This window comes from Trichosurus vulpecula, chromosome 3 (assembly GCF_011100635.1).
Source record: "Trichosurus vulpecula isolate mTriVul1 chromosome 3, mTriVul1.pri, whole genome shotgun sequence".
Taxonomy (NCBI): domain Eukaryota; kingdom Metazoa; phylum Chordata; class Mammalia; order Diprotodontia; family Phalangeridae; genus Trichosurus; species Trichosurus vulpecula.
Genome location: NC_050575.1, coordinates 200,576,956 through 200,865,313, shown reverse-complemented (window position 1 = coordinate 200,865,313; position 288,358 = coordinate 200,576,956). Strand labels below are relative to the sequence as shown.

The 288,358-nt window shown below is 43.3% G+C and overlaps 1 protein-coding gene across 1 annotated transcript; it reads right to left on the bottom strand.

The window, feature by feature from the left end:
* Positions 1–52,211: 52,211 nt before the first annotated feature.
* Positions 52,212–282,332, bottom strand: PREX1 (phosphatidylinositol-3,4,5-trisphosphate dependent Rac exchange factor 1). The gene is made up of 40 exons (XM_036749156.1): positions 281,939–282,332; positions 195,615–195,686; positions 191,169–191,291; positions 180,190–180,294; positions 176,965–177,066; positions 162,260–162,421; positions 155,859–155,992; positions 144,718–144,836; positions 143,873–144,022; positions 131,768–131,915; positions 127,166–127,266; positions 124,413–124,516; positions 123,051–123,100; positions 119,837–119,912; positions 105,829–105,901; positions 103,439–103,581; positions 99,940–100,032; positions 96,835–96,983; positions 94,701–94,786; positions 93,817–93,953; positions 87,779–87,920; positions 84,194–84,381; positions 82,045–82,206; positions 80,488–80,698; positions 79,419–79,695; positions 76,909–77,115; positions 75,630–75,718; positions 75,040–75,122; positions 73,721–73,811; positions 71,674–71,802; positions 66,294–66,335; positions 65,022–65,239; positions 62,475–62,574; positions 59,804–59,947; positions 59,581–59,704; positions 58,387–58,453; positions 57,057–57,226; positions 55,732–55,834; positions 55,124–55,191; positions 52,212–54,462 (listed from the first exon to the last, which is right to left on the bottom strand). Exons 1-40 carry the CDS (start codon positions 282,182–282,184, stop codon positions 54,420–54,422), a joined length of 5,031 nt encoding a protein of 1,676 aa, XP_036605051.1. The 5' UTR covers positions 282,185–282,332; the 3' UTR covers positions 52,212–54,419.
* Between the last annotated feature and the right edge of the window lie 6,026 nt (positions 282,333–288,358).

Genomic DNA, 288,358 nt, shown 5'->3' with positions numbered 1-288,358 from the left:
GGGCACCTCGGGCGATGAGCCCTGTTCCCAGGGTGCACCCCGCTCCTTTTGTGAGGTACTGCTAACCCCACCCCCCAAACAAGGATTTCTCCTCCACATTTCTTCAAAGTCATTAAGCACATGTTTACTTTTGCTAATTGATATAAATGACTTTCCTTTCTCGGTGACTCAGTGTTGAACACTTCCAAATTAATTGGATTTGAACAGGAAAATTAAGTATTTCAATTTGCCATCTTTCAAGATGACAGAATGGAGAAAAAAAAGAATCTACTCAAATTTTATAAGAGAATATTTGATCCAATGGAATGCAGCTGGGAAGGTCAATGAAGTAGTCAGGACTGAATAAAGGATGGCGGCGAGATCATAAAAATAATCACTCACCTCAATGGAGCTAATACGCAGCAGAGCCAGGGATCAAACCCAAGTCTTTTGACTCTGAGAGATTCCCAGGGCTCTTATCACTACACCAGATTAGAGAGAAGCCCCTGGCCAGCATCAGAACATGTACCCAGTGCTTTGGTAGGGGGACAAGAATGGAACTTGTCCTCTTGGTCCTTTCTGAAACTTGGATGTGGAAGAAAGAAGCATCTTAGGCCTGTCTCCCTTGACAGTGCTTTATAACCTAGATGTTAACACAATAAGGAAGGCAATCTCATCATCTGTAAGGGTGGGAAGCAGCCACTGTAGTCAAGTAATAAATCCCATTGTTCATCAAAGTCCCTCTCCTGGGACTAAGTCAGAGACCAGGACTGAAACACAGGCCTGCTGTGAGCCATTTTTTCTTAAAAAGAGGGAGGTTTGAGTCTAAGTGCACCATACTTTTGCCATAAAAAACATTTAGGGGTAGCCTATGTTGAGGGTACCCACAAACTGCACATGAAATCAGGGACAATGAGAATTTTCACTGCTGGTATTGACACTTAGATGAGGCCCTAACCACTTGTTTATCAGCTAATGAATCGGTGCAGATGATATCTGAGGATATAAGCCCTCCAAAGTCAGCTAAGTAAGGAGGGATCACTGGAAAGCCACCATGCTGATATGTCAGCTCAGGTTAGGGGCAGTGATGCTACCACCATGAAAGGTTAAAGGTTGAGTCGTACAAATTAATGGTCAGGTCTCCAATATTAACGGATTGTCTCACCTACTCATCCAGTTCCATCTTTTCTGGTTTGAATTTCTGTTCCTTCACCGAACTTCCTGCTTGTCTCTTCTCCCTTTGATTCCAGCACTTGAGAAAACCCCAAGCCCAGTCTTTGGTTTGTGCTGTTGTAATAGATTGGTCAGTGAGAGCCCAGTCTTCAAAGCATGCTCAGATTTGCCCTTCCTGGTGGGTTATACAGAACATATACAGATATTTCTTGCCTGGTTCCAGTCCAACACATGGAACTTGGGGAGCCAATCTGGAGGTCATGAGTGACTAAGGTGTTAGTACCCTGTGATGATGGAAACTCTTCCAGTTGGCTTCAAAGACAGGACTGATGACTCGGTGCTCTAAAATAAGAAAACGTAGATATGAGAATACAAGCAACAGATAACACTTTGTCTCCCCACCAATTAAAATACTAGATCAAGAAAAAGGAAAACCAATAAGGTATCACCAAAATATATTATCAAAGATAGGACATTTTCTGTTTATACTATAAGAGGAAAGCTAGAAAGCTGTTTTTGCTGCTGTTATCCTTTGAACTAGGCTTACACAGGTTCACATTCAGGGTCTGGATCACCGGTTGGCCTAGGGCTTGGGAACCCCACAAATTCTGTAACAATATGCTTCACATAGGGAAGGATTGAGGCAATGCTTCTGTTAAGAGGATTTTCCTCATCATTTATTTTGCTATATTATTTAATTAAATGTCTTTTACTTTGAACTAATTTTTCTGTTGCTGTTCTAGTAAAAGAAACAATCATGAGCCATCATTTAAATAGATTCAAGGTACATTTAAAAATATACTTGGAACCTGGATTTAATAAACAAATGACCACTCACCCAGGTTTTCATTCGGTTCTTCATATATTGGGATGTGTTATATATGTGAGATGAAACAGTAGGCAAATATTGGGGTACTGGAAATGCTTTCAGTTTACAGAATGAGTTCTCTCTAAGAACACCGATACTTGCTTTCTTATTCTCCCCCTACACGGCTTAGTATTTGTAACCCCAAATATCTGCCAACAGAATTGGCTCCAGGTGTAGAAGCTTTTGCACATGGGCTAGCTTTCATTTCTCTGGTGCGCTGGTAGAATGAGCACTTACCAGCTCTTTGGAGAACATTTGCCATTAAATGGTGGGGAAGGGACAGAAGAGACTGATCACCTCTTCAGCCTCCAAAAATAAGTCTTTCAAACCTCTTTGCCCCGAATTCTGCCATTTCTTCCTTTCTCTGCTTCTTCCTCTTTCTTTTCCTCTTACCCTCCTCTATATGGCTGTAGTTGATGCATTATCGCCATTCTGCTTAATCACTATGCGTCACCTTATATATATGACTTTCTTCTCAGGATCAGTGAACAAGCGGGAGCTATGCCTTCTTTTGTTTCTTAAAAGTATCTGTGGAGTGTATGAGGTGTTTAGGGAGGGCTAGTACCTCTGCTGTGAGGGTTTGCTGAGCCCTTTTCCAGGCTGCTCATCTATCTTTGGTGTCCACCTTTCGCTCAACTCTCATCTGTGGCTCCAAGAAGCTGCAGCATGTACACACCCTGGAACCAACTCAGCAGATGGACTAAACCAGGTTGAGGGTAACCAACAGGTCTCAAAGCCATTGGTGAGTTAGGGGGACCTCTACCCCAATCATGTGAAAACTTCCCCCTATGGAAAGGGCTGATGAGAACAATTTGCTCCAAGGATCAGGAAGGCAGCTAAAGCAGGCACTGTGGGGCATTTAGAGCTTGGTCAGACATCAAAGATGCCATGGTCAACCACCACATCCCAAGCCACAGCCAGTAGTCTTGACTTTTGTCTTGCCATTGGACTTCGATGACGCAGAAAGAGAGAGTGAGGCTGACTTTGTTCAACTGTTTCACTGAAATCCAATTCACAAGTAAGTCAGCATATCACCCCATGATGTCAATGGTCCTCTTTGAAATGAAGGATAAACAACCACAACATAGGAATCTGTCCGAAGGAGGGTCTGCTCGTGGCTTCCTCCCTTTGGTAAAAAGCTAAATCACAAATAATTCCCCTTAGGTAATCTTGTAATCCCCCATGAGCCGTATTATACAGGAAATTCAGCTCAACTCAACATTTCTGGAGCCTCTACGAAGTGGTTTATTCAAAGGTAACTTCTCACTACCCTCAAAGAGCTGACTATATAAGGTAGGGGGACACGTGATGGGCACACAAATGATAATAATGATAATAATAAATAATAATAACTAACATGTGCAAAGCACTTGAAGCTTTACAAAGCACACTTGACATGTTATCTCATTTAATCATTCCAATCACCCTGTGAAATAGGTGCTATTATTATCTTCATTTCACAGACAAGGAAACTGAGGCTGATAGGTTAGTGACTTGCCTAGGGTCACACTGTTAGTAATTATCTGAGGCAGGATTTGAACTCAGACCTTCCTGACTTCAAATCCCACACTCTGGCCACTACACTGCCCAGCTAAAAGGAAGAAGGGAGTATTTGCCAGAAGAAAAGAGCAAACACAATGTTATAGTGGTCCAGAGAAGGTAGAGATCACTTTCAGCTAAGGATATCAATCTGTAAATATCTACTAAGCACATTCTCTGTTCAGACCCAGATTTATACCAAGTGCTGAAGGAAACACAGCCCACAAAGAGGACACAGCCCCTACTTTCAAAAAGTTCATAGACTAATTGGAGGGAGAATCTTCATGTGTAGAAACCACAACTAGCCACACAAGGCAGTACAAGGGTCAACTGAGTGGTACAGACAGAAAGTGCTTCTGGGAGAGGGATGGAGGTGGGGGGATGGTGGGAGAGAAGGGAAGGAGGAAGGATGGAGGGGACCAGGAAGCTGATTCAGAAAGAAGTCTTGTTTAGAGTAGCAAGTCTATCATGTTGCCTTGGTGCTAGAGGGACCCAAGTAGTGTAGGTAAGTTCTCCCCAGTCTGCTCAGATATGTGGATTGACCCCAATCTTTAATTAACAAGCATTTTTAAGTGCCTACTCTGTGTTAGACACTATGCCACTATGCAGGACCTTAAGGTCCTGGACCTTAAGGAATTCCCATTCTATTGGAAAAAATAACATAAATATATACAAAATATATACACCAAGTAAATAAAAGGAAGTTTCAGTGGGCAGACAGTAGAAGCCAAGAGCATTAGGCAAGGATTCAAGTAGGAGGAACATTAGCTAAACTTTGAAGGAATCTGGGGACTGTAAGGGGTGGAGACGAGAAGGGAGTGTGTTATGAGCATGAGGAACAACCCATACAAAAGCAAAGAAACAGAAGAGGAAATGTCATGTAAGAGCAATAGCAAGAAATTTAGTTTAGGGGCAGCAAGGTGGTACAGTGGATAGAGCAACAGGCTCTGGAATCAAGAGGACCTGAGTTCAAATCTCATCTCAGAAACTTACTAGCTGTGTGACCCTGGACAAGTCGCTTAACCCCAATTGCCTCCAAAAAAATAAAAAGAAGAAAAAAATAGAAATTCCATTTAGCTGGACTATAGAACGCATGGAAAGGAATAATTTGTATTAAACTTAGAAAGTGGGTTACAGGTAGGTTGTGAAGGGCTTTCAATTTCAGAGGATCTGAGTTAAAATCCTGACTCTGCCATTTATTCTCTGTATGACTGGTCAAATCTCTTAATTTCTCTGGGTGTCAGATGCTCATCCGTAACATGAGGTAACTAGACGAGATGAGGTCACTTCTGGCTGTCTATGATCCTATGCATGCAAGTGTTTGCATCTAATCCTAGGGGAAATGGGGAGTCACAAGAATTTATTTAGCAGGACAATGATATGACCAGACCTCTGCTTTAGGAATATCCCTTTAGTAACTTTGTGATAAATAGTTTTGAGAGGGGAGAAACAAGGCAAAGAGAAACAAATGTGACCCAAACGCTATTTTCTGTGGTTGTGTGCGTGTGTGTGTGTGTAAAACTTTCTCAGAATTAAATATGTAGCTGAATGTTTAAAATCAAAACATAAATATCTCAAGGGGACCAGTTTCCCTATGTGCCCCATAGTCCAGGGGGTACTCCTTCCCACCAAAAGAGGCTCAAGTTCTGAACTCATATAGACTCAAGTTCAATCCTGGAAGAACTTGACTCCAGAGAGAAAGGATCAAGCTTTCCTTGTCATCTCTGGCTCATTATATCTCTACCTTGGAGTCTCAGAGAAAATCTCTCAAAGCTCAGCTTTGACACCTCCAAAGTCTTACGTAAAAGGAATTATCAGGGTCATTTGTAGTTAGTCAACGTTAGTCAACTACAAAGCGGTCAATATCAGGTATAGGGAAGTTATTTATTTTCCTCCACCACAAAAGAAATGCTTAAGACACAAAAAGACTCATAAGTGCATATTAACACATATTTAAAATATAAACTATAATCTACTGCCTCTATTATAATTTTCCCAACAGGTGGGAAGGACTCCCTGGAGCCTTGTGAGACTGCTCCACAGATTGCTTTCCACCTCATGCTCTATTCTCCAAGCAACAAATGCAGGTTTAGGTCTTTGGGGCCTTTCAGTGTTTATCTCCTCGTATAAGTGGCTCAATTGTAGGAAGCACCTCTCACTGGCAAGCTGCATCCAGGGACTCCCGACCTCCCAAATTCACCAGGCACTTGCCAGGGTTAGCAACAACCGCCTCTCTAGACCGCTGTTCATTCACTTGCAATCAGGGAATGAAATACAAAGCAGAAGAGTCAGCCAGGTTCATGAGGCCCAGTCTTGGGCTCACCTAGGTAAACTTCCTCCTGCTATAGGGAAAGGAAAAAAGTTCCCACCTCCACACCACTCCCCTGCCCCAGACAGCCAAAGAAGAACTGCTATTAACTGTGCCTCCAACAAAGAGACCTCCTGAAAAGAGACCAAAAACTGTCTCCTTTTATTCCGTAAGTTCTGTGAAGTGCACAACTGTTCTTGGCTCAGGAATTCCTCTTTAGTGAGAGTACACACACACACACACACACCCCTATTAGAGTAGTGAAGGGATAACCCATTGAGTCCCTGGTCAAGCAGGTCCTTTAGCGAGGGGCAGGAACATGTGTCTCCCCACCATGGAGCCAAGGCCAGCATGCTCCCAGAGAAGTCCTCTACCCCTGCTCTGTGTAGAACAATAAATATCTATGTTTTCAATCTCAATCTCAAGCACAGTCTGTAATTCCCCAGAACCCACAATAGTCCCCAGAATAGTCTTGAACATTAAACAGTCTTCACCCATCATTCAAACTAAAAACAGATCCAGACCTCCACAAACCAGGTACTTTGGGCTGTTTTGCCAAAGGTGATTAAGGCCAGAGAGTCAAGCCAAGGTCACTAGACAAGCTAATGACAGGGCCAGCATCAGAACTGCAATTTAAGACTCTGAAAAGTCATGGAATATTAGAATTGTGAGGAATCTCAGAACATAGATTTTTAGAGCTGGAATAGACCCTAGAAAATAGAATCTCAGATATGGAAGGGGCCTTAGACCACTTAGCACAGAGCCTAGCACATAATACACACTTAATAAAGGCTTCTTGACTTTAGATCACCAAGTCCAATTCCCGCTTTTTCCCAGAGAAGTCAGAGGTCCAGAAATGACTTGTTCAAGGTCATGCAGAAAGCAAGTGGTTGTGCTTCAAACATCAGGAGGAGGTAGGAAGAGGTAGGAGAAGATCCTCCCATCTCAATGAGCTGAACAAAGTTTCCCAGGGTGCCATGCCTTAATGAAAAATCACTCCCTTTGAGAAGCTAAGATTTACCAGTCATTAGTGCAAACACTTAGTGGACAGAGTTCAGAACCAATGCCCAGACGGAAAGCCATTAATTCTGCCCCTAAAAGTCAGCAATTTGGAGACCCCTAGACATTGGAAAAACACTAAGTCCCTTTCCAAAAATGTTTCACACCAATTTAATCCAAGTGAACACGAAGGCAGCCTGTCCCCAGGAAAGTTCTCTTAACTTTATAGATAAACTGCAGTTAACTTTTCAGATAGGGTTGAAATTATTAGCTAAGCTATTTTTTCCATGCCCAGTGCAATATTATATTTCACATCTGGAGACTTAAATGTATTATGAGGTTTTAAATCTCTCAGCAAGTTCCTCCTTTCCCCTCATTGAATCAATAGAACATGTGCCAAAAAAAAAATCCAGTGGGGATTTTTTTAATGCCTTCTTATTTTCTTCTGTACTCCCTACTCTCCTATCCCCTAGGGCTAGCTTAGGGAGGCCCTGAGGGTCCCATACAAGGACTCAGTATCTCTGAGGGGTCAGTGCCAACTTCATTAGCTGTGTGGTCAATGTCGAGTCCCCACACGTCTCTCCAGGACTCTTGCCACTGGTTACCTCATTGCCTGGCACTGAACTAGGAAAACCCTGAAGGCCATCGCTGAAATTCAGGGCCCAGTGTTGATGCCCAAGAGGACATGAGAAGCCTCCTTCTTTGGAGGGCCATCCCCTGTTGGAGGTCTCAGTTCTTCAAAATCATGCTGAATATTCTGCCATAAATTAGCTTTATAGGGGATAAAAGCAAGAGAGAGCCAGAGGCAAGCTTTATATTACACCTCCCTGATTTATAGCATCATTTTCCTGGCTCACATCGCTGGGTTTGAGCCTCTAGGGCCTGGGGGCATGCTCCTACATGTTCCTCATGGCAAAGGTATGGTATACATGGGCCTAAACCATCCCCCACCTCCCAGAGTGGCTCACAGTGGGCCCAGGTCCCAGCCCTGCCTTATGACTTAGTCCCATAAGAAAAGCTTAGATGTCCAATGTGGAAATAAGATTAATTCACAGCAATTTGGGGTGTCCCCACTACTCTATTCCTGGTCTGCCATATCCTCCTCAGGACAGCCCCGCTCACACTCACTTTCCATAGAATTTACCCTCCCAGAAGCATCTTGCACAGAGGACAGTGTAGTGCCCCTGGGTAGATGCTTACTGAAGCCAGCCCCGCCCTTCACCTGGGAGGAGGGGGATGATGAAAAACTCTTTCATCCTCCCTACACATGGCCCATCACCACCTTCTGCAAAAAAGGGAAAGCTGGGAGACCACAGCTCCTGAACACCACCATGACAAAGGATCATAAGAAGAGACTCTGCTTCCTCCCATCCAAAAAATAAAAAAGAGTTAGTCCTCCCCACTCTGCTTCTCAGCTAAGAGGAGGTAGGGACCCTGACTTGTGTCATAGAATCCTAGAATGTCAGAACTAGATGGGACTTTGGAACACAGCATCTTAGAACCATAAAAGACCCTAGAATACAGAACCTAGAACATCAGAGCTAGAAGACACGTTGGACCACAGAATAAAGAATATTAGAACTGGAAAGGGCCAGAGGCCATCTTATTCAAGGCCCTCGTTTTGTAGATTAGGAAACTGAGGCCAGGGTGGTTAAGTGACTTACTCAACATCACACAGAGAATAAATAGCAGAGCCAGGATTTGAACCCAGATACTGTGACTCAGGAGGCATTTTAACACTGTCCCATACTCAAGCCTCCCCCTGCATTTTACTGAAGACGAAATTTGTTTCTAGAGAAAGAAAATTACTTGGCCAAGGTCATATATCTAGTTAGAGCTAGAATTAGAACTCAGGATTCTAGACTTCCAGTCCAGAGTTCTTCTTTCAACTAACTAGAAAAATAAATCAATTAACAATTTCCTATTAAGTGACCATTCTGTGCCTAGCCCTGTGAGAGGAGAAAAGCAACCAGGCTTTCCCCAGCATAGTCTTGAACATTAAACAGTCTTCACCTTTCATTCAAACTAAAAACAGATCCAGACCTCCACAATCCATGTAATCTGGACTGTTTTGCCAAAGGTGATTGAGGCCAGAGAGTTAAGGCCAAGGTCACTAGACGAGCTAATGACAGGGCCAGCATCAGAACTGCAAGGAAGACAGATGAGGATTGGAAGGCAAGGACCAAATTATGACTAGGCTGGTGTCAGGTTAATGGGGAAGGTGGGAGGGGCCTTTGGTTCCAGGGGAGTTGGCATTAGTCTGGGCACCATTTTAGCATGCAGGTTGAAGTCCAAATGAGCTCATGCAAAGGGAACGCCTAAGGCTCCTCTGAGAGGACCAGGGAAATGGAACTCAATTAGAAATCTAGACGGTTATGCCATACAAGAGTGGAGTGAAGGAACTCGGGAGACTTGGCCAAGCAAAAAGAAGACTTGGAAGAAGAGGGAATCATGCTAGCTGTCTTCAAGGATTTGAAGGGCTGTCATATGGAAGAAGGATTAATCTGGTCTACTGAACTCCACAGTGAAGACCACAGTCAGTGAGTGGAACTTGCCAGGAACTTGCCAAATTTTGGCTCAATAAAAGGAAAAACTTCCTAACAATCAGAACCACCCCCAATGTGAACAGACCAACTGGGCAAGAAGTGAGCTCTCCTTCAGTAAAGTGTTTCAAGTGGTGATTGAATGACCACTTGTGGGGAAGGATTGATGTTTTGGGTAAGTGTTATACCAGATGACCTCTGAGATCCTTTTCACTTCTAAGACTTATATGGATGATGCCCTTTGGAACTTTGCTCACATGGTCTCCTATACCTGGAATCTCCTCTTCCCTTCCTATTGAAATCCTTTCTCATTCTTTAAGTCTACCATAAATGTCATCTCCACTATGAAGCCTTCCAGATTCTCCTCCTTTTCTCCATCCCCCTTTCCACCACCCTACACACACACACACACACACACACACACACACACACACACACACTTCTCTCCCTCTGCTGCGATCCCATGGCTTATTATTTCTACTCCTACTATAAAAGCAATCACATCCCATATTGATAGACACGATAATATCTTATATTTATCTGAGTATATATCTTCTCTCCCCTACTACATCGTGAATTCCAGGAGGTCAGAGACTGTGCCTTATTCATGTACCACGAAGTACCAAGCATAGCTTCAACCATTATATATCTCTCTAGCTGTCTAACCTAGACGACAATGGATCAGTTGGCTAGTCAGTCAACAAATATTTGTTAAGCACATACTATGTGTCAGGCACTGTGAGAAGCACTGGAGTTATAAAAGCAAAAACGTGGTCCTTCCCTTCAAGGAGGTCACATTCTAACACGGAAAACAACATGCAAATAACTAGATAGACAGATAGATAGATAGATACAAACATATAATATACAGATACAGATACAAATATTGTAAGTATAAGAAAGCCTCCGAGGGAAGACCCAAAAGGGGAGGGAATGGACTTGGAGAAAGTCACACAGCAAATTAGCAAAGGAGCTGGGACTTAAGTGCCTCCCAACTAAAAACCCTAGTCTAAGACTAGACCACAACAACTTCCCTGATAATTATCCCTTCTATTTGTACACATTTCGCACAGAGTTTTCTAAGCATTTTTCCTGCCCTTATTCCATTGATTCCTCACAGTGACAGAGGCAGGGTAGACATTATTAGTCCATTTTGACAAAGGAGGAAATGGAGGTTCAGAGGGTAGGGATGAGGGTATGACTTGGCCAAGGTCACACACTGAATTAGTAGCACAGCTAAGACCAGTTCTCAGGTCTCCTGGCTTTTAATCAGATGATCCCTTCACTATATCTGGGTGGAAGTTTAAATTCTGGACTCTCAAGAAAAATTTTGCAAAAACACCCCCCCAAAAATCCCAGATATCTGAGGATCCTTCTTTACTTGAGCCCCAAGGGCACTATTTGGTTAATAGCTACCCACTTGCTGTTCTTCCTGATGGCTTCTGTCCTCTGTGCACACCACATCTGCCTTCTCTGCCTCCAGAGGAAAAGATTGTAGTACCTGAGTTTTATACCGTGTTTTAGTTAGTGAGGCTCAGGACCCCTTCAGATCTGAGTCCTGAAATCCTAGTCTCGTCCTTGCTGATGTATATAGGATTAGGGGTGCTGATTCCCGAGGGGTCACACCAACAACCACATACTCTCAGATGGAATCTGAGACTGTCAGACTTTTTTTGCTCATGTAGCACTGGTGAAGGATCTGGGTATATGACATAAAGGTGGAATAAACATTTAATCTTGTGCATTCTTTGGTAATTTTTTTTGGTTTTTTGTAACGTTAGAGCTTTGCTACAAATTTATGCATTTCAGTCAAATCAGTGACCTAGGTTTGTGTGATTTCCTAAACATAATTGTGGATTTTAAAAAATGTATCATAATTACATTCCTAACTAGATATAGTATGTCTGGTTTTTGTATCTTATGCTGTATTTTAACACTTTGTGTTACTTAGGTTATATTTTACTTTGGTTAAAAAATGACTCAAATAGAAAAGTGGTCCCATTCATATTAAGACCGTGTACAAAACTGTGTACAATGAATTGTCTTTTAGACAAAAAAAATCATCTAGCCCAGGGGTTCTTAACCCTTTTGTATGTCTCAGACCCTTTTGGCAGTCTGGTGAAGCCTGTGTACCTCTTCTCGAATGTTTTGTTTTCTTTTCATTCATAATTGAAGGAAGTGCTACATTTCAGTTAGACATTAGTGAAAATAAAGATTAATTTTTTCTTCTCCCATATTAATTCACAGGCTACTTGGAAATGTGTGACTTTGGGCAAGTCTCTTCTCCCAACTATGGACAGACTGTGGATCCCAGATTAAGAATCCCTAATCTAGTCCAATTGAGGGCCAGATACCTGAACTTAAACCATCCAAAGTCACAGAGAAAGTAAGAAGTAGAGCCAGGATTAATCTCAGAACCGAAATCTCTTGAGTCCCAGTCTGGTGCTTCTTCCATTACATCACTGTGCCTCAGTTTCAGATTTAAGTCAGGCCCAGTGATTGAATTAGCCCAACAATTAACTATCCCAGAGGGCAAAACTGGCCTTTGCTCTTCATCTATGGAATAGCCTTGCCTTCCCATCCTTTCCTGACACTCGCTAGCTGTGTGACGAATCACGTAACCTCTGCCTCAGTTTCTTCATCTGTAAAACAGGGCTAGCACCTAACTCCCAAGATTGTTGTAAGGATCAAATGAGATGATAATTGTAAAGCACATACATAGCACAGTACCTGGCACACAGTAAGCACTATAGAAATGTCAGCTATTATTATTGTTTTTAGAAGACACCAGGAAGAAAGGCCTGCAGGGGCTTGAGTCTCTCATGTGGCATCCTGGGAATTTCCCCAACCTATTTAGAACAAGACACCCCACCTGAGGGGGGGTGGTAGGGGAATGGGGAGCAGGCGCTACCATTTCAAAAGCAGAAAATTTGAGGACAAAGTTCCCCTGCCTGCCTCCCCCAAGGTGCCCGCCGCCTATAGCCGGCAGCAGAGCTGCGGTTTGTGAGTAATGACTCCAATGCTCGTGTGACTGCAGTTTCTGAGAATCCAGGGAAGAAAATAAATAGAAACCTAATTGTGCTGTGACCGACAGCATTTCTCTAACCAACCTGGTGCTTTATGGCAGGTCAAGCTCCCCCAGTGGAGCCCGAAGATTGCGTTTTGCCCTGGATTTTTCTTTGTGCACATTGGAAGTGTTGTGCTAGGAGAGGCACCTCTGAGGCAGCCAGGGAGCCTGGGGCCTGGTGGTAGATCAACCATTGTGGTAGCTCCGATGAGCTTAAATCATCCCCCATCAGCCCAGACTAGGCCCAAAAGCGATAATTTACTGGGTAAGGAACCTGCTGTGCTTTGAGAACACATTTGCCACCAGGTCCCCAACTATGGAGTTTATTAAGAATCCATCAAGATGTGGGAGGCAGGAGAAGCCCTTCTCCAGGGGGGGATGGATTTAATCATAGAATTTTCCTAGCATGCCAGCCCCTTGCCAGGTTCTTGTTCTTTGTTGTGGGTTTTGTTTCTCAAAGATGCTGTTGTTCCCCCTCTTCTCTGTTAGCACCGTAATTATAGAGGCCCCACAGACACAGCGACCAGGTGAAATACATTGCCAGCCACTGTCTCTGTGTTTTGGCAGCGGGTGGACATGGCATTTTCCGGGGCGGTTAAAGAGTAGAAGTGGTTATTACTGGTCACTGGCAAATAATTGGGCTGGCCACCGCCTCGGTGCATTTAGGGGGATTTGGCTATTTGCAGAGCAGGGTTCAGCCCTCTCAGCTCTGGAAGGGCATAGCAACATTTCCTGGGTTTCCCAGGACTTTTCTCTGATGTGGGTATGTTTGAATGCCTCTCACTCGGTTCCTGACAGGAAAATAGCTGGGAGAAGAGTGTTTCAATTTCCTTCCTTGGGCATTGAAAAGATTAGTCGATTTGGAGTCAGAAGACCTGGATTCAAAAGCTGACTCTGTCATTTAACCATCTGTGTGAACTTGGGTGAGTTATAACCTCTCTGGGCCTCAGTTGCCCTGACTTTAAAATGAAGGAGTCAATCTACTTTGCCCTCTCCAAATCTCTAAATCTATGCTCCATCTCTAAATCTACAATTCTAGGGAGCGGCTAGGTGGCACAGTGAGTAGCCCTGAAGTCAGGAGGACCTGAATTCAAATCCGACCTCAGACACTTGACACACTTACTAGCTGTGTGACCTTGGGCAAGTCACTTAACCCCAATTGCCCTGACTTCCCCCCTCAAAAAAAATTTTTTTTAAAAATCTATGATTCTCTGGTGGATATTTTGTGTGTTGTGCCCATGCTTGGGGCAGGGGGTTCATTCTAGTAAGAAAAAATCTGTGATTTATAAAGCCATTCAGATCCTGCCTAAAGTACATTTCTGATCCAGGAATTATTCTGAGATGTTGCCCCACACCCTAAGGGAGTATTTGAGACCCCTGGCCTTAAAATTTCCCAGCACCTCACAACTTGCCTCCACATGCAAAGTCATCACCTGGAAATTTGATTCCATGACAACATTATCAGATACTTAATATGTGCAAGGCTTTGTGTGAGATGCTAGCGGAAACCAGCTTTTAAGGAATAGATGTAGTGGAAAGACTTCGAGTCTCGAGGCCTGGGTTCGAGTCTTGCTCCTGCTATTTACTAACTGTGTGGGCCTTAGACAAGTCCCTTTACCTCTGAGTCTGTTTCTGTAAAAAGTGATATGATTTGCACCACCTACTACTGCACGGGTTGTTGGGAACGTTAAGTGGGATAATAAGCACGGAAAGCACTTTGTAACTATTAATCTTTCTGTATGACTGCAGATTATTAGAAATATAAGAGGAGGAGCTGCAAGGTGATAGAGTAGATAGAGCCCTGGCCCTGGAGTGAACAGAACCTGAGTTCAAATCTGGCCTCAGACACTTCCTGGCTGTGTGACCCTGGGCAAGTCACTTAACCCCAATTGCCTCCAAAAGTGATATAAGGAGAGGGGGTGGGCTAGGGCTGGGATAAGGCAGATACTCAAATAACTATAATGTAAAACAGGCCTGGCACCTTGTTGGTATCTGAGGTGGTTTGGCTAATCAGTCTCAAACAAGAGGTGATTATATGTAGTGCATTAATATTCACAAAGCGCATTACATATATTTTCTCATTTGATCCTCAAATCGACTCTATGGGTTACAGACTCCAGGTATCATCGTTCCCATTTCACAGAGGAGGAAACTGAGGGACTTACCCGTGGTCACACAGATGACGTCAAGGCAAGATTCAAACCTAGGTTTCTCCTAAATTCCAAGTAGAATGTTGTAAATGGAACCAAAGACCCGAGTTTGATTCCCGACTGCGCAAATGGGCTGTGTGACCTTGAGCATGGGAATCAATCTATCATAAAGCATTGATTAGCTGCTGACTGTGTTAGGTGCTGCACTTGGCACTAGGGATGGAAAGGCAAAAATAAAAGGAAAGAAACAAGCATTTATTGAGCAGCTACTATGTGCCAAGCGCTTTACAAATCTCGGTCCTCATAACAACCCCTAGAAGTAGGTGCTTTTATTATCCCCATTTTACAGTTAAGGAAACTGAGGCAGACAACAGACAAAGGCCAGATTATACTCAGGTCTTCCTGACTCCAGACCTAGTGCTGTGTGCACTATGACGCCATCTAGCTGCCTTCTTTATAGACTATAAGCTTCCTTCAAGGAGTTTATAGTCTATACAGGAAAATAGCGAGTATACATGTAAATATGCACAACATATATACTAAGTGTATACAAGGCAATTTTTAGTGAGGTGACTAGCAGCTGGGGTAGGGGAGAGAGACTAGAGGTTGGGAGTGGGGAGGCAAATCACGAAAGATCTCTTATGGGAGGTGAAGTGGTGTTCTAACTAGAGTGCTGGTTTTCGAATTGGGAAGATCTGAATTGCCTCTAAGTATTAACTGTGTGACCATGAGCAAGTACCCAAAGTCACTCTCTGAGGCTTTAAATTACAGAGGAATTGTTCATCTGCATAAGTGGAGGGAGTTTCCACATTGAGAGTTCCTCAACATTAATAAAACCTAAGGTCCAGCACCCCCTCTCCCAATTTGTCAAAATAAAAATCTTTTTCCTTTTTTTTTTTTAGGCAATTAGATTTTTAAATTGGGACACTAATACGCTGGAACTGTGAAGTGATCCAACGATTTTGGAGAACAATCTGAAATTATGCCCAGAGTTCTAAAACTGTGTAATACCTTGGGCCCAGCAATACCACTCTTAGGTCAGTTTCCAAGGGAAAAGGGGAAAGAACCTTTATGTTCTAAAGTATTTGTAGCAGCATTATGTGGTGGCAAAGAACTAGACATTGAAGGGATGACCATCAACTGGGAAATGGCTGAACAAGTTGTGATCTATAATTGTGATGGAATATTACTGTGCTGTAAGAAATGAGGAGCTGGTTGGTTTTAGAAAAAAACACGGAAAAACTTGCATGAAATAATGAAGAGCGAATTGAGCAGAACTGGGAGGATGCTGTGAACATTTCACAGCAACGTTATTCAAAAAGTAACTGAGAACGACTAAGTTATTTTGAGTATTATAAATACTGAAGTCAATTACAAAGGAAGATGCTATCCACCTCCAGAGAAAGAATTGACAAACAGAAGTGTGCTCAGTGTGGAAATGTGAGTTTGATGGTGGCCTTCTCCGGTGTGGGGAGGGAGGCTGGGGGACAGTTCAGAACTTAAAATGTAACCCCCCAAAATGAATTTTTTTAAAGAAAAAGAAAAAAGCATCAGCTTCTAGACTAATAAACAGGAGATGTGGGCTTTGATCCGTTTTCTACCAATTATTAGCTGCGTGATCTTGGGCAATCACTTCCTCTACTAGTTGATTCAGTCTCCCCATCTATAAAATGAGGAAATTGGATCAGGACTTCTCTAAAGCCCCTTCTAGCTCTGCCATTCTGTGGCCTAAGAGCTTTTTCTGAGCTAGCATTTAAGGCTTTTTTGTTATTTAACTTTTCTATTGTTGTTTTCATATGTATACATTAGCAAAATGGACCATATACTCCTTGGAGTTAGGAACAATGTTTTATATTTTTGGATCTAAAGGCATGTAGTAGGAATCACACAGAGCCTGTAGGCACATTTTATATATGTGTGTGTGTGTGTGTGTGTATACATACACACACATATATACACATACATATTCAGTAAATGAAGGAATGAATAATAATAGTTAACACATATAGCAAGTCAAAGGTTCACAAAGCACTTTTGAATACATTATTTTATTTTATCCTCACAACAACCCTAGAGGTAGGTGCTATTATTAGCCCCATTCTTCTTGTTGTTCGGTCCTGTCTTAATCTTCATGACCCCATTTAGGGTTTTCTTGGCAGAGATTCTGGAGTGGTTTGCCATTTCCTTTCTCCAGCTCATTTTACAGATTAGGAAACTGAGGCAAACAGGGCTAAGTGACTCGCCCAGGGTCACACAGCTAGTAAGTGTCTGAGGCCAGATTTGAACTTGGGAAGATGATTCTTTCCTGACTCCAGGCCCAACGCTATCCACTGGGCCACCTAGCAATCCATTAGCCCAATTACAGCAGAGGAAACTGAGGCTTAGAGAATTTAAGTGACTTGCTCAGGGTCACACAGTCTGTAAGGGTCTGAGGTAGGATTTGAAGGCTGCTAGATATCACAGCAGATAACAGAAAGTTGGACTTATAGTCGGAAGACCCAAGTTCAAATCCAACCTCAAACACTTACTTGCTATGTGACCCTCAGCAAGTCACTCTGTTGTGAGGATCAAACGAGATTTTATTTGTAAAATGCTTAGCACAGTGCCCACAGTGCCTGGTGAATAGTAGGCACTTAATACAGTGGACACTTGTTCCGGTCCTCTTCCTAACTCCAAGCTCTGTCTTGCCACTTAGAAGCCCAATGAATGAGTTGATTGAATGAATGAATGAATGAATGAAAAACCAACAAATGAATCTAGGGTCTTCACCAACTCCACAAGCCTCCCTGCCCCCTGCCCCACATGCCAAAGAGTTAGCCATATGCAAAGTCAGGTGCAAAGGTTGAAATCATTAACAGCAATCGAGAGGTCCACTTCCCATAGACCAGCTCATCTTTCTTCCACTGGTCTCTTCTCCTTGACACCTCCCAAGAGCCCAGCTGAAGACATCAACTCTTCCCTCCCTCCCAGTTAATATTTACTCTCCTATTCACTGTTGTGCCAAGGCACAGCTTGCAAGAAATGATAATAAAATCAAAGTGTCATCATATTAGCAGTTTTCAAGAGAGAGTGTCTCTGGAGCTATCTCAGCCCTGTGCACACGCCCCCCTTCCCCCCTCCAATGGGCTGATAATTGAGTTAATTATCTTCCAGCCATTACCAACACAATGGTCACTTTCTGAATTCTTGTTGCAAGAGCGTCAACTTTCCCCCAATCACTGGTGTAGGTTGCAAAGGGCTAGTAACAAAGGAGGGCACAAATGATGAGACCTGGGGGCAAGTTGTGAGCCCACCCCTGAGTTTCACATAAGCCATAACCTTCTCTGATGCCCTAACATTATGTGAGAGGGTAGCCGGGATTCGGAGAATATCAGAGCTGAAAGCACAGGAAGCACAAAGAGTGCCAGAGGTGAATATGTTCCATTGCTCAGAAGAAATAAAGGAAACGAGCATTTTTATTAGGCACCTACTATGTGCCAGGCTCTGTTGTTCAGTCATGTCTGACTTTACTAGCAAAGATGCTGGACTGGTTTCCTGTTTCCTTCTCCAGTGTGGACCCATTTTACAGTTAAGGAACTGAGGCAAATAGAGGGTAAGTGACTTACACAGCTAGTAAGTGTCTGAGGCTGGATTCGAACTCCCTAATATGAGCCTTCCTGACTCCAAGCCCAGTGCTCTATCAACTGTGTCACCTAGCTGCCTGAAAGTGAATCTTAGAGGTCATCTAATCCAATCCCTTCACTTTACAGATGAGAGCTCACAAAGTAAATAGACGACTTTGGGCTTGAAACCAGGTCCTCTGACTCCAGACCCAGCTCTCTTTCTACTGTTCTATGCTTTCTCTTCATTTATCTGCACTCATGTGTTTTCCCCAAGGGTATGTGACCATCTTTTCTCTTTATATTTCTAATGACTGGCACACAGTGGAACTTAATACATGCCTGTTAAATCAGTGAACAACTTTAAAACAGAGAACACAAAACATCCAAGCTAGAAGGAGCATTGGCATGTAGAATGTGCAAAGTGGAAGGAATCTCAGAACCTGGAATGTCTGAGCTGAAGGGTACCCCCTAGATCTCCTAGTCCAGCTCCCCATTTTACAGATGAGTAAACCGGGTCCCAGAGGAGAGAAATGATGCACCTGTGGTCATGCATCATGTAAGAAGGAGAACCGGCCCTAGCAGGCAGGTCTCCTACCTCCTCGTCTGAGGATCTTTACACCCAGTTCTTTAAAAACGAGCATGATCTGTAAGCTGTGGTCAGGCAATGTGTTGTTTGAGTGCTTGGTGCTGAAGGATGGTGGAGGGGAGGGGAATGTAGGGGGGAAATGTAAGGAGTCCTGACGGCAATTCCAAAGGCAACAGGATGGAGGAAAGATCCTCTTTCTCACTGGTCCTTTTTTAGGGACCAGAGCCCCTGTGGAGAATGAATCAGGGGAGGCTTCCCAGAGGAAGCCCATTTGTGTTTAACTGGGGCACTGTGGTATAGGGTGATATACCTCTGCACTTCATATTAAGAAAACTGAGTATCTACAGTTAGCCCCACTTTTATCTTCACTTTCCCCATCGTGGTTTCAATATATTGTGGGTTAGCATAAGAAATTAAATGGAAATTTGGGGGGAGTTTTGTGGAAGCCACAGAAAAAGTTTAGAAACTCAGAAATACATAAAATATATGCATAGTACCGTAAACACCCCATAAAAGAAAAAGGAAAAAATTCAGGCTTCTTCTGTGGTACAAAGGGGGGGGCCAAAAAATTTCATGCAGATTTTCCAGATCACAGAGGGTACTGCATCCCTAACCCCATGATATAGAAGGGATAACTGTGGGGCAGCTAGGTGGCACAGTGAGTAGAGCACCGGCCCTGGAGTCAGAAGGACCTGAGTTCAAATCTGTCCTCAGAGACTTGACATACTTACTAGCTGTGTGACCTTGGGCAAGTCACTTAACCCCCATTGCCCTGCGTTCCCCCCTCAAAAAAAAAAAAAGGAGGGATAACTGTAGGCTCTCTCACTTACTACCTGAGTGACATCCATTAAGCTGCTTTCTCTCCCTGAATCTCAGCTTCTGCATCTACAAAATGGAATAAAAACATTTGCACAACCTAGCTCATGGGAGTATTGTGAGGATAGGGCTACATAAATATGTTACTTATTATTATGCCAAAAGAAATCTTTGTTTATATTCTGCTCTACATCCTAGCATAGTGGATAAACTGCTGGGCCTGAAGTCATGAAGACCTGAGTTCAAATCCCACCTCAGACACTAACCAGAGCAAGTCACTTAATTTCTGTTTGCCTCAGTTTCTTCAACTGTAAAATATGAACAATAATAGCCCCTACCTCCCAGAGTTGCTGTGAGGATCAGAGGAGAGAACATGTGTAAATGTGCTTAGCACAGAGTAAGCACTATATAAATGCCAGCAGTTACTACTCTGCTGTGTTCAATCAGAGGGGAAAAATTAAGTGTTGTGTGAGAAGTATAAAACTTCAACAGGCAGGTGTCTGCAGCAAGATCGTTAGATTTAGAGTCTCCCTCTGCTGGAATCTGTTCTTGGCAACTGTCACCACCATGCTGCTAACCCAAACCTTGACTCACTCCACCTCCCTCAGCCTTCTCTCCCTCTGATTGGAGGGCTGGAGGGCAGAATACCAAACTCCTCCCAATGCCTTCCTTTATAGAAGGCAGAAATTGGACTCTCAGCCCCTCCACTTTGCATCTGCTGTTCTACCTGGTTTCAGCCCCACCTCCAATTTCAAAATGTCCCAGAATTAGGTACCCCACATTGTCTGGTTCCCCCACACACACTTTCCTGCCTCATTTTTGGGTTGTCTCCCCTTTTAGACTGTAAGCTCCTTGGTTCTTTTTGTTAATTATAGCCCCAGCACTTGGCGCAATGCCTGGCACACCTTAGGCACATAATAAATGTTTATTGAATTGGATTGTGTGATCTCAGATAAGTCACTTAACTTACAGTGAAATGTAAGCTTCTTGTGAGCGGGGTCTGTCTTGGTTTTGTCCCTGGGTTCTTTGTGCCTAGAAAAATCTAAGTACACGGTAGTTTTATGAAACCCTAGATAAGTCATATGACATCTCAGTGTTCTAAGCAGCTCCCTAAGACTTTTAAGTTGCAGAAGATTGTCCAGTCTGTGTGGGTACAGGGAGTTTCCTGTGGAAATTAAGTCACAAATCTATTCCCTGTCCCTACTCTTTGTCAGAACGAAATCTGTCTGGGTCTTGGTTCCCTCCACTGCAAAATGAAGGGTTAAAGTAAGTGATCTCTACAAGGGTTAAAGAAGTGATCTTTCACCTCTAAATACAGTAATTCTATGGATGTTATGACACAAAATAAGTTAAAGGGTATTTGGACTTTTTCTAGTCTTCAAAAGAAACATCACAGAAATGTTATTGGAAGGTCACCGTGAACATGATGAATCCCTTCTCTAGGCTGTTCCCTCTTGTGTCACCTCATGAAATGCCCTGAAGATGCCCCTGGTCAGATGTGGGTGAAGGTAAAGGTGGAGGAGGAAGACCTGGCATTCCAGTTCCCTTAAGTCTTCCAGGGCTCTTAGCAAGGCTTTTCATCAGAGCAAGCAAGTGACTGCCAGCAGCTCTGTGCCAGCAGGCTCTGAGGTCTATAGGAAAAACTGGCTAATGCATTACACCATCCATTAAGAAAAGAAAACAGGCCAACCTCACCCAAGGGCCCCTGTAGCTCGTCTGAGTAGATGTTTTTCTTAAGGGAGGGGCTGAAGCAGCGGCATTGTGGGAGACCTGAGAGCCCCTTCTGTGCTGTATTTGGGGTGGATAGTAGAAACTGCAGCCCTTGCTGGGATGGGAAGAAGAGTGAAGAAGAGCTGGAAAATTAAAAAAAAAAAAGACCTAGGAAAGTACAGTGAAGGGTCAAGTAGAGCCTGGAAAGAGGATTATAGAGGCACCAAGGTAAAATCCCTCAGGGTTTCAAGGACCCATGATTACAATGGCAGAATCCTCCTCCTAAGTTAACTATAACCCCTCTACATCTTAGAAGGTGATCTTTGGGAGTTTCTAAGACCAAAAAATTCATCAGTTTGTGGCTAAACTGGTGGTGAGTGACTCCAAACATAGCCAGCACAGTCCTCGTACAGGGTATTAGAACTGTAACTAGGGAGGGGAAAATAGAGTTATGTTCTAGGGTATCCAAATTCAAAGGGTGCTGACAGCACCTGGAATCCTGCATCAGGGTAGGAGCAGTTCTCAACCACTTGTTATCAAGAATAATTCATTGAAATAGAAAGCTACCAGATTCCCTAATTCCTCCCATTCAAGGCCAGGCCCCAGATTGTTCCCCAATCAGGCCTCTCAACGTCCCAGGGTCTTTACTCAAAGAAGTCAACCCCCACCTCTCTCAAGGAGAGTCAGCTTAAAAGGTTCATTGGATGTACCTCTAGCCCTTCTCACAAAGGTGATGGACTGTGAGCGCAAGGGTATCGTATGTACTGTCAAACTCAGGTGACATGATGGTTAGTTTTGCTAAACTGATTTCATCCTTTGTTACAGGAGATGGTTCCCTATTTGGAGGGATGATGTGAAACAAAAGATAGCAATAAAATACATTTTTTGTTAAAGTTCCTTTCATGGGTATTTCATGTCTCTTGCCTTTGGCACAAAAATCACCAGTAGGGGCAGCTAGGTGGCACGGTGGATAGAGCACTAGCCCTGGAGTCAGGAGGACCTGAGTTCAAATCCGGCCTCAGATACTTACTAGCTGTATGACTCTGGGCCAGTCACTTAACCCCAATTACTGCAAAAAAGAAAGAAAGAAGGAATGAAAGAAAGAAGGAAAGAAAGAAAAAAGAAGGAAAGAAAGAAAGAAAGCAAATCACTGCAGAACACAGTCCATAATTGGACCATACTCAAAGTGCAGGACCTGTCAGAACTTGAATTCCAGGGGGATGTAACATTTGAGAGCCCAGTGTTACCGCCGCTGCACAGTGAAGCATTGCAGAAGGATTTGAGAGACAGCCCGCATCTTGTTATCCCTTCATGGTTAACAAAGTACTTTTCTCACAACAACTCTGCCATCTTATGGATGGCAAAACCAAGGCTGCGAGTGGTTAAGCAATCATCACAATCAATCAATAACATTGCCAGTTAGTATCAGAACGGGAACCTAAGTGTCCAATGTCCTTTCCATTCTACTGTGTTGCCTCCTGCCATTCCCCTGCCTGAAATTCTACAATTAGTGATTCTTTCTTCTGGGTCAAACATTGTCCTCTCCACAAAGTCTCCTTTAAAAATGCCAATGATCCCAGCTTGGGTGGGGGGAGGGGAGGAGAGAAGGAGGGGAAGGGGAAGGGGAAGCATACATAAATGTATATGTAAAACATTTTATATATGCATATGTGTATACAGACACATACATATGTACATATGAAATTTTCAAAATACAAATACCTCATTTGATCCTCACAACAACCATGAGAGGTAAATGCTCTTATTATCCTCATTTTGCATATGGAGAAACTGAGGCAGGCAGAGGTTAAGTGACTTGTCCAGGGTCATACAGCTAAGTAAGTGTCTGAGGTCATATTTGAACTCAGGTTTTCCTGACTCCAGGCCCAACACCACCGAACAGCCTACTCTATTTAGTCCCAAATACCTCCAGATGAATGAGAATATTGGATGTTCTCCTTCCCCTGACATGAAAGCCTCCCCAGACCTCAGAAGGCAACAAGGGACTGAAAGGGGGCCTTCTTCCCAACTATTTTTTCAACTTTTTCCAACAACTGGCCCAGCTGTTCCTAAACCAGAAAAATGATGTATGTGTTTCTCCATACAGATAATTTTCCCTTTACATAAGCGAACAGTGCTGCAGACTTCTACATAAAGCTATTTTTGCATAATGCAAATTTGCTAGATGACTTGGGGAAGGGAGAGAGGGAAAGAAGGAGACAGGAAGGGAGCTACCCCCCTGTGGAGGGAAGGACATGGGTTCAGGGACATGTGGAGGCCAGGGACACATAAGCAAAAGCAAGAGGAAGAACACTTGGGAGCCAGGGCCAGAAATGTTGAGGCCCAGACATGGACAGGAGAGGACAGGCAATGCACGGAGGCCAAGAACAGACATGCGGTCAGTGTGACATAAGACAGACCTGTGGAGGCTGGACATGCAGGCAGAGCAGAGCTAAGGTCTCCCATCTCTCAGGGCCAGAGGTCTCAAGCCAGGTGGGACTGGAGGAGGTGGCAGTCTCTCTACCTGTCCATTCTTCTGCTCTTACTAACGGAAGAGTTTTGTTGGGTTTTCTTGTTGCTTTTTTGAAGGGTGGGGAGGAGGAAGGATGGGAGGCTGAGGAACAAGCTGAGGGCAGGAGCAGGGGGTGGGCGGAAGAGAGCATAATACTGTACAGTAAAGTTAACATAGGTGTTTTATGGGAATGCAGATTTCTTTCAGAATTCTTTACATAAAGTCGAATTTGCATAATTATACATGCTCAAGACCCAAGTAATTGTATAAATTATATCTTTGTGCTTGACCTCACTCCCCAGCATAGGGATCTACATTTGTTGCTGTTATTCAGTGGTGTCCAACTCTTCGTGACCCCATTTGGGGTTTTCTTGGCAAAGAAACAGCAATGGTTTGCCATTTCCTTCTCCAGCTTATTTTACAGATGAGGAAACTGAGGCAAACAGGGTTAAGTGACTTACCCAGGGTCACACAGCTAGTAAGTGTCTGAGGCCAGATTTGAACTTAGGAAGATGAGTCTTCCTGACTCCAGGCCCAGCTCTCTATCCACTACGTCACCAGGGCTCTACATAGAGAAAGCTTAAGAAACATTTCCTAAATGGACAAGTCATCCAGAACATTGGTGAATTCCTTATGTGGTGATTGTGCCACCTCAGACACTGCTCAGGGCAAGAACATTACCTGGCTGTCACCACAGGCACGTTCTGGGAAAGACACTATCCAGCTTCCGGAGACTGTGAAGAGGAAGGGCTTCATTAGCAAAGACATTGATTCTTCTCCACGTCTCCGTGTTCGGCATTTGCTTTAATTAATCTCACTCTGATTTAGTGCATGCAGAAAGAAACCATGCACCCTCTTCTTGTATTTAAAAAAAAAAAAGATTGACTTCTAACCTGTCCTGGAGAGCAGTAGCTCTCATAACTCAAGTCCTAAGAGACAATATGTGGTAGTGAAAAGCGTATAGGATCAGTCAGAAGACCTGGGTTTGAATCCCAGCTCTGCAACTTACTACCTGTATGACCTTGAGTCGTGGTGAAACATGACAAAGAGACAGAAGACCAGACTCACTCAAAAAGAACTGGCTTCAGATGTGACCTGTGCAACCTACTGACTATGGGAGGTGTGCTGGTAACTTTAACAACTGGCTCTCTAGGGGGAAAAAATTATTCACCTGCTACACTTTTTAAGTTTAATCCGCATATGAACATTTTCTCCATTGCTTCCCTAGGTGTAGAAAGTCAACAAAAGAATGAAGTAAAGCCTGATTTATAGTTTTTTCCAATTGCTGAGATGTAAATAGTCACATCACCAATTTAACAAGTGGCTCTCAAAGGCCAATTCTAGCTGGCTCCAGCAAACTTTGGATCCTGGGCAGGTAAGTTATTTAAACTCTCGGCATCCTAAGTGACTGAGACCAGACATTGCAATATAATCGTGGATTTACACGGGCAGAAGAGGCTTCCTACACCAAGGAAATCCCAAGTCTTACTTTGGGCAACTTACTTTACCTGAAGGACTTGGAGAAGGTGAGCTCTAATATGACTTCTAGATCCAGTTCTAGAACCCCTAGGATGCCTAGGGACTCCCAAAGCTGTGGGGGAAGGGAACTCCAGTTCATTTCCTGTCTATAACCTGAAAGGGTTGAGAAGTTCCAGTCTGCCAGACAAGGGGCATTTATTTAGCACTTACTGTGTGCCAGGCACTATGGTAAGTGCTAGAAATACACATACCAGCAAAAGAAGAGATAGTACCTGCCCTCAAGGACCTTATATTCTAGTGGGGAAGACAATATGTAAAAGGAACTTGAAGGGACTGGGGGCAGGGGGAAGAAGGTACCCAGATGGCAGGTACGAAAGACAAGACCAGAAGACTACAGCCTGGTAAGAAATGAAGAAATGACTGGCCTGGGCTCCTTCCTTAAATGGATGTTCTGGGAGGAGCCCTCCAATCAGAGAGAGTCGTCCTAGGGGCAGAGGGTATTTCTGAGGTGTTCCAGGCCAGGCCAAATATTGAGATGCCCTAAGTTATCCTAGCAGTGTTGCCTGACCAATCAGCCCCTGTGTTGTTGAGTCATTTTTCAGTTGTGTCTGACTCTTTGCGACCCCCATCTTCTTGGCAAAGCTACTGCCATTTCCTCCTCCAGCTCATTCTACAGATCAGGAACTGAGGCAAATAGGGTTAAGTGACTTGTCCAGGGTCACACAGCTAGTAAGTGTCTGAAGCTAAATTTGAACTCAGGAAGATGAGTCTTCTGGATATCAGGTCTAGCACTCTATCCCCTGCACCACCTAGCTGTTCCCTTCCATTTACCCCCAACAAACAGAGGAACTTTGGAAAACAATCACACCAGGTGCTGAGACTATCACAAGAAGCTGTAGGAAGTGCTGCTACAAAAAAAAGAAGCCAGGACAGTTAAGCTCTAATGGGAAGACTTATCACTTGCTGCCGATAACTGAGAGGAGGGCACCAGCTTCTTTTATACACTGGGGCAACATGTAGCAAAGACCTGTGGCCTCGCATAAAAGACGGAAGAAACAGGACTTTCATATTTAGGTTAGGTAAGCTGGCTCTTAGGACTGCTGTTGCAGAGCTGGTTGTTCTTGAAAGAAGAGGGGAAAAGCCAGGTGGGATGTCTTTGCCATGGAAGAGTGACTAGGAGGGGTCTGGCATTTGGTGGTGCCTTTCCCTGTATATTAGTGTCTCTATTTCCCTGTGTTGTGCACCAGGCCATGCTGCAACCAATCAAACAATCAAAAGATAGGTATTAAATACTTACCACATGCCAGGCACTGTCCTTGGTGCTGGAGATTACAAATGCAAAGAATGAAGCAATCCTTACAAGGAGTTTATAATCTAATGCTATCTGCCCAGGTCTTGGGCACAGAGGTCACAAAAAGTGATGAATGTGTACCACAGGGTTAGTGAGAACTATATCTGTCACAATGCCTTCTGAGCCTGTCCCTTGAGTGGATTTTTAACCAAAGCTGCAGGACCCTGGTTGACAGCAAGTAATCATGGGATCCTGATAAGGGGCCACTATTCCCAAAGCAAGCTTTTTAGAGCTACCCTTAAAGAGGTTTCATGGAGATAACTGGAGAAGAAAAGGAGGACAAAGCTATATGATTTTGCATGAAAAAGTGTCATTCAGTTCTTTCATTCTCATTCTTTTTAATGACAACCACTCTACAATAAGTCCCAACCTCTAAACACCAGCAAAGAAACCCTGCTGGAAACCAAGGAAATGGAACACGTGCATGGTCTTCAAATAGCTGAAGGGCTGTCCTCTGGAAGAGGCTCCATTCTCTTTGAACTCAGATGACAGACCTGGGACCAATGGGGTTCCAGAGTTCCCCTCAATGTAAAGAACTTCCTAACAACTAGAGGCCCTCAACAGTGGAAAAGGAGTTGCCTCTCAAGACAGTGATTCCCCTGTCAATGAAAATATTCAAGCAGAGACTGAATTCAACAAGCCTTTTTAAAGTACTTCCCATGGGCCAGGCACTGTGCTAGGCACTGTGGATATAAAGCCAAAAACAAGATAGCCCCTGTTCTCAAGGTGTTTGTATTTCCCTGGGGAGAAACAACATGCGCGCAAATAAATAAATACAACATGCCAAGAAGAGAAATGTCCTTGCAAAGAAGGTTGTGTAGCAGATTCACGTGCAGGTAGGGGTCGGACTAAATGGAGATGTCTTCTAGATTCGACACTCTATGAGCCCATATAGGAAAATCTCCTTCACGAGGCTGAGGTTTTCTCTATTAGAGTTTCATTTCCACCTACTGAGTCTCCTAGAAACAGTTAATATTGTCATAAGAACACACAGCATGGCTAGAGCCTGAGATGGTACCAAGTAATAAAATGATCACCACCAGAAATGTTTTCAGCAGCGCTGTACCATTCATATCATGGTGCTCTGTTCTGGTCCCCAGAGTCATAAATCCATGTCACTTGTGCTAATGCAAAACAGGCAGAAAATCAAATCAATGAGGAGAGATCCCCTCATTTGGGTCCACAGTCTTCTAAGACTGCCTGTAATAATGGAAAGAACCCTGACTAAGGAGTCCGAAGCCCGGAGTTTACATCTCAGCTTCCCCATGTGTTGGCTATTTAACCATGAGTGAATCATTTGCCCTGAGTCTCAGTTTTCCCACTTGTAAAATAAGAGTGATATTTGTGCTACCTCCCTCATGATCCAGAGAAGGGTAGTGATCTAGCCAAGATCATAGAGCTACTCAGGCATAGAAGCCAGAGCCCTTGATTCTCAGGCCAGAGAGCTTTCCATTTTCCCAAACCTTCACTCTTCCTACTCCCTAGCTCAACAAGAAAAGACAACTAGACGAGTGCTCTGTCTATACCCATTATTCATTCAACAAATTCTTTCTGAAGCACCTACTAGGAACAGAGTACAAATAGAATCAGGAATAATGGATGGAAATGGCAGAGAGGACACTTTAGGGTTAATATTAAAAAGCATCCAAATAACTACAGCTACCTCAAGTATGGAATAGGCTCCCTCAAGAGGTGAGGATGTCCCCCTCATTGTGGCCTTTAAGCAAACTGTGGGTGACCACCTATTAGGTATGTTGGGGTGGGGGAAGCAGAAATTTCTTTTGAATATGAGTTGGACTGAATGGCCAAGGTCTCTTCCAACTCTAGATTCTCTGATCCTGTAATTCTGTAATGGAACTTATAGTATAGGAAATGGATAACACAAATATACGCATGCCAGTCTTTAGCAAGGGCAGCTAGGTGGCACAGTGGATAGAGCACCAGCCCTGTAGTAAGGAAGACTCAACTTCCTATGTTCAAATCTGGCCTCAGACACTTACTGGCTGTGTGACCCTGAGCAAGTCACTTAATCCTATTTGCCTCAGTTCCCTCATCTGTAAAATGAGCTGAAGAAGGAAATGGCAAACCACTCCAGCATCTTTGCCAAGAAAACCCCAAATGAGGTCATGAAGAATCAGACACAACCAAAAAATCGTTAGGAAACTTACCTAGGAGGCCTGGGCTGTTCTCTAATCACTCTCACTCCTGGCAGTAAACTAGAGAACCTTTATCTCCAGAAACTTTTGAACTCTCCTTTCCACTCATCCATAATATGGCCATTGGGAAGAGGCTGTGAAAGAGGGGTGGGACAGTGGACTTCAGGGGTTCCGAGTTAATTCATTTTTATTTCTTTTTTTTATCATTCCTCCTGTCAGCCACATAGCTCCAGCTGTAGAGTGACTGCCCAATGGTTCCCAGCTTCCCCATACATCAAATCAGAGTGTGAGGGCCACTCCGTAATTATTCTACTCTGCCTGACAATCCAATTTAGGGTTGGTTGATGCTGTTATTTATCAAAAGCCAGCTGGGGGAAGGGAAACTCTGGAGATTCTAGAAATATTTTTATAACAGGCACACAGACTTCAATGCAAAAAACAAGTGGATGCTGCATCACTCCCCACCTACTCACTAACATCTAGGCAAGGCCCAACTCAAGCCTACCTCCTTTGGAAAGCCCTCCTTGATTCTTCAAGCTTCCACTGATCTTTCTCTTTTCTTAATTCCTGCCACACCCCAGACTTGAGCAAGCGGTTCCGTGCCTTCTGTCTTTTCTTATTCTCTGGGTGGCTCTTCAATGATATTGTGAACATGGGAGAGACAACATCTTGAACTATTTGGCAGGGGTGTGCTGAAGCCAGCGCAAAACTCTCACAAGGCCTAATTATTATTAAATGTTTAATAGGGACATTTACACCTTGGAAATCGACAAATGGCTACAAATCAGGGCTTGATTTATGGTTTTGTTGATTGTCTAGACTTGAGAACGAGATGGAAAAAATGTTAATAATCAAGATTAAACTTGAAAGTTTGTCCTGTGTACATTTTTTTTTCAGACGGCCTGTTATTAAAAATTTACCAGCACACCGTTTCTCCTGTGCAGCACCATTGGCTTACCCAAGAGGAAATCAGAATGATCATAACTTCCATTTCTCCGACTCTTTAAGGAAGGTAGACATTGGTTTCCTTGTCTCAAAAACTGGGGAGGTGAACTAGATATGGCCATCTATAGCCTTTTCCAGCTATAGATCTATGATAATATAAAGGAAGGAATGGGGCAACTAAGTGGCAAAGCAAATAGAGCTCCAGGCCTGTAATCAGGAAGACTCATCTTCCTCAGTTCAAATCTGAGCTGAGACACTTACTAGCTGTGTGATCTCAGACAAGTCACTTAACTCTGTTTGCCTCAGTTCTTCATCTGTAAAATGAGCTGGAAAAGGAAATGAGAAACCACTCCAATATCTTTGCCAAGAAAACCCCAAATGGGGTCACAAAGAGTCAGAAATGACTAAAAACGACAACAACAACAGAGGGGGATAATAATGAAAATGTAACCAGTTACTCATACAACCTCTTCTAATCTCCCTCAAATTAATATCTTGTTCCAGGGCCTAAGGCGATTGTGGTTTGGAGAAGAAAATACTAACGACAACCTCCATGTTTTCTCTCTCTACCACCAGAATGATGCCACATCAGATATAGAGGGGAATTCAACTTTGTTTTCTTTTTACCTTAAAAGAAACTTTCTGTAAGCCATTCCTTTTGAGGAGGGAGAGAGGAGGAGAGAGGGGGAAAGGGGACAAGAGAATGAGGGGGGATGACAGAGGGGGAGGGGGAGGGGGAGAGGGAGAGGAAGAGGGAGAGGCTACTCGCTCAAGCTGGGATAACTAGAGAGCTAAGACAAACCTTAGAGATCAATTTGTGGGAGATGGAGACTGAGTAATTGTAGAGGTGAGACTGACTGTAGATAGAAACTAGACCAGGATCCAGAAAAGAAACCAGAGTGCAAATCATCCCAGACCCAGAGAACACTCAATCAGGGACCAGTGAGTAGAGGTGAGCTTGGACTTGGTGGTGAGATAAGCAATTTCTTGAAATCTCGGTAACTAGTAGTGGGAAGACTGGGAGCCAGGTCCATCTCCCAGCACTTCCCTCAGTTTCTCCCTTGCTTTCACTGTCTTAGTCTGGGATCCAGAGATGAGCCCCTGTCAACAGTATCGCCACCCCCTTACTCCCTTTCAAATACCTGCCAGTATGGCAGAAGGTTCAGAGATACTGTCAAATAGAATGTCCATATAGCTGTGTTGAAATGTTTCCTTTGCATTTTCAATAAATTTTGAGGCTCCATTTGATTGTTTGTATAATGTAACTCTAAAAATTATATGAGAATGAACTAGGAAATTTCCCAGATGCAGGGTAGTGGTGAAGCCATAGAGATTTTTCAAAGGTTTATATTTTGGAGCATTATTTTACACCAACCTCTAGGCTAGAATTCAGAACCCTGTCAAACCCTGTTTCTTTCGTCTTCAGTCATTTGGAGTTTTGTGGCTTGGCAGGGTAGGAGTCAGGCATATGTGCATCAAAGTATATGTGTCAGAGAGATGTTGATAGGACCTCTATGTTAGGGGCTAGCACCATCTGTTGGGAAAATTAAATATTATAACGCTTTACTAATTAATTGACCGGGTGATGTCCTGTCTTCCTAGAGATAGTACACTAATTGTTGTGAGTTCCTGTTGCTACTGTAGCAGCTCAAACGTCTCATGGAATACCCACAAGGTGCTCTATTCGTGTCACAGTAATAACTCCCATTTCTGTATGTATTTATAAAGCATAGCTCAGAACCTCTTGTGAAGGAGGTCATAGGATCATAGATTTCAAGCTGGAAGGAGCTTTAAAGGCATTCTGACCCAACCATCTCAGTTTCCAGATGAGGATACTGAGACCCACCGAGGTCAAGTAATTTGCCCAAGGTCACACAGGCAGTAATTGGCTGAAGCAAGATCCTCTGACTCTAAAGCCAGTGCTCTGTCCACCCTACTACTCTGGGGCAAAGGACAGCTAGGTGGCACCATAGCACACAGAGAACCAAGCCTGGAGTCAGGAAGACTCATCCTCCAGAGCTCAAATCTGGCCTCAGACACATATTAGTTGTGTGACCCTGGGCAAGTCACTTAACCTTGTTAGCCTCAATTTCTGCCTCTATGAAATGAGATGGAGAAGGCAATGGCAAACCACTCCAGTATCTCTGCCAAGAAAACCCCAAATGGGGTCACAAAGAGTCAACACGACCGAACAATAACAATCGGTGCCTATTTTATTTGAGACAAAACCATGTCTAAGGGAAGGTAAGCTACCATTTGCTGCCAGATCCTTAAAAGCAGGGCAAGGATCACATCCAACCACACAGAATCATGGACTTTCTGAGATGGAAAAATCAATCAAAGACTATCTAGTCCAACCTCCTCATTTCATAGAAAAATAAGCAGAAGCCCAGAGAAGAGAGCTGGTCCTGCCTAAAGCTGCCAGTGAGCCAATGACCAATGCATCTCCTGAGGCAATTACCAAGGGCTTTACACGCAGGTGCTGAACAAATGTTTGTGGCATTGAATAAAATCACCCACCTGCATGTGAGGATTCAGGTCTACCTGTGCCTCCACCTAGAAATCCTAACAGAGCCAGACACGGCCTTACAATCCCATTCATACTAAGGGAGGATAAGCAGACCAATTAGTTCACCCTTGAGTTTGACGCTCTGACCCCTTGTCTGCTACAGTGATTTAGAATCATGGCAGGAGAGGTTTCTAACAGCACAGAAAGATCTTAGAGCTCATTTAGTCCCAGTCCTGCTCCATTGTACAAAAGAATAAACAAAGTCCAAAAGAGGGTAAATTACTTACCCAAGGCCACACAGCTGAGAATTCAAGGAGCAGGACCACAGCCCAGGTCTTTACACTACACTGCCTGCCTCAAACTCCTTAAAATCTATCCTGACTGCTGTTCCCACCAACAGGAAGTCAGGACAATTGATTTTCTGGGGCAGGAAGACAGCAGCTGTTATCAATCAACCCCTCCAGGGCTCACAGCCTCCTCCTTCTGAGGCTGCCAGCTTGTAAAAGGAGAGGCTGCCCAGGCTTATAGACCAGCGTTTCTAAACTGTGATAACATATGTAAAGCTCTTTGCAAACCTTAGAGCACTATAGCATGTGAGCTATCAGGAGTCATAATAAACTGGCTTTCACACTACAGAGCTGGCTGTATTAACAAGGGGGGAAAAAGAGGAGCAAGAGACAAACAGGTCGACAGAGTCTTGGCTGGGTTGGACCAGGAGTCCACAGAGGTCATTATCGCTTGTAGCTGAGGGTGACCTGGGAGGAGGAACAAAAGAAGGGCCCATCATTAACAAGAAACTGGTGGAATATGGGGTGATAATTTGTCGGGGGGAACAAGGTGTTAGATCTGAGGAGGATAGACAAGAACCCAGCCAGGCCCCAGAGTTCTGGCCAAAAAAACCAGGAAGATGGGAGAGGAGCGGTGACAAATACATCCAACCAGGCAAGAGAGAGCAAAGGCTGCCAAAACAGGAAGTCTAGGTCAAAAAACAGAGGAGGAATACAGTTGGTCATGACTAAGACAAGCTGTCCAAGACCAAGGTTAAGCAGTTTGTGGACTCATTTTGACTGGGCAAGGCTGTGTGGTTGCAAACTGCTCTGTAATCTTAAAGGGCTGTGCCTCTGGGAGCCTGTATCCTGACAGAACTGAGACAAAGGTAGGGACTATATTTTGAAGTGTAAAAAAAAAAATGTTGAAATTGGAGTCAGAAGACACGTGTTCAAATTCCATCTCTGCTGCTTATAACCTGTGTGACCCTGGACAGAGTCGGGAAGCCTTAGGTTCAAGTCCCACCTCAGATATTTAAGAGTTACAGGACCCTGGACATGTCCCTTAAAGTCTCTGGGTCTCAGTTTCCTTATCTGTAAAATGAAGGGGCTTAGATACGATGAGTCTAAATCCACGATCCTCTCTTCTTGAGTTATCTAGCCGCCCTGGGCCTCAGTTTTCACATCCTTAAAAGGGAGTGGTTAGGTTCGGTGGCCTCTAGATACCTTTCCTTCCTTAAATCCCTGATCCTGTCATATTCACATCCCCATCCAAACAGAAAGAGGAGTCGGTAAGGGTAGCTTTTGCTCTGTGACGCGGGCGCTCTCTCCTACCCCACGTGGGAGGTACAGAATCACTATGACAGCGCCGGTCTCCGATTCTGCCCTCCAGCCCTGTTTCCTCGGCCCTGCCCCCGCCCCGGCCCCGCCGCAGCACGCAGCCTCCGTCCTCCGCCGTCCAATCGGCCGCGGCAGCCGCTCTTCGCCGCTCTTCTTCCCCTTTGATCGAGGCCACGTCTCCCCAAGCAATCAGCGCGGGGAGGCTATTTAGCACCGGGCGTTTCCAGGGAAGCGCTCGCTGATTGAGGGCCCCGAGTGACAGGGTATCAATCATTGCTGCTTTTGATTAAGCCCCGCACTAATCTCTGTCACAGGGTAATGACTACTCAGGCAAGCGGAGGCTGATTGCGGAGGGCTTCTCATCTGCATGCATCCCAGGAAGGCCGCGGGCGGGGGCGCCGAGCAGAGCGTCGTGACGCGGGTGGCCCGGCCCGGCGGCCGGCTGCTTGTCGCTAATGGGGCGGGCTGGCTGATAAAATCCTCCCGGGCTGTTGGAGGCCAGAGGCCCCAGCCGTGGCTGCCGTCCCCCAGACTGGGACCACCTCCATACCCCAGACTGGGACCACCTCCGTAGGGAGGTAGCCACCGACAGGCCTGGCCCAGAACCCAGCCCTGGGAACAGCTCGTTTGGGTCCTGGGCTTTCCCCCCCACCCTCGCTGCTGCTCTGGGTGATTTCACTCTCTCAGCCAGAGCTGACCAGGAGGCCTCTGAGAGAATGCTCTCCCAACTCAGTCTTCGAGATGCGCCGCGCCCCCTCTGATGAAGCCCGCTGACCATGCCCCTCACTCCGCAGTCGCCATATACACACGCGGTTTGGGCTCACAGGTTGTTAGATCTAGAGCGCTGCTGCTAATGGCGTGGATGGTGATAGCATGTGTATACCTCTTTAAAGTTTGCCGATCGAATTACAGATAATATCTTATTTAGACCTCACAACAACCCTGGGAGGTAGGGGCTATTACTACCCCCATTTTACAGTTGAAGAGGCTGAGGCAGACAGAGGTCGAGTGACTTGTCCAGGGTCACACAGCTAGCAAGTGTCTGCAATGGACCTCCCAGGCTATCTAGTCTAACCCCCAATTTTACATATGAGGAAACTGAGGCCCACTGGCCTCAGAGTCAGGAAGATATGGGTTCAAGCCCTGCTCCTGACCCATATCCTCTATGCCCCTCTCAGGTAACTAAGTCGTGGATAGAGTGGATAGAGGGTAGGGCTTGGAGTTAGGAATAGCACGTTCAGAATCTCACTTCAGACATTTAATAGCTGTGTGAGTCTAGGCAAGTCACTTGACCTCTGTATGCCTGTTTTCTCATCTGAAAATAAAAATAATAATAATGCCTAGCTCCCAGGATTATAATAAGGATCAAATAAGATAGCATATGTAATGTGCTTTACAAACCTCCAAGGGTCATATAAATGACATCATAAAAGTGACCTGCCTAAGGTCAGGAGCAGCAGAGGTGTTATTTGAACTCAGGTCCTCTGCCTTCATAAATCTAGAGGAGAAGGGACTTCAGAGACCTCATACTTTATGGAGGAGGAACCTTAGAGAAGTGAAGTGACCAAAGAAGGTGTAAGAAGTAAGGAGCAGGGGCAGCTATGTGGCTCAGTGAGTAGAGCACCAGCCCTCGAGTCAGGAGGACCTGAGTTCAAATTCCGCCTCAGACACTTGATATACTTACTAGCTGTGTAACCTTGGCTAAGTCACTCAACCCCAATTGCCTTGCCTTCCCCGCTCCAAAAAAAAAAAAAAAAGTAAAGAACAGCACAGGGTAGGATTTGAACTCAGGTCTGCAGAGTCCACAACCAGTGCTCTTTCTTGGCACTATGTCACTAAGAGCCGACCCTACCTCCCTAATGTTACTATGGTCAGGTGGGCATACTTGGCTGAAGACTGGCTACCTACCCAGACCTACAGGCCATTTCACTGTAGCTTGGACTGATTCCCATTTATTCAATCCTTAGTGAAGACAGAGAATAGCAGGTCCAGGGCATATGGATTCAAGGCAATCACACTGGCAGGGATTAATCGAATTGAATTTGTTGTGTTTAGTGACAGCTTCCAACATGTCAAAGAAATGGGATTTTGATACTGGAGGGTGGTTGGTTTTTTTCTGGCCTGTGTCAGAACAATGAACAATGACCTGGAAGCCATGTGATATATTATATTGCCTTGAGGGTGATGTCATTGAGTGACCACAGAATCAGTGGCACCGAGGGGCTCAGTAGAATCCTTTGGTGGGACAAGGTCTCTGGAGCAGTGCCAGAGCCCCCAAGGGGAATGCAGATTATACTGGGGAAGGAGTGGGAGAATCCTCTCTGGAGACCCCAACCCAATACTAAGGGCTCTTTCCAAAATTACACTCAAAGTAAAAGGTGGAATCAAGTGGTGTGTTCTGAAGTTCTAATAGAACCAGCTTTTCTTGGAGAGAGCGTATTTATGGCATCGTGCAAATTCATTGCTGGTGCCTGGTTCCCAAATTTCAACAAACTACATTTTTAAGAAACTGGGCCTTAAAAACACACACTGCCTTCTAGTATAAGTTCATCCCCTTCTCCTCTCTGAGCTCTACTGCCTCCTCTTTAAAATGGAGTTAATTATAGCTGCACTCCCTACTTCACAGGATTGTTGTATGGGTAAAATGAGATAATCTGTGTAAAGCATTTTGTGAACCTTAAAGCCCTATATAAATGTCAGCAATTATTAATGTCAGCTCTTCCTACCCATCCTCAAAAGTCCAAGTCAAATGCCACCTTCTCCCTAAGCCTTCCCTGATCCTGCCTTGAACCTCCCCACTGCACCTGTCATCACTATCATTATTATGGTTGCTGACACTGATATATAGCTCTTTCAAAGAATCATAGGCCTAGAGATGGAGAGGAACTCGGAGGTCATCTGGTTCAACCCTCTCTTTTTTATAGATGAGGAAAGCGAGGTCCAGGGAAATTAAAAAACTAAGCGTCAGAAGCAGAATTTGAAGCAGTGTCTGCTGCCTCCCAATCTGCAGCCAATGCTCTTTCCAAATTATGTCCATTTCTGCTTTAAAGTTTGCCAAGCATTCCACTTCTACCATCTCATCTGAGTTTCATGATAATCCTGTAAGGAAGGTACTATGGGTATTATTATCCCCATTTTACAGATGGGGAAACTAAGACTCAGACAGGTTGTGACTTGACCATGGTCACCCATGTTAGAGGCAGGATTTGAACCCACTTCTTCCTGACCCTTAGCCCAACACTCTACCCACTAATTCACATAGCTTCAGTTAAGGTCCCTTCCAACTCAAACTCCTATGAGCCTTTGATCTTATGACCATGTATTCAACTGTCTAAAAAGTGTGAGGCAAAAGGTATAGATAGCAAGGACAGTGTGGAGTAGGAGAAAGTGGAATCCAAGGTTAAAGACAGACTCAAAAGCTTTAGCCAAAGTAAGGATCAAAAACCCCTACCACCCAGGCAAGTCAAAGGAAGGATCTGAGCTCACACAAGGAGCTTGCTGCAGTTTGTTAAATCCCTTTCCAGTTTCCCAGGCATAAGGTCTTCCCATTTGTTCAATCCTTAGTAAAGACAGAGAATAGCAGGTTATAATAATCAATGAACTGAAAACACTTTGGGACTTGTAAGCCAGGGACAATCTCCACTCTTCTGATGATTCTCATGTGGCTGCAGAAGCTCAGACTCACCTCCATGCCCTGCATCTACGGTGCTTACCTGGGGGGAAGGTGGTGGGCTGTCTAGTCTTGTTTCTCCATTTTTTCCGTCCCTCTTCCCAGATATACCAGTCCTTACACTTGGTCCCTGTGTCTCCTTTTGCCTTCTCTCTTTGCTTCCTCAGTCTCTGGGGTCACAAAAGCATAGACCAGTGGTTCCCAAGCTTTTTCATCTTAGGGTTCCTTGACACTATTAAAAATGATTGAGGACCCCGAAGAGCTTTTGCTTATGTGGGTTATATCCAACAGTGTGCTGGTAAATGTTTTTTAAAGCTTGCTCCCCCAAAAATTTAAGTTTCATTTGCATCATTAACATTTTCTCCATCACTTTCTTAAGTCTAGACAATCAACGAAACAATAAATCAAGCCCTGATTTGTAGCGTTTGCTGATTTCCAAAATGCGAATGTTCACACTGAAAAGAAATACCATATTACAAATTAAACTTTCTTAACATTATGAAAATAGTTTTGAGCTCACAGACCTCCCCCCCACCCCCGACTACATTTGGAGAACTTCTGTCCTAGACTTAGAGCTGAAAGGGACTTTTCATCTTACCCCCTGTTCATTTTACAGATGAAGAAACTGAAGCCTAGAGAGGTTCAATGATTTATATGTGGTAACATAACCAGTAATAACAAGTAAATGGACTTGAACCCAGGCCCTCTGACTCCAAACCCAGCATTCTTTCTATAGTTCCATGCTTTATCTCTTCCCCACAAATGACTCAAGCACTCACTGTAGAACTCCACCACCTCTAGGGCCTGGATGCTAAGGATAAGGGGGTTAACTCTGTTGCTACTTGGACAGAGGAAGTGACAGCAGCCATCTATTAGCTCAGAGTGGGAACTAACATGGGAGATAACCTCCCAAAGAATTATGACCAGGAAAGAATCCCCAATCCCTAGAGTTCCCTGCCTCATTGGCACCCACATTCCACGATACTGATGCAATTACATTTCAGATAAGCAGTTCAATCAAATTTTGCCCTTTCCTTAAAGGATTAGCATCTCTATTCTCCTTACATTCTGGGCCTTGCCCACCTACCTAACATTCTGAGCCAACAGCAAAGTGTGGAGTGACAGGTTAGAGTGGAGAGAACATCAAAATTGGAGTCTCAGACCATGGAATCACAGAATCTCAGACTTGGAAGGAAACCTCGGAGAGTACCTAGTCCAGCCTATGTCTAAACAGGAATGTCCTCTATGATGCCCTGGACAAAAGGCCATCCCAAAAGAGATCACAGGAAGAGGAAAAGATCTCTTAGGTTCAAAAATACTCATAGCACCTTTTTGTGTGGTGGCAAAGAACTGTAAACTGAGGACATGCCCAGAAATTGGGAAAGGGTTGGACAAGGTGTGGCATTTGAACATACTGGAATATTATGATGCCGTAAGAAATGACAAAGGAGATGTTTTCAGAAAAACTTGGGAAGACATAAGCAATGATATGAAGTGAAGTGGGCAGAACCAAGAGAACCAGTTATATGACCACAACAGTACTGTAAAAATGAACTAACTTTGAAAGACTTAAGAACTCTGATCAGTGCTATGGTCAACCTTGATTCCAGAGGATCAGTGACAAAGCTTCCCACCTCCCGAGAGAGAGGTAATAGATATTAACAAAATGGGCATGATAATGTTGCTATTGAAAGCAAAGCAATCTGTAAACTGAGTGTTAAAGCAGGTAGAAGGCCTGGGGCATATACATAAAGCTAAAGTGACCAAGAAAAGCCACTTGAATCAAAAGCTCTTTGTCTTCATCTTTGTATCCCCAATCAAAAAACAAAACAAAAACAAAAAAGAAAAAAAACCACTGGCCTTTAATCACTGAATGGTTGTTGCCTCAGTCAAACTGAGACCTGGGAAAGGCCTTAGCTTAAAAAGGCCAAGGTCTCCCCCGGCATCCTGGGCCATCTCCAGTCATCCTGATCTATATCTTGCCCCTGGACCCAGATAGCTCCAGAGGAGAGAGTGAGGCTGGTGACTTTGCCCAGCTCTCCCTCACTTAAGTCCAATTCACTCACATCACCTTCCTGATGGTCTTCTTCCAGAACGAAGGACAAACAATGAAGGAATGCATTCCCAATGCCTAGCACAGGGCTTGGTGGGTAGTAGATGTTTTTTAAAATGCTTAACAAATGTTGATTAATTGATTGATCAAATACCGGGCTGGGTATCTTGCCCAAACTGGTAAGGTATGTCCTACCTATCCTTCATCACTAATTCAACTCAATTCAGACCATTAGTCTACTATGTATAAGGAACTGTGCTAGGCACTGGAGATACAAAGACAAGAGCAAAATGGTCCCTGGCCTCAAGAAGCTTACGTCCTGCTAGAGGGGTACAATAGACACATTACTGTTCAGTCGTTTTCAGTCATGTCTAATCTTCATGACTCCATTTGGGGTTCTCTTGGCAAAAACACTGGAGTGTTTTGCTTTTGCCTTTTCCAGTTCATTTTACAGATGAGGAACTGAGGCAAAAAGGGTTAAATGACTTGTCCAAGGTCACACAGTTAATAACTGTCTGAGGCTAGATTTGAACTCATGAAGATGAGTCTTCCTGCCTCCAGGCCCAGTGCCCCCTCCACTGCATCACCCAGCTACCTCTACAAGCGATAAGTAAAAACAAAGTAATTTAAAGAGGGGAAATCTCTAAATACTGGGGGCGGGGGAAGGGGAGGGGACTCAGGAAAGGCTTCAGTGGGGAAGGGGAAACCTGAGCTGAGCTCAGGGTTTGGGAAGCTAAGGACTAGAAGAGGCCATGGTGAAAAGAAAGTGCATCCCAGGAATGGACGACAGCTGGTGTAAAGACACAAAAATGACATCTCTAGTTGAGGGAATAGGCCAGTTTGGCTGGAGTGTAGGGGTATGACGTGGAGCAATATGAAATGTTCCAGAAGGTGTGTTGGGGACAAATTGGAGAGCACTTTAAATAACAGGCTTGGGAGTCTGTGTTTTAACCTAGAGGCAATTAGGAGCCACTGATGATTTTTTAGTCTGAAAGGCATGAAGCCCCTGCCCTAGGGTTAAAGCTTCTTTCCTTTGAGTATTGATGGATTTTCAGGCTTTCGAGGACTCTATTAAAACACAAATCCTCTTGGGAGGGGTCATTCCATAAACCCTTATCAGCTAGGACCTTAATTACTTTAGAGCACTGCAGCAGGGATTAGCTAACAGCTGGCGAATAGGGCTGTGCTCAGAATAAAGCAGACACCTGGGGTGAGGGAAAGGCAGGGCAAGGGGACAGAATGCTTTCTGAGGAGTGGGGTGAGGAGGACCCCTCTAGGCTGCTTGGCTTGACTCTTCTAGGGAGGCAATCCCAGGGACAAGGGGGACTTGTCGAGGGACTTGGCTGGCCCCATTCAGACCTGGAGGGGTGGTGGTGAGGAAGTCAGGGCAGATATTCCAAAAGTACCAGGACCACCAAACCCACTGCTGTTATCTGGCAAAATTATAGATGACCCAAAGGGCAAAGGAAAGACATCTGATGAGTATAAGTAGCTGTAGTATGTTACCAGTGATGGTTTGGGTGTTAGAAGGGTCGTAAATGGAATAATCAAAGTGCTGTATAACCAAAAGAAGGGAGCCAATCATGTTGCATGAGGCATTAGGCATATGCTAATGTTATCACCTTGAGACCCCACTCTAGCTTGTCCCCTCAATACCAATTGCCTTTCATCTCTTCAATATTATCTAACCAGCCCCAGTTAATGGCTCCTCTGTCATCAACACCATAATCGACCCAGTATCGCTAATAAGCTTATTAAGGGGTCTTTACTGAGAAGATGAAAAGATAAGATAAAAAGGAATATAAAGCATCTCTCTGCCCCCAAGCCCTGAGGGTCATACTCTCCTCTCTACCCTTTCAGGCAGCTAGGTTATGTAGTGGATAGAATATTGGAGGTGAAGTCAGGAAAAGCTGAGTTCAAATCCTCCCTCAGACATGTACTAGTTATGTGACTCTGGATATGTCATTGAACATGTGTCCACCTCAGTTTCCTTATCTTTACTAAAGATGCGGATAATAACATACTTCATAGAATTGTTGTGAGGATTAATGAGCTCTTACATATGTGTGTGTGTATAAAGCCCTTGCAAACCTTGAAGTGCTACAGAAATTTTAGCTGTTATTGTTAGCCAATCTTTGGTGCAGAGTGGGCTCAAACTTAAGGTTATGCTACAAGGCATTCACTCCATCCTCTTCATTTCTGAATGCAGCCCAGCTGAAGGACGGAGCCAATGTGGCTACAGTGAGATACAGCATCTCAGCAATGCAGCATCCCAGCAACAGAACATCTCAGGAACATAGCATCTCAGGTGATCCACTACTGCGTTGGGCTAAGCAGTTTCCTTGGGCCTTCTCTCCTCACTTGGTTCCACTTCCTACAAACTCTAGCACAGATTACAGTTCCTGAATGCTCCCTTGGTGCTTTCCCAACCTTTTGAGGCTCATGAGTTGGTCCATTCTTTCTCCAATGCTCTTTCACCTAAGACAGGAAAGAATAGACACAACAGGGATAAAAACAACAGCAGAACTTTGTGCTAGTGACATCTCACAAAAGTGGGGGAGGCGAGAGCGGGGAGTAAGGGACTGGTACTAGCTTTTCCTCCCCACCTGGGAGCTTATGGCAGTTCTTGCCTCCTCACTCAAAAGCAACAAGGAAGGAAAAAGAACAAGGTGGTGTCTTTTGTATGCATGTTCCTTTCCAGATTAGAAACCAATCAAAAAGGCTGTTCTCACTAAATGGTAAGTGAATTGGAAATAGTTAAAATGTACCTGCATATGCTCCAAGTCCACAGCGCATATTGCAGTATAGCATCAGGCCGAGTGTGCTGTCCATGCTCTTAAGAACTGGGCTCTTATTGGCCAATCCTTAGTTACATAATGTTTCTATAGAGAAGCTCTAGCAATCACAACCAGGCACCTCATCTTCTCTCAGCAGCCCCTCAAGTCCAGACAAAGCTCAGGTATTTATGTGGTTTCCCCTCAATGGCAACTCCTGCCTTTCCCAAGGAATAGTGGGAGGTGTATTGGGGAAGGGAAGGGGTTGGGTGTAGCTGGCAGCATTTGGACTATCTTTTACCCCATAAAATTGAGCAAAATGCACAGCAGGTAAATAGAGAGGCTGTTGATTTCTGGAGGAGACCCAACCAAATGAGAGCCACTGAGTTGGAAATTCACTGTTGAGACCGAAAATGTGATGAGAATCTTTCCCCCTCGGGGTTCTTGAGAACTCCAGGGCTAACCTAGGCTCATTCCAGCTCCTTATTGAAAAGTAGGCTAAGGAAGTATCCAGAGCATGTGTCAGTCCTGCTCCCTCATCCTCATCACAAAGAGCCAGGAGGGATGATCTCAAAGGACACTGGGCCTTGGAAGAATGGCCTCACCAAGAAGCCACAGACTCTAGGAACAGAGAACTGGAGACAGTCCAGAGAAAGATAACCACCATCCCAGATCTCCCCCTCCTCTAGGCTCTCAAAGCCCTTAACTTGTTGTTCATCCCTCTCTTGTGCCCTTATCTCCTCTCATTTGTATTGTAGTGATTTTTATCATCTAACACTTTCAACACCCAGTCACAACCTTCCCTGACAAACCTCACAAAGAACTGCTTTGCATGTCATTAGTGCATTTTTACCCTGTAACACTGTATATCATAACCATCTCTGCATGTCTTATCTCCCTGCTACATTATAGGCTTCACAAGGGCAGGAACAGAGCCCTAACTATACTTTGTATCTCCCCCCACAGACCAGTGTGATACCCTTCACACAGTAGAAATTCAACAAATGTTTATGGTATTATTTTGTCTTAGCTCACTAGAGGACTGGGAGTTCCCTAAAGGAAGGTACTGGGCCTTATATATCTTTGTTTTCCTTGCAGTGGCCAGCACAAGGTTAGGCACATAGTAGGTGTCTTAGGACAGCAGAAACTGTAAACTTATCTGATCTACAGATGATGTTTAACTACGAGAGATAGCTACCACTCTGTAGGGCAGAATTTGGATACCAAAGGATGTCAACAGGCTGAAACAATGAGCTAAATATCAGAACATAAAATTTATGCATGATTGACTTAATGGATCCATGATCTCACTTATGTGAGCATGCCTACCCCTGGTTTGGGCTGAAATCTTTCCACATCTCTTCATATTGTATTGTTCCCATTCGTGTCTTTTTGTGAAATCTTCCATAGAGGATGCACTCAAAGTACTGAGGCCTCTTTCTGCTTCTTTTAAAAATAAGTATAAAATTTAATGAAAAGCAATGTAAAATCTTATACTTGGGTCCAAAAAATCAATTGCACAAGCACAGGAAGAGATCTGCACAGCCAGAGAAAAGGTTATGTGAAAAAAGACTTCTTGGTTTTAGCAGGCTATAAACTCAATACCTATCAACACCTAGTCAGTGAAGTGGTTCAGTGGATAGAGTGATGGGTTTCTAATAAGGAAGATCTGAGTTTAAATACTGCTAACATTTATGTGTCTACATGACTCCGGGCAAGTTACTTAACCTATCTCAATTTCCCATCTACAAAGTAGGGATAATAATATCACCTGCTTCTCAGAGTTGTTATGGGGATCAAATGGGATAAAAGGTTAATCGCTTTGTAAACCTTAAAGCTCTACATTAAAACAATTTTTAATACTTCAAAAGTTTTTATTCATATATTTAAAAATTACTTTATGTTTATGTATATAGTTATTCTGAGCTTCACAAATACTAGCAAATTATACAAAGAACAATAGTTTCATTTCATGAAACTTTTAAATATGTATTTAAATATACAATAATGTAATATTTAATTATCAATAACATTTAATTAGTACTATTGACTTAAATTTTAAATATATGAAAAAATTTAATATGTACTCAACTCCGAACATTAGCTCCAAACCTATCTCACTTGTCTGTGTCACCCTCTGGATCTCCTGATTTCTTCTGAGCATCATCTTTAAACATTTCTTAGATGCTTTTTGATTTCTCCTTTTCTTTCTGGCATTGTCATCACTAGAACCCCTTCTCTCCAAATCACCCCCCTCTAAAAAAAGTTAAATATATCCTTTGTAACAATTTAGCATAGTCAAACAAAATAAATTGGCACAATAGCCATGCCCAGAAACGTAAATACAATGATTAACAACAGTATGGTACAGCAGCTAAAAATGTCAATGAAATCTTAAGCTATATTAATAGTGTCTGGAGACGATGGCCCTATGCCATGTGCACACCACACCTTGAGCGTTGTGTTCAGTCCTCAATACAACATTGTAAGAAAAGGATCAACAAATTGGAGGGTTCCCAGGGAAAGGAGCAGAAGGGTTGAAAATTTTTCAAAATTCTTGTTGGTTGATTGATTGAAAGGCACTAGGATGTTTAGCTGAGAGATAACACAGGAAGGTTAAATACTGGATATAGGAGGCAGCTCAAGGACCAACTTTTATACAAAGCCTTTCTTGATCCCCTCGATTACTACTGCTCTTCCCCCTCCCCTCTTGTGGCTAGCTACTTTCTATTTATCAATACTTGTTCTCTTTATTTTATTATATCCTTGTTGTCTTCCCCCATTAGAATGTAAGCTCTTTGAAAGTGAGATTTGTTTCATCTATTGCATTTGTAGCCCCCAGTACTTGGCACATGGCAGCACTTAAACGTTTGTTGATTGGTTGATTGCAAGGCTTGCTGTAGAAGAAATGGATGATTTGGGGGAATATTTAACCAGGAAATAATCGAGGCAGGTAATGACAGCACTCTTCAGGAACTACCTGTGTCATGAAGGTGTTTGGCTAGATCTCTTCCAACACTGAAGTTTCTATCACCCTGAGTATTTGACGGGTAGTGATGAAGGGTTAGTTGAAGAGGTACATTTTTGTTCAATGTGAGGAAAAACTTGCTAACAATCAGAGCTGTCCCCAAAACAGAATCATCTGCTTCGACACTGAGGAAAGAATAAATTTCCCATCAATGCATATATCGAGTAGAGGTTGGAAACCCCCTCGTTGGGATGCTGTATAGGGAATTCCTCTTCAGGCACGAGGTGAGCCAAAGTAGGGGAGGGTCCCGGGCATAGGTCGAATGAAGAGGAGTGGCGACAGGAGCATGAGTCTCTGCAGTGCAGCTCATTGGTAAGTTCCAGAATGTTGACACAAGCCCTCACTTAGGAGCTAGCTTTTTTCCTGAGTCTTCAGATGCTTGGAACACAAAAGGTAGGTTGAACCTCTTACTCAGCATTCCCAGAAGCCATGAGGGTAATGCTCCAGGCCCTACATTAATGATTCTCCCTTACACAGGGTCAAGCTATGATTGGAGCCATTTGTTGACCACAGCCCTGGGAAGGAAAAGTCTCCCTTCTCAGAAATGGCATTGTTTCCAAGGCATAATGGCTTGGCAATGCTTCCCTCATGAACAGGCTGTCTCATTAACACACCTGGAGACCTAGGAAATCATAGGAACGACAATTCTGTAGCACTTGATGATATGCTGCAGCACAACTATTAATATCCCTATCTTACAAAGGGCAAAAGTCCAGATGAAGAGGACTTGTCCAAGGTCATACTCAAGGTCAAGGTCATTTAGTGCAGAGGGACAGGTCCTAGATCTCTGACTTCACCGATATGGGGAACACCCTACCTGGTAAGGAGTCCTTCTATCAATGCAAGTCCACACCTTCTTTGCAGCTTATGGTCTCAGAGTTGCCTAGACACCAAGAGGTTAAAAGACTTGCCCAGAGTCACGCAGCCAACATGTTAGAGGTGAGATTTAAACCTGGTCTTGCTGTCTTTGAGGCTGGTTTTAATTATCCATTATACCACAATGCTTCCCTCAAATGTCAGAGCTAGAATTCAAACTCAAGTCTCCTGGCTCCAAGCTTATTGCTCTCGCTACCTTTCTACACTGCCGTTGTTCTTGGAGAGGATATCTACTGTGAAGGAGGAGGGAGAAATTGAAGAGGGCAAGGGATATAAAACATGGAGAACACTTGTAGAGCCTCAGGGGGTTTTGTGAGTAAAATAAGGAGGTTGGACTCTAACTCCTAAGGAACACAATGGCTTCCAGCCTTAAAATTCTATGCTCCTAGAAAAATAATAATGGTGGTAATAATAATCATTTTCTAAAGTGTTTTTAATGCTTTCACATGCATTATTTCATTTGTTTCTTATTGCCTACTACTTGGGATGACTAACAAATGTAAATTATATACATGCAAAAATTAACTTAGCATATATAGATATCCAAATATACAGGCAGGGACATAAGAAAAGAAAATGAGAAATACAAGCATGCAAGAAGAAACAAATTAAAACCCTCCAAGAGATTTTAAGTGATATTCCACATCCCAAGTGCTGAGACCCTTCTGGCTCCGACATTCTATATTTGAAGGGACTGGACCCGTTGATCTAAAGAGATCAGCCAGGTGTTGTAGAATGAACCCTGGGCTTGGAGTCAAGAGGCCTGGGTAAGAGTCTTGGTTCTGCTACTTTCTAGGTCTATGAACTTCAGCACATCATTTCCTCTGAATTAATCTGCCAGTTAACAAAAATTTATCAAGTACCTATTGTGTGTCAATCAATAAACATTTATTAAACACCTACCATGTCCCAGGCATTGTGTTAAGTACAGGGGGATACCAAAAGAGGCAAAAGATGCCCTCAAGGAGCTTACAATCTAACGAGAAGACAATATATAAACAAATGTGAAAGACAAAGCAAGCTAAATACAGGATAATTAAGAGGGGTCAGGGAAGGCTTCCTACAAAAGTTGGGATTTTAGATGGGACCTAAAAAAAATCCAGGGAGATCAGTAGTCAGAGCAGAGGAGGGAGATTGTTCCAGGCATGGGAAAAAGTCAGAGAAAATGCCTGGAACTGGGAGATGGAGTAGCTTGTTCATGGAATAGCCAGGAGGTCAATGTCACTGACTCAGTTGGGGAGTAAGGTGTAAAAAGACTGAAAACGTAATGAGTATTCAGGGCCTTAAATGCTAAACAAAGTGTTTTGTATTTGATCCTGAAGGTAAAAGGGAGCCACAGGAGTTCACTGAGTAGGAGTGGGGTGACATGGTCAGACTTATGCTATAGTAAAATCACCTTGGTGGACAAAAGTTGGCTTGAAATGGAGAGAGACGTGAGATAGGCAGACCCACCGGCAGGCTATCACAGTAGTCCCAGTGTGAGGTGGTGGAGACTTCACCAAAGTGGTGGCCCTATCAGAAGAAAGAGGTATATTCAAGAGATGTTGGAAAGGTGAAATCAACAGATGTTGGCAACAGACTGGATTTGTATGGTGACAGCTGATAATGAGGAGTCAAGGATAACTCCTAGGTTTCAAGGCTGAGGGAATGGATAGTGTTGTCCTCTACAGTAAGAGGGAAGGTAGGAGATGGGGAGGGTTTAGGAGGAAATATAATGAGCTCAGTTTTTGTACATGTTGAGTTTAAGATGTCTACTGGACATCCAGTTTGAGGTGTCTGAAAGGCAACTAGAAATATGAGATTTGAGGTCAGCAGAGAGTTTGGAGCAGGAGAGGTAGATTTGAGCATCATCAGCATAGAAATGTTGGGAGCTGATGAGATCAGTAAGTGAAGTAGTATAGAAGGAGAAGAAGGCTCAGGGCAGAACCCTGAGGGACACCTGTGACTAGTGGGCATGATTTGGATGAGGATCTAGCAAAGGAGACTGAGAAAGAAACTCTGCATCCCACCCTTGACCCACTGGGCCACCTAGGTGCCTCTAGAGAATAATGTATTTATTAACCACTATGTTCTTGACACTGGGCTAAGGGTTGAGAATAAAAATAACATGCAAGAAAGTACCTGCCCTCAAAGAGGATTAAATTCTAATGGGGAAAGAGAGCTGGAAAAGGGTGATACACACACACACACACACACATATCTCCAACAGCATGAGCTGGGAAACTCTATAGAGAAGGCCAAAGTTGGTTTATTAAAGCCCCTGGTGGTTGCTGGGATGGAGTCTCTATAGAAGAGGGTAGAGATAATAGCCTGGGTGGAGACAGCCTGACTGGAGATGTGTGGATGCACAATGGAGGTCTAGAACAAAGCCAAATCAGGCCCAAGGCCTACCAAACTCTAGGATGATGGAGTCAGTACTTGGTTCCCCAGTCTCTTGAGTCCTCTTGCATTCCAAACTCAGAGAAGCAGAGATGAAGGCTGTTGTTCAGCTGCTTTTCAGTTATGTCCAATTCTTTGTGACCCCATTTGGGGTTTTCCTGGAAAAGATACTGGAGTGGTTTGCCATTTCCTTCTCCAACTCATTTTCCAGATGAGGAAACTGAGGCAAATAGGGTTAAGTGACTTGGCCAGGTCACACAGCTAGTAAGTCTGAGACCAGATTTGAACTCGGGAAAATGTCTTTCTGACTTCAAACCTGGCGCTCTATTCACTGCACCACCTAGCTGTATGGAAATAGAGGAGATGCTTAAAATTATTACTGACTTGGAGGGAGGAAGAGAAAGCATTTGGAACTCAAAGCTTTAAAAACAAATGTTAAATTTTTCTTTACACATTAACTGGGGAAAAATAAAATACTAAATAAATTTCACCTTCAAAAATATTACTTTCATCAACTCATTTTCCAGCAAGGAGTTCCTAAAAACCCCATGGCTACAGCTTCAGATAGAAAGACAGCTCAGGAGTTCATCCAAAGGGTTGTATTGACATGTCAATCTGTGGCATGAGCTTGTCCCACTAGGTGTTTTCTAGGTGTTGGGTCTCAGGGGCCCCAAGGTTCCAATCCTCTCCACAAACTCCCCTCAGGACAAGCTAACTGCTAAAGACAGGGACAAACTGAGATGCACAAAGGTAATGGAGAATTGTTCCAGGTCTCTATGTGATACTGGGATGCCCCTCCTAACTAATGTAGAGGCCCAGCCCTCTACATGATCTGCAAGGCTTTGAAGTAGGTCCTAGATCAGCTACTCTTGTCATGAAGTCCTCCCTAATGCTAGAGGCTTTTTGGTGAAGGAATCAGGAGTCACCTCTTTACCTCTTCAAAAAAGGGAACCATGTTTGAGATTTTCACCCCGCCCCCTTCCCCAATTTGAGGCATGCTTGTCTTTAACTAAATCTTCAAACTGAAAGCATAGTAGTCTGAAGAGAGGGGATCTAATCCTAGCTCTATTACTAATTCACTGGGTAGTCTGGAATACAATAATCTTGGGGAGTCACTTCCTTTTTTGGCTTCAGCCTCATCTGCCAAATTACTCCCAGAATCCCTTTCCGCTCAAACATTCTATGCTCTGTATCCTAAGGTGTCTTCTAGTTCTGATATTCTAGGTTCAAAGGTTGTTTCTAGCTCTAAAAGACAAATTACAGGGTTTCTTCCTGGTTAGAACATGGCCCCTTCCAACTCTATCATTCTAAGGGCCTTTCTAGCTCTGACTATGTCAATGTTCTAAGGTCTCTTCCAGATGTAAAGTTCTATCGTTCTATGTAAGGAACATTCTTAGACTCTGGGGAGGAGGGATTAGTCTTCGCTTTCTGACCAGGGCAATCTCGACAGAGGGAATTTTGCTCCTCAGAATGGGGCAGATGGAGATGGCAGAGCAAACACGATAGGCAGTTCAGTCCTTTGGATTCTGCAAATACAAGCCAGAGTGCTGCTGGTCATAGGAAGGGAATCATTGCCACCTGCTGGACCTCAATGGAAGGGATGCTGATGGCAAAAAAAAAAAAACTTTATGTAGGGGGGAATAGTGGGAATAGGGGAATGCAATGTCAGAGAAAGAGTGCAGAGAAAGCAACCTATCTCTGTCTCAGGCTAGAGCCCAGGCAAAAGAAGCCAGGCTAAACCTGCAGCCCAACACCTTCCCCACCTGTTCTCCAAAGATTGCTAGAGCAGGCATGATAAACTAGAGGTTCTTAACCTTTTCTGGGTTTCATGGACTCCTCTGGCAGCCTGGTGAAGCCTGTGGACCCCTTCTCAGAATAATGGTTTTAAAGTGCATAAAATAAAATGCATAGGATTTATAAAAGAAACAACAAAAGAAACCAATTTTAACCTAACTAGTCAACAGAATAGTTTTAAGTTTCTGGAACACAAATTAAAAGCCCTGACACGAAGGTAGCACCCAAACTTTAGGAAGGCATTTGAAAAAACCTTCTTGCTTCATCCTTATGAAGAGAAAGGAATGGAGAGTTTAGGTGGGTTAAGAAATGCTTATATTAGCAATTGCAAATATTGTTAATTAATGGACCCATGTCAACTTTCCAGCAAAATCTCTAGTGGAGTGCCTCAAATACCTTCCAAATTGGTCCTGTGCTATTAGGCATTTTTTCAGTGACTCAGGTAAAGGCATAGATCAAATTTCCAGGTCACACAAAGTTAAAGGGGATAGGTGACACATTGGGTTAAGTCATATTCCAAAAAGATCACAATAGACTAGAACACTGGGCTGTAATAGCCTACATTTATGTAGCAAAGCACTTTTTACAAACATGATCTCGTTATCCTCACAACAACCCTGGGAGGTAGGTGCTATGATTATCCCCATTTTACAGATGAGGAAACAGAGGCAGACAGAGACTTGGCCCAGGGTCACACAGCTAGTGTTTGAGGCAGGATTTGAACCTAGCCTTTCTGACTCCAGGTCTACCAGCCACCTAGCCTCTAGTTTTTCCACCAGCCACCTAGCTATCTAGTTTAGTAAGGTAAAATTTAACAGGGCTAACTGTCTTATGCTTGGGTTCAAGAATAATCTGTATGGCTACACAACAGTTGATGGGAAAAAAAGACCTAGGTGTTCGGGTAAACTCATAAGATCAATAAGAATTAACCATTCAGAGCTAAAAGGCTCTCTCTTACCTAATCCACGCCATGGCCATCAAAAATATGTAATTAATATGTGTATGTGTATGTATGTATATACATATGTATGTATGTATGTGTATGTATTTGGGGAAGGTTTGGATCTGCAACTTCCTTTTCATAGGGAACTTCTGGTGAGCAAAATCTCAAGGGAACTGCTCATCAGTACTGAGAAGTTAAGTGATATTTTCCTGACTCTAAGTCCACATTTTTATCCACTACCACATCTTTCAATGCTCAGGCTACATTAATATGACAGAACATTGAATGCAGAATGTCAGAATGGGGGGCTTCGAACATGGAACTGGACCATGTCAGTAGTAAAAGGGTCCACAGAATTTAGGAAAGGACCTAAGAGATGGATGGTCCAATCCAACCTCATTTTACAAAGCAGGAAACTGAGACCAGAGAGATGTGACTTATCCAGGAACAGAGAGCAAAGTAGGAACAGAGCTAGGTTAAGAATTCAGGTCTCCCTCCTGCTATTCCAATGCTCTTCTGTTAACTTTTGATAGCAGTGAAGAGGAAAGGTCCATCAAATGGTGCTCCAGTACGAGTTTATGTTGCAGTAAGGGACCTTGGACAACCAGGTGAGGATGCCTCAAAGTCTGGAAAGACAACAAAGGGATGCTTCATCCAATTTACAAATAAACCGAGTCCACGAGGAACCCTTGCTGATGGTTTTTACCCCATGCAGTTCTGGGTCTGGCTAGGGCGACGAGTAGGCTTCAACCACCCCCAAAGAAGAGAACAGCTCCAATGAAAATCACAGCTTCCTTCCATGTAATATAAACCAACTTTTAATAATAAAAAATCTATCAGGAATTTAATGAGAATATTATGTACATGTCCATGTAAACCAGTGCACAAGGCTCATGTTCCTGAGAGCCAACCTCTGCTCCCAGTCCAATGAGACCCAACCACCTTCCCAAACACATACCCACTGTGGTGGGCAACCTGGATGGTCTCTCCCTTTCTCTCTCTCTCTCTCTTTCTCTCTCTGGAGAAAGGGCCATCACTTGTTTCCCAGTGAGTCCTGGAAAAAGAAGGACCTGTTTTCCTCCCAATCCCCACCCCATTGAGACAACATTGAGAAAACCAAGAAGTCTATACACGTTCCAAGCAATGATTTGCTTTGTCATACTATTCTGACCTGAAGCATTGAGACAAGACCTGAGACCCCAACGACAACCTCCAGACCCCACATTGTTCATCCTGGCCATTGGCTAAAGAAATGGAAAGTTTACTTTTCCTTCTCACATAGCCTCAGCATTTCAGACCCTGCATAAAGAATTATTTAAAGGGACAATTGCTTTGTGTAGGCCTCCACAAAGCTAGTTTGCCACAGGTTTGGAGCAAGTGTCCTTGAAGGTGGAAAGACGGCAGTGGGGACAGTTAGGACAGTGGATTGCTCCTCAATTCTGGGAGCCTTCCTGGCCAGCTAGCTAACTGAACAAAGGGCCTCAAATACCCTGCTCAAGGGAAATTCAAATTAAAAATAAATAAAAACAAGAGCACCTGGGAAGCCTTTCTCCTCCTGAGCATGCTTTTCTCCACCTGCTTTGTGGCCTGACCAGGACTGAGGTGTTAGAGAACATAATTTGAAGATGAGTTAGGGAAGGAGGGGAGGGGCCCCACAATGTGCATGCCCTCTGTTTGCTGAAACTTTTTAAAAAGATGCCTAGATCTCACCTATCACAGTGCTCTCAGAAGCACACAGCTGATATTCTGGGCATTTCTCAATCTATTTTTGCCTTTTAAATAAAGTTGTGGCATTCTATCTAATACTGACAAACAGAAACCATTTTGATATAGGGGTGGGGGAAGAGAAGTCCATTTGAGGCACCTGATGCTTTTTTTCTTGACGTGAAACTGTCTTCCTAAAGTCCTAGTATTAAAAAAGTAAAACCTTCATTTTCAAATCACTTAGTTTTGTTTTTAGTAGAACTGGGAAATGTGAAAGCTATGTGGTGTTGGTCCCATGTTAAACAATATATCTTTCTTTAAAACTTAAAATCTCAAATATATAATCACACAATAAAGAACAAAACCCCCAAAAACCCAGAAGTGTCATTCCACATAAATAGGTACAACACAGTTCTTCTGCCATTACAGGGAGAACCGGCACAGTCCAAAGGACCAGGCCATCAAGTGGTCCTGGTTCCCATCCTTGTGTCAGGCTTGTTAATGCCAACCAGATCAATCAGGACTGGCTTTGCAGACTATAACAGACAGCATCAGGAAGGGTTAATGCCTACCCCTGAAGACCAAGGAAAGGAGACCCATGACAAGCAGTGACTGCGGAATGTATGCTATGCTCTAGGCATAGAAAGAGCTTCTTTCTGGGTGATCTGTGATGGCGAAGAGCTCCAGAATAAATATCTCTTTTCTTATTGGAAGGAAACCCAAGATTTGTGCCAGACATGGGTTTCAAAAGTGCAGAATGATCAATTTAGAAAGTGGTGTCTTGCAAGAGGGGTCTGACGACTCCAAGCCACTGGCCCAATGACCCTGATAGCTCCATGGATAAAAGGGGCTCAGGATGACAAGGAGGGTAGGGACAGCAACCACATTTGATATGACTGGTCAGCGGCAGGACAAGGTTCTGATTGCACCAAGTGACCACCATCCTTCGCAGGCATCTGACTGGAGACACCCTGCCCCAGTCCAGTTGTATTTGCCAGGTCTGCAATCTCTCCCAAACAGCTATGTCCAAGAGAGGAAGCAATGGCCTCACCCACACGTGTGTAGGCAACGATGGGGATGGGGACTGATTCTGGGATGAGGAAGGGGACTGGGCAGCTTTCAAGTAGTCTGGCCTGTCTTAGGAAAAGGCTCTTGGCAGCAGGCTCTCATCTCCTGTACCCTGGCAAGGGGAGAGGTTTGCCAGCAGGGGCGTGAGGTACACCAAGGGTCCTGAGGGTTGGCTCTCTGCTGAACACTTCCAGGGTCTCCAACAAAGCAAGGGTTCTCATCCTTTCTTATTTACAAGTCTCCATCCACAGGTGGCTGACACAGCTGATAGATCCTGGGGAACAGAACAAAAGGAGAAATACTCACCAGAGGTCAAAGGATAACCCACAGACACAAATGACCTAACTGCTCCCAGGCACCCTCCTCTGCATCCCTCTCATTCTAAAGCACAGGGCCCTGTTCACTGGGTGAGGCTCAATTCAACAAATATCTGTTTATTGAGTGCAGCGTCAGATACTGGGGGAGGATAAGAAGAGGAGAACGTTGCCAGGATTGTTAATCCCAATTTGTAGATGAGTAAACCAAGGCTGAGAGGCTAAAGTAGCTGGCCCAGGGTCATGGAGGTAGCAACGATCAGAGTTGAACCTGAACCCAGGTTTTCTGACTCTCAAGTACAGTGCTCTCATGACATGATATTTAGGATGTTGGTAGAAATAGGGGAAGGCCATTCTCAGGCTAGGGAATAGTGAGAGCAAAAATGTAGGCACAGAGGAATATGTGAAAAATTTGGATTATCCAGAAAATATTTCATGTTAATGAATGAATGAACAGATGTCACTCAAATATGGTATTCAAATGTAGTAAGTCCTTGGGAATATGGGGCAGGTGAGCTGGTGCTATTAGGCTGAGTGGAGGCTCTGACCAATGGCTAATGCTAATCAATGTCCTGATACTTCTCTGAAGAAGAGGAATGTTCTACTCCACACAGTACTCACCGAGGTGCTCCCTGAGGCATCTGATCCTTGATTCGGAGGTTTTTTGCCAGGATTTCCACCCTGGGCCCCTGGAGGGTGAGAGAGAAGAAAGCAGAAAGGAGAGAGAGAAGAGGGAGGGAGAGAGGGAGAGAGAGATGAGGATATGAGGCTGGGTAGCATCAACCCTGGAGCTACTGGATGGGGAAGAGGGGGAAAGATGAGAGACTGGCAAGGCCCAAACTAGGTTAAAAAAAAAAACAAACCCTGGATTCACAACGACATCGTTCAAACAGGCAGGGAGTGGGTTAAGTGGTGAATTGTGGCCATGTGAAATGCTGACAATGCTCCCCTCAGGATGAGTCAAGTCTGGTGGGAATGGTGTGAATGGTACCAGCCTCAAAGTGGGGCTATTTCCCCACTGGTCCCCCTTTCCCTTCCTCTCTCGATAGCTGCTGGTAGCAACACAACCCAGTGCAGAGAGACTGACAGTGAATGATCTGGGCCTGAGCACATACAGTAAGCCCTCAAAAGGTGTCAGTACAGCTGACGCAAGCCCTATGCAATCTTGGCTTACTGCCCCATGCCCAAATCTGGTTCCTGACTTTGTCCTGCCAGGCCTAGGGTCTTACCTGCTTCCTCATGATGTCTGTCGCCTGCATGATACACTTGGGAAGTAGTCCATGGCTCCGAGCCAGGATGGCTGCCTGCTCCAGGGAGACACTCAGGGTACTCCTGGGAACAGGACAAGGGTGAGAGGTGGATGAGAAGCTCTCAGAGTAGGGACCTTCATGTAATCTCTCAGGAATAAGGACACACCCCTCCTACCCACTCTCCCCCAAGCCATGGCCTGGGAGGAATATCTAGAGGATCCTGCACTGCCTCTGAGGACTTTCCACAACCCCAACTCCAGCTGGGAAACTCACTCCCCTGGAACAGCACTGTAGGTATACCAAGCCTCCTACATTCTAGTAAGGCTTAACCTGGACCAGGGGATGGGACTCATTTCATTAAATTGCAAAATAAACACCAGCCTTGCTTTTTCTCCTCCTTTTTCTTTTTCTGATTAATCTAAAATAATCCTCTGGGTAATCTGGGGCCAGTCCTCTGGTGATCAAAAAGGGCAGAGTCTAGAATCCTCACTGTAGAGAGGGACTGACCTTGACTGAAGGTCCCTCTCCCTGGGTAGTCATAAGGCCTATCCAGACACTGAGGGCACTGCCTAGACACTCATACAGCCTACAGGCATGGGGCGGGCAGATAGAGGATTTGCCTGGGGCAAAGGCAGCCCTTTACTTCCAAAAGCTTGGCTGGCAAAAAAGTGCCTTAAAGACTACCTGGTCTTAACACACCCCTTCCCCACCCCCATTCTACAAAGGAAGAAACTGGCCCAGTGTGTGGAAGTAAATCATTCTGGAATATCAGAGCTGAAGGAGATATTAAAGATCATCTAGTCAAACCCTTGACTTGAGATGGGGAAGCTAAGGCCTGCAAAGAGGAAGGAGGTTTCCCCACGGTCATATGGGGGGTCAGTGCAGGTCTGGTTGCCTGACCCCCAGTCCAATGTCCTTTCACTGAATCTTGCTGCCTCTCAAGGTAATACCAGTAAAGGCTCACATTTCTTAGCTTTAAGATTCACAAAACCCTGTGAGAGAGGTGGTATGAGTATTATTAATGCTGTCCTACAGTTAAAGGAACTCAAACTGAGGTAATGTGATTCTGCCCCCAATCCCACTGCTGGAAGTGTCTGCACCACAATCGGGCCAGTGCACTCTCTCCACTGATGGAAAATGTCAAGGTTTAAGGGATTTGGAGGAGAAAGCTGTTTTGAAAGACATCTCTTAAGTCCTTGGAGTAACGTACTCCTGGATATAAGGTCCACTTAAGGACCTCCTATCTCCCATGAGTGACTGGGGGGGCGGGGTGGCAGTCAGGGGATGGGGCAGCCAGCACTCACCTCTGCATACCAGTGCCACACATGGTGACCTGACAGGCACCCAGGCGGTAGCAGAGCTCGGAAGAGATGGGCAGCAGTCCTGCACCAGGCACACTGGTGCCAGGCTTCGAGTGGACAAAGGACTTCATCAGGCGGCACAGCTCATCCATGGCATTGATGGGACGGATCAGCTGCAAAGTAATCAGAGAGTTGCTGAACTTCCCAAAGTCGAAGACTTCTGACCCTCGTTTCCCTGAACCTGGCTTATGACCATGTCCTATGGATTTCATAGGCTCCAGAGCTGGGAAAGACCTCAGAAGCCACCTGATCCAACATCTTCTTTCTACAGATGAGGAAGCTGAGGCTCTGACAGGTGTGACTTGCCTCTAGTCACACAGCTAGTAAGTCTCAGAGCCAGAATTCAAGGCCAGCTGCTCCAACTCCAGAACCGATGCTCTAATTGCATCATACTGTCTCAACTTCTATCATCATGCCTCACATACCCATCCCTCTTCTCTTCATCCCTACGGCTGTGGACTCTAACCTCATTGTTTAACATCAGGGTCTTGAGAGATGGATCTCCCTGCCTCCAGTCTCTCCCCCATTCAAGATACCATACATACATACCCCACACTGGTCTTCGAAAATGGCACCTTGCTCAATGTTAGCCCTTGCTCAAAAATTCTGACTGGCTCCCCAGTGCCATTCCCTATGCTGATTTTCCAGGTCTTCCACAATCAAACCAATTCCCTATCTCAGAACTGAAGTCTTCCACAGTCTAACCTTACCCCCTATACCTAGCTACGTCTCCCACTATTCCTTTCCCACCCTTCCACTCCAACTAAGCTGCTTTATTATTTCCACTGTGCCAGTAAGCCAGGCCAGCTTTAGTCCAATTTCTGGGCCTCTGTTTCTTCCTCCCCTCTCTTCCTGCCTTCACCAATGCTTCCAGGAATCTTTCCCTGGTAACTCTAGCCATCACTCATCAGCACTGACTGCCCAAACCAGACATTCCGACCCTCTGATCATATCTTTTAGTGTACTAACATTTGGGTATTCATTTATACAAGTCTCGATTTTCCAAAAAAAAAAAAACAAACTGGGAGCTCCCCAAGGGTAAGGACTGCAACTGATCCTTCTTTTACATCACCCAAAGCAGGTGCTCCAGAAATATTTATGAAGTGCATAATCCCTGCCCCTCATGGACGTTAGAGGCGAACAGAGGAATGAAACAGACATTAAAAATTGACAGAAATCTGCAGGGGAGAGAGAGAGAAGAAAACAGGAAGGCAAGAGGAAGGGAGAGAGGAAGAAAAGAAAAAGACACAAAAGCCAAGAGGGAGGGAGGTACCTGATCAATTTTCACGGCTGTCGCGCTGGCATCTGTGGGCAGGTTGGACCTTTCGAGGTAAAACGTCCTGAAAGGGAGTCACACCATGAGTCACTGCATTAGAACCTGGATCTAGCTGATGCTTAGAAGGCATATTTGGTGCGCATACCCTTTGACCCAGCAATACCACTTCTAGGGCTGTATCCCAAAGAGATCATGAAAATGGGAAAAGGACCCACACGTACAAAAATATTTGTAGCAGCTCTTTTTGTGGTGGCCAAGAACTGGAAACTGAGGGGATGCCCACCAACTGGGGAATGGCTGAACAAGTTGTGGTATATGAATATAATGGAATAGTATTGTGCTATAAGAAATGATGACAGGCGGACTTCAGAAAAACCTGGAAAGACTTAGATGAACTGATGCTGAGTGAAGTGAGCAGAACCAGGAGAACATTGTACACAGTAACAGCCACAGTGTCTGATGACTGACTGATAGACTTAGCCCTTTTTAGCAATGCAAAGATCTAAAAAGTTCCAAAGGACTCATGATGGAAAATGCCATCCACATCCAGAGAAAGAACTATGAGTCTGAATGCAGAGTGAAGCAGACTACTTTCTTTTTTTGTTTTGTTTTGTTTTATATTTTTCTTTCTCATGATTCTTCCCATTGGTTCTAATTCTTCTATACAACATGACTAATATGCAAATATGTTTAACAGGAATGTGTATGTAGAGCCTATATCGGATTGCACGCTGTCTTGGGGAGGTGGAGAGGAGAAAATTTAAAACTTATGGAAGTGAATGTTGAAAACTAAAAATAAATAAGTTAACTTAATTTTTAAAAAGGCAGATTTTGCCTCCTAGCATGCTGGAGGTCTGCCCCACTCCCACCCTGTCTTGCTCCTAGGTCATGTCACAGGGACACAGAATGTCACAGCCAACAAATACCCTAAGAGATGATCCAATTCATACTACTCATTTTAAAAGGAGGAAAATAAGGCACAGAGGAGTCACTCTGTAAGTGGTAGATCTAAGACGAGAATCCAGGTCTCCTATGTCCCAGTCCAAAGTCCCATCCACTGTATCACTCTGCTTCCTATTGCTCTGAGCCACCCTCCAGCAAGGGCTACTCAACCTCCCACATCTTGGGCAAATACAAACAGCCAGAGGTGGCACCCCTGGGTGGAGCAAAGGGGGCAGGAGGGGCTGCTACCTGAGCCGTCTGTAATACTGCTGGACTTTCTCCAGAGACTGAGCATTGATCTCCTGCTGCAGCTCCTCCAGGAGTGAGGTGGTCGAGCCTCCAGCTTGTGGCTGCCCTTCCAGATTTTCCAGGGCTATGGAGGAACCAAGGCAGCTGTGAGACCCAGGTCTAAATATGCTGGGAATGGCTTCTAACTCCCCGTTCCCACTCCAGCCCCTGTCACAGCACATACCTTTAGTGAAGAGGACCGTATGCAGCTTTAAATTGCCCCCATTCTCCAGCCGGGTGGGCAGTTTGGAGAAGTGATAGCTGTCGAGGTAAAAAATGACCTTCAAGGCCTGGCGGCTGCCCTCAATGTGATAAAAGACGTGAGTGTCTGGAGAGATAAAAAAAAAATTGGTGGGGGGTGGGGAGGAGAGGGGTGGGGGTTTGGAATGGTTGTCCCCAAGACTGAGAGGAGCAATTAAAGGATTTTACTTTTAGCAATTACAAGTAGCTGGTTCCAGACCAGGCTTCACACTCCAGAGAACCATTCAACCAGACCCTCAGAGCCTGCTGAGTGCCCTGACATCCACTGCCACATCTTTTGCTTGGGACGATGATCAAATGGAAAAAATTATCGCTTCTGGGAAGGGCTTGAAAATCTACTGCCCTATCGTCCCATCCCAGTCCCAGATATCCCTTGTGTGTGTAAATAGTAACCATAATGATAACACCGGCAACAACAAAGAGCTTTTATACAGCACTTTACAAATATCATTTGATATTCACAACAACCCTAGGGGTTGCTATTACATATCCCCATTTTTTGTACAATTGGGGAAACTGAGGCAGTTTTTTTTTAATTAGAGAACAAGCTACATAGGGGCAGGGGCAATTTCATTTTTGTATTTCTATGCCCAAGACCTAGTACAGTGCCTCAGATATAGTAGGAACTCCAAAAATTTGACGATGTATTCATCCTCCCAGGGCAAGTAGTCTCTGTCTAGACAGTCATAATATTATAGATTCAAAGCTGAAAGGGACTTCAAAGACTATCTAGTCCAACCCCCCCTTCTTCTTTTTTTTTCTGGCGGGGGGAAGGCAGGGCAACTGGGGTTAAGTGACTTGCCCAAGGTCACACAGCTAGTAACTGTGTCAAGTGTCTGAGGTAACATTTGAACTCAGGTCCTTCTGACTCCAGGGCCACCTAGCTGTCCCCCAACCCCCTCCTCTTACAGATGAAACTGGAGGCCCAGGTAAGCCAAGTGACTTGCCCATGGCCACACACAGTTAAGTATTACAGGCAGCATTCGAACCCAGGTCCTCTCACTCCAGAGCCAGCCTGTTCTTTCCCTTATACCATGCTGCCTCCTGGTGTGGATGTCCATTCTTTGGGGAAGGCAGCTCACAACTTAAATTTCTACCAAGTGCACAGAGCACTTTCCCCACAAAAACCCTATGAAGTAGGTAGTGTAAGGGCCATTACTCCCATTTTACAGATAAGAAGCTGGGGGGAAGTGACTTTTCCAAAGTCAAATAGCAACTATGTGCAAAGCCAAGATTTGAACCTAGGTCTCCTGACTCAAAGACCACAAGCCTCTCCATTGCTGCCCCTCTAGCACATGAGAGTACCTTTCTGCAGCCCAGAGCCCTGGGCGGAGACAGTTGGTCATGGTCCACTGGACCTAGAACCCCAATGCTTCTCTGCAGCACTGGCCTGGGGCTCATACTTCCCTGCCTCTTCCCCCCTCAAAGCTCCTTTCCTTCTATTCCCATATGCCCCACCCCTGGTACCCAGTGACCACCAAGTCAACCCTTTCAACATCTGCTCTCTGAAAAGAATGAATGAATTGAGTATCCTTTGGGGGGAAGGGGAGCAGTGTGCAGTATTTTGAAATCTGACAGGGACCAAAGCCTTCAGAGGGTCCATGAACTTAGATGGGGGGCAGGGGGGTGGGGAATGCATCATTGTTTTTACTAACAACTAGCTGAAATTTAGCATTTCCTCCAATTATGAATTTTTTTAACAATTTATTCTGAGAAGGGGGTCACAGGCTTGACCAGACTGCCCAAGGGTGCCCATGACACATTAAAAAGGTTATGAATCCCTGCTTTAGATTCTTCAGAGTTGGAAGCAACCTTAAAGATCATTCAGTTTAAACGGTCTTAACCTGGGGGCCTGTGACCTCGTTATTTTTTATGTTTCTTTTGTAGTCCTCTGAATTTTATTTGGGGGAGCGGTGCATATTAAAAAACATAATTCTCAGAAGGAGTCTGTGGACTTCACCAGAATGCCAGAGGAATCCAATGCACCAAAATGAATAAGAACCCCTAAGATAAAGGAATGAAATTCAAACCATGGCAAGCACCAATGAACAGGTATGTGGGTTGCAGCAAGGTAGGTTGCAGATAGGGTTGCAGCGGGGCAGGTGCTGCTCGTCCACAAGAAAGCCATCATTTGTTTCCACTTCCATTAGTTCTAGGCTGGAGGCTGGACCAGGAAGGATATGTGACTATGGGAAGTAGTTATACACTTTCCTTGCTGGAAGAAGATGCACGCCCATCAGCGTGGGACAGGTAAGGTCCAGTTATGCTTTGAGGCAGGAGGAGAGATAGCCTGGTGGATCAGAAAGAATGCCAGCAAGAACACCAAGGTTCAAAACATGGGTATCTTCCCTGCTACCTGTGTGACCTTGGACACATCACTAAACATAAAGGTCCAAACATAAACATAAAGGTCCAAATTTCATCCTCTTCAAAATGAGATTAGACTAGATTTCTAAGGTCCCTTTCTAGTTCTAAATCTTATAGCCCAAGTGACACACAGGATGACTTTTGTGGGGCTCTACCAGAGAATCCTGAGACAGAAACCAAGGGATAAGATTCTCCCAGCCAGGGGAAAGCAACCAGAAAACACTTACTGGAGACAAAATTCTCATCCAGTTGTTTAAATGAGAAGGTGACGTTGTCCAGCTCTGACAAAGTGACCCGGATATCCTCCAGCATGATGCGCTCCTCCCTCTAAGAATGAGTGAAGAAAGGATGAACTGTTAGAACTTCTTTCAGAGTCAGAAAATGGTACACTGGAGTATTCAGTCTTCTATGCTCGCCATGATGAACACAGATCTGCCCTGCTTTGGACATGGCATCCACTCTCGTTTTCCTCTGACAAACTGGACTAAATGGTCTCTAAGGAAAATCTAGCTTCAGTATTCTACATTCTCTGGTGCCTTCCAGACCCAAAGACAAAGACCATCGATTTAGAGCTGGAAAGGACCCTGAATGTCATCTAGTACAAGCTCTTCATTTTACGGATGAGGACACCGAGACCCAAAGACGGTCTGTTTTCTAAGACCTGTTTTGCCAGCTCTAAGAAAAAGAATAGGCTGTCTGATGTGGCCCATGGCATGCAGTGTCTCACCAGAAGAGGGCAGCATGATCCCACTTTACAGATAAACCGAAGTTTTGTTTCTCCACAAAAAACACTAAAATATCTCAGTAAACAACAGAACCTACCCATTTCCCTCTTCCCTGTGCCCACAACCTGCCTCTTGAAGACAAGACTATTGGTGGTTTGTGTCAGAGGCGCCAACATTCCCCAAGGAGAAGAGAAAAGAAAGGGGAAGACAGCAAGCGATACAGTATGGAAACAAAAATGAGGTAGGTAGGACACTCACTGTGTGGAAGAGGTCAGGACAGAATAAGAGAATTAGAGAATGTTAGAGCTACAAGGACCTTAAGGAGCCAGATCCCTTCAATTGTTTTTTCCTTTTTTTTTTAAATAAATTTATTTTTTATTTTTAACATTCTTTTTTTTTTGTTTTGAGTTCCAAATTTGCTCTCTCCTTTCAGCCCCTTTACCCACTGAGAAAGCAAACAATATGTCAGTTATACATGTGAAATCACGCAATACATATTTCCATAATTAGCCATGTTACCAAATAAAAGGCAAGAAAAATAAAGTGGAAAAAATTATACTTCAATCTGGAAGCAAAGACCCCGAGGTGGAGATCAGTTGGTCAAGGTCATAAGAAGTCATATGGTTCAGAGACAAATGCCTGGAAGGGTCTATGTTCAGAAGGGCAAGTATCAGGGGCTGCTCCCAACCTGCAGCCAGAGTGTACTACTGCCCTACTATGTTAGCAGAAAAACATCCAAATGCCTTCTGGGGAGGCACCTTGGTGAAGGAGAAAGGTCACTGGACTGGAAGGCAAGAGCCCCGTGTTCTAGGATCTGTGTACACACACACACACAGTGGCTGGAAAAACACTACCTCCAAAGCATAACAGACTATATGAATTGGAGGAATAATTAATGATGGTAAAGCCTATGAATAAGACGGTTTTGCTGAGTAGAAGCTGCTTGGCGAGTCATTCCACATCTCAGGGCATCAACTGCCTCCTCTGTACAAGGGCCTAGGGTCCCTTATGTTTCTAAAGTCTTATAAATATTACCAATATGTGAAGGGTCACCACTGTGTCAGCTGGATGAATGTACTCTGCTTGGCTCCAGAGAGCAGATGAGGGGCCTAGGGGAGAAGGGTGGCAGAACTGAAGAATATTCCTACCACTAGTGTTATCCAATAATGGAACGGGAGGCCTTGTAGAGACAGTGACGGCCTTATCACTGACTGGCGGCCACGGGATCTGAAGCTGGAAGGGACATGAGGGTTCATCTAGTCCAACCGCTCATTTTACAAATGAGGAAACTAAGTATTGGGTGAGGGACTTGCTCCATCACCTAACAAAGTTTTATGATTATTCTGGTTGTTAACACTCTCTTCTCTCACCAAATTACTATGTAAAAGTGGTTACGTGTTGTATTCCCTACCTACCATGCTACCCAGTAGACAATCAGCTCTTTGAGGGGAGGGGTTGCTTTAAATTCTGTCTCTGTATATAACCTAGTGCTATTACAGGATCAGAGATTTAGAGCTAGAAAGGATCTCAGCAGACATCTATTTCAATACCTCTATTTTACATATGAGGAAACTGAGGCACAGAGAGGTTAAGTGACTTGCTCAGAATCACGCTGCTTAGGGTCTGAGGCAGGGTTTGAGGTTTTCCTGCCTCCCAAGTCCACTACCCAGCTTCCACAAAGTAAGCTGCTTAATTCTTGCTGAATTGGCTTGGAAAAGGGGGAACTGAGATTCAAACCCCGGTCCTCATATTCCAAATTCTACTATGCTTCCTCATCAGCAGAAGATGAGTCATCACTCCTCCGTGTTAGATAGAGGAGGGTCACTCTCAAAGAACCCCAAGTTCTCTTCCAGTTCTAAAATGGTCCCAGAGCTAGTCAGCAGCAGAGCCAAGTCCAGAACCTGTCAGTAAACTGAAGGTCCTTCTCCTTAATCCACACCAAGCATTCTGTATCCCAGGTGGGGAGAGCCTTGTCTCAGAGCTGAGCAGGGCCCAGGTGCCTCTGGCTGCTCCACGTCCCACCCCCATGCCCCAGCCAGCAGCTCTCACCACGCCAGGGGACAGCAGCGACTGATAGTGGAGGAGGACCCCCGTGGCCGCGATCTGCTCCAGCCACTTGCGACTGGCGTCTCGGCTGCTCTCCTCATATTCTCCGTTGTTATTGTAACGGTAGCTCAGGGCTGCAAGCAGCTGGTCAGAGAAAGTACAGATGGCAGCCACCAGAGACTGGCAGAAGATGACGTCCCGCCTCAGCTGCAGCTCCGTATCTGCCCGAGGGGAGAGAGAGAGAAAGCGCTCCAGCGACCTGACGTTGTTCCAGCGGCCTCCAGATTATAGTGACCACATCTGGGCAGGAAGCAGGCCGAGTACAGCCCCGAGGGCTCTATGCTATCTAATGATGGGATTCAAACCCTTTATTTTACTTTGGGGGAAACAACAAAGGGGTTTGACAGATTCTTGCCACTTTTCCTGCCCCTGTGGGCCATCCTTGCAGGGTTTTCAGTTCGTGGTACATTCTAAACTATGAACACAGAGGAGATTCCTCTACGGGTCCAAGGAAAGGGGGAAAGGTTATTCGTTTCCAGCGATTAAGTGTCTACGATGTGTCAGGCACTCTGCTAAGCGCAGACCAATGTCTCATTTATCCTCACTACCCTGGGAGGTGGGTAATTGCTTCTCAAAACCACCTTTCCTGCTTCCAGTTTCTGACACTGCATGCTGAACTTCAGGAGGAAGGCTAGAGAAGAGGCAGGGCTGCTATGTCAGCTCAGAGACTGACCAGGATGCTCTTAGATGAGCCTTGGGAGGGGTGTATTTGGGTAGAGTTAAGGAGGTTGCTCAGTTAGAAATGGAGAAATGCCCATGTTCAAACCCTGTAAGCAACAGGAGGAGGGAGTATCAAATAGCAGGGGGGTGGTTCTCTCTTCAAGGCCTGGATGAGAAACAGGAAACTGAAAACCTGATGTTTGGCCACATGTGGCCCACAGGCTACATTTCATTTATGAAAAACAGGGTGATGAATTGAGGCTCAGCGGGGAGGAATCAGGCTCCGGTACTTACAAAAAAAGACCAGAGGATGACGTATATACAATCAGCCTATAAACCCACTGAAAACTCCAACAAGGCAAAAGCCTTCCCAGCATCCACATCTCCCACAGGCCAACCTTGGAGACAGCCTTCTCCCCTCTAGCCTCCTCTTGCAGTGTCCTTTACCCTGGGAGATAAATGCTTGAGGAGTAAGGTAAAAATATGATACAAGATCTGAACCCAGAACCTCCTGTGCCCTTCCCATTGGAGCATGCTACCTCCCCAATGCATTACCTGTGCATTTCAGCAATGCCAGCAACACCTGATTCTTCCCATCTGGAAAGAAAGAGAAGAGGGAGGTAAGATCATAACCTTCAGCTAATGGAGGTTTGACGCTCTAGAATGAAGTTCTAAGAACTTCAGACAGTATAATATAATACACAAGACATGTATTAAGGATCTAGGTGCAGATCTAAGCACTATGTCCAACACAGGGGGAGATACAAAGATTAAATAAGATACATTTCTGGCCTTATGAGGCTCATAGTCTAATGTGGAATAAGATACACACAGAAAGATTGATGTAACATAGCAGGTACATTAGAGTTTCAAAGATTTATGTGGTTACCGTCAATTTTATTAAGAAAATCATACGGGGAGTATTCCAGGTCCTCCTGAAAGGACGGGCAGTTAGGAATTCAACTAGCAAAGTGAGGAAGGAGGGCATCACAGGCACAAGGCACAGGGGGAGTAAAAGCACAGAGAGAGCTATGTTTTGGCAGAAGCAGAGAGTATGAGGGCAGTGTTATGAGATGAAACTGGAAAGGCAGGGTAGCACCCAATGAGGAAAGCCTTAAATGCCAGGCAGAGGACAAGGACACAGTCAGATGTAGAGAGAGAGAGGGAAAGGGAAGGGTGCTAGGAAAGGAGGCACCAACCCCAAAGAACACTAAAGGAGGTTTCTCTAGACTGGGAAAACTACTCCCTTGTTCCAACTGGGTCATAACAAGTCTCCAAAGTAGGGCTCCCTGTTTCTAGGCTGAGCTGTGAGGGAAAGGAGGAACTTCCTTGGGCATAAGCATCATGATGCCAGTTCAGCCACCTCATGACACTCAAAGCTTCCCTTTCCCTGAAGGAGCTACAGGAAAGCTTTTCCCACAAGACCCTCACCCATACTTGGAGGTGGGGTTCTGGGAGATGATGGGGAAGAATCTACAGAGGGAGTCTTCCCAGGGATGGTACCCAAATAACTGAGGGGCAAAATCATACCTCCTAGCAGTTCCCGGCCTCTACCTCCTCCTCCCCCACATGCCTACACATCTCCCGGCTCAAACATTTTATGATTTTCACAGGCACAGATGAGAGGCAGTGTAGTGTAGCAGATATAAAGCCAGCCTTGAAGCCAACAAGGTCTGAATTCAAACCCCACCTCTGACACATGCTGGCTGTGAGACCTTGGACAAGTCACCTAACCTCTCAATTCTCAAGGAAAGTCTCTAAGCCTATAAGTTGCAGAGAAGAAGCCAATTGGCATTGGTCATGGGAGTTCTCCCACCCAGGAATTCCCTATACCAATGAAATCATAGGTCCAGTCCCTATCCCCATATACAAACACAGATACCACAATTTATTCATTCATCAAACATTTACTGAGCCCCTACTATGTGCAAGGTCCTATGCTGGGTGCTGCAGGGAAAACAAAGAAGGTATAATCCCTGCCTTGGTAAGAAATCACTAATAACTGTACATTAGCGTAAGTCATCCCTGCCAAGAATGCATGTCCTCCCTACTGCTGCATCAGAGGGTTGTGGCTCCATTCAGGCAGGTGTCATCTCCTCTTGTGGGATTCCCCTGACCACACCAGATGGAAGGGCTCTTCCCTCCTCAAATGTCCTCTGAGCACTTTACCTGGAACTCTCCTTTGTCCCCATCACAGCCCACCCTGTATTACACTGATCTGTGCACCTGCTCTCTGCTCCCAGTAGATTATAAACTCCCTGAGGACAAATTCTACACCATTTTTCATCCTGGTATCCCTATCACCCAGCACAGGACACACATCTGCACATGGCAGATGTTTAAGAAATGTTTGCTGAATTGACTTGATTTAGCTTCCTCTCTAGTAGACAGGAATCTTAGACACACACACACACACACACACACACACGAATGACAACACAGACACATAAGTGCACGCAAGTTCAGAGAGATGCACCAAGCCAAAGAAACTAATATCTGGAAGGGGTCTCCGAGCTCATTCAATCCAAACTGTACCTAAATAGAAATTTCTTCTGCAATGTCCCTAATCAATGGTTGTTTAAATACTTCTAGTGAGAGGAGCCCCATGACCTCCCCAAACAGCCCTGTTCCACTTTTGGACAACAGTTCTAATTATTAGGAAGTTTTCCTTTAAACATCAACCCAAGCCTTCTCCACTGAAATGCTAGACAACTGCCCCTCGCTAGCTATGGTCTCTGGAGGCGAGCAGAAGTATGATCTTTCTGCCCCATCATAACACTTCAGATACTTGAAGCCAGTTATCACAAGTCTTTTCTTTTCCAGGCTCAACATTCCCAGTTCTTTGAACTGATCCTCTCATGAGATGGTCTCAAGACCTCTCACTATCCTAATCCCTCTCCTCTGGATACTCTCCGGAGTGTCCACAGCCTCCTTAAAATGTGATACACAGAAATTAACACAATGCGCTGGATGGGTTCTGACCAGGGCAGAGGAAATGCAGCATGACCATCACTTCCTATGTTCCAAACACAGCCTAAGACTTAACGGCAATCTCTCATAGTGTCTCTTTGTGCCCTGTGCCTGTCCTTTAGCCTTAAACTCAAATCACTCTGGCCAACCAAGGTCCCAGCCCAAGCCTCACTGGGTCACTGTTTGGGCCCTGATGGCTCAATCTCTCCCTCCTCCAAACCATCTTCCACCCAAATACCCAAATCATCTTCCTAAAAATTCATGCCAAAACATATCACTCTCTTCCTCAAGAATATTCCATAGATCATTATTATTTCTAGGACAAAAAGCAAACATTTAAAACACTTCCTAATGTAGCTCTAGCCTACATTTCCAGTTTCATTTCACATTTCACCTCTTCACAGACTCCATGTTCCAGCAAAACCAGCGCTATTCCCAATCCTCCAAACTCAGCATTCCATCTCTGGGGCTATGCCTAAGGCTCAGAATTTACTCCCCACTTACCAGTACTTCTCAGATCGCTAACTTCCTATAAGATTCAGCTTACGTGTAATCTCCTACAGGATGTCTTTCCTCGGTTCTGATTTTAAATATCCTCATTCATTCTCTCTCCTCTTCTTCGCCTACCCTTTCTACATCTGCCCCTCTCTCTCCCTCCTTCTATTCCCCTCCCTCTCTCCTAATCGCTTTTCTCCCTCTCTCCCTCCTCCAAACCATCTTCCACCCAAATACCCAAATCATCTTCCTAAAAATTCATGCCAAAACATATCACTCTCTTCCTCAAGAATATTCCATAGATCATTATTATTTCTAGGACAAAAAGCAAACATTTAAAACACTTCCTAATGTAGCTCTAGCCTACATTTCCAGTTTCATTTCACATTTCACCTCTTCACAGACTCCATGTTCCAGCAAAACCAGTGCTATTCCCAATCCTCCAAACTCAGCATTCCATCTCTGGGGCTATGCCTAAGGCTCAGAATTTACTCCCCACTTACCAGTACTTCTCAGATCGCTAACTTCCTATAAGATTCAGCTTACCTGTAATCTCCTACAGGATGTCTTTCGTCGGTTCTGATTTTAAATATTCTCATTCATTCTCTCTCCTCTTCTTCCCCTACCCTTTCTACATCTGCCCCTCTCTCTCCCTCCTTCTATTCCCCTCCCTCTCTCCCCTCTACCTCCCCCCTTCCCCCCTCCCCTCTGTCTCTCCTCTCCATCCCTCTGTACTTATTCCAGAATAGAATGTAAATAGAAAATAAGTTCCCTGTGGGCATAATTACAATTCTTTCCTGGCATCCCCAACAAATTGTGAGCATAGAAGGTACTTAGCAAACACGTGTTGAATTGAATGTTAACTCATCCACTGCCCCCCCAGTCTTTTACAGTGCTGTTAACCATATCGCCCACCTTCTATGACATCAGATTACACTGCATAGTATTATAATGTATTGTACATTACATGACATTGCATTATATTACTACTACATTATAGTATGCTATGTTATACTATATTTTACTTTAATCCCAATACAGGACTGCCCCTCTGTCTCTGTTCATATTTCTCTTTTTTGATTTGACCCATTATTCTGTCCTGTTGACTCCTTCCGGATCCTGAGTCTGTCATGCAGTGTGTGAGCTCTGCCTCTCACCTCTGTCATTTGAAACTTGATAAATATGCCTTCTTTGTCTTTACTGAAATCATTAATAGAACCTTTAAAGAATACGGGATCAAAGACAAGTTTCCGGGGCACTCTACCACAGAAGTCCATCTCCAAGGTAATGGTGACCCATCAGTGACTACTCTTTGGACAGTCAACCAGATCCAAATTCACCTATCTTCTAGCTCCCATCTCTCTATGTCATCCACGAGAACTGTATAGGGGACTGTTAGAATCTCTGGTGAAATCTAGGCAAACTCTATGTCTAATAGCATTTCCCAGATCTTCCCACCGACATATAATTACATCCAGGCCCTCTTTCTATCCACTGCAACACCTAGCTGCCTCCAACACACACACACACACACACACACACACTCTCTCTCCCTCCCTCCCCTCCGCCCCCAACCTGAAAATCCCTGTGCTCTCTGAGACAGAGGCCTGGCATAGATCCAAATGAGGATAATCGTCTAATTTCAACTGTCTTAAAACTTTTTCCTGGAACCAGAGGCTCTATGGTACAAAAGGAAGGGCACAGGGCACAAAGAGACACTATGATTAGACTTGCTCTTTTGAAAGATTCTTGACCTGAGAGAGGCCTAAGCTCCTAAAATGGTCTAGAGACATGTGGCCAAATCCAAAGTACTGAAAATTAGGTTCACCCTTGCCCTGTCTAACCTCACAGAGATAGTGTGAGATCAGATTTTTAGAGGTGAAAGAGACCTTAGAATACAGGATGGCAAAGCTAGAAGGGAACCCTACAAAACAGAATGTCAAACTGAAAGGGGCTTACAACCAAGAAGACAGAATGCTATTAAAACCGAAAGGACATGGGACAATAGACTGCCAAACTAGACAAGACCTCAGAGATGAGAGAAGTCCAATTCCCTTATTCAAAAAAGGATCACAGAGCCAGAAGGTGTACAGCCAGAATAAGAACCCAGGTCAATATCTTGAGTTCCAGTCCAGTGCCCTTTTCATTATGCTAAAGTGCTCTGAGATCTTTGGACATCTGAGGGACTACATACAGTCATCGCTGTTATGATGTCCTGGAAGGTAGATGTGAAGAGACATTGACAGGAAAAACTTATTATCCCTCAACTTTCTTGAGAATCCACTTGACCATTTCTGTCCAAGAAAGGAACACATGCCAGATTGGCCCATCCTGAGTTTCATCCTCCAGGATGACTAAGGCATTGGTTTAGGTACACATTGGACCAAAGAAGCAACTACCAACCCCTGCTGAATGGTACTGCTCTCCTCCATGGCCCTCCCATGGCCCCTGACCCATCCTGGGCACAAACCTTCTACATATTTCTGGATGTTGTCCACCAAGGACTTGATGGAGTTGGGAAGGTTCCAAGGGTCTTCCTGAATGCTTATCTGGATCATGCTCCGGCCCCGGATTGGACATTCCTCCTTCTGTTTAAACTCTGCAGTAGGAAGAGCAAGTTAAAAGACAGGAAATGACGTAGAATGGCACAGAATGAGGGAGAAGGGAAAAGAGCTCCCACTTTGTGACAATGTACTGGGTGCTGGGAAGCCTCAGGCACGGGCAGGTCAAAAGACATGCCCTATGATACCCCATCACCACTAGGGACACTGATGCCATGAGTCCCACAGGCTCACAGAATACAAAGCTGGAAGGGACATCTGATGTCACTTAATCCCATCACTCAGATCACACAGGCAGAGCCAAGGTGACAACTTGGGTCTCCTAACTCTGTTCAACATACCAGGTGGTTCAAAAGCTGAAAGCAGCACTTAGGAGGCGCCCCAACAACCACATCTATACAGGCAATATCCAGGGAGCTGGGGCTCAATCCTGGGCACAGATAACCTCCCAGGGCTATAGGATGAAGGTGCCAAGTGATCCTGACCTCTTATTCTCCCTTAGGACTCTTGACCTAAGAGATGCCTAAAAGAAGGGATTTCTCTAGATTTGCTTTTTCTTTCTTAGAAAGGACTGACAGAGCAGAAACCTTGGCATTGAAAGTAGAGAGCAGAAGACCAAGGTGAAGTCACTCCAAGCATATACCTGCAAAAACCACACAAACATCCATTCATCACCTCTCAAACGGCATTTTGGTTTGTAATGTCCTACACTAGAGACATCACAAAGCCTTCAATATCTTGTTAGAAACATGAAAAGGGTGCCTCTTATACATCTGTCCATCCCCACATGTCTGTTTCCCCAAACCTGTCTGCCACAGATCAGGAGCTGGAAAGGACCTCAAAGGACATCAGGTCCTACTTCATTCATTTTACAGGTAAGGAAACTGAAGCCCTAGGAAGGTAAGTGACTGGTCCACAGTAGCATCAGAGGCTTTTTCTGAATGAATTCAAATCCCATTACTTCAGGGGGGATTTTAGTTCTTTCTATCATACCAATCTGCCTCTTCAAAGAGTAAGCATTTCATTTCAGAGAAGGAAACTTAGCAGAAAAAAGGACCTTGTCACCAGTTACTAAACAGCCATGGAATATTTTGGGGGACAGAGCTGAGCTGGATATTTGTGTGCATATGAACCCTAAGGGAGGAAATTTCTGCTCTTCAGGTTTTTAGAGGCTTTTACACCAGCCTTTTTCTTCCCTACAAATATCACTTGAGCACCCCCAGTCTCAAGGTTGTTTTCAAGAAAAGAGAAATCAAGTCAGTCCATAGCACAAGAGAGGTTTCTACAAACTTTCTTTTTCTTCCTTAGTACTAACTGGAACACAGCCTCTGAGTAGACCAGGAGGAACAGAGGCCAGGGTCAGAGTTCTGCAGGGGCAGGTGCCTGGCCCATCCTTATCCTGAAGCCTCACCCTAGATGCCCACCTGGCCCTGCATGGAGGCTGAAAGAACGTTGCCTTGTTGACTCTGCTTTGGGTAAGCAAGCTGGGAAGTAGAGGAGGATGGGCAGCTGCAATTCTGAGTCATGTGAAGAGGTATCAGCTCTGGCCGCCATCCATCTCCAAGGGAAATGAATCATTTTTTGGAGTCCCAGGTGGGGGTTTGTGGGCTGAGAGGGCAGTTACACTGGCTATTTTGGCCAAGGCCAAGCAGTAGGTTCAAGCCACTTTCTTCAAATAGGAGGGATCAATCTTCCCACTAGACAAAAAAATCCTAAATGGGGAATTTCCAAAGGAGAGAAGCAGGGCAAGGACTTCGAACTAATGATCTCTAAAAATCTGACCTTCAACCCTGACAGGAATGTTGCAAACACCACTGCCTGTTGCTAGAAGAATTCCTTCTGCCCATATGCATAGGTCATGAAAGATACGCCTTCTTGGTGATCCTGACTGTGCCCAATCTGTGTAGAGGTCTCAATATAATAAATTATCCAACCTCTCCCCACCTATAGGCTTACCTTGCAAGCTGTGTTCCATGGGGAAATGCTTCGTTTCCTCAAAGGCCTTGCTCATGACTGAGCCTTTTAGGAGTGCATTGATGGAGTCCACCTGGGCATTTAACAAGAAGTATTTGGTTAGTGCACGCCATGCCTGGTGAGCCATAGTCAAGGGTCCCTCAATACTTCAAAAGATCCAAGATTTCCAAGGGAGTATGATCCCTCCAGTAATGCAGATCACAGCCCTTCTACATGAATTTCTGTGGCCAGAAAAGTGCCTCCCAATCTTCTGGTGGCAAAGTTCTCTGAATTTACATTGGCTGGTCCATGAACAATAGACATAGCCATGTGGTCACTGGGCCTGTTGTGAAATCCTTCTCAGCTTAGTAAGATCTGTCAAAATCTGGACTCTGCTGGGATGCCCTGAGAAACCAAGGGGCTCTTGGACTCAATGACACATCAGTGCAACTCGTTTTGAAAAGAAGGTCCCCAAACTATAAGGAATCAGGCTGAGGGTGCCTGAGAAGGAGAATTCCAGCTGTGCTCCATAGCCTCAAGCCAGTAGGTATCTGCCATATGGATTAAGAGTCAGAGGACCAGGTTCAAATCCTGACTCATATGCTAAACAGGTAACCCTGGGTGGTGATAATTGTCACCAACATCACAGCTAGAATCAATAATACTTTAAGGTTTGTAAAATGATTTACACATATTACCTCACAACAACCCTGTGAGATAAGGGCTATTATAATGCCCAGTTCACAAAGAAACTGAGGCTGAAACTCAAATGACTTGCCCAAGTTCACACAGTCATGAAGTGTCTGCATTTGAACTAAGGTATTTATGACCCCCAAGTCCAGCACTACGGAGCCACCCAGGAAGTCATTTATCCTCTCTGGTCCTGAATTCACTCTTTTATAAAATGGGGAGGGGCGGGGGGTGGGGATTGAACTCGATGACCTCTAAGGTCAACTCTGGCTCTAAATTTATAATCCTAGGATCTTGAACAAAGCCTCAGAAAGCAAGGACTAGGTCAAGGATGCCTCAGAGCAGTTCTTAACCCTGAGGTCTATGACTTGTTCTTTAAAATGTTTTGATAACTTATCTTAGTGGCATTCATTCACTTCCTTTCTAATCCCAGCATTTTTATTTTGTGCATTTAAAAACATTCTTCTGAAAAGAGTCCAAAGGCTTCACATGACTTCCACAGTGGGGCCATGACCCCTGGGCTTAAACGCTGAAAAATATTTGTCTTCACCTCTTGTGAGTCTTCACTCTTCTGTTTCCCCAAGAGAGAAATCAGAAGACTGGTAGCCACCAGAAGAAAGGAATATCTGTACCTGATTAAACAGGTGCTCTAAGCATCCATGCAGTTTGTCCTGCTTGTCTGATGGGATCCTCATGTCACAAGGCAACTCATCTCCTGGTAGAGAGAACAAGTGAGTAAGTTCACTCTGGGTACCTTTCCCAGCCACTATCTCACCTGACATTTTTTTTTTAATAAGAATCCTGTGAAGTAGGCAGGGCAAGCATTATCATCTCCAGTCATCTCTTTAAAATACGGATTGGATCATGTTATTCCACACCTGCAAAATCTTCAATGACTCCCTATTTACTAAATAAAGTCTTAGCTCCTTAGCTTGTCTTGCCAAGGCTCTCTACCATTTAACTGTCCCCTACCTTCCTGACTTTTATCTCCCATTAATTTCCTTGCATACTCTCATATCAATTTATACTATGAACTTCTCCCTGAAAATCAGGACACTCTCAGGGCATACTATTGTCTCTGCCTGGAATACTGCTTTTCCTCTTCACCAAAGACCCCCTTCCACCTGACAATGCTACACATATGTATGCAGAGAAGATCTTTCCTAAATGTCTCCCTAGAGTCCTCTCCTTTTCATCTTGAAAATGGCCCTATCCTACTTACCAGAACCCATCTCATCACTGCCCAGGTAAGAGCTGTTACTACGGACACTGGTGTAGGAAAGGACGGAGTCTCGGTTACTATTGCACTCACTGAAAAAGATACAAAAAGGACATGATGAGAAACTCCCCAAGGCCTTAACAGGAACTCTAGGTTTCTCTTTTGAGAAGCCTGACAAACATTAAGGACTTTCAGAAAGGGGAAGAGGGACTAAATGGATAGAGTGTGTGTAGGGTGGATTCCAGGCCACTGAGGGTTCAATGAGACAGCCCTGGTGACTGAAGGGGAGAAGAGAGTGGCTTCTTCAGCATTTCAAAACTAGCACCCACTCTAGAGACAAAAAAATAGCTACAGAGAACAGAAGATAGACTCAAGCTTTGGATTCTACTGAGCAGGAAAACACAAGGTCACCAAGAACAACTTAGATCCAAGAGCCTGGCAGGGCTGGAACTGAGGCCTCGGCGTCTCTTCCACAGTGCACATGGAATTAACATTTTTGTGCTTGAGAAAGGTGAAGTCGTGAGGAATGAAGCAGTTTTGCCCATAGTCACATGGTTAGCAAGGTTCAAAGCGTGGACCCAGTGCCAGGATCATTGTTATTATTAATTCATGTGATTAATTACAATGCCTTCTAGATATGAAAGGATACCTCCTCCCCCCATTTTCTTCTCATAGACACCCAGCCCTGCAATGTGTGTGAGGGCAGGGTATCCAGAGATATGGAATAATACATATAAAATTCAAGTTTTTTCAAAATATCGACTGGCTTTGCTGAATTTTTGTTCTCTTCATCCTCTTTTTCTTTTTTAAAAAAATTCTTCATTATCAAGGATGTCTCCCTGGGAGGGGGGAGAACAAGTAATAGAGAAAGAAATTTAGGTAATACAACAATGTAGTAATAATAACGCCTAATGATGCTACTTCTGCTACATCTCAATTTTACTAATTCCTATTACTAATTCTTTATATTTGTATAATGCTTTACCATTTATAAAGCCTTTTCACATTCACTGTCTCATCTGAGGCATTTACACACACCCCCATCACCACCCCATGACAGAGGCAAGGACTGTTATCCTCCTTTTGCAGACGAAGAGACTGACTTTCAGAGAGATGAAGTGGTTCATCTAGGATTATACCACCAAAAAGTGTACGAGAGACAGGGCTGTACCCCAGGCTTCATGACCCAGGGCCTTTGAGAGAGAGAGAAAAGATTTCCCAGCAAGTCTGTGATTCCTTTTTAGTACAAGGAAGCCCGTCCACTCTCAACCTTGTATCCTACCTGTAGGAGTCTCGATAGCTCATTGTATCATGTCCTGAGTCCTCCTGGTCTTCCTCTGACACTTTGAAACACACCTTCTTGATCCCACTATGGTCTACCTTGTCGATTTCACTGTCCTCACCAACCAGGGGAGAGGCAGAGACCTCATCAGTGGAGGGAGGTTCACAGGACCCATCACCCATTGGTTCTGTGATGGTAGACAGTAATCTAGGGGGGAAAAAGACACTGACGTGAAGCAGCAGGATGAGAACCCTCAGTTCCTGTGATTATAATGGCTCTGAAAAATGCCCCAATCTCATGTTGAGATTGTGATCTAACAAAGACTAAGTGGCTGCTTTATCTTTCCCTCTCCCAGCCTCCCTTCTCAAATCATGGCCATTTCCAATTTTGCTATTAACCTGCTAGGTGACACAAATCACTTAACCCATCTCTAGATTTGTTTCTTTCTCTGACAAATGGAAGTGATAGAATCAATCATTTGAGGTCTTTTCTAACACTAACATTCTATGCTCTTCTTGCCAAGGTCTCTACCATCTCTAACACTGAGCATTCCCAAGGTTTCATACAGCTCAAACATTCTAGAATCCTTTGGCATTTCTACCTGACGATCCCCTGGCTTATAAGTCAAAAGAGACTGACGACCAGGGGTATAGTTTGAGAGTCAAACGTTAAATTTTTCAGTGTGAACATTTATACTACAGAGACTGGACAACAATACAAATTAAAGCTTGATGTATTGTTTTGTTGATTATCTAGCCTTAAGAAAATTTAACAACTGGGGCAGCTAGGTGGTGCAGTGAGTAGAGCACCAACCCTGGAGTCAGGAGGACCTGAGTTCAAATCCAGGCCCTCAGACCACTTGACACACTTACTAGCTGTGTGACCTTGGGCAAGTCACTTAACCCCAACTGCCCTGCCTTTCCCCCTCCCCACCCAAAAAAACCTTAACAATCATCCACAAACAGAAAAATATAAAGAACAAGTGAGAAGGTGGTATAAAAACCCTATGAACAGTGTGTTGGACTTGGGAGTCAAGATAATCTGAGTTTGAATCCTGCCTCAAAGACTTAACAACTGTGTGATCATGAGCCAGTCACTCAAGCTTTCCCAGACTCAATTTCCTCATCTGTAGAATGGGAATAATAATAGTAACTACACTTGGTTGTTGTGAAGATGAGAAGAAATGACACACATTATTTTTTGCAAACCTGAAGTTACTATATTAAGTATAAATATATATAAATTTATGTAATTTTATATACTTGTAAAACGTGTATACTTATAAAAACAGCATACATTTATAAATTTATATAAATAAATTAAATTACTATATAAACACTAGCTCTTATTAGTATTAAGAAAATGTGTGTATGTGTACATACATACGTATAGGCACACGTGCACGCACGTGCGTGTGTGTGCAGGGAGACGGAGAGGGAGAAAGCAATCAAACTGCTCTATTTGTCTGTGTTCCTTCCACACTCTTCTTGAAACTGTCCATTTCTAATCCCCTCATTTTACAGAGAAGCCAGCCGGCACTCAAAGCCAGCGAGCAATTGGCCCACAGTCCCATACGATGAGTTAATGGCAAAGATGGCATTATGCTCCAGATTGCCTGACTTCTGGCACATTCTTCTATCCACAATGCCATATGGTCCACGCTTCTCCTCTCCATGTAGTAGGGACTCAAGCTTTTGTTGATTAAATGGGGAACTCATAAAGGCCACAATTATACTGATCTCACGAGGAAGTTGTGAGAAAGGTGATAGAGAAATGTTAGATATAAATAAATATCTTAGAATCTCACCAGTAACGCTTCCCCAAGGGCAGAGACCGCCTCACCTTTGTGTGTCGGCCCAGCCCTTAACACAGTACCTGGAATACAGTAAGCCCTTAATGAATACTTATTAATCGGTTATCATTCTTATTCTCAGTACATACTGCTCAGTAATGAATTTTATTGGCCAAAGAAACAGGGGACCTATAATATGGCAGAGTGAGTGCTCCCATCCAGAGATGTGGCTCCTGGATCCTTGACTGACAGACTGCTCCTGCTGCTGCTACTTATAATAATAGCAATAGCAGTGAACATCAGGGCTGGCAAAGCACTTTCACTCCCAACAACCTTATGAGGCAAATGACATTAAATACTATTACCCCCACTTTACAGATGGAAAAACTAAGTCTCAAAGAGGGAAATGACTCCCCTAGAATTACATATCTGGTGTGTGTCAAAGCTGATATTCAAACCCACCTCTCATGACTTCCAAGTCTAAAACTTTTTCAACTACAAAACATTTCTCCTAAATTCTTATAATAATCAGTATTGATTCTAAATCCTTAGAGCTTGAGGCATACAGCCTCTGACTTGGGAATGCCTGCTGAATTAAATGAGCAGCAGAAAAGGCAGAGGCCACCTCTGGCACATCCTGCAAATCTTCCTTCCTCCCAGTCTTTCTGCCTTCTTTCAGCATTCCCCAGCCCTAGCCACCCATCCCTCCCAGTCTCACTTGTTGATCTGCATGACATATTGCTTCATTTCCTTCACAGCCACATCCAGCTTGTTGAAGAGTTGCAGGTAGGCATCCTGAATTTCCCGGTCTTCTTGCTTCAGTAGGAAGCTCAAGCCTCGATCCTCTTGACCTGGCCCCCCATTCTGCTGGTTGATGGTACTATCCATCAAGCTCCTGTCATGAAACTCCCCATCCTCCTGGGAGAGGCACTTCCAGGATGGGGCAGCCATGGTGGTGATACAGTGCTGGGTATAGGACATCGGGTTTATGTGACCTAGGAGATGAAGAGAAATATGTGTTCAACATCTAAAAATACATAGAAATATACATATACATATATATACACACACACACACACACACATACATACATATGTAACACATATAAGCACATACACACATAAATACAGAGAGAATGACAGATTGAGCATTCTCTACTATTGTGTTTCACTTTTGTATTTCCTCGATGAGGATGTTCTCTTCCCAATTAGAGTGTGAGCACCATCCATGACTGAGAATATACTGTCTTCTATACCACCTAGTACAGGCACAGGTTCATAGGAAGTGCTCAGAGAATGTTAGACCTGGAGAAAGCCTTATAACACAAAATACAGAATGTGAGAGCAAGAAGAAACCTCGAAACATAGAATGCCTGTGCTATAAGGCAGGATTTCTTAAACTTTTTCCACTCACGACCCCTTCAGCACTTCTTAAACTGTGGGTCGAGACCCATAATTTAAGAAGCGCTGCTATAAGAGACCTTACAATGTGGAATGCTAGAACTAGAAGGGCTTTAGAAAGAAGAAGACAGAACCCTGGGGCACAGAATGTCAGAGCTGAAAGGGACCTACAGAGGCCACCTAGACCAACCGCCTCAGATTGACAAAGTGACTTTCCAAAGCCCCAGGACGAGAACTCAAATCTCCTGATTCGAATTCTGGAGCTCTTTCTTTTTTTAACCAGATCATAACAATGATTGTACTGACTAAGAATAAAATTGTCGGTACTGGTAAAAACATGCACACAACAGGTACAAAAGGAGGTTACTTGAGGACTAAGATTTGCACCTTGTTCAGGATCGAGGCCAATAAGAGAAGGTTTTCGCCCAAATCGGATACTAAATGACCTCCCCACTGAGGTAGTGTTCTTGGGGTAAGACACTTCCATGAGGTTCACGTGGCAGTTGGTGGGGCAAAAGTCCAGGCTGCAGAGGGCATGAGGTTCCAAGGATGCCTGCTTGAAGGCGGGGCTCACCCTGGTTTTCAGCTGTTCTGCAAACTGAGGAAGGATAAAGGATTATAATCTGGCACACGTGGCACTTGGTAACTGCACCAGAACTTTTCTGCTACCATGGCTCCCAAATTCCCAGAAACAGATCTACTTTCAGATTTTCAAGGATGAAAATGAGGTGTCATCCCCTTCCCTTTATGACCCCTGGACTGAAAGGACATTCTGCCTAATTGGCCGTGCTAACGACAAGGCCCTGCTTACTTCCCAATCTTCGGGAGCTCCCCACCAACCAGACCACAGACTATAGATTTCAGGACCACATTATAAGAAAGAAATGAACAAATAAGAACCAGAGGAGAAGAGAGTGACTAGGATAGTGAAGGGACCAGAAATGGCATCATAGGAAGAAATGTGATTGGGGCAGAGAAAAGACACAACTTTTTGGACCTGGGATTTCATCAGATTAGTTTCTGAATTCCTCATAAGGAACTTCCTCTAGCTGAATAGACGGGCACTTTGCCTGCAATTTAACTGTCTTAGAGACTTGGCTGGTTACTGCCAAGTTAAAAAAAATAAGGGAAAGTAAAGGTCAAGTGACTTGCCCAGGGTCACCAAACTAGGAATTACTAGAAGTGGGATTTGAACTCAGGTTTTCAAGACTCTGAGTCCAGCTCTATCCACTGCACCTCTGCTACTGTCCATGTGAGGAGGGGATAAGGAAAAGTAAAGGGGTCTGCCCTGGGGAAGACTAGGCTTAGTGAGAATATGTTGTCTTCAAATATTACAAGGACAGGGATGGCAAACTTAGCCCTAAAACTAGCGGAGGGACATCAAAGAGGCCAACATGATGTAATATAAAGAAGAGCTTTCTAACAAATAAAGAGTTGTCCTAGCCATGGACAATGAGATGCTTTACACGATAGTGACCCACCTCTCTGTCCCTAGAAGTGTTCAAGCAGAGGCTAGCTTCCTTTCAATACAGGAAAGCTGTAGAGGGGATTCTTGTACCTGGTAAATACAGCTATCAACTGGCAGGGCCAAGACTAGAACCCAGGTCCTCTGATTCCTAATTCAATGCGCAGAACTTTGCACATAATAGGTGCTCGATCAATGTTTGCAAAATGAATTGGATTCTCTAATGCACTTAAGATACATCCTACATGTCACAGGGTAGGAACCAACCGTGTCTTATCTAAACTTTGTATCTCTAGCACTCGTAGTAGGTGACCAATAAATGTATGTAGAGTAAATTGACTGATTAATCAATGAACCAATGAGTAAAATCAGCACAGCTCACGAATCTCATTGGGGATCCTTGCTGGCCCCATCTCTGGGTTCTCTTTAGGGCGAAGGAGAAGGGGGAGGTCTGGGGACTTGCCAAAGAGTGTGGCTACCTCCTGATAGTTGGCGATCCTCCTGGTGATGCGCTCCAGCTTGGTTTCACAGATGTTCCGGAACTCATACTGAGGCATGGTGACCACGGCACTGCTCAGGGAGATGAGCCGCCCGCAGTTCTGCACAAAGAGGCTGTCATCTGCAGCAAAGGCCTCCAAGATCTGGGAGGAAGAGCAAAGGGGACCACTCAGTCTGAAGCCTGAGGTTCTGTAGCCTGGCACTCAGCCCCTAGTCCGACTTGGACATGACCTCCCTTTCCAACGTTACCTCAAACAATCACAGAACGTCTGAGGTGGAAAGAACGTTAGGGACTACCCAGTCCAAACTGTTTTGGACTCAAAACAGGGACTCAAGCAATTTTTCTTATTTGGCAGCAAGGACCTATAATAACAGCCAACATTCATACAGCACTTAGTGTGTGGGCCAGGCACTGTGCTAAGTGCTTTACGATTATTATCTCCTTTCTCCCTCACAATAGTCCTGCGAGGTAGGTACTATTATCAGCCCCATCTTACGGATGAGGAAACTGAGGCAAACAGGTGACGTGACTTGCCCAAGGTCACAAAGCTAGTGTCTGAGGCCACATTTTGAATTCAGGTCTCCCTGACTCCAAGCCCGGTGCTCTATCTCCTATGACACCTAGGAGTCAGAACACTTGCACATATGCAGTTATTAAATGGCTGCTTTAGCAAAAACAGCCATTTTTGTTGAGTTCTTTGCAAGTCTGAAGTCTAATATGTTTTGAGGTTAACATATATGTAATAGGCAAGCTTGGTTTGGTTTGTCATCTTTTCTTTTTTCCTTTTGTGACCACGCTATGTATTTTGGGTAAGCACAGAGATAGGAGTGATTTGTGATTTAATTGGTAGCACAATCTCCTGAGTGAGGAAATTCCCATTATCAATGCAGCTCAGCACCTTTTCTACAGTTTATATTCTCCAAGAATGCCAAGAGCACTGGGAGATTGTCCAGGGGCACTCAGACAACAGGACTTGGATCCAGGTCTTCCTGGCATCAAGGATACCTATGTATCCAATAGGCCATGGTGCTTATAATATAAAATTTATGCTAAACAAAATTACACAAAACTTTTCTTTTTTCTACCATGACATAATATCCAAAATTCCCAGCAAACTCTTCGACAACCACTGGTCTTGTCCAACCCCTTTATGTCACAGAATCCAATGGAGAAATGATTTACAATCATTCCTTTATTTTCCCTCTACCTGAACCTTTTATTCCATTCAAACTGGCTTCTCGGTGTCCCATGAATACGGCTTTCTCATTTCTATGACTTCCCTCCTACTTCTTCTCCTGCCTGAAGTCCTCCTTCTTCTCCAATTTTCGAAGTTCTACCCATTCCCCCAGGTTCAGCTCAAATCGCAATATCCTTCTTCCCTTCATTTCAATTCCAGACATAGCAAAGGCCTTTTGGAAGTCACCATGGCATAAGCGAAAGTCCCAGTATCTAGGGGCCCACAAGTGAAGAAGACAGCAGGCAAACTCTTAGTTACAAAATCAGGGAGGCAGGGCGCTCAAATTTATCTGATAGGAACACAGACTTAGAGCTGGAAAGGATCTGAGAGGCCAAGTCCATCGTCTGACGGATGGGGAAACTGAGCCACAAGGGTTAAATGACTTGCTGGCTATAGTTAGATATATGAGGTATCGGGATTTTCTAACCAGTGTTCTATTCCCTGGTGAGCAGATGCTTCCAAAAGTGTCCCAGCTTCTCACCCAGAGACTGTCTATAGACAATAAAAGAAAACAAGGAGAACCCAAGCCTCTGGATTACTGTTCCCAAAATGGGGCTGACAAAATGACTTCAGAATCAAGTCATGTTAGAAGACTAATAAAAGAAAGCTCTTCATAACATGGCAATGAGGCTATTGGAGCATGTTTGTCAGGATGGCTTTGCATGTACATGTGAGTAATGTGCATGTGTGCGTATGTGTATGTGTGTTCCTTCGTGTTATATTTGTGTTTGGGAGAAGACCTTATCAGCTGCTGAACAATGGTGATTTTGTGCTATAGAGTGTAGCAGCAGCAACCTTGATAACACTTATGAGCTCTTTCTTCCCTACCAGTTTGGATAGGGCAGAGGCAGACACTACTAAAAGCATTCAATGGTCACAAGAAATCTCAAACCTTGGCAGCGAGAGCAAAACAGCCTTTGGGTTCCACAATCTTCTCTAGAACAAAGCATTTGATCCCAGCCGTGCTGACGTATTCATACACTACTCCATGTTCCAAGTGGACATTTTCAACAGTCAGGCTGATCAAAGGGCTGCCCTCAGGGATAGTCAGCTGGGGACCCATGGACTGCAAAGAGAAATCTGGAAGCCAGAGACATAAAGATTAAAGAAACAATTGATTCTGTCCTATTCCTGGGAACTATGTTCTATTTTGCTTAACTACGGTGACTTCTCAGTTTGGAATCCCAATTTGGTTTAAGTTGACCTCATGGAGCGATCCCCTAAAAGGACAATGAGTTATGTGCCTGCCTGGCTCTCATCTGCAGATAGGCCCGATCTTAGAACCACCCAAAGTTGCCCTTCCCCATCACTGCATCTATACTTCTCCTACAGGAAACACTACCATGCTCCACAGGGCCAAAGGAGCCTCTGGCTAAAAATATTCCTAAATGCTTCATTCAGCATCTCCCAAGAGTATCCTTTGCATCCAAGCCATACCTACTTCATAGATGGAGTCACTGAATACAAGGAATTTCTGGTAAATTTTATAACCAAACAAACATATGGAAAATGAAATAATTCCTTGCATGGATAAAGAATTTGGTACTTTTCAAAGGCCTCTAGTCAAATTTTAGTCTTGATGGTTGTGCCAGTGAATGCTACCAAGCCAGACAGGCTTAGACTATGGGGCCAGTAACAGACTATCTATCTGTTACCCAAGGACCAATCTACCACCAATCACCAAGGACCAATAAGCACCAGAAAGCATAAAAGGATGGATTTTTTTGGCCAAAGCAAGTCTTGAACCTATCCACTGTTGGTGGAATGAAGAAGTTGCTATCTGCTTCTGTGACATAAGTACCCACTCAAATCCTTCGAGGAACTGAATTAACTTTTCAAAGCCCCTCCCCCATTTTCAATACCATCTGACCTTTACATAACAATATTGCAGGACAAGCACGGCAGGATGTAGGGTCATTTATACCCCTATTTTGCAGGGAAAACTAAGGCCCAGGAATTGTGAAGTGACTAGACCAAGGTTCCAGATCTAAATAGTGACAATGCTAGGGTTAAAACTTGGCCTGCCCGTGAGGCAGGGAAGTCAAATGATCAGCATTCGTGTTACCAGCCCCTCTATGAGATACACTAATAACCACTCTCCAGGTGAAGTCATGGACAGGAAGGCCTAGGCAGGAACTCCTTCCTGCACAAGGAAGTTCAGGTTTTACCACTTCCCTCCCTCCTGAGCTGAGTTAAGTGATTTGAGGGGGGAAAAAAGTGTGGGGGCTGGTGAATTTGGCATGTTTATTTGCAAGTCTGCACTAGGTCCTCTGCTATGATTCATATCCCAAAGGCTATGATCAAGCGTGAGGTCCTGAAAACCATCTGGTTCCTATTTGATTTCCAGCCGAAAACATCTAAAGTTCTAATTCCACCTCAGGTCACTGATTTCATGGACACATGCCACAGAGTGCCAATTTGTTTTCATGCCCTTTATCCTGTGCCCCATTCCCAGGACCAGGGAAAAGCAGAGTCACACATTTCCACAGCATTTCCCTTGCAGCAGCCCTTGAGTGGGAATGTTATTATTCCTATCATTATCTGAATATCCTACTATTCCCATTTTCTGGAGGAGAGGCCCAGGTAGGTGAAGCAATCTGGATTTGGCCAAAGTCAGGTCTTGAACACAAGCCTTCTGACCACTCCATGTGCATTATTCACAAAGATGGCCTTTTCATCCCTAATTTACAGCACCCAGGATTGTGGTGGGCAGATATGCTACTGCAAACTCTCAAAACCAAGGAGATATTATCCCTTATGTTACAGATAAAGAAATTGAGGGTTCAGAGAGACCAAATCCCCAGGATCACACAGCTAAGAAGAGTCAGAGCAGGACTCAAACCCAAGTCCTTCTAATCCCACGAAGGGGGAGTGCCTTTTCCACTAAACCATTCGGGGCGGGGGGGGGGGGGGGTGGAGAGAAGGAGACCCCCTAGACTCCCTGCAAAAAATCAGCAATCTCTGTAGTCACCCCAGCTTTGAACTCCTAATCCTCATGACATTACTCAATAACTGTATTATAGTAGAAAGGAGAGGAGCCAAGGAAACCTTAGAACCCCCTGGTATGTAGGGATGGCCTGCCAGCACTGAGCCCCTGAGCACCAAGTCCAAGCGCTGGGGGAGAGGACGGTCCTTCCACAGAGCAAAATTGTTGCCTGTAGGCATCAGCACTGACACGTGTCAGATGGAGCCCAGCTGTCCTGGCATAGCCTGCCATCCCCCCGCCCCCATTTTCCCCAAGCCTCTCCTCTTCCTGTCCCTAAGGCTCATCGGGTGACATGCAGCTGAGGGTTTAGGTGCCTTCTGCCAGAGATGACATCAGAGCTTCCTTCTCCACTAAGGAAGGCCTCAATTCCAATAAAGCAGGGGGAAGAGTTATAAACAAAAGGAAGAGTTCTCACAACTGGGAGAAATGTATTCTGGAGACAGTGGCACACTTGGTGTTAGGAGACATAAGTCTTGAACACTTGGCCAAGTCTCAGCCGTCCTGGCCTTTCATAAAGGATTTTCCTCCTCAATAAGAGACAGATGATAATACTGGCACCTCTTACCTCACAGGTTTCGTTTTATGAACACTAAATCAATACAGAAATGTGAGTTAATATAATTATTGCTTTTGACTGAATGTAGACCCACTCCTCAAAAAACGGATCCCAATCATCCATAACACTCAATCATAATCCCAACCAGATTCTTCCTTTGAAGCTTAGATCCATTCTAAGCAAAATGAGCCCACCTCTAAACAATAACCATTCGGTTAATTGTGGTAACTTCCCCCACAAAGCAGCTGAAGGGAGGGCCAACCTGACTCTTGTTCACAGTCATTTCAGTCACGTCTGACTCTTGGACCTCATTTGGGATTTTCTTGGCAAAGATACTGGAGTGGCCTGCTGTTTCCTTCTCCAGCTCCTTTTACAAATGAGGAAACTGAGGCAAAGAGGGTTAAAAGATTTGCTCAGGGTCACGTAGCCTGAGGCCAAATTTGAACTCAAGAAGATGAGTCTTCCTGACTCCAGGCTAAGCGCTCTATCTGCTGCGCCACATAAGCTACACAATCAAACTGTAGTCTCCATCATTATAACGACATAGTAACAAAGGGAAGGAATGGGCACCAAGATACCTGACTTCAAAATGTAAGTGCTCTCTGACTTCAGGCTTAACTTCAGGGTCTCAGTTTCAACATCTGTTCGATAAGAAGGATGGAACTGGACGTTCTCTAGGTTCCTTTTTCAGTTCTAAATCCTAGGATCCTCTTCCTTTACTATCTCTCCCTAGTCACAGGGTTTCCTGGAGCTAGGTGACTACCTCTACCCAGCACAAACAAAAACCACCAGGCATTCATACCAGGCAGGGGCCTCTGAGAAGCCATTCACCCCAAAGGTACTGCCACAAGGTCCCCTTCCAATCTTTCCATTCCTGAATAGGGCCTTGAATCTAGGCCCTATCTCCCACCCAGCAGGCAAGCCCCTGCCACTACCTTCATCATCTTGTCCTCCTTCCAGGGCTCCATGTCCCGTGGCTTCATCAAGGCTGCCATTGAGGTAGCTGCCAGGGCCCCACGGCTGGGCTCGAGCCTCTTCAGCATCCTCATGAGTGCGATAGATCCACTGGTACAGACCCTTGGGGGAGAAAAAAACCAACATGAAGAGACAAGTACCCAGGGCTAGGGAAGCCAAGAGGAGAAGATGACCTCCGCAAAGGCGCAGCAGAGAAGACAAGATGAGAGCCACCTTCACCACCTCCAGCAACAATCCCCAAACAGTCTTACTCTGGCTCTGCCCTCAGAGGCGTCCGGAATATTATTCTTAATCCACTCCCCAGTCCCCAACGGAGCATTGTGTCCACTGGACGCGGAGTCAGACAAGGCCCTCATCAGAATCCTGCCTCGAACGCTGACTAACTCAATCACAGACGAGTCGACGAACCAGCCTCAGTGTACCCATCTGTAAAGGACCTACGTTACCTACGTCTCAGAATTATAATAAAAACTGAATGAGACGATGTATGTAAAGTGTTTGGTACCCTTTGAAGCACTCAATAAACGCCCGCTATCACTCTTTATTTCCATAACAGTCTCAAAGCATTCCAATGTCTATTAGTGCAATCAAGCCCCACAGCAGGGGACAGGAAGATAGGACAGGAAGAGGACAGGAGATAGGGGATGACTGTCTATCTCTCATTAACAAAAGAAAAAAAAGACCAACAACAGAATAGCTGAGTGGCTTCCCCCAGAAAGACTAGGAAGCAGCGGAAGTATTGTGCCAATAATTATAGCTAATATTCTTATGTCGTCGTTGATTTTCAGTCATGTTGGGCTGTTTGTGACCCCGTTTGGGGGGTTTTTGGGCAGAGATACTGGAATGTTTTGCCATTTCCTTCTCTATCTCATTTTACATTTGAGGAAACCGAGGCAAACAGGGTTAAGTGACTTACCCAGAGTCACTCAGTAAGTGTCTGAGGCGGGATTTGAACTCAGATTTTCCTGACTCCAGGCCTGGATATCTATCTACCACCTAGCAGCAGGGCTTGCTCCTTACTAGAGGACTTCTATTCAAATCCCCCCCTCTTATGTTTATTGTTACCTGTGTAACCTTGCCAAAGTCACTTAACCTCCCTTGGGCCTCAGTGTCTTCATTTATAAAATAAGAAGGCTGGACTCTATGGCCTGTGAGGCAGCTAGGCGATGCAGCAGATGGAGTCAGGAGGAACTGAGTTCCAATCTGCCCTCAGACACTTACTAGGATGTGTGACCCTGGGCAAGTCACTTAACCTCTATTTGCCTCCAGTGCATTTTACAGATTAGGACACTCTATCCACTGCACCACCTGGCTGCCTGTTGCAAACTATACAAATGTTAGCTGTGACTTGTAAAGAGAAAAGGTTGGATTAGACTGCCTCTGAGGTCCCTTCTAGCTCTAGATGTTGAATCCCAGCTTGTGCTCGAAGGAACTCTTACTTAGCTTTGTGACCCTGGACGAGTCCCTTATATCACTCTGAGCCTCAGTTTCCTTAACTGTAAAATGGGGATGATGATAGCACAAGGTTGTTGTGAGCATAAAATAACACCTATAAAGTGCTTTGCAAGCCTTACAATGCTACATAAAAGCTAGCTGTTGTTATCGCATCTATCATCTGTTTTCAGAAACACAAGTCTGCAAATGCCCAACCCAGGACTTTTTCTACTGTCTAGACTTCCCCACCTTTGAGAAAGACTGACTCATCCTTTTTTCTGATGGGTAAGGCAGCACAGTGGAAACAGAGGGCTAGGGATGGGAGTCAAGAGAATCAGGTCTAATCCTGTGATCTAGCCAGGAACTACCTACGGAGCCTTGAGCAAGCCACTCATCATTTTTCTACCCTTATTCTGAAGCTCTATTGTAACTACGATGATATTATTGTTAATATCATATTGTTTATCTGGTGCATGAGGACAAGAATCCTAGAGAAGCTTTGTCTCCCCGCATCCACCCCCAGCATTGAACACAGTGCTCTACAAGCAATAGATACTTATTCAATTATTATTATCATGATTATTACTACTTAACCTCTCCACACCTTGGTTTCTTGACCCAGAGAGGATCACATGAAAAGGAAGAATGGAGGCAACAACAGAGTAATGAGGATGAGACAAGGGAAGGGTGTGCTGCCACAGGGCTCCCTGCCCCGTTCTGATCAATGGCGCACCTGTCAAACTCTCCACTGGCAGACAAGCCAGAGGAACTGGTGTACTGGGGTGGGAAGGTGGAAGGAAAAGCAAGGAAGAGGAGAATTGGTAACAGATTTTGCTCCACTCTGCTCATGAAGAAGACAGAAGAAATGAAAAAAAAAAGAAGAGGAGGAGGAGGAGGGCATGGGGGATGGTGCAGAGGAGAAGGAAATCTGTAAAGAGAGGGCTTCACTGTAGGTGGTGAGTCCCATGCCGCTCCCAGGGGCTCAGAACTCTCAAGGGTGGAGGAGGCTCAGCTGGAGGGACATTACCCTCAGGCTAATTACCCTGAGTCTAAGCTCTCAGAGAAGAAGTTCCTACAGCTGCTACCCCAAATTCTGCCTGGGAGAGAGAGGGATAGGGTCGTATTGGGTACAGATGGGCCCAGATTTCTAGGCCCAAAGCAGCCCCATACAGCAAGGCTCCTCATCCTAATCCAAGCAGATGAATAGCATGAATAAATCTGACTCTGTGGTGTGTACCTCTTCATAGGGGCTACCAAGCTAAGTTCAAGAGGAAACAGGATGCTGGCCTGTGACAAAATCTGAGCGATAACAACATCTGTCTGCAATGCCTCCACCCCCAATCAGGCATTGCCAATTCCTCTGTGGCTTCACCTTGCCTCAGATACCTGGGGCCATGAAGATGGCATCTGGAGGTCAATGGTTCCCCCATCCAAGACTACTGATCCTGGGAAGGGCCCATTGATCTAGGACCTCCCCCACCTTACCTTTTTATCACCAGTCCTTCAAGGTCTTACTAAGGAAGACGGTGAGCTAGTGTGTCACCCTTCCCAATTACCAGGGACATTAGATATCACAGTCTGAAGGAGACACTAAAGGCAGAATTACAGGTAGGGCGGTAGGGAAAATGTTTTATTTTTTACTAATAAAATATATGACAAATTCTCATTAGAAGAAATTTTGTGGCTTAAAAGACAGAATGAGGTTTAAAACAATGCTAATCTTGGATTTTGGAGATCTATACATTCAATTCCTACCCCAACGTCACCTGAACATCAGTTTCCTCACCAGCAAAATGATAAGACAACGTATATTCCTAGAGCTGTTTGAGAAAAGTGCTTTTTAGATTTCTAAATACCATAGAAATATCATTATTACTTTCACCTGGACAGAAGGTATATGGAAGAATGTCTGAAGGTGGCTGATGTTGCCTCTGACATCCTGAATCAGGCAGTTCCAGTTTCCAGCCTCTGTACCAGACTCCTAGGCCCCTGAGCCTTGGCCACCGGCCTGGGGGGCATAATCTAGAGCAGGGGTAGGGAACCTGCAGCCTCAAGGCCAGCTGTGGCCCTCTAGGTCTTCGTGTGGTCCTTTGACTGAATTGAGGCCGAAGGTTCCCCACCCCTGATCTAGAGATCCACACTTATGGTGGTAGCCCTAGGGAATCCTCCTTCTCCATCCCTGACAAGACTATAGGCGCAATCATCTCCTCCTAACCCTAACCCTGCCTGGCAGTCTGTATGTATCTCCGTCCCAACAAGGCTCTTCTGCCAAGGAAAATGACATTTGGACTGGAAAGGACAGAACAAAAACGGCTGATAGTCAAAACCCAAGATAAGTAGGGAGATAATAAGTGTTCCCAGATGCCCTTAGTAAGTTCCAAGTCACCAGGCCAAGATGAACGATATCCTAGGTAGTGAAAAAACTGGCAGGTACAATTACTCTGCAGTCACGGTCAGGAATTTTCATCACAGAGGACAGAAGCACCACAGAACGAGAAGGGCAAATGCAACATTGGAAAAAAGGAAAGAAAAAGGAACCTGAGAACTCCGGACCAGGGAGCTTGACTTCATGAAGGTCTTAGCAAAATTATTAAGTAGAAATTTACTGAACATTTTAGAAAGCGCTGATCAAAAACAGCCATTATGGCTTCATTAAGAACCACACGTGCCATGTCAACTTTATTTCTGTTTTTGACAAGTTTACTTATCTGGTTGTTATGGGAATTCTAGAGATTAAGTAGGGGCAGTGAGGTACAGGTATAATCCTATAATTATCTACAGAAGCTATAACTCTATAGATTAAACAGGGGTAGCAGGGGATAGAGTGCCCAGTCTGGACTCAGGAAGACTCATCTTCCAGAGTTCAAATCTGGCCTCAGACACTTCCTAGCTGTATGACCCTGGGCAAGTCACTTAACCCTGTTTGCCTCAGTTTCCTCATCTATAAAATAAGCTGGAGAAGAAAATAGCAAACCACTCCTATGTCTTTGCCAGGAAAACCCCGAATTCAGATCATGAACATGACTGAAACAACTGAATGAAGGCAAATAGATTAAATATATCTAGATTTCATCAAAGCATTTAACAAAGTCTCTCATGTTATTCCTGTTAAGGTGAAGAGATATGGGCTAGACAATAAAACTGTACAGTTAAATGAATTCAAAACTGTTTTGACCCAAAGAAAAGTCACTAATAGTTTAATGTGATACTGAGAGGTAATGGCACGCCCTAGATTGTTGAATATTTTCATCAATAATTTGGACTAAGGAGCTAATGGCATGCTTATCAGATATGCAGAAGAACCAAAGCTACTTTTAACAAGCCTGATGATTAAGTCACAATTTTAAAAGCTCTTGACCATCTAGAAAATAGTGAAGACTCTGATGAAATGGAATTTAATAAAGACAAATCTGAAGTCTTACATCTGCACCCTAGAAATTGGTTTCACCAATAGTACAAGATAGAGGACATGGGGACTAGCTAGACAGCAGTTTGCCTAAAAAGGCCTGAAGCTTTACAGGACAGCAAGCTCCGTGGGTTAAGAGGATGTGGCAGCAGGCAGAGGTTCCCAGTAACAAGGAGGAGACAGGTCCACTCTGCTCTGCCCGGGCCAGACAACACTGCAGGGTGGTGTTCATTTTGGGCACCACATTTTAGGAAAAGCTAAGCTGAAGAGTGTTTAAAGAAGAGTGGTGGGGTGAAGGAGGTAAAAGGGTTCAGATTACTGGCCAGAAGATCAGCTGCAGGAACTGAGGTTCTGCAGCCTATAGAAGGGGGTATGGAGGAGGCAGGGAAGAGATAGAGACACAGACACATGAAGGACCATCACATGGAAGAGGAATTAAATTGATTCTGTTTGGCTGCACATGGCATAACTAGGAGCAATGGGTACAAGTTGCAAAGAGCCAGATTGAGATCTGATATTGGGGGGAAAATTCCTAATTGGATGTGGTTAGAAGTAAGAGGCCACTTCTGGAGCAAGTGTGTTTCTGCCTCTTTGGAGGTGTTCAAGCCATGTTTGGATGGCCACTGATCTCAAATGTAGCATAAGGGGTTCTTTTTCAGAGAGGGGTTGGACTTGGGGTCCGTTCCAACTCTGAAATTCTGTGAAGCTATTGAATTGGAAGCAGATCTATAGACTCCAGTGACAGCCATTCAAGCAGAGCAGCATCAGCCAAAGTCAGTGAGTGCAAGCCACAATGAAATTCTCAATTCGGGAACATCAGGCTGAGTAGAACAAACGTTCAACTCCTTGCCTGGTCAAACTGACTTCATTCTGGCTTCCTAATCTTGAGCTTCCCTGGCTCTGAAGTTCTGCCTGGTAATAGGTCTTTATCCTATCTTGGTTCCTGGATCTCAGTGTGCTGCTGGCAGGGCGGTACAAATGCAGCCTGGCTCTGCATTAATGCCTATTCCCTTCCCAGCTTGGAATATGACTCTGACCTTCCTGGAGAGCCAGGATGATCAGGATGTGTCAGCTGTGCCCCAAGCATTTATAGGACATGAGAGGAAGGCGGCAGCCCTCTGTCCCCCCAGACCCCAATATCCTACAAGTTCCACTCACCAGTGCCTCCTGCTGCCGGCTTCGGTAAGCCAGGAAGTGATCCAACACCTCTGCAAAGCTCTCATTCATCATGTTGTTCCCATTGACTTTCAAAACGCACTGGCCAGCATTCAGTCCCACCGCTGCAGCCTCGGATCCTACGAGACAGAGAGGTGTGGGTGAGACAAAAGGGCAGGACAGGGCACCCAAGAGAGAGAAAGAAAAAAAAAGACTGAGGGGACCAGCTAGAAGGCTGGTAGAGCCTAACAAAGGCGGCAAGATTTTAAGCTAGAAAGGAGATAATCTAGTTAAAACTCTTCATTTAAAAAAAAAAGATGAAAAAACTAGATTCTCAAAACATCCATATAGATTTCAACCCTAGTCTTCTAATTCAAAAACCTGATCAGACTAGAAAATATGGACAATCTTAAAATAGAAAAGTTTCTAAAAGAAAAAATGGACTCTGGAAGATGGAAAGAGATCTAAAAGATAGAAAATCTAGGAGAGAAAGGTCTAGAGGATAAGGGGGGAGGTGGGAGAAGAAGGAAAAGGACCAAGCATTTATTAAGCCCCTCCTACGTATCAGGGACTATGATAAATGCTTTACAAATATCTCATCTGATCTTCATAACTCCGTGAGGCAAGTGCTACTATTATTCTCATAATACAGTTGGTGGAAACTGAGGCAGACAGAGGTTAAGTGACTTGCCAGGTTGCCCACAGCTAGCTTCCTGACTCTAGGCTCATTGTTCCATCCAGGGTACCACCTGACTTCAAAGGAGGCAGATGTTTAGATTAAGGGTGCTTCCTTAAGTCCCTCAAAACCTACCACATCTGATTACTGGCTACCAGTACTACCTCCATGTAAGGTTGGCCCAGCCTCCCCAGGACTCTCCCTGGCTCACCTCTACCCACAGCATGAACATATGGCGGGGAAGCTCCACGAATCTGGAAGCACAGGGTTTCGGGATGATCAGGGACTTTGATGATTCTGAGAAAAAGCAAGAGGAGAAAAAAATGGAGCCATTAGCCACAGGAACAAGTAACCCACCCAACACCTACAGGCAAACCTCAACGATACCTGGCCTCCTCACAAGCCCTTGAACCTGGCCCTGGCTTAAGTATTTGACAGTAAAGACCATATTGCCCTTGTCATGTCCTGTCTTTTGCTGGAATTAGTTGTGGGCCCATCCTATCTCCCCTGCTAGATTGGAAACTCAGCTCAGAATCGTCTTCTTGTATCTCCCTTAGAACCAAGACCATAGTACATGATCAATAAATATTTACACATTTGAATCTCAAATTAACCAAATTCATTTTCACTACCTTCTACCTTATAACAAAGAAAAGCAGATCAGAAAAAAGGACCTTAGAGATCAACAAGTTTAACACTCACCCCCCTCCCCTCCACACACACACCCCAGAGGAAAACTGAGGCCAAGTTTGAAATATCTCAAGGCAGTGGGATCCTGGAGCCAGCTCCTGTTAGCTCACAAGCACAGACATTTTCAGGAACTTTGCAAGTCAGTTGCTAAACGCGGTCATTATGAAAAATTAAGTATTAAAAACTCATCACTTCCTAGTTATTTTACTACATTTACATTTTACTACATTTTAGCTATGTTGTCACGGTCATTTATATCTATATTATTTGTATGGTGGAGAGGTTACAGAGTGGTGCGCATCTCTTCCCAACTCCCAATTCAATGGTGTCACTTTGAAATCTGCCACAGAGAGGGGACTGTCTAGACCAGGGGTGAGCAAACTAATGCCCCAGAATCAAACAGCAGCAGCTGCCTATTTCTGTACAGTCCAAGGGCTAAGAATGGTTTTTCCATTTTTAAATCCAATAAAATTTTACTTTAAAATGTGAAAACCATTCTTAACTCAGCAGTAATTTGCCAAGCCCTGGTCTAGACTTAAGAAAGTGATGGAGAAAAAGTTAGTAACGCAGGTGAAACTTAAAAGTTGTTCCATTACATTGTCAATACTATGAAAAAAAATGAAACAGTCTTCCAGTGTAAGAAATCTATTATCCAATTCACCAAAGATGTTGACAAAGTTCCATAGGTTGGCTACAAAGATACGAGAGCGGAACAAAAATTAAAAATAAAAAAAATGTGTCAGAATCAACCAGCCATATGAAATTTGCCAAAGAATACTATATATTCTATTATTTGTAAATTGTGTGCTACACATCCTTTGTGTCAGTAAAATTTATAATAAATCTATGTAATACATAAATATGTATTTTTTCCCAAAGAGCTGGTTGTTAAACATTTACTAGTTCACTACTGTCTTGAAGTCACAAACAGTAAAAGGGAGAAAGGAGGAAACATCCAAGGAGTGACCTAGACTCTGTCCCTATCCAGCCCAATCTTCTACATGCCCTCCATCTCCATTCTATGCCCTAGGAAGACCTTCAGAACAATGACTCTGAGGCCCTAGAAGCTCTGGCATATATTTCTGTGTATATGTGTGGGTAGGTAGTTAGGTAGACAAGTAGTTAGACAGACAGATGTATAAAAGAATGCATGCATGCATGCGTATGCGCGTGTGCTTGTAAATCTCACAAAATTTTATGCGACTGTAAGAGATGTTAAGATAACCCCCAGATCAACTTCTTCATTTTAAAAATGATGAAACCAAGGCCCTGAGAGGCAAAGTAACTTGCCCCAAATCAATTAACAGCAAAGCTAATAAGAGTCCTGAAATCCCACCTGGTACCCTTTTCCATTAGACTGCAACAGCGAGTACATTTACCAGATCCTATTTGCTGAGGCAGAAAAGTGGAGATAAACATTTGAGAAATGTTTGGGGTGTGGTGGTTTTCTTTTCCATAATATTGTCATGTTATGCAGTTATGCTGTTAAATATTTATATATTGTGTTGTGTGTGACATTAAATCATTATTATCATATTTACATTATATCATCATCACCATCATCATCACCCTCATTCCCCAAATCCTCTATTTAACCAAGCTCTCAGAATGTCACCACCATCGCAGCCAGCTTCACCCAGGAAACTGACACTTACTCTTTGGCCTTGCTGGCCACAAGGAGGCGTAGGGGCCGACGAGAACAGAACGACTGGTTGAGGATGGCCTCCACCTCCGAAAAAGGTCGAAGAAATACAAGGTCCTCGTTGATGGAATAGATCTTCCTTCCTACTTGCAGGCCAGCCATCTGCGGAGAACAGACACACTGAGTGACAGCCAGACTAACAGTCCAATTACTGTCTGCTATGCCTATGGTACTTTATAACGAAAAATAATCATTATCGCTCAGATTTCTACATTATTTTGAAGGTTGGCAAGGTACTTGCTTCACAACAATCCTGTGCCAAAGGTGATACACCAGGAGCATTTTCTCCATTTTACAACTGGAGAAACCAAGGGCCAGAGAGGAGAACCAACTTTCCCAATGAAGCAACAGAGCCCAAATTGGAATCCAGGTCTTCTAGCTCTACATTCTGTGCTCCTTCCTCTACCCCATGCCACCTCTGATCTTCACAAGCCAGAAGAAAGATCACAGGCTCACAGATTTAGAACATCCAGTCTGGGTCTTTCATTTTACAGGTAAGGAAACTGAGGTCGGGGAGATGAAGGGATATGACAAGGTCACAAAAGTATTAAGTAGCAGAGCCATAATCTGAACCCAAGTCTTCTCATTCTAAATTCACTTCTCTCCACCACATCATACTGACTTTGATCCTCACAAAAATGCCTTTAGAATCTCCGTTATATAGATGAGTTAAATTGCTCTGAATGTAGGGGAAATTCATCTGGAGAAACAAAAGATCAAGAAATGGTGGAAAAAAAACTGAGAAGTAAGGGAGCTGGTAATACCACATTACAAACTTACAACAAAGTGGTCAACACTAAAATAATACGTTACAGATTACTGCTGGGAAAACTAAAAAGCAATCTGGCAGAAACTAGGTTTAAATAAGATCTCAGGCTGCAATAATCTCCACAGATTCATGACATGGATATAAAAGGTTGTATCATAAACAAATTGGAAGCAAGGAAGGAGATCCCTTTTGCTACTGTGGTCACAGGAAGAATTCTTGACCACAGAAGGGATAAAATTGACAAGAGATAAAATGGACAATTTTAATGGCATCAAATTGAAGAGAGGTGGAATGGTATATTCTAGAGAGAGTTGGCCTCATAGCTGGGCTTAAGTTTTGCCCCTCACACATGCAGGCTCTGTGATTCTAGGAAAATTGCTTAATGTCTCAGTGCTGTAGGCCAGAGATATCATACAGGTTGCAAATATGGCCTGAACCATATATGGCATACGAGAATCCATTTCTAATTTGAATTTCACACCGCTGGCCTAGGCAACTCTTTTAGAAGACTATAATTTGCAGAGAAGGTGCCAGCCCTATACTAAGAGATCCAGGAGTTCTCTATATAAAAAAAAATCACAGGTCCAGACCTTGTCGTTATCCAAAAATTGAAAAGCTTTTGCACAATCACTACAGTTAACTGGGAAGAATCTTTTGAGCAGACTTTGTTGAAAATCCATGACATATAGGGATCTGATTCAAACATATAAGAACAACAGCCATTCCTTTTTATATAAATCATCAAAGTATATGAATAAGTAGTGTGTCAAAAGAAGAAACTATCAACAACCCTATGAAAAATGTAATAAGAGAAAAGTAAATTAAAACATGTGAGATTCCATCTATTACACTGGCAAAGATTTTTGTTATCTTATTTAGAATTGTTGGAGGGAAATGCTGAAGGGAAGGTAGGAGGATAGATATACTAATGCACTGTCAGTGGAACTGTGAATTGGTCCTGTCATTTCTGTGGTCCACTGTGATAGAAAACAATTTGGAATTAAACTTAGAACTCCATATAGAAGAATATATGTGCTTTTCGTTGAAATAAAACCTGGAAACTAAGGAAATGCCCACCACTTGGGGATTAATGGTTGAACAAATTGTAGCATATACATGTAATGGAATATATTGCACCATAAGAAATGAGGAAAGGGGTAGATTTGGAGAAATACAGCAAGACTTTTATGAACCAATGAAGAATGGAGTGAGCAGAACCAGGAAAGTAATTTACACAGTGACTACAACACTGTAAGGAAAAAGACTCTGAAAGACTTGAGAGCTGTGAGTAATGTAATGGCAAACCACAACTCTAGAGAACTCAAGGATAAAGTATGCCTCTGAATGAGCGGTGCAGAACACTGAGATGTGCATTTTGTTTTCTGACACGACTAATTCGTGGATATGTTTAGCTCGACCATGCTTACCGGTTACAAGAGAAGATTTGGGGTAGGGGAGGAAGGGAAAAGGAGACTTGTGGCTGAGAAGAGAGCATAGTGACAGCAATGCTAAAAAGACTGTCAATGAAGTATTTTTTAAAAAAATGCATAGAATGAACAGAAGGAAGTTCAGACAAGCAAGACCACTACACGCCTTCTTAGAAGCCTTGTACAGCTTTGAGATTCTGGGATTCAGTGATTCTGTGCCTCAGCCACACAAGCTTAGCGACTGGCCCAAGGTCACATGTTTTCATAGCTAAAATTCAAATCTATTTAGTTCTTTAAGGTTCACAAATTATTGTCCTCACAACATTCTTCTGAGGTAAAGAATGAGGGATTCTTACATCTCCACTCTACTGATAAGAAAATTGAAGCTAAAAGACACAGCCAATCAACAGTGGCACTTGCAAATCTCCCACTACTCCCCATTGTAGCCCCCAGCATCACACACATGGAAGGGGTAGCAGACTTGATCTGTGTTGTAGAGTGAGCACTAAATACGGATTTAGGAGGCTTGATTGCAAATCTCTTTTATACTACTTGCATCCTGTATGTTATGTCTCCTACTCCATGGAACTCAGTTTCCTCCAGTTTAAATGAGACTAGAATACCTCTTAAGACTCCTTCCATCTCTATGATCTTGTGATTCAATGAACTAGAACCAGAGGGTCACTAGCGAGTCAGTGACAGAGCTGGGACTCTGACCAGCTCTCCTGACGGTGTTCTTTCCATTACTCTATACAGCCCCCCCTCCCACCGCCTTTTATGTCATGAGACACACTGGCAGTTATTTTCCTTGGCTCACTCCTAAGGCAAGCTGGTTCTCTGCAGCCACCCTGGAATATCTCACCTCAGCCAAGGAACCTCTCTGGACCGACTTCACCATGATCACCTTGTTCTTTTCTTCTATGTCAAAGCCATAATCATCCTCTTGAGGTAATATCTGGGAAGTCAAAGAAGCAGACGAATTAATGAGGCTACTAGCTACCACGGGCCCTGACACCACAACACCCAGAAAGCCAATGAAGACAAAGGATCTCACAAAAAAAAACCTGGTAACATCACTTGTCTTGAACATGTTACTCCTTTGTTCAAAAAGCCTTCAGAGACTCTCTCTTGCTCCTAGGATAAAATTCAGACTGAAAGTCCTCTCCAATCTGGCTCCATCCAATCTGGCTCCAACCTACTTTTATTTCATAATAAACCACCCCCTCCATTACCTTTAAGTCAATTTGGAGTACCAACAGATTTCGCAAAACTCTATTCCCTCTAAAAATATTTCTGTGGTCCATTCCCCCATAAGAGGAATACACTCCCTTCCTCATTAGCTCTGAGTTCGACAATGCTTTCCATAATTTCTCTGAAGTTCTGCATTGCTCTATGTGTTTATACATATATGTGTGTGTTTACAACATACATATGCATATATAACATATGATCATAATCATATTTAAAACTTTGATTCTGCTTATTAGAATTCTCTAAATCCAAGTGCTATTCTTCCTCATTCTGAGGAATATAAATGAATTGCTATTGCTTATTACAAACATATACATGCATATGTTCATAGCTATTTTAATAAAGAAGGCTTTTACCCTTTATCCCTTTCTGGGGATCTTTGTGTATGGGGAATTGATTCCACCCTGTTCCATGGAATTCTGCACATTTCACTATAGAACCCCACCTCCCCCCCAAAAAAAGGCACCTCTATAAGACAGGAAGCATGTGCTAAGCCCTGGAGATGCAAAGAAAGGCAAAAGAGAGCCTGCCCTCAAGGAGCTTACAATCTAAGGAAGAAGACACTTATATACAAACAAGCTACGCGCAGGATAAATAGGAAAAAAAATCAACAAAGGGGAAGCACTGCAATTAAGAGAGATGGGCAAAGGCTTCCTGTAGAAGGAAGGACTTTAGGTCTCGAAGGCCATTAACTCCTTGAGACAGCAACCCAAGGAGAATCTCCTGGCACTTCCCAGATAATTGGTACACATCCTTTAAGTGTCCATTGTCCCTTATTTTTTGTTTTCACCTGGAAAACTTATCAAAGTCAACCTTTTGTTGCCCAATAACAACCATTGAGAGATAAGGTAGGTATCTAGGGCCAGTAGACGACTCTCTGTATCCCTCATTAGTCAATTTAGAGTAAATCAAGGTAAATTCCACTTTCTTACTCTCATCTTCCTCAACCAATTACTGTGCTCCAAGATGCCTACATATAAATCAGATAGGTAAGAGACAGCAGTTTAACACACAGCTCTCCAAAAATCACCATCCAAGAAGCCCTGAAAGAGACAGAGGACTTCTAACACACATCAGACAGGAATAGGATTTTTCCTACCTAAAAAGGCAAAGTTAGGAAATCATCTCTGGAGCTGTGTCACTATCATTATCTGGAGACACATCATACCATAGTCCCAATCTAAGAGCAGATTCAGAAACCCAAGGTATCCTCCCCCCATCTCCAGGCAGCAGAAAAGAATAATTGAATTAGAATATCCTTTTAGCAAATGTCCTTTGGAAACTCATGACTTGTGCATAGGTTTGATTTTCCCCTGCCTAGTGTGGATACTTGGGTTGCTCATTTGTGGAATCATTTGCTACCAAATGAGATAAAATAGGCGAAGAAACTGATTAAATCTCTTTGTCAAACCCAAAGAGCTCCCATTCCAATTGCAGAATGTAAGGCCAAATTTAGCCTCTTGGAATCCTTATCTTCCCTCAGGTGAAGCTTGGGTGCTACCTGCTAAATGAAGTTTTTCCTAATCCCTGCAGATGTGAAGGCCTTTTCCCTCTCCAAGTTACTCTGTATGCGCTTACCTGCATATATGTAATAACCTTCCCCCACCACTTTAATGTGGAAGCTCTCTGAGGGTAAGCACTGTCTATTTTGCCTTTACACCCATAGAATACACAGAAAATCCTCAATAAATGTTTGTTGAATGAAATTGGGGTGTAGAAGCAATCAGAGAACCACTGCTTGGGATGACAGATGGAGAAACAAGAGATGCTTCATCATGGTTTCCATTATGAACTTTACACCTATCAGACATTATCTCCTCTCCACCCTTAGGTGATCATCTGTTCCTGGAGGTCTTTCCAGAGTTTGATGTTAGCCCTCCACTAAGCCCTTCTGGCCTCCATATCCACCCTACTAAGAGTACATGTAAACCAGTCATTCATTTACATTCACAGCTATGATATCGGTTCATCTTTCTTTTCCTGAACTTTGATGGGACAGTGCTTCAAGACATAGACCACAGTACCATCTTACTTAGCATCCGGTATCCAGAATAGCTGTCAGCATTTGCTACTTGGCTGGCTTACAGCTGAGGACATTCCGAAGGGATGGGTCCCACAGAATGCACCCTGATGATCCCTAGGGAGCAGAAGGGGTGAAATAGCAGGATGACAGGCCCCAGGCTATAGAAACATACATAGCGACAGCAACAGCCTTGTTACATACCCAACAGCACGTAGAAGAAAAGTTTACATAATGGCAATGTACCTACAGACATAGCAGCATGTAGGACTACAACATGAAGTCCTATACCCAATGGTACCTAGAACTGTACCACATACAGTGACTCTAGAACCCTGTCACATATACATAAACATACATACCAGACATGTGGTATACATGCATATGTACATGACGTAGTTCTACATATGCATGTGCATATATACACGTACACCATATATGTGGGCAGCTAGGTAGTACAGTAGGAAGTCAGGAGGACCCGAGTTCAAATCCGACCTTGGACACTTACTAGCTATGTGACTATGGGCAAGTCACTTAACTCTGTTTGCTTCAGGATCCTTATCGGTAAAATGAGCTGGAGAAGGAAATGGCAGACCACTCCAATATCTTTGCCAAGAAAACCCCAAATGGGGCAATGGAGAGTCAGACACAACCAGAAACGATTGGACAATAACATGCCATGAATGTAATGAAACCTAGAACCATGCTGTGTATGCACAAGACATTATTTATGTAATGGCAGTCAGAACTAGATCCTGTATGTGGCAACATTCAGCATCAGGCTATGTACACAGTGGTATATAGAATTGTGCCATGCAATATACCAGCACCTAAGTTTTTGCTTTCTATATAGTGGTGCCTAGAACTGTGCCATCTACATGATGATGTCTAGAATCGTGGTGTGTATAAGGTGGCATCTAAAACAATGCCATGTAGAGAGCAGCTGCTCAGTAAATGCTTCATAAAAAAGGAAAGGAAAAAGTGAATGGAAAATACAGGGGCGTAAAGTGAAAGAGGGACCTCATTTTAACAGTGATGTTGGGGGACAAAGATCAGACTAAGATACACTACTCCAGAGCAGAACTCCTACCAGAAGGCTCCTGGCCAGAATGTTCTCCACCAGCTTGAAGTCATTTCGAAGCAGCTTGTTCTTGGAGCTCGTCCCTTCCATCTCCTCATCAGCATGAAAGCGGAAGTACTGGGACTCGTCTTTGAACTCGCTCTTCTCTAGGACTGGACCCATATGAACACACACAAGGAAAGAATACAGTTAGGCATGTGTTTGAAGCCTTTAAGGGCCCAGAAACCAGTAACCCTCATGCTTTGCAGACAAGCACTGTTCCGTCAGGACAATGGGACTTGCTATCCCTAAAAGGAGCAGCGATGCCCCCCCCAAAAAAATGCCTTAATCCTCATTGTCCTCTGTACCCCTAGTCTCCCAAAGCCCAGAGACATTAATGACCTACCCTTCAAGAAGGAAAATGAGCCATTTCAGACAGGTATGACAGCAGGTAAGAATTTCACAGTTTTCCCAATGCAATCAAAGCAGGAGGGAATCATTTGAATGACACTGTTTCCTCTGTCCTTTTCTCTGACATTCTAAGCTCTATGTTCTAAATTTCCAGGTTCTGTATGCTGGGTAATTTTCAGCTTCTTTTAATGTGTTCTTTTCCCCCCACTAAACTGTGAGCTTCTTCAAGACAGGGATTGTCTTATGCCTTTCTTTGTAACCCCTGCACTTAGCAGAGTACCTGATATATACTGGGTGTTTATTTACTGACTTCTGTTCTAAGGTCCCCTCCATCTCTCAGTCTGTGGGTCTAAGGAATGTCAAGACCACCTAATCTAAGACTTAGAAAGCCAGGCCACCTCAGGGAAATGCTCTATGTGGCAGTCTCAGATACACCCTCCATTCCAAATAGCACCCACAGGGAGACATTCCTAGACCCCACTTTGATCTAGGCCATGATTCCTTACAGCTCTGCCCAGAGCCCGGACCCTTCCACCAATCAGAGCCAAACTCCCTTTGTATGTGGCGACCAGAAAAATTATAGGTCTGTCCCCGAGCAGTTATTTCAGGGATGCCTTTGTGCTGAGGAAATTCTAAGGGGGTGGGTACCACAGAACGCACCCTGATGTTCTCTGGGGAGCAGAAGAGATGAAATGGCAAGATGACTGGCCCGAGGTTATAGGAACTGTCTCATGACAGACTGTCCCCAAGGCCACAAACACAACCTAAAATGAGAAAGCCGAAGCCCAAACAGAAGGGCGAGGCCCAACCTCAAAACATAGGGTAGAGCCTGGGAAGAACAGGCATTGGCCACTCACTCCCTCTTCTATGACTATGTCATACGCATTCAAGAAATCATGCTTTATCTTTGCCTGGGTGTGTCCTGCTTCCCAAGAGAGAACCTGCCTTATACTTAATACCTATAAATAGATACATGGAGTCTCAGAATTAGAAGGGGCCTTAGAGTAGAGAACACATAGATAAAGGCTGGGAAGACCAGTCCTTGGGGCATAGAATAGTAACACTTGAAGGAACTTTAAAAACATGGAATGTTAGAGGCAAAAAGGCCATTAGGATTAGCTTCTCATTTCACTGAAGGAGACAACAAAGGCCCAGGCTGGGCAAATGATTTGCCTACCCATGATCCCATGGCTTGTAAAGGGCAGAGCCAAGGCTGAATTCAAATCTTCTGACTCTCAGTCCAATGATAATTTCATTATATCACACTGGGATCAGCAAAAGTAAACTTGGCATCATCATACAACATCTGAGGTCCAGTCCCAAAATGTGTTTCATCAATTGTATCCATACTACCTGAGTGTCAAAGGTAGGATGTGGGCTTGGCCTGGTCCGCCTCACTGTTCTAGGATCCAGAGCACTACACCAGAGCCTTAACCACATAATTGTAAAATTTCAACATCAGAAGGCTCCTCGGAGGTCATCTAACCCAAACCATACTTGAGCAAGGATTCCCATCTACGACATGACAAATAATCAACCTCTCTCCCATCTTCCCAAGTCTTCATCTCTTTTCCAGGGTAGCCATGCTTAGGTTCCTTCAACCAGGATCCATATGGGATGGTGTCCAACGCTCCAGCAGATGAGACCCTTCCTCCCTGCCTGTGCTACTCTAGACTCAGTCTCCATGTCCTTCCTAAAATGCAACATTCAGAAAGAACACGATGTTCCAGAAGTGGATGGATCTGGACCATGGATCTGAGAACTACACACCGAAAATCATCAGGAAATTTGCTAACGTATTAATCTGCAATCTGACTGTTTCTTAGAACGATGGGTTCCGTAGCAGTGGCTCGGCCTAATGGGGAAGCGCTCCAAATAAAAGACAAGGATGAAGGGACGGAGCAAGATGCCTCATATTAGTCACTAGCCATTGAAAAGGCTGTTCCAGCAATGGAGCCTAGAACCTCACTGAGGTCAATGCAGGAGAAAGGTCAGGAGAAGTGAATTACCATGGTGCATGAAGCCATTGTTACAGAGTCCGACACCCAGAGCCACAGCTTCCTCCCTTGTCTGGCAGTCTCCCTGGGGAGGAGAGGATAGCATTAATACAAATAAATATGATGGTAACAACAGATTATACTTACGTGGTGATTTAGACATATTATTCTTTCAAAAACATCCAACAAGTATTTACTGTGTACAGAGAACTGGGTTGGGTGTTGGAGGAAATCAAGTTTAGAAAAGATATAATCCCTACCCTTCTGGAACTAACAGTCAAAGAGGATGGATAATTATGGTCCACAATTATACAAATAGAACCGGAGAGAGCAACGAAACCTGTGATTTCATTACTATAAGGATCTCTTAGATGAAGAAGCTCCCTCTACCAATTCAAGTGGATGCTTTCTCTGAAACTTATAGTCTAAAAGGTGATTTGCCCAGAATCACTCAGCAAATAATCCATAATAAAAAAAGCATAAAACCAAGTGTGTTGTGAAGTCTGAGGAGTCTCAGGACATTATAAGCTCCTTGAGGACAGAGATTTTTTTTCACTCATTTTTCATCTATATTACTCCCCCAGCTTCTGGCACAGAGCTTTGTATGTAAATGGGCGCTGATAGATGTTCATGGAAATGAACTGGATTAAATTGGAGGATGTTGGTAACAAGGAAATTGAGAAAGGTTCCACAGCAGTGGCAGCATCTGATTGGATAGCATTCTATGACTTGGCTATTCTCAGCAATACAACGATCCATGACAACTCTGAAGGACTTAGGATGAAAACTGCTATCCATCCCCAGAGAAAGAACAGATGGTGTGCATGTAGATTGAAGCAACTTTTGTTTTGTTTTTTCACCATTTTTCTTGAGTTTTTTTTTTTTTGTTGTCTGTTTTCTTTCACAACAAGACTATTATGGATATGTTTTGTAGGACTACACATATATAACCTACATGGAAAAAAAGGATAGCATTCTAGACATGGGGGGGGGGGGGGGCAGGGGAGAAATCAGCCTTAGCCAAGGCATGGAAGGGAAAAATAAATGGCAAATTCAGGGGCCAGAGAGAAGTCCAGATTAGTTGGTGCAGGAGTAGAAGAAAGTAACAAGAGATAAAGGTGGCATCAAAACACTGAGGTAACTGAATTCCAAGGAGAGAAGTCTGCACTTGACCCAAGAGGAAATGGGAAGTCACTAAAGGTTTCTGAACAGAGAAGTCACATGACTAGATGTACACAGAAGAATGAGCAAAGAGGGGGAAATAAAGGGGAGCAATGGACAGGGCTAAATGGGAGTCATATCAGAAACGGCTTCAAATGCTAAGCTGAGGAGCTCGTGCTTCATCCCAGGGAGCCACCGACAGTTTTCAAGCAAAGGTGTGACCCAGTCAGATCTGTGCTTCAGGAAGATTATTTCGACAGCTATGTGGATTCCAGAAGACGCTGCTGGGGAAGCAGGAGTCCACTTAGGGTGTTGTAATGAGATGTGATAAGGACTTAAGCTACGATAGTAGCAAAAGGCAGGAAGAGAGAAAGGAATAAACGTGAGGGAAAACTGACGACTCGACAACCGACTAATCACTCAATTAACCTAAGAGCATTTCTTAAGCATCTGTTCCATGTCACGAGTTGTGCTAAGTCCTGGGGATACAAATACAGAAGCAAATCAGTCACTGCATTAAAGAGATTACATTTACAGGGGAGCAAAAAGATGTTCACAAGTCAGTAACTACAGTATGTGGTTTAAAAAAAAAAAGCATTCTGGCAGCGACAGAAAGGAGTAGAGAGGAAAGAAAGTGGAGAAGGGAAAACCTGTAAGGGGGTCACTGTAATAGTCCCAGGGGGTGACAGATGTACCAAGTGAAAGCAGTGAAAATAGGGTGACAAAAGAGAGACAAAGCCATGGAATCATCAGGTCTTGGAGACAGATTAGATAGAAGAGGGCAGGAAGAGAAGAGTTAAAAACCATGCAAAGATTTTCTATTATGCCTCATTTGATCATCGTATGTTCCTCAGGGTTATAAATGCCTTATAAAATGGGACAATAATTTTTTCATCTTTATACTCCCAGAATCAGACTGAGTGGCACCTAGAAGGAAGGTTCCGTCTCAAAAACACAACAACAAACCTAGAAGGCAGCACTTAAAAAGTATTTGCTGAATTGAACTCACTAAAGTTCCGTCAGCAAATAAAGATTACCTCCTAGTCAATAAATGCCACTGCCTCAGGAACTGTGGGTATGATCATTTTTGAAAGATTTTTGAATTGGCCCTCGGATAACCAGGTGAAGAGTACAGAAGCATCCGCCATTTCTGCTATCCTGTCCTATAACTCAGCTCCATGCAGGCCAGGGAATTCCCACTGTGACTCAGACCAGCCTGCTTCCTCATCAGCCTCCCACCAGAGAGCACAAGCTGGGAACGGCCCTCCTTCCCGAGGCAAACATGAATTAAACATGGGTTCAGAGGTACCATTATTTCTGAATTAATTCACCTTGCTGAGAGACCACGATTCCCATGGGAGCACTGCAATGAGTCAATATATCACTGGGAAGTCCTTGGAATAAGTCCCCAGGCTAGAAGAGGCATCCCCAAGGCCATACAAGTGATAGACATCCCAAGGATGTGAGGAATAGAAAGCATCTCAGAATTCACTACGCAGTCCAGCTCCCTCATTTTACAGATAAGGAAATCCAATCTAAGAGAGAGAACTGACTTGTCCAAGGTCACCCGGCTGATCCGTACCATGCAAGTGCTACAGACATCCTTAGGATGTTAGGGATGGAAGGCATCTCAGAGCTCACCTCATTGATGCCTCTCATTTTACAGATGAGACAATCTAATCCACAACAGAGTCCTGATTTGTCCAAGGTCACCCAGCTATGAAGTGCCATACAAATGAGACAAACACGTCAGAATGTAAGGAGTAGGGGCAGCTAGGTAGAGCACTGGCCCTAGAGTCAGGAGGACCTGGGTTCAAATCCAGCCTCAGACATTTGACACACACTTACTAGCTGTGTGACCTTGGGCAAGTCACTTAACCCCAAATGACCTGTCTTCCTCCCTCCAAAAAAAAAAAAAAGAAAGAATTTAAAGAGTAGAAGGGATCTCAGAGCTGACGTCATAGTCCAATGTCCTCATTTTACAGATAAGGGAACCCAAACCCCAGGAGAGAATTGCCTTGCCTAAGGTCACACAGTTTAGTGTCAAAGCCTAGATACTAAGCCAAGCTTTCTGACCCTAGACTCGGTTCTCTTTCTCTATACCATAGAGCCTGATGAACTCCTATAAAAGTTCTGCAAAAGAAAGGACGTTTCCTTCTGCGGAAGGTCAGGAAAAAAGTCTCTACTCCATTCTACTCCAGCTCCCATTGGTCAAGAAGGCTGTGTTCCTGCATCTGACATGTTCTCTGGGTCCCAAATGACAACTGGTATTCACAGCCAAAACATTACAGAAGAGGTATCAGCGATTACAAACTCCACTTGGGGAGGGAGATGGTCTCTATAAACATTTGGCCAAACTTATTCCCACAGCTGACCCCTGGGTCTGACAAATCTTTCCTCAGAGGCAGCATCCTAGCATGTGTGAGCCTTCAGCTTCTTCCAGGGGAAGCCAGCAAGCCTTTATCCGGGGCATCCAGGGACTTGCCAACTCACCTCAGCTCTCCCTCCCACTTCCCCTAGTCCAGCTGTGAAACAACTGACCAGTGATGAAGTGCTGTCATTCAGGTCCGTGGGGAAGCAGCAAAGTGGGGGGTTGGGGGGACGGCAGACAGCCAAATGCTCTAAACTAGAGGAAGCCAAGGCGTCTGCAAGACACCTGGCTCTCTGGGAAGCCTGTGGAAAAGGCTCCTAAACTAAGTCTTTGCCAAAGGGCCCCAGGAAGGCCAGGCAAGGAAAGAGAAAGTATACTAAAAATAAGTCATGGGATTCTCAAGGCAACACACCACTTCAGAGACATCTCTAAGAATGAAAAAATGACTCAGAAATAACCACCTAAAGAGAAGCAAATTCCCCTACCCACACCTAAAGAAACTCCCCTTGCCTCTTTGTATGGTTCCAGAATTCTCTCCTTCACGTGTACGTAAGTGTGTGAGTGTGTGAGTGAGTGTGTGTGTGTGCGCGCTTCTGGGAGCTCACTGAAAGCAGGGACTATGACTTGCTTCTTCTTGAACACCACCGCACTGACTGGAAACTCACTATCTTTCAAGGCATTTCCAGCCTGTTTTTGGTTAGTTCTGATTGTTGGAAAGTTTTTCCTTGCAATGAAGATGGGTCTTTCTAACTGCTAGGAAGATCTGGAATAACACAGAACCACAGAATGTCACTGCTAAAAAACCTCGGGGAGCATATTGTCCGATATTAAGCTAAAAATCTCCTTCACTATGTCACAAAACCATAGAAGCTTCCAGTTAGAAGCGATCTCAGGAGGTATATAGCAATCCTTTCTGTAACACAAGCTCTGCTCAAAGTCCTCCAAGACCCATTAGAGAACCCAAAGCAGGCCATTATAATTCAGGACAGTTCTGATGACCATGTTTGTAATTTCTTCTTGTTGTTCAGTCATTTCAGTCATGTCTAAGTCTTTGTGACCCCATGTGGAGTTTTCTTGGCCAAGATACTGGGGTGGTTTATCATTTCCTTCTCCAGCTCATTTTACAGATGAGGAAGGCAAACAGGGTTAAGTGACTTACCCAGGGTTACACAGCTAGTTAGTGTCTGAGGTTGAATTTGAACTCAGGTGCTCCTGACCCTAGGGAAGGCACTCTATCCTCAGATTTTTCTAACTCCAGGCCTAGTATTACATCTACTGTGCCACCTAGCTGCCCCAGTAACTTCCTCACTCTGAGCTTAAAACCCACCTCTTTCTAACTTCTACCCACTGTTCTCAGCTCTACCTTCGAAGACCAAACAGAACAGGATAGCCCTTCCAGTATTTAGGGGCATATCGAGCAGACTTTTAAGACAGCTGCCATGCCCCCTCTCTAAGTCTGTTCTTCCCCTGACCAAACATTCCTATGGCCTTGAGAAGCCTCACCAACCAGGGTACCCTCCTCTGCATCACTGCCACTCTTGAAATCTGACCAGCACAAACCCCATAGAACGTTACACCAAAGCAGAAGACAGAAGTATCATTTCCCTTATCCTGGACACTATACCCCCCATTAAGCCAGCCTGAGATCATGCCATTCCACTACTGTAGGATGGCTATTTAGTTATGCATGGAAGTCACCATGAGCTCTGGAAGGGTTTAAGAGCAAAAATTCAAGCTCTGAGTAGCCCAACCAAGATAGAAAAGCTTATCTGAATGAAAAATGGGTGACTACTAGAGGATCATTTCTGAAAGGCTCCTTATCATAAGGTCATCCACATGTAAAGGGTCATAAAAACCCTCCACTAAAGCACATCAGGGTTGAGACATGCATCAGTGGAGAAAATACCCACACTGACAAACTCATAATTTGGCTAAAGATGATACTAGAGTTTCTGGCCACCATATAATATCACTGACTCATACTATGTTTTTAAGTCCCCTAAAAACCCCAGGTGCTTTTCAGATGAATTACTAAGTCACGACTCTCCCATACAATACACACAAAGTTGCTTTTCTTTATTTAGAAAAAATAAAAACAAAAAACAGGACAGGACTTTAAATTTCAGTCCATTAAATTTCTTCTTGTTAGATTTGGACTACTGATCACCACCTTATCAAAAACTCCTTAAATCAGTCAAAAAGTAGTAAGTGCCTACTATGAACCAGGCTCTGTGTACAGCGATACAAAGAAAATGAATGAAACAAACCTTACTCACAAGGAGTTAATATTCTAGTGAGAAGGACAGAGAGAATATACCTAAATATATAAAGAAAAAATAGAGAAAGAGAAAAAAGAAAAGTAGTTAAATATAAAGTAGTGAGGGAATAATTGCTAGGAGAATCAGGAATTGAATTGGGGCCTGATTAAATTATCTTTCCCATCAGTTTGGCATCAATGCCGTCATCCAAGTCACTGATGATAACTGTAAGGTGGCATGCCCAAGGTCCCCACCAATGCTCCAAGTTGGTTGCTCCTGAAGACCCTAGATCAGGTGTGAAAACTGCAACAATATCTAAAGAATTTCTGAGCATGGGAGAGGGCTGAATTCCTGGGTAATACCCTGCAGTTCCCACATTCATTCCACCCATACTTCAATTTCTGCCCTAATCTGGAGTCAGTTTCCAAACATACCTAGGAAGGCACAGAAGCTCATTTCTCCTTCCCAGAACTCAGTCTGGTGAGACGGAGTCCCTGTAAAGATGTGAGCCCATTGAGGGAAGGGACCGGTTTTGTTTTTCTTTGTATTCATTAAGCTTAAGACACTGCCTGGAATATCCTTAATTAATAATTAATTAAAATAGTCCTTATTAATAACTAATAAATGTTGGCTATTGACAGATGTAAAAGAGATGACACTAGAGTCCACCTAGATCTCTTCTTTTCTCAATAAAAAGATGAAACATTCACAAGACAAAAGTGACCAGGAGGGATGCAAGTGAGGAATGTGCTGTCTCTTCCCTGGATCATAGGTTTCCAATCATCCACAGAAATCAAGAAGAATACCCAAGGGTGCCGGGCAAAAGGTAAATGTTCCTGGGCATATGTAACAGTCCCTAGAGGAAGGAAAGGCTCTCATTTTCTGATTATTCCTTTATACTGGCTGGCCTCCATGTCCAAAATGCTCTGCCCCCTCACATCTACCTCTTAGGCTCCCTGGCTCCCTTTGACACTCAGCTCAAATAATCCCTTCTCCAGGAGGCCTTTCTCGGCCTCCTGCAGTTCCTAGTGCCCTCCTCTCTGAGATTACCTTCCATTTACTCTGTATGGATACAATTAATGAAATGTTTTCCCCCATTCAATTATAAGCACCTTGAGGGCAAAAACAGTGTTTCTGCCAGCTCTTAGTATGATTCCTGGAACACAGGAATTGCTTTATAAATACTCATTGAACAGTTACTGACAACATATGTGTGTGTATACATATGTGTGCGTGTGGTTTCTGTCTGTAGCACATTCATAGGGGTAAATGACTAGCAGTGGAGTTAAATTACGTCATTAAGCCCCAACCGGCTCTATTTTCTGAATGGACTGTTTTAAAGCCATTGCTCTTCCACTCAAAAACCTTCAATACTTGACAACTGCCAGTAAAGATAGAGCACCACACTTGGAGTCAGGAAAGCCTGGGTTCAAATCCAGCCTCAAACACTTACTAGCTCTGTGACCTTGACCAAGTCACTTAACTTCTGTCTGAGATAAAATGGGTATAATAATAATAACACCTATTCCCAGGGTTATTGTAAGGACCAAACAAGATATCTGAAAAGCACAGTGTCTGACACATAATAGGTATCATCATCATCATCATCCTTATTGTGGTATTTCCTGATCCTAACATTCAGGTCACTCCACAGTCTTCTTCCAGCCTACCTGTCCTTAGCCTCCTATCCCCAAGCAGATTGTAAACTCCTGGAGAGCAAGGCCTATGTTGTATCTCCACACCTAGCCCAGAGCTTTGCAGAGTGATAGTACTTAATGGATGCTTTTTAAATTGAACTGCTTTTGAAATTATACTAAGAAAATAACTCATATATGTCTTACTCTTTTAAGACAACATGGTGTAACAAAGAGTACTGAAATGTTATTTAATTAGAATGGCTAAGCTTGGCACCAGAGATGATCCTAAGATCATAGACTTAGAGTTGGAAGGGACCCCGGAGTCCATAAATAACCAACTTCTCATTTTACATGTGGAAAAACTAAAGCAGATAGCCTTATCCAAGGTTACAAAACTAGTAAGAGGCAGAGCTGAGATCGGAAACCAGAACTTCCTAACCCCTATCCAGTATCCCTAGCTATGCTGCCTCTCTCCCCTTTTTCACAGAGGTAGCATACTATGGACTCAGTGAAAACTGCATACACTGTCAGAGTTAATATGTTGGTTAGTTTTGCTGAGCGGCCTTTTTTCCTTCTCATTTATTCTGTTACAGGGGATGACTTTTCTAAGCAGGGGAAGGTAGAATTTGGATATGAATATGATATGAAAAGTATCAGTAAGATGTTAAAATAAAAACAAGAGATATTGCTTTAATCTCTATTCCTGCTAGCCCTTTCTGCCTTTTCAGGACTTAGATCATGGCCTTTTCTTTCCCTAGGAGGTAACCTTTGCTCCTCTCCTCATGCTAAGTCTGTACAAACCTGCCTGGGCAGACTCCTTTCCCATCCTCCATGCTGGGGAAGGCAGGTGTGGATCAGGCAGGTCTGGAACATATGGTATAGTATAGCAGAAGAAAGAGAAAGAAAGAGAAAGCAAGAGAAAGTCGGGGAATGAGAACAAGCAAAAAGCCACACTGGAACAACCCTCTTTGTTTAACCACTCAGTCAACTGATGGATCAAAAAGCACCAGGTGCTGTTCTAGGTCCTGAAGATACACGTTCAAAGAATGGAACAATCCCAACTCACAAGGAACTCATTTTCTGATGAGAGAAACAAGTAGATATAGTAATACCCACAGCCAATTGTGTGTTCCTAGCCTGCCTAAACTGGAGTTATTCCATTAACCACTACAGAAAGGAAAGGAATCCAAACATAGGAACCTCAGAAGGCTCCACTGGAGAATTAATGGCCTATCAGTGAAAGAGATGCGGATTGTGCCTCTCAAGGCTCACAGACATAGAAGTGACCTCATTCACAGTTATAACACATTGGTTCAAATCCTGACTACCACTTACTATCATGTATGGTCCCGAGGGGCAAGCATTGGTTCAAATCCTGACTACCACTTACTACCATGTATGGTCCCAAGGGGCAAGTCATATAACTAATCTGAGCTTTACTTTTCTCTTCCATAAAATGTGCATCACCTCCTTCATGAGATTGCTATGACAGAAAGGTTCGGAAAACTGTAAAGGACTCTAGAAAGATGAGCTATGAATTCACAGCTATTGACAGAAAGATGATTAAATACAGAAGGAGATATTGTTGGAGAGGTCCCATGTGAGAATCTGCTTTGTTGTACTATGCATCGTTGTTAAAAGAAAGGGGTTATTTGCTTGCTTTTAATCAGGAACAAGTATAGCAGGGCTAGTGATGTTGAAAGAAGAGTAAAAGAAAGAAGACAGGTCATATTTTTTTAAATGTACAGAAGATAAGACAAGAAAGTTCAGAGAGAGACAGAGACAGCAAGACAGACTGAAAAGGAATGTGTTGGATTATATATTTTTAAAAATATAAGCTGTATGCAAAATTTACAGCTTCATAAATAATCTGTCTGTTGGTGTTTGTCAAGTTCTAAGTAAAAAATTAAAAATTAAAAAACATCCTTTCTATACTACGTATTATTACTTTTCAAATATATCTAGTCACTCCTGCGATTGAAACAATGCAAATTCATTTAAAATCATGGTTTCAATATATCGTGGGTCAGCATAAAAAATAAATGGGAATTTTGGGAGTTTTGCAGAAGCCACAGATGACACATGAAGGCCAGCAGACAACACAGAAGTTGTTATTTTTCATGTAGTATTTTTATTTAACATTGACCTACACATATAATATTTAATCCAAATTTTACAAAAAGATACTGTGAACACTCCATTAAAAAAAGAAAACATTCAGACTTCTTCTCTGGTACAAAGGGAGGGCCAAAAAATTTTATGTGGATTGTATAGATTGCAGGGGTACTGTACTCCTAACCCCTACGAAGTGGAAGGGATAATTGAAAAGAATTCACAGTACCTTTTTATCATGACATTGTTTCTCAATAATGAATACTAACAGCACAATCATCACTGTTGGAGAAGGATTAATCTAAAATACATAAAAGTTTTGCAATTTCATTGGTGTGAGTATTCCTTCTGCCAACACTGATCAGAGCCCTCCATGCTTCAGCATAGGGATGTGGTGGAGGAAAAAAAAAATCACCTGCTTGCCAACTTTCTTTTGATGAGAAACCTTTATCTAAGCTGGTTTTTGACAATCCATTGCCAAGTCTCTACTCAAATCCTTTCACCAGGTTGGCAGGATCAGCCAAAAGTTTGTTCTGCCCACTGGCAGAGCCTCCTATTAGGAAGCTAGGTGAACCACTCACATCTTTACCAGAAGGATGCAGCTCCACTGGCTCCCCATTACCTCTAGCATTTAAAACCCTTCATAATCTGGCTCCAGCTTGCGTTTTCCAGGATGAGTCCATATTTTTCCCTTTGTACATTTTTCATTCTAATCAAACTGTCTCACATACACTGCATTCGTAAGACCTCCATCCCTTTTCAAAAGGTGCCCCTGGTCCCTGGAATACCCTCCCTCTTCATCTTCAATAGCTTACTTCAAAGCCCAGCTTTGCCACCTCCCACAGGAGGCTTTTTTTCTGATCCCCACCCCCATCCCAGATGAAAATGAGCTCCCAACTCCCAACCCTCAGCAATTATGATGGTATATATATATTTCATTTTCGTATATATGCATCCTTCCCCCCACAAAAAAAATGCACGGATAGTTTCCTTTTTAACTTTGCATTCCCAGAACCTAGAACAATGGTTGATACATAGCAGAATGTTAATAAATGCTTACTGAATGAATGTGTTACGCATGTGGAACTTTCTGCTATTGTGGGATGGTATCCTTCCTCATCAGTTTCTACTCTGACAACAAGTCTGGAAGCAATTTAAAATCCAAGCCACACAGAGAACTAAGTCATCCCCATCTCTCCCCACCCCCTCCCAGTCCCATCCTGCCTCCAACACAGATCTCATCTCCAGCTGCTGTAAAAACAGCCACATGGAAGCCATTCTGCTGCCTCAGCTCCAATTATCCACTCGTGCTGCCCCCCCACCCCCATCAGGACTGGCTGATGGGGGAAGGGCATTCTCCCCCCCTCCCCAAACCCTAGCCCACAATATGGGATAATTGGCACTGTGCCACAGCACTATAAAGGCTGGACTTCATTCCTGTCCAAAAAAAAAAAAAAAAAGTCAACTGCAATCCCTGCCTAGATTCTTGCCTGTACCTCTCCAATTCATCAAGTTACTCTGGCCTATGTCCTCTGTTACTCAGTAGGGAACAGGGCTCAGATTCACCCTTCGAGCTAAGACCAGCGTGGGTGTCGCAGCAGGAGACACCATCCACAGCTTCCTTGTTTCCCCAACTCTTCCCCTTCTTTTCTTTTCCACTGAAAGGCAATACGGCATCATAGAATATTAACCCCAAAGTCAGCAAAGATTGGGATTAAAATCCCATCTCAAAAATTTGTTAACTATAGGAACTCGAGGCAAATCACATCAACTTCTAAAATGGAAGAAGAGCACTTAGACTGCAATACAGGGTTACTATAACCGAAGCATCCTGCAAACCCTAAGATGTTCTAGAAACGCAATCATATGCTGGGATGGAACAACCAAGCTTTTCCTCGAAGAAGAGAGAGAAGAATGCACATCCCTTCTTTCTTTGTGGTGGTCGGGGACTATGACTATGGAACATTTCGTTCAATGCTGGATTTGATTTATGTGTTGCTTCATTTTACCGAACTGGTTGGTTTTTTTTTCTTTTATATTCTTTGTTATAAAGGATTGCTCTCTAAGGAGGGAAAGAATACACTGGGAAATAAAAGTGAAATAATAATAATGACAGTAATTAACAACAACTAGCATTTACACGGCACCTCTTACGGCACTGTGCTAAGTGCATGTGTGTGTATGTGTGTATGTATGTGTATGTATGTGTGTGTATGTGTGCATGTACTATGTATATGTGTGCATATGTCCATGTATATGTGTGTGATTGTATATGTGTGTGTAAATGTGTATGTGTGCATGTACTATGTATATGTGTGCATATGTGCATGTATATGTGTGTGATTTATATATATGTAAATGTGTATGTGTGCATATATGTAAATGTGTACATATGTGTGTGTGGATGTATGTATATAATATATAAATATTCCCATTTTAAAATGAGGAAATTGAGGCAGAAAGCGATTAAGTGACTTGCCCAAGGTCATACCACATAAGTATCTGAGCCCACACTTGAACTCAGATCTTCCAGGCCAAGTGCTCTCTGCAGCGTGTCACCTACCTTACTCAACAAAACACATCAACATAGCATTTTAAGCTGATATTGTCATCTTTCTTCACCCTCCCTTTCTTCATTTCCCCTACCCCAATCTCAGGTCTGATAACAGCACGGTGATCCAAGTCTGGAGGCTGACTCTGGATCCCAAAGGCTGCTGCTCGTCCGCATCTGGGTGTATAGCTTGTATCGGTACCTCCCAAAAACATCTTCCAACAATGTTTTTGAGGTTATGGCTTTTAATAATCTTTCCTTGAACAGAGTTTCGTCATAGTAAAGTAGGAATAATACTGTGCGTGTGTGTGTGTATATGTGTATATATGTATGTGTGTATATTATATGTATGTATGGGTGTGGGTGTGTATCCTTGCTCTCCCCCCTATCAGGAAGCCAGATGCTTGCAACTCTAAACCCTGTGTCTCAATCTATCTGTCTGTCTGTCTGTGCATAAGACCACAGACAACATAAAGCCAGAGGTTGACTCCCTGAACAGCCAACAGCTGAGCTCTCCAGCTTCCCTCCTCCTTGCTCCCCTTCCCAAGAGGCCACGTGATAGGAAAGACAGCATAATGCTTCAGTAATAATAACAAAAGCGCCCCTCAACCACACTGCATTTTTAAGTTAGCAAAGTTTTCCCCACAAAACAACCTTGCCACATAGGTAACATGATTATCTCCATCTTTTGGGGGAAGCGGGGAATTAGACCACGAGCATTTTCACTGGTATAGCAAACTCCCAAAGGAGAGACCTCCTCTACAATACAGTTCTGCACATTCCAACCAGCTCGGCCTGAAGTGAGGTGTCTCAGGCACTTGGGGGTTAAGCGCTGTGCCCAGGGTCACATGGGCAATATGTGGCAGCTACAGAACTTGAACCCAGAGCTTCCTGAATGGGGTAGTGGGGGGTGGGGAGCTGAGGATGCTCTCTGTCCATTATGTCCCACTTCTCATGCTCATCTCATGGAGGAGGAAGTGGAGGCTCTTAGGGATGAGGTCACACGCCCCTGTTCTAACAGTAAGGACGTAACGTAGAATCCTAATCCAAGCCTCGTGACTTCAGGATCAAGTCTCTCCCTCCTACATAACTCAGACTCTCCAGAATCCCAGCACCCACACTTATCAGTCAGGACCTCACAGACAGCAACTGCGTGGTTCTGGTCATTCTGACACCGGTACCTACAGTGACCAGCTCAGAGAAGGCTCTTAATAAAGGATTGTTGACAGGCTGATTGTAATTGAGGTTGTGGGCCTGAAGCCTCTATTTTCTCATCTAAAAATAGGAATGGTGATTGCCACCCTACCAACCTCAGAGGGCTAGAAGAGAAGGCACATGGAAGAATTCTGCAAATGATGAGGTGCTATGTAAATGTAAGATAGGGTTTGTTACATCTACAATTCAGCCAAATGATACTACTTGCTGCTCCTTGAACATACTCCACCTCTTTGTCATGATAATGCTGTTTCCCATTTGCCTGTGCTGCTCTTGTCCCCACCAGCTCATCTCTCTTTCCGACCCATCAGAATCTCACCCATCCAAATCACCTTAAAGCAAAAAGGCTGTGTGACCTTGAGCAAGTCAGCTATTACCCCTTCTGGGCCCCAGTTCCCTTCATGTTAAAACACTATGATCTACGCAGACCTCTAACACAGCCATCCTAAGGGCCCTCCCAGCTGTTAATATTATGAGTTTATGATTCATTAATTCAGCCAGTATTTATTGAGCGCCTACTAAATGCAGAGCACTATGCTAGGCACTGAAGGGCTCCTGTCCTCATCTTCAGGAGAGAAGAAATAAAAGTAATAGTCTGAGGCAAGTAAGCAAGCCCTCTGGAAAATAGGAGACTTTTCAAGAGGGTTGGGGCCTCCTTCAGGGTGGGCAAGCAACAATCATCGCTGCCAACAATGGCCCCATATACACAGCCTACCTGAGCAAGCAACCAGTCCACCAGTTTGCTCCCAGGAATCACAGACTTGTAGGTCTTCAAGTGGTAGTCTCTGTCTCTGCATTAAAAAAAAAATATAAGTAAACAAATATGTGGGGGGTGGGGAGGTTAAGCAAAATGACAGATAGATAAGATACATAGATAGAAAGACAGACAGATAACTCTAGCTCTCATCTCTACACTTGACAGCATACAAAGCAATGTGCTGCCAAAAGCCCTAAGCACTATAATTATCCCAATATTATAGTTGAAGAAACAAAGGCTCAGAGAGACAGTCATTTGGCTGTCCACAGGTGTCTGGCCAGTGCCTATCAGAGGAATCTAAATAGGACCTTTGGCTTCATGTTCACGTAGTTCTACAGCCCTGAAGGGTGGTTTTTTCATAGAATTAAAGACTGAGAGTCAGAAGAGATCTCACAGGCCACGGATTCCAATCCCCTCATTTTACAAATGAATTGAGGCATAGGGAATTTAAATCACTTACCCAAGGACATACAGCTAATAAGTATCTAAAGTAGAATTTGAACTCAGGTCTTCCTCCTCTAAGGGAAGGCACTATAACCACTACATAGGATTCAGCATCTAAGCTAGAAGGGACCCGAGGTACAACCTAATCCAAACCTTTCTCTTTACAAATCATAGCTAATATTTATATAGTTTGCAACAGGCAGCTAGATGGTGCAGTGGAAACGAGCTAGAAGCAAACAGGTTAAGTGACTTGCCAGCTAGTAAGTGTCTGAGGACAGAGTCAAACTCAGATCTTCCTGACTCCAGGCCTGGTGCTGTAACCACTGTGCCACCTAGCTGCCCCAGGAAATCTCCTCTACAACATCTCTTACAAATAGTTAAACCTCCACCTCCTACTGAAGGAGCCTCTGACACCCTCAGGCAGCCCCAATTGGTTAGGAAATCCTGTCTCACATGGGGCCAAACTCTGCCTCTTGGCAACTAATACTGTATTTGTAAAACTACCTCCTCCTCCCCCACATCCCAGCTCTCACTCCCATCTTAGCCTGCATCTTTGGGGGGAAATTGGTCATTAGAATTCCTTCTCTTTTTTAGCCCACTGTCAAACTCCAAATGGCAGGGGCAGGAGTAGGAATCAAAGGGATCAGAGTACCAGGGCAGTCTGCCCAGAATAGCACCTGCTTGCCCCAAGGAAACACTCCCTGGCATGCACCAGACTCATGCCTTTGGAGGTCAACCTCCTGAAGAAAGAGGGGAGGATGCTGGAGACATGGAACTTTCCTACTTCAGGAGGCACAGGGATGAAGTTCAAACTCCCCTTACTCTTGGTAAGTCTCAATTAAAACCCTTAATTACAATGTCTAATAACTGGGATAAGCAGGCTGGGCTAATGGGGATACTTTCCTATATCCAGGAAAAGAAGTTAAGCTGTCATACACAGGCATGTGCCCCAGGGTATTGCTTCTTATGAGTTAGAGCTGATATAGATGCAATCACAGAATGTAAAATGTCAGAGCTAGCAGGAACCTTAGAACATAGGCTGTCAAGAGCTGGGAGACAGCTGAGAACACAGAACACGGAACATCAGAGCTAGAAGTGTCAGTAGAACACAAAACAAAGAGCTGAAAAGGAACCTAGAGTCACCCTTTCATTTAACAGATGGGGAAACTGAGACCCAGAAAGGGAAGCAGCCTGCATTTCTCCAACTACACTGTAAGCATCCTGAGGAAAGGAAATCTCTCCTCCTAGTGCGTTGTCCCTCATCCTGATAACAGGACCAGACTCATGGAAGGCTCTCAGGAAAGACGTGAGGAACATCTTATGCTATGGAAGCTGCTTAGTTTTGTCCTCTGAATATACCTGATGGCTCTCTTGGGGTGAAACAATATGGACACCATCCCTCCTCATTTGCCTCTTCCCTCCAGGCCCTCTGAGGCTCAGTGAAGCATGTTATGTTGGACAGTACCCAGCTCGGGGGTGTGTCCTTCACTGGAGAACATCTGCCAGGCATCACTGGAACCTGTCAGCCTCTCTCTTGCTGGGGCTTCCTCCTTCATTCCTAGCTCCTGAGATAGAATGGAACTTCTAGCCAATCTTCTCATCGATAGGTAAGGGAAATGGTACAGAACCACATGTTAATGTAAGCAAGGAAGTCTTACAGGGCTGAACGGGAATGAAACACTTTGACTAGACCCATGTGAACTCACCTTGGGGCTCCCCAGGCTACTTCTCCATTCAAAAAAAAAAAAGGAATCATTTAGGTTTAACCTGTATGTGTTATAACTTCAGCAGCAAGGAGGAGTTAAGAGTTACTTGTTTACATGATTCTAATCCCAATTCTTCCATCTATGAACTTCCATAAACAATCTACAAATTGTTTCCACTCTTTGGACCTGAATCTATTCTTCTGTAATATGAGATTAGACCAGATGCTCTCTAAGGATTGTCAAACTTCTAATATTCTATGTTCTAGGTCATAAGGCCACTTCCTGCCCTATTATATTTCAGGTTTTATGTTCTAAAGTCCCGTCCAGCTCTGACATCCCATGTCCTTAGTTGCCTTACCATTCACACGTCTGTGGAAGAGGGAGTGTAGCACACCAGATTGAGGGTCAGATTTAGAGACACTTGGTTCCCATCTCACCCTTAACACTTACTAGCTGTCTGACATTACATAGGTCACTTCACCTGCGTCAGCCACAAAAATGGGGATAACAGTACCTATAATTACCTATCTTATAGGGTAAGTACTCTTCAGCATTACTGCTGAGGGGACCAAAGGAGATAGTGAAGCACACTGCAACAGTAGGAGAGACGGTAGTGTTGAGTAGTGGATACAGAACTAAACTTAAAAGTCAGGAAGATCTGGATGCTAGTCTATCTTCAAATCCTGACACTTACTGCCCAAATGACCCCGGGCACTCAGGGCCTCAGACACCGTGGACTGCAGACTGTAAATTGTAGGACTGCTACAGATTGGGCATTGGTAGATAAAGGGCATTTCCTTCCCAGGAGTTCTTGACAGCCCTGAAATCTCCAGCATGGATAGCAACAGTAGTCCTAGTAACAGGAAGGGAGACAAAGGGCTGGGGAAGCCAGAAAAGAAGGTGAGCCAGACCACAAGGGAGGCCCCAAAGAGGAGATTCTCACAAACACAATTATGGAAGGCAGCTCAAGGAAGAAATCAGAGGACTCGTCCAGAGAGAAGTAATGCCCAAGTCAGACTTACTTGATCACTGGAGTGAAAAGGCTATGCAGCCGGCAGTAAAGTCTCACACCCTAAGGGAAGAAAGGGAACAAGAATTAATTAAGTACTTAGTGTGCACCAAGCTATGCTAAGGGTTTTTGAAAAATAGTCTCATTTGATCCTTATAACAACCCTCCGAGGTAGGGGCTAATATGGTCCCCATTTTACAGTTAAAGAAACTGAGGCAGATGAAGGTTAAGTGACTTGCCTAGGGTCACACAGCTCACAAGAACAAAAAAAACATGGTTGCCAACAGGGTGCTTCAGTAACCAGCACCCAGAGAATGTACATCTCCTGAATGAAATTTCTCAAAACACCATCCAACCATTATTATTCTCAGTAACAGAGTGGTTTTGGAAGGTGGAAGGAGAAGCTAGGGGTGGCTGGAAAAAGGAAAATACAAAACATTAAGTCATTCTACAATTCATTATGCTTGCCTTGGGAATTAAGCCTGATTATTTTTTTTCTCTTCTGCCCAGTGTGAAATAAGCGTGACACCAATGAGCACATGCAACGTGGGAGCCCAAAGGGGCAGCCCACTGCAGTAGGAAGTCATTCTGAGATGGAACATTTGCTTCAAGTCACTCATCATACTGCATCTGCCTCTTTCTTATAGATTTGCTAGGCTAGTCTTTCTTACCCTTAGTGGTACCTGTAGCTTTTCTCCTCTACTGAACAGTAAACTCCACCAGGGCAGTGACAGTGCCTAACTGGTCTCTTTAGCTTCATTCCACAAACAGTATACTGTCCAGAATGAAAACTTTATGAAAGTTGGATGAAATTCCTCTGGGGCTAAAAGCTTGACTTTGGAGACCATGGAGATTAGTCTCAAAAGGTAGCTATCGGGGGCTGTCTTATCAAATGGCTGTGAGATAGCCCCTGAGAAATGAGACAAACAAGTTTGGATTAGGAGAAGAGAGAGACAGTAAAAGCCAGAGGACATAATACTGTCCTGAAAAGGTCACCACAGGCTGTTCCTATGTGATCTGGGATGGGAGATTGCCATGGGAATGCATCAAGGTCAGGGGGAAGGGAGTTATCAGTACTAAATTCAAATTTCAGAGATGTCCAGGAGGTAGAAATTAAAAAGACACCACGGGGGCCTAAGTCAAAAACAGTGACTTTAGTGACTTAGCCTGCAAAGGAGTCATCTAGAAGTCTGTTCCACTGGAGGAAAGAAGGAAGGAAATTGATTAACTTAAGGGTAATTTGTTTGTCTTCTGTCCAGCCTCTCCGAGACTTGTGGAAGGTGAGCATGAGGACCCAGGAGAGCTGTAAAAAAAGCCCCTCACTCACAGAAAGTTGCAAAGGAGCCCACTTTGCTGAACACCAGAAGCCCGGTACCTTAGACATGATGTCCTCCAGCTCACTTCTCGGTTTATATGTACCGTCATCATACCGGAACCTGTACATTACTTGTTCGTTCTTAAATTGATGCTTGTCTGAAACTAGAACACAAGACACTAATGAGGTGGAAAACTTAAGTCCTCAGAGACACAAACCATGCCAGTCACCATTGCTCCCAGACTCCCAGGAGAAATAATTGAATTTCCCCAGCCTAATCTCCTAATTTGGTCTACAGAAAAGTGGCCACTCTTCAATCCTATGTAAGAGAATTGTCTAGGTTCTTACATGAACCATGTAACAGATGAAAAAAACCATAACCCATATTTTAAAATGCCAAACAACTACCCTAGGATAAGGCAGTCATTTGGTTTGGGACTCAAATCCACAACTTTAGTACCATAAACAAGGTCCCTTTCCCAAATATGCCAACCCTGACCTTTACAAGGGAAGGTGGAAGCAGGAATAACCAAAGCAGGCTGAGACCCCAGATAATCAACCTACTGGGCTCTGGCATCCAACATGGAGGGAGATTTTCAAACACTGTTCTTGGGAGCCTGATGGGAAGTGTTAAGGAAGCCTTTTAACATACATAAGGAAAGCTTGGGAACATGACATAGATGACTGAGGCCAAAAAGAGAACTTCTTCCATCATTAGGACTCCAGGGTATGGGGGGAAGAGCCCAGGACAGACTCAGAAGGTCATGGTTTTATTTAGTCTCATAATCTGCCACCTACCAACTATTTATGTGACCCTGGGACACAAGGTTGCCTCACTGGGCCTCAATTTTTTCATCTGTCATTTAAGAGGGCTGGAATAGATTAAACAAGCAACCTACGAGCCACATGAACTACTTTTAATGTGTTGATATGCTAATAAAAAAGAAATATAGAAACGTATTGTTTTCTAAGTCAATATGTGGCCCGCAGGGATCCTTATATATGGTTTAGTGGGCCCCATTTCTTTTGGAGTTTGACATAACTAATTTAAAAGACCCGTTTCTAGCTCTGTGTTCCATCTTCTAAGGTCCCAACTACTTTCTAGCTCTGTGTTCTATGTTCTAAGGGTCCTTCAAGTTATGACATCCTATGTTCTAAAGTTCCTTCCATCTCTGACATTATGTTCTATGTCCTATAGCTGTGACATTATAAATTCCTTTTGAGTTTTAACAGTCTGCATATATGTGCTTGAAGCACACCCATAACTTCGTGCCTTTGAGTAACAACAGCACTGACGGGGGAGCAGCTCGGTAGGTGGCATAGTGGATAGAGCACCACGCCTGGAGTAAGGAAGCCCTGAGTTAAAATCTGGGTTCACACACTTACTAGCTGTGACTCTGGGCAAGTCACTTCACCCCCTTTGCCTCAGTTTCCTCATCTGTAAAATGAACTGGAAAAGGAAATGGCAAACTACTCCAATATCTTTGCCAAGAAAACCCCAAATAGGGGCATGAAGAGTCAGAATGACTGAACGACAAGTAATGATAGAGAGAACAGCTCTCCCAACATTAGCACTGGACTCAGCAGGGCTTCCCTGCATCTTAATTAAAGATCCAAGACATGGGAGAAAGCAAGACTTCCATTGGTCACCCTTTAAAGATGACAGAAAGGTCTGAGCCAGAAAGAGCCCAAAGAGGGCATTTAAGATTCCATGATTCTGAAGTTCTAAGAGTCTAATGACAACAACTCCTATTTCTGTAGACTCTCAAGGCCAACAAAGATATCTCTTCACAAGCAGACTGGACTGGGTGATCTCCAAAGGGCCGATTTCTCTGATCTCTACGTACAGAACCCCATGAGGAAGACTGCCTGAAAGCTAGAAGGGTTGTTAGAAGGTCATTTAGTCCCTTTCATTTGACAGAGAAGGGAAATGAGGACCAGAGGAGTGAAGTGACTTGCCCAAGGTCACACAGGTAGTAGCAGAGACAGGATTTGAAATACGAATATTATTTAACTTCACTTTATATGAGAAAATTGTGGTCAAGTGACTTGTGCCATATATTTGTATAATTGGTTTCCTTTGCAACAAGAGTTATTTAACTTTATGCTACTAAAAATATTCTTTTGAGAAAGCATGCACAGACTTCACCCAATTGCCAAAGACATCTATGACATGAAAAAGGTTAAGGGCCCCTGCCACAGAGCAGAGGACTTGAAATACCTACTGTGAGTCCTCTTTTCCTGAAAAGGAGAATCAAAATTCTGCATTAAAAACTGTGTCTAATTTATCCAGAAATCCTACAGGTGAGCCTTGGCTGCACTTACCATGTACCTGCCATGTGGGAAAGAAGAAATAAGAACCATAATTGGAACAACTGACATTTGTATAGTGTGTTTAGTTTTAAACAGTACTTAACAACCATTCTCTCATTTGATTTCAAAGAATCACAGGACTCAGAGTCCCCTACATCTCCTACCTCCATCATTTCCCTATGCTCCCTGAAAGTCAACTCGGGAACCAAGAGGCTAGAAATATGACAACAAGATCTTGCTTAAATTCTATGCAAAAAGGAGCCTCCGAGGATTGCTACACAACGGTTTTGGTCTGTGCTACTCTCACTCCCTTATCCAAGGTGACTTCTATAACCCCCTGAAAGATTAGCTTAGCAGAAAGGTTAGCTTAGCAGAAGGGTGGGAGGGGAGGGTGTACCCTTCAGACTTTTACAATAGAAGGATCAATGGGAATCATTAGAGTCAGACTCCAAGCCTGGCTAGAGATCAACAGGAAGCCCCACTGTGCCCCATGTACTCACCATGATGGATGATCCCATTCTCCAGCAGGGCTTGGCCCAAGTTGACCCCTTCCTCTGTCTTGCTTATCTCTCCAATCTCAATGAGCCAAGAAACAAATTCACTGCAGGATGGAGACAGATCTGTTGAATCAATTCAACTACCCATGTGCCCTGGGCTTCAGGACAAATATAAGAGAAGGTACACTCATCTGGTACACCATCATCTCTTAGGGGTAGAGGAGGGGAAAAGAGGGAGAGGTCTCCTACTGCCTAAGGAAAATGCATAACCGAACCACTTCTACATCCCAGTCAATCATGCACCCCAAACAACGCTTTGCTATTCACCCTATCCCAACACTCTCTGGCCCACAGAATCTCCTAAAACTATGCCTTAGGGCCATCGCTACTTTTCTGATTATGAAGTCAGAGAGTACAAGCACACATGGCCCACTGAATCTAGTCAGCCCCAGAACCCATATCATGCTTCACACGTCATTAAACCCTCCACCCCAGCCACGTGGTCATACAGTGAGCAAGAGCACTAGCCTTGGGAGTCAGGAAGCCGAGAGTTCAAATCCAACCTCAGATACTTAATGGCTGTGCGACTCTGGGCCAGTCACTTACCCTCTTTCTGTCTCAGTTCCCTCTCCTATAAAATGGGGGTGATAACAGCGCCTACCTAAGAAAGTTGTCATGAGGATCAAATGAGATAATATATGTACTGCATTTTGTTAATCTTAAAGCAATATATAAATGCTAACTAGTCATAGTTTTTGGTGTTATTTTTGCCTCCAATGCCACCTTCTTGCTGTCTGCCCTGCAAAGGCACTCATAACTGCTGCTCCTAGAGCCAAAGGAGTGCGTGTGTGTGTGTGTGTGCGCGCGTGCACGCGCATGGAGAGGGGAGGCCGAGTCAATGCTGCCATTGCTTCTTTAAAATAATGTCATGTGATTCCCTTGTGACTCTACTCCCCATCTTGTGACTTATAAGCCAAAAACAACACTTTGGGGGCCACCATCCCCTTATGTGTGTTGTGCCTCCAGAGCAGAGACGTTTTTGCTTTTGTATGTCCTCAAAGCTTTGCATCATGTTTGACCCAAAAGTGCTTAGTAAATACCAGTCATGTATTCATTCAATGGGCCAACAGCATTTTTTTCTTGTTCCCTGGTATGGAGGGAACGTAGTAGAGGAAGCAAGAGTTCTAAACTTGGGTTCTCGTCCCAGGTATGACACAGACTCACTGAGTGACCCTGGCCAAGTCAATTCCTCACTGCGGGCCTCAGCGTCCTCATCTGTAAAAGGAAAGACTAAATTCACTGATCTCTAGGGAGGCGTCCAGCTCCAACACCCTACATTCTAAGATCCCTTCCTGCTCCAACATTCCATGATGATATGAGTCAGCAGATGCCCACAGGGAAACGGTAATAACACGAGCTAGCATTTACCTAGCATTTTCAGAACTACAAAGAGCTTCATGCATTATGTCATTTGATCCTCATAACAAGCCTTTGAAAAGTAGGTGCTATGAAAATCTCCATTTTACAGATGAGGAAAACTGACCTGCCCAGCATCAAAACATCAGCAGCAGGATTTGCAGTCAGGTCTTCAACATTCTACCCACTCTGGTAGCTATACCCTACTGCCCACTTATGAGATGACTGCAAAGTCAAAGTTGACAAGGTCCCTAAAAAAGCTCGCTCACACATACACACACACACACGTCATTGAAGGACACTTACAAAGCAACATGTAAGTGTGAGTAGGCAGAGAATGGAGGGAACATGGAGTAAAGAAGACAAGTTAATTCAGGAAGCCTTCCTAAACAAAGTGATTTGCAGCGATTTCCCAGGACAAGGAGTTAGACTAAGGTTGTTTCTAAGGTCCCAACACTAAGATTCTAGGACTCTGGGGATTTAAAAGGAATTCTGTGTTGAAGTTATGGTTACAGCATCAGAGATTTAAAGCTGGAAGGAAACTTGGAGATCACAAATCACATCAATCACAGCTGAAAGGGCTATCCAATCCAACTCCCTTGTTTTACTGAAGTCCAGAGACTAAGTGTCTTGCTCGAGGTTGCATAGGTAGAAGAGAACAGAGTGAGGAATTAAACCTAGAAGTTGAAGCTCCAAACCTGATGGACTACACTGCTCTGAATAAGTCTATAATTCTATGAGTCTGGGATTCTATGAGTCTAAAAAGTTCTAAGATTTCAAAATCCAGCTCACGCTGCTAGTTTAAGAAAGAGAATGACTTTTGCTGAATCTAGGGGGATGATTCTAGGAAGGACCAAGAGTTAGCTGAGCCAAGGAATAGAGATGGCTTCCTCGAGTAGATGCTTCATCTCTATAATTATTGTCAACCTTCCGGGTGGGATGGGGCCCCTACTGGAACTCCCCAGCCCCCAGCCCATCTATGAGCTTATTCGGCGCTTACATCAGAAATATGTTACTCTTGGGACCAAGAACAAAAGGAATAGCTAAGAGCCAAACAGTCTCCAAGAAATCTGGGTCCAATAAAGCCTGGCCACTGCTGCCAAATCAAAAAGGGTTTGCTGCCTATCAAGAGCTTCATTCCAGCCTCCCTCCACTGGGGCTGGAAATATTTTTAGCCTTTCAATGTTTTGCTCAAGTAGAATGCCTGACTCATCCATCTGTAGGTAGGTGCATGAGTTTGAGGGGCAGACTAGACCCAGGGGGGGGGGGAGATAAAAATTACTCTGTTCCTGGGGAGGAGCCCCATGGGGAACATAAATTGCTCTAGGGCTTCCTGCCCACACCCAGCCTCAGTCCCCCTAGTAGTTTCTTAAAGTTCAAGAAAACAGGGGAGAGAGAGAAGACTTTTTTGCAGCCAGCTACAGAGAACAACAGATGTTTCTCACCCACATAAGGGAAGCGGAGACAGCTGCCCCCACATTGCCCCATTCTGTGCCAAGGTCTGGGATCATTCACAGGCCCCAGGTCCAGCAGAGGGTGAAGGGGAGCGCTTCACTGGTGGCTGGATGAACCTGGCACAGGCCAGTCCATCACATGGCCTATGTTTCTGTCTGACCTTGTGACAAGCACTTCAGCCCAGACTAAGGAACGGGCGTTTATTTGGTGAGTCAAGTGGTGAATGAGGAAAAACTTCCTAACAAGTAGAGTTCTCCAAAAGTGGAATAAGTTAGTGGGGAGGCGGGGAGTTTGTCGTCCCAAGGGGTCTTACAGGAAGGCTAAATGATCCCTGGTCAGGAATACTGTACAAACCATGCCTATTCTGGAAAGGATAGAATTAAATGACCTCTGAGCACCCTTCTAACTCTGTAACTAGTTCTATGAAGTTTTAAGAGTCCCCATGGGGAAGAAGAGGGTGCCTCTGGTGATCACGTTAACTTAACCCGCGAGAAATACTCCAGCAGTTCATTTAGCTATCCTACCCAGGAAACAAAAATCACATTATCAGCCAGCTTGATCTGGTCCCCACTATCTTAACATGCCTTGGAAAAGGAGCTCTTCACCTGAGGTCTTCTGAACAGTCTGTGGATCTACTTCAAGAAGCCCATAAATTCCATCTGTATCTTCACTAACCTGTAACCAGAACTGATCGTTTCCTTCAATTACTTAAAAACATTCTGATGGGGGGGGGGGGGGGGGGGGGCGCACCAAAGGCTTCAGTACAGTGACCAGTGCCACACCCAAAGGTACAAAGTCCTGCATTACAGAAGATCACAAATCAGAGAAGAGAATATAAAAGCTGGCAAGGACCTTGATGAGATGTCAGCCCCAGAGGACATGGCCATTCTGCTTTTGATTTTTGTATCCAGTGTCTAGCACAGGGCCTTGCACACAACAAGGTGTTCAATAAATGTCTGATGAGGTGAACTGAGTCCAACCCCACCCCCATTATACAGGAGGAGAAACCTAGAGAGGGGTGAGGTGGCTTGCTCAGGAAGAGTCAGGATTCAAATGCAAGTTCTTTGATTCCAAATCCAGTCCCATTTCCATGACATCACACTGCCTCTCCTGCTGGGCTATATTTTGTCTTTCCATTAGACCATGGCCTCCTCAAGGGCAGGCTGCATGTCTGTATATACAAGGTACTTTACAAACCACAGAATCATTAGAAAGCATTGGACCTGGAAAGGGCCTTAGAAAGCACCTGGCTCAAACCCTTTCACTTTCTAAGCTGGATAAGCTGACTTAGGAAGTGCTTTGTCCAAAGTCACCTGACAACTCAACAGCAATGTTAAGGCAGGACACTGCCCCAGGTCTGCCCATTCCCAATTCAAGGCTCCTTCCGCTGCACCCCTGCCTAGACACAACATGAAGGGCTATCGTGTTTCTTGAAAGGTAACATGATAGAGAGGGAAAAGCACTGAACATTACCTCAGAAGACATAGGTTTGGATTTGGACTCAGCCATTAACTGCTTTTTTAATTTTAGGCAAGTTATAGCTTTTGCTGTCTCAGAGGAGCAGACCAGATTGTGTCTAGGGTCTCCTAAATCCTAAGAAAACCACCCGATATCTGCACCCAGTATGATGACAATGCTGGCTCTTTAAGGGGCACACGCACTGGCTCTAAGGGTGAAGAGCATGGGCTCAGGAGATCCACAGCAGAGGAGCACTGTCACAGGCCTGGCACTTACTTGCCAAGGAAGCACTTGGGGACGGTGCTCAGCTTCCTCCTTCGGTCTTTGATGAGGTTCACCTTCTTACTCGTCATCATGTGGTAGAGCTTCTCTCCTTTCTCAGCAATCATGACGTAAGCATCCCGCTCCATGCCCAGCTTGAGACCTAGCACAAAGTCAATCAGTCAGTCCACAAGCATTTATGAAGTACCTACCATGTACCAAACACTGCCCACTAAGTGATGGGGATGTGAAAAAAGTGAAAGGATCATCTCTGCTCTGGAGGAGCTCACAGCCAGGTGAGGGAGACAATAGGCAGACAGCTAGGGACTAAGTATATGTTAGAATTAAGGGGTCTTGGGAAAGAGTTCTCATAGAAGGTGAGACTGAAGGAATCCAAGAGGCAGAGATGAGTAAGGAGAGAGTTCCAGGCATAGGGAACAACAAATGAAAATGCCCAGAGATGAGAATGGGAGTGTCAAGTGCAAGGAAGAGTGAAGAAGATGGCCTCGTTGGATCACAGAGTTATGTTGGGGGGCAGAGGTAGAGAGGAACAGTAAGGTATAAGATTACAAAAGTAGGAGGAGACCAGGTCAGGAAGGGCTGTAAAAGCCAAACCGTGGATTTTAGATTTTATTGTGGAGGTGCCATTAGAGCTGATTGAATTCAAGGGATGACATGGTCAGACCTGTACTTTAGAAAGATCAAATTGATAATTAAGTGAAGGATACATTGGTGTGGGGAGTAGGCAGAGACCAAGCACCAGGCTACTGTAATAATCCAGCAATGAGGTGAGCTTAGACCAGGGCGGTGGCAGTATGGGAAAGAACAGGGTCATATGTGAGACATATTGTGAAGGTAGAAACAACAGCGCTTGGCAAATGAATGGATACTGAGAGAAGGGGAAAAAAAGCCCGAAAGAAAAGAGCCAATATCCTCGGGGACCTGGAAAAGTCCCCACTAACATCACCGCCTCCCCCAAGGGGATATCACAAGGTAACAAGGAGAGACAGAACTTGGGAGGTGACAAAAAACCAACAACATGGAACATCTAAGGACAGATGGTATACACGGAAGACTGGTCTCAGGTCCGAGATGGAATCTAAATGAAACCTGAATTGGAAAAAGAGAGGAAAAAAATGGAACTTCCCTCGGCTCCAACCAACTCTAGTCACAGGCCAAGGTCCCAAAATACAACCCTCAACCATACCTCCATCATATCTATTCTATACCTCAAACTTGATGGATGTCCTAAGCCAAGACCACAACCCCCAACATTGACCGTGCTCTACTTCTACCATGCCTCTAAACTATGCTTGATGGAAAACCCTGAGGACAAGAACACAAAATCCAACCCTTGCCATTCTCCACCAAATCTTCAACCACAGCTCTTCACTATCCACCCATGCCACACCTCCAAACAATATAAAATCCAAAATATAAGCTCCTTCAGAGGAGGAGACATTTCATTTTTGTATTTGTATTACCAACACTTAGCACAAGGCCTGGCACGTGTAAGTCCTTTAATAAGTACTTGCTGATTAATTCCTCACCCTGAACCTAACGGATATCCCCTAAGCCAAGACTACAAAGCCCAACATTGACCATTCTCTACCCCAAATACACTTTGAATGTTGACTGTTCCCCATTCCAACCATACCCTCTAACAACACCCATTTCTCCATTACAGCCATACCTTGAACTTTGACTAGCTGTGTGACTTTGGGTAAATTACTTAAACTCTCTGGGCCTTGGTATCCTCATTTGCACAATGAATGACCTCAAAGGTCTCTCCCTGTCTCTCCCAGTTCCAAGTATAGAAGCCAATTCACTCTCCTAAATATTACCTGGAAGTGTGCATGCATGTATGAACGCACAGACACACACCCTGAGAACACAACATCTAATACTCCACTGCAATCACATGCCTAATCCTTATACTCGCCACCTCAATCATAGCTCAGACTGTTACTGGTTTCCATCTCAACTTTATGTGCCTGCGCATGCTCTCACTCACACACACACACACACACACACACACACACACACACACACACCACCTAAGCCACAGAACAATTCTAACCATTTTCATACTTCCAAACGCCACAGCTGGAAGCTTCACCTCAGTCAGTACCATGTTCCCTGATGATCCTCTACTCTAACTATATTCCTGACTCTAGCCAGAAGCCAAGCATGCCAACCAGACTATCTGCCATTTGAGGCTTTTGTGACAAAAGCAGAGTGTCAAAATACAGGGCAGGGTGGGGAGAAGAGAAGGGTCTAGTTCTAGGTTCCATCACAAAAAATCAGGATTCTGAGTCTCTGAGCCATTGCTTCTTCCTCTATGAAATAAGGAATGTGGTCTATATGATCTCCAAAGCTTTTTCCAGCTTCTGAGAAGGAAGGGAGGCCCAGGGAGGCCAAAAGAGACCCCCTGAAATGGTCATCTGTGGAATTCTAAATGCACATCTACCGTCCTCTACTAGAGATCCTATGATACTCTCAAAAATAAGAGTGGAATATAAACATCTGAAAGAAGAAGCAGAAGGCTGCTCCCCTTTTACTCTCTCCCACCCTCCAGTCTCAAATACTGTCCCTAGGAGACGTTAGGCTAGTCTTCTGTTCCCTAGGAAACTTACTAAAAATGTACAGATGTACTCATGAGTAAAATGAGGGGGTTGGATTGGATGATGTCTAAAGTGTCTTCTATATAATAATAGATATAATAATTTGCTGAATTATTTCAATAAATAAATGCTTGTTGACTGATGGTCTCCATCTCTAAATTTATAATTATATGAAACCTAGCAAAGATATGGTCCTTGGGCAGGAAGCCCCGCAGTTGGACCATGCAGTCCAACTTGTCTCTATAACTCACACACTAATAGCAAAAACAGGATAGGGACTAGGCCTCCAATTATTTCACTGTTATAGAGAACTCTCAGAAGGGGCAACTCCCTCCACCAGTGTAGGTTCGTATCTCCTCTGCAACTTATTGTCTTAGAAAGTTGCATAGGGAACTGGGGAGTTGAGAGACTTCCCCAGGGTCACACTATGTGACCAGTATTGGTCAGAGATAATATTTGAACTTGGGTCTTTCCAGCTTCAAGTCCAGATCTCAATCCCCTATACCAGTGTTATCAAACCCAAAGACAAATGGATCTCCGCCACACAGGGACTTTAAAAACCACAAATTAACATGATCTATGTTGTATTATATTCTCATTTGGTTTGTCAAACATTTCCTAATTACATTGAAATCTGATTCAGAAATGTAGAGAGATCCGTGCTGCTTCTCAGGGAAAACAGAGAGGAAGGTAAAAGAGTATATGCCTATACTCTCATTAGTCCGGTCACAGCTCGCATTTCTATAGCATTTCAAGATTCATAATAAATAAATAAATTACTTTTTTTAAGAAAAATCACTATATTTTCAAAAAAAATTAGAGAGAAGAATGGCATTGTTTTACATATTTCTGCATATCTCTTTAATAGAAAACAATTAGATTTTCATATTTGTTCCTGCTTTCAGTCTGAGGCAATACTTTGTGAAATATGAGTAAGGTATATGGGTCTGAGATTTTCCAGTTCCTCAAGGTTCCTTTTTGACATTCTAGGAGGAAAAAGCTTTCAAAATAAACTCCTCTTAAGAAGGATCTTCTCCTTGGGCATCTCAGCATCCCTGGGATTCTCTTCGTCATTCCTCAGTGATCAGTGGCTAAATGGTTAATTTCCAGAGATAGGACAATACATTCACAGAATGGACTCATGTGAAGTCTGCCATCCCTCTCCTGCCTCCGGGAAACTTCCATCAGAAAGAAGCAACAATAATAATAATCAGAGATCCCTTTTCTGTAAGGACTGACAGTCTACAAAGCTATTATAAGTGAGCTAAGTCAACTATGATCATTCCCCTTTTTCCAGGTGAGGAACCAGGCCCAGAGAGGAAAAGACTTGATGGCCAGCCAAGGTACAAGATTTAGAACCATTTTCAAATCACACTTTTGCTTATGACCTTGAGCAACCTGCACCATCAATAAAATAAGGGGGCTAGGCTAATGTTACCCTCTACCATCCTTCTCGTCCACCAGGATCATAACTTTGGTTCTGTCCTTAACTCTTCTCTCTCACTCACCCCACACAGCCAATCAATTGTCCAATCTTTTCATTTCTGCCTTTTATCTGTAACTCTGGCTCAGGCTCTCATCACATTGCACAGAAATTACTGCAATGGCCTCCTAACTGATCAATCTCCCTGCCTTCCTTTCCATTCCACAGTTAAGTAAAGCTGAGCACATCACTCCCTGAGACTCAATACAATCTAGTGGCTCCCAACGCTTCCAGGATGAAACAACAAACTCTTTTTGATTTCTAAAGCACTAAAAACCAAACTGATTTTCTCTCTGTACTTTGTACATGGCATGTCTCCCATCTCCTTGTTTTTGCCATGACTGTCCACCATGCCTGGAATGCAATCCTCCTTCATTTCCCCCTATTAGAATCCTTAACTTCCTTCAAAACATAATGCTCTTCCAGATGCTCCTAAATACTACTGCCTTTCCTCCCTAAAGACTTTCTGCATGTATTTTTTTCTGCATTTGCTTATAGGTTTATGATGTCTCCCAGGAGAAAATGGAAGCTCCTTAGAATAAGAATTATTTAATTTTCTGTTCTTGGGCTTATAGTGTCTATCTCAGTGTCTGGCACATAGTAAGGATTTAGTAAATACTTGTTGTCTAGATTCCTAAGAATTCCTACGGCCCCTGTTGTCAATCTGATCCCAGAACACGCAGCCTCCCAAGAACTAGATGACTCTCCTCATTCCCCATTGTCTTCTTCCTCCACATTCTAAGAGAGCTACCACACAGCACAAGGTCTTAAACGTGCGACACATTTAATACTGAATTGAACTGAAGTACAAGAATATGGGAGGGAAAAAACATACAAATGGTCAAAGAACTAAAAATTGAACCCAGCTTTCCTTTTCTTCCTGAAATGTAGATGAATTAGTTTTCATTTCCTCCTTTGTGCTTATGACACTCAGAGTACGATTCTGAGTATACAGGACTGACTGGATGCATGACCTTAAGCCACTCACTTCCAAAACGTAATTCATTTTCTTTCCATAAACCCTCCCACTCACTCCCATACCTCCAATTTTCTGTTGGACACCTCAAACTAGATATCCCATCTCAAATCCAACATGTCCAAAAAACACATAATCATCTTTCCCCAAAACTCCCCCTCTTTTCAACCTTCCCCTTTCTGGCAAGTACCACCATCCTACCAACCACACAAATTCGCAATCTCGGCATCAGCCTTCTCACTCACTCAACCAGTGGCCAAATCTTGTCATTTCAACCTTCATAACATGTCCTCTGTCTGTCTCCTTCTACACACACACACACACACACACACACCCTTACTAACGCAAGAATCATCCTTATATGACCTGGCCCCAACCTACCTTTCCTGTCTTATTACAATAAATTACTCCTCTCCTGACACACTCTGCTGTCTGTGCCTTTAGACTGAATGTCTCCCATGGCTAGTATTCACAAGCTTGTCACTTCCAACTCTCCTTTAAGATTCAGCTTGAAAATCATCTTCTACATGAAGTCTTTTTCTAATCCTCCAGCTGTTAATCCCCTTCCCCCAAATCCACTTTTGTCTACTTTATATAGACACCTAAATGTGCTGTCTGACTCTGTGGTACCACATCATACCTATCAGAGTGGCTAATGTGACAAAAAAGGAAAATGTTGGATGTTGGAGGAGATATGGGAAAACGAGGACACTAATGCACTGTTGGTGGAGTTATGAACTGATCCAACCATTCTGGAGAGTAATTTGGAACTACGCCCAAAGACCAATAAAGCTCTGCATACCCTTTGCTCTACCAATACCACTGCTAGGTCTATATCCCAAGGACATGAAAAAAAAGGGAAAAGGACCTATGTGTACAAAAATATTTATAGCAGCTCTTTCTGTGGTGGCTAAGAATTGGAAATTGAGGGGACGCCCATCAATTGGGGTATGGCTAAACAGCTAAATCTGTGGTATATGAATGTAATGGAATATTGTTGTGCTATATATAAGAAATGACAAGCAGGATTATTTCAGAAAAACCTGTTGAGAATTACATGAACTGATGCACAGTGAAGTGAACAGAACCAGAAGAACACTGTACACAGTAAGAACAATACTGTTCCATGAAGAACCGTGAATGACTTAACTATTCTCAGCAATACAATGATCTAAAATAATCCCAAAGGACTAATGATGAAGCATACCATCCACCTCCAGAGAAAGAATTGATACTGATTGAAGACAGATTGAAGTATGCTATTTTTCATTCTTTCATTTTTTCTTTTATTCAATTCTTCTTGTACAAAATGACTAATATGAAAATATTTTACATAACTGCACATATACAATCTATAACTGATTGCTTATTACCTCAGGAAGGAGGGGAGGGAGGGATAGAATTCAGAACTCAAAACTTTAAATAAAAATGTTAAAAAATTAAAAATAAATATGTGGTCTGCCTCAACAGAATATAAGTTTCTTGAAAGAGAGACTATTTCACTTGGCTATATCCACATTACAATGTTTGGCACATAGTAGATACTTGAGATAAGTATGGATAAGGATGAAAAGAGGGGAGAGGGTGAATAAGATGAGGGTGGATGGGGGCTAAATGTAGTATAGGAAAAAGAATACAGGCCTAGAAGTCAAGACACCTGAATTCTAGACCAGCCTCTGCCATTAACTCAGAGTTTCACCTTGGGCAAGTCACCTGGAACTGTCTCTCTGGGACTCAATTTCTTTTTCTGTAAAAGAGCCTCTGTTTCTAACATCGAAGATCTGAGTTGGGGTTCAGGTTTCAGGGTTTTCTTAGTTTCTTTGTTGATTTCTTTTGTTTTCTTTTTTAAATATAAATTGCCGATGGCAGCTTTTCCTGAGATAGGCCCTTTTTTTCCTAGAAGGGGAATTTTTGTCTTTTAAAAATCCATTAAATAGAGATTTTTAGTAGCTGAGTTCTGGTTAACCAAGACAATACTGCGGTAGCATCAATCCTATTTATGTGATGCTTTTAGAAGCTCGTTGTCATATTCACCAAGAGATTTCTCTCTTTAGAAAGAAGCACTTTGATATACCTGAGTACAAAGGTCCCATATCATTATCAAGAGAACCCTCTGTACTCTTAAAAGGACAATGGTTACAATACTAATGGTACCCACACAATGTCTGCTAACTCTGCTGTACTATTCTGCCAGGGCTTGTAATGTTTTCATGAGTTAACATGCCTGAGCTATACTGAAGAAAAATAAAGGAAGAATGACTAATAAAAATGGGAGGACTAGCTGTGACTTCCTTGGGCTGGAAATTTGTTTCACTCCATCTTTTTGTGGTTTCTGCTGCGCTAGAATTTATTCAGAGTTCATGTTTAAAGGTATTTGGAGGGTTTGGGGTGAGAGCTCCCTGCCTTTGCTCTACCATCTTGGCTCCACCTAGCTGTGACTTCCAGTGTAGGGTAGATGGGTCTGGGTCAGTGACTCCTATCATCACCTCTCTCAACTTTATGACTTGGTAACAAGGGCTGAAAAACTTTGTGTTAATCACCTCCCATTTCCATAATACTTTAAGATTGGCAAAATGCTTTTTTTCATAATAATCCTATGAGTTAGGGAGTATAAAGTATATTCTTCCCATTTTGCTGATAAAGAAACAGAGGGTCAAAAAAGTGAAGTAACTTACACAAGAACACAAGTTAGTAAATAGCAGAACTAGTTTCAAATCCAGTTTTCATGACCCCAGAGTCCAATGCCTTTTCCTCTACACCAAGTAACTAATTCTTAGTGAAATGAGTTAGGGGTTACAGGGAACCACTGGTCTCACTACTATATTTGACACACATTATGGGTTTTGAGATCCAAAGAGCTCTGAAAATCAAGATGTACACACACACACATATATATGCACATTTATGTATGTATGCATACATGTATGTGTACATATGTGTGTAGTTCCTATGTTGTGGGCTACAGAGGATTGGCTCACATCTCAGTGCGAGCAAATCATGCCAGTGATGAAGATTCTCCACCTGGGTGCAAATCAATCAAGTATTTATAAGACCCATACAGTGTGCCAATAAATGAAACAATCCCTACTTAAAAGAAGCTTAAATTCTAAAGGGCAGATAACAAGGACATAGATAAATGCAGTGGTGTGTAAGGGAGCAGTAAAAATTAAGGCAACCAGCAAAACCTTCACAGAGAAGGAAAAAGATGATATGATGTGGAAGGGAAAAGGGAATACATGCCTGGAATGGGGGACAGGGAGTATAAAAGCATGGCATCCCTGCGTGGGGAGAAGATGTATTGTACAACAGAGAGAGCAATGTGGGAAGGGGAGCACTGTACAGCAAGGCTAAAGGAATTGGTTGCAGGCAGGTTGGAGGGATTTGAAAACTAAGCGGAGTTTATTTTTTATTCTAGAGGTAACAGGAAGCCACTAGAGTTTATTAAACAAGTTAAGCTTCCCTTAAGCTGTGTAGGGGATCTGGGAAGAAACCTGAGGCAAAAAGACCAACCAATTATCTTTTCTGTACCCAATAACCCTGTGAAACAGTCACAGATACAAGGAAAAGAGTGAACCTTAGAGACCATCTAGTCTAATTTGCCCAAGATCACAACTCACCCGGAATATCAGCTCTCTTGCTTTCCCATCGAAAGCTCTTTTCATTGAATCCATTGAAGCCTATCTGGGCCAGTGAGGCCATCCTCATCCACATCTCTTCTCCTTTAGGAGAACCCATCCAACAGAAGGGGCCATGGCAATGGAGCTCATAATGACCAAAAAATGTTAGATTCCTTCTTAGCATGAAACTAAGCAACTATTTACACTCTCAGAGGCTCAACAATTCAAGTGCGGTTTGGAACTACCACAGCTCACTCTGTTTTCTGTTCCTACCCTTGTATGTATTCTATGTATGCGTGCATATATGTGTATGTATGTATGTATGTAGTTCCTGTGTTGTAGGATACAGAGGATTGGCTCACATCTCAGTACAAGCAACAAAACCGTCCATATCCACATAACTCCTTTACCACAAAACTACAGTCCACAGACATTTGTTTTCCTTTTTTAATTCTGATAAATATATTTCAGAAACATCAATGGTTTCCTTTGTAATCCTGTGTATTTTATGTTCTATGAAGGCTGCCAAAAGGGTCCATAACACACAAAAAAAAGTTTAATAAGCCTTGCCTTAAAATATCCACACTGTTACCTGCCCTTGATAGGCCAATTCCAGGAGTGCTAGAGATGAAGGGGAGAGATTATATTATGCAGAAAATCTAAACCAATCAGACTGAAAATAAGAATCAATATTTTTTAAGTATCCAACAGCAGAGGAATTCTATCTACTGATCAGGATCACAGTCCCTCAAAAGAGTTTTATGAGTCTGCTTTGTCCATAGACATTCAATCCCCTGGCCACCATCTTTCTAGTGATGAGTTTCTCCAAACTTAAGACCTTAAATGACAAACATGAAATGCAATCCATCAATGGACCCACAAACTAAGCCTCTTCTCCTTGGTGGGACTTTTGTGAGCTGATATTCCCAAGGCAGAGCATTTGAGAACCTAGAGTTCCATCTGCACAATGATGAGACCATGAAACAGGGCTCTGGCAGAGGAATAAAATAAACAATTCTAACAAGTCTATTCCCTTTGGTCAGTCTGAGTTTCCTCTTCTAGAAAATAAGGAAGTTGAGACAATAGGTCAGAGGATTTAGAGCTAAGAGGCACCTTAGAAAGTAAGTCAACAATCTCATTTTAGAGATGAGAACTAAGTCCCCAAGAAGCTAAATTATTCCCCCAAATCGCACAGTAAATGGCAGAGCCAAGATCCCTTCCAGCTCTCAAGTTCTTGGAACCTAACATTCTTAAAACTTTGGAAAGTGCTCATCAGATTATAATTTAACAATAAAACCCATATGGAGGCCATACTCGGCATGAGACATTCCCCTCCCCCAATCTTTCCAACAAGCTGCTTGGGTAGAAGGGACTTGATGTAAGAGGTATGGGCTGGTGAAAGAGAGGCATGTAACTATTTCCAGAGGCTCCAGGTAACCCAAAAAAGATATTCACCACTGTCCAAAGTAGGAATCCTTTGCCCCTTAGCCCTTTTTTCCTTCACTGTCCCCTTTGGCATTCTAGTGAAACCTATAGACTCCTTTTGAGAATAATGGTTTTAAATGAATAAAATAACACCTATAGAACTAAAAAAAGAAATCAAAAGCTGGTATAAATAAATAAATAAATACATACATACATACATACATACATACATACATAAATACATAAGTGAATTTGAGCGGAGAAAAGTTCTGAGATGCCCTGAAATCTGGGTCTTGGGATCCCAAGTTAAGAAGTCTTAGTCTAAAAGAAGGGTAGCCAATAATCAATGCCACTCAAAGGAAAAGAAATTCTTAAATAGCATAGAAGAGAGAAGAATGGCCAATGGTGTGGTTTACTGTGACCAAAGAATCATAGGATTATAGAGTTAGAGCTAAAAGGGACCTTGGAGGACACTGAGTCCAACCACCTTCACTTTTACAGATGAGGAAACTGAGGGACTGAGAGGCTGAGTGACTTGAACTAGGGCTCTTGACTACAAATATAGCACAATATCACTCCTAAATCAGGTGTCAAACACACAGCCTGGAGGCTGCATTTGGCCCAAACCAGATTGAAATGTAATTTGGAAACAAAATAAATAAAAATACAATACAAAATAGATAATGCTCCCATGTGGTTTTCTAAGTCAATAGGTGGCCTGGAGGCCCCCATTTCTATTTGAGTTTGGCACCAATGGACTAAACCATTATACTCTCTTAAAACAGAGGGCTTTCTTGGTTCACTATACTCAACCAAAAGCCAGGAATAAAGAAAATGGGGCCAGACAGCGAAGAATATCAAGGTCTAACCTCCCCAGGCTAATGAGATGACAGGACTTAGAGTTGTAACAGCTATTCCTGCTGCCCCTACTGCTCCTACTTGTACTACTAGTGCGATATTTATAAAGCAGTTTAATATTTGGAAAACATTTTATGTATATTGTCTCATTCAATTCTCACTACGATCCTGCAAGGTGGGTGCCAATATTATTCCCCTGTTACAGGTGAGAAAACTGAGGCTAGAGAAGTTCAGTGACTTGATCACGTAAGTATCAGAACGCAGGATTCAAAACACACAACTCTCTTAACTCTAAGTCCAGCAATTCCTTCTACTTCACAATGACTTTCTCATACCTAGAACATAGACTATCAGAGACCCGCTAGTACTAACTCCCCTCATTTTATAAACGAGGAATCAAATCCAGAAGGGAAGGGGCTTAAGCAAATTGCTGCCCAACCAACGAGAGAAAACTCTCCCCATGTATATCTCCCCTTCATGTTTCCTCCCAGCCCTCAACCAGAGGATCATCAACTCCAAATGAGAAGGTCACTTTGAACACAGCTCCTCTGGTTTCTAATCCAGTAGACCAAATTCACCATAGCTATTCTCTCCTGGTTCCCACCATTCCTACCCATTCAGAAGAATATATTTCAAACCCTTCACCCCACTTTATCCATGTTCTTGCTTGCCTCCCAATCCTGTACCCACTGGACCAGACGCCATGCCCTGATGGAGCTCCAGCTTTGAAGCTCCCACCTTCCTGATTTATGAATGCCTTCTACTAATCAACATATCTGCCAGTCACAAACATTCCTCATTTAACATCCCAGACTTCTTGCCAGCCACTAGGCAAATAGCCCATTTTCCAGTTCTGGAACCATAGTCAAATCAAGACTCCCGTTGCGACTGGAAAAGACTCTCCCATGTCTCCACTCATCATCCCTGAGACCACAACACATGTCCCTGGACACCACCGCTCTGAATATATTTTCTCCTCTTAAAGACAGGAACGGTTTAACTTTCGTATTTCTATTTGTATCATTAGCACTTGGCATGTAGTGAGCACTTAACACTCTTTTCAGGCTCTTCTGGTACCCAAGTCAGGTATTAGATATTAGAGAAAACAGACAAGAAAGGGAGTCCCAAAATACTCACTCTCTCTCTGCTCCCTCTCCTTGATGATGGCATCTAGCCATTTTTGTTTGTCCTCTGCCGTTTTTGCCATACAGACAAACCATTTGTTTTTGGCAGTGTTATGGATCTTCCAACCATTTGTGACAGTGTAGCCATTGCTGTGGTAATCCGCTAGGAGGGAACAGAGACAGAAAAATAGTCTGGTGAGGAAGGAATCTGCCTACGTAAAAAGGCGCAAGCCTGACTTCTCTCCCACTGCGATGCCAGAGACTGGCAGTGAGAGTTATTCTGTAAGCCCTTCCTCAAGCTACCGGTACCAGAATCACAGGATATCTGATAGCCACAAGCCCACCTAGTCCACGAACATGACTTTGAGGTCAGATTTCTGACTCGTTCTAATCTTGACTCATTCCAGAAATCTGAGTTATTTTAGACCCTGCCTTATTTCCTTCCCCTTTCCAATTACTAAGCCCCGAGTTAACTGCACAGTCAAAGCCAGGCAAGGCAACCCAATATAAAGAGTACAGCCAGTCCCATTCTGAAGAACTGCTTCAAGATAACATGTTTCAAGGAAGACAGAGTAAAAGTCTGACCAAGCCCAGCTCATCTCCTGCAGCTGCCGCTGCTGCTTCGCTCCTATGTGTCCTTCCTTCTCAAAAAGGACCAAGACATCAGGGAGATGACGGCGTGACAAGCAAGTGAATTAGATTTAAGTGAGGGAGGGCTGAGACTAGCAGAGGCCCAAGGATGCTCCAAATTAATAGTACTTCCTTCCCACGTATTCAGACTGAAGGATGGGCCCATTTTAAGGTGGGGAAGGATAAGGCAGCACACACAGACAGAGAACATGATGAGGCAGCAGTCACCTGTGCCATCTTCTACATTCTCCACCTCCATGACTTCAGTGTTGATCCGACCTCTGAAGATATAGAGGGATCCATTGATGGACTTGGTCCGCTTGGTCGACTTTTTTCCCCCAGTGACCCTGCAATCGTGAAGACAAGGCAGAATTAGTACATCGCTCTTCACCGGCCCTCTCTGTATCAAGTTTCTTTATCTGTCAAATGGAGGTAAAATAATTCCTGCCCACAAAGTTCTAGGGCCGACTGGAAGAAGCAGTGGATGGAACCATTTCTAAAAATGTAAAGCCACACAGATGGGAGGTGGTATCTGAAATGAGTAGAAGTACCAGAGATCACGAGAAGCCAGCCTTAGCCTTCGCCAAATGATGGATTAAAGATGTGAGTGTGACCATGAGCAATGTTCTTCACCTCCCTGAGTTTCAGCTTTCTGAGTAAGGATTCCGTAATACTTGAGGGATCATGGGATTTAAAATGGAAGAGATCTTACCTATAACATGAATACAACCCCTTTATTTCGAAGCACATGAGGAAACTGAGGCCTGGAGGTTAAGTGACATGCTCAAAGTTACAAAGCGAGTAAAAAGCAGTCAGGATTTGAATTCATGTCTTCTGGCTCTAGATCTCACATTCCTTCTACCATGCCATGGACTATACCTAACTCAATTTAATATACAACAAATACTTAATGTCTTCCAACATCTGAAGCTTTGTGTTCAGTGCTAGAGATACAAAGATGAAAAGAAGCACAACATCTGTGCTCTAAGAATTGACAGACCAATGGGCGGGTAGAGCGGGGAGAATATGATTGATATGTGTGGAAATAAGGCTGGTCAAAGGTAGAATGTGATGAGAGGTGCGGGACAAAAAGCAGAGAGAGAGAGCCTTAGTAAAATTTGAAATAGGACATATCAAAGGGTGGATGTGAGGAACAAATGAAAAAATGTCATTTTTTGGTTTTCTTTTTTTTAAACTGCTCTATAAAGGCTTCCTAAGATTTCAGGAAAAGAAAGGGACACAAGCAGCAGCCATCTAACCCAATTCATACCCAAAAACAAGCCCCACAACAACACAGTCCATAAGAGGTCATGTAGCCTCTATCTGACAAGAGAACCCACTAGAAAGACTTCCTTGACAAGGTCATCCATTCTCACAGTGTAATCTCTCAGGAGGGGCTTCCCAAATCTACATTCACCGTTCACTAAGTACACAGCAGGCCATTTGGGGCGTCAGAGAAAGAGATGCAAAGACACAGTCTCTGTTATTATTTACATGTCGTCTTCCCATTGCCTTTCTTTGTATCCCCTATGCCTAGTACAAAGTAAGTACTGAATAAATACCTGCTGACTGACTGACACCCAGGGCCTTAAAAGTCACGTCTGAAACATAGATCAAATACTTGAGGGAAGAGCAGACAGCAGAAGAGAGCACTAACTGATGTGATTTGGCTGTTTGAAGCTATAAGAGAACGGAGAAGGGGTTCTCTGTGAGTTTACCACTCTGGACTCTGGGGTACTCGTTTTTCAAACAAGGGGACTGGATCACAGTTTCCTTAACGTCCCTTCCAGATCTTGATTCTATCAGCTCTTAAGAGGGACTTTTCCCCATGCTCCTGTTGTAGCATCTTGCTCCTCTCCCCCCAGCTCTAGCTTTCTACCTGGCTCATGGCCCACAACTCTTTTCCTCCCATGCTCTCCAACCAATAATTTACTTCAAGAGAACAGATAGTTTGCCAGTCTGAAGTCTACAGAACTGTCTGCTTAGGGGAAAAGTGGATTAAAAGATGAGAGAAAGGGAACCTAGGGAAAACCTGAGGCTCTACAGCTCCAGCACCAGTGGGAAAGGAGAGAAAAGAAAGAGAAACAACGGTGGAGAGAGATGGACAGGGAGAGAGAGACAGACAGACAGAGACAGAGAGATCTCACATCCATCAAATTGGCAAAGATTTCAAAAAAGGAAAATCATAACGGTTAGAGGGGCTATGGGAGAAGAGTCACATTAACATGCTGCTGGCGTAGGGTATAGAATGAGACTATATATGTATACATATACATATATACACACACACATAAAAACGCATATATTCGTATAAAATCAATAATTGGGGGCAAGGGGTACAGAACCAGCAGATTAGCCTAGCTGGAGTACATATAATGCACAGAAAGAGGAATAATGGACAACAAGGTTGAAAAGGGAGTCTGAAGCCATTCTAGGGAGGACCTTCCTTAAATACAATAGATTAGGGGTTGGTATTTTGCATTTTATCCTAGGGACAATAGCAAGTCATTGAAGATTTCTAAGCATAAACTTAACTACTGTGCTATGAATGCAATCCTCATCCCTTTGCTACCTTCTAGTCACCCAGGAGGAGGCGGGTGTTTTGTTTTCACACAGATTTGGAGGCCATCCCATTTCCTAGACTGGCAGAGACCCAGGTATTGTATTGTACAGCCCTGGAAGAGCCCACCAGCACCACTGACAATCTAAGCCAGCTGGGGCCAAGTGTGGGAAAGGCCCTGGACCTCAAGGCATCTGCTCCAGCTACAAGCAAAAGGAAAGAATAGGTTGGTAGTCTGAAAGTCCTTGGTTAATGGCAGGAACACTGTCTATCCAAGTAGCCTTGAGAAAAAAATCTCCCTCCACCTCCTTATCTACAAAACGAAGGCTCAGACCAGAACTCCTAAGATTTCTTTCGGCTCTGGCACTCTCTGTTCTAAGGTTCATCCCAGTCTTCTACCTTTCAACGGTGCCAAGGATTAGGGGGAAGTGTAGGTGGGGAGGAGAGATTGGAAGGAGTAAGGCTTGAAAAAGAGGTCAAAATGAACTGTTATGTATCCAGGCAAAATGATAACAATTCACAATTCTATAGGTTTTTTAAGGTTTACAAAACCACAACAACTCTGTAACAGAAATAGTGCAAGTATTAACCCCCTACTCAGGGAGTGAAGAGACTTCAACCAAGGTTACATAGATGCACGGCATCAGAGCAAAGATAAAATCCACAGGTTCGCACACTACACCATACTGTCTTCTGACCAACAGATCTCACAAGGGAACCACATGAAGCTTTCTTTCCCTGAGATGCAGACTTTCAATTAGCACACCTGAATGGCTCAGTTGTGACATGCTAAGCACCACCTGGGGACCAAATGCTCCAGGGTACCTGGGCCATCAGCTGAATCCCCCAGTGAAGGCCCAGGCTGCACCGGTCTGAGAGGGCAGGCAATAAAGACAAAAAAAGCCTAAGGTAGGTGCTTGCCACCCAACTCTAAGGAGACAACTACATATACGTATGTGTGTGTGTGTGTGTGTGTGTGTGTGTGTGTGTGTGTGTGTGTTATAGATCAGGGCTGTCCAACCTTAGGTTTTCATTGAGACAAGAGACAATATATTTTGATTTGCCATTTCAGTGAGAGCTCTGCGGTAGCTGGTTTCGTTTACTAAAGCACTTATGTAAATTTCTATGCTGGTAGGTGGGCTGCATAAATCGCATTGTGGGCCACATGCACCACATTTTGGACAGCCCTGTTACAGATGATAAAAGAACACTGGAGAGAGCCCTGGGTTCAAAACTGACCTGTGGAACCTTGGCCAATTTATTTCCCCTCATGGGTAGGTTTCCTCATCTGTAATTTGGCAATAATAATTCTCATTCTGCATGAGCTAGGCTCAGAGGCTGTGTGGGAACTGGGGATAGAGAAGTGACCTCAAAGTGAGGAAGGCTCAAGTCTCACCTCTGACACATATTCAATAAAACTTTGAGCAAGTCACTTAAACTCCCAGGGCCCCAAGCAATTCTGCAATGATGCTGAAGAGCAGGTGCTCATTTTCGTGGAAAGAGGAAGTTTCCCCACTGGGAACTGCTTATACCAATAAACTCACAAGATCAAGCCAAAATAAGACCTCCCTTGCCTACCTCCAGGTCCATTTGTGACAGTCAAAAGAGAGACACGTGTGAAAGCACGTTCTGACCACACATGTATATGAATGCCAACAAAGCCCTGATTTTAGTGGAGGAGGCTCCTGCAAAAAAAAGCAGGGAACAGCCCCCGCCTCACACTGGGAAAGTCTTCATGAATGGCTCTGGCCAAATATACTCACCACCAAGCAGCTAAGGGATCTCTTGGTCCTCAAATGTTACTAGACAATTGTCTGCTCTCTCCTTTACCCCTCTCTCACATTCACTTTTGTATCATACTGATGCAACCCTTGCTGATTTGACTATGAATTCCTTGAGAACAGGAACTAGGTCGTTAGCTATGGGTGCCCACCACACAAGGCTGAGTAGGTTCTCTATAATGCTTGTTGAATTAAGTGACCTACATCACTTAGCCACCTGATTTAGTCTCGGATAATAGCAGCCCAAATTTATAAAGTGCCTTAAGTTTTAAAAGCATTTTCCGGACAACCCTGTGAGGGAGATAGTTTATTTTTTATTCTCCCCATTTTACAGCTGACTTGCAAAGTGTTTAACTGATTTAACCAGAGTCCAAGAGCTACTAAGTGCTGGAGATGGTATTTGAAAACTGTTTACTTCCAAATCCAAATCCAATTGTCTTTCATTACACCAAGATAACTCCCTGCAATTACAAAGTTCATATCTCTGCAGAGAATCAGACAAAGACATCCAAGACTGTAAAGAGGAAGTGATCACTAGGGTCTAAAACTCACAGGACATTGCCAAGAGCAGTTTCAGGGATGCGCAAGAAAGTTAAGATGCAAATAAACATAACATTGTCCCAGAGGGAGGAGTTATTAGACCAGGGTCAAGACAGGCAGGATGGAGGGCAGATTCAAAGGCAGACAAGGTGGCCTCTCCAGCCAGCCGTGCCTTTCCTAGAGACAAAAGCCATTTCATGAAAACACCACCACCAGAAGGTGCTAATAATGTAAGAAGCTCTAAGTAACTCATACGGTGCTCTATTTTCCTTACCACATCCTTAGGGAGGCTGAACTTCAGAGAGGTTAAGTAAATCTTGACCCAGATCACAAACATACAAAGAATAGACTCGCCACTAAAGCGGTTTTTGAAAGTTTCCTAGCTTAGAGCTCACTCCTGGTCTTGTAGCTGGAGAAACCTAGAGCTAGAAAGCTAGAGAATTATAGGGCACAGACACTGCGTGCCTGACACTCGCCTCTGCCTAAAGGAAGCTTTTTCTTCCTTCAAAGCCCAGCTCAATGTTGTTGCTATTTTTGTTTGGTTATTTTCAGTTGTGTCCAACTCTTCATGGCCTCATTTGGAGTTTTCTTAGCAAAGGTAACTGGAGCGGTTTGCCATTTCCTTCTCCAGCTCATTTTACAGATCAGGAAACTGAGGTAAACAGGGTTACATGACTTGCCCAGGGTCACACAGGTAGTAAGAGTCTGAGACCAGATTTGAACTCAGGGAGCCCAGGACTCTACCTACTCTCTCGAGAATAATAATAACTAGCATTTATATAATTTATATATTATAGAATAATAGCATTTGTGTAATGGTTTATGGTTAGCATACTATTTTACAAACATTATCTCATTTAATCCTCACAATACCCCTGGGAGGTAGCTGCTATTTTATGGGGAAGGAAACTCAGGCAGATAGAGGTGAAGTGACTTGCCCATGGTCACACAGCTAATAATGTCCGAGGCTGGATTTGAACTCAGGTCTTCCTAACTCCAGGTCCACTACTTTTATCCACTACACTACCTAGCTGGTTTCTCTGATGCCCTGGGATCAAAATGATCCTTCCCCACTCCTGCCTCCAACCATCACATTCTACTTCACATCTGTGCGTGTGAAAGTCATCTTGGCAGATAAAGCAAGTAGTAAATAGAACTGTGTGACAGCATTAGAAGTTCAGTGAGGCACAGGGCAAGAACGACGGATGAGGGCTGGCTAGCCAGGGTGCTGGGTTGGTATGCAACCAATGTCAGGAGAAGGCAAGGAAGGAAGGTCTTCAGCACGTTAGGTGGATAGATTCTGCGTGGTAAACCTTTGGAGGGACATGGACAAGGGTTATACCAGCCATCATGGATCCATGGGAATAAGGGAGATTCTTAACCTGGGGTCCATGAATTATTTTTTAATATCATGATAACTACGTTTCAGTGTAATTGGTTTCCTTTGTAACTGTGTGTGTTTTATTTTATGCAATTAAAAATATATTCTAAGAAGAGGTTCACAGGTTTCAACAAACCACAAAGGGGTCCATGACACCAAAAAAAAAAAAAAAAGTTTAGCCCAACAGCAAGAGATAAAAAGAGAAATCCCATTTAAAGTTACTGTAAACATTATAAAATATTTGGGAGTCTACGTGCCAAAACAAACCCAGGAATGAACATAAATATAGAACTTTTATTATAATGTATGAACATAATTATAAAATTATAAATTATAAAATTATAAAATTTTCACACAAATGAAGTCAGATCTAAATAACTGGAAAAACATCAATTGCTCATGGATAGGCCAAGCTAATAAAACAAAAATGACAATTCTACCTAAATTAATTTACTTATTCAGTGCCATACCAATCAAACTACCAAAATTATTTTATAGAGCCACAAAAAAACATCAACAAAACTCATCTGGAAGAACAAAAGGTCCAGAATATCTAGGGAATTAATGAAAAAAAATTCTAGGGAAGGTAGCTGTGTTGGTAAACAAAATGGGCTCTTAGCACTTAGTTCAACCAAGTGCCTTTGAAGAGTTTGGCTTTTGTTTCCTTTGAGTAATTCAGTGTATTTCATTGAGCCTTACTAGGTGCTAAGCCCCAGGCCCAAACCCCTATTAGGTGTAAAACCTATGTGGGTGTGGATTGGTAACTAAGGTGGGGCCCAAGGTGAGGCTAACTCAGGGGAGGGCCTAGTTTACAAATAAGTTTGAGTGACATGTTCGGGACATCAGAGGCTTTTAGACCACATGGGTTTAAGTCCACCTCTTTGTGATGATTCTAGGTCACATGGGTGAGTCGCATGTGTGACTCACCCCTGACCCTGAAAAAGATATAAAACCAGGGGTCGGCTTTTTTTTGGAACTCTTACCCACAGCAGTGGTGGCACACGTGACTCTGGGCCAGCCCTCATGAGCTCCTGGGCTGAACCTAGATGTTGGTAACTATGAATCTGTACTGGGTCTGTCTGTTGATGTTTGTTCTTTGTTTGTAATTTGCTCTAAAGTTCAGTGTGCTGGTCTCTTCCCCTGAACTAAGTGAACGATATCTGTATGCTGGAGTAAAGTAAGCTCGTCAACCCCTTAATGTTGCTTTCCTTACTAAAGCAGATCAAAAGAACCTGTGCTTTTGCAGTGTGTTGGCAGCTTTCTGGGCGATGGTTGTTGGTGGATCTTACACCCATACAGAAGCTGCTAGCTGGATTGTTGAAACAGTAGCCTAGCCATACCAGATCTTAAATTGTATTATAAAGCAGCAATCATCAAAACTACTCAGTACTGGCTAAGAAACAGAGTGGTGGATCAGTGGAATAGGTTAGGTACACAAGACACAGTAGCCAATGACTACAGTAATCTACTGTTTGATAAACCCAAAGACCCCAGCTTCTGGAATAAGAGCTCACTATTTGACAAAAACTGCTGGGAAAACTGGAAAATAGAATGGCAGAAACTGGGCATAGACAAACATCTTACACCATATACCAAAATTAAGTCCAAATGGGTACACAATTTAGATATAAAGGCTGATACTATAAGCAAATAGGGAGAGGAAGAAATAGTTTACCTGTCAGATTTATGGAGAACAGAGGAATTTATGGCTAAATAAGAGACAGATAACATTATGAAATACAAAATGCATAATTTTGATAACATTAAATTGAAAAGTTTTTGCACAAACAAAGCCAATGCAACCAAGATTAGGAGGGAAAGAGAAAACTGAGAAAGAATTTTTACAACCAGTGTCTCTGATAAAGGCCTCATTTATAAAATATATAGAGAACTGAGTCAAATTTATAAGAATACAAGTCAATCCCCAATTTGGAAATGGTCAAAGGATATGAACAGGCAATTTACAGAGGAAGAAATTAAAGCTATTTACAATCATATGAAAAAATGCTGTAAATTGATTAGAGACATGCAAATCAAAACAACTCACACCACATCGCACCTATCAGATTGGCTAACACGACAAAACAGGAAAATTATAAATGCTAGACAAGATGTGGTAAAATTGGAACAGTAATGCATTGTTGGTGGAGTTGTGAACTGATCCATTCTGGAGAGCAATTTGGAACTATGCCCAAAGGGCTATGAAAATGTGCATTTCCTTTGACCTAGCAATACCACTTCTAGGTCTGTATCCTAAAGAGATCATACAAATAGGAAAAGGATCCACATGTCTAAAAATATCTATAGCAACTCTTTTTGTGGTGGAAAAAATTAGAAATTGAAGGGATACCCATCAACTGGGGAATGGCTGAACAAGTTGTGGTCTACGAATGTAATAAAATACTATTGTGCTACAAGAAATGATGAGCAGGCAGACTTCAGAAAAACCTGGAAAGACTTAGATGAACTGATGCTGAGTGAAGTGAGCAGAACCAGGAGAACTTTGTACACAGTAACAGCCACAGTGCGCGATGACTGACTTAATATCTCCATTTTAGTGATGAAAAAACTGAAGTTCAGAGACATTACATGACTTGTCCATGGTTACATAACTAGTGAGCACTAGAATCAAGATTTAAACCTTGGTCTCTCAAACTTCAAGTCCAAAAGTTTCCAATACATCACACAAGGAGTTTTCTGAGGGCAAACACTCATTTTCTGGCTTTGTAACCAAGCACCCCAGTACAGGGCCCTGAATATACTAGAAGCTGGAAGAATGCTGGTTGAATTATGTTTGATGAACTGGGCCATGGATTTTAATCCCATCTCTTTAGTAGTTAGCTATGTGACTCAAACAGGTCACCACCCATCTCTTGGGCCCCGGGTTTTCACCTCTGTAAAATGAGTAGTTAGGTGATCACTCCATGTTCCTTCTAGCTCTAAAAGAACACATTCTTTACCAAATCAAAAACACAAAGCACTGTAGATTTAGGAGAGAAAGGGCTCCTAGAGGTCATTTTACTGAAGAGGACAGTAAAACCCAGAGAAGGGAACGGAATTGTTCAAGGTCTCATGGGTAGTAAGTGGAAGAGTTGGGATTTGAATCCAGGTCTTCTGAGTGCAACTTTGGTTCGCTTTCCACTTTCCAAACTGCTTCGTCCCTATAGGCAGACTTCAACCAACGATCCAGGAAGGGAGGGGCCACAGGCACAAAAGAAAACAAAAGCCAGGGAAGATTTAGCAACCCTTGGCACTTCCCAGGGCCACGTTGCCATGAGCTCCACATTCAGATCCATCATCACCCTCTCCCTGACTTTCCCTGAGCCCAGCCCTCTGGCTCCTGTGCTGGAATCAGGAAAGCTACCAGTCTGCCAACCTCCTCCAGCAGACAGAAAATGTTCATTTTCCCCTTCCCACAGTGCTGGGCCATGAGGACGGAGAAATGACTCGAAATAGGTACTGGGGGATGGGCTTTGCCAGTATCACCCCAGCCTTCCATCCTCAACAACCACCCAATTCAGGTACGCCAACATAGAGGCTTTGGTGAGTATCAGCCAGACTCTCAGCTGATTCCCAGCCAGGGGCCAGACAGACTGGGGAGGAGCTGTCCAGTCAAAACAGGGAGAGGTTTCGATCAGAGTCGGCAGAACATTCTGTTTTGGAGACTTTGGTGTTCTGGGAAAAGTGCCTGGTCCAGCCAGGAGGTAGGATTAGGGGCACAGGAGGTGGAAAAGGAGTGAAGGGAGAGCATTTGCACTGTAAACTGTAAACCCTCAGATCAACTCCTTTTCTCCCCTACAAAAATGGAAGAAATACTATGAGATGAACTCACTCTGTTTCATTTCCTGTCCTAGGATCTAACTTCAAAGATAAATGAGTTCTAAGATTCAGAGTTAGAAGAGACCTTTTAAAGGTCATCAAGTCCAACTTTTATGGACCCAGAGAGGTAAGATAACATGTCCAAAACTGCACAGTACTATCCTAAGACTTCATTCAAACCCAAATCTTTCTGACTCCAAGTCTAGAGCTCTGTCCACTATGCCACACTGCCTCTCAAGGTAAGGCTGACCCCTCTACTGGCAAAGATGGCAGTCCCTCTATGCGTCAATGAATAGTCTTTCAGAGCAGCACAGGCCAAAATAAGAAAAAAATCAACATTTGGCCAAGCTTCTGGTGATAAGCTTCTCTGTACCTGACTAAGCCAAGACACAGAAGAAAGACATGAAAGACACAGTCTCCTACAAGGTCACAGATTTACAAAGACCCTACTATGTGCCAAGCACTGCTCTATCCACTGGGGATACAGAAAGAGACAAAAGACAGTCTCTCCCCTCAAGGAGCTTACAATCTAATGGGGGAGACAACATGCAAAGAAATATAGACAAAACACAGGATAAATAGGAAATAATTAAGAGGGAAGGCACTAGAATTAAGAGGAGTTGGCAAAGGCTTCCTGTAGAAGGTAGAATTTTAGTTGAGGATCCATCAGAGTTTGAGCTTTTCTGGCACATCCTTCAAGGACCCAAAGTCACTTTCCTTCTGTCATAAGGTGTCTGAACAGGACTTTAGTGAAGGGACCCAGAATCCCTAGGAGTGGACTGGGAACAGAAAAACAAGAGGCGATGGAGAAGGAAGGAGGCAAAGGTCCTGTCTGTGTCAACTGCCTATTCCCCCACTAACCATTTAGTCAGTCCAGAAAACCATTTGTTAAATGGAATCCCATTGTTCAGCACCACAAGGGAACAAACTTGAATACGACATACATACTCTCCCTGCCATCAAGGAGCTCCCAGTGTTGAGTTTCAGATAGTCCCCTTGCTTTAGACTCAGAGACTCACAGAATATCAGTGCAGAAAGGATCACAGATCCAGAAAGGAAACTTTGGAGCTAGTCTCCTTTATTCTACAGTCATGGAAACTAAGGACCAGAGAGGGGAAAGACTTAACCAATGCTGCACAATGAGTTAACTACAGAACAGAACCTAGATCTCTCCCAGAGGTCCTTTCCCAGGACAATGCTGTTTCCATAACATGGCCCCCAAACTCCCTTAGCCAACACTGTCACCATAACTGGGTCCCATCTGATCACAGTGTCCTGTGGGGCTCACCTGGACTTCCTCTTGCAGTAGACCAGAAGGTTGTCAAACAGGAAAAAGGCTCGCTCCTGGATGTTGCCGGCAGAGATTTTTAACAAGGTTCCCTGAAGGAGGAGTTGGGTGCAGATGTCCGTGAGATTAGAACCCTGGGTGGGAAAGAAACAAGGGGACATTCTAGGCAATTGATCTTAAGACCAACGTTGGCTGGGTCTATCTCACAAGAGAACCGCAGCCTCTGGTGGCAGGCCCCTATCCATGGCCTAGAACACACCCAAAGAGTTTGAAATTACTTAAGTAACAGCAACGACGGCGGCTCACAGGTATGAAGACCATTTGGGTTGTAAAATATTTCCCCATCTATCAAGGAAACTGACCAAGCTGTTAAAAAATTCAATACTCATGAGGCTGTGAGAATTAGGCCTATTTCTGCTAATGTCCTGCTAGTGTCACTGTGAATATAGGCTGCTTAAAGGCAAGGACCTTTTGCTCCGGAGTCCTAGAACATGCTAAGTGCTTAATAAATGCCTGGTGGATGGATGGATGGATGGGTGGGTGGGTGGGTGGATGGGGGGATGGACGGGTGGATGGGTCGGTGGATGGATGGGTCATTTCACTGGATTCTTACAAAAGTACTGTAAGAAATATTCCTATTTTATAGAAGAGGAAAGTGAGGTTCACACAGAGAAATAATAATAACTCGCATTTGCATGGTGCTTTCAGTTTCTTCATAGTGCCACAGTTTCTTTCACAACCTTGTGAGGTAGGGAATGCAAACATTCTCCTCATTTGACAAATGAAGAAACTAGGAGGGTAAGTGGATTTTCCAAAGTCATACAACCAGTCAGAGGTGGGAATTAAATCTAAGGCTTCTAATCCCACAACCCTTCATTGAAGGAATCACTGAAGGTCAACTAATCAGCAAATATTTATTATGCGACAGGCATCATGCAGAGTGCTGGGGATAAAAAGAAAAAAGCGAAATCCCTGCCATCAAGGAGAGACAACATAAATAGGCATATAACATCTAGCCATTTCACAGATGAGAAAACTGAGACTCCGCAAGGGTCAATGCCTCTTTAGATGTCACACGGTTGGTAAGTATCATAGTCACGACTCAAACCTGGCTTCTCTGAGCTCCCAAGTTCAAGGATCCCTTGCACAACTGCACAGAGGTGGTTCCTGATAGGGAGAGGGGGATGAGATGGGGGAGGAGGAAGAAGAGGGAAAAGGTGTGAGGGCACCTATTCTGCTTGTGGACAGCTCTATCGTCTTTATACTGAATCCAAATCTACCTCCCTGCTGCTCCAGATATACCCCACAGAGTGAAGCAGAAATCTAAAGTCTCTTCCACGTGGCAGCTCTTGAAAAACTTAAAGACAACTATTATGTCCCCCACAAAGCCTCCTTTTCTCCAGGCTAAACACCCCTTGTTCTTTCATACAATCCTCCTACGGCATGGTTTCAATATTCCTTCCAGTTCTGCTCATGTCCTCTAGAAAGCTCTAGGTCACCAAAGGCCCTCCTGTATTTTAATGCAGAACTGGGTATGATACTCTAAATGGGGTAAATTAGGCCTCAAAGGATGGATACACTCAGCTAAGCAGTGGTGCAGTAGACAGTGCTGGGCCTGGAGTCCAACTGTGGCCTAAGACACTCACTAGTTATGTGACCTTGGGCAAATCACTAAATCTCTGTGCCTCGACTTTTCTTAAAAATGGGATAATAAGAGCACCGACCCTCGCAGGGTTCTTGTAAGGATTGAATGATCAAATTGCGAAGTGCTTGGCGTAGTGCCACAGTAAGCATTATATAAATGTGAGCTATTATTATCACCATTGTTATAAGGACAGAGGAATAAATAAAGGAAGCTTTCCAAGTAGAGGCTGTAACCGTATGAGCAAAAGGAAATAATGAGGAGACCGTTCTCATGGGAAGACATTCAGTTTACCTAATGAATGTTCAGGCTAGAAAGGTGAGCTAGGACTAGATTGTGGAGGGCCTTGAATGCCAAACAAATTGATTATGCTGGAACGAAGAGGTCACTGAAGGTTTTTGACCAGAGGAAGTGATGTGAGGAAAGCAAAATCTGAAGAAGTTTAATCTGATAGTGTGTGCAGGATGGACTGCAGAGGGAAAGAGACACGATGTGTTCTCCCTTTGAAAATAGGGGGAGGGGAAGTTGTCTGTGGTCTTCTCTCTCCCCAACAGACTGTTTACATAACTTAAAAGGAAGTCTCTTCACCAATGTGATCTGCTGATTTGACTATTCCTAGAAAAAGAGAACTGATTTTGAAGGCAAGAAATCATGCTCTCAGCTGAAATCCAATTGTTGCTAGCCAAGGGCTGGAGAACTTCCCATTAGAGACAACCTCAACTACAGCCAGCAACACCACAGAGTCAGAGAATCATGGAATTAGATCTGAAAGGATCTTTAGAGGCGATCCCACCACCATCACCAAGAGCAACAAACAACCCTCACTTGTCAGCAGTTCTAAAATCCTCTCTTCAATCTGCCAGCCTCAGTCTAACCAGACCACAGCATGTGAGCAGAATACTGTTAAGCCAACTGCTCTGATCCCCAGGGGCCATTTAGAAATTTGGAGGCTCATTAAAATAGCCAAATGCCCTCAAACTGGATGGATGGGTGCATGGCTGTTACCACTGAGCAGGTATAATTCCAAATTCTCATAGTGCCTTCTGCTTTTCCTATTTCTACCCTAACAGAACTCTAAGTTCTGTGAGGGCAGGGACCAGGCTTTGAGGTCTCTAAGTCAAGAAGGAGAAGTGGAAAGAGCACTAGACTTGGATCAAAGACAATTCAAATCCCAGATCCGTACTAACAACCTGTGTAGCCTTGGACAAGTTAATCCTCCCTCTCTGGACCTCAGTGTCTTAATCTGTAAAATGAAGGATGTAACCTAGATGATTTCTAAAATACCTCCCAATTCTAAATATGCTTACCCTCTTCCTTATCACAAAATACATATCTAAAGGCCATGGAGAGCAGATTTTTCTGGTGCTAAAAATATATGCATTTATAAAAAGAAAGCTTTTTGAATAGCATTCATTCCATCCCTGTCCAGCCTCTACTATCCCACCCAGTATACTTCATCCTAAGAAATTGCCTCCCTTACCTACCCCTGCCACTGGCTTTGAGAACAGGCATTCAGTAAATCAGAGAATACAGCAGATTATATAGCTGGAAGAAGACTTAGTCCAACCCTCCTATTCTACAAATCAAAAAACAGAAGCCTAGAGAAGGCAAATAATTCATCATTCATCGCAGGTCATTCAGAAAGCTCCTGTGACAGTGCTAGGATTAGTGCTCAGGTCTCTTGATGGCCAGTTGACTGTCCTTCCAATTCTACCATTACAACTACTGACTAAATGGAAGAAAGTTGCCAGACAGAAAAAGATGGTCTTGGGTATTACTGTTTATGCCAGATTTTTGACATCCATTTTAGAACTATGGAAATTTTCCAGTCTTTTCTCTTTTCCCTTAAATCATTCCTTCACTGGACACAGCAGGGCTGAACTACACCCTAACCCTACAGGAGATGTGGGAAACAGGCAAAGACAAAGCTTAAGTATAACAATGACCCTCCCATAAGACCTGGAAAGCAGAGAGGGACCAGAATTTCTGGACCAGAAATGGCATAAAATGGTACTGGTGGGGGCCCAGTCTCGATGTTCCAAACATTTGTGGAACATTTGCAGAATGTCTAAAGATAATATGATGTGGTGACCGTGTATTATTGGACTGGGAATCACAAATTAAGTATACACTTCCTAGGCCTGGAATTTAAGGGACAACTTAAACTATCTTGAGCATGCCTTCCCCAGGCTAAGCTCATCAACTGAAATCTCATCATCACAGAGACTGATTTGATACTCAACACCCTGTCAGAGGCCTCTCCCCTTGGATTGGAGGACTGAGCAATAAACTTTCAAAGTCTTCCTTTACAGAGGGCTCAGAATTTTACAGCTAACTCTCTTCCATCAGCTGCTCTGCTAGCTTTAGACTTCATCCTTCCACTGGCCCCATCCACCCCACCCACCTTTATAAAATTCTGTGTACCATCTCCCCCAATTAGAGTGTAAACTCCTTGAGGGCAGGGCCAATCTTTATTTTATCTCCAGCCCAGCCCATTAACTCCTCCCACCTTTTCCTGCCTCCATATATTCTCATGGGTTATTCCTCTAAGTCTAAAACATATACTCCCCCTCCTGCTGCCTTTTGAAATCCTTCTCTTCCTTTCAGGTTTCGCTCAGGTCCCAGCTCCTCCACAATGCCCTCCCTGAGTCCTCTCACACAGCCAAGTAGTTGTTTTTCAGTTGTATCCAACGACATTTGGGGTTTTCTTGGCAAAGATACTGGGGGTGATCTGACATCTCCTTTTCCAGATTATTTTACAGATGAAGAAACTGAGGCAAACAGGGTTAAGTGACTTGCTCAGGGTCACCCAGCTAGGAAGTGTCTGAGGCCACATTTGAACTCAGGAAGATAAGACTTCCTGACTCCAGGCCCAGTGAGCCCGCCTAGCTGCAGAACATCTACTTTCCTCCAGTACTTCAGCTCTCTTCTTATCCTGAATCATCTGTATTTTGTGTGTGCTGCATATCTCCCATCTCTTTCCAGGTAGAGTCCCCAGTGAGGAACTGTCATTTTTAATCTCTGTTTCCCCAGGACCCAGCACAAGTCTCTTGTAAATGGTAAATACTTAACAAATCTGTTGATAGCAGATAATCTGATGCAATGAAAAGACTTCTAAAATAGAAATGAGGAGGTTCGAGCCAAATTCTTGTGCAATCTCAGACAAGTCCCTTCCTCTTTCTGGGTTCTGCCTCCTCCTCTGCATAATACAACAAGGGAAAGTTAGATTAGATCACCTCTCATCTCCCCTCTAGCTCAGAGGCTTGAATTCTAAGATTTCATGATAAACACTGAAGCAATGGGGTACAATGGAAAGATCATTTGATGCTGCAGTCTGGGGCCATGGGTTCAAGTCCTGCCTCTGATAATTACCTGCATGACCTTGGCCTCCTTCTCCCTGTGTCCTTGTAATGATGTAGGACTAAAAAGCCTAAGATCCCTTATGATCCTATATATTACTTTTTCCCTCAGAATCTGTTCCTGCCCCAAGACAAAGTTTTTTTCCAAACAGGCTAGAAGGAGAGGTTTATTTTCTTTGGCCATGACTTAGTAACAGTCAAGCAAACAGAGCCCAGGGGCTGGAAAGAGAGCTTGTGACATTCCTCATGTCCAGATGACTGCCACAGCTTCCTCATTCCTTGCCCTCAAATGGTTTTTGAAGCTGAAGCTGACTGAGAGGTGTCTGGTGAGACTCTGAAGCTACCCTGGCCTCCACATTACAGAGCTGGAAGAACTGGGCTGTTCCCTGGTCTCCAGCCACAGGCTGGAGCTCCAGCAATGCAGAGGCCTAAGGATAGTTCTGTGACCATAGGAGGACGCTGTGAGTTTCAGTGCTGAGCCAATGGACTTCTCTGCTAAGGACACTCTGATAAACCAAGCAGGTTGCAAGCCCTCCCTCCCAAGACATCCTTGAAGCTTGGGTACTTAAAAAAAAAAAACTTGCAAGGTTTGTGCTGGGTGGAAGTGGCATTAGAAACTGATTCATTCCCAGCTGTGACAAAGGACTTTGTGGAATAAGAGTTCTTTTGAGACAAAGAACAGAGACCCTGATTTTTTCTTGTTATGGTTATAGTTAATCTATAATGCATAGTACTGGCCCTCAAGAAGCTTGCAGGAAAGGGGAGAAAGTGGGGGATTCAATATGTAAATAGACCAGTTTAAGGAGGAAGTTAAGAGCACCAACAATTATGAGCAAGGAGTATATTATTTAAGCCTTGAAGGAAACTTGGGGTTTTAAGGAATAGAAATGAGGAAGTACATTCGTGACCTGGAACTGGTCAGCCTGGAAGGAGGCATGGAAGCAGAGACATAAACAGGCCCCCATGAAGAATGCATAAAGTTCTTCTCCTGGAGCTGGACTACAACAGACTTTAAATGGCAAACTGGTGAATTTTTACTTTTTCCTCAAGGCAATGGGAGCCAGTAAACATTATGAGCAGGAAAAATATTTTATTGGTCCAACTAACTCTTAAAAAGTCACATGAAGGTGAAAAAATACTGCCTGGAAAATTGGGGAAAAAATAAATTTTGATTTTTAAAAATTGCTTCCTTAACAGAATTGTTTGAGTGGAGGAAGTGTGCAAAATGTCAGGCTGGCAAGGGATTGACCTTAATTATTCTCGCCCCTAACCCCCACACCTGGACTGGATTTACTCATGAAGCAAAAGTAAGCTCCAAACTACCCCGGTCCTCAGAAGGCCCCCATCCCACCCAAGTTCCTGGGTCCTCTTCACCCCCCAAGGTGGGCTTGCCCCACTACCTCCCATCCTTCAATGTGAGACTGCAGCTGCTCCAGGGCCTCCAATTTCTCCATCTGCCTCTTGGTCTCATTGATATTGGTGCAGACAGTCTTCATGGCCTGCAAGGCGCTCTGGACAGCAGGATGGTCAGGGTGCTTTCCTGGAGTCCTCTTTGCCAGTTCCTGAGGCAGAGAAAAAGATTAACCAATTGACCGACAAAGCTTCCTCAAGTTCAACCCTCTGCAAGTTCCTATGGGAGAAGGACAGCAAAGTAAATTCCAGTCTTCATGGAGTCTCTAGTCCAATTGAGCAGATGACGAAAAACTAGGTGGAACTAGAAAGGGACCCCACAGGGAGCTGGAAGGGCATCCCATGGCATAACTTCCCTTTTCAGTCTGTGTGCTATGCTAGAAAGGTCCCTTACAGCCTCACATCCTCAGGTCCAAGGAGGATCCATGGAATGACTGGATAGAGCAGAGTATGGTGTGCTCACAAATGTTTGATAACTCTAATGGACAGAGGTGGCTCAGCACACCCCTGAACAACAGATGCACTCCACACATGAGCTAGTCACAAAGGAAACTAGGTCGGGGTGGGGAACCTGCAGCCTCGAGGCCACATGTGGCCCTCTAGGTCCTCAAGTGTGGCCCTTTGAATCCAAACTTCACAGAACAAATCCCCACCCCTGGTCTAGGTGAAAGAGCAAAGCACTACCCTAGAGACAGGCAGGTGAACCAGAAGACAGAACACTGCCTGAAAACAGGAAGAGTTCAAATCTGACCTCAGACACTTCTTAGTTGTGTAAAGTCATCAAACCTCTATTTTCCTCGATTTCCCCAACTGTAAAATGGGGTGAATAATAGCACCTTCCTCCCAAGGTTGTTGTGAGGATCAAATGGGATAATAATATTTGTAAAACACTTAGCACAACGCCTGGCACATAGTAGGCACTACACACACACACACACAGAGTAGCTGCTAATGTTGATGTTGTTACTACTACTACTGACGATGATGATGACAATGATGATGATGATGTCAGTCCAGGCTGTCAGACATGAAATGAGTTTTAAGCTAAAGGGGAGGTGCCGGGACAAGGGTAGAAGCCATTTCACTCCAATAATATTATCTGTCATTAAGCCCAACTAAGAGTTATGAGACCTTGGAGGTGTTCAGCTAAACAACCCTGCAAAAATCAGAAAGCTGAAGATGTCATCTGCCTTGGGAACACCTTTAAAACGTGAAGTTCCAAGGCCGAGACTGCTACCTTCATTTTTCTCTTTTTTTTCCAAAGCAATCAACCAATAAGCATCTACCACCACTCAGGAAATATCCAAGAAAAGGTAAATTATTCGTTGTCTAACATAGGTATATACATATATTTACTAGTCTCTTTGCATTAGACAATTTGAGATTTCATTGGAGCTGAAGTTTCTTTAGATTGGGAATTCTTAACCTGGAATGGTGCATGAATTCATTTCTTAAATATTTTTATAATTAGATTTTTAAAAAAAAAATCTTATGTATTTTATCTGATGCATTTAAAAGCATTATCCTGAAAAGGGATTCAGAGCTTTACCAAACTGCCAAAGGGGTCCATGAAAAAGAAACAGTTAAGATATTTAGACACTTCGGTTGATTCATCACAATGATCTATTGGTCTTATGATTCCCTCCATAAAAACAACTCCAAAATGTTTTGCTTTGGAAGACTCAGAAAATCCCTTTAATTCTGCCCAGCCTGAAGCTTTATGACCACATCTGAAGGCCACATTTTACTTCAATTTTGCTTTGAACATTTCCAATGGTCTTCAGCCGAAACCATAACAAATCCTGAGGAGACCCATTTAGTGAGTATAGAGAGTGTCTATAGACCTGTACTGGAGAAAACTGAGTCCCTGAAAGGACTCTTAGGATACACCAATGAACCAGGTAAAGGACAATGCAAGACTATAGAGAATCAAGTGCTGAACTGTAACATTAGATCGTAAGAATAAGAGAAGTTCATCAAAGAAGTAGTCAAGAGGGGCTGGAGAAGTGAGATGGTTTCCAGGCAACAATAAGGCTGATGGCAGCAAGGAAGTACGCTGCTACCTGGAATAAGGAGCCCAACACAGTCAATCTTGACTTTCAATAAATGAACAATACAGAATGTTGTTTTTATTTGAGGTAACCAATCAGGTTCTCCTTGGAGAGATAAGTAAAGAGAAGGAATTGGTGGAGGTGTATCAAGTATTCAAAGGCAACAAGAAAGAATTATTTCATTGGGTACATGATCATCTCAAACTACAGTGCTGATGAGGATCATTTGCAAAAATACTACCATGCAGCTCATGTAGGACATCTGTTAGCAAAGACGAAGAGGCAGAGAATTCCTATTTGATACAACCTTCCAAATTAAATTAACGTATGCTTTGATTAAATTAAAACAGCTCCAATCTGACCAACAAAATTAAGCTTTCAAGGCAGAAAAATGGGAAATGGATAAAAGGACAGATATCACCACAGATTATAGTCATTTCCTAAGGAAGTTAACCCAATGCAAATCACTCACCAAAATAAAGGAGATCCAAAAATAAGTCCAGATACCATATCAGCCAGCAATCATTTGAGTTCCTTGCCAAGAAGAGAAATATGACAGACAAGGGGCAACACTGCTTTAGAACTAAACTCATTTGTCAATGCTTACAGAGGAGGTTGGTAGGAGATTATGAGCAATGCTGACTCATTTAAAAAAAAGCAAAAAGTGAGTAAGGGAAATTGAGCAGGGGAGAAGAATTTTAAAGAAAGCTTGATGAGAAAGCCAAATAAGTCGGATCATCCCAAGAATGGAAAAAGGTGAAACTAAGTAGACAAAAAAAAAGATCTTTAAATATTATTTTACAACAAATTGTTTTTCCATTATTGGCAGTAAAGCCTTCCTATTTAAACTCTAATATCATGGCCCCGATGTGCTTATACAGAGAAGGAGGGCCAATGCAAATGCACACAGAACTGCAAATAAGCCAATGTAGCAGGATAATAGTGTAAACAGAAGTAAAATATAAGAAGACTAGAAATTGTAGTATGAAAGGGCTAGGTTATGAAGAGTTTTAATGGCTCAAAAGAGAGACTTTTATATCTGATGCTGAAGGTAACAGGGAGCTACCAGAGTTCACTGAACAGGAGGAAGTGACATGGTCAGACCTGATCTTTAGAAAATTCACCTTAACAGCTGAGGGGAGGATGGGTTGGACGGAAGATAGACCTTGAGGCAGGAAGACCAGTTAGAAGACTATTTCAATAATCTAAGCAAGAGGCCATAAAGGCCCGACTAGGGTTGTGACTGTTAAAGTAGAGAGAAAGGGACATATAATAAGATGCCAAGAGAAGAGGACCCAGGACATGGGAAGATTTGCATAAGCTAATGCAGAATGTAGTTGGCAGAACCAGGGAAAGAATGTATACTGTAAAAACTTTAAAGAGCAAACCCTAATCAACATAATGCTCAAACATTATTCCAAAGGACTGATGATGAAGAATACTACCCATCTCCTGACCAAGCTGATGTAAGTATACAGAATAAGACACATATTTTTGGAATATGACTCTACGGATATTTGTTTTGCTTTATGCTGCCTATGTTCGAAAGGTTTTTCTTTTTCTTTTTCAGTTGAGGGAGGAGACGGAGGAACAGAAAATAAATGCTTATTAATTGAAAAAAAAAATACAATTTAACTTTGAAAAATATATATAAGCTAAAGCCCTCTTTTGAGGGACACTCACAGTTAGTGGGTGTGACATGGTTGAAGAACCAGGAAAGGAGTCTGAGAAAGAGAGATACAATTAGGAAAAACAGGAGAGAACAGTATCACAAAACCCAGAGAAGAAAGAGTAAGGGGTGTTGGGGTGGAGGGCATAAGGTGTCAAATGCTGCAATCAAGTCAAGAAGACAAGATGGAGGACAGGGAAGTGAAATCGAATGTGGTCTCCAGAGATTTGCTCTTGATGGGTTGAAAACACAAACAACGGCTCAAGCATGGGAAGTGAGATCAGTATTTTAAGTGATCTAAAAAAAATTTTTTTTAAAAAAACTAAATCCAGGAACAAAATACTAGCCGTTGATACAAGTGTGATACCATTCTGCACCCCACCCGGTTCACAGAACAAATAACAGGAAGGGGCCTTAGCATATAGACTGTTGAAGCTGAGAGGGGCCTTGGGAGAGCATCTCCTGTAGGTTATTAATGTTGGAGATGAGAAAACTGAGGCCCAGAAAGAGGTGAGTTACCCAATTTCACCCAGGCAGAAAGTAGCAGAGCAGGAATTCAGCATCAGATCCTTTGATTCTGATTCCAATACCACTAAACTACACTACCTCCCTGCTCTTAGTCTAGCAGTCAATAGGCATTGGTGGGCACCTACTACACGCCACGCATTGTGCTAGGTACAGCAGACACCTCACAACCAGCACTATTAATTAGCCTGGCATAGAAGATGAGACTCTCCAGATCAAACCAGAGGATAACGGGAGCGGAATAATTCCTATTTCTATACTGTTTTCATTTTGACAAAGTACTACCCTTACAACAATGCTACGAAGGAAACTGGCTGAACCCCAGTTTCCTGATGAGATAACTGAAGCTCAGAGAGCTCAAGTGATTCATCTGGGGTCACCTAGCTAGTAAACACGAAAGCCAGAACTGGAACCCAGGTCTCTTGACTCCAAGATGCTCTACCACTAAGACCAGAATGGCACTGGGGAAACTCCAAAGTCTGATTCCAAACTACATATCCAGCCTCATCTCCCACTCTATAATATAGTGACAGGCAGGAGCACTAGACCAGAAGTCTTGAGTTTTAGTCTTGTTACCCACCTTGGGTAAAACCCTTCTATGATAATGGGCCCTACCAGTAATTGGCCATAAGTTCCCCCAAGAAATGGAATAACATAATAGGCTATTGCATGGAGGCCAAGTGGGAAGAGATTCAAAACTCTATTCTGCATCACACATTGAAGCATAAATAATAATTCACAGAAGGAAGCCACATTTTACTGAGAAGAAATCTGAGACTCAAGAGTACTTGGGAACCTCCACAGTCTGATCCCAACGTGACTCCCTAGCTTCAGTAAGCAAATGGACAACAAATTCAGCTCCAAGATCCTCTCTAGCTAGTAACAAGCTTCCTCAGAGTCTCACTTGGAACTCTGTCCCAGGTTCTGCCCTTACACAACTTATAGTCTAAATTGTGGAGACAGAATTCACAAAGAGAACAGTCAAGAATGAAACTGTATTTGAGTCTTCAGAGCTGCTGAGTTCAGCAAAGTGCTCACTAGAGTGGATCAGGGTAGCCTTCTTGGAAGAAGGAAAAGAGGATCTTGATCTGGGTCAAACACTGAGTAGTAGAAAAGGGCTGGATTTGGAGTTAAAGGACCTAGGTTCCAATTCTTGTTCTGTCAGTTACAAAATGTGTAACCTCACCCCTCAATGAACCTTTATCTGTAACTTGAGAGTTTTGTACTGCATCAAAAGCCCCTTCAAGCTCTGAATCTATGATCCTCTGGAAGAATGCATCTATCCTGGAGTCTAATGAATTTCTTTGCTTAAAGTTTCTACTCATGCTCACCTGAAAGGGAAGAACCTTATGAAGCGGCTGCAGTCAGACCCCCATAACTACTACACACAGATCGTGTACCAAGTGGTCAGTAGGTGGAGACAGAGAGCAAGAATTTCCAAACCCAGGTTAAACACTTGCCTGAGGATGGGGAAAGGAGGTAATCATAGATTCAGACCCTTAGAATCATTGAATCCAACTCCTTCCTTTTACAGAGGAGCAAATTGAAACTTAACATCTTTAACTGACTTGGCAGGGTGGTTAAGAAAGTGACAAAGTCAGAATTAAAACCCAAGACTAGACTCCAAACCCACCACCCCTTTCCACAATATCATCCTTTAAGGGAGAAGGTACATTCCTATAGCGCTTTTCAGTTATAAAGTGCTTTCCTCACAAGACTTCTGTGAGGTGGATAGTATATGTAATAGCCATTTTACAGATAATGAAACTGAGGTTCAGAGAAGTAAGGTGATGTGCCCAAAGAAACACAGTAAGAAGAAGACAAGGACCTGATTCCAGGTTTTCTGACTTCCAAGGCCAGTGTCCTTTCACTGAAGGTGACCCAAAGAGAAGTTGCTAGGGCAAACTATCCAGAATACTTTCAAGAGGAGATCTGTTCCCAATGTGGTTCTCTTCATACCAAACCAAAGCCACTCCCTCCTTCCCACCCGCATCCCTAATACCAAGGACAACTTGACCTTGTGGCACCCTCACTCTTGTAAGAGATCAAATCCACCGATTCTCATTCACCTCTAGCATGCCTGAGAAGCTGATAGGCATTAGTTTTAGAAAGGTTAGGCAATTTGTTCAAAGGTGCACAATATGTCTAAGCTGGAAATAGAACCAAAATGCCCCCAGACAGTCAAGTCTCCTCAAGTCCACCCATTTCCTGCTTCAGAATGCTATTTGAAAAGCAAATACATACAACTACAGAAATCCCACCACCCACATCCTGGCTAGGCTCCTGATGGAGCCAGACAAAAGATTTCTGAATGGAAGTAGAGTCCCTAATTTTAGAAAATAAACAGAAGGAAGTGGCCAACTGTTCTACAGCTCCAACTAGGGCAGAAAGAATGGAGAACTGGGCTCCAACAGTAGCAGGAAGGCTGTAAGTTAGCTATATTAAAGAACTGATAGTGGCATTCACTAGAATGTATTCCCAATGGAATCATAGAATATAGAATCTTAGAGCTGGTAAGAACCACAGAGATTATCTGATCTTAATCCATTTTACAGAGGCTGGAGAAAGGATGAGTGACTTGTCCTAAGACAGAGAGGCCTTCACTGGCAGAGCTGGGATCAAAAACGCAATCTCTTGATACCAAGATACACTGCTGTTTCAAACGGCCTCACTAGTTTCTGTGGTTTCAGAGGGCGGCTAAATATTAAGGTTTCTAAGAAGAGAGGATGTACCCTCACTGCAGAGGATGTTACACCAATTCATCTGGGCCTGTGAGCAAGATGGTTTATCTGTCCTCCAATAATATTTACAAAGAAAGTGCCCAGACCTGAACTTGGTCTTAGACACAATTCTCCAAAGATACATTCCCAGACCAAGAGGCATAGGTTTATAAGAAATTAAGATCAGGCCAGGCACCCCTAGTATACATACAATCAAGACCCTATTTCAGAAGCAAAACAAAATAAACTAAGGATTTTCCTGATGACTTTTTTCCTCTCCAAGACACCAACTAATGGAAGAAGATTAGGAAAAGGGACAGGGGAGAAAAAAGCTAAAGGAGAAAAGAAAGGAAGAGATGGAAAAGAAAAGCAATGAGGCAAGCACGAGAATTTCAGTGAAACCAAGCCCTACTCCCTATTAACTTTTTCCTGAGGGATGTAGAACAGACAAAGTTCAAGCCTCAAGGCTCTACCTTGTCCTATGGATCTCCCCATTTATCTCTGCTCCCCAGGGTGGGGATACCAGTAAGTCTACTGCCCTGTTCTCTAATTTGGCTATTACTACCATCATCATCAATAGTGTATAAGGAGTTTTTAAAATTTTAAACATATTCACATCTGACACTCATAACAACCCCGTGGGGCAAGTAATTAAAGTAGTATTAACCCCAGAAGAAACTAAATCTCAGGAAGGTTGTTACTTGGTTACTGGCCAGGATTTGAACAGCGGTTTCTCTTGACACCAAGCCCAGCCTTCTTTGCACTACATGACTCTTTCTGACCAATATTTCTTGTGGCTTTCCCTATCCCCCAGGTCTGTGAGTCTGTCCTATGTCTAAATCAGTGAGAATATGTTGATAAAGATGGGATAAGAAGATTTCCTCCCTACTACCCCACTCCAGCCAAAAAAAAAAAAAAAAAAGCCCAGGAACCATCCATTTCTGGGAGTAATGAGACAATGCCATACTTGAAATTTGCCAAAAAGCCAACTAAGAGATCCATGGTATGGCAGTTATAAGCGGATCATATGCAAATGATTTAATGGCTCTCTTTGGATATTTCATTATTCTGGATACAACAGGCAAAAATCCCAAGATTAGTCATTTCCATGAGCCAAGGAGAAACAGGATCATAGGTTTAGAGCCTGAGAAAATGTCCATTTCTCATCTCCGAGTTTAACTCACTTATAGTACCATAGAATTTAGAGCTAGAAGGGTACTTAAGAGATCACCTAGTCAAACAGTTCTCAAACTTTTTGATCTCGAGACCTCTTACAGTATTAAAAATTACTGAAGACCACCTCCCCCGCCCAAGAGTTTTTGTTTATGTGGACTATAGCTTTATTTACCATATTAGAAATTAAAGTCTTAGTATTACTATGAAAAGAGTTTTGACTTCACAGAGTCTCAGGGATCCCCAGGAGGATCTGGATCATAGCAAAGGATCTCATAAATCTGCATTCTAAGGCTTCCTTATAGCTCTAATATTCTATTATTTTTTTAGAGACAGGTAATGGTGCAGTGGACAGAGTTCTGGGCCTAGAGTCAGGAAGAACTGACTTCAAATGCAGCTTCTGACACTTATTACTGTATGACTCCGAAAGTCACTTAACCTCCCTTTGCCTCACCTGTAAAATGGGGATAATAGTAACACCTACCGTAATTACAAGGTTGTTGTGAGAATCAAATGAAATAATATTTGTAAAAGCACTTAGCGCAGAGGGGCTTAATAATGCTTATTCCCTTCCCTGACAACCATGCCCGTGTGTGTGTTAAGGTCCTATCCAAATACAACATTCTGTGTTATAAGGTCAATTTCCCTTGTAGTGCTAACATTCTATGACATACACCCTACAAAACTTCCTCCAGCCAGTGCCTTGTACAAAGGACGCTTTCAATATATTTTTGATTGATTTTAAAACCCTTAATCATCAAACTCAGAATCTCCCTCATACTTCACACTTCCACATAGCTGAGGAGATGAGCTTCTTCACACTCTTGCCTATTACCTGCTCACCACTGACAAACAGGAGGTGTGACCCAACCAACATTATACAATGGCAGGGGGCAGGATGTTTAAAAAAAAAAAAAATCCTCTCAACCCGGAGAGGCAAGATGGAGAGACAGATACTGTGGTTTGACAGGGGGAGGAAAGGAAAGGGGGAGAAGTGAGGGAGTGGTCAGGCCATCCTGGGGACAACAAAAATAAGGTTACAGAAGCCAAAGACTTCCTGTGCACCCTACTAAAGAACAAAAAGGAAGTCAAAGCTGACGGGCAGCAAAGAACATAGAACGGAAGGCTGGGTTAACGTCCAATGCGTAGAACGGACCCAAGCTGCCTCGAAGCTAGGGCCTGCAGTTCAGCTCAGCACCTCTCTCTGAACACCAGGGCCCTGAATGCAAAAGTCCCTAGAGAACCCATGAAACCCCATGAGGAGAAGGAGCTCACCACACATACACACACACACACACACACACACACACACACACACACACACACTCTAAAGTTCTATACCACACACTATATATTAAGCACTAAACTAAAAAAGTTGAACAGTGGGAATTCAAAGAGGACTTCTGCTCTAATACCCAAGGTCCTCAACCAGAAGGATGAAGATACAACCTTGACAAGAGGTGAAACACAGCAGCCAAGGGCAACACTTAACTTGGGTATAAATAAGTAAATAAATAAGTCAAGTAAGTAAATTAAACAGGGGAGAAAGATTTTGGAAGACTACGTATTGGGTAGCATCATGGAACAATAAAGTTCTGCAGAGAATCTGTAGAGAGACATAGTTAAGCCAGATAATCCTGAGACGGAACACATATGCTGGTGTCTTTACAGTCATCTGTTCTTATTCTTATCAGTGAGGTCAACGGACATTTAGAATGAACCAACATTATTCCCAATGTACTAAATGAGGACGTGACAATGGCAATTAACAAAAAAATCAAGAAGAATGGCTGGACCTAACTAATTACATACAAAAGGAACCTGTGTGGGAAGCAGCATAATTTCTAAAGAAAATAAGGGATCAATTTTTTAAATAGTTCAAAAAGAAGATTCCAAAAGAAAAGAAAAGACCACATAAGCATATAAGAAGCTTCAGATGCTATCAACTCCAAAGCACATCTGAGTGAGAATCCCTTCATAACAAACCCAACAATTGTTCATTCAGCTTTTGTTTCAAAACCTACAGTAAAGGAGATCATACTTCCCATCTAATCTGACTCATTTCACTCTTTGGATAGCTCTAATTTAAAAGAAGTTTGTTTTTGTTTTTTTTTACATCAAGCTTACATTTGCTTCCACAATATTTACCTACTACTTGAAGATCCAAGATGTACCCTTTGGACCCAAGCAAAACAAGCCTAATCTCTCTTCCCCATGGCAATCCTGCAAATACATGAAGTCAACTCTCACGTCACCCACTATCTTCTCCAAGCCAAATCTCTCCAATTCGTTTAACAGATCCTTTTATGGAAAGATCTTAACTATCCAATTCACCCTTTTCTGTATGTTTTCCAGATCATAAATGGCCTTCCTAAAATGTGGTACCCAGAACTGAATACAATATCCTAGATAAACAGGAAGAGTACAATTTTTAAGTGCATTGTCATCAACTTGGTCAGTCAGTTAGTTATTCTATCAACAGGCATTTAGCAAGCACCTGCCACTCCAGGCCCCATGCTTAGTGAGACCATCCTTCCCTCTTAATGAGTAACCCGCTATCACATTAGCTTTTCTGATTCAGACTTTCAAGATCTTTTTCAGATGAAAATGGCCAAGACACATACACTTTGTACTTTTGTACAAATAGCAATATTAACAAATTTAAGGCAGATGAAATGATAACTACATATATGCCTGCTTTCTCTTCACTATAAATTCTTTAGAATTTATCTCTTTGTCTCTGAACTCATCATGTTGGAAGGAAAACACAAGAATGAAATAAATAGGCTTTCATTTCCTAAACCAGGCCACATTTTCATAATTACACAGTTGATAAAGAGATACAGAAATTATAACATCCTACTGCATCTGTGATTGGTTGATTTTTAAAAAATTGACTCAGTAGAGGAAAATGAAGCCATAAATGCTTCCTTCAAATGAAGTATTTCCCACACAAAAAAATAACTTGAATCAATAACCAATATCGTGTAAGTCAATGTCATGGAGAACATGCTACACATATTTAAAATTTCAAATAAAAGGATTCCTCATGGATGGTGAGATTGTGAGATGGCGAGATAAACTCTTCTTTACCTAGGACATTAGGCTGAATTCACTGAGACCCATTCCCCCATTTGATAATGATTTATAAATGCCCATGTGCCTTCTATGTATTCAACACTGTACCAAAACATTATAATCTTTCAAGTAAATTCTAGATCATTCAAAAAAATCAGTTCAGAAGTCACATTGAAGAAATAAAGTGAGTGAAACATGCAGAGTATATAATTCAGTGAAATGGAAAGCCTAATCCATCAGCATGCATATTTTGGGTAGGGATTGCTAATGACCAAGGAGATGAATACAGAGTTCAGGACAAAGATGATACCAGGAAGGATTTAATCATATTTGGGAAACTGCATAGTGCATCCAATGATCTCAAGTTGTTCCCCAGAGCAAAACCCTATTTCTTTAACTCCAATATTCCAACAGTGTGTTATTTGGCTTCAAATCACAAAATACCACAGTCTCAGACGAATGTAAACTTCAGGTGATCCAAGAGCAATAGAAAGACTTGGGGAGGGAGTAAGCAAGCAAAAGCATATTACCAATGTAAGAGTAAGAAATAAATCTCGAGTGTAAAAAGTGGTGGAAAACACATCATAAACAAAATTACAACGGGCAAAACAGATGGGTCAGGCCAAGTATAGAGAGCACGGAAACACGTCAACAAGCATTTATTATATATGCCAGGCTCCATGGTAGGGAGTGGGAATATAAAGAAAGGTAAAAAACTGTCCCTACTCAGAGTCTAATGAGGCAACAACCCAAGTGTCACCCAGGTATAGATAATAAAACAAAGAGTTAGGCCTTTGGCTCATCTGACATTCTTGCTGAAAGATCTGAAGAAAGAACGGGACAAGAATCCCACAGGATGATGAAGGAAGGAAAGAAATAAGCCCTTATTGAGCATCTAGTACTCGCTAAGAACTTCACAAATCTTCTCTCATTTCACCGACAAGAACCGTGTGAGGTAGGTGCAACTATTATCCTCATTTTGCAGGTGAGGAAACCAAGGCTAAACTATTTGCCCAGGGTGACAATATAGCTACCTTTAAGCAGTTCTGTTGTATGTTCTAAAGCCCCATTCAGACAACAATAACAGAGTACTTTACATTTTATCTTTATGGTATCCCTAAGAGGTAGGTACTAATCAATCCTCATTTCACAAATGCGGAAACTGAGGCAGAAAGTGTTGAAATGATTTGTCTAGGGTCACCCAATTATTAAGCACCTGAGGATGGATCTGCATTTATTTCTTCCTGACTCCAAGTCTAGAATCCCAGTCACTGCAATGCCTAGCTGCCTCTCCAGCTTAGAGATGCCATATGGCTCTAACGCTCTGTGGCTGAAGGTCCCTTCCAGGCTGTTATTCGTTCTAGAGATCCTGCCATTCCAGACATTTGAAATGCTAAGTTTCCATTCATCTCTAAGACCATGTGTTCCAAGGTCTCTTCCAACTCTACTATTCTGTGTTCCTTGTTCTAAGGTCCCTGTCAACCCTGACACTCTATGCACTAAGGTCGCTTCCAGCTCTAACAGTCAATTAAATGACCTACCTAGGTTAGAGCTTCCTACCAGAGGAACAGACAAATAAACACCTAACCTGAGAAATTTTATTTGAAAAGTAGATGGGAGGCTTCAACAGAGTGAGAAACTACTAATCTCTTATTATAGAAACCCTGGATTATCCAGCCAAAATAGACCACACAGTCTATTCTTGGGCAATATTAAAGTGAAGACTTTCTGGCTTTTCCCCAGAAGGCTGTCATTCCTCCACTTTTTGCTTTGTCTGTTCCCTCTCAGCCACCCACTCTCCTCGACCTTGGCTGCCTGCCTTAGACAAGAAGGGCCAAGAACGAAGAAACTGAGGGGTAGGGCTGGAAGAGATCATCTCCCCTAGGCCCTGCTTCTCATTTTTTATATAAGGAAACTGAGGCACAATTGTACAGATAAATAAACTGAGACCCAGGGAAGAGAAATCACCCCAGCAATCCACTGGAAAGAAGTGGGGGGGGCCCCCCCCGGCGGGGCGGGGTAGTGAGGGAATCAGAATGCCACACCTACAAAAGCATTTCAAAATCATCTAATCCAACGTCCTCAATGTGCAAAGGAGGAAACTGAGACCCAGAGTAGGAAACTGACTTCCTCAAGGTCACACTGCTAGTGCACAAAGGGATAGGTCTCCTGACCTCCAGCTGCATCATCAACAGACTTTGGGCTTTGCTGATTCAAGCTGAAGGAATGGCCTTTGACCCACAATTGGAAAATGTTACAAAAAAGCCCAAGAATTTTAAAAAGATGAAATCCCCCACAGCGCCAACAGCTCTCTCATGCAACAGCTCTGCGTGTGACAGCCAGAAGCAGGGGCGCCCTGAACAGATCCATCCAGAGCGGAGAACACCGTGTCTCCCCAAGGTTCTCCCCGAAGTCCAGGGCATGATGCCTGGCCCTCTGGTCTTCAATAAACACAGCTGGAGGCTGAGAAATCAAGGAAGCAGCAACTGAGGGGAAGCTGGACACTATAAACATCGAGGAGGCGCTTTGTCAAGAATGCAAACCGACCCCAAGGCTTAATCGCTGCTTCCTGTGGGCTGTTTGCCCAACTTTCCTGCCAGGCAGTTCTCAGGCTCTCATAGTCACTCAGAATATGAGAATGGCAGGGCTGAAAGAACCCTAAGGCAACAGCTAGTCCAATTCCTACCGGAACAGGAATCGCCTGTGCATCATCAATCAGTGATTTATTAAGGAGCTACTAGGCGCCAGGAACACTACTAAGTGCTAGGGATACCCTGCCATCAAGTAGATTACATTCCCTTGAGGGAAACAACAGGGACATATAGAAGCAGGGCTGTGCTGCTAAATGTTTAACAACCAGCTCTATGAAAAAGAAAAATTTGCCCAAGACACACTTCTAAGTTTAATCTGCATTATTCACATTTTTTCATCACTTTCTAAAGTCTCAACAATCAACAAAACAATAATATATCAAGCTCTGATCAGCAGCATTTACAGATCGTCTCTTCCTAGCCAGTACAAGCTGGTTCCAGAATATCCCTGCATACAAGTGTATACCCAACATATCCAAGAAATTCTAGGCACAAGCAGCTAGAGGAATGAGGAAAGGCCTTATATGCAGCAGCATTTGAGTGGTTTTTAAGGAAAAACTAAGGATTCTAAGTAGAGGTGGGAAAGAAATTCATTCCAGGAATGGGGGAAGAGCCTAATGACCCTAGGTCAGCAAAACCCAATCCCCTTCCCCATGCACAGAGATGTTCATGGACAAACAGACAAGGAGAAGACACTGAATCTAAGAGATATTTATGACCTAACTGTTCTACAAGAACCAATTCCCACTGCCATGTTTACCACCCCCCATCCCCAACTCCTGTCTAGTCGACATCTCTCCAGTCTATCTGGCACCCCATGGTATTCCAGGACTACAAAAGGTACCAGGGCCTGGTAAGGCAAGGGAAGAGCAAAGATTTACACACTACCTTGAGAAGCAGAGGGTACTTGCAAATCCTCTGAATCGGGGTCAGCAGGTACCCCTCCAAAGGGATGTCTGTAGTCTTTCGGCCGCCTAAAAGCATACAACTCTGCAATCAAATAAAAAGACATCATGATTCTCACTCTGTCCTAAGATTCTAATATCCCTTTCCAGCTCTTACAATCTGTGTTTTGAAGCTCTTTCCTGCTCTAATACCACAGTAAGGTCTAAGATCCCTTCAAGAATCACAGATGTACAAATGGAAAGGACCTTTGAGGCTATCTAGTTCCAATCCCCTCATTTTTTAAATTTCTTTAAATAATCCTTTTATTTTAGATTTTCTGAATTCATGTAAAAGCAATTTTTAACATTCATTTTTTAATAATTTTTGATTTCCAAGGTCCCTTCTCCCTTTTCGAGAAGGCAAGCACTTTGATATGTGCAGTCATGCAAAACATATTGCCATATTAGCCATGCTGAAAAAAAGAACACAGACCAAAAACAAACAAATAAGAAAAATAAAGAAAATTTCAATAGTATGCTTTTTCATCTACATTCGGACTCCACCAGTTCTTTCTCTGGAGGCAGGTAGCATTTTCCATCATACATCCTTTGCAACTGTCTTGGATCATTGTTTTTCTGAGAAGAGCTAACTCATTCACAGTTGATCATCACACAATGTTGCTGTTAACTGTATACAATGTTCTCCTGGTTCTGCTCACTTCATTTTGTATCTGTTCATTTAAGTCTTCCCAGGTTTTTCTTAAACCATCCTGCCTGTCGTTTCTTATAGCACAATAGTTTTCTATAACTATCATAAAACACAACTTATTCAACCATTCCCTAATTGATGTGCATCCTTTCAATTCCTCGATCCCAATCAATTTCCAAATTTTTGCCACCACAAAAAGCACTCCTATAAATATTTTTGTACAAACAGGTCCCTTTTCTTTGATCTCTTTGGGATACAGACCTAGTAGTGGTACTGCTGGGTCATAGGGCATGCACAATTTTATACCCTTTTGGGCACAGTTCCAAATTGCTCCCCAAAAAACCAACCCCACAATTTTTATAGTAGAGGAAATCAAGGCCTAACAAGGTTAAATGCAGATAGCATCAAAAGTGGGATTTCAACCACTCCAATGCTCTTTCTATAGTAACCAGGACACAGTTCCAACACTGCATATTCTAAAGTCCCTTCCAGCTCAAATATTGTGTGTTCTAAGGTCCCTTCCAGTTCTGGCATTCTATTTTCTAAGAACCCATCCAGCACTGATACTTTACATTCTGCTATTAAGTCCCTACCAGATCTGATAGTCTAAAATTCTACAACAAAACAGGGACAACTACTTGTATTAGGTTCAATTACGTCACCCAATAAGGACCCTCTGATCCCGTCGGGTCCAGGGCACCCTGCCCTTGAGGTTACAGCAGCTGTGGAATGCTGGGGCAGACCCTGGCTGGACAGCAAGGGCTTTGTGCTGAAGGAACAACACTTGTTCCAAATGGCTCCTATGACGCCAGCTCAAAGCAGGGTTGCAAGGGGGAAGGAGAATCAGGGAGGATTTTACAGCAGCTGGGCAGAGAGGGGATCTTCCTAGCTTAAAGAAATTTAGGGAATCTTGCCCCAAAAGCCAGAGATGATCACCTTGCCTTTTGAGTTGTAATTCCATTTTATGCCATTAAAGCAATAATAATTCTGTAAGACTGAGAATCAGAAGGGACCATAAACATCATATAGTCTAACCATCTCATTTTTCAGGTAAGAAAACTAGAGAGTCAGCCAGGGTCACTCAAATATTAAATAGAAAAGCCAGGATTACAACCCACATTTTCCGATTTCAAATCCAGGGTTCTTTCAGTACATCAAGTTATGGGAAGAGGTAGGAGAGAAGCCAGGAGGCCCATGAAGACTCAACAGATGGCTTAGGCTTCAGTTCCCCCTTGAGGATGCACAATCTTCCCCAGCTCCCCTCTTTGCCCCCTTCAGATTTCTGCCCCAAGCTGCCATTTGGCAAATGGTAGTGAGGGCTGGCATGGAAGCCTCAAGGAGAAAGGCAAAGTAAAGAGAGCTGTGAGGCTAGCACTGTTCTCCTCCCACATGGACATGATCCCAACTAACATCCGGATTCCCAAGGGAAAGAAAAAGGGGACCAATAGTGCCTCAGAGAATCATGACCCTTGGCAGGAGGACACAAGAAAAACAGACCCCTAGCTGTCCCATGGGGCCCCCATTTCAAAGGGCTATTTCACCAAAGGAGCTCTTTCAGGCTGAAGTCAAACCAAACTCCACAATAAATGCTCCTTAAATCCTGAGCCATATGGACCTCACTCTATTTTTGTCTAAAATGGGCTAGGTGTCCATGCGTGGACTCCTCTAGAAGTGTGTGGCCTGAAGGGGTAACCTCCCCAAAATGAGCCAATTCAATGCTCAGGAATGATGGGTCATGAGGAAGGGGGGGAGTAAAACGCTACTGCCCCTCCCATTTCCTCCCCTGAAAAGAACCCAGAAATCCAGATTATTTTTTCAGGCCTCACTGTACTTCAGGGGACTTCTCTCCAAAGACATGGGAGGGGGAGAAGAAGAAAGGAAGATATTCAGAGAAACAAAAAACAACAAACAAATCTCAGAATTAGAAAGAATCTCAGATGTCCAAGCCCTATATGAGCAGGAAACCTGTCTACAACATCCTTATGTGATCAAGCAATTTCTGTTCTAATACTTCTAGTGATACGGAACTCACTGGCTCTCAAGGTTAGCCACTGTTGAACAGATCTAATTATTCAGATGCTCTTCCTAATATTAAATGAAATCTTCTACAAAATAATCTGAGTTCTGCCTTCTGGGGCCAAGCAGAACACATTTAATTACTCTGTCATGTGAAAGCCCTTCAAATATCTGAAGGGAGCTATCATCAGTGCAATCAATCATTTGATTAATCAAAAGCAATTATTCAGGGACCGGGGACACAAAGACAAAAATGAAAGTACTTGCTCTCTGGGAGCTTCCATTCCAGAGATTTAGATGTTCCTTCAACTTGACTTCTATAGCCTGGTACCTTGGAGATCTGCCTACTCTACCATATGGAGGCTATCCAATTCCATATTATCTGTGTTGCCTTTGGACAGCACACAAGCACAAGACAAGCCCCATCCTACCCAGGGTGCCCTGAGAGTGTCAAGGGAGCCCCATTAGTGTGAGGGAAAGGGAGCAAAGCACAAGTTTACATACCAAGAGAAAGGCTCGGATGGCAGGTATCTTGTTCAGTTCCATCAGGAGTCTCAAAGCCTTCTCATGATTGCTGCAATATTCCTCATACACACAGAATTTGTCCTTCTGTAAGAAAATATAGTATACTCAGTCATTTCACAATTGAGAAATGATCAAAGGGTATATGAACAGGCAGTTTTCAGAGGAAGAAATTAAAGATATCTGTGGGCATATGGAAAAATGCTCTAAATCACTACTGATTAGAGAAATGCAAATCAAAACAACTCTTAGGGTACAACATCTGTCCCACCAGATTGGCTAATATGACAAAACAGGAAAATCATAAATGCTGGAGAGGATGCAGGAAAATTGGAACATTGTTACATTGTTGGTGGAGTTGTGAACTGATCCAGCATGTGCATGCCCTTTGACCCAGCAATACCACTTCTAGGGTATATCCCAAAAAGATCACACAAGTGGTAAATGGACCAGGATGTACAAAAATATTTATAGCAGCTCTTTTTGTGGTGGCAAAGAATTAGAAATCAAGGGGATGCCCATCAATTGGGGAATGGCTAAACAAGTCGTGGTATATGAACGTAATTGAATACTATTGTGCTATAAGAAATGAGGAGCAGACAGACTGACTTCATTATAACCTGGAAAGACTTACATGAACTGATGCTGAGTGAGGAGAGTAGAACATTATATACGATTACAGATACATGTAATAGACTTGCCTCTTCTCATCAATACAAGGTTCAAAGATAGCTTCAAAAAACTCATGATGGAAAAAGTTATGCACGTCCAGAGAAAGAATTATGGAGTCTGAATGCAGATTGAGGCAAACTATTTGCTCTTTTTTTTCCTTCCTTTTTGGTTTTGTTTCTTCTTTCTCATGATTCATTCCATTGGTTATGATTCTTCTTGACTATTGTGTAAATAAGTTTAACGCGAAGGTATATGTAGAACCTATGTCAGATTACATGCCATCTTGGGGGGGAGGCGGAGAAGAGAGGAAGGGAGAGATAATTTGGAACTCTTTTTGAGTTTCTTGTGAAACTGAGGGTTCTAGGCTAAAAATGAAAAAAAAAATAAGAAAAAGAAAAGAAAATAGTACACTCCTGTCAGAAAACGGGAGGGTAATCTTTGGGGATGGCCACAGAGTCAAAAGGGATTATTCTGATTTGGGAAGATAAAAGGTTAGTGGGATCCAGAGATAGCAAGATCATCTAGTTCAAACTCTTCAATTTACAGAGGGGAAACTGAGGCCCAGATAGTGGCTGAGCAGAGATGATGACGACCTCTACTTCCATAGGCACCTAGTCATTCTTCTTCTTTTTCATCCCCCCCCCATTTGAAGGGAAGAACATCAAATCCCCATCACATAGTCATAAGAGCTTAAAGATCATCTGATAATGAGACTGGTATTATAAAAAATAGACCTATGAGTATGCTGGAGGGCAAATTCAAAAACCATCTGGTAAGAAGAGAAGATACAGAGTCTGGAGCTGGAAATCAGAAATCACCTATTCTAACCTCCTCATTTTATAAATGAGAAAGAACACCCAAAGGGAGGAAGAGCTTTTCATAGTGTTAGCCAGTGGCAAACACAGCACACGAACCCAAATCTTCTAATCTTTCTGGAGGCCTTAAGGAGCCCAAACACTTCAGCCTAGCAGCTTAAATGAGGATTGGCCAAACCAAGTCTAAAACGCAGCAGCTATACAAAACAGCTTAAAATTCTGAGACAAGACAGTTTTCTTTTTTCCATGTTTCCAATGACCTTTCTTTACGAATATTCATTATCGCTTATGAATAAACAGTGTGGAAAGAACTGGATTCAAATTCCAACTGACATTTACCAGCTGTGTGAGCCCAGATAAACCACATAACCTCTTTGAGCCTTCTAAAATGGCATGATGCTATTAACTGGGAAATAGCTAAACAAGTTATGCTATATGAATATGACAGAATACTATCGTGCTCTAAGAAATAATGGAGGGGTGGTTTCAGAAAAAACTGGAAAGACTTCTGTGAACTGATGCAAGTAAGGAAAACAAGGAGAACAATTTATACACAACAATACCGTAAAGGTAATCAACTTTAAAAGACTTAGGAGTGCTGATTAACACAATGACTAAACCACAACTCCAGAGGACTCACAATAAAACATGGCACCCATCTCCAGATAGAGAAGTAATGGACTCAAGAGTGCAGACAGAAGCATATTTTCTTCTCTTTCTTTTTTTGGACACAGCTAATGTGGGAATTTATTTTGCATGACTATACATATTTGTAATGTTTCTTTTTCTTCCTGCCTTCCCGATAGCTGGGAGGGTGTTGGGGAGGAAGAGAATTCAGAACTGAAAATAAAAGAGAATTGGGTTATTGAGGGGAAAAGTAAGCTGATTAGGAGAGGGGAGACAGTCTAGAAATGACTATGGTAAAAAAAAAAAAAACAAAAGGCACCAACAAAATTTATTTGTAAGAAGTCAAATAAATAGATCAATGGAGAGAGATAAGGATGGCACAGTATCTCATAGGACTGCTATGAATTGCTTGTAAAATTTAAAGAACTATAGGAACATGGGCTATCATCATGAAAAGCATTGCATCACACACACAATTTCTCTCTCTCTCTCTCTCTCTCTCTCTCTCTCTCAGAATTCAGAAACAAGAAATGAAATATTAAAGTTGTTAACATTTATAGATGTTTGAAATAGGTGCAAAGAAATGACAGCAACAACCAAAGGTGGAAAGATAATCATGTGCTGGGTCCAACAGGGCTGCCTCTTATACCAGGCTCTGACTAGGACCTATTCCTCTCTGTGCTATTTCTGTACCCAGAAAGTAGGGAATCAGCTTCAATCTTTCTCAGAGATTGGATGGGAAGTTCTCTTGTGCCCTGAATCTAGTGCTATGTGTAAAGATGGTTCCTACTCTGCTACGTATCACAAAAACTGAGAAAACTAATCAAGCCTCAAGCTTTTTGTTCCCATCAACTGGTCTGACAGATGGGGCCAGGGAGATGGCAGTGGGCTACCGCATATGAAGGTGGCATCTACTCTACCTGGTATCTGCCATTAGTCTCATAAAATAATTCCTCAACACTCAATAACCACCAAGCATCCAAGTAGAAGGGGGTTGCCTCAGATCCTGCTATGCTCTTCACCATTACTAGACTGGGACCTCCATCCCAGCTCCTCCAAACCCAGAAACTGTATTTGTAGTCCTCCTTACCCCTACATGTAACCACCACATGTCAAGATATTATTTATACTCTGTTCTAGTAAACAAGTGTGTAAAGTACCACCAATTCAGCCACCTATAAGTCAGACATGAGGCCCCTCACCACCATGATCCTGTATAGGGCCAGTGCCTCAGACACCAAGTCTCTCACCAACACCACACCTTGGACCCTCAGAGCCTGAGACTAGATCAGGCTAGATCTGGAGTCAAGTACAAGATCCTGGATGCATGTCATCCCCCACGTTCTAGGGCTGGGACAAAAAAACTGGCAGCAAGAATGAGTGTTTGGTCGCCCTCATTCCCTAATCATCAGGTATATTACTGACCCAGATATCCCACGCAATCTTTGCTTGCTCAACTCCTTTTTATTTCAAACTTAATACAAAATAAGAAAAGAAAAAAGAAACAAACTTAAATACTAAAACTAAAATAATAGGAAATAAGAAAAGAAAAAAAAAAGCACTGCCATGTGCACAGCAGAACATGAGAGGATTCAAAATAACAGCAATAAATTTCCATTTCAAGAAAGCCTATATAATAAATACTACACATTGTGTTGAGAGCTGTCCATCTTTTCTTTGCTTCCTTGCAAGTTCTCTTTTGTTCTCTGCTGTGCAGTTTTTACTTTGTTCTTTTTTCCCCCTTCTTCCTCCCTCTTCCCTCAGAAGACTACAATTAAACTCAGATATATTTATAGATACAGGTAGATATACACATATATATACATACATATTATATATACACACACATACACATGTGTATACACACACATACACACACACACACACACACACACACATTAATTCCTTTTTTTAATGCTTGGAGAAAGATCAGACTGATTCCACTATGGTGTCAATCTGATCTGATCCACTGTAGAACATCCCAAGACCTAATGCTGCCATCAACCAGAACCTTCATTTCTCCATATCATCCATCTTTGGGAGCCTGCCCAGTCATCAACTAACCTCTAGGTCAATCACCCTTCTTTAACCTAAATCTGACTACAAATCTAATCTCCTTTCGCCAGCATATTTTGACCAAGAGCCAAGACCAAGGAGTCAAATCAATCTGATCTCCCCTAACATGAGCACGGCCCATAGGGATGAAGAGGGAAGAAAGGAAGGACCTGGAGTTGGACCTGGGCAACCACACACAAGACTAGCCAAGGTACAAAGTGAGAAATAAGCCACCAGATATTGGAGATTGTGCATGTCTTCCAGCCACATCTAGATCTGCAACAGCAAGGCTTTGCCTAATGACCAGTGCTCTGTAGAGAAGAACCAGGAGGCTGAAGAAGTATAGGATAATGGACTATAATTTGGGAGATATCTGTGTGGCAAGAGAACAGAAAGGGAAAACAGGATGAGAGACTGACCTTGGGTCGGGATGCAGCAAACATGAAACCCAAATGCTAAAATAAGGTGATTTTCAGCTCTTAAAAATCTCACCAAGTTAGATCTATAAACAGACACCTATTATAGAATATATTTGATGACCCCAAGTGCCTCAAAATTTCCCCTCCCTGGCCTACCTGAATGCCTTAAATCCCCACCATTGGTCAGTCCTGAAAACCACTGAGAAAAAATTCAATTAAACACTGAGCTTTTATCAGCCATTAACACTTTAATACTGAATTGATTATCAAAGGAATAACTTAGTACAATAATGAAAACAAGATCTGGGTTCAAATCCTGGCTCTGCCACTCCCTTTAGACAAGTCCCTTAAACCATCCTTAGAATCAGGTAATCCGACTGCATGATGCAAAAGGGTCTTCTATCTCTAAAATCCTATGATTCTAAGAGGCATGAGAACAAAACACTGCATTTCGAGTCAGAAGGTCCAGGTTCCCTCTACAGGAGAGTCTACTACCATCAAAATCACTTAACCTCTCTGGGCCAGGTTCCTGGGCCAAGACTGGCCTAGTGGAACTGTAAAGCTACTTCCAGCTCTAAATCCTATTATCGAGGATATAGCATTAGCTTGCTTGTCCCTGAGGGGCTAGAGCCCAGGGAATAATAATGAAAGGTTACATTGCTACCCCATTCTTGGGTACTTTATTCATCACAAAGAATCTGGCAAAGTATCATTATTCTAATTTTATAGAAAAGGAAATTGAGGACCAGGGGAAAGGGAAGTGATATGCTGAAGGTCAGAGAGGAGTAAGTAGCAGCCAGGACTTGAATCCAGCTCTCTGGACTTCAAATCCAGGTCTCCTCCCACTACAACATACTGTATCCCCTAAAGGGATAAGAGTGTGGGAGCTGATTTAGTTGATAAAGCTTAGAGCCTGAAGTCAGGAAGACCCATTCAAACCTGGCCCCTGACACTTATCTCTGTGATCCTAGGCAAGTCACGTGAACTTTTTGCCTCAGTTTCTTCATCTGCAAAATTAGGGAAATAGCACAATGCTTGGCACACGCCTACATTTTTATTATTGTTGTAGTTACTGAGTCTAGCACAGTCCAGGGAGGAAAAAACAGTAAGTTAACAGGAGACAGGCTAGAGTAACACAAAGGATGACCTGTACCTGAACATTTACAAGGCTTGATGGCAGCAGAGAAAGGACAAGGTAGCAACAAGCATTTATTAAATGCTTACTCTGTGCCAGCTATGGGCACCAAGGTGGTGTAGAGGATAGAGCACCAACACCCTCATTTTATAGATAGGGCAGCCACAGCTATGGGGCATAGGGCCTGGAGTCAGGAAGCCTCATCTTCCTGTGTTCAAATCCAGCCTCAGATACTCACTAGCTATGGAACCCTACTGCCTCAGTTTCCTTATCTGAAAAATGAGCTGGAGAAGGAAATAGCAAACCACTACAGTGTCTTTGAGAAGAAAAACACAAATGGGGTCACAAAGAGTCAGACATGACTGAAACAACTGAACAACCAGATAGACATCTATTAGGGGGCAAACTCTTTAAAGAAAATGGTGTTTTCCTACAAACATAGAAGGCTCTTAAAAAATCTCAAATTAAAGGAAACTGAACAAGTCACTGTGAGATTCAGCAGTTCCTTGGAGCAAGCGTCTCTTTGGGTCCAGTGCAGTATCTGGGGTTGCCAAGAAAACCTTAACAGGGTCACAACTAAACAACACCATGATGTCACCATGATGCCACCTTGAATGCTGATCCTGGAGAGGAAGGAAAATGCCAAATTGGCTCAACACGACAAAATGTGCCAGGCCCTGTGCTAAGTACTGGGGATACAAAGACAAAAAAAAACTCAGTTCCCGTCCCCAGGGAGCTTACATTCTAATTGGGAAAGATAATACACAAAAGGGAGTTTGAAAAAAAGAAAAAGGAAGCAGGGTACAGAATGGCGGGACTGAAAGGAGGAACTGAACTGCCATCAAAACCTAAGGGAAGACTTCCTCCTCTGATGCCCGCTCCCTCAAAGGCACAGACTGGGCTACTAACTCAGAAGCAGCAGCCATTACTTCTGAAGGGTCCCTGAAATGAGAAGACACAAACTCTGCCCTGTGCCCCGTTCCCTACCCCACCACCTACCACCTCACCTTTTGTCTACTGGCTTCTCTGAGCCCCCAAAGAGGGCAAGAGAAGCCTGACTGTCAGTGCTGTTACCTGGTCCTATCCCTAGCAGCTTTACATACACACACACACACACACACACACACACACACACACACACACACACAGAGGAAGAGGAGAAGGCTGGGGGAAAGAAAGGGCAGGCACTCCCTCTCTTTAGAATGGCTTTGAAAATAAACACATTGGGCACTCCAAATAGCAGAGCATTTAGGTGGTTCAGCAGATAGAACACTGGCCCTGGAGTCAGGAGGACCTGAGTTCAAATCCGGCCTCGGACACTTACTAGTCATACATGACCCCGGGCAAGTCACTTAAACCCAATTGCCTAACCAAAGAAAAAAATAAAAGAACCATAAATAAAATAAATGTCCTCTATCTAAATGTGAGACTCTAGCCAAGTCCCTTTCCCTCCCTAGTCTTCTCATGTATAAAATGAGAGGCGTCTCTCTAACGGTCGCCTTCCAGCTCTCACATTCTATTATGACAGTGCTAACAAAGAACCTCTGAGCTTTGCCATTCTTTGCTCTAAGGTCCCTTTCATTTCTAACATTCCCATTGGTCCCAAGGTACTAGGACCAGCTCTGATGACCCAGGTTTTTTAAGGTCCCTTCCAGCTCTGACATTCCAAGTCCTAAGGTCTCTTCCAGCTCTAATACTCCAAGTTTCCATATTCCTCCTAGCTCTGACATCCTATGCAATAGTATTCCCCCCGCTTCAGGACTCGGGATACTAGGAATCAATGTTTCCGAGGCTCAAGAAAGTTTTATTTATCACCTGACAACATGCCCTCTGCTAAACCCAACGCAACACAATAATTAGGTACATTCTGCTGCTCTTTTACTGAGCGTCTCCAACTGTTTTTCATGCACAAGACCCCCACAAATATGAAAACTATGCTCTCAACGGCTGAGTGTCTCAAGTGTTTAATTTCCTCCCTGGAACCCTGCATGGGTCTTTGTTGTTTTCTCTCTTTTTCCCCTCATGAGGAAACTAGCAGTTACATAATGACAGATGTTGGTCATGGGGGTTGGGAAAGGAGGCTGGGCCTAAAAAAAAATAAAAATAAAAAATAAGAGAGATGAGCAGAAGAGGCTGCAGCTGCTGATGAGGGACAGCTGTGGGGAAGAGGGAGGCCTGGTCTTGCTCAGGACATGAAGGGCCTGGTACAGACATATTCAGGAGCAGCTGCCATAACACAGGACACACAGAATCTAGAGGAATAGAGGCCCCCTCTATTCCTCCACTCCCTCCTCTTTCTCTACCCGCTAGACCACCCTCACAGAACATGGGCCAGTCTCTGGATGTTACTCACGCAGGCATAACTAAACCGTCACGGACTCCTTCCTTGGAGGGTCCATGTGGATGTATTTTGTCTCTCCTACCTTTGGGCCTCTGTAGCAATCCCATCTCAGTGGCTCTCCTCCCCCACATTGCCCCCAATGTCTCTCTTGCCCTCCACTCCTCTCAGTATCTTTTATCAGTGCATCTCTATGACTTTGCCCAAGCTAACCCAGCAAAATGGACACAGTATTCAAAGGAATTAATGACTTTGGGCAAATTACTCCTCCTCTCTGGACCTGCTTCAACATCTATAAAACGAGACAGTTGGAATTAGCTGGTGTCGAAGGTGCTATTCGGCCCTGAAATTGTTTCTCTAAGAAGGAAGAGGTGGAGAAATCTAAGAATAAACCTTGAAGCTTTGATTTTACTCTCCTTTCTCCCTATGGATGCCACAGGATGATGTTCCTGCAATGCTGGGAGAAGATTAAGGGATGCATCAAGAGACACGAGGAGCAGAATGGAGAAGTCTGATGGGCAAATGAGGTCTTAGGAAGACCACTTGACTGTGTGGTCAAGGCATCAAAGAGCTGACTGAAGCAAATGCCTTTTCTCTAGCTAATGCACTGATCTGACTTGACAAGTTGCCTATGAAGGGATTCAGGAAAGGATTCAGGGCACCAAGAAAAGGCCCAAGGGCCATTATCATGCCTAATGTTTCCAGGCTGCAGCAAAAAGGTAATTCAGCAAGCCAACAGGGATCATCGAAGCTGAAAGGATCAAACTGGAAGGGACTTTAGAACACAGAATTTTCAAAACTGGAAAGGACCTTCAAATAAGGAATGTCAAAATTGGAAGGGCACAGGACGTCAAAGACAGGAGGGACCAAGAGGATTCCATAGATCGAGCAGCGGATTTGGAACAGCTTCCAAAATGCAGCTCTGATGTATTACCTAGCCCTGGAGAAGTAAAATTACTTCTCTGAGGCTCAATTTCATTATCTATAAAATTGGAGTTGAGATTGTTGGAACTAGATCAGAAGTGTTGAACTGACCAAAAAAAAACTCCCCAAGAGCACCCATAGCATATTAAAGTATAATTGGAAATAAAAAATAAATAAATAAAAATACAATGCAATATAGATAATGTTAATTTGAGGTTTACTAGGTCAATATATGGTTACCAGGTAACCGTTTATATATGAGTTTGACACCACTAGGCTAAACAACTTGGATACACAGAACCATGTATGAAATAAATACAATATATCCAATCCCAATCACTCTCCTGAGCTCCAATCCCACATTACTAACTACCTTTGGCAATCTCAAACAAAATACCCCTGTAACTATCTCCTACAGGACATACCTCTTCCATATCCAAAAAGAAATCCTCATCTTTCCCCAAAAACATTTTCCCCTTGCAAACTAACCTATTACTATGTAGGGCACTATTACCTTCCCAGTTGCATCCAGGCCCCCAATCCTGGTATCATCTTCAACTCCTCACCCTCACTCAACCAAAATATAGAAGCTGTTGCCAAGCCTTGTTTTTATCTTCACATCTCTCATACAGCTCTCTTCTCCCCTCCCTTCCCCTCCTCTCCTCTTGACTAGAACAACTACCACCCTGATCTGAGTCCTTCATCAGCTGGGACCCCATTCCAATCTATCCCGCACTTAGCTGCCAAAGTGATTTTTCTAAAGTGTAGGTGTGACCAGGTCACCTTTCCAAATACTCAATGGCCCCCTGTAACCTCCAGAATCAACTACAGAATCCTCTGTTAGACATTTAAAGCTTTTCACAACCTGCCGGCCCCTATCTAACTTTCCAGTCTGCTGTTCAAACAACACTGTCCTCTCCATCTCAAATCCTCTGTCCTGGCTATCCCCCATATCTGGAATGCCCTCCTTGTTCAACTCCACCTCTTAACCTCTTTCCAGGCTCAGCTCTAATCCTACTTTGTGCAGGCTTTTCTTAGTCCCCTCATCTGCTGGTGCCTTCCCCTCTCAGAGTGTCTTCCATCTATCCTGTATATATCTTATATCCACCTATTTCTTTATATGTCCTCTCTTCCATCAGAATGTGAGTTCTTTAAACACAGGGTACAGAGAAATTAGGGATTCTAAGAAATGAAGATGAAGTGGGAGTACATTTTTGTACAAGGTGCAATCTGTAGAAACGAATGGAGATAAGAAGCTATAAGTAAGGAAAATTTAGAAGATCAGTTCGACTAGACTGTAAAATTCGTGATGAGAATTAATGTACAATAAGGTCAGACCTGTGCTTTAAGAATATCACTCTGGGGGCTGAGTGGAGACAATTACGGAGAGAGGTGATAAGGGCTTAGCGTGGTGGCTATGTGAATAGAGAGAAGGGAACAGAATTTTTGTAGAGGTGAGATTGGCAAGTCTCAGCAAATGACTGAAGGAGCAAGGAATCAGGGATAGAGTTCCATTTGACTTCTCTTGCTCCCTGAGGGCAGTGGCCATGTCTGGACTTTTCCCTAGAGCCTAAAGATAGCCGTGTTCCCTAGAGATAGGGCACTGCAAGTCTTTGTTTGATAATCTGATCCCAGTCTTTTCTGAGTCAATCCAGGAAGCTGGCCCCTCAGTAAAGGACCTTTGGAGAAACAGCAGGTTCTCTGCATAGAAGGGAAAAGGGTAGACTTTCTAAAAATACATCCTTACTGAGGTGGCCTAGAGGCCCCTTCTATTGTTCAAGAGTCTCTGGCTTGGGAAGGGATCTCCTACTCAGTCCACCTTTTTCCAGACTTTGCCAACCTCTAAGAAAAGATAAGACCTGCTTGCCTGCCCTTGGGGCAGAAGAAAAGGGCAGCTGGGGGGAGGGGGGGGGGGGGCGGGAAGGCCACATCCCAGGAAGGAAACTATAAGCCACCAGCCGTTGACCTTTACTCACAAATTTTAAGAATACATTTCCAAGTTCATGCTGAGATTGAGGCTCAGGTTGTAAACAAAATTCCAAGGCATTCAGGAATTCCTTATGAACCTCCAGGATGTCTTCAATGTTGGAAAAGAGAATCTGCGAGGAAACAGAAAGTTCATATGAGTTGGGGTCAAAAAGAGTAGAGGTCCAAATCCAAATAAATTCCCAAATATTTCCTCTTGCCCAAGATCACAGGTACTGAGCAACAGAACAATTTCTAATTCCAGAACCTGGACTCTAAATCCAAATGTTTCTGAATGCAAATACAGAGAAATTAAATATAGCATCTCTGGAGAACTAATTTCCTCCTTTTTTAACATAAGGTAGATGAACTAAGTAAAAAGTTTAGATAAGTATTGGTTCTAGCCCTCATGGACCTTACTGTCTGGGTAAGGGGGGAAAAAAGCATGAACCTAGATACCTAAGGATGCAACATTACAACAAGAAAAGCACAAAACAAAACAAGACAATGAGGGAGGAAAGAGTCATTGGAGTTGGACTTTAAATGCAAGGTGGGGACAACATTAAAAAGGGACAGGGAAGAAATGATACGTGAGGCATAGGGAACAATATAAGCAAGATTATAAGCACAATCGGGGGGGGTTGGGGCAGAGTGATACAGTTTGGTTAAAGTGTGAACGGTCATGCAGGGCAATGATATGTGGTTAATCTGGAAAAGTAAGAGGGTGTCTCACCTGACACCATGGTGGTCAAACTGGGGAGGGTCTGAATGCTAGATTGAAGAGATTTTACTCAGCAAGCAGAGAGGAGCAACTGGTTTTTATTAGAGAAGTACAAGGCCAGATTGTGCATAAGAAACATTATTCCAGAAAACATGAATCAGAAAGGAGAAAAGAAGCAAGGAGGCCTATAAAAGGTTGTCACAACAGTACAGGGAGAGATAATACGGGCCTGTTCTAGGGTGTTGAGTGTAGGAAGAGAGACAAGATTAGAGAAGAGACGTTGGATGATGGAAGCCACAGAATCTGGTAATTAACTGGATATATGAGAGATGAGGAAGAAGAAGAAAGGGTTAATGATGGCACCAAGATTTTGAATGTGGGAGTAGGCCAGTGGTGCCAAAGATAGAAATTCAAAGAGAGAACTTAGAGGGAATGGTAATAAACTTAGTTTGGAGCATGCTGACCTTGAGTTACTATCTCCAGAACTTCCAGCCCTTGGATTCCAAATCCCTTTATTGGTAACCACTTTACCTAACCCAACATTTCAGGCAGGCCCTAGCCATGCTTCCCTTTACTCCCTATTCTTTGGTCACCTTGGTAACTTCACTATCCCCCTTATCTTCCCCCTTCCAGTTCTGGAATCTTAATCAGAGCAGCCCTGCTACCATTCCTGGAAGGGGAACACAAATCACTTCCCTAATGGACCCTTTCACCAGCAAAGTAAGTTTCAAGACCTCTCCCTGGCCCTGGCCAACATTCGGCCTAGATGTGTGATCTCTCCCTTTTGGAATGTAAGCTTCTCGATGGCAGGGACTCTTTTTGCTTAGTACATATTAAGCACTTAGTAAATGCTTTTTTGTTCATTCGTTCGTTCCTTCAGCAATCTAAATGGAATTCAGAAGAGAGGCCAGGGCTAGAATTGTAGATCTAGGAATCATGCATTGAAGTGGTCATTGAAGGCAAAAGGGGAGATGAGATGGCCGGGAAAGGGAAGAAGGGAGACAGAGGGGGAGAGACACAGCAGCAGAGAGAAAGAGCAAAGAGAGACAGAAAAAAACAAAGTCAGCAACATAGAAAGAGAGAAAAAGAAAGACAAGCACATAGAGCAAATACAGAGAGAAGAGTCCAAGGACAGAGCCCTGGGTAACATAGACATTAAAAAGCTAGGAAGATGAAGAACCAGGAAAGGAAACAGAGAAGGAATTATAAAAGGAGAGTATAGCTGAATCTGAAAGACAGAGTAACTGGAAGGAGGGGATGGGCTTGCATCCCCCTTCCTCTCTATCCCCATAGCCACACCCCTCGGTCAGACCTTCATTACCATCCTTCCAGTCTCCTCCCTCCTAACAGCCTCCTAACCATTTCTCTCTTCCCCCATTCTCACCCTTCATTTACACCAGATGAATTTTCCTTATCCACAGATCTGGTCATGTCAATCCTCTCTACTTAAAACCCTTAAAGTTTCTTATTATTTTATAAAGAAGCATGGCATTCCACATCCCAGCACAATCTAGCTCTCAAATCCACCACCCCCTCCTCTGTGTCTATGCCCATACAACTGCCTGCCATCCCCACACATTACCTATGCTTTTGCTATCTACAGATCCTTGCTCATTTTTTTCTCTGGGCCTGGAATGTCCACCTTTTATAGCATGTAATATAGCATTTTAACTCAAAAGTGCTACTTCTTCCCTGAAGCCTTCCTGCCCCTAAATTAGCAAGAACCATTCCTCCCTGAAATCTCACCCAGCTCTTTGTAGCGAGACAGAGTAATATAGTGGAAAGCACCATATTGAAGACCTACTACCCACTAGTTGTCATTAACCTTTATGAACCTCAATTTCCAAATTTAGAACTTGGAATTTTTAAAAATGAATGTTAAAAACTGCCTTTATATGTAATTGAGAAAATAAAATATTATTCTTTTAAAAATGGACCTCAGTTTCCTCACCTGGAAAATGAAAATAACATTTGTACTATCTCACGATAGTACTTCATAGACTTGAAAGTGTTACCAAAAAAGAACTTTAGCTGACATTGCATTGTTTTGTATTTTATTTATGTGCATATCTGTCATAGTTCCCTACTGAGCTCCATGAAGGCAAAGACTGAAACTAGCTAAACTCTGTACCTCCCCCAGCACTTAGTACAGTACTCATGATATATTTAATAAACATTTGCTGACAGAAAGAATTATGTGAAGTGATGCGAAATGAAGTAAGCAGAACCCAGAGAACAACATGTAAGTACCTATAATATGGGAAAGGACAAAGGAGGGAGGAGAAGAAGGAAAAAGGAAGGAACTCAATGGTATGTAGCTACTACGGTAACCAAGCTTGGGCCTCAAAGAAAGAAAATGTCCCTCCCTGCCTTCTTGGCAGCAGTGGGAAAATAAGGATATGGAACCATGGCATATACTGTCAAGAGTTGGTAGACTTAACAACTAATTTCACAGGACTGCTTCCCACCTTTCTTTGAAACAAAAGATGGCTCTCTGGAGAGGAGAGACATTCATTTGGACATATGGGTGATATAAGAACAAAAGATAGCAACAAAACATTTTAATTAAAAAAAATTATTTAAATGCTGATAGATTTAAATGAACTGGAATCATCCACTCTAGATCTCCTGAGAAAGGGGCTAGAGGCTAGAGCTCCGAATAAATGCAAGCCAGGGGTCAGGCAGGAGCTGGGAAAAAAACATTTTGGCTCCCCTCCTCTAGCCCAGAGCTGGATACTACTCCATTCCCCAAAGAGGCAGGGGTAAAATCCAAGCTGCCTTCTGTCCACATGGAGGGATTATTGATTCCTTCCATAAACTCCACAGGTCAAAGCCCCTGAGGACTGAGTGAGGCCTGGATATTCATCTGTCCTTTCACTCATGTGCACGCAAGCAAACACTCAAAAGGAGGTTAGAGAGATAGGCCAGACACAGAATCTGACTCCACATGAAGTGATGATGGCAGGGGAGGTTGTATCTTCCAGGGTTTTTTGTTTGTTTGGGAGCTGGAGGGAGGAATCTTGGCATAAAAGAGGCATAGTCTTAGGACAGATACAGGGGACTTGAGCTGTAAAGACTAGCACTTAATTCATAGGATAACAGACTTAGAGCTGAGGAGATAGGCTGTGTCAACCACATGGCCCTCAGGCTGCATGAAGCCACAAAACTGTGGCCCAAACAGATTAAAATATAACCGGACAATATTTAACAAAATAAATAAGACAACATAAATCATGTTAATATGTGGTTTTCTAAGTCAGGGTGGCCCCCTGTTATATTTTAGTTTGACACCTCGGATCTAGGCTAACCTCACTCTATAGACAGGAAAACCAAGACACAGAGAGAAATGACTGGTCCAGTGTTACTCCAACTGGTAAAATAGCAAAAATCAGGATCTGAAACCAAGTTTTCCAACTATAACCTATGTGTTCTCCCTTTGTTTACTTGAAGCACCACAGATGGGAGAATACTCTGGTTCAGACCAGACCAACGAGTGCCACAAAGTAAATGTGAGAGGGAAGGAAGGAGGGATGCTTCAATGGGTGCTGATGGACAGACATATGCGTCCTTAAGGCAGGATGTTAGACAGAAGGTGGACGAGCTCCTTCAGGCGGGAAGAGAGCCTCAGTTCATCCCTGACTTACCCCTCACGAGGAAGCAGGCTAAAAGCATTCTTCCCTCCCTCCCACATCTCAGCACCCACTATTCTCCCTGTCCAGGACCCAGACATACAAACCTTGACATTCTCCTCAGTAATGCACTTGTCTGCTGAATCAGCCACATTCTGCCGGATGCGATGCAAAAAAGCCTAGGGGGTAAGGGAAAAGAAACAAAAAGACAGTTAGCGCTCAAATGTTCACACTTGCCTAACTTGGTTGCTCTTTCTAGGCAAGAGTAACTGGGCATAGGCCAACAAGGCCCTGGAAGAACCGGGCCATGGGCCCTGGTGTCTGTCTTAATTCAAACTTCTTTCCCATCCCCATCTGATAAGGAAGCTTGCCTTAACAGGACTCAAAGTCAGAAAGTAAGCACTTCTCACCCCAAGTCACCCCCAAATTTACGCACTGAGGTGCACTTAAGCTCACTGCTTAAGTCATTACAAAGGGACAGAGCCTAAGGAAGCTTATCCTTCAGAGAGCCCTAGTGAATCTTTCAACTAGATCATATGGAGGTAATTTATTTTTCCTCTAGGACACCTCCAGACCCCTCCCCTCTGGCTGGGAGGGAGCCAGCTGTTCCTAATCCTACCCCAAGGGAGCCAGGGAGGGCTGAGATAGAAAGATAACTTGATGAATGGGACCACAACAGAGAAACCCTACTCCCAAGTCCAGCAAAGGCACCCTGGGACTCTGGTTCCATCAGTATCTGGAAGGTCAAGAGGGAAGAGCTGGGTAACGCAGTGATGAGGGAGAAGGGAGAAGACAACTATGTATTAAGTACCCACCATGTGCTGGGCACTATGCTAAAAGTCTTACAAATATTAACTCATCTGATCCTCACAATGACCCTGGAAGGTAAGCACTAGTACTATTCTCCATTTTACAGCTGAAATCAAGGCAGACAGGGGTTAAGTGATCTGCCAGGGGTCACACAGTCTTACTGACTCCAGGTCCAGAGCCGTAGTCATTGCCTCAAAGGAGAAACTCTGGAGAAAGGGAGAGAGAAAAAGGGAAAAGGAGGAGGTTGCCTTAGGATGGAAAATGAGGGCTGACTACAAAAGAAGCACGGTGTAGTAGAAATAAAACTGGGAGATGGAAACCTGTATTCTCCATTGCCACTCATTAGCTGATTAACCTTGGGAAAGTCATTAACTCTTTCTGGGCTTCAGGTTTTTTTTTGTTTTTTAAGAAATCGTCCTTCTAGCTGTAAAAGCCTTCTAGTCTTAGTTGTGGGCTAATTGGAATAACTGTGTTATATAATTGTTATGTGTGGGGTGAAGAGGGAGGAAAGAGGAGAAAGGGGGAAAGGAAAGAGAGGAGGAGGAAGGGGGAGAGGGAGGGAGGAAGAGAGACAGAGACCACTGAATTAGGAATCAGATGATCTGAGTTGAAATCCAGGTTCATCTACTTCCTAGCTTTGTGACCCAGGCCAAACCACCTAACCAGATTTGAATCCCAGCTCTGCTACATACTATGTAACCTTAGGAAAGTCACTTAAACTCTGGTCTCAGTTCCTCCTGTATAAAATGAGAGGATTGGATTTGATAGTCTCTATGGTCCTTTCAAGCTCTAAAGCTGAGAGCTGATGTCTTATCTTTGCCTGCTTCTTCCTTTGTAAAAGGGAGATAATACTTGCACGGTGCACCTAACAGAGCTGTTGCAAGAGCAAATGAAGTAGTGTATGCAAAGCCCTTTGTAAGCCAGAAAGCACTGTTTAAATGTCAGCTATCATTATTAATATTATTTTAATTGATGGGCACAATCAGCAGCTTGAAGGCTGCTGACTAAAATTTACCGGCATTTTAGTCACCATGCGTGTCATATCTAATAATAGCAACAGGCCCGTAGCGAGATGTGCAGATCGCATTAGCTGGCACAGTCAATTCCATCAGAGAGCTGAGCCCATGTGTTAATTTAAAAACCAGCTTCTCTCCTGACGCCTGTCTGGGGAGATCACTGCGTGTCAGAGGGAGGGGAGGGAGACAAAAAGAGACTCTCACTAAAGGAGAACAGCAGGGAGAAGGAGGGAATGGGAGGGAGGAGGGAAAGGGGGAGAGGAAGGAGGGTAAGAGGGAGTAGGGGGAGGGGAGAGAGAGCGGGAGAAGAGAAGAGGGGAGTGAGACGGTTTCCCAGACAAGTTGTCAAAATCTGTTCCAATGTCTTTGCAGGTTTTTCTATGGCTATCAAGGAGAGCCCCTCAGCTGTCACTGTTCATTGTCACGCTCATTAAGAGATGGTTTGGGGGCCCTGAATTCCTGGCAAATGATTTTCAGAACCATGAGATTGGCTGGGAACACTCCCAGGTAATGGAAATGGGAAAGGCATCAGCTCCTTTCAGATTTCTCCCACTCCCTAGCCCTGGACAAAAGTTAGGAAAAAAGGAAGCTACTCTCAAGGCCCTGCTCCTTGCTGGGTAAATGTAGCAATTTATCAATTAAGCACCTATTATGGACCAGGCACTGTGCATGCACAAGGCATCCAAAGTGCTGTTGTCCAGCTAAACGCCACATTCGCAAGCCTGGTCAATGTTAAGATTAATCAAGGCATCACCATGCTTAGGGAAGAGGACAGAGGAACTGGAAGATAAAAATCTGAGCTCTGGTCCCATCTCTTTCACAGTTTGCTATGTGACCCTGAGGGATCTGGTCCCCAATTTCCACTGGAAAGCTAGCTACAATGGGAAGCAGGAGTTGGACAAAAAGAATTCTCAAATCCTTTCAAATGCTAACATTGTGAGGTCTATGTTCTAAGGTCCCTCACAGCTCTGTTCTAAGAGGCATAATGAGGAAGTAGAGAGCACTAAATGTCCTAGGCCTGCTGTGCAACATTGGGCAAGTCATTTAACCTCTCTGGGCTTCTGCAAAATAAGGGAGTTTGACCTAAATGACCTCCAAGGTCCCTTTTATATCTAAATCCTATGATTCCATGATTCATCTATTCCATGTGACGCTGACATTCTACATTTTAAAGAACATCTTCCATTACTCAAATTCTGTATTTCATGTTCTTCAGTCTTATAGTTTATGACCTGAGACACTTTTCAGTGCTCAAATGCTACATTCTGTTTTATGGTCTTTTGATAATCTGAGGTGCCATTTTTTAATGCTAAGAACACTTCCAGTTCCAACGTATTCCGTTCTATTCCCCTCCATCTCTGGAATTCTATGTGTTAAGAAGGTACCTCCTAAATCTCCTATTCTATATTCTAAGGATTATTCCAACTCTATCATTGGCTTAAAATTCTAAGGCTTCAAAACAATCCTGTGGGTGAGTGATACCAATGCTGATGAAGACCTTTGGGAGTGAAAGTTGAGGGCGGGGGTGGGGGAGGGTGGAGAAGAGTATTAAGGAAACCGGCCATGCTTAAACTGTTTGTCAACACTAAACCAAAGCTGGCTAAGGGGCACAAAGAGACAGGAAATTGTGTAACCCACTTGCTGTCCTAGATTCTGGTTTCCTGTCCCCATTTTCTGAAATTGGTTGTGGGGCTTTGCACATCCCAGGGCTCTTGCCTGGCCCTTCCAAGGCAATTGTGAGGAGACAATGGGTAGCCTAGGCTGCCAGCTGTGGGCCCTGCAAGAAGAGGCGGCCAGAGTCACCTCTAAGCATTCTATGTTAGCCAACACCAGATTGCTATTTTCTATAGGTCTATCAGCTGTGGCCCACACCCTGCAGTGTAAGTTAATAGGAAAGTGCTCAGTCCCACTCCTACTCCAACACCTGCTGCTGATGCTCCTGAATAAGGCTAGACAGGGACCAATCTACCACCATGGCGGCTCTGGCCTCTGCCAAACCTCCTAACTTTACAGATGGGGCAACTGAGGCCCAGAAGGAAGAAAAGACTTTACCCAAGGTCACGAAACTATTTCTTCTCTCTCACAGTTCAACCTCTCCCCATCTTACTCATCCCTCTATGGTTCTGTTCACATGCCACCTTTCTCCATGAAGCCTTCTCTGCCCTTACCCCTACTGAAAAGAGATCTCTCCCGAATTTGACCTCATAGCATTTGTAATCTCAACTTCATTGTATTTATCCACCTACTAAGCGGTAAGCTGCTGACAGAAAGTCAGTAAGGCTTTCTTAACTTTATAAATCTCCCTTAGCATTGTACTGTGAGGTAATGATCAATCAACCAGCATTTATTAAAGGTCTTAGAAGCCAGGAGAGAGAGTTGACAGACATAAGTATATACTAGATAAATATAAATCAACAAGCAGTGCTTACTATGTTCCAAGTGCTAAAAATACAAAGTAAGACAAAAATAGCCCCTGCCCTCAAGAAGCTTACGTTCTAATGTACTCCATACAAGTAAATGCAAGTACCTTAGAGGAGAAGGCTCCAGCAGCTAGGGGTCTCCCAAAGAGGAGCAACATCTCAGGAACTTACATTTGTGTAGCATTTTAAGGCTTACAAAGCACCTGCCTCACCACAATCCCAAGACACAGGTAGTGCAAGTAATCAGAATCTGAACCGTACAGAATTGGGGAAATCATCTGCTGGAGTTAATGGGCAGAGCTAAGATTCACCATGTGCTCTGAATCCAAACCTAATGGACTTCCCACAATGCCACACTACAGCACCACTACACAGAATGCCACACACACTCACACCACATATGTACAGGCTATACAGAATGGAGAGTACCACCCCTTCTCTCACTGCTGAGTCCTTCCCACAATCTCCATTTTGGGGAAGGGCCCAGACTCATCCTCCAGACCAAGTCACAGTGCTTCCCCTCCTCCTTTTCAGCTCCTTTGTGTTGTCTTCTCTCTTGTTGTCTTGGAATACAGGCTTCTTGAGGGCAGAGACTGTCTTTTTTGCTTAGCACAGTGCCCGGCACATAGTAAGGGCTTCATAAATGCTTGGTGACTGAGGGCCAACCCACCAAGCTCTCCCTACCTCTCTATAAACCCAACCCAAAGCCCAGCTCAAAACCCACCTAAATCCAATCTAAATGCCTCTATGACTGCCAGGCACAAAGCAAAGCACTGGGGATTCAATTAATAAAAAAGACAGCCCCTGCCCTCCATGACCACGCCCACATGTTTCAGTCACGTTGTACCCAACTCTCCATAACCCATGCGGGGTTTTCTTTTGTATGCATTTTTGTTGTTGTTCAGTTATTTCAGTCATGTCTAACTACTCGTGACCCCGTTTGGGGTTTCCTTGGCCAAGATACCAAAGTGATTTGTCATTTCTTTCTCCAGCTCATTTTACAGATGAAGCAAATAGGATTAAGTGATACAGCTAGTAAGTGTCTGAAGCCAGATTTGAACTCACGAAGATGAGTCTTCCTGTCTCTAGGCCTCACTGTGCCACCTCCATCCTCTCTAAGGAAAGCTGAGGGATTTGCATAGCATTGCATAAGATCAGAATGAAAACCCAGGTATTTTTACTCCAAATCCAGGGCTCTTTCCACTGTATGCTACAGGCTCATTTCCTGATTTAGGGTGATCAGAAAATTCTATCTAGAGGAATGTCTGTCCCGTGCCACCACCACACCCCCATACACCCTCATCCACACACACTCCCTCCCTTCCATTCTAGGCTCTACTACTAATAATTTCATTTAATGATGGATGAATCACCTCACTTGTCTTCAGTTTCTCCTGTCAAATGGGCACAGTAATACATTACCTGTTATTGTGCTCATTGTAGGTATTGAAGCTAACTGTAAAAACTAAGAGTTCATTAAAGTGTGTAAAATATTTTTGGATCAATTCAATGAAATTCATTAAATATTTATCCATATATCTATTCTGTGTTAGGTGCTAGGGAATACAAAGATGGAAGTGGACCCAGTTCTTGCCCCCAACGGCAAGAGAGCCTATTAAAGAAACACAACTTGAACAAATACAAGTATAATACAAGTTAGAATAAAATGGAAGCAAAGGAGAAACCCAGATCATGTAAAATGGAAGTTAGGTGGCATATATTGGATAGAGCTCCAGGCCTGAAGTCAGGAAAAGCTGAGTTCAGATACAGCCTCTTATGACCCTGGATATCTCTCTGATCACTATCTGCCTCAGTTTCTTTCTTTGAAAAATGGGGACCAACTCCCCAAAGCTGGCATGAGAATCAAATGAAATAATATTTGTGATGCGTTTTGCAAACGATAAAGCACAACATGTTATCTGCAACATTAGAAAGACTTAACTCGGGAGAGAGCACATCTGGAGACATCAGAGAAGGTAGTAGGTGAGCTGAAAAGGAAAAAGAAAAAAAACACAGGCAAAGAAGAAGCGGCATAATGCTTGAGAGCCAAAGCTTTTGTAAGCTAGTGAGCTTAACTGTAATTCCTTGAAAAATTCTAGAATTTATTTTTAAACGAACAGGTATAGAAACGGAAGTAGAGATGATAAGAAAAGGTCAGACCAAACTAACCTCATTTCCTTCTCTGACAGGAGAACATTGCAGATACAGTAGATATAATTTACCTACATTTCAGCAAAAATTCTAACAAAGTCTCTCATGCCACCCTTACTGACAGGCTAGAGATGTGAGCTGGAGAGCTCACTGAATGAGCAGTCATTAATGGATCAATGTAAACCTTGAAAGAAGTGTCTAGGGGACTGCTCCTATGAACTGCACCTTCTCCTAGATTGTTTAAAATTTTTACCAAAGACTTGCATAAAGGCATGCTTATAAAATCTGCAGAAAACACAAAGCTGGAAGGAATACCTAACAATGACGGTCAAAAACCAAAAATACATCCATACACTAAGATGGGCACCTAGGTGGTGCAGTGTAGAATGCCACGCCTGGAGTCAGGAAGATCTGAGTTTAAATCCGTCTTCAGACACTTTATTAGACTAAAACATGCCATGCATGACTGAGCAACAAGACCAAGATGAGGGGCTGAAACTAATAAAGTCCAAAACTTGAACTGAAAAAAAAATCAATTTTATAAGTATAGGTAGGAGAGGGATGGCTAGGAAGCATTTTTTTTTTTGGAGAAGATTTATGGGTCTTAGTGGACTGCAAGTTTGGTATGGCAACCAAAGAAAGCTAATGCGGTTTCATAGAGCTTATTTTCTATGTGAACTTTTATAAGAGAGGCACAGTGACCAGAACACGGAAGGGGATGGTCCCTTTGTACTCTTTCTTCATCAGACTAAATCTAGTATATTACATTATGTTCAGTTCTGGGCACCACGTTTCAGGAAAAGCATTGTAAAGATAGAAAAGGCGAAAGGCAACTAGCATCTTGAGAAGCCTGGATACCATGACAGTCAGTTGAAAAAAATAAGGATGTTATGCCTAAAGAAGCCTTATAGGAGACAGCCTGGCTCTCATCAAGCATTTGAAGGGCATCATGCTGACAGCTCAATTCTCTCCAGTCTCTGCAGGCAGAATTAAAAGCAATGTGTGTGAGTTTCAGAGAGGTAGCATTAGACTATTTTTGTCAAGGGGGACCACCAACTCCTCACTCTCCTTCCCCACCCATGTCCAAACATTTACCTCCAGCATATTTCTCAAGGGGAAGGCAAAGTACAAGCCCGCACAACGTATGGCCCACAGGGTGGTCAAAGGAGTTCAGGTGCCACAAGTCTCGTGACAGCTTCCCAAAATCCTCTGACCGACTCTATGTTGCCCAGGACTATACTAGTAGATGGGGGGACACAGAGGGGGTGAGGACCATGAAAAATCTTTGGGAGAAGGCAGTGTTTGAGCTCAGTCTTAAGGGAAGCCAAAGAAAGCAGGAAGAGTAAGGAGGCAGGTGTCACTGGATTGCAGGGTCCATGACCTCATAAAAGCCTGAGCATCAGAGGGGAGGTTATGAAGGGCTTTGAACCAGAGGATTTTTGTATTTGATCCTGGGGGTGATAGGGAGCCAGTGGAGTTTACAGAGTGGAGATCTGATGTGGTCTGCTTTAGGAAAATCACTCTGATGGCTGAATGGAGGATGAGCTGGAGTGGGGAGAGACAGGCAGATCCACTAGCAGGCTATTACAATAGAAGATATTGTCTGGTCGTTAAAGAACACCTGATAAGTGATGGGTTGAGTCATTAAAATCCAAAGTCAAGAAAGAAGAGATACACCAAAATGGAGAAAATAATTTAGAGCAGGACAAATAGCTTAGCTCTATGGATGTTTGAGCTACAAGGGTCCTCACAGTGTACAGTGTTAGAAGGATGGAAAACAGTGCCAGACACTGTGCTAAGCACTTTACAAATATTATTCTGTTTGATACACCCCTGGAAGGAAAGTGCTTTTGTTAGCCCCTTTTTATAGTTGAAGAAACTGAGGCAGACAGAAGTGACTTCCCCAGAGTCATGCAGCTAGTAAGTGTATGACACTGGATTTGAGCTCAAAGTCTTCTTGACTCCAGACACCTAGCTACAAGGAATCTTAGGATATAGAACCAAGAATGACAGAACTAGAAAGGCCTTTGGAATTGGAATTCCAGGGCTGGAAGAAATCCAAAGAACATAGAATGATTGAGCAGGAAGGGACTTACAGATCATGCAATGCCTGTCAATTAATAAAAAAGACAGCCCCTGCCCTCCATGACCACGCCCACATGTCAAGAAACCGAGTCTCACCCAAAGTCAGACTCAGAACTAGACTCTGAATTGTTTCCTTTGACCTGCCCCAGTAGTCTTTCAGTGTGATATAGTGGAAGGAACAGCAAGCTGGAAATCAAACCCCCTAAGTTTAGTCACAGTTTTGTCCCTCACTTTATGACTTTGGGCATCGCAAGGCTTCAGTTTTCTCATCTTTCAAATGGAGATGATAAACCAACAGCTTCACTGTACTGAGAGGCAGCTGCTGGCACAGCAGATACTTGGGGTCATGGAGATCTGAGTTCAAATCAATTCCCAAACATGTTATTAGCAATTTGACCCTGGGCAAATAAATCACTTAACCTGCCTGCCTCAATTCCTTCAAAAAGAATACTAATACTACCTCCCAGAATTGTGAGGATAAAATGAGTAAAATGCTTAGCATTTTACTTAGCCTGGCACACAGTAAGCACTTAATAAATGCTGGTTTCCTTCCCTTCCTCTGTTCACCTCTCAAGGCTGTTGAGGGAGAATAAAACTAATAAAACTAAATGTACTATACAGTTCACCATTTATTACTCAATTACTGAGAGGCAACATGATATAGTAGAAAGAAAACCAAATCTGAAGGCAGGGGAGCTAGGTTTGAATAGTAGCTGTGTCACATTCTATCTGTGTGACCCTGGTCTAATCCCTTAATTTCTCTGGTTCTCCAGTTGTTCATCTAAAAACAGAGAGAGATAAATATAATATAGCCACAAAAGTTCCTTCCAGCTCTAGGGCTATGATCCCATGACCGATCAAAAATCCTAGCAACTCCCTTGAGGGGGCACTTGGGCAATGCCATGTCTCTGCACCTTCCCTAGTTCAAGCCACCCCAATAAGGCTGAGCACGGGGATTTCCCAGGCTGCAGCCAAAGTAAAGACAAGTGATCAGCCAAGGATAATGGAATTTTGCCAGCTGAACATAAAGACCCCAATGGCAGTGCTTAGAGCAGACCCACCCTTAAAGTCTCTTTTTCCAGCTCCAGCATTTTAAGTTCTAAGGTAACTTTCAGCTCTGACATTGTGTGTTCTAAGGTTCTTCCAGGCCCAACATTCTGTGTTCTAAGATTCCTTCCAGTTCGGACAATCTGACTCTCTGGATCTCCACTGTTTTCACTGAAAATCCTTCACCAAGTAGGAACAAAAGCAAGGCTGTCTGGCCAGCTCACCCACCAGTGAACTGGTTACCGATTGACCTTTACCAGCTGACCTTTAAAGGTCAATCTTGCAGAGTGTGGGTCTCCTATTTCTGAAACCTTCTATCCCTGCCAGTGACCAAGACCCCCACATTCCTTAGCCGAATGAAGCTAGGCAGACTTTCCTGAAGCCAAGTTTGAGGAAAGAAAAGTGACTCGAGAAGACTCCATCTCTCACCCCAGGCCCTAGCAAAGCTAGCTTGGCAAATGTTTTAGGGTTAACGTGAAAGGAAAAAGAGGGTGGGAGAGGGGAGGGAGAGAGGGAAGGGGAGGGGGAGGGGGGAGAGAGGGAGAGAGAAAGAGACAGACACAGAGAGAGAGAGAGAGAGAGAGAGAGAGAGAGAGAGAGAGAGCGAGCGAGCATGCTGGTGTTGTTTTACAGACAGTGTGGGAGAGAGGGGCCTTCCCCAAGAAGGGGCCAAGAGAACAGTCTGGTCTATCTTTGTCAAGTGACATCATAAACGCTGTCCACAGGTGAATCAGAGGTTCCCCTCCTCCACTGCTCTCTGTCCTCCTCTGCCTCCCTTTCTGTTGAAGGTTGGACAGGCTCTGCAGATCCACGGTACTCATTCTTGCTTGGCTCCTCAAACCAAGAGAGCAATGCCAACAGAAACAACTGACAGATTCAAATGATAGCAACAGGTGGATAAGTCACTAAAAGACTATAGACCCTTGATGTGTGCATACCCACAGAGTCTCACATACACGTATATGTATATACACACACGTAATATTCCTAGAACAAGATATCTGAAGGGGATGTTACAGGATGTTACAAATTCTTCACCCAAGTTCAAGGAGAACTCACTGGTCAATGCAGTCCCCAGAGGGAATTTCCTCCTATCCAAAGGCAAGGCTTGGGTGCTTTCTTCTTAGACTGAAAAGTTAGGAAAAACTAAGAAGGGACAGAGGGGCCTTTCATATATCTATATTTCTAAGGTCCCTTCCAGCACTAACACTGTGTTCTGAAATTCCTTCCAGATCTGATATAGATACTCTACATACTAGCGGTTCCTTCTCCCTCTGACTTTCCATCAGTCTAAAATTCTTTGCCACAGAACGCAGGCAGGGACTCTATGACTCAGCCAACCAGTCATACAGTCACTGCTCTGAGGAAAGTAAGGAGGAACTAAAGCAGAGGGGAAAGCCAGGACGGTGTTCTTGATAATGCCAGTCACGACTGTGCAGACACCAGGTCACTAAGCCACAGACCACCCACCTCTCAATCGTGTGTGTCTTCAGTTGAGAGAGAGAGGGAATCATGGTTGCTGGAGATTAGAAGTCCAGACAAAGCAAACAGCTAGTCAGAAAGATTTCAGCTCGTAGGGGGAGGCTCCAGGTGGGCCTTCTCCTTCCTTATTTACTCTGCAAACCATGGCATCCTTGGGGAATAGATCTGCTTACCTCTCTGGGTTCCACACAGAAATGTTGTCTCTGTTCCCCAGCCCTGTGTCCTCAGTGCCAGGCCAGACCTCCAGGCCTGCTCTCCCCTTGTCAGTATGAAATGCTGAATTTTCCTAGCTCAAAGCTATCCAACTTTTCATTCCTGAGGTTGTTGAATTTTGTTCTTGCTAGCAACTCAAATACATGCATTTCACAGGAACTTAGAGATAGAAGGTTATTACATAGGGAAACTGAGACAAGAGAAAGGCACTTGCCAAAGGTCACACTGAGAGCTTTATGCTTTTTAAAACTCATCCTTCCTAAAGTGTCATAGGATTTTAGAGCTAAAAATTACCTTAGAATCTAATCCCCATCAACAATACAGCTGAGGAAATTGTGGATCAAGGAGGTTTAAATGATTCTTGTATTTTTTTCTCCTAGATTCTTACTTCTACCCTGATCTAAGTCCTCCTCACGCAATGCCATTTAAAATTTTTTAAATTAGTTTCAGAATGGGTAAAGTGCCAGCCAAGTTGGTTTGGGATAGGATCCCATTAGCCACAAAGGAAAGCTCCTCTCTCCTAATGCACATGTTACCTCGATGTGCCACAAATGCCTGTATTCCCAATGGACTCTCCATCCCCTTTCCACACTCCTAACACAACCCTCTAGCTTTCTCATTTCATCACCTCCTGAGGATGACTCAGTTTTGTCCTCATCCTCATCCTAACCAAAATTAAAATGGCTCCCTGCAACACCACTTAGACGATAAATGCTTAAATTTTCCATCTCCCCTAGCACCTGGCAGAGTGCTATCTGCTCACCACGGTGCTGCTGAGAGTCTCTTTTACTGTATTGTCAGCATTGAAAGAGGCCTGAGAGATCATCTGCTCTGACATATCTGTCCTGTTTCTGGGGAAAACAAGCCCAAGAAGAGGACACATTACTTACTCAGGGTCTCTCGGCAAAAATGAGAACCAAAAACTCTTCTAACTTCTATTCCAATATTTCTTTCCACTTTATCAAGCTACCTGTTGTGGTTGAGTCATTCATACAGCACTTTTCAGGCATAATAACGAAGTTTTATATATTACCTTATAGGATCCTCACAGAAGCCTAATTATCATAATGCCCCCTCCCTTAAGGATGAAAACACTAAGGCCAAGTGAGATGAAGAGATTAATTACAGAATTACACAAACAAGTCCAGAGCTCATTTCAACATACCCCTCTGCCAACGTAAGCATCCTTACCAATGACCAAGTTTTACAGGCCTATAGAGGCAGATAGATGGTGCAATGGATAGAGAGCCCTAGACTTAGGTTCAAATCTGACTGCAGCCACTCACTCTGTGACCCTGAGCAAGTCACTCAATTTCTGCCTGCCTCAATTTGCTGGTCTATAAAAGGGGGACAGTAAGAAATCACATCTATCCTCTCAACATTGTTATGAAGATCAAATGAGACAATATTTGTAAAGCACTTAGCAGTTAGATGACACAGTGGATAGAATGCTGGGCCTGGAGTCTGAAAGACCTGAGTTCAAATCCAGCTTCAGACACTTACTGGCTGTGTGACATTGGGCAAATCATTTGCTAGCTGTTGTTGGTCTCAGCCTGGTACTCAGCACATAAATGCCTGTTATCTATCTAGACAGCAAGATGAAATGTTTTTGCTTAAGGAGGCAGAAATAAAACTAGCCTCATGCAGGCCAGTCTGAGATAGATATGGCTGTTTTCACACTAATAGCTTCCATTAGGAACACATACACAGTGTTTTTTAGGGCTAGTTCAAATCTCCTCCAATTAGCCTTCCCTGTAGTTGCCCTGGTGTACTTGAAAGACCATTAAATTTGGAACCCCAACTCAGTTCCTCTCTGAGTATTAGCTTCTTCTTCTGGAAAATGACCTCAGAGTTTCCTTCCAACTCCAAATCATAGGATCTTACATTACATGCAAGTAATCTCTCCTTGTAAGGGCAGCTCGGTGGCACAGTATGTAGCGCACCAGAAGACCTGAGTTCAAGTCAAACCTAGCTGTGTGACCCTGGGAAAGTCACTTTGACCCTATGTGCCTCAGTTTGCTCATCTATACAATGAGCTGGAGAAGGAAGTGGCAAACCACTTTGCCAAGAACACCCCAAATGGGGTCACGAAGGATCAGACTGACCAACAACAAGCTCTCCTTGTAACTCCTATTGTATACACTGTCTGCTACCACGGATCATTTCGTTTTCAATAAAATGAGGACCTTCCAAGGAAATCAGCATTGGTTACATTGGGGACTTCAATGCAAAAACAGACTGAGGGGAGGGTAACAAAAACTACGCTGAAGATAAAGCATTCAATTATTCAATTCAGATAACTGCACTATGATCTACTTAAGCTAATAATGTCGAAAAACTGGAAATGTATAAAATTGTGATCAGTGTAGACTATGGCTATTTCCTGAGACGTTTACCTGATGCAGACCAATTACCCCAACAAAAAAAGTCTAGAAAATACCTCAGCCAGCAAACCCCTGCCAAGCAGAGAACGACACCAATTTAGAATATAAACTCATTTCCAAAATCTTACAGAAGGGAATGGAAAATGATGGGCAGTAGTGTCTCATAAAATAGAAAGAAGTAGGAGGAAAAAGAACTTTGTAGAAAGTTTAGTCCCATTCTAAGCCATGTATCTCATGGACATTTTAACAGTGAAACAAGAAAAAAAGATAAACTGATTTTAAAAACAGAAAAGACTGTTAAGGCTTCTATTTAAAACAACAACCACCACCACTCTTTTATCAAATAGCAGTAGAAACAGTACATTTTGGCCTCTAAATTCACAGTTCTCATGGGAGGGAGCAGAAAGGATACTCATGAAACAACAATGCTGAGCAGAGCAGCTGGACTAGACCAGGGTATATGGAGGAGGTTCATGTGATAGTCAACACAATTTTGAGGATGCTAAAGGATTAATTCAAGATGGTGGGAAAGGGAAGGATATCAAATGTTTGGGGGAAAAAATTATAGACCTTGGTATTGCTGCAAAAAAGGCAAGGGAGAAAATATCCACTTCTACATAGGCCTAATTTCCCATCACAGTCTTTATGAGAATAATCCACAACGGCATCCTTGATAAAGGAATAAAAGGTACTAGACAAAAGATCAAACTCTTTACAATCACAAAACTGGCTGAAAGATATGTAGAAAACATAAGCTTCCATTGCTCATTTTTTGTTCACCTAAAAATGCATTTGATTTAGTAAAGCAAAACTCCACTTCCAACAAGATGTCTCCTGTGTATACATTAAAAATCATATAAAACCTCTGTAAGTAACAGAAATAACTCAGCTCTTCTCAATAACCCTCTGATTATTCATATTAAGTCAAGGACAAAACACAATAAAGGTATTTATCACTTTCATGGAGAATGTACAACTCATAATCTAAATTCTGAAGAGGGATTCCCTATAAATGGGGAAGTCCCCCAGATGCTCCTGTTTCCCAAGGCCCGGAATATCACAGAGCCTCTTAATGACATCCATATCATTTAAAAGCTTGTCCTAATCCTGCACACAGAATGAAAAAAGTAAATGAAAGTTACCTAATGTCCTGACTATGACACACAATTGGATGGGTAACCCATTGTGTTTGTCCTTTGTTCTCAAAGAGGACCATGACATCAGGGAGATGATGACATAACTTGCAGTTGACTTTGATTTGAGTGAGGGAGGGCTATGCAAGGTCTCCAGCCTCACTTTCTCCTCCAGAGCCATCTGGGTCCAGGGGCCTGATAGTCATCAAGATGACTGGAGATGGCCCAGGATGCAATGGGAGACCCTGGCCCTTTTAGGCTAAAGACTTTTCAGGTTCTCACTTTGAGTAAGGTAACACCCATTCAGTGAGTAGGCCTCTTTAAATAGTGAGTCAAGGAATGGCCCCTTTAATTTAAAAAAAAAAAATCAACCTGGGAAGGGAAGACCCTCAGATTTGCTGGTCAAAAGAAAACAGTTAATATTTACATTCACTCTGCACCAAGAGAGCTCAAAAAATAGCCATGAAGTGGTGCTTGGGCAGGGAGCTATTGTCATCCAATCTATGAGCTGCAGAGTGAATTGGGTTTAAGGTCTGGGAGAGAGAAAGGGAATGAGGGTGAGAAAGGAAAGGGGAGGGGAGAGGATGGGAGGAAGGGAGAAAGAAAGCAAGCTAGCAGACCCCAAATTAACCAGGCAGCTTTCAGCCATCAAAATATACCTTCCTTTGGAGAGGAAGATGGAAAGGGAGAGGGAGAGGATGAGCTGAGTTACCAACTAGCTGGGTCCCCATTCAAGCAGCTCGGTCTACTCACAGGTTGTGTTTGTCCTTTGTTCTTGAAGAGGACCATGACATTATGGAGATGATGACATGACTTGCAGTTGACTATAATTTTTTTTTTAAATTAAAGGGGTCATCCATTGACTTATTTCTTAAAGAGGCCTATTCACTAAATGGGTGTTACCTTACTCAAAGTGAGAACCTGGAAAGACCTTAGCCTAAAAGGGCCAGGGTCTCCCATTGCGTCCTGGGCCATCTCCAGTCGTCCTGATGACTATCTGGCCACTGGACCCAGATAGCTATGGAGGAGAAAGTGAAGCTGGTGACCTTGTACAGCCCTCCCTCACTCAAATCAAGGATAACTCACAGAACTGCCATCCCAGTACACATCTCAGGGACTTACCAGACCAAAAACTCAACAGGAAGAGGAGAGTACCTTTGGAAAATTACACGTTGCTTTAAAAAAATTTTTCAATTCTTTTTTTTTGTCAACTTCATTTCTGAATATATTTCCACTGCCTAACTGAGAGCCTTTCACTTATAACAAAGATACAGAAAGAAAAACAAAACAGCATAGGGAAGAACAATCAGCAGGCTCATTAATCACTTCTGATACAACAGAACCTGTACAAAAAGACGTCCAAGATTCCACCATCAGAGTGGAATGGCCTCTGCCATCGATGTATTTTCTCAACTCTTCTCCAAGTCCAGTTTGGGTCGTTATAATTTCACTGTCCAGGAGAAGCAGTAACAAGTCATCAGAAGACAGATACAAGGAAAAGGAAGTTGTTGGGCAGAATAGAGGCACCAAATTTTACAAATAAGAAAAGTGGGGCTCAGGATGGGAAAGTGATTACCTTTTCACAAAGCTACTTAATGTCAGAAGTTTAGAGTCAAAGTCAGGTTTCCCCTGACTTCCAAGGTCAGAAACCACGGGACTAATCCCTCCTCAACATTTTATCATAACTCCATTCAACATAAGCACTTCTGAAGACTCAAGTTTTTGGGAAGGGACACTGAGGACCATCAAATCCAAGTATTCTAGAACCAAAAAGTACCTCAAAGGCCAGAAAGGGTGTGGGGCTAGGGAGGAGGTTCAATGTCCTCATTTCATAGAGGCAGAGTGCTCATTTGTGCTCGGTCTAACAGAGAAGCGGTTCCCTGGCCTGGACCAGAACCTAGGCATCCTACCTCACAGTACTCTCCTGTTCCCAGTGTGCCGTGTTGCTTCCCACAAGATCGGGTGACTGGGGAACAAGGAGAAGGTTGGAGATCAACACGAGGTGCCCTCCTCAGCCTCCTCCAATGCAAAAATCATGTTATAAACAAGTTATTGTGAGCATGACTGTGGCAACCATTGCAGGAGAAGGGTGGATAATCTCCCTCCTAGGAATATCTTAAATCCCTTAATCCCTTCCAGCTTAATTTTTCCCTCTAGAACCCTTTGTCTGGGTCTCTCCCTCCCTCCTATCACTGATTTAAGTACATTATCATAACCCAGAAGTAGATAGTAAGAGGTAAGCTCCTTGAGAACAGGATCTATGTCACTTTTCATCTTTGTATAGCCCCTCCCCCCACTTAGCACTCAGGTCTTGCAGAGAAGGCCATTAATAACTGCTTAATAAAAGCCACCATTGGCTTTCCTTTTCCTCCTCCACAAAGGATAGCTGTGGCTTCACAACTACTGTTCCCTACATCAGTCAAAGCCCAGCTCAAGGCCCACCCACCACTGATCTCTTCTTTCCAGGGCTTCCTGATGTATCTACTACTCCTCTACAGATACTATCTATAATTGTTGCTTTGCCTTTTGTCCCTAATGAGGTTGTGAGCCCCAGGACAGAAGCCTCGGAGGCTGTCACAAAACCCCTGCACAAATAACCCCTTTCTTCTCAGAGATTCAAGGCCAGAGCATGCAGGGAATTGAGCACCGAACTGAATTCTAGTCTCAGCTCTTCCTCTGATGTGACCTTAGGAAATTTTCTTCTACTTCAAGCCCAAAACCTAGCTGTCAGCTCAACACATACATAGTAGGTGCTTAATAAATACTGTGCCTTCAACAGGAAGAGAGAAGTTGGGGAGAGGATACTGAGTTCTGCTTTGGACTCATTGAGATTGAGATGCCTAGGAAAGGGGAGGAAGGAAGCAAGGAAGCATTTTAAGCCCTTATGTGAAAAGCATTGTGCAAAGCCCTAGGGATACAAATAGAAAGTAAGGCAGTACCTGCTCTCAAGGAGCTTACACTCTAATGGGGAAGACACAAATAATTTCAAATGGAAATGTCCACTGGCTGGTGGGCGAAAGAACTAGGGTTTAGGAGAGAGGGTAGGGGCTAGATTTGGAAGTCATCTGCAAATGAATATTTGATGAGAGAGAGAGAGAGAGAAAGAGAGAGAGAGAGAGAAAGAGAGAGAGAGAATTTGGCAGTCCCAATTCCACAGATCTAAAGAAAGCAAGAGAAGAAAAGGACCTTAACAGATGCTATAGATTAAACAATTTCCTTTTATAGAAAGGAAAACAGAGGACCAGTGGGCAAGTGACTTACCCAAGGTCACACAGTAAGCTAATGTCAGAGCCAGGATTTGAACCCAGTACTGCTGCCTAATGCTCTACCAATAGACCCATGCTCCATTCCTTTCCACAACCTGCCCCCTTCTTCAGTCCCCAAAAGGAGAGAAACAAGGAGAGGGTCTTTCATAATTGAACATGGGAGTCTAGAGATGTTCCCTAACACAAGAACCTATCCTTTCTTTCCTGTTTTCATTCCTGAGATATCCCAAGCCCCAGCTCCCAAGCCAGGGCCTGGGCTGGGTTTCAGGAAAATCAGAAAGGAAACTCCAGTGGGATCCCAGAGCAGAGCTGCACTATTTTTACACTCTCTCCCATTTGTGTATTGTTCAAAGGCCAGAGAGCACACTCCCCTGCTGCCCAGGAGGGATTAGTCACCCACCAACCCCAGAAACAATTGTTTGGGGAGAAAGGAGAAAAAAAATTCTCCCACTTAAGAAAAACAAAAACAACTTGGAAGTCATTGTCTTCAGGCGTCAAGTGTCAGCTTCCATTGTTCTGGGTTCACATTCCACTCATTGTCCGGGTGCTCTCCGCCAAAGGGACCCCAGCCCAGCAACCCACAGGCCCAGCCCTTTCCTCACTCCTTACCTCCCACAGCCAAGAAACCACTTTGTTCAGTTCTTTATTTTTTTTTAAATGGGTTCAGAATACGCTCATCCTGTTGAAAATACCACCCAAAGCAGGCCTTTTTAAGCTAAGGCTTCCCTGGGTTTTTAGTCTTGGCTCTGTAGCCTTAAGTAAGTCATTTCCAATTCTCTTGGCCCTATTCTCCAGGAGGCACTGGACTTAACGGGGGCCACAAACATTTTTTAAAATAGTTTGATGACTTTCAATACCATGGGTTTCCTTTGTAATCTTATGTAGTTTAGTTGGTACATCTCTGTTCACTGCCACAGGGGTCTAATACCCAGAAAAGGTTAAGAACTCCAGCTTTAGGCAATGGTGAATGTCATTTTTTTGTGTTCCTGGAGCTGCCGGAAATATTTTCTCCCAACACCTTGGACTGAATGATCTCTAAAGGCTCTTCCAGGATTAAATCCTGATGCTGTAATATCTATTGGCTATTCTCAGAATAAATTGTCAGTCTCTTTAGTTCTGATATTCTAAGTTTTCTCTTTTACCCAGAATCTCCTCCTCTTCCTGACTTCACTATTTCTTCCTGTGATTTCACCATCCATCCTTGCTCCTATGTCTGAACCTCTGGTTTTAGCTTTGACTCTTCCTTCTAATATCCAATCAATTATCAAATTTTGTCAATCACACAATTACATCTGCCCCTTTGTTAATGCACCCACTGTTACCACCCATATGCTTCTGGTTCTATGGTTCTAATGCTCACCAGAAAAGAAGTGACCAGTACAATCCAAGAGCACTGAATAAATTGCCTTCAGGTTGCAAGGTTCTTCCTGGGCGAGGCTCTAAGGATACAAAAAGCATCCCCAACCCTGAAGGAACTTACAGTCTACTGAAGAAACACAATATGTAAATATGAAAGCACAGATATAGGATGGTTTGAAGAGAAAGAATATTAACAAGTAGTATCACATCCGGAAAGGTTTCTCCCGTTATGTTTTTTTATCTCTCTATCAAATGAATATGGCTGTAACATCTACAGGAGCGGCTACCAGGCTGCATCTCTACCAGGGCAGCTTCCCAGGGTTGAGCACTGCCATTCCCAAGGCTTATGGCTCAGGGCTCTGGGCTGTCTCCATCAGGGTCTGAGAGGAGATGGTGGTCAAGGCAGTGGTAACGATGGTAGTGCTGAACTGACCCACACGGCTGCCCTTCGAAAGACTCCTGTGCTTAGCAGCCTGATAATGACAGTTAGCTAGCAGTTGTTGCCAAGAGTGATGAAGAAGATATGACCCTTCTTCAAAATAAATAAAATATAATAAATACTTGTTGATTCTTCCCCCACTCCAACCCCAAAAGGTTCATTAAAACACCCATGTCTTCCCTTTGCTACTATATATTTGTAAAGGGCTCAACACATTTGGCATATAGAGAGTACTTAACTAATATCTGTTCTCTTCCCCTTCCCCTTTTCTCCCTTCCCTCATTCCCATCATTGTTTGATTTTGTCAAGATAACCTTCCCGGATCTCAGTTTCCTTATTTGTAAAAATGACAGAAAGGTCCTATCCCCCTCTATATTTGCCCTCCTATATTCCTAAATCTTTTAAGCCTTAACTTCTGTGATGTTCTCTCTGAACCTTTTAGCTTTGTTCTGACCCTGTCTAATGCATACATCATATAATACTGCACATTACAATTATCTGTGTGTCTAATTTCCTCTCTCAGTCCCACAGGATCCTCTGCTCCAAAAAGACAGGAATTATGTCTTATCAACTTTATATCTCACCAAGATCTTTGTATATACAGTATAACCAGATGGCACCAGTGGTTATCGCACATGGAGTCAGGAAGACCTGGTTTCACATAAGGCCTCAGACATTTACTAGCCATGTGACCCGGGGCAAATCACTTAATCCTGTTTGCCTCAGTTTCCTCATTTGTAAAATGAGCTGGGGAAAGCAATGGTAAACTACTCTAGTATCTTTGCCAAGAAAACTCCAAATGGGGACATGACTGAACAACAACAGCATAAGCTGTCTACCAGACATCCAAACTGAGAAGCCTGAAAGGCAGTTGGAGATAGAACGGAGGTCATCTTAGTATGACACATTTCCCTCCTCTACCCCCAATACAAAACCAAGAAAAACAGACTCCTATTAGAAACATGTCTAATCAAGTCAAACAAATTCCCATATTGACCATGTCCCCACACACACACACAAAATCATTCCAACTAACTTCTCTGAACCTGTTTCCCTATCAAATGGATAAGACTAGATGAGCCCCAAAGCTCTGAAGTGTATTCAAACCTTACTCATGGCTAAGAGTGTCCTTTCCACCACACTATGCAAAAGATGAGAAGGTTATAAAAGGGCCAAGAGCCATGGACTCCTAGTCCTAGAAGGAGGTCAGAGAAATTTAAGCCAAGAGGCAGGACTGGAGTCCTGTTAATGTTCAATAAGGGGCACACAAAGGGAAGATGACTTGAGTCAAAGGTGTTCTCAATCCTGGCTCACATAAGACTTTTCTGCAGCGCCCTCAGCTTTCAGCAGCACTCCTCCTTCCTCTTTCCCTGGTGCGACCTCTCTTCAATCCAGTCCACTTCCTTCTTCCCTCCAAATAACAGGGTTGGTGCCTTTTCCTCCTCCTCCTCAGGACCAGATCTCCATTATAATGAACACACAACTTACAAAGCTTCCCCCAACACACACACACACACACACACATATATATATATACACACACTTATCAGGCAGCTATTGCAGGAATATTATCCCAACTTTACAGATGATGAACCTGATGCCTGAGAAAGTCAATAGGACAATAAACATTTACTAAGTGACAACTGTAAGCAAAGCATAGTGCTGCAGTGGGGATGGGGGAATATGAAATTTAAATAAGCCATTTTCCCTGTCCTCATGAAGTTACATTGTAAGGAGGAGAAGATACAAACACAGATACGTAGTATTACGTAATAAATGCATTACAGAAAAAAAAGAACACTTAAGTGAGGCTCAAAGAGGAAGGCTGTTTACCAACTGGGAAAGCTTCCTGGGAGGTGGCTTTTGAGTTGGGAATTCAACTGGGCAGTGAAAGCACATTCTAGGGATAGGTACAGAGTACAGCTAAAGCAAGGCCAAAGAGGTGGGAGAATATAGTCTGCTGGGCTTAGAAAGAATAGTTAGGAGGGAGGAAAGAACAGCCTGACTTATCAGAAGCATAGGAGTGAGATGAGACAAAGCTGCAAAGTCAAGTGGTTAAGTCAACGGCCAGAGCAGGGTTCAAACAGCCGGCTGAGCTATTTTATAACCATGTGACCTTGGGAAGCGGAGGACCTTTTCCTCTGTTTCCCTGACCTGTAAAATAAGGGTAGTGTACTAGACGGTGGCTGAAGTGCAGCTCAGCCTAAATCCTAGGACGGTTGGGCTTTGTGATTTCAGAATCAGTGCTCTTTCCACTACTCCAACCTAAAACTTCGTCGAGGAGGCCCTTACATACCTTATCGCTCCATCCTCAGTAATTGGGGTCCTCCGGCCTAGCAGGTCATGTGGGGCCCTCCAGCCTGAGCCCCATTTGCACAGAACCACAGTATCCAATGGCTTTTCCTCCTAGACCTTCCTGGGTTGCTCAGACTGAATTCTAAGACCAGGAGCGGGTGGGGGAAATGATTAAAGTCCAACTCTGAACAATAGACTTCCCACAGCTGAAAGGAATATGTGCTTTCTTCTGGGCAACTTAGAGTCCTGAGGCTCTGAAGTCTTCCTTCCAAGGGTCCTGAAAATATGAGAGAGAGACCAAGAAAGCCTCCAGGCACAACTGACACTGTCACTTTGTCAGGCAAGGGGGGGGGACCGGGGTGTGAACACACATAAGTGAGAGAGGCCAAGCAGGCCTAAATGGGGGGGGGGGGGGGACCACCAAGGAAGAAAAGAGAAGAGGTAGCAGAGGGCTGAGGTACCTCCCAGTGCAAAAAAAAAAACATGAAAAGAAACCACATCAGGATCTCTATCTTAGACCCAAAGGTCAGACTTTGCTTAAAGGCCGGTGGTGGTTGAGTACAAAAGTGAGAGGTAGAATAAAGGGAGGGAAGGAAGAAGAACCTTCTAGCCATTTTGCCTCATCATTCTCTCCCACACATACCCCACCAGATTTTTTAAAAATATTTTTATTCATTAAATATTTCCCAATTACATATAAAAAATATTTAATGATCTTTTTTTAAATTTTGAGTTCCAAATTCTCTCCTTCCCTCTCACCCCTCCCCTCTCCTTGAGAAGGCAAACAATTTGATTTTGATTATATGTATGAGGTCATGAAAAACAGATTTCCATATCAGCCATATTGCAAAAGAAAACACAAATAAAACAAAAACAAGGAATGCAAGAAGGTCTGGTTTAATATTAGGACAACTATCAGCATAAATGACCATATCAATAACTCTCACAACAAATAAAAATTGTATGATTACATCAGTAGATGCACACCACTAAGATTAAGATTCACAAGCATTTGATTCTTAGAACGCTGAATGAGAGTCCCAAGTGGGTCTCAGAACACAGAACGTCAGAGCTAGCGCAAACTGCAGAACATAAATACCAGAGATGGAGGGGACCTTAGAGATCTAGACTCCTTGGTCTAGAGAAGAACTGGCCCACAGTGGTGGCAGAGCTGCCACTAGAAAACGAGGTTTCTGCCCTGGTAGCCCAGGGCTCTTTCCACTACACAACACTGTCTCCTCCTCTGGAAAAGAAACAGAATAGAAGCTGGAGGTGACTGTGAGGAGGGGCTGCTCCATCGCCACATTCAAAGCAATTTGTTAATTTTAATTCATCAAAAGGACTGTAAAAATTTTGCTCTTTTTAATTATAGAGCTTCTTTAACCAAACATTAGAAACAGTGTTTGTCGATCAGAAAAACACCTACAAGAACCCAACTTGGCTGTTTTATGTTGTGTACTTTTGAAAGAAAAAAAGAGAAACTGAGACAGAGCTTGACAATCCCTCCACCAGAAGCACCGCCATATTTTTGCTGAATCTATACTACAGTCATGGGAAGCCTGGCTGGACCGACAGCTTTCTTGGAGGGGGATATCCAAAATACACTTTTAAGTTTAAACTACATTATTAACTTTTTCTCCATCATTTTTTTAAGTCTAGACAATCAAGAAAACAATAAGTAGAGGCCTACGTTGTAGCAATTCTGATTTCCAAGTGTTAATGCTCACAGTGTAAGTTTAACAATCATGAGCTGCTATGAGTTCCATCCAGCACACCTATGTATGTGGCATGAGAGTATGGGAATCTTGTACCACATACATCACCGGGGCAATACTCTAAGAGAGATAGATTAAGAATCTTCCTGAAATACAAGGGGGAATGAATGGGCACAAGATTCCTACCTCTATTCGTTATACAACAATTCTATCCTGAATCCTTCCTCTATACCCAGCCCTTTGCTAGGCTAATAGAAAGTTTCAGGAAAGTTGCATCCAAATCCCAGTGTTAACTCCTGGGCGAACTATATTTAGCTTCTCTGCCCTTGGGTTTATTGCTCCATAAAAAGGGAATAACAATCCTTACAGTAGCCACTCCACAGGTTATTGTAGGAAAAGTCTTCTTTAAATTTAAATCCCTCCAGAAATTTAAGCTATTATGCACTATGGGACAGGCAAAGCAGGATAAGACTCTTTCCTCAGGAAGCTCATTTGCTGTACAGATGACACTCACGCAGGAAAGAATTTAAGAAGGAGTAAGTACCAGGAGCCAACATGGCTTCACCAAGAACAAGTCCTGACAGACCAACCTCATCTCCTTTTTGGAGAGAATTACTAAACTAAGAGATGAGGGGGACGCTATGAATAGATTTTACCAGGATTTTATCAAAGCTTTGCAAATGACACCAAGCTGGGAAGGATGACAGAATCAGGGTCCAAAGGTCCTGCTAAATTATGGGGCTGAATCTAGTCTCAACAGGGATAAATGTTAAAAGTCTTACATCTGCATCTCAAAAAAAAAAAATCAGCTTTGCAAGTATAAGATGGGAAAAGCACAGATAGATAGTCATTACGAAAAAGATGTAGGGGTTTTGATGGACTCCAAGCTCAACATAAGGAGTTAAGTCTCAACTAAAATCCCACCTTCATCTAGGGAAGTCTTCCCCTATCCCTCTTAATTCTAGTGCCTAAAGGCTGTCTGTTTTCCTATTTATCCTGTCTACAGCTGCTTTGTATATATTTGCTTGCATATTCTGCCCCTAGATTGTAAACTCCTTGAGAGGAGGGACTGCCTTTTGACTCTTTTTGCATCTGCAGGATTTAGCACAGTGCCTACTGTGATGTAGTACTCAGAAGAGCTAATGCCATCTTGAGAGGCCCTCTTGAGAGGCATCACTTCCAGAAATAGAGAGATGCCCTCATTAGACCTCTTCGGATTATGGCAGTCAGTTCTGGGAGCCATGAAGGATTCTGATAAGCTGCAAAGTGTCCAGGGGGAGGACAAAAAAAATGGGAAGGGTCCTTCATACCATGACATAGAGAACTAGACCTGGAAAAGAGAAAACACGACAACAAGAGGGTCAGGACAAGTGTCTTCAAAGCATTTGAAAGGGTGTTACGGAGGAGGGATTAGACCTGTTTCTGTTTGACCAACTGGAGCAGAAAGGAGGGGGAGGGGCAGAGAGAGTAATAAGAGGTAATTTCAGTCTTGTTGCCAGGAAAAACCTCTTAACCTCTTAACAAATAGAACTATATCCCAAAGGGGAATGAGCTGAGAGGCTGTGAGTTACCACTCCTTGGTCTTCTAGCAGAGATGGAATAACATCTCATCAGGTGTGTTAAATCAGGAATTCCTTCAGTGCGGAAGGCAGATGAAGTTGTAAGACTGTGTTGTGTTCATGTCAGTGGGACGATGTTCTGCAACAGGAGTCGCAGTCAGGAAAGGAGACAGGACAGAGGGACAAGGAAGATCTGAAGGGGGCAGGAGGACAGGAAGGGACAAAGTAAAAGGCAGGAAGGACTAAAGGAGTCTTCTTCCAGCTCTGGGGCTCTGAGACTGCAGGATTCTCAGATTCCCATTTTAAGCTGACCAGTTCCAAAGCACACGCAGCACAGGCTTGCTTATGGTATGATGCCCTAAACAAAGAGACACCCAGGTCTTCTCAAGCCATCTTCCCTCCCCCACCCCCATCCCAAGATGACCAAGCTTGAAATGATGTGTGTGTGGTTGTCAACAGTCCTTTCCTCGTCTTTCTGACTTCCTTTTCAGTTGTCACTAGGGGAAGCTCCCCCGAAAGAATGAGGAACTGGGCCATTTGTTCTAAGGAAGAACAATAAGTCTAGCCCTAAGCTAGATCCAGGATGTACACAGCAGGCAGGTTGTGTACTCAAGCTCTAAGTTGTAGCAATTACTGATTTCCAAGGTGTTAATGCTAACACTGAAAATTTAATGATCAGTAGCTGGCATGAGCTCCCTCCAGCACACCGATGTATGTAGCATGGGAGCATGGGAATCTTACACCACACACGCCACTGGGGCAACACTCAGAGAGAGATAGTGGTACACGGCAATTCTGCTGGGATATACAATATTGCCTTTATATGTCCTCATGCAATACCTGAGAGTCAGCATGACAGAGTGAAGATCAAGAAACCTGAATTCAAATCCTACCTCCACCACTCCCTAGCTGTGAGACCAACAGCAGTCTCTCAGAATCTCAGTTCCATCATATTTCACTATGCAAGGGTCAGCTAAAAAGAAAGATTAGAAAATGTTATATATAGCTATAATTTAATTATTGTTGTTGTGGACGTCATCCTCCATTGCTACCTAGTATGGACCCTGCTTCAAACTTGGACTTTATTCCGATCCTCAGTCATCTCTTCAGATCTTCAGTTTTCCCATCTATGAAGTGGGGATGCTTGTCCTAACACACACCAATACCTCATGGGACTGTTAAAAGAGGGAGATAATCAAACACCTCCATTCCCATCCCTATCTCCTCTCCCTATACAACATCTAGGCTCTATGCTAAACAACTGACCGCAGGATCCTTACTAGCAGGGTAACCTTGGGTAAATAATTTCATTTCCCTAAGAACCTCACTTGAAACTATAAAAAAGAGAAGGATGGCAAGATCAATAAGGTTCTTCACAAGTTCTAACATTTTGTGTCCCCGAATCACTGACAATCTTTTTCAAAGGCAGAGCATCTGTAGCAGAGAGGTTGTCCGCTGTTCACATTCCCAAATCTACTCAACTTTCCCTTGATTTCCTACCAACCTCAGCCCAGTCCTAACTCGGCCCTCTCTGTACTTCCCTTTCTTCTCTGGGGCCCCGGATAGTTCAGCAGAGAAAGCCTTGTGTGGATATCCCTGCGATGTTGGAGAATGTCTTGTCTCTTTGGCAACGTCTCCCCACCTCATTGGAGCAGCACTGAGGGAGGGAGTTATTCTGGGCCTCGGGGGTGGCCTGTACTCATTCCCCAGCCCAGTGGCCACCTGCCCTGTGGGAAAGCGTTAAGGGACTGACTGTACCTTTGCCAGAGAGAGAATCAGGGAGAAGGGTGTGTGGGTGGTCTGCCATATTCTGAAGGGAACTACCTCCTTATCAATCTGCTCACTCTCAGAGTTATCCCTCAGTGGCCAGGAAACTGGGGCTTGATCCCTAAAATCATAGTGATCTCAAAGGGCATCACCTCACTGGATCCACTCTCCCTCCCCATTCTACAGGTGAGAGGTTAAGTGATTTGCCCAGAGTTACGCAGCTAGTAAGGGTAAGAGACAGGCTTTGAATCCAGGTCTTGCCACCTCCAGTTCCATCATTTAAACCCCCTACACCACTCTGCCTTTTCATAATGGTCTCAGAGGGGCCAATATACAACCTGCTCTTTGACTGTCCTTTTTATTTTTATGTCCATTTTATTGTTACATCCTAGGATAGAGCAATGCTTGCTAAAAATTCCTCTGCTCCTTCCCCCCTTCCCCTAGCCTCACAACAGGCCAAGAGCAATGGCTCTTGCAATCTCAGTTCCTGAGAAGTCCCCTCTTCTCACCCAAATCCTACCTAAAGTTATACTGAAAGACTAGCCACCTGCCACATACCTTTGTGGTGCACAGAACAGGGCTCTCGTATGGACTTCTTTGCCCTTGATGTTTGAGGGGAATGGGAGGTCGAGAGGTTGGCACTGGCAAATAATGTGGCACTTTGGATACTGACCAGTAAGCAATCTATTAATCAAGGCTTCCTCAGGCTGGTAGAACCATCTATTACAGCGTCTTAACAGGTATAACCAACTTGGGGTCAGCTAGGTGGCACAGTGAAAAGAGAAATGGACCAAAAATCAAGAAGATGTGAGTTCACATCAGGCCTCTGACACTTACTAGCTGTGTGACCCTGGGCAAGTCACTTAACCCTGTTTGCCTCGGTTTTCTCATCTGTAAAATGAGCTGGAGAACGCAATAGCAAACCACTCCAGTGTCTTTGCCAAGGAAACCCCATAAGGGTCACAAAGAGTTGAAAAACAACATCAAAATCAAGGGCACAGGGATGGGTGGAAGAGTAGAAACATATTCAGTGTCCACCTTCGCCCTGCTCCTTCCATCCGGGAGCCCTGTGCTCTGTCTTGTTCAGCCCTCCTGGCCACATCCGACTGTTTCCTAGGCCAGTGATAATTTTCAGGTCATTTATACCAAATCTGCTATCGTTAAGCCTTCTGATTGGCAGCAATGAAGCAGAGTCAAATTCAATTTGACAAACATTTATTAAACACTTACTAGTCGGGAGATCTGGGTTCTAGTACCCACTCTGTGACCCCTCGACAAACCTCAGCTTCCCCAAATGTAAAATGAAGGGGCTGTATAGCACAGTACATTGGAAAGAACACTGGCTTTGGAATCAGAGAACCTGGGTTCAAACCCTGGCCCCTCCCCCTACCTGTGTGACCTTGGACATAAGAGTCACAGCCTCTCTGGGTGTCAGTTTCCTCATCTGTAGAATGAGTGAGCCAGACTAAGGTCCCTCCCAACTCTAGACCTCTGACCCAATGACCAGTCTCTGATGAAATGTTCAGAAGGAGGAAGAGCTCTGTTTTTTGTTTCCCCTTCCTGAGTCATGCCCAGCCTCAGTGATGTTGACACTCTCTCCACTTCCCACCATTGTGTGATGTGGAGGTAACCAAAGATGTTTCAACCCCTCCTGCCGGGGAAAGATTTCCATGGGGATGCCATCCCTCAAAAAGCACAGGGCCCCCTCGTTCAAAGTCATGTGACAGAGAAAGGATTATTAACCAGGGTGGGACTGATTACTCAGGTGTCAAAAGGGGCCCCTTTCTGGCATCCTGACACCAGCCTAGCAACAGGCCCTTGGATGCCGGGACAGCACCATGGCAACCCACTGGGCCACCACAAGAGGCTGTAAGCTAAAGAGGAGGAAGGGGGAAGTGGGAAATATGGGAAGGAAGAAGACAGCTCTCTTGCACTCAAAATATCAGAGTGCATTTATATGGTCTTTCATAACTGAAAGTGCTTTCCTAGCAACAAAAATATAAAAGAGCACAGAATTAGCCCCATTTTGCAAGTGGGTAAACTGAGGCCCAAGGGGGAGAGTAACTTACAGTCCTAAAGCCAAGTTACAGAGACAGGTCGTGAATCAAAGTATCCGAATACAAATTCCACACTCATCTTACTATAAAAAAGCTCCCGCAATTTCCAAGCAACAATTCAAGATATGCCTGTTTCTTTTCTTCCTACCCTCATCCACCAAAGCTCCAACCTCAGTCATTGCAATGAAAGGAGGACCAAGGAGGTACAGACGAACCCTAACAGACTCTCATTACACAGACTGCCAAACTGTATCCCCCATAAACAGAACAAAACCCTGAAAGCGTGTAACTTGCTGTGTAACCCTTCCGGGCTTCAATTTCAGCTTCTGTAAAATTAAGTAGTTGGTCATCTACTAACCTTCCATTTCCCTTCCCTTTTTTGTGCTATGTATGGTCTCTTACAACTTATATATTCCAGGTTCTATGATTCAAGCAGGTGTTACCCAAGTCTCAACATGATTTTTATGATAGCTTGGCTATCAGAAAACATAGCTTAAGGGAACCTAGGCTGACTTCCGAGGATGCTGCCCCAATGTCCTTGAAAATTCTAGGTATCAAAGGTCTCCAAAATCTGGGCCAAACAGATAAGTCGGATCTAGCTTACATTCCTAGCCACCAAAGGAACAGAAAGAGCCAACATGGTGCCCTGGAGAGAGCACCTAACACCTGGGTCTTTACCGCTTCTATGCCACTAAACCCCACAGCCATTTCACTGACAGACAGCTCTAATAAGAAATTAACCCAAATAAGTGGCCTAACCATTCAGGGTGAAATGAGGCTGATACCAGCCCTACCTCAACAAACTGAGTCAAATCAGAAATAAATCAGAGGAGCACAAATCCAGAGCTGGAAGGCACCTCACAGAGGTCATCTCATCTAGGACAACCGCCTCATTTTATAGATGATGAAACTTGCCCAAGTCATCCAGTTAGGAAACAACAGAACTAGGATTCAAACTGAGGTCATGTGACTCCAACTCAAGCATTCAAGGTCCAACTCCACTGGAGTACTCTGGAGGCAGCTAGGTCGCTCAAATGGGATAAAGTGCTGGGCCACGGGTCAGGAAGACCTGAGGTCAAATTCAGCCTCAGACATGTAATAATTATGTGACCTTGGGCAAGTCACTCAACCCTTATTTGCCTCAGTTCTTCATTTGTAAAATGAGTTGGAGAAGATGGCAAACTACTCCACTATCTTTGCCAAGAAAGTCTCAAATGGGATCACAAATACAGCACTCTAAGGTTAGGACTCTTTTACATCTATTATCTCATTTAATCCTGACAATATCCCTGTAAAGATTTAGGGCTAGAAGAGACCTTGGATATTGTCTGGCTTCTGACTCCGAAGCCAGTTCTCCTTCCTTAACACAGAAAATAGTGGGTGAAGTTATCCCTGTCTGTTAAAATTGGGGTGTAATTTTAATAACATTATTGTGGTAATAACATGTTACCTTACAATATATAATATAATTTTAATTAAAAATAACTTTATTAATTGAATATAATGGAACATTACTGTACCACAAGAAACCATGAACGTGTCTTATATGAACTGCTGAAAAGCGAAGTAAGGAGAACCAGGAGAACTGTATGTGCTGATTACAAGAATGGGAATGGAAAGGGAAAAAAAATCAGCAGAATGCTGATGTGTGTGTATGGGGGCGGCAGGAGCAGGGAATGAGGAGAAAAGGGGGAACACTGCAGATGTTGTCAGATTTGATTGATGTGTTGGTTACTTTTGCTGAGCTGGGTTTTTAAAAATTCTGTGTTTATGGAAAAGAGAGGAAGGGATGAGTTGGGAAATAAAGGTGAAGCAAGAAAAATAAAAATGTATCAATAAGAACTGAATAATTATTATTTTAGTAATGATCTTATACGATGATTGTGAGGTTCAGATGAGATAATATTCAAATATATTTAAAATTTTAAACACTATATAAATGTCATTAATTGTTAATGTTCTTTCCGCTATATCACACGGCCTCTCATTATCATTAAGATAATGGTAGTGAAAGGACTTTGAAAAGCATAAAAGCATCATCTCCAGCAGTCCAGGTTTGGGGAACAGCAGCCTCCATTACCCACCTCTCCCCCCTGCTTCACACTCAAAGTTTCTTCCACCTCACAATACTGCAAGTAAGTCACATTGCCATTTCTCCTAAGCCCTACCAGTTAGATAGACTTGGGAGTCACAGAAACCTGTGTGTTCAAGGAACCTCTAAGGCCATGTCTTCCAACTCCTACTTTGTGCTACATGTATTCTCTCTATAATATCCCCCCTTTTCAGATACTAGTTAGACTAAACGGCTGTTCTCGGCCCCTTCCAAGTCTGAAATTTATGACTCTAAATACTCCAGTGATAGGGGATTCAAACTCATCACCTGCCCCTCTGTCCCCCATGGTAGCACATTCCATTGGTAAGTAACTCCAATAAGAAGTCAAACTTCATTGTCATAGGTCCTAGTTCTACCTTCCAGAATCAGAACAATCTGGATTCAGATATTTGAAGACATCAATACAATGTAAAGAACACACTTGTTACTGGGTCAAAAGGACCCGAGTTCCAATTCTGCCTCTGTACTTACTTACTGCCCTTGGACAAGGCACCTGAAGCCCAGTGGCCTGTTCCCTCATCTGTGAAATGAGAGGGCTGGACTAAACTGGACTCTGTATCTGTAATCCTGTTTCTCCCCTACATGTCTTTTCCAAGCCAGACATTCCCAGTTCATTCTACAAATGCCCTCACCCTCTTGTTTGTCTCTCCTGGATGTACCCTGCTTTTTAATATCCTTCCTACAATGGAAGGGGGTCTGATAGGGCAAAGAGAAGTGGGACTATCACCCCGCTCACTGTGTACCCCAAACTTCCAATAACATCTAAGATTTTCTTCAGGTATTCAATGACTTTGTAAAGAAACACAGGCTAAGCAGACACGACTGACCACAAGGAAGACTAATGCCAGTCCCTAGGACAAGACAGGGCTGCCCATGTGACTAGATTCCCTCCACTCACTGTCAGAGCCCTGAAGTCCAGGAGCCCAGCACATCCAGGCTTCCATGGACTGGGACACAAATCAATCCAATCCCCTGCCCCGGCATAGAAGAAAAGGCCAACACATACAATGCAGGCGCTGGGAAAGGGCCTATTGGCCACAGCTGTTCCCAAAGGGGTGAAAGGGGCTAATACTTTTTATAAAGCCTCTGAGCACATGAGGCGAGAAACGGGAGAGGGGCCCCTGAAATCCGGACAGTGCCTCTCCTCCCCCCTTCTGCTCAATCCTTCCTAGGCAAGACCCCTAAGAATAGCACTGCCTCCCTCACCAGCCAACTGATGTTAGCAGCACGCCTGAGGTTAACCCTAACCACATGGCCACACAACCTCTCCCCATTCCCACACTGCCAGAGCCAGAAACCCAGCCAGCCACAGTTTCAAGGATCCTTATAATTTAGGGCTGGGTTTTTTTGTTTGTTTGTTTGAGAATGAGGATTTGTTTGTTTGTAGGTATGTTTGTTTGGGGGAGAGACTTGTGCCCCATCTTTCATTTAATCACCCAATAGTCTGTCATGGTATTAAATCAATTTGTGCATGTGTGTGGTACAAACACTGAGGCAGAGATAACCGGAGTGGGGAGGAAAAGGCATGGGAAATGATCTAGACCAGACTCTCCCACTAGCTTAAAGTGAGCCAGTTTCTCGATCCATAAAATGAGAAGAATGCTACCTGTGTAATGTCCCATTCATAGAGTTGATGAGGGGCTTAAATGAAATAATAGGCATCACTGAAAGAATCTTGAAAAAATAAGAAATACCTATAAATAAGAATTATTGGAGATGATGGTGGTTACACACCTAGAGAGTGGCTAGACCTGGTCCTGGCTCTGCCACTGACTTGATGTGATCAGAACGGAGCAGTACTCTACTTCATGAACCGCTCCAGGTCAGGAGAACCTGAGTTCAAATACTGCCTCTGACATAGAGTGGATGTAGGACCCTGGATAAATCAGTGCCCCACGCCAAGTCTCAAGACCATATACTGCAGAATAGTCAATGATCTGCATTGTTATGGGGAATTTCTTTACTTAAGGAGCTCCACACAATCATAAAATCATAGATCCAAGTCAAACAATGCTTCAATGCTCAGAACCCCCTTAATCATGGCCAAGTACCATTCTGAGACTCAGCTTCCTCAACCAGAAAATGAGAAGGGCTTAACTAGAAGATCTCTGGGGTCTCTTGTACCTCTAAATGACCCAAATATCTCTTAATCCAATCACTATTTTACACATAATACTGCTTGCATATAAATGGTGCTTTAAGGTCTACAAAGGGCTAATCATTAGCATCAAAGAGGCCCCAGGGGATACAGTGCTGGGACTGGAGTCAGGAAGACATCATCTTCCCGAGTTGAAATTTGGCCTCAAACACTTAAGAGAAAGTCACTTAACCCTGTTTGCCTCAGTTTCTTCATCTGTAAAACTGGAGGAGGAAATGGCAAACCATTCCAGTATCTTTGCTAAAAAAAACCCCAATGGGGTTACGAAGAGACGGACCCGACTGAAAAATGACTGAACGGCAACAAGTCAGACAGCACGGCGTAGCAGCAAGAGAGCACTGGATGTAGAGTGTAAATGACGGGGAATTGAATCGTGTGTCTCCCATAACAGCAGCAGCAGCTAGCACTTTTGTAGCGCTTTACATTTTACCTCATTTTATTCTCACAAACATCCTGTTTAGTAGGTGCTATTATGATCCCCATTTTAAAGTTGTGTGCAAGTGACTAAGTCAGGATTCTCAACTGGATCCTTGTGGCTCTAAGTGCAACATTCCATCCACTACACCATCTAACTCCATGTAAGCAGATTCTATCAAATTATCACACAGCCAGTGACAATCACAACTTTTGACTCCGAGTCAGAATATGGAAGCTATTATTTATTGGTTGTTGTTTTTTTAAAATCCATCACAGTCCGCAAGCCAACTCCCACTGACTCCAGCCTTGGGCATGAAGCCCTTCAGCGTCCTTCCCACTGGGCAGCAGACACAGCCATCTGTTCCTGCTTCCCCTCACCACCATCAGCACCCCAAAGCCTTTTCAGAGTTGAGGGTTTCTGGCAGATCAATCAGTGAAGCTGATTCCTCCAAAGCTGAAGAAAGAGCAGGGGCTGCCAGCTCAAGAAAAAGACCAGAAGGGAAGCAGCTGTCGGTGAGGTCTGTTAACAGTAGAACCAACCAACAGTTTCTCATATTGGATTTCTAGGAAACCCAGCCTCATTCCCTCCATCTCTCCCTCTGGAGGACCCGCTCTTCCTTTTTCCTCCACAGCTCTAAAGCTTTGTTTCTGCCTAAGATTCTGGGTTCCCTATTACCATGTGACCATCCTTCCCAGGCCCTCTGCTAAAAGATTTTTCTTCTCTATTTAAGTAATTCCCTTCAAGGATGCAGCTGTGGACAAGGAAGCAGCCCCAGGTACTGACCACTACTCTCCTAGAAGGGTACAGGGCACAAAGGCATTTCCTACAATAGCACCTCATCTCAATCCAAGTATAGATGGGTTTTATTCTCTGCAACAGTAAAGCAAAGTAGCAAAAAGAACATTGGACTCCGTTCAAATCCTAGCTCTAACACTTTCTCTAACATTTCTCTGAATCTCATCTGTTAAATGAGTGTATGTGTACTTGTACTATACCCAAAGTACAGAGGTGTTTTGTGAATGCTACTGCATGCCCTGCAAAAATGGATTGTTATTCCTGCAAAGCAGTGTTACATCTACCCCACTCACTGCATATGAGGTTCACTTAGCCTGCTAAGTGCTAGGTTACCTGGGATTGTCATTTGGCATACATACAAATTGGCTTCGCTTAACGGTAAGAGCCACTCTCATTCATATAGGCTTTTACTATCACAAAATACATCTACAACAATCTCATATGAACTTCACAAAACCCCTGTAGCTTTAGAAGTATGGCCATTCGGGTAACAGGCAGAGCACTGACATTCATTAACACCCGATGGCTTACAAATCCCATTACACAAAGACCTATTTTATCCTCCAAACAACCCTGGAAGGAAGCTTGAGCCAAAATTTATTTTATTTTACACACAGGAAACTGAGGATCACCCAGGCATAGTGACCAGCCAAGAGCAGTGTCTGAAAGATAGGACTCAAACCCAAATCTTTTGACTCCATACTCACTGGATATTTTCATTAAGCAATTGGTGTCCCTCTGCAGTAGATAGTCAGATCCAGCCTTGAACACTTACTAGGGCAAGTAAGTCACTTAATTGCTCTCAGACTCAATTTCCTTATCCATGAAATGGGAATAAACATAGCATCTACAGTGCCTAGAACAAAGAAGGCTTATTCCCTTCCTCTTTGCTTCCCTTTCCTAGGTCCTCACCTCACAGGATGGCTGTACATTTGTAAATTTATAAATGCTAGCTATTACTACCATAACTAACACAAAAGGGGGAGTTATAAGGGAGAGGGCAGAGAACGAAGGAATCAAAGTCCCAAAGGTCAGAAGCATAGACCAGAGGGGAATGAAGGCTGGATGTGCCTAGGTCCCTCTCAAGAGAAGAAGGAATTCACCAGTTGTCCTAAGCCAAACCCAACCTTCTATAGACAACTTGTTCCTAAAACTGCACTAGACCTTTCCCAGGTTCTCAAGCTCCAGAGCCTGGGTGTCCCTGTAACATATACCAGGATCCTGCAACAGCAAGGGGTTCTTCCAGGTAATATATCCTCCTCAATGCAATGACGTTTTTCACAATTCAAGAGCATTTGTAGTTACTATAGTCTATGTTGTTCCTCATAGAGTCAAATGCAGATCCAATGCAAAGACCAAGCCCATCCTGGGAGAATAGGGTGAGAACCTCTGCCCCAGAGAGAAACTGCTAACTATCCTTGCCTCTCTGAAGAGGGTTTGGCTGGATCCCAAAGTCTCTGGGTCCAAGTGAAGATGCCAGTGGTCAGAGACCCTGAACACTCTACCCAACAGGGGTTTGCCAGGCCAGCTTGGGGAGGAAAAGCTATCCTATCTCACCTAACTCTTCTAGGGAAGACACAGGCCCCAAAAATCAATGATGAAATAAGAATGAATGGCTGACCTAGATAATATCTATGGTCTCTTCTGGTTATAAATCCCATAACACTCTTTCTGCATCCAGCCCACCTTCTCCCACTCTGACCCCAAGACTAATCACCCCTGGTTTGGGGGGTTTGGGGTTTTTTTTTAAGAAAAACATTCTAGAAGCAATCCCAGACAGCTGCCCCTCTTCTCAAACTCCTCAGGGGGGCTGTGCTTGAAATGAATCACCCTTCTCCCTCCACCAGCTATCACCAGCTTCTTCTCTCCACTCCCACTTCAATAAATCAGTCCCTGTCCCTCCCATAAGAGCACTCTAAACTAAGAGATGCCTTTGATTTAAAGGGAGCATCCACAGACAGGAACAGAGCATAATTCATTCATTTATCACCAGCACTATTAACCACCTTGTATTGACATGTTAATTTTTTTGTCTCCCTTTAGAGAAGCCACAGAAATTATGTCTTAGGGTTAGGGTTACAGTGGAAAGAGGAAAGGCCACTAGGCTCGGAACCTGGAGGCATATTCTCAAGCCCTGGCTCTGCTACCTATGTCTCAATCCTGGCTTCTTCTGGCCTCATTTTCTTCATGAGGCAACAGACATAAGATGATCTCGAAAGTCTCTTCCCAACTCCAATATTTCATGATTGGGGAAAGAGGACAGAACCCCTGAATTTCCACATGCTACCTGTGTGACCTGAGACAAGTCATCTTCTGAGAAAAGTTTCAAAGATCTCTCTTCAGCTCTATTATTCTGTGGTTCTGTCACCAAAGGATGATCTGGCAGGTAGCATCGCAGGTCACTAATCCAACTTGGGGCCACCTAGTAATACCCATTATAATATACTTGACAAGCAGTCATCTGCCCAAAGCTTGAAGACTTAACTCTTCCAACTCACTACCTCCCAAACCCATCCCATTCAACTTTTGATTATTCTAGCTCTAATTACTGGCCTCTAGACAACTGATGCCCATTCACTGCTCCTGGCTCAGCCCTCTGGAGCCAAACAGAACAAATCTGATCCACATGATGGCCCTTCAAATACTTTAAAGAAAGCTGACTGATTGAAATCAATAAACATGTATTAAGTGCCTATGCTGTATTCCAGGCATTGTGCTAAGCGCTAAACTCTTTATCTTCTCCAGGCTAAATGAGCCTAGTTCCTTCAACCTGGATGTCAGAGATCCTGGTTGTCCTCCAAATACTCTCCAGCTTATCAATGTCTTTCTTAAAAGTTGGAACCCAGATCAAACATACTATAAATGCTGCTTAACTAGGGTCTGGAAGATGCAGGTTAGGATTCAAACTCAGATCCTCTGACTGAATTCAGTGTTCTTTTGTACCACGGCTCCCTCCTGACCTCTGTTTTATCAATCTACCCTGACATTTACTTTGCTACAGTATGATCTTGGGTAGCCCCTTTACCTAATTTCAATTTTCACCATTTGCCCTACCCATTCCATTATGTGCTGGCATAGTCACAAAGGAAAGCAGCCCCACGTAGTATAGAGAGGAGCGGACAGTCTATCAATCTGAACTGGAATCCCAGCTTTGTTTCTTTCTAAAGGGGTAACCACCCAACCTCTCTTGGGTTGGACTAGGAACCTCAGCTCCAAATCTAGGATGCTCTCATCCTACTGACTAGATGATGCCTGTGCATTCTAAGAGTCAAGGATTTAAGTACTTTAGATACCATCAAATCCAGAGACTGATCTGATCCCAGGAAACTTGTAATGTTTTGTTTTTAAACATTCAGAGAACTTTATTTCAATCTAAGCCAGGAGGCAGAGACAAGTAGGAAGAGTATTGCATAAGCATGGAGGCCAGCCAAGAAGTCAGTGGGCTCTGTGGCTCCTTGGTTGGAGACTACATGGTAGGGGAGCTAGGTTATGAAGGGTTTCCTAGAAGATTAGAAAAATCACAGGGAGAGAAGGGTGTAAGTTATGAAGGGCTTTAAAAGCCAAACAGAGAAGGTTCTATTTGATCCTGGAGGTGACAAAGAACTACGGAATTTGTTAAGTATGGGGGTTAGCATGGTTGGACCTGGGCTTTAGGAAAATCATTGCGGTGATTGAGTGAGGGATGGAATGGCATAGTGGAGATTGACCAACCATCAGCCTTTGGGTTGTACTCCCCTATTATTTATGGTTATTTTTACTTCTCTTTGGGCATAACTATAGCAACAGCAGAGAACGTGGTTATCTAAATATATCTGTCCCCAGTCTACACAATTGTTGAAACTGGGGCTCAGAGGAGGGGAAATGACTTAGCCAAGGTCACACAGCAAGTGAGTGATATGGCAGAAATCAGGTCTCCTTCCATGATAATAAGCCACTCCTCTCATCTAAATAAGTGACAATCCACACCCTGAATAGCTGGCAAAATACTAAAATGAATGAGATTATATGCATATATACACGCACCTATATTCTCCATTCATAACAATGAATTCCATTCATAATAACCACTTTACAAAGCACTTGAGATGAGAAATTGATACTATCCCCATTTTACAGATGAGGAAACTGAAGCTAAATTAGAGAGAGAGAAAGAGAGAGAGAGCGAGCGCGCGCGCGCACGCACACACGCGCGCACACACACACACACACACACACACACACACACACACACAGAGGCGCTTGTAACCGGAAGTTACATAAATGCAAAGTAGACAAACAACGGCTTTATTTATAATCTGACAAAATACAAGTTAAAGGAATCTGACAGGACAACCCAAAGTCTGTCAGCTACAGGGACCTTCTGGCAAGGATGCGAACAACACCCATCCAGCAATGTAAGCAGTTATTGTTAACCGCTCTGTGTTCCGGCCCTTCTGGATCCAGGTATGAGGTAGATAAGACAGGTAGTGTTACCAAGGAAAGAACAGAGGCCTAGAGAAGGTTGGGACTCAGAGTCTCAGAACTTAAGGCACCCAGCTACTCCCTTTTTCATTCATAATAACAGCCCACATCTATATAATGCTTTAAGGCTTACAAAGCACACGATCTCATTTGATCACCACAAAGGCCCTGCTGAGAGCTGGTATTTTCCCCGTTTTACAGATGAAGAAATTGAGGATAAAGAAGTTGAAGGATTGGCAGTCGTCCCCCCCCCCCCCAGAGCTAGTAAGTATCTGAACCCTGACTCTAGGTCTCCCTTTTTATCCACTGCACCTCTTACCAGTTTAAGGCAACCCATCTTTGACTGCCAAGACTTTATCTGAAAGGGATTCTCTCAGTTTCAGTGGCTGAAAGGAGATAGCTGACCCATCCCCTTTCGGTAGCCCCTCTACTCCCTGGGGCTGCAGGATGCTGAAAGGGGGAGGGGATGAGAGTAAGAAAGAAGAGGAAGAGACCTGCTGACAGAACCAAAAAGCCATAAGGAGGGCAAGAGGTCAGGGAGACTGATCAGAGCTTCCCATATACTAGCCACTTGACCCTTTTGCCATCACATGTCGAGGTGACCTCCCAGAAGCCTTGTCCAGCTGAGCCCCAGCTGTTCAGGGGCTGATGGATCTGGTGCCAAAGGAAACTGTTTGCTGATGCTGTGGGCTTTCTGGCCCCTTGGATAGGCCCCCTCCCCCATACCTCCTCCAGCTCCACTAACAGCTGGAGAAACCCCTTGGTCATGGAGGGAAATGGCAAAAGTTGGAGACCTGACATGATCCACAGTGACTTTCCCTGGACTGAGAGGATAGCCCACGCTTCAACCCAAGACAGCAGGATTGCAATAGGGGAAACTCCTGTTAGGTAAACACAAAGGCCTTTACTTCAAGAAATTCAACATGCAAAGGTCCAGTGAGAAATCTTTCTGCAAAAATAATAAATCTTTTTGTAATTAACGTAATCATATCCTAATTTATCTACACTAAGCCCCAATTCAGAGCTAAATCAAAGGCAGAGTGAACTGAGTTTTTCCCCATTGGGGTCCCTACCCACCCACCCTTCCTTTCCACTCCCACCCCATTCCTAAGGATCTGGGGCTGTTGGGGTCCCGCCCGGTGCCCAACTTCCCAAAGTGCCACCTCCCTAATCATCACCTTCTAGGAGGTGTGGAATCAGGAGCCATCAAATGTACCACAGGGGCAAAGACCAGACTTTGGGAAATAGGCTACCCCTCTTCAACTCACACCTGACTTTTACTACATGGACTGATATATAATCCAGATTTATCCAAATGCGTATTATAATTAAAATAGGCCTCCTAATTCAAATCCTATGCTCCTTCCACTAGAATGGTCTGACTTATGTGTCAACATCCCACCAATCACTTTTCTTCTGGGTTTAGGGAATTCTTTTTCACCCAAATTAATGATTTCTAGATGTCTGAGGAATAACTGTTTACCTTTCCCTGCTGTTGGAATGATGACAAAAGTTTAAAACCCTTCCCCAAGTTCACTCAGACTTGACAATAGGGTTTAAGAACAAACTCAAGTATTATGACCATCCAGCCTAGAGCAAGGTACTTTCTAGAGCTTCTCAAGATTCACCTGCGTACACCACATACCCACCAGTCCCAGGGTTATGGGGGGGGGGGGGGGCGGCAGCAGGAGAGGCCTAGGTATCCAATGCCCTGCCTGATCTGATCCTGGGCCCTTTGTGCACAAGTGTCCCCAAGAAAAATGAACACAATAGCATGCATTGCCTACCCACAAAGTATCAACCCTTGCTAGACAGAAATAGTCACACTGAAAAAGGTAATACAGGAGGCTTTCCTCCTTCAGAAATAAACCAGGGAAAAAGAAGGTCTGTGTGAATTCTAGCTCACATTTATATAGGACCTGATTACTGTTTCCAAAGCACTTTGCTCATGAGCCCAAGAAGTAGTGTAAATAAACCCCACATTACATACAGAAGAGGAAACTGAGATTAATGGACTTGTCCATGGTCAACAGCTACTAAATGGCAGAGTAGAATGATGTTTCTTCCTGACCACACCTGGGGCTTTCTTGGCAAAGCTACTGGAGCAGTTTGCCACTTCCTTCTCCAGCTCATTTTATAGCTGAGGAAACTGAAGCAAACAGGGGTAAGTAACTTGCCCAGGGTCACACAGCTAGTAAGTATCTGAAGCTGAATCTGAATGCAGATTTTTACTGACTTCAAGCCAGATTCAAATTCAGTTCTTCCTGTGTCCAAGCCCAGCACTCTATCCACTGAGCTACCAAACTGCCCAAATCCAACTCATACCCCAATAGTAACTTTCATTGTGATATATACCCCGCCAAAGCTTGAAGACTTCCCAACCCATTCCATTCTCTCTATCCACTGTGCCATCTGGCTGCCTCTGGAGTACCATAATACCTTCATAATATTACTTGTACTATACTAGCTTCCTCCGAGAGTTCTTATAAGGAACAAATGAGTTAATGGATATAAAGCACTTTTTAACTACAGAGCTATATAAATGTCAACTATTATTTCAGGAAATATGTTAATATGTATAAATATACACTCCCACTACTCCCCACAAAAAGATAAATGAATTACAGCCATCCATGGATCTGTGAGTACAGCACGCATATTCATGTGTGCACATATTAACACCATTTCCTGAGAGAAACACACACTGGTACCCAAAGGGACCACAGCTACCTTAGCAGTGAGAACTATTTCTGCTTGCTACCAGATGCTTTGTGAAGAGCCTTCAGTTTGTACAGGCCTTAATAAGAATATAGAGAAGGGTATCTCACCCTTTGCCCCACCCTTTTGCAATTAAGAGGCAGGTTAGTGTGGCAATGGGAATCAAAAGATCTGGGTTCTACAGGGTGTCCCTAAAGTCTGGACACATAGGCAAAAAGGCATATTTTGAAATATTTGAAATATTAACAGGCCTTAGCCCCCTTGACTCCTTTTTCTGGGGTATGCTAAAGAAGAAGGTGTACTCAATTAAAATTACAGATGCAACCCACTTGATTGAACTCATAAAGAGTGAATGTGCTAAAATGATGGCAATGTGGAGTTACTGCATCGAGTTCACATGAATCTTGCAAAGCGCATCAACCTTTGCATCACAAATGATGGAAATCATACTAAAGATGTTATTTGTTAATATTCCAACTAAATAAAATGTTGCTGAAAATTCATTCATTTCATGAAAATATGCATTTTTGCCTATGTGTCCAGACTTTAGGAACACCCTGTAGTTCCATTTTTCCTACTACTTTGATATGGGATTTTAAGCAAGTTTCTTTGACTCTCTAAGCCTCAGTTTCCTCATATGTGAAATGGAGCAAAGAAGAGATTAGGTAATAATTATTTTTTAATTCCTTTGTCATTTTGATCACTGTTTACCATTTTATTTTTAAATTTGTTGCTTTCAATATTCTTTTTTAGGTTTTAATTTTTATTTTCAGTTTCAAATTCTCTCCTTTCACCCCCTTTGTCATCCATTGAGAGGGCAGGAAACACAATATTGGGTAATAATTACTAAAAGCTCACATTCGTATATGCTTTACAATTACAAATAATTTTCCCCACTACCTGTGGTACAAGTGTTGAAATGAAGAAACTGAGATCCAAAGGGATTCCATGTTTGCCATGGGAGAGGAACTGAACTCAAATCTCCTGATCACAAACCCTGCACTCTTATCTACCATGCAGCTTCAACAACTATGATTTTAAATAGATATAGATATTAATAAATAATTACCTCTCTATGGGAACTGGTCTCCTTCCAAATAGGAGGGAAGAAACCTTTAGGGCCATTCCACATCCAAACCTTTCAGATCGCACGTTCAAGCATCAGATAAACAGGATCCTCAGAGCTCAGCCCCAGTAGATTCAGCCTGGGTGACTTTGCAGTTCATCAAAGCAAAATCCTCAAAGCCTGAATGTCTCACAAGTGCCTTCTAATGAACACCAATGTTTTGCTCATTGTGTTTCTAATAAATGCAGGTAACTCCCCATTTGCTACCAAGACCTTTCTCAAGGCTTTGTTGACATTTCAATTAAATCTATAGGCTGGCCTTTCCTCAGGAGTAGGTCGCTGAATAGAAAGGGAAAGAAAAGGGAAGGAGACGAGAATGTATTACAAGAGGAAGAGGGATAGAAATGAAATGGAAAGGGAGACCAAGAAAAAAAGGGGAGGGAGGAGAGATAAGGGACAATACTAATCAGTGTTCCATGAGAACAAAAATCATGGGGAAGGTGGCCTCGGAATCAGGAAGATGTAAGCTCAAATCCTGCCTGGAGACTTGGTAGCTGAGTGACCCTGGACTACTCATTTACTCTCGGCCTGTTTCCTATAAAGTAGAAAGCTACTTTAAAGAGCAGCTACCTCCCAGAGAAATGAAATAAAGTGTATAAAGTACTTTGCAAACCTGAAAATCTTATGTAAATGCTATTAGCTGTTATTATTATTACATGACCTTAGAGGTTCCCCTCCAGTTTTTAATAGCTATGGGTCTCTATTATAAAAGCCCCAAACTTCCAACAGAGACCTCCTGGTTCTACAGAGACAAAAAAAAGTGAAGGGGTGAGGGTGGGAGAACAGAGAAGGAAAAGGAGGAAGAAAGCCATGGAAGCTTGGGTCACCCCCGAAGGGAGCCTGCAGCAGGAGCTACCAGTGTTGGTCACTGACCCCCAGAACAACTCTCAGAAGCTGCTTCTGGGAAGGTGGGAGATCAGATTCAAGGGGGCCTGTGATACCCATGGCCACTGTTCCCTTCAGACAGGCTGGAGCCCATTTGAGTTGTATCTGGCAAAAGAGAAGGTGAGGCAGAAGGCCAGGGCTACTGGAATTTTTACTTCCAACCCATCAGCCCAGGGTTACCATGGACACAGAGACAATGGAAGGAACTGAGAGTCTGATGGTCCCTCGCCCTGGGCCCCAAACCTAAGCTCATCGCCAGCAGAGAGGACAATTCCTTCTGCCTGACCTCTAAATAATCCTTGCCTCTAACAGACATTGCTCCTTCTCACACACACACAATCTCTCTCTCTCTCTCTCTCTCTCTCTCTCTCTCTCTCTCTCTCTCTCTCTCTCTCTCTCTCTTTCTCTCCCCCACCCCCAAGCCAGTCAATTTCTATCTCTAAAGGACCATGAAAACAAGTATTATTGCGTCAAAAGCTTAAGACTTCTGAGTACTAGTTCTGCCACTAAATACCTATGCCCCTCTCTGGGCATCAGTTTTCACATCTGTAAGATAAAGAGGGTTAGATTAGATGTTCTCCTGGGTCCTTCCAATTCTATGATGCTGATTGAATAAGCCATCGAGCTTAAAATACTATCTAGGAGCATCAGTTCTGAGAAATGAGGTCAGTCAAATCTTCTCCTTCATCCGTTGAGGCTTCCCCACCTGGGGAGTCAAGAAGCTGATTCTCCTCGTGTCATTCCAACTGAAATGATGTCCAAGCCTCCACCAACTCTAAACTTTGCGTACTCTGTGGGGAGCACAGGGGAAGACCAGCAGACAAGAAGTTTTCTGACTACAGGGAAGAAAGAATACAGTTAGGAATGGTAGGAGAGAAGGGTATCTCCAGATATTAGAGAGTCATGAAATCAGCCAGGAGTCTAGAAAACTGATCTGGGGTCCGCTAGGACACTGGGCATTGGAGGCTCTACGTCCAGAGAGCCTTAGAAGGGCAAAGACTAACCTACAAAGAACTTCATCGTGAGGAAGATACAATTAGGATCACATACGTTCTAACATTCCTTCCAGCCATGTCCTAAGGTTCCTTCCAGCCCTGGCATCCTACATCCTTGCAGTTCTAGGATTCTCTGATGAGATAAAGGTTTTCTAAAACAAATTTCAGCACATCCTTGTTCCCAGGATTCATTGCTGAGGCCCAGTGAGGGCGGTACTTAGTGGGAACCCCCCTAAACCCTTAGAAAAGGGCTTGAAACAGAATCAAGTAAGCCTTTGAGGCTGGGTCCAGCAGAGATGCACAAAAGGGCCAAACGAGGGAGGCCCCAGTTCCTCCCCCCTCCAGGGCTCTGCAGCAGCTAAGCCCAGGAAACTGAGGACTCATTCATGACTTGGGCCCTGGCCATTTCCCCAGGGGTTTCAGCCGGCATCCTCTACCCCGGAGCCTTGAACAATATCTCCTTTTAGCTCCTCTCTTGTCTCCCACTTCCGCATTTAATTGTAAGTTCATGGGTATTAAGTGGTCTGTACAGCTGAACTAGCTCCCTTTTCCCAGAAAGAGTCAAACAGCTCTGTCTCTGTTCACTCCCCCCTGTGCTCCTTCTCTCTCCCTCAATCTTCCTGAGCAGAGAAAGAAAAGAAATCTCTTGTTGCTTTCCTTTAAGTCCTTTAGTTCTCACCCAGCAAAAAGCCAATCTGCCCCCAGGTCTGGCTAGGGCTGAGAGGGGGTGTGGGAGCTGCTAATAATAGCTTCCATTTACATAGGCCACTTTGCCTTTTTATCCATCATCTCATTTAACCCTCAAAACAACACAGTAAAGTATTACCAACCCCATTTTACAGATAAGGACACTGAGGAGCTAAGAGCTTATGGTCAGGCACCTGCGGATAGCAAACCCTGGAGTGGAAACCTCAGTTGGTTTTCAATACTATCTGCAATCCTCATTTCACTCATGTCAGACTTGGGGCGGGGAGCAGCATTTGTAGTTTTCTTGGAGAATATACTGGAATGGTTTGCCATTTTCTTCACCAGATCATTTTAAGAGGAGGAAACTGAGACCAACAGGGTTAAGTGACCTGCCCAGGTTCACTCAGGTATAGTGTCTGAGATCAAATTTGAATTCAGGTCTTCCTGACTCCAGGTGAGGCCCTCGATCCACGGTGCCACAATCTGGACACATCTTACCAAACCCACTTCTGTTCTCCTATTCTCCCGATATTCCCAACAAGGCCCTCCCCTCTCAGAGGATGTCACTGGCAAACTCAAGATTGTGGAGTAAAGTGCTTAATAAATGTTTACTGAATTGAACTGAATCCAAGTTGAATTGTAAAATGCTGGATCCAACCTTAGAAATCATCTGGTACAACCAGGGGTGTGCTAGCATCAGCTTCAACAGGCAGCTGATCGTTAATTTTTCAATATGAGCATTTGCACCTCAGAAATTGGCAAATGCTAGAAATCAGGGCTTGATCATTTTGCTGATTTCTAAACTTAAGAAAATAATGGAGCAAATGTTAATAATGCAGATTAACCCATCCTCCACACATTTCCCCCCAGTGTGGAGAGCCAGTTGTTAAACATAACCCACCTTATTTTACACAGGAAGGAACTGAGACCAAGAGAGGGTAAAGGACACAGACAGCAAGCAAGTATATGGTTGCAAGTTACGGAATACAGAGTGCATTGGAGTCTCTGAAGAATTAAAGTTGGGGATCCCCCAAAGGGCAATGGAGGGGCACATGGTGGGCAAGAGTAGAATATAATGAATTACCAACAAAGAGCTTCAAACAAATAATAGTGGAAAGAGATCATAGAGCTAGAGCTGAAAGGTCATCTCATCCAATCCTCTTATTTAAAAAATGGGAAACTGAGGTCCAAGTCAATTAAGAGACACAGGTTCTCAATGCCAAAGTGTAGGATTAAATTCAAGTCCTCTGACTCCAGCGGACAGTGATCTTCCCACAATACAACTGCAAATGGCTGAACTCAACTGGGATTGGAATGAAGTAGGATGCCCTTGGACTCTAGTTCCAGCGCTGTCTGCTTCACACCCCTGGTTGCATTCATCCTCTCCACTTCTATCCACATATCCTCACCATTTTCCAAAGCATCATTCAGCTGAAATTGTGCCGGAACTGGAGTCAGCTGACAGATTCAAATTCCACTTCTACCATTTACCACCTGTAAGGTCTTGAAGAAGTTATTTAACCTCTATGGGCCTCAGTTTCCTCATTTTTTCAATAAGGAAGCTGGACTGGATTACCCCTAAGATCCCTTTAGGCTCTATGATTTTCACCTACTCCAAAAAGCCTTTACAGGTGTCTCCAGCTACATCCCTCCCTTCCCCTCCTAATTAGCCTACAGCACTTAACTGGGTTGTTGTTCAGTTCTGTCCAACTCCTCTCGACCCCATGGACCACAGCACACCAGGCCCTTCCATCCTATACTATCTCCCAGAAGTCTGTCCAAGCTCATGTTTCCATGATACTCTCTCTCCATCTCATCCTCTGCCATCCCCCTCTCCTTTTGCCTTCAATCTTTCCCAACATCAGGGTCTTTTCCAATGAGTCCCATCTTCTCATTATGTGACCCAAGTATTTAAGCTTCAGCTTCAGTATTTGACTCATACTTTAGTCTTTGATTACATTCAGTTTCATGCTTGTTTCCATTCTATCTTGTGTTATTCTGTCCTTGGGAGTATTCTGCCATTAATTAGGCATGTGTCATGGACATCTCTCTAGGCCTAGCTTCCTCACTTTCCAATTCCAACACTTAGTATCAAGGCACCGTCAGTACCATCCAGTTCTGACATTCTTGGTTCTAAGACCCAACATTCTAAACTCTTCCAATGAGAATATTCTAGGTTTCGTGGGATTCTACTTGTCCCATGTGTATAAATTCTGCCTTCTCTCAAAAGATCTCTCATCTTCCAGGACAAGTAATTAAATCTAGAGTGTCTTCTCTTTTTTGTACCCATACAGACTTGTAGCACAGTCCTAGAGAAAAGTCCAGAGAATTGCCCAAAGACTGGAGGCGCCTATTAATAATATGCTTTGAACTTTGAAGGTCAAAGGGGAGTGGGAAAGAATTGGTTTCCCTCGTTGTCTCCTTATCAGCAAGCCCTTGGTGCCTACACTTCCTCCTGCTGGCATCTCTCATCATTCTTCTCTATTTTAATCTATTTTCATCTCCCTACACAAGAGACCCAGGTCCCTTCTGTACACTGAGGGCTCTGAAAAGACCTTACTGGAACCAGAATGTCAGTGGAGCAGAATTGAGCTTTGATGTGAGTAAATAACGGAGTCAGTCTAACATGGAGGGAGAAAAGCAAGGAAAGGGACAAAGAAGAAAAGGATCACTGTGGAGAATGACAATGCCATGATATTTCCTCCCCTATGTCTTCAACAGATACCATCATTCTCTCTCTCCCTCATTTCCCATCCCAGCTCTGCTCTGACCTAACTTTCAAGATTTTAAACCATGCCTCCTCATCTTCTGTCTCATCCTGGAACCTCTCTCATCATCTGGGGTGGCCTCCCTACCCAGGAACATTCAACTTCTCTTGTGGCCTTTTCACCTTAGAACACCCTTCTTCATCAGGCTGACCCACTTCTCTCATTGGTTAGGTTTTCCAAGGGCCTCCGATTTGTGGTTGGAGCTCTGCTCCTGACTTTCTATACTTCAAAACCATGCCCATGGGCTAGGTACCATCATCTCCCCCATATACTTCCATCATAAGAATATAAGCTCACTGAGGGCAGGGACCTGTCTTTCTTTTTGCTTGTATTTATATCTACCCAGCAATTAGCATAGTGCCTGGCGCATCATAAATACTTAATAAATGTTTGTTTCCTTCCTTCTTCTCCCTTAGGGCATCATCAAAACACTAGTGGGAAGATCTCTGGACTTGATTATCAGGAAGGATATGGGTTCAAATCCTGATTTTAACACTTAATAGTTATGGGACCTAAGCAAGACACTTCTCTCTGAATCGTAGTTCCCTGACTTTGAAAAGCAGGGATAAGAATCTTGTACTACTCCCCTCACGGGTTATTTCCAAGGAAGACATTTTGAAAACTGTGAAATCCCAGAGAAATGTGACATCTTAGCCCCTCTCTGTGTGTATCTAAACAATTATTTATTTAAGAAAGACAATAATTTCTGTGATTTCATAGGGCAGTAGCCCCATGGGAGAGGCCTAGTCACCAGTCCTGTTCAGCTGTAGGCATGAGTCAGCCACACGGAGCTTAAGAATTAGAATTATAAAAACTGTCTTCAAAACTTTCTCCAGGCCTCTTGGGAGTTTATGTGAAATGGTAGGGTCTGATAATTTCTCTGGGCACTCTCCTAACATGCCAATTCTGGAGAACTAGCTACCAGGAAAAATTGCTTCCAGGAGGAGAGTTCCCCACTACCCCCATGCCCTTTCAATTAGCCACCACCAACCCAAAGTTCTGAGGCGTCCCAACACTTTGGAATCCAAAAGAGTTCTCTATTTGGATTCCCAACCATGAGTCCCCAGAGTTGCTAATGGGATAGATTATCCTCTAAGAAGTCTTTCCTAAACACCCCAAAAAGACAAAGATCTCTCCCGCCTCTGATCTCCTATATCCTATATAACAGGCTGGCACTTCTCAATCCCTTATCATAGGCAGCCTTATTTGTTAGTTCTTTCCTCACATGGGTATGGATTTGTCTTATTTATCTCCCTGATTAGAATATAAATTCTTCACCGGGAAGGATTGCTACATTCATTCCATTTGTAGCCCCAGCATTGAACCTGGCACACAGTAGGCGCTTTGTCCACTGATTAAGTGATCTTTTCTTCCCCTATGGGGTCTTACACATAGCAGGCAATCAATAAATGTTTATTTGGCCACTGAGTCTTTCCTCAGTACCCCCCTCCCCCCAGCATTTCCCCTTCAACAGACTCTAGTCAATAAATATCACAAGTTTAAACTCTCCTGGAAACTTAGGAGGGGAAGGGAGGTTTGTGGATTGTTTTTTGTTTTGTTTTGTTTTTGTTAATAAATTCCTGTTCCTTATCAGGCTCCATCTCAGTCTGAAAAACCCTCCTGTTTCCTGCCTAATCTCATCTCTAACCCCTTGGCAGTCTAAGCAGGACAGTTTTAAACTAACTTGCTGAATGGGATTATATACTTAAAACTGTATGTAATGTAAATTCACAGCTTCATATATAATCCTCTTTTTCTGTTCTCTGCATATGGAAATACTCATGTTTGTTGGTGTCTGTCAAGTTCAGAATAACAAAAAATTAAATTAAATCAAAAAACACAAAAGAATTGGGAGTCTTCCTGCTCCCTGTTTTCAACATCTCCCTGCCATGTCTAACACCTCAGCCACCCAATCAATTAATCAAAAAGCATGAATAAAGTATGTAAGATGCCAGGCATTTTACTGAGCACTGGAAAAATACAAAGGAAAGAAACTCGTTTCTGCCCTCAAGGAACTCACATTCTAATGAGGGATATGACATATAAACTAGAGACATACAAGAAATATACAGGGTAGATTGGAGACAATCTCAGAATAGCAGCTGAGGAGACCAGAAACAGTTCCCTTGAAAAGGAAATGGCAGAATGGCTGAAGGAACCCATTTCAGGCCCAGGGGACAACCAATGCCACCTCAGTTGATTCCTGGCTGTCTGAAAACCTTACTCCAGGGCTCAGATCTGTTTTCTAAACATTAGTACATCCTTCGAGTTGGAGAGTGAATACTTCAGTCATAGCCATGGGAACTGAAACAGGAGTGCTCTATAGATCTACTGAGCTCATGGTTCCACAGCCTCTCATTCCCAGACCCCCTCCCCACAATTGCCTATTGGAATGCAACTGTATATTACAGTAACCAGTTTCCCTACTAGGCTATAAGTTCTATGAGGGCAGGGACCTACCTAAATTTTCTGTTGCCCTAGTAGTACATGCAAACAATAGACCCTCAACATGTGTTAAATAAGTGAGTGATTAATTGGTATCCTTTGAAATAAGAGTTCTTAGGAGTTTGAGAATTTTCTTTAAAATATGGATTTTTATAATTATTTCAACATAATAGGCTTCCTTTATAATCTTAAGTATTTAAAAACATTATTCTGAGGAGTACATAGGCTTCAGACTGCCAAGGGGTCCATGACAACAATTAATAGCCCCATTTTAGAGGGACCTATTTTAGAAATGTCCGTGATCCATCTCAAATGGAAGTCCCCTCATCTGGGCCACCTCAGAAATGATATTCAAAGATGCTACTGTCCAATAAGGCAGGTATAGAATCAAAATTCTTCATAATGTTCCATCCTTTTCATTCCTACGGGCACCACCAGAGTCTAAGACCTTAATATCTAGTCTAATTATGCTTAAACATTAAGACCTTTTACAGTAGCAGAAGCCTTCACTTGAACAAAACTGGACTTGTTGCACAATCTTTTGTAATGATTCCTTTTAATTGCCTCGTCTCTAACAGTTCTCCACTGACAACTTTCACCTCCAGTGGCTCATGAAGGGGTACACAGAACTGATCCTGAATTAAGCAAAATCTAAACAAGGAGAGCCTAAGTTTGGAGAAGACCAACTAAGCCAAGCTTTGAGTTCAGGCCCAGCAATGAATTCTATCATCAAAGGATCAGCCAAGTTAAGTCTGGAGAAGCTTTACACCAAAATGGTGGCAGTCAGCCGTTCAAATTTTTTGGCCACAGAAACTCACAAAGACCTTCTACTAAACAGATGGGGACCACAATCTACAGTAATAGAGGGTCTGCCCACACCAATAAAATCAGGGAAGTATGATAATGGTACAAAAAAAGCTTCTCATATTTTCATTTGTTTTATTCTGAATGAACAATGTTACAAATAAATTACTTAGAAGGATGCAACTCTCTTCTAACCCTAAGTGTTTTATTATTTGGAAACAATATTAGCTCACCTTCTAAAGTGCTTGATAGTAATTTTTATTTCAGCATCAGCAGATGGCTCCTTTCTTAGCACAGCATCACAGGATTTAGAGTGGGGAGAGATCTGAGAAACCATTTAAATTCAATGGAGGAGGAAAACTCCACAGTGAGGTAGTGATTTGTCCAAGACCGTATCACTCAATCAACAAGTATTTATTAAGCCACCAGATAACTATACTAGGCATCTGGGATGGAAAGACAAAAATGAAAATGCCCCAACTCTCAGGGAGCTTACACTTTATTGAGGGAGACATTATGTATATAAATTAGATTATATAAGATATATGTAAAATAAAATACCTAGTAAAAAGCGGGGAGCGGCCTGGATGATTTGGAAGGGATCAGAAAAGCTTGATATACAAAATGGCATCTAAGCAGAGCACTGAAAGAAATATGGGATTCTAAGAGAAGAAGGAATGAGGTGGGAGTGCTTTTGAGACACAATAGTTCAGCCAATGGAAAAGTCTAGAGACAGACAGAATAATAATAAGAAGCCAAGTTTGGCTGGACCACAAAGTGTAGAAAAGGGTGAGTGATGTACAATTTGGAAAAGAAAGGCAGGTGGGCATTGGAGCAGCAATTTGGACAGAGGTCTGATTCCAAATCTAGTTCTCCCAGTAACCACTATCTATCTTGTTAAGACCACAATTCATTGCTTCACTTAATTTTTTTTCAAATTTTAATCCTTCATATCTTATTTATGAATTCATCACCTATTTGTTGTTGTTCGGTCATTTAGTCATATCTGATTCTTCATGTCCCCATGGACCACACTGTCCATGGGGTTTTCTTGGCAAAGATACTGAAGTGGTTTGCCACTTCCTTTTCCAGTGGATGAAGGCAAACAGAGGTTAAGTGACTTGCTATCTTATCATTCAAAAAATGTGTAATTTTTTTTATAAATCTGGTGCAATAAACAAACACTTGATTGTGTACAGAATTTCTAGACATAAACCAAAATTGGAGAGGATGACTAATATTTGTATATTCTGTATTTAAAATCTGGTATTAGCTTATATAAGTGACAAAGACCCAGAGACAAGAAAGTTTTAATAACCAAGCCTCCTGAAACTTACCCAATTATTCATAGTGGACACTGGAAGTAGATTATTAAGTTCCTTTTTACTTTTTTCTTTAAATTTTTTTAGCTTTTTTATTTCTAGTTTACAAAACTCAGTTCCACAATGGAATCCGATATATGTTCTACATATAACTTTGCGTTAAACTATTTACACAATAGTCAAGTTGGAAAGAAGAATTACAACCAATGGAATGTATCATGAGAAAGAAGAAACAAAACCAAAAATAGGAAAAAGAAAGAGAGAGAGCAAATAGTTTGCCTCAATCTGCATTCAGACTGCAGTTTTTTCTCTGGATGTAGATAGATAGCTCTTTCCATCATGAATCCTCTGGAGCTGTCTTTGAACCTTGCACTGCTGAGAAGAGCCAAGTCCATCAAAGTTAGTCATCACAGAAGCGATGTGTCTGTGGTTGTGTACGATGTTCTCCTGGTTCTGCTCCTCTCACTCAGCATCATATCATGTAGGTCTTTCCAGGTTATTATGACGTCCGTATGTCTCCCATTTCTTATAGCACAACAGTATTCCATTACATTCATATACCACAACTTGTTTAGCCATTCCCCAATTGATGGGCATCCCCTTCATTTCCAATTCTTTGCTACCACAAAAAAAGCTGCTATAAATATTTTTTGTACATACTGGTCCATTTACCACTTGTGTGATCTCTTTGGGATACAGCCCTAGAAGTTGTATTGTTGGGTCAAAGGGTATGCACATTTTTATAGCCCTTTTATAGCATAGTTCCAAATTACTCTCCAGAATGGCTGGATAGGTTCGCAACTTCAACAATGTAACAGTATTCCAATTTTCCCATATCCTCTCCAGCATTTAAAAAAAAAATTTGCTTGACAACATGTATATAAAGTAGGTTTTGTTATTTTCTTGTTCTCAAGGGGGATGGGGGGAAATTTGGAAGGCAGAATTTTGCTGATTGAAAAAAATTAATTTTTTTAAAAAGTGTTTTCCTCGCAAAACTTCTGAGACAGGTAATACAAGTACTAGCATCCCCATTTGTAAAACGGAGAAACTGTTGGGTTTCAAAGCTGGAGCACCAACATAGAGCTCACTTGGGTCCACAGGCAGTGCTCCTTCCATGAAGCCACAAATAACATCCAACATCGAGCTTTGCACATACCCGGTGCTGGACAAACTGATCATTTGTTAATCAAGGCCCCATTTTTGCTGAAGAAGAAACTGAGGCGGAGTGGTTTCCAACAACTACACTTCAACACAACATCTCTGATCTCATTAATATCAATGGTATTATTCATGGTACTCCATGACTCCAAATAATACACAATATATCCACATCTTTTTGTTCCTAAGTCTTCCTAAGTCTCCTCTGATACATCTATCACAAACATCCTGAAAGGCCTTCTAAGGACCTCTTGATGTTGCTTGGATAGTAATGGAGAGAGTGGGTGGTCTATCAATCCTTCCTCCAGTTCTGTATGCAATCCAACTCTTTTTTCAATCATACAACAGGACAACTTTTATACCACCACTGCTGCATAATTCATTACACTTATATGTTTCCATCTACTCATGCCCACCATGTGCTTTCTTCCCCATTGCATTGTTCTCTGGGTAACCCCCAACTTTAATTCTTCAGAGACGGGAATATTCTATGACTTCCAGCCACACAGCATCATCAGAAGAACACTGATGTTAAAAAGATGGGCCTTTTTCAGGGAGAATATTGCAGTCATTAAACGTAAGAAACAATTTTCCAAAGGCAGTCTAGTCTGCCCTCCTTCTCCTCCTCCTCCTTCCATTTCAGTTCTGAGCCCAACATAGCTGTCCAGAAACAGTGTATGTCCAAGATACACATACTGAGAGACTGACAACTGCATGTCATGGTCTAGTTGCTAGGCACGTTCCATCTACTGGGCTTTTCCAGCGTAGACAGCCAAGTCAAACACTTTTAAGAGGCTCTACAAGGTGCTGAAGCTTGATGTAATCAGCAGAATTCCACCCATAAACAGGAGCATCTGCAGTAACTCCCACCCTACAGAGAGACTCCTTCAATTTGGACTATGAGCTAGACACCTGCCGTAACAGTGGCAAACATCTTGTCCCCACGTTTTTATGTTTCACTTGGTAATTATAATCAGAGGGTCGAGGAGAGTTATTATTACTGTTATATCATTCAAGAAATCTCATGGTATTAACATGGGAGAGATACTTGGTTGGAGGGAAAGCCTTTAAGGCAATGTTTTGCTATATACCAAATTCCTTTTTCTAGCCAGCAACATTTAGGGCAGTGGAATTGTGTATCTTTTGAACTTTTCAGTCTAGTATGTGCCTATAAGAAATGATCTCCTGTAGTGTATGGTTAGCAACTTACTTCCATTGTATGAGTGTAGAATGTTGTATACTTTGTCACTGTGTTGATTGACTTTGTTTAACTGATAAGGAATGTCTCTTTGGTTAGGAGTGGGAGGATAAATGTAGTAAATCCAGAATGACTCTAATATTAAAAAAGGAGAAATATGCCTTTTAAAAAAATTTTAAAGGAAAAATTATGAAGATTAGAAAATGTACCTATCTCTACTTGGATCATTATGTTACTCAAAAAATGTCATAATATATAACTGCCCTTAAATTTGCTTCGCAAGTATTAGTAATTAACAATTAACATTTCTGTAGCTTTTTTAATAAAGATCTATATAAGAAAAATGGGAAAAATTAATTACTTGCTTGCTGATTCCCTTCTCATACTTTTATTAAGGAAACCCTCAAAGTGAGTGTAGATTGTTCTCAAACAGTTTGTTGTCATGGAAAATAAGTATATATAAACATGTAATTGTTGACATTCTCTACAGCCTGTTTTCAGTAATAAGATCTATTACTCTGGCAGTCTCCCCTCTTTCACATATCTTGAGCCTCTAACCCTCGATGACCACAAAACTGTGTTTTTTCCAAGCAAGAACCTACTTTACATATACTTGGCCCAGTCCGACTGTGCTTCCCACTGTCTCCTCTTCTACCCCTATTCCACACTCACATAGTGCACATCTCTGCAAAGAAAGGAGGTCAGCAAAGAGTAGGGAACTGCTTCTTAGAGACCAAGTTTGATCCTTAGGATTCTACAACACTGAGTTTTAACTTTTGCGCTTGTTGCTGTTCTCCATTTGCATTGTTGTAGTCCATGCGCACACTACTCTTCTGGTTCTGATTACTTCACTTTGCATCAATTCATGTCCTTTCATTTTCCTCTGTATTCATCAGTTTCATTCTTTCTTCCTGCACAGTAATATTCCATTACAGTCACACACCACAATTTGGTCAGCCATTCCCCAACTGATGGGAATAAACTTTGTTTTCAGTTCTCTGCTACTATAGTAATATTCCATGACATTCATTTAACCACAACTCGGTTAGCTATTTCCCCACTTGACCGGCATCTACTTTGTTTTCAGTTCCACTACTACAAAAAGTATTATAAAAATTATGGTGTATATGAGGCCTTTCTTTTTTCATTAACCTCGTTGAAGCATATGACTAGCAATGGAACCTCTGGGCCAAAAGGTAATTCCATGTAATTCCAAACTGCCTTCCAGAACAGTCAAAACAATTCACAGCCCCACCAAGGCATTAGTTTGTCCATCTCTTCCTTATTAACTATTAACATTAATTATTCCCATCTTTTGTCATCTCTACCAATTTTTTGTGAGCTTTGATTTGTCTATTTATTAGTACTAGGGAGCACTGTCACATGACTGTTCATAACTGCAATTCTTTTGAAACTGCTCATATCCTTTGATTACTTACCTGCTGGTCTTCTGTATTGTTAGTGGTCTCTTTTATCTTGATTATCAGACCCTTATGAAATATTTTTCCAGTAGACTTCCCTTCTTATCCTAGTTGCATCAATTATGTTCATGCAATAAAGTCCATGAACCACCCCCCAAAAAAGCTAAGAATACCTGTCCAAAGAACAAAGTATTCGTGTGCCCCTCTTTAAAAATTTCCATTAATATTCTAGATCCTTTTCTTCCAAATGGATTTTTTTATTATTCTGTCTACCTCTATTTTATATCCCTTTGGTACTCTGATTAGCATAAATTTATTGAACACTGGGTACTGAATTCAGTTTTTTCTTATTTTTTCTTACCTACTCTATCTCAGTGACCTAAGTCCTACGAATGAATTTAGTAATTATTCTGTCTAACTCTGTAAAGGATTATCTTAGTGGTTTGACTGATATAAAAGTAAATATGCAAACTAATTTTAGTAGTATTATCATTTTTATTATATTGACACAGTCCAGTCATGAGCAATGAATATCCCTAAAATTATTTATAATCTTTACTTCCTTAAGGAGTATTTTGTAATGGTATGAATAAAGGTATATAGCGTACTGTAGTTCCCAGATATTTATGTATTTTCTAGTTATTCTAAGTGCAGCTTCCCTTTCTATTATTACTGCCTGGGATTTTGTTTTTGCTGTATAGAAATGATAGTGATTTTTTGTAGGTTTATTTTATAACCCACTGAATCACTGAAACTATTATCTCAACTAGTTTCTTCACATAAATCCTAGGATTTTCTAACACATCACTCCTATCAACAGCAAATAAGGTCAGGTTTGTCTATTCTTTGACTATCTTTAGGCTTTTAATTTCTTTCTCATCTTATTGTTATTAATAGCATTTCTAGAACTGTGTGAAATAACTGCAAAGAAAGGGGAATCTTTCTTTTACTCTTATTTCTATTAGGAAAGTGTCTAGTATTTCATCATCGTATATAATGCCAGCTTTGGGTTTTAGTTAGATATTTCTTTATCTTATTAAAAGCGCCTGTGGTTCTATGTGGTTTTTAGCACAACTGAAAGCTGTGCTTTGTCAATGGCTTTTTCTTCACTTAACAATATAATTATATGGTTTTGGATGGTTTTTAAATACAACTGTTTTCCTAATATTAACTATATCTTTACACCTAACTCAATTAGAATAAACAACTTTTGAAAAATATTTTTCTTTTGCCAAGACTTCAAAATTTTTAATTGATATTGGCCTCTAAGTTTGGTAGAGTGTTTTCTTGAATATACTTAACATAGGTAATAATTTGTCTTTAAAATTTTGAATGACATTGGTCATAATTCTTCTCCACAACTTGACTAGTGTGTAAATAAGTTCAATGCGAAGTTATACATAGAAGATATATCAGATTCCATGCCGTCTTGGGAAGGGAGGTGGGGAGGGAGGGAAGAAAATCTGGAACTCAAAATTATGTAGTTTTCTCTTTCAAAAAAAAATTTTGAATGAATTCTCCTATAATTCACATTTTAGGTGGATTTTTAAAAATTATTTTCAATAAAAATTAGGTTTGTTTTTTAACGTTAGTTCTATATGGATGCAATTTCCTTTTTTAAAATTGGATTAAGATCTCTATATGCCATTATGTTATTTTGAGTCTTATATTTAAACAATTAGCTTTTAGATTTTTTCTTCTAATTTTTACGTTTTCCTCTTTTGTTCTATCTTAGGTTAATTTGTTATTATATACTCAATTCATTAAAATCCTCTTTTTCTATTTTATTTATATTAATATATGGGATATAATAAGCTTCCTTTTGTTGCATACTGAAAATGTTGGTATACTGACTTATTGCTGTCTTTCACATAGTTACTAACATTTCTATAACTTATTCTTTGACCTCTTCCAATTTCATTCTTAAATGCCCTGGAAATGATCTGGCTTAACTGAGTCTCTAAGCTTTCATTTAAATGATTTCTCTCCACTATTTTTATAAAGCAATAATGTTTGTAATTGTACACCATGCCATCTTCTTCTGAAAGGAAGGAGTTTATCTTTTTTACTGGTCTGGCCCTTGGTTATCTTCTCTTTGCTTGGCAAGATTAAAGTTTTTGCTGGCTATATAGAACCTTCGAAGCTCTTAAGTCCTCATTTTGGCAACTATTTTACATTAGTTAAACTTCTTTAGAAAATGATGAAAGGCTCTGTTAATGTTCATTTATCCATTTCCCTTTTTTTAGGTGTCAGTAGTCAATCTCTCTTCCAATTTGGTACTGATATTTAACTTTCTTCTAAAAAGTCAATGGTCTGACGACTACAGACATCTGATTTGGAAATGAGTCCCACAATAGTAACTTGATGTTTCTTGTCTGTTAGACTAGAATCAACGTCATTTATTATGTTACTTGCCTTTACCATATTCAATCAATCAAAAAGCATTAATTAAGTGCCTACCATGTATCAGATACTGTGTTAAATCCTGGGGATAAAAAGACAAAAATGAAACAGTCCCTGCCCTCAAGAAACTTACATTCTAATGGGAGAAGCCACACGTACACAAATAATTATATACAAAAGTAAATGTAAGGTTGATTTCACAAGTATGCACTAGCATCTACAAGGAACACAAGGAAGCCTCATATAGTAGGTGGCTTTGTAGTTTAGTTTCGATCCCTAGAATTTCTGGTAGGTGGTTAGGTGAGAGTAAATTCCACGTATAAGAATAGATTGTAGAAAGACAGAAAGAATACAGGATGCCTTGTATGAGAATATAGAGAAAACCACGTTAACTGGATTATAGAGTGAACGTACAATAAGTCTAGAAAAATAGGATGTACTCAGGTTGTGAAGAATTTTAAATGCCAGGAGTCTGTATTTGATCCTAAAGACAAAGAAGGAAGGGGCAGTTAGGTGGCATAGTGCATAGAGCACCAGACCAGCCCTGGAGTCAGGAAGACCTGAGTTCAAATCCAAACTCAAGACACTTGAAACTTACTAGCTCTGTTACCCTGGGCAAGTCATTTAACCCCCTTGCCTCATCAAAAAGACAAGGAGTGACTGGGACTTATTAAGCAAAGTAGTGACATAGTCAGACATGAGCCTTAAGAATCATTTTTGCTGCTGAGTGGAGGCTGGAGTAGGGTAGGAAAGGAAGAGAGATTTTAAGAAAGACCAATTAGGAAGCTGTTTGCAGTAGTGGGGGGAGGGGGAAGTGACAAGGGAAATAGGAAGGAATGGAAGCTATGTGAATTGAAGAACAATCAAGATATAAAGTATAAGACTCCTGTATAACCAAATAACCTAAAATTTTTTCACCCTCCTCCCCACCAGGTGACTTAATTTAAAGTGTCTTATCAAGTTTTTCATATAATTTCTCTACCTCCTAATCCTCTGCAACAGATGTTAGTGCATGAGCTGCAATTATCATAGTCTTTATTATGATCACTTTAATATGAGATGACCAAACACCCCATTAAATACTTCTCATTGCTTTTGTGGATGCATAATAAAACCAATTCCTTTACTTGCCTCTCTAAGGAGAGACCTGACCTCTGAGACCCATCCTTCCACTTAGCTGCAACTTCTTGTTATCTTCTGGTTTCATTTAGAGGGAATGTCAAAAATTATTCAATCCCTGGGCAAGACCCTCATATTTAGAGCAACAGCAGCTAAACTAACATTTAAAGACAGGCTAAGAATTGTATAATTCTCAGCACCCATTGCCCCAGCACTGAGAATTGTTAAGGCACTAGTACTAAGTAAGGGCCGTCTTGCATTTTTCTTTCTTTCATGGATTTGTACGGTCAAAAAAAGGCAACTTACTGGCATAAGGTTCTCCACATTTTGCAAGACATAGTCTGTTTATAAAACTTCACTCCAAGGTAGAAGTTTCCAAAGCTAACGTTCTGGGGCACAGGCTTTGTGAGCTCCACCCCCTGCCCAAATGAGCACTGGTCTACTTCTCTAACCTTGGGTTAGGTAGCAATGGAATGGGAACCTTAAAACTGAAAATCTGAGAAGGAAAGGTGAATAAGGAGAAACACTTCAGTTAACTCTGCAGAGGACAAACGCAGGCATGGTCAACAGGACCGTCACTTCAGGGAGAGTCACCACCCAAGGAAAGCTTGAGTCAATTGCCCAACCCAGAAGACCTCTCTTCCTGTCTCCTGCAGACATATAATTAAGCCCTAGCTCCAAGCCCAAGAAAAGCCCAATGTGGAGGCAGCTACTAAGAATTGGTACGGGAACACCCAAGAAAGAATACAGAATTATGAGACAGAAGAAACGAAGTTCTTAGAACTTCTCCAAGGACCAAAAAAGATTTTACTTTTGTCTCTCCTGACTGGCAGCTCCCTAAAAAGCAGAGAACACAACAGTCCCCCTACACTTTAGAGTCTCGTCCAGCTATGCATAAAACTTGGAAACATAAGCAGCTGGGAAGTCCAGATTGCGGAGGGTCTCGAATGCCTGGACAGCCTGCTGGCATCAGGGATACCTGATAGGATAACATCAGGGGGTTTTACAGAGAAATTTTCAAGTCACCCAGACCAAAATCAAGTCACCCAGCCATGCCTGGAGCACCCTTGAGGACTAGGACCCGAAGTTTCCGGAATTTCCAAATGTAGGAGTCAGAGGATGATAAGGAGCAGGTAAACAGGTTCAAATCATATATACCTCCCCTAAGTCTGGAAATAAGATGTCCCTAATGCCAAGAGCTGGCATATGCTGAGGAGAGGGGGAGCAGAGGGAAGATGGGGGATCCAGACCTGATGGATTTCAGGAGCAGATTCTCCCTAAGCAGCACCATCTGCATCCCATTTGGAAGGTGGGCCATGAAGGAGGGAGATGCTAGAGCACAAAACAGCATATTTATACTATGTGGGAAAATCAGGCAAAGGAAGAAGCACAGAGAGAAATAATAGCTCATATTTTAAAAGCTTCCTCACAGCAGCCCAACAAGAAAGGTAGTGACAATTTTATTCTCCCTACATGACATATAAGGGGCAAAATGAGAACTGAAAATTCAGAGATTCAGAGGAAACTGAAGTCCTGGAGAAGTTAAGATTTGTCAAAGGGCACAGTGGGGACTTGAACTTCTGATGAAATTTCCAGTACTGGTAGCACTACACCTGACCCTACTGCAAAAACCTGAGAACTCCTGAGAAGCCATAGCTGATCCCTGGCTCTGCTCCAACAGCAACTGGTCAGGGAAGGCCAGGTGTGGTAGCTTTCAAAGCCTATCATGCCATTAAGGGAGGCTAAGGCTAGTAGACTGCCTTTGAGTTTGAGTTTGAGACTTCTGGCCCACTGTAGGGTTAAAGCCAATTAGGGATCAGGGATCCACCCTAGGTCTGAGAACCAATAAAGTCAGGTGTAGAGTTGCAGTAAGTGGCACAGTGGATAGAATGTCAAGCCTGGAGTCAGGAAGACCTAAGTTCAAATCCAACCTGAGACACTGACTAGCTGTTTGACTCTTGGCAAGACACTTAAACTGTTTGCCTCGGTTTCCTTAACTGTAAAATGAGGATAATAATAGCACCTACCTCCCAAGGTTGTTTTGAGGATCAAATAAGCACTTAGCATAGTGCCTGGCACATAGTAAGCTCTATATAAATGTTAGCTAAAACTAACAAAAAAAACAAAACTATGCTGCCTAAGGAGGGCCGAACTGGCCCAGGATGGAAAAACCTAGAAGGATAAAGCTCCTATGCCAATCACAATTGTGAGTGGCTGTCAGTCTAAAAAAAAGAAAATAATACACACACACACACACACACACACACACAAACTTCAGCACTAACACAAACTAGAACTTAGAATTTAGAACTTGAGAGCTGCCTTCCAAAGAGAAGTCAGATCCTAAGCCCAGCTTTGAGACAGGAGTTATTTTAAACAATATAGTTTTGCTCTTCATTTAAAGTGTGGTTTAAACAGATGCAATGCCCACTTGAAACTCCCAAGTTACATATGCACGGTCCCTCAGGGAGCAAAGAACCTAATTTCTTTCCTAAAACGTCAGAGCCATTGGCTGTTCTTTAGTCCAATTTGCAAGCAGGATGATGGGAATCTAGCCCCAAGTGTACCATGTACCATGACAACAAAAGCCCCTCTGTCTCCCAGGATCCCAGAGTGCAAGAAGGGAAGAAACCTTAAAGATCATCTTACTCTCTCACTTTACAGAGAAAGAAACTGAGGTCCAAAGAGAAAACATGACATACTCAAGGTAGCTTGTCAATGGCAGCTTGAATGCCAAGTCTTCTGCCTCCAAGGCCAGCACCTTTCCTGCTACACCACAGGAAGTGATTACCGTCTTATCTCACATTCCAAGAAACCTCCAGTTGAAGATACAAATTCATTCATTCAACAGTTCTTAGGTATTACTATTTGCAAGAGTCTTTGCTAGGTGCTGGGAATCATACAGAGATGAGTAAGATAGTCTCTAACCCCAAGAAGCTTTGTGTCTATAAGGGGGAGACAAAACATAAACAGATAACAACAGCAAGAGACAAAATGTGCTCACCACCAGCAGAGAGGTGCAAATGACATGTTACAGGGCATCAAATATGTCTCTGCATTCCAGATGTGACTTTTTTATTCATTTAAAAATTTCCAAAGACCTATGATATGATTTCAACATGTACCTACTCTATAAAAGGCATTCTGTTAGGTAGCAGGGATATAAATATGTTCTTCAGAAGTTACTTGGAGGCAAGAAGAAAAACAACATTTTTAATAGATGCTACCAACCCAAATATTCATAATCTCCAAACCCCGTGTCAATTAAAACCATGAGGGAACAAGGAGGTACATCTGTTACCCTGTCTGCTGCTGACGGTGAGGAGACACTCAGTGAGCATCCAGAAAGGGCACTTACCATCTAATGCTTTCATTCAACTACAAAAATTCAGATGTTTTGTCCACCTGTATAATAACAGTCCATAGAATGGTAAATATGAAAGAATAGTAACAGGATAGAGACTTGCCCAAGGATTGTTTCCACTGAACATCAAAAAGATGAAGCAAATGAAATGATGTTAGCATTTTATACAGTACTAAAGGTACAAGTACAATACTAAAGTACTAAAGCCCTTTACACACAAGTCATGACTTCATTTGATCCTCATTTGAGGATCCTCTAAGTAGGCACTATTATTATCCCTATTTTACAGACAAGGAATAAGAGGCTGAGAGATTTTAGGAGTTTGGCCCAGGCTCATAGAATTAGTTACATTCCTGGGCATTTGAGCCCGTATCTTCTTGACTCCAAGCCAAAGAGGAAAAGCAAGGAAAAGAAAGGGTCCTGCGCAGAATCATGAAGGGTAGAGGTGGAAATACCTATATTTAAGGGGCAAAAGACTGATGGTATAGCAATACAGACTGAAAATGAACGATCACAGAGGTAAGAAGAAAACCAGGAGAGAACATCTAGGCCTGGGTGTCTTTACTGTCATGTGTCATAGACCCCGCTTTGGACCCTTCTCAGAAAAACAGGATTACAAAAGAAGACAATCTATTAAAAGTTACCTAAATATTTTTTTTAAAAACAAGTTAAGGAGACCCAAAGTTAAGAATCCCTGATCTTGGAAAAACAGTCAACACGTACATAAGCTAGAGAAACCAAGGAAAATGAAAACAGAGAGGACAAAAAAAAACCACTGGATTCAGCAGGAGAGACTGTTGATATACTTGAAGAAAGAAGTTTCTGTTGAGGGGAAAGGATGGAAACCAGATTTCAAGAGAAAGAAAGAAATAAATGGGTAGCATGAATGTGAATGTGAGAAGTGTAAATTATTCTATTAATATGGCAGGGAAAAAAGAGGAGAAATACTGGACAATAAATAGGCCAAAGGCTTAGCAAAATCAAGTGGAAGCTTTTTAAGGGGAGGTTGGTGCTAAACATGTATGTGGACAGTGGAAGAAGGAATTTACATGGGAGAGACTGAAAATGGGCAGAACAAAGGAGATGGGTGTGGAAGGGATCAAGGACACAAGTAGAGGGTAGCTACCCTCTACCAAGGAGGAAGCAAGGTTATCTGCAGCTGGCTGCCATCAAAGTTGTTCAAGGAAGGAAATAAGCATTTATTGATCACCAACTATGTGCCAGGCACCATTCTAAGCACTTTACAGATACTATTTCATTTGGTCCTCACAGTAACAGTGGGTGGCAGGTGCTATTATCCCCATTTTATATGTGGAAACTGAAGTTAAGTGACTTGCCCAGGGTCACACAGCTAGGAACTATGAGGCTGGACTCTAGGTTCAGCACTTCATCCACTCTGTCACTTAGCTGCCTCTACATTCAGCCAAGCAAGAACTAGATCTAAGCAGAACTCCACGTTTGGGAACAGAGCCAGAGAAAGCTTCTAGGACCAGTGACAAAAGCAGCAATTCTCTACCTTACTCCTTCCTGATTATGAGAGTGAAGGAAAGATCGCTGGCCTGGGAATTCAGATTCTAATGCCAGCTCTGCCACTAACCAATTTAATGATTTGGGAGTATACTGCCCCTGCCTCTTAAGGCATGAAAAGGTAGAAACTGCTCTTCTCCCTTCTAACATTTAACGTTCTAAGATCTTTTCCGGTTGTGATATCCTATGTTTCATGGTCTAAGGGCGTTTACAAGACTATATTCACAATTCGAAGGTCTCCTGCACAGCTCTAATATTCTTAAATTTAAAAAGAAACAACTTAATTTATGAGCACGTTAAAGTTTATAAAGCACTTTCTTTTCAACATTCCTATGAGAGTAGCTTGTCTAAGTGTTATTATCCTCATTTTCCAAAGGAAGACACAGATAACTTGCCCCAGGCAGGATTTCAACCTGAATCTCCTGATTCTAGCCAGGCTCTATTAGGTTCTTCCCCCAGCCCTATACCCTTTTTCCAGCTCTAGCATTTTCCATGCTCAAGTATCCCTCTCCCACGTCTGTCATTCTAGGTTCTAGATTGTCAGGGCACTCCCAGCTCCAATGCTGTATGAGTCCTAAGGCACCGTTACTTACATGGAGCTCTGGACGTTTGAAAGAAAAAAAGCAACTGTGGAATTTCAGTGTCTGCAGCAGCTGGTGCTAAGGAGCAACAAAGACTTAACACACGGAGAGAAAGCTGGGGAGCTAGGAGTCAGCACTGGCCAGGCAGAGCTGTGAACAGTACCTTGGCCAGAAGCCATCTCTTTGACTGATGGATGAAGGATCCTGGTACGAGGGTAAATAATGGAGTGTGAGATTGTTGGGGAGAAGCAGCATGGGTCTCTTTCCCCTTGGCCACCCCATATTCCTCTCTCCTCTATCCATTCTCCCTGATTGTGTCTTATCATCAATCCCACCACCACACCCTCCCCTTGCTCCCCTCTGTTCCAAGCCTATTCTTTGCATTTCATCGAGAAAGCTCCAAGCAAACAAACTACTGTCCGAATAACCCTCTTCTTAGCTGTCATGACCCTCAAACATATACTCTCTCTCTCTCTCTCTCTCTCTCTCTCTCTCTCTTTCTCTCTCTCTCTCTCACGCACACACACCTGTGTCCTCACTAAAAATCATTTATTTCTCACAAAGATATTAAAGACAACATATGCTATAACGCAGGGCGCAGTAATGCTGTAAAAGAAAAACTCAGGAATGACAATACTTAACCTAAAGGAATCAACGAGGATAGCATAGTGTAATGGATAGGGAACTGGACCTAGAATCAAGACCTGTGTTCAAACCCTACTTCAGACACTTACTATTTAGGCAGGCCTGGGTGAGTCATTTAGCCTGAGTCTCGGTTTCCTCATTTGTAAATGAGGTTGGATTTGATGTACTCTAGGGTCCTTTCCTACTCTATGATAATCTTCTACAGAGGAATTCGAAGCATCAATGGGAGATACTTTAGGAAAGCACCTTCCTATGATCTCTCACATCATTGCCCCTCCTTCCTAGGACATAAGACCACAATTATATGTAGCTATTCAACAGCTGGGTACTAGAGCAACCATTGTACTGAGACAGACCCACAAGAGAAATTCTGACAGACCCCATGGCACTTCTTCACTGACTTATTGGGAGCCTTCAGCAAATTACTTCATCTGTCTATCAGACTCCTTTGCTCTAAGATAAAAGAACTGCCCTAGCACAGGAGCTGTTTTTGTGTCATGGACCCTTTCCCAGAAGAGTGGTTTTAAATCTATAAAATCCATAGGATTATAAAGGAAGCCAATTGTACTGAAATACAGTAATTAATTCTTCAGTGAAAGATGTATGGGGGAGAGGAAAATGCTTATTGATTGAAAATATACATATATTATTTTAAGAAATTGTTATCAAACTATTTTTTACAAAATAATCTCAGACTGCAAATTTAGAACCCTGGACTAGACAATCTGGAAAGTCCTTCTCCTTTCTATGCTCTGTTCCCGCTCTGAGATTCTATGCTCTATGAGATAGCCTGTGTCAGAGCTATGATCATGGAATGAGGAGACAGAACACATAATTACTATATCTGAAAAGCTGTCATGTGGAACAGGGATTCAGTTTGCTCTGATTGGCTCCGAAGAGAAGTAAGAAGAGGCAAATTTAACATTCAACAGAAGAAACAACTTCCTCACAGTTAAGAGTTGCCCAAAAATGGAACAGGCTGACTCCGGGGGTACTAGGCTCTCTTTCAATCAAGGCTTTCAAGGGGAAGCTGGAGGACCGCTAACTTGTCCAGAGAGTGCTGTAGAAAACATTCCTCTAAGGTCTCAACTAGATGACCTGAAGTTTCTTGTAGATCAGAAGTTAGAGCTGGAAAGGACCTGAGAAGTCAACCAGTCCCATCCCCTTCTTCATTTTACACATAAGGAAACTGAGTCCCACAGGGATGAAATGACTTGCCCAAGGTCATACAGGCAGTAAGTAACAGAGCCAGGGATTTGAATCCAAGTTGCATTCTTTCAGCATCATGAAGATTAGGGGAGTCTATGTTCTATGGTCCCTTCTACGCTCTAAGGTTGCTTCCAGCGCTAACATTTTGTGTTATACGTTTGAAGGTTTCTATGAACGTGAACGTCCTAGGGGAGAAGAATGTGAGGCTGGTGACCTTGCACTGCCCAACATCACTCAAATCCAATTCAATGCAAGTCATGTCATCATCTCCCTGATATCATGGTCCTCTTCGAGAATGAGGGACAAACCACACAACCACAACATCCTATACTCTAATATTCTCATGTTCTATGTTCTTCAGCACCTTCTGACTGACAATCTCTGTAAGAGGCAGTATGGCATGGTGGAAAAGACAACTATTTTGTAATCAGAGGGCATAGGTCTAAATCCCTGCTTGACTACTTATTACCCAAGTGTTCTTTCGTCATCTGTAAAATGAGGGGATTCCGTTAGTTTACTGGTTCCCAACCAGTGGGCAGCAGACACCAGGGGTCAGGACAGCAGGAAGAATGGCAACCACCAAGCAGCTACTGTGAGTTTGCAGAGGCTCACAAATTCATATATAGATATATATATATATAGATAGATAGATAGATAGATAGATAGATATAGATATAGATATATACCAAGCATTTTCATCTTTATTCAGAAAGCATACATTCTAAAGACTAAATAACCACACATTACACATATATGGATCGCTATTCTTCAAATATATATAGATGTTTATTGTGACTAACAAATTACAAATTAATTTAAACACATTCTTGAATTCATAGTGAGCGTCAATATGTATCTTCTCCATCACCAAATAGCAACAGTACAACATGCTATCACGTGGGGATACATGAACATTTTTTATATTATAAAGGGGTTCTCATTATGCTCCGTGAAGAGCCATGACCATAACACCTATGTCCTTTGCCCCAGAGATCCCAGTGCTAGATATAAACAAGGAGAAGGTCAAAGATGGAAAGAGAGGCCCCAGATGCACCCAAATATGTAGAACAGCACCTTTTTTAGTGGCAATAAACTGGAAACCAAGTAGATGTTCAATACCTGGGGATAGGCTAGACAAATTATGACCCATGAATGTAAGGCATATTACTGTACCATAAGAAATAATGAATAAGAAAAATAAAGAAAAGCATGAAATAACGCAAAGTGAAGTAATCAGAACTATGGAAATAATATACACTATGACAATAACACCAGAGATTTTTTAAAAATATCTCAACACTCAATAATTATAATGACCATGTTTGCTCCCAAAGAAGAGTTTTGTTAAAATAAAAAATGTGCCTCCCTCTTTCCTTTGCAGAGGCGGGAGACTATGGGAGCAGAATACTGTTTATAATGTCAAACTCCATTAATGTATTGGTTAGTTCTATTCAACTGCTTTGTTTTCTCTCATTCTGTAACAGGGGGTGACACTCGGGGCAGAGGAGGGGGGAAGAATAAAAATGTGGAAATGAAGGTGATGCAAAAACAAATTTTACAAAAATTTTTAAAGGGGGAATCCTTATACTTGAAGAGGTTGGCGACCCCGAGGCCACTTAAATGAAGGACTCCTAAAAAGCTCTTCTTCCATCCTTAAATCTATGGTATAATATGATTTTATGTTCTGAAGTCCCTTCCAGATCTGGCATTCATTCTACACTCCTAAATAGGATGGAACTTGCTAGTCTGCAAGCTTCGGGGTGACTGTCACCAAGGCTATTCACCTTATCAGCTCCTCATGAGTGATGTAAGACTAACAGAAGATCAAAATCCCTCTTTTCTCTCCCTTAACTCTCACCCGCCCCGCCCCCCCCCCCACCCAGCCAGCACCAGACTCATTGCTGAAATAAATTTCGCACCAGGCCCTGGGACAGAGAAGCCTTTGTTACTAGGAACTGAGCAACAGCCTCGTCTGTGGCATCCGTGTCCTGCTCACTGAATCTTTTGGAGGGAACCTTGAAATCCTTATCCGGGAGGGATTCAAGTCCCTCAAAGGCAGGGTCCACGGAGAGATTTCAGGGGGCACTCTGGAAATATTAATATTTTGATTAATTCAATAACTGGTTTTTAAGGCTACATGTTTTATTTTATGCTTTTAAAAAAATTATGCTGAGAAGTTGTTTCCCAGAAGAGAAAGGAGTCCATGACACAAAAATGGGTTACAGACCTTTCCCTAAGAGTACAAATACTCCATCTAGTCCCTTCTGCCACCGAATAAAACTATCCTTAACCCAGAAGGACAGGTGTCCATCCAGCCCAAAGAGTTCCAGAAAAGAAAACTCCCTCAAACTGAGGCAATATGCCCACTTAATTTACTGAGCTAGGTGTTGTAGAGGAAGCAAACAAGCGTAAGACAAAGGCCTTCCTCTCCAGGAACTCACAATCTAGTAGAAGAATTTTGTTTTTCAATATCCTTTCCCTTCCTCCTACTCCTGTACTTAAGACTCGATCGCTCCAGAAAAAGGCCTAACCTGGTCTCCAGGTGCCTTGATCTCCAAAAGTTTAGGACTATCTGTGTTTTCATTCTGAAAGAGAAAACAAGTGTGGGATGTAATGGAAACACCCTGGGCTTGGGCTTCGACCTGGCCTATACTTGGTGATTTCTATTCTATGACCACGAAGAAAGTGGGTGGCCTCCATGGGAGAAGAGAGCAAGATGAAAGAAAGAAAGAGGAAAACCGTGATGATGAACCCAAGATAATCAGAAGGGCGGGTAGAGTCCTAGCAAGGAAGCTAAGAGCTCTCTGCTCTTCTCTGGGAATCTCTCGGATACCAGGCTTCACCAACCTCTCCTTAAGAGTTTACTGTCTTGTCTAGTCAGAGAGACAAGACAGGTAGCAACACCCGAGAATTATACAGAAGAGGATGAATTTGACTGTTAGATGATACAACCCATAATAAGACCATTTCTGGCTCTGAAATTTATTCTGAGATCTCTCAACTCTTTCTATATTCAACTCTCAATTCTATAGTCTAATGTTCTTCCCAGCTCTGACATTCTGTGTTAATGTCCCTCCCCAGCTCTGACATTCTAGGTTCTAAGGTCTCTCTCCCAGGTCCCACATTGTACATTCTGAAATTCTATATTCAAAGTTGAAAGGTCCCTTCCAGCTCTGACATTTTAGGTTCTAAGGTCACTTCCAGTTTGGACAGTGTATGTTCTAAGATCCCTTTCCTGCTGACATTCTAGGTTCTACTATCCCTTCTAGCTGTGACAGTCTATGTTCTAAGGTTCCTTTCTGCCCTGGCATTCTAGGTTTTAAGGTCCCTTCCAGTTCTGACATTTTAGGTTCTAAAGACCCTCCAAGGTCTGACATTCTATCCTTTCTGTCTCAAATCTTCTCTCATTCTACCTAAAAATACTATTAGAGTGCAACAGAGAGATAAAGCAGTATTGTCTAGGGTAACTGAGAGAGCAGGTAAGGACTTGAGGATTAAAGGGATTTTGACAGCAGAAAAAAATGAGATGTACCTGAATGGGAGAAGTGTAGGTACAATGACTACTTCTGGGTCCCAGAAATGGATTAAGAGTCTGGTATGGAGGGCTTAAGTCCTCAAATCTGGGATGAAAACAGCGTGCAAGTGTTCCTGCCTTTCAAGCTTCTCTTCAAGACTTATTGACCAAAGGAGTTGGCAGAAGAGTCTGAGAGATACCCTCTATTTGAGCTAAGCAACTAAAAGATAAGATTGATGGAGAGTACAGAAGTGCTAAGACAACCAGCTGAAACCTTAGCTGAAGCAGGTCCTGACATTTGGGGTGGTACCCTGACCCTGTTAACAGGTTGGATGATCTCTGTGGCAGCCCCAGCCACACTGGGGCACCCACACTGGAACATCCCACATACTTTGAGGGATCTCTGAGGTCATATAATCCAACACCTCTCATTTAATGGATAAGAGAAATGAGACAGACTGGGGGAACCTCACTTCACAGTGAGGTCTAGCAAGCAGCAGAGCTGGCACTCAAACACAGGACCTCCAACTCCAAAACCTTTTCGCCTACACCAAAACTCCATGGAGTGACCTGGAAGAAGTTAATAACAAGATTTGGGAAGTAGAGCAGACAGATATGGGAAATTCCAGTTCAGCAGCTGATGTTGCAAGGGCTTCTCACCATAGTCCTCCTCTGCCCCACTTAAAAAGGAACTCAGAGGAACTAACTCAGACTCCTCCTCCTCTTCTTCACTGTCAGAGCCTGTCTGCCTCCCCCTCCCCCAACCCCACCCCTACCACCACCACCTCAAGAAGAGAAAAGGGAACAAACAAAGCTACCTTGACTCCCCTGCCCCCCATTCCTATGACACTTTTGGACAGACAAACAAGCCTTATTCTGCCCGGAGGCCAAAGAATGAGGCTTCTCCCAGACACTGGACTTCTCCAGCCTCCAACCACTGGCTACAGATTTCTCAGAAAAACTTACCATCAACAGCAACCTAGGGAGAGAAAGGAACTAATAGGAAGGGGCCACTGGGACTAGCTCTATGCCAAAAGGTTAATTCCAATCACTTGGATGTGACTTAAGCCTCATCCCTTACCAGTCTGAACTGGTGAAGTGGAAAAGAGCACTGAATTTGCAACGAGGAACCTCAACAGACCTCAGTTTAAGTGTGATCATAGGCAAGTCACATCCTCTGTATAAGCCTATTTCCTCATCTGTAAAATGATGTGCTTGGACTAGAGCTGCCTAAGGTCCCTAACATTCCATAAGGCTTAGCCAGAGGCTCCAGACTGACTCTGTGCCAGTGGGATGGAGCCCTGGAATAAGAAATGAGGCATTCTGGGTTTGAGTTCTAGGTTTGGCCCTAATTCACCTCGTGTGAAAGTCCATTCCCTTTTATGAGCTTAAATTTCCTCTCCTATAAAAGAGAGGCAAAGAGAATTTGGCAAGGCAATCACGTAGGCTTCTTTCCAGCTTAAATCCTACAAACCTATGAAATATCCCCCTGCTCTACATCCATCTACAGGCCTTACCTGTGTTCCTCAATACCTCTCCTTTTTTCCTGCTTGTGAGAAGGCAGGTTTTTCACACTGAAAATAGAACTGAGCCTTAAACCCTCTCCATGGGGAACCTAGGGAGGTCCTTGTTGCCTAACATTAAAGAATGTCTCCTTTAACTTCATTTATTAAGCACCCACTGTGGGGAAAGTATGGTGCTAGGTGCTGGTGGGAGGTGGGCACGGAGGGGAGAAGGAGGTGCATTACAGACTTTAGAGCTTCAAGAAAAGTGCCCAGATGAGGAAGCTGGAGCCCTGAAGAGTTTAAGTGAGTTGTTTTGTTGTTTTTTTTTCTGACTACAAATCTAGTGTTCTCTCTGCCACAAATCACTCAAAATGAGACTGAATAAGATCCTATCCTCACCCTCAAGGAATATTCAAATACTAGGTCACCTCAACCCTACAACGTTCATATTCTTTTCTCAAGTCCTAGGATATGTGCAAACTGCTCCCCAACCCCACTCAGATACAGAACCCCCATACTAGCCTTATTCTCTGTTGCTCCCCTCTCTCTTCCCCCCTTTTCCATTTCAAGGTCTGCATTAAGAAGGGGAAGAGACCTGTGACCTGCTGCTGGGCCCTGATCCCAGCTGTCTCAGTTAAAGAGAAAACACCATCCCGTGACCTATACTTTATGACTCTGTTGCTAGTTCTCCATCAAAGCAAACAGGAAGGGCTTCCCCAATCTTGTTCCCCACCCCCATCTCTAGCCCGCAACATCTGGCAACATCTGTTGACAAATGGTTCCTGAAATGTGGCGACAGACAGATGCAGGTTTCAGCAGGAGGTCCATGGAGAAAATCTGGGCCGAACCTCTACCCCACCCCTTCCACAAGCTACCTAAGGAGAGACCCTCTAGGTTTCCTCATTAGCAATGCAACCCCTTGGCCTGGACCCTCATTAACAGGCTTTGGAGATTTCTAGGAGCCGAGTTCAGAGAAATATAGAGGAAAAGAGACCAGCGTTAATCCCAGAAACTCAACAGGGAGCAGATATACCTATTGGCCACCAAAAGAGAACTAAATTAAGTTTTGTCTAACTTATGTCTGCTAATCAGATATTGGTCATCACTGGCTGTGGAACAACTTCCTGGGGGTTAGGTAGACCAAGGTTTTTCAAATTAAATTCTGAAGAAGAGTCACTTGGTAGATTCCAGTTCTAGGGTTATCGGGTTTGTTTGGGGGTGGGGGTTTTTGAGGGAGATGGAAGGGAATTATTTTTTATTTTTGTTTGCATATAGATCTTATTACTGTCTCCACTCCCTGTCTTTTTCTTGGTCTGGTTAAACTATGGCAGCTAAGTGGGACAGTGAACAGAGAGAGCACTAGGCCTTAAGTCAAGAAGACCTGAGTTCAAATGTGACCCCAGACACTTACTTGCTATGTGATGCTGCGCAAGTCACTTAACCCTGTTTGCCTCAGTTGTTCATCTGTAAAATTAACTGTAAAATTAGCTGGAGAAGGAAATGGCAAACCACTCCAGTATCCTTGCCAAAAAAAAAATCTAAACGGGATCACAAATAGTCAGACATGACTGAAACAACTGAACAACAACAAAAACACATACAAAAGAAAATCCCAAGATTCAGACACAACGGAAAAACAATTCCTGGCCACCCAGCATAGTGTCTTACACAATGCTTAGTAAATACTTCTTGAATTGAAGTAACTGAAAAAAAGCTGAACAAACTTCAGTGCCCTCCAATAACCCTTTCTGGACTAGACAAGTGCTGTGGTCCCTAACAGCTTAGGACATTCTATGTTTTATGATCTGAGCTCCCTTCCAGCATTAACACCTAGCACAGCATCTTCCTCAATGACATTGGCTGAAGACAGAATGTTAATGTCGTTTGTGTTCAAAGGCCCCTTCCAGCTTCCATCCCTCCATAATCTATGTTACCTTCCAATCTGAACATTTTATACAACCTCATCTTCCCCCTACATAAGTGTTATCTGTCCTCAAGTACAATCAAAGACCACAGGAAGGACAACTGTTTAGCTTGATCAAAGTTTGGCCCTTTTTCTTCTCTTTTATATTCTCCCTAAATCTAAAGAATCCCTGACTTTAACAAGTTTAATACCAAACAAGAAATACATAACAGGTCTAATGTCCGCTGTGAATTCCTGGTAGCCAGAGCCATTGGTCACACAATAATAACTGCCTGAATTTGTATGGCTCTTTACAGTGTACAAAATTCTTCCAAAACTTTATCACATTTGACTCTTACTACCATTCCTAGATAGAACAGGTAACATTATCCTCATTTTGCCAAAGAGAAAAAGGCTCAGTAATCTGACCCCGGTTGTTTGGCTAATAGTAAGCAGCACATTCAGGACTTGAACTCGGGTAGATTCACTTGAACCCCATGCTGCATCAGCCAAGGTAGGGGAGGTGCCTGGTGGGGGCCAAGCAATCAGAATTAGGGGGCTAAATATTTTATTTAATCCTGACTAGGTCATAATTTTCCTGTGTAACCCTAAAGAGTCAAAACTTCCCTGAGCCCATTTCTTTTTCTTTCAATAGTATTTTATGTGAGCCAATTTCTTCAACTGCAAAATTGGGGTAATAATTATACAGAATAAATGATATAATAACAACAGAATAAAATAATATATAAATATATAATATGAATATTATCCCTATAACAACAGAATAAAAAAAATGAAAATGTTCTCAAAAGATATCAGAACTTTAATGACCTGGGATTTAAGAGGGGCTTCTCTTGTCCCATTACCTCTCATCACACCACTATCTTGGTCAGGAAGTCTTTTAACAAAATACTGGAGAAATACAAGGAGATATTAGCCTACAACCCTTTAAGGAGGTAGCGTAGGCCAGTGGAAAGAACACTGGCTCTGGAGTCAGAGGGCCTGAGCTCAAATCCCACTGCCATCATTTTCTAGTGGGGTGACCTTAGCCAAGTCATTTAACATCACTGGGCTTCAGTAGAAGGAAAGAATGGACTAGGTCTGAAGTCGCTTCCAGCTCTAAAGCTATGGCTCTTATACTTACTAGTAAATGGTGCTTAGGAAAAAATTAAAAGTAAATCTGATAGACAATGGTTTTTGACTATTTATGGTACCTCCACTCACAAATCCCTACAATCCACCTTTCAAATGTCACAACAAATCCTTCCTCTAGTCACAACATTCCTCTGCTCAAAAATCTCCCAGGAAGCTAAGTTGAAAACTCCTCTAACTCCTCTACCTTCCAAATTCATCTAATTACCTTCCCTGTGCTAGGCAGCCACCAGAGCATCACACTCCACCAGTCCCATGCCTCTCTTCACACTATTGCCTAATACACAGTCCTCACTCCCTGCCTGCCGGACTCCAACGGTCATCTAATGAATCTCTTAAAAGTCAAACTCAAAATGTCACCTCCTCAGAGAAGCCTTTCTTCAGCCTCCTGGTAAATAAGAACCTTCCCCCTATAACCTCACAAGGCACTTTGCTCTGCAACTCTCTAATGCTAAATCTAATATTATAAATAAAATCTAATATTATAAATAAATGTGTTCTAGTTCTCCGAGCTTGTGTCTTGTGTGCTGGACTGTTAGCTCCAGGAGAACAAGGACTCTCTTTTACCCCCAGCAAAGAGCACAGAGCTCTGCAAGGAGAAGATGCTTAATAGAAATCCTTCCAAAACAGAGACCAAAAACTCAGAGACCTATGACCCCTTCAAAGCTTTGCTTCCACCCTACAACTTCTATGTCCTATCCCCACACAGGAAGGGAGGACCAAAGTAAAAGTAAACAAACCCTGTGTCAGGCCTGTGGCTGGCACACCTCTCCCCCCACTCCTTGCCCCAACCACAACCTACAGACCTAGCTCTCCTTGGGCCCCACCCATGTGAAGTCCCACCTCCTCCAGGAAGTCTCCCCAGATAACAAAGATCTCTAAGAACTCCTTCCTTTCCTATAGCATGTAGCACTTCAAAGGGCATTAGTTGGCAGTGTCTTGTCAAAAAGACAGGAATTGTAGAACCAGCTCTGGAATCCAGCTGAGCCACCACTGGCAGACCATTCAACCTCAGTGAGTTTTATCTAGAGATGACACCCTACCTATATCACTGGGCTGTTATGAGGGAAAACATTTCATAAACTGTAAAGTTTCAGAAATATTTTCAAAGCAATTTCATATATGCCATCTTAAAACCTGAGACAGGTATTTGTATCCTATTTTATGGATGAGAACACAAGTTCAGAGAAACTGAAGATAATTCCTCTAAAGGAGTTCTCAAAGTGTGATCCAGGGACCTCTGGGAGTCGCCAAGACCTTTTCAAGAGGTCCTAGAGGACAAAATTATTTTTATAATAATACTAAAATGTTCTATTTCTTATACGGCAAATAGCAATAAATATAATCTACATGAACAAAGTTCTTGGGGGGGGGTGGAGGTTTTACATCCTGAATTTTTCTTTTTCTTATCATGAATTAGATGCTATGATGTCTCCTGCCCACAGTCATGCAGATCCCGGGCTCTCATCCCATTCTATGCCAAGTCTCTGAAGATTCTCGCAGGTCTGCGCTGCTTCACAAGGTTATGGCTCAGCCCTAGTCAGAGACAAGAGCACAGATGGGCTTTTCCACTGTGTGCTCCGTCACTCTCCTGACTTGTTTTGACAGAAGCCCAGTTGTTACAAACAAGAATGGGCAGGAGAGAAGCTCTATCATTCCCACCGGGGCAGCTAAGACCCTCCCATGTATCCTGGGTCCAATGACCACCACCTCGGCTTCCTGGAGCCACCCTCCCAGAAATAGCTTCACCTCCCCAAGGTATAGATCAAGAGTTCATCTCTCAATAGCAGACTCCACACTGAAACACCCTTATGTAAACAAAGTAAGTATCCCACCACAATACAAGAGAGGGGTCAGGGACACCATAATAAAATGCACGTGCCTGTTTAGTCTTTCTAGAGTGAAGGCAGAAAAGAAAATTAAACCAAACTGGTTGAGGGCTTCTCTCCATCCCTTCACTGCCTTGGAATAGACAATTCCTCCTCAAGATACCTCTAGTACGGCCTGGCCCACAGAGGAACAAGCAGCCCACCTCCATTCCCCTATACAAGCCTAGATTTCTTATCAAATGAGATAATATTTGTAGAAGTGCTTAGCACCAAGCCCACCACATAGCAGGCACTTAAATGCTTATTTCCTGGTCTCCCTGCCCCCTTCATCAAACTCCACAAAACTCCAACATCACTAGTCACCCTGGCAATGCTTTCAGCCTCAAAAGCAGGAGTAAAAGCCACTGTGAAGAGGCAGTTCTTGTCAGTAGAAAGAGCCTTGAGACCAGCAGTTCTATAGTGCAGTGTAGAGTATGCTGAGACTTGGGAGTTTAAATCCTGCCTGAGACACTTAGTAGCCGTGTGACCTTGGGCCACTCATTTAACTGCTCTGTGTCTCAGTCCCTCTTCTAAAAAATAAAGTTCTGGCCTCCTTGGCCTCAAAGGTCCCGTTTAAATCTATGACTCTATAAATCTGTATTGAGAAAGAAGGATATTGGGAAGAAGAGAATAATTACCGAAAACACGGGCGTAGCCCTTTGGGATTATCAGAGAACTTTCTACTCGTATCTCATCTAATCACCTGTGAAACAGATTTTAGTTCCTGGAGTTCAGTCCCTTCTAACGTCCCCCATTTCTACAAGTCTGTCTAAGCTCATCTCTCCATCTCATCCTCTGCCATCCCTTTTTCCTTTTGCCTTCAAAGTTTCCCAACATCAGTCACGGTCTTTTCCAATGAGTCCTATCTTCCCGGTGAAACAGATAGTAAACTATTATCCCCAGTCTGCAGGAGTAAACCAGGACCCATAGATGTAAAGCTAATGGCCCAGAGCTGCACAGGTAACCAAGTGGGAGACCCTTATCTAGAATTAAGAAGCTTGTCCTCTCTCAAGTCCGAGCTTCTTCCTAGTCCACAGCCCTCCCCCTTCCTAAGACCTCTTTCAATATGAAGTCTTTGGTTCTCACAGGTGCTGGTCCAGGTGCAGATCTTCCCTTGCACTACAGCTGAGCAGGGCAAGACTGAAAGAACCCAGCCTCCCACCCCCACTCTCCTCTCATTCCCTCTTCATCCTCACTGTACAGCCTCTGCACATCAAGTTTAAAAGAAAACATTCTTCTTCAATTGGATGGGGTATGGAGGGATTGTTACAAAGAGAGCTGGAGTAGGATGTGGCTTATCTTTGAGCAGGGACACAAACCCTCCCAGAGCCTTCTCACAGGAGAGAGGAGAGCCCTATGAGGATAGGGCCACCCGCCCCCTTGGGCAAGAGACAATCTGGCCAGGAGCAGGATGACTCTGGATCAAGGACATCATCAAAGGTACATGGGCGCGGGGCAGGAAGCTGCTGGTCTAGATAATCTCTAAGGTCCCACCAGTTTTAAGATTCACTAGATCATGAGATGATGAGCTGAAAGGGACTGAGGTCATCCAGGCTCACACTCTCTCATTTTAGAGGTGAGGAAAAAACAAGCTGGGAGAGGTTATTTAATTTGTCCAAGGTCACACAGCTAACCTGGGTCTCCTGAATCAGAGACCAACGGTCACTGGACTACAGCACACAGTAAGTGTGACTTGTCTTCAAAGTCAACAATCATTAATTAAGTGCCTATTATGTGCTAGGCACTGTGATAAGTGCCAGAGATACAAAAAAAGGGCAAAGATAGTGAAGGAACTAACAATCTAATGGGGGAGATAAGATGTAAACAACTATGTACAAACAAGATAGATATACACATATATGTACATATATACAGATTAAGTAATATACATACATATGTGTAGTATAAGAAACTGGAAATATTTTCAGAGAGAAGGCACTAGCATTAAGGGATCCAACCGAAGGCTTTTTGCAGAAGGTGGGATTTTAGCAGAGACTTAAAGGAAGGCATCAGCTTTGAGACAGAGAAGCTTCTTAAAAGGGAATTCAACATGATGAAGTAGAATCAGTGGAACTTGCAATAAAATACAATCTCTGTCATTACTGACTCTATGACTGGGACTGGGGAAATCAATTAATCTCTCTGAGTCTGTTTTCCTCCTCCCTAAATGACAGCATAGTACTCCATGACTTTTAAAGGGGCTTCCAACTCAAAAATCCATGACCCCATGAACAAGTGGGTTCAGTAAAGGAATCAAGGGTGAGCTTCATGAATGGGCAGCACAACCTTGAAGTCAATGTTAAGGCTTTACCACTAGCCCTTCTCCAAGTAGAAACGGAATAATCAGCTTTTTTTTAAATGAATGACCACTCTAAAGAGCCTTCATCCCCTTGCGTCCCCTCATCCCTTATACCCGTTTTAATCACAAAAAATAAAAGTGCAGAATGGATTTTAGAAGCCTCACAAAAGGTGGGAGTTAAGTCCCATAGCCGAGGTTGGCACTTTCAAATGATGTTGGGGTCATGGTACAGTGTAAATCAAGGGTGGGGAACCTATAGCCTGGAGGCCATCCCAGCCCTGAACTGTAAATAGTAAAAGAGTGGATGACAGATTATGTCTTCACTTGCAAGTGAATTGGAATTTTAGTGAAGCAGAGTCAGCCTCACTCTCTCTTCTGGAGTCCAGGGGCAAGACAAAAAGTCAGGATGACTGGCAATGCTCCAAGATGCAGAGAAAAGTCTTCACATGCTTGGGATAGATATCCCCTAAATCAAGAACAGATTTGAGGTCCATCAGTTACCCTCAATCTGGTTTCACCCATCTGCCAGGGCAACTTACCAGGATGTACCCTCTGCACCTGCTACAGCTTCTTGGAGTCACAGATAAGAGTAGATTGACAGGTAGACACTAAAGGTGAATAAGAGGCCCTAAAAAGGACTTGGCAAACCTCTAACTGGAAAATCGCTCCATAGACCTATGACCTCTCACCATCACCTCTCTCCAAGAGCTTAACCTTTTCCACTTTTCTCTTTGCCAGATTGTTGCAAGAAATGTTCCCATTTTTATGCCAATGTCTGCTGTGAGGCATTAAGCAAGTTCCTTCAATTCTCTAAGACTTACAATTATTCCTACTGAGCTTCCTTCCAGTTCTAACATAGAATATTCTAAGAGTTCTTCCAATTTTGACATTACAGGATTCCATGACTTCCCACTTGCCCATATCTGTGAACCTCTACTTAAAAAAACAAACTGCCCTCTTCCCACCACATTCAAAAAGAAATTTAAAGATCATTTCTCTTCAGAGAGTACCAACTTCACTGTTCAACCTGAAGGTAAAGCATGGAGAAGGAATTCTTTAGTCCTACCTTTTTTTCCAAACCAATTAAAACCAATTCACAACATTTCTATATGACTTTTCAACAACTGATTGGGCAGAAGCAGCCAGGTACAGCCAACAAACAGCAAAAGGCACTAGATTTAGTCAGGAAGCCTGGTCTGCTATTTCCTCCTGTGATGGACAGGTTTACCTAGAGAGGTAAACCTCTCTAGACCACAATTTTTAATCTTGTATAAAACAAGTGGCCCCTTCTGCCATTCTATAAGCCTATTCTTTTCTCGGAGTCTATGTTCAATGGATTGTGCTTGATGGTCAAGGATTTTAAAAGATGAATAAGGCTGGGTCCCTACTTTCAAGGAGCTTTTTATAGCCTCTTTATTATGGTTATTCTCAAGTGTGAATCTGTTCTATTGTTATTCAAATAATTATAAAATGTCGGAATTCAATTCCAAGCAATTCAAGTGATACTTATTTAGCACCTACTATATGAAAGTCTGGGGATTTAAAAATAACAGTTCCTGCCCTCAAGGAACTTTTATTCTACTGAGCTTTGTAGTTCGACCTTTCTTTCAAAAAGGACCAAAGACTTCAAGAGGAGATGTTACAAGTGAATTGGATTTAGGTGATGCAGTTGCTTCACTCTCTTTCCAGACTGACTGTGGAGCCAGGTGTGACTCAAACGCATATACAAAGAGGCAAAGGAACACAAAGGTACACACACGTCCCAGTCAATGGTGAAAGTAGATTTTGTACTTAAACTTTAGGTGGGTACCAGTACCATGCTGAGACAAACCAAACTTAGTCCTTACGCACACAGCTTTCAGACACTCACACAAAACCTATCCAATCCAATCCAATGTGCCCAGTCCCTCCATACTCAGCTCACATCTCACTTGCTCAGTGAAGCTTTCTTCGATTCAATCAATCCAAAATGCCGTCGTCTCTTTAGAAACCTCATCATTTAGATTTGCAATCTTACATTTCTATAGACCTATATCTTTTGGGGTCTTCACAGCAACCTAAATCAAGTCAACAAGCATTTATTAAGCACCTAATATATAACAGGCAGGGAATAATCTCCACAAGACCCTACAACTGGGACTTGATCCAAAGTCTTCCTAGTCTAAACCAGAGCCCAGGGCTCTTGCAACTGTCCCAGAGAGCTAATTACAGTACCACCTGCTGTCCTGAAATTCACTATAATTTAGTTTCACGTTAGTTACCTCTTCCTGTGTTTATACCTTCACAACTAGATTCCCAGCTTGCTGATAGTAAGGACCATGTCACACTTCTCTGTTCCCAACGTGGACCAAACACTGGTGCCCCTGTAAAAGTGGGTGTTCAAATCTCTGATCAATATCTATTTTTTACAAAATCAGTTAATAGAAGTTAGAAGAGCCCAGTTCAGCTCTTTAATCCCTGCCAAGTCATTAAAAGGAGGGATTACCCATACATCTTCCAACATAACACCAGGAGACAGAAGGCAAATCCCCCAAGCAGCCACCAGCAATTATAAAGACCAGGAAGTCACAGGGGCAGAGACAAGGGAACAGAATTAACTTGCAATGGGGCCAAAGTCAGTGCTGGTCATACTAGACAGCTATCATAATTAGCAGGACTGATAATAAAGCCCCCTATTAATGAAGACAAAGAGCAGGCTGGTTTAAGGGATCCTTCCTGTTAACACAAGAAGAGGAGAAGGTAAGCAAATCTCTCTGGCTAACAACAACTCCAAACGTGTTCTGGATGCAGTCTGACACCTGCATAGGGGACTGATGTCAAAACACAGAGATGGCAGACTGAGAATTCAGGATTGAGCACCAGGATTTAAATGACTAAAAGAAGAGAAGATATGGAAAAAACATCATTTATTTTCCTCTTTTCCATCAAATCTGTGGAAGGAATACTTACATAGATAGGATGATACCCAAGTATCCTTTTAAATAAAGACAGTGCCTCATCCCCTACACAAGAAATCAATTTATATTTGCCTTAGTAAAACATTCTACAATTTGAAAGGCTGAAATAGGGAAAGGTTCATTTTCCTAATTATGCTTTGCTTGAAGTAATTTAAAAAACAAGCATGGCAGAATGCTTGAGTTATAAAAGATGTGAATTCAAATCCTGACCCTTACTAGCTGTGTAATCATACCATGTCATGGATCTCAGTTTATTCTTCTATAAAATGGGAATAACACCTATGAAACTCAAATTACAAAGTTACATTAACAATCGCAATCTTCTACTCTGAAGTGGAGGCTAATCTTTTTAATACCAATACTCTTGGGGTGATGTGTCTACATGACACGCTACTACTGAAATGTCTGAAGAATTAAAGTTGAGAATCTTTGCCCAAAAGGGAATGGAGAGAGGGGCAAGGTTGGGCTAAACCAACCATAACACATCACAAACAAGAAAAGGCTAAAAAATATTTCAAAGAAATGTATCACAAAAAGAAGAGGGGCTGGTCACATGGTATGAGGACAGAGAGCCCATGTACTCCAATCATGATATTAGGATCTCATAAAAAGGGGGGAAGAAAACTTCCTCTCACCCCACTCCAGATGCTGGGATAGATCCCCTGTTGTAAACTTCTGGAAGGAAGTAGACAGGAAGGGAGGGAAGCAATATGAATTGTAGGAGGAAATACCCATAGCAATGAGACTAGAGATCCATCTGGGATTTTTGTTTGTTTGTTTCTTGGAGAGTACCTTACCTCACAGGGTGATTCCCAAGCACTCAAAACAATGTCTGGCAAGTAGTAGGTGCTCAATAAATATTATCAAGCTCAAATGAGATAATGTATAACGTGCTCTTCCACTTTCAAGTATTACACAGAAGCCAAGTATCTTGTTGCTAACATTACTACCATGAGAATTAACAGAATGTACGTAAGCTCTATGAGGGCAAGGACTCTCTCACTTTGTATCTGCATCCCTAATGCCTGGTATGCATACAGTAAAAGTTCTTTATAAATACTCGCTGACTGAATTTAGAAATTGGCTTGGATTCCCTGATTCCTTCCAGGTTGGCCCCTGGAGAGATGTAAGGAATAGGAGAATGAGGGTGGCAGAGAAGGAAAGGCTGAATGGTAGAGAAGGAAAACTGGACAGGGAGGTGGAAACCTGTGTTGTTGGAGGCGTCTGCCACTAACTTACTAAGTGCCTTGTGCAAATCACTCGGCCCCTCTGAGCTTCAGTTCCCCCATTTATAAATCAATAACAGCCAGATCTTACATAGCTAGCTTTAGGATTTGCAGTTTTACTTTACATGTTCTCTCATCGATCCTCAGAAATGACCCTGTGAGGTAGGTGCTGTCAGCCCCATTTTACAGATGAAGAAATGGGCTGATTAAGGTAAAGTGACGTAAGGTCACAGAGCTAGCAAGTGTCCAGAAATGGATTTGAATTCAGGTCTTCATAACTCCAAGTACCACACAACTAAGTACCTCAGGTAAGAAGGCTAAGACTAGATGATCCCTTCCAACTTTAAATCCTATTATCTAAGACCAGCTTCCAAAATTCTTGCTATTCTTTCTTCACAAGAGATACAGCATATTAAAATATAATGAGCCTTGGACTAGGAGTCAAAAAGCTAAGGGGAGAGTCTCAACATCGCTCACTATTTGACCTTAGCCAAGTCCCTGCTCTGAGCCTTTCCTGATCTATAAAATGAAAGGACTGCCTAAATGATCTCTTAAGGCAGGTCCCTTCCTGCTGTATAGTCCTATAATTCCAAAAACTACCCTGGGATTTAAAATTCACCATTAATGAGAAACTTGGCTGAATTTTTTATTCAGAAACAGCCAACTTTAAATTGAGAAGAGTTTTTGTTGTTGTTTCAGGAGAGAAAAAGATGCCAACTCCCATGCTCTCCTGGCCTTTAATTGAGCCCATGCCTCTCAGAAGAAGTTGGTGGCTCCTAGCATTGATTGGTCAAGAGCTGAAAATAAAAACAGGTCCAAGGATGGGAAGCTGTTTGCCTGCCAGATGGCCAATACCAAGGTCTGAAAAGCTACTGCTCCTCCTTCCCCCACCAAGCAGCAACGGTCTGCTTCCTCACTGGAGACTGGCTCAAACCTAAGCCTCCAGGGGCTCAAGAGTGCCCTTTGCTTTTCCCCAGGAAAATCATCCTTCCAACTTGCAGCTGCAGCTCCCTAGTTCTGCACCCAACTAAGAGGTGGGTGGGTATTAAGAGCAAGACCCACCCCCTACCCCTTCTAAGCCCATCATTAAAATAGACTAAGGCTTCCTGGGAGGTAAGGGGGGAAGTAAAGTAGCAAAGGTCCCTGGCTGGGGGAGCAGTGCAAACAGAAAAGTCAGGAAGGCTGGAGATTAAACTCCAAAACCCTCCATCCAGGCATTTACTGTCGGCTTGTCTGTCTCTCATGCATAAACACATACTTCCTCAGGGTGCTAAACAAGTACCCTCTTGTGATCTCTTAAACAAACTCTGGACTCAGAATGTTCCACTGGGCAGCTAAGAACTAATAAATCATAAGACATCCAGAGAAAGGACTCACAATGAAAGGTTCCCTTTCTAAGGCTGCCATCAAAGTGAATGAAATTCAGAGCCAGATGACCCTGGTTTCTAGTTCCAGGATCACCACTAACTGGCTCTGTGGTCTTGGACGAGTTACTTTCCTCACCGCCCCGCCCCACCACACCCCCCACACCACACACACACACCCTCAGTTTCTCTATCTGTAAGATGAAAGGGTTAAACTGAATCATCATTCCAAGCAAGAAGTTACCGTGAAGATTGGCAGAAGAGGCTTGGCCTCTGGGATGTAACTAATTTTTAAAATATCTGAATGGAGGAGCGACAAGACAAAAAGGCAAATACTCAGCAAAAACTCTGTCTTTTTAGCTGTCGACACGAACCACAGGACCTAGGGTCAGCTAAGTAAGTCTGTTCCTTTCTCCTTTCCCCCGGGAGTTTTACCATGGCCCTACGGTAACCACAAATACAAACCAGGAGGGTCAGAAAACCTGGGGAAGGGTTTGCCCTTCGCCTGTCCCTGGGTGCTCCCGGCGTTTTGCTACTAATGAAAGCCATCAGCCAGACACTAAGGGAGCAAAGACTAGGGGGAAGTAAGGGGATGGCTCCAGCGGGAATTAGCGACCTCCGGCCCCAGGTTCCTAAAGGAAGCAATGCTCTCCTCTCTTTCGATAAGGTCTGTGCCCCATGCTCGGGTTGCCCTACAGCCACCAGCTCTATACGGTGTGAGTCCATGTGGTCCCGGGGGACCCTGTGCTTCAGATCCTCCTCTCCCCAATCCTCCCCGCTCCGGCTCCCCGTTTTTCTGCGATGACCTCCCAGGCCCCTGTGCACCTTTCGGTGTTTTCTCACCCCTTGACCGGCCCAGCCCAATCTGCGGTGCAATGACCCCTCTCCACCACCACCACCCAACCTCGGTCCGCAGCCCAGATCCAGCTCTGCCTCGCGTCTTTGCCACTGCCCAGTCCCTTGTCCAGTTCCATGACTTCCAACCGGGACCAGCCGAGGTGCTCGGCCGCACCGCTGTGTTTGCCCTGTCTCCACACGCGCGCGCGTGTGTGTGTATACACACATACACACACACGCGTATCCCTCCCCCACCCCTCACCAGCCCTGCCCAACCCCGGTACTGACCGACTGCAAGAAGCGCAAGGTGCCCACGTAGTCCCGCTCGGTGCCCAGAATCTCGTTGAGGACGCAGAGCCGGAGCCGCAACTGGCGCTCAGAGTCCCGAGCTGCCGCGGCGGCAGCGGCGGCCGGGCCAGAGCTGGCCACAGTGGGGCCAGGGCCGGGGGTGGCCGTGGGGCCGGGGACCGGCGGCTCCAGGGGGCCAGCGTTGCTACCACAGCTGCCGCTGCTCCCGCCCGCGGGCGGCTCCATGCTCGATCGGGAGGCTGGCGGCCCTGGTCGGGGGACGAAGGAGAAGTCAGGAGCTGTGCTGCCCCATCCCGGACGGGGCGCGCCGGCTGGCCCGGCTAGCGGCTACTCCAGTGCATGGTGCGGTGGCGGCGGAGGCGCGAGCAAGACTAGGGGGCGGGCGGCCGGAGCCCCGGGAGGAGGAGCAGGAGGTAGAGGAGGAGGAGGAGGTAGAAGAGGAGGAGGCGGCAGCAGCCCAGGAGAGGGGCTGGCCCTCGGGGCTCCCAGACAGCTCGGCCCCCACAGCCGCCAAGGGAGCGTCTGCCAAGCGCCACACCGACTTTCAGCCGTAGAATCAATCTCTCTCGCACTCTTTCTGTCTCTTACACACACGCCCAGAGTCTCAGTCTTCAACGGCTTGATCACCAAACCACCCGGTACTTACCAATCTCCGACTTTCCTTTCGTAATTATTTAAAGGTGTAAAGTCTTGAAAGCCCCAGGCCAGAACTAAAACCTTAACTTGCGGGTCCGACCCACCCCGCCCCCGCCCCCCCACGCCGAAGGTATCAAAAATACAAAACACGGAGTTAGAATTCCGCGTGAAGCTCGAGTCTCGGCTGTGGACGCCCACGTGAGAAGTGCTTGCTGGAGACAGCGAACTCCGGTAACTGCACATGGACCCACGGGGGCAGCCGAAGACACCCTACCCTCCCCCAGGCCCAGCACAGCACTCCTGTCTAATGATGCAAATCCTCCCCACCGCCCCTCGCCCCCGCCCCCGCCCCCGCCCCCGCCACTCAGCCTGGGACGCAGTTCTCTTCGCCCCCCTCTCCCCCCTACTCCTACCCCCACCCCCACCCCCACCTCCGCTTCACGGGGACACACACACACACACACACACACACACACACACACACACTCACAAACACACACACACCCCGGCCCCAGCCCCTTGGACACACGCACACGCATACACACTCCAACTTGCTCTTTAGAGACTGCTGCCAATGCAAACCTACCTATGGGATTTAGACTGAAAGGCTTCTGCCGGAGGCTAATTTAGTTCTTGGGACTCCCCAAGTCCCGACGCTCCATCATATCGCAGACCACCATGGGGTTATGGCAGAAATGTTGGCTCTGGAGTCAGAGCCTGGGGCTTTGCTTTCCGACTGTGCTACCTTCGTGACCTTGGGCAAGTCATTTTGGTGTCTCTGGGCCTCGGTTTGCTCCTGTTGAAAATAAAGGGATTTAGCTAGATGGCTTCAGAGTTCCACCCAAGCTCTATTTTCCTCCGGCCTTTATACTCCCTTCTATTCCCAGCCCAGACTTTGTAAATAAATACCCATCTTCGCCAGCCCCTTATCCTTTGCAGATTTTTTTCATCTTTTCTTTTTCATCTTTTTCATCAGACAATTAGCTAGCATTTTTTTAAGCACCTACTATGTGCCAAGCACTGTGCTAAGCAATAGGGATACAAAGGAAAAAAAGTCCTGCTCTCAAGGAGCTCAGTTTATTGGGGATTCTCATGCAAAAAAACTATAATGCCAACAAGATATATACAGGATAAATTAGAGATAACCAACAGAAGGAAGGCACCAAGATTAAGGAGGACTGGGAAAGGCTTCTTGCAGAAGGTGAGATTTTATCTAAGACCTGAAGGAAGCCAGGGAAGCTTGGAGATGGATGAGAAGGGAGAGAGTTTCCCGGCATAAACAAAAGCCAGTAAAGTTGGCAGAGATGGAGCGTCCTGTGCAAGGAACGACAAAAAGGCAAATGTCAATGGGTTGTAGAGTGATGTGGAGAGGAGTAAGAAGACTAGAAAGTTAGGAAGGGGCTATTTTATGAAGGGCTATCAAAACCAAACAGGTTTTACATTTTATCCTGGAGGTAATTAGTAATCACTGGAGTTAACTGAATAGAGGGCTGACATGCAGGGTCAGACTTAAAACTTTAAGATCAGTTTGACAACTGAGTGAGGAATGGACTGGAATGGGGAGAGACTTGAGGCAGGGAGACCAATCAATGGGGTATTCAAATAGTCCAGTCATGAGGTGATGAGAACCTGCACCAGGGCAGTGTCAGAGAAGAGAAAATGGGCGTATTGAAGAGAAGCTGGGAAGGTAGAAAGGACAGGACTTGACACCTGGTTGGATATGAGAATTGAGAGAGAGTGAAGAGTTGAGGAACACAATTAGGTTTCCAGTCTGGATGACTGGTAGTATAGTAGTGCTTTTGATAGTAATGGGGAAGATAGGCAGATGGGAGGTTTGAGGGGAAAGATAATGAGGTCATTTTGGAATGTGTTGAGTTCAAGATGTCACTGGTAATCCATTGAGATATCTAATGGGCAGCTACAGATGGAAGACCAAAAGTCAGAAGTTAAGGTTGGGTGAATAGATCTAAAAATTAGCTACATAGAAATGACCATTGAAACCATAGTAGCTAGTGAAGTCCCCAAGTGAGATAGAATAGAGGAAGAATAGGGCCCCAAACAGAGTCTTGGGGGACCCTTAAGGTTGGCAGATGTGATTTCAATGAATATCCAGCACAGAAGACTGAGAAAGATTGGTCAGACAGGTAGGAGGAAAACTAGGAGAGAAGAGCATATCAAGAAGAGAATGATTGTCAAAGACATTGTCAAAGGCTATAGAGGAGTAAAGAAGGATGGGGTAACACCATTCTTTGAGCTTTCTCAGTAGAAATTATTGGGGCTTCTCAGATAAAGAAAAGTAAGTACCTCTCCTTACCCTACAGTGATAAAAAATAATTCATGCTTTCCTTAAGCAAAGATAAAAGTCGGGTTAGTTTAATTGTTTTTGTCCCAACCAATGAGGTCATCAGTGTAAAGTGCTCCCAGTGTAGAGACCTCCTTCGAGAATGCAGATTTGCAATTTAGTCTGAAAGTTTCCTGTGGCATTGAGAGGTTAAATGACTCCTCCAGGGTTACAGAGCAAGTGAGTATCAGAGGCAGGACCGAAATCCAAGTATTCCTGACCTTGAGGCCTTCCTGTGTCTCTCATCCTAGACTCCTCTCAATAAGCATAAGACCTCCAGATCAGATCTCTATTCCCCTAATAAGCAAGTACATTTTAAATTTTTGCCTCAAACATAGAAGGGGGGTTGGAGGTAGGGCAGAGAGTAGCACAAAAAACCAGAGAGTCAGAAAGTCTGGGTCCTAGTCCCAGCCCAGTCTGGCTATAACCTATTTTGTGACCTTGGGCAAATTATTTTCCCGCTCTGAAGGATGCAGAGATGATCGATTTAGAGTTAGCTGAGCCCATAGAGGCCATGGAGTCAGTTCAGCTCCCTCATTTTACATCTGAAGAAACCAGCCCAGAAACATAGTAGCACAGGTATTAAGTAGGCCAAGTGGGACTTTGACTCCAAGTCCATTTCTCTTTCCAAAATACCACCCTGCCTCCTTTCTCTCTCTCTCTCTCTCTCTCTCTCTCTCTCTCTCCCCCCACCTCCCCCCGCCACCTTGCTGTTATCCGACACCTTTAACTACTGTATAGGCAGGCATTACTTGAGTTGGAGGGGCAGAAAATCAGTATATGAGAACCGAAGTATAATGAGCTTCTATCATATTTTTGAGGGTCCTTTAGCCATTTGCTGATAATTCTGCATAGAGTGGAAAGTTACTTTAGCAAAACAAAACATACATTTTGGAGAGGCTAGGTAACAGTAGATGGAGGAACTGGGCTTGGAATCAGAAAGACTCAAATTTAATTCCAGTTTCAGACACCAGCTATGTGACCCTGGGCAAGTCATTTAACCCTCTTTGCCTCAGTTTCCTTATCTGTAAAATGAGCTGAAGAAGGAAATGGCAAACCACTCCAGTATCTCTACCAAGAAAACTCCAAATGGGGTGATAAAGAATCAGAAATACTGAACAGCAGTAAAACTTCCCTGAAACTTAATTACCTTCTCTGTAAACTGAACATAGCTGATAACAACAATATATCCGTGGAAGGGGCTAAAGGACAAAGGATATAGGAAGAGCCATCTCTTTCCACTGCCACTTCATTCCGCATCTCCTCACAGTCTGACTATGATTTTATTTTTCTCTCTCTGTTTATTACATGTTTGTTTTATCTCCCCTATTAGACTGTTAGGTTCTTTAGAAAAGTATTCAGGTCTGGTCTTTAACTATTCCTTTGTTCTCTAGAGGCACTCACCAAATATGAATGGATAGCCTGAATAGGATGCTAGTCTGCTTTCACCTATAGAACCCTAAGAATAAGAAGGTACTTGAGGGTCTTATGTGTAAGAGTCAAACTTTCTTGGATCCTTTCCTATCTCTACTTTTTGACCATGAAGGTCCTTCTCCTCCCAAAAGCCAGCCTCTGATAACAGAAATAATAAAGCCAGGTATGATAGAAAGAGCATTGGAGACACATTAATCCATTATTAGTCGAGCTATAAATTTGTTCAATGACCTTGGAAGAATTCAGAATTATAGAGCATTGAACTGGGAATTCAGAGACAGGCATGTTCATCTCAGAACTCCCACTAGTTTGCTTTATGGCTTTGGGCAGTTACCCTGAGGTTCATAGATCTAGAGCTGGAAAAGACCTTAAAGGTCATAAAGTTCAATCCCTTCATTTTGCAGATGAGGAAACTGAGGCACAAAGAGGCATCTCAGTTTCCTTGTCTACAAAAACTCCCTCACAGTTCTGACATTCTGGGTCCCAGGGTCTTCCTAGATGTAACATTCTGTGTTTTACATTCTAAGGTCCCTTCCAGTTCTGTGAGCCTAGACTTAACATTCTTTGACCTGCTCCCCAGAAGAATCAGGTTAGATTCTTCCTGATTGCCCGTTTCACACAACTGCCTCAAAAAGCACACCTACAAATACACACATTTGGGCTCTGCTCTGTGTCTTGGAATCATGACGTTGACCCAACCTGTTGTACTGGGGAGGGAGGAGAACCATACAGATGAGATCTAATTTTTTTATGTTAGATAGGGAATACTTTCTTTCTATTGATACTGTAAATTAGCCTTGCTCCCTTTGTTACCTCACCTGCAGTAGTCCCGATAAGAATAATAAGTCACAGAGAGGTTGTGATTGGCTTAAGATCACACAACTATTTAGTGATACGGTCATTTTTAGGACCCAGCTTTCCAAACTAAAGACTCTGTGCTCTTGTCACTGGAGTAATCAATGGGGACTCCCTAAACATTGGATCTGGCTGCTACCCAGCAGTTATTGCCAGCAGTTAGCTACGAACTAACCCAAACATGACTAAGCAAAGTCAGAGGCTGGAAGAGATTGTTTTCTCTTCTGTGACCTTAGTCTCCCCAAGCCCCAGCAGGTCCCTGTCTCCTTTTCACCCGGTTTCAGTGGGGAGGCAGGTCTCAGATGATTTGCTTCAGTAAGAGATCTGAGACATTTTCTGCCAGGAAACCTTCAGCCAAAAAGAACAGAGGAAAAGAAACTATCACTTCACACACACAAAAAGACAGGGAAATTCTCAGCTGTCTTAAACTAGGGGGACAATTTTAGAGTTTCCGTAGCCTGCCACATGTTCTGCAAAGAATGGGAAGTTCCCCTTTGACTACTGTTGCTTAAGTTTCTGAATTGTGAGGGGCAGTGGGTGATGAGGAACATCAGGGAGGTCACTGGTTAAAGGGCCCAAGTAGGGTATTCCTCCCTTCACAGCTCAACCTTAGCACACCCTCCACAACGGAGTATGGTGGGGTAGGGAAAGGGAGGGAGGAGAGGGCTTTGAGTTAGAGGACCTGGATTCCTTTCCTCCCTCTGCTACTTACTTAGATGACCTTGAATGAGTCACTTAACTTCCCTTGGCCTTACTTTCCTCACTTGTCAAATGAGGGGGTTGGGCTACATGGCCATTGAGGTCCCTTCTCACTCTAGACCTCCGGACATATGGTCCAAAGACAAGAGGCCCTCAGTGTGACATCCCACCCCCAGACAGCCTTCTAAATTCCTGAAGATAGATTCAAAGAAACAAACAAAAAGAATATGAAGGAACTCAACAGTGGAAGGAGAAGGAATAGAGTTCCAGTATTTCTTAGCCTCACCAATCATTCCTCTGCATGCAGATAAATTAACAAACAAGGTCCCCAAAGTAGACCTCCATTTCTAGCTCCAAAAAAGATTGACATTCTGATATGGAGGGTGGGGGGAATGCTGATTATACTCTCAGGATTTAAAAAAAAGGAAAATGAA

What these genes read in the sequence shown, in the direction of transcription:
- PREX1 (XM_036749156.1), bottom strand. Translation starts at nt 282,184, where the DNA reads ATGGAGCCGCCCGCGGGCGGGAGCAGCGGCAGCTGTGGTAGCAACGCT. An exon ending in TACTGCAAGAGGAAGTCCAG is followed by an intron (nt 144,837 to 155,858) that starts GTGAGCCCCACA and finishes TCACGATTGCAG; the next exon opens with GGTCACTGGGGGAAAAAAGT. An exon ending in TGGCCTCGATCCTGAACAAG is followed by an intron (nt 79,696 to 80,487) that starts GTGCAAATCTTA and finishes TTCATCTCCTAG; the next exon opens with GTCACATAAACCCGATGTCC.